The 264,128-nt window shown below is 62.4% G+C and overlaps 73 protein-coding genes and 4 non-coding genes across 77 annotated transcripts; 43 read left to right on the top strand and 34 right to left on the bottom strand.

The window, feature by feature from the left end:
* Nucleotides 1-901: 901 nt before the first annotated feature.
* VTJ83DRAFT_212 (uncharacterized protein) lies at nucleotides 902-2,354 on the top strand (the record flags this gene model as incomplete). Its single annotated transcript, XM_071008355.1, has 2 exons — nucleotides 902-1,049; nucleotides 1,117-2,354. 2 exons carry the CDS (start codon nucleotides 902-904, stop codon nucleotides 2,352-2,354), a joined length of 1,386 nt encoding a protein of 461 aa, XP_070869565.1.
* Nucleotides 2,355-4,514: 2,160 nt separating this feature from the next.
* VTJ83DRAFT_211 (uncharacterized protein) lies at nucleotides 4,515-5,795 on the bottom strand (the record flags this gene model as incomplete). The annotated part of the gene is made up of 3 exons (XM_071008344.1): nucleotides 4,515-5,006; nucleotides 5,078-5,549; nucleotides 5,656-5,795. 3 exons carry the CDS (start codon nucleotides 5,793-5,795, stop codon nucleotides 4,515-4,517), a joined length of 1,104 nt encoding a protein of 367 aa, XP_070869564.1.
* Nucleotides 5,796-8,417: 2,622 nt separating this feature from the next.
* On the top strand, nucleotides 8,418-10,852 carry VTJ83DRAFT_210 (uncharacterized protein; the record flags this gene model as incomplete). Its single annotated transcript, XM_071008333.1, has 3 exons — nucleotides 8,418-8,554; nucleotides 8,629-8,677; nucleotides 8,756-10,852. The coding sequence occupies 3 exons, from the start codon at nucleotides 8,418-8,420 to the stop codon at nucleotides 10,850-10,852; spliced, it is 2,283 nt and encodes a 760-aa protein (XP_070869563.1).
* A 212-nt stretch (nucleotides 10,853-11,064) lies between these two features.
* Nucleotides 11,065-15,000, bottom strand: VTJ83DRAFT_209 (uncharacterized protein; the record flags this gene model as incomplete). Its single annotated transcript, XM_071008321.1, has 1 exon — nucleotides 11,065-15,000. The coding sequence occupies one exon, from the start codon at nucleotides 14,998-15,000 to the stop codon at nucleotides 11,065-11,067; it is 3,936 nt and encodes a 1,311-aa protein (XP_070869562.1).
* Nucleotides 15,001-17,379: 2,379 nt separating this feature from the next.
* On the top strand, nucleotides 17,380-18,977 carry VTJ83DRAFT_208 (uncharacterized protein; the record flags this gene model as incomplete). The annotated part of the gene is made up of 3 exons (XM_071008310.1): nucleotides 17,380-17,460; nucleotides 17,529-18,726; nucleotides 18,817-18,977. The coding sequence occupies 3 exons, from the start codon at nucleotides 17,380-17,382 to the stop codon at nucleotides 18,975-18,977; spliced, it is 1,440 nt and encodes a 479-aa protein (XP_070869561.1).
* A 1,028-nt stretch (nucleotides 18,978-20,005) lies between these two features.
* VTJ83DRAFT_207 (uncharacterized protein) lies at nucleotides 20,006-21,168 on the top strand (the record flags this gene model as incomplete). Its single annotated transcript, XM_071008299.1, has 3 exons — nucleotides 20,006-20,099; nucleotides 20,190-20,381; nucleotides 20,558-21,168. 3 exons carry the CDS (start codon nucleotides 20,006-20,008, stop codon nucleotides 21,166-21,168), a joined length of 897 nt encoding a protein of 298 aa, XP_070869560.1.
* A 905-nt stretch (nucleotides 21,169-22,073) lies between these two features.
* Nucleotides 22,074-23,909, bottom strand: VTJ83DRAFT_206 (uncharacterized protein; the record flags this gene model as incomplete). The annotated part of the gene is made up of 2 exons (XM_071008288.1): nucleotides 22,074-23,743; nucleotides 23,849-23,909. The coding sequence occupies 2 exons, from the start codon at nucleotides 23,907-23,909 to the stop codon at nucleotides 22,074-22,076; spliced, it is 1,731 nt and encodes a 576-aa protein (XP_070869559.1).
* Nucleotides 23,910-26,331: 2,422 nt separating this feature from the next.
* On the top strand, nucleotides 26,332-27,311 carry VTJ83DRAFT_205 (uncharacterized protein; the record flags this gene model as incomplete). Its single annotated transcript, XM_071008277.1, has 2 exons — nucleotides 26,332-26,488; nucleotides 26,602-27,311. 2 exons carry the CDS (start codon nucleotides 26,332-26,334, stop codon nucleotides 27,309-27,311), a joined length of 867 nt encoding a protein of 288 aa, XP_070869558.1.
* A 1,565-nt stretch (nucleotides 27,312-28,876) lies between these two features.
* Nucleotides 28,877-30,943, top strand: VTJ83DRAFT_204 (uncharacterized protein; the record flags this gene model as incomplete). The annotated part of the gene is made up of 1 exon (XM_071008266.1): nucleotides 28,877-30,943. One exon carries the CDS (start codon nucleotides 28,877-28,879, stop codon nucleotides 30,941-30,943), a length of 2,067 nt encoding a protein of 688 aa, XP_070869557.1.
* A 1,606-nt stretch (nucleotides 30,944-32,549) lies between these two features.
* Nucleotides 32,550-35,967, bottom strand: VTJ83DRAFT_203 (uncharacterized protein; the record flags this gene model as incomplete). The annotated part of the gene is made up of 3 exons (XM_071008255.1): nucleotides 32,550-34,541; nucleotides 34,649-35,242; nucleotides 35,356-35,967. 3 exons carry the CDS (start codon nucleotides 35,965-35,967, stop codon nucleotides 32,550-32,552), a joined length of 3,198 nt encoding a protein of 1,065 aa, XP_070869556.1.
* A 4,606-nt stretch (nucleotides 35,968-40,573) lies between these two features.
* Nucleotides 40,574-42,086, bottom strand: VTJ83DRAFT_202 (uncharacterized protein; the record flags this gene model as incomplete). The annotated part of the gene is made up of 2 exons (XM_071008244.1): nucleotides 40,574-41,845; nucleotides 41,961-42,086. 2 exons carry the CDS (start codon nucleotides 42,084-42,086, stop codon nucleotides 40,574-40,576), a joined length of 1,398 nt encoding a protein of 465 aa, XP_070869555.1.
* Nucleotides 42,087-43,197: 1,111 nt separating this feature from the next.
* Nucleotides 43,198-44,385, top strand: VTJ83DRAFT_201 (uncharacterized protein; the record flags this gene model as incomplete). Its single annotated transcript, XM_071008233.1, has 2 exons — nucleotides 43,198-44,119; nucleotides 44,186-44,385. 2 exons carry the CDS (start codon nucleotides 43,198-43,200, stop codon nucleotides 44,383-44,385), a joined length of 1,122 nt encoding a protein of 373 aa, XP_070869554.1.
* A 666-nt stretch (nucleotides 44,386-45,051) lies between these two features.
* VTJ83DRAFT_200 (uncharacterized protein) lies at nucleotides 45,052-46,875 on the top strand (the record flags this gene model as incomplete). Its single annotated transcript, XM_071008222.1, has 1 exon — nucleotides 45,052-46,875. The coding sequence occupies one exon, from the start codon at nucleotides 45,052-45,054 to the stop codon at nucleotides 46,873-46,875; it is 1,824 nt and encodes a 607-aa protein (XP_070869553.1).
* Nucleotides 46,876-57,216: 10,341 nt separating this feature from the next.
* Nucleotides 57,217-58,960, bottom strand: VTJ83DRAFT_199 (uncharacterized protein; the record flags this gene model as incomplete). The annotated part of the gene is made up of 4 exons (XM_071008209.1): nucleotides 57,217-57,450; nucleotides 57,521-57,815; nucleotides 57,911-58,792; nucleotides 58,875-58,960. 4 exons carry the CDS (start codon nucleotides 58,958-58,960, stop codon nucleotides 57,217-57,219), a joined length of 1,497 nt encoding a protein of 498 aa, XP_070869552.1.
* Nucleotides 58,961-72,175: 13,215 nt separating this feature from the next.
* On the top strand, nucleotides 72,176-73,690 carry VTJ83DRAFT_198 (uncharacterized protein; the record flags this gene model as incomplete). The annotated part of the gene is made up of 1 exon (XM_071008198.1): nucleotides 72,176-73,690. The coding sequence occupies one exon, from the start codon at nucleotides 72,176-72,178 to the stop codon at nucleotides 73,688-73,690; it is 1,515 nt and encodes a 504-aa protein (XP_070869551.1).
* A 2,026-nt stretch (nucleotides 73,691-75,716) lies between these two features.
* Nucleotides 75,717-78,117, top strand: VTJ83DRAFT_197 (uncharacterized protein; the record flags this gene model as incomplete). The annotated part of the gene is made up of 6 exons (XM_071008187.1): nucleotides 75,717-75,850; nucleotides 75,944-76,046; nucleotides 76,162-76,669; nucleotides 76,818-76,834; nucleotides 76,901-77,021; nucleotides 77,099-78,117. The coding sequence occupies 6 exons, from the start codon at nucleotides 75,717-75,719 to the stop codon at nucleotides 78,115-78,117; spliced, it is 1,902 nt and encodes a 633-aa protein (XP_070869550.1).
* A 1,519-nt stretch (nucleotides 78,118-79,636) lies between these two features.
* Nucleotides 79,637-81,830, top strand: VTJ83DRAFT_196 (uncharacterized protein; the record flags this gene model as incomplete). Its single annotated transcript, XM_071008176.1, has 4 exons — nucleotides 79,637-79,946; nucleotides 80,069-81,343; nucleotides 81,470-81,564; nucleotides 81,657-81,830. The coding sequence occupies 4 exons, from the start codon at nucleotides 79,637-79,639 to the stop codon at nucleotides 81,828-81,830; spliced, it is 1,854 nt and encodes a 617-aa protein (XP_070869549.1).
* A 921-nt stretch (nucleotides 81,831-82,751) lies between these two features.
* On the bottom strand, nucleotides 82,752-83,636 carry VTJ83DRAFT_195 (uncharacterized protein; the record flags this gene model as incomplete). Its single annotated transcript, XM_071008165.1, has 2 exons — nucleotides 82,752-83,228; nucleotides 83,361-83,636. The coding sequence occupies 2 exons, from the start codon at nucleotides 83,634-83,636 to the stop codon at nucleotides 82,752-82,754; spliced, it is 753 nt and encodes a 250-aa protein (XP_070869548.1).
* A 747-nt stretch (nucleotides 83,637-84,383) lies between these two features.
* Nucleotides 84,384-85,968, top strand: VTJ83DRAFT_194 (uncharacterized protein; the record flags this gene model as incomplete). The annotated part of the gene is made up of 2 exons (XM_071008154.1): nucleotides 84,384-84,644; nucleotides 84,721-85,968. The coding sequence occupies 2 exons, from the start codon at nucleotides 84,384-84,386 to the stop codon at nucleotides 85,966-85,968; spliced, it is 1,509 nt and encodes a 502-aa protein (XP_070869547.1).
* Nucleotides 85,969-86,913: 945 nt separating this feature from the next.
* VTJ83DRAFT_193 (uncharacterized protein) lies at nucleotides 86,914-89,689 on the bottom strand (the record flags this gene model as incomplete). The annotated part of the gene is made up of 2 exons (XM_071008143.1): nucleotides 86,914-87,859; nucleotides 87,960-89,689. The coding sequence occupies 2 exons, from the start codon at nucleotides 89,687-89,689 to the stop codon at nucleotides 86,914-86,916; spliced, it is 2,676 nt and encodes an 891-aa protein (XP_070869546.1).
* A 2,588-nt stretch (nucleotides 89,690-92,277) lies between these two features.
* VTJ83DRAFT_192 (uncharacterized protein) lies at nucleotides 92,278-97,369 on the top strand (the record flags this gene model as incomplete). Its single annotated transcript, XM_071008132.1, has 3 exons — nucleotides 92,278-94,186; nucleotides 94,257-95,682; nucleotides 95,770-97,369. 3 exons carry the CDS (start codon nucleotides 92,278-92,280, stop codon nucleotides 97,367-97,369), a joined length of 4,935 nt encoding a protein of 1,644 aa, XP_070869545.1.
* Nucleotides 97,370-98,814: 1,445 nt separating this feature from the next.
* VTJ83DRAFT_191 (uncharacterized protein) lies at nucleotides 98,815-101,326 on the top strand (the record flags this gene model as incomplete). The annotated part of the gene is made up of 4 exons (XM_071008121.1): nucleotides 98,815-99,251; nucleotides 99,439-99,634; nucleotides 99,704-99,781; nucleotides 99,845-101,326. 4 exons carry the CDS (start codon nucleotides 98,815-98,817, stop codon nucleotides 101,324-101,326), a joined length of 2,193 nt encoding a protein of 730 aa, XP_070869544.1.
* Nucleotides 101,327-102,311: 985 nt separating this feature from the next.
* VTJ83DRAFT_190 (uncharacterized protein) lies at nucleotides 102,312-103,782 on the top strand (the record flags this gene model as incomplete). Its single annotated transcript, XM_071008110.1, has 3 exons — nucleotides 102,312-102,634; nucleotides 102,729-103,019; nucleotides 103,191-103,782. The coding sequence occupies 3 exons, from the start codon at nucleotides 102,312-102,314 to the stop codon at nucleotides 103,780-103,782; spliced, it is 1,206 nt and encodes a 401-aa protein (XP_070869543.1).
* A 343-nt stretch (nucleotides 103,783-104,125) lies between these two features.
* Nucleotides 104,126-106,456, bottom strand: VTJ83DRAFT_189 (uncharacterized protein; the record flags this gene model as incomplete). Its single annotated transcript, XM_071008098.1, has 1 exon — nucleotides 104,126-106,456. The coding sequence occupies one exon, from the start codon at nucleotides 106,454-106,456 to the stop codon at nucleotides 104,126-104,128; it is 2,331 nt and encodes a 776-aa protein (XP_070869542.1).
* Nucleotides 106,457-106,979: 523 nt separating this feature from the next.
* On the bottom strand, nucleotides 106,980-110,053 carry VTJ83DRAFT_188 (uncharacterized protein; the record flags this gene model as incomplete). The annotated part of the gene is made up of 3 exons (XM_071008087.1): nucleotides 106,980-107,900; nucleotides 107,981-109,907; nucleotides 109,998-110,053. 3 exons carry the CDS (start codon nucleotides 110,051-110,053, stop codon nucleotides 106,980-106,982), a joined length of 2,904 nt encoding a protein of 967 aa, XP_070869541.1.
* A 511-nt stretch (nucleotides 110,054-110,564) lies between these two features.
* On the bottom strand, nucleotides 110,565-112,049 carry VTJ83DRAFT_187 (uncharacterized protein; the record flags this gene model as incomplete). The annotated part of the gene is made up of 2 exons (XM_071008076.1): nucleotides 110,565-111,727; nucleotides 111,902-112,049. The coding sequence occupies 2 exons, from the start codon at nucleotides 112,047-112,049 to the stop codon at nucleotides 110,565-110,567; spliced, it is 1,311 nt and encodes a 436-aa protein (XP_070869540.1).
* A 2,565-nt stretch (nucleotides 112,050-114,614) lies between these two features.
* Nucleotides 114,615-115,133, bottom strand: VTJ83DRAFT_186 (uncharacterized protein; the record flags this gene model as incomplete). Its single annotated transcript, XM_071008065.1, has 1 exon — nucleotides 114,615-115,133. One exon carries the CDS (start codon nucleotides 115,131-115,133, stop codon nucleotides 114,615-114,617), a length of 519 nt encoding a protein of 172 aa, XP_070869539.1.
* A 9,184-nt stretch (nucleotides 115,134-124,317) lies between these two features.
* On the bottom strand, nucleotides 124,318-125,539 carry VTJ83DRAFT_185 (uncharacterized protein; the record flags this gene model as incomplete). Its single annotated transcript, XM_071008054.1, has 2 exons — nucleotides 124,318-125,147; nucleotides 125,302-125,539. The coding sequence occupies 2 exons, from the start codon at nucleotides 125,537-125,539 to the stop codon at nucleotides 124,318-124,320; spliced, it is 1,068 nt and encodes a 355-aa protein (XP_070869538.1).
* A 1,217-nt stretch (nucleotides 125,540-126,756) lies between these two features.
* On the bottom strand, nucleotides 126,757-128,154 carry VTJ83DRAFT_184 (uncharacterized protein; the record flags this gene model as incomplete). The annotated part of the gene is made up of 3 exons (XM_071008043.1): nucleotides 126,757-127,615; nucleotides 127,669-127,936; nucleotides 127,998-128,154. 3 exons carry the CDS (start codon nucleotides 128,152-128,154, stop codon nucleotides 126,757-126,759), a joined length of 1,284 nt encoding a protein of 427 aa, XP_070869537.1.
* A 435-nt stretch (nucleotides 128,155-128,589) lies between these two features.
* Nucleotides 128,590-130,620, top strand: VTJ83DRAFT_183 (uncharacterized protein; the record flags this gene model as incomplete). The annotated part of the gene is made up of 1 exon (XM_071008032.1): nucleotides 128,590-130,620. One exon carries the CDS (start codon nucleotides 128,590-128,592, stop codon nucleotides 130,618-130,620), a length of 2,031 nt encoding a protein of 676 aa, XP_070869536.1.
* Nucleotides 130,621-130,971: 351 nt separating this feature from the next.
* On the top strand, nucleotides 130,972-133,287 carry VTJ83DRAFT_182 (uncharacterized protein; the record flags this gene model as incomplete). Its single annotated transcript, XM_071008021.1, has 1 exon — nucleotides 130,972-133,287. One exon carries the CDS (start codon nucleotides 130,972-130,974, stop codon nucleotides 133,285-133,287), a length of 2,316 nt encoding a protein of 771 aa, XP_070869535.1.
* A 361-nt stretch (nucleotides 133,288-133,648) lies between these two features.
* On the bottom strand, nucleotides 133,649-133,761 carry VTJ83DRAFT_t4. Its single transcript has one exon. It is a non-coding gene; the product is annotated as a tRNA-Leu (tRNA).
* A 730-nt stretch (nucleotides 133,762-134,491) lies between these two features.
* VTJ83DRAFT_181 (uncharacterized protein) lies at nucleotides 134,492-135,376 on the top strand (the record flags this gene model as incomplete). Its single annotated transcript, XM_071008010.1, has 1 exon — nucleotides 134,492-135,376. One exon carries the CDS (start codon nucleotides 134,492-134,494, stop codon nucleotides 135,374-135,376), a length of 885 nt encoding a protein of 294 aa, XP_070869534.1.
* Nucleotides 135,377-136,159: 783 nt separating this feature from the next.
* Nucleotides 136,160-139,969, bottom strand: VTJ83DRAFT_180 (uncharacterized protein; the record flags this gene model as incomplete). Its single annotated transcript, XM_071007999.1, has 2 exons — nucleotides 136,160-139,408; nucleotides 139,508-139,969. The coding sequence occupies 2 exons, from the start codon at nucleotides 139,967-139,969 to the stop codon at nucleotides 136,160-136,162; spliced, it is 3,711 nt and encodes a 1,236-aa protein (XP_070869533.1).
* A 1,154-nt stretch (nucleotides 139,970-141,123) lies between these two features.
* On the top strand, nucleotides 141,124-142,700 carry VTJ83DRAFT_179 (uncharacterized protein; the record flags this gene model as incomplete). Its single annotated transcript, XM_071007987.1, has 2 exons — nucleotides 141,124-142,175; nucleotides 142,220-142,700. 2 exons carry the CDS (start codon nucleotides 141,124-141,126, stop codon nucleotides 142,698-142,700), a joined length of 1,533 nt encoding a protein of 510 aa, XP_070869532.1.
* A 1,578-nt stretch (nucleotides 142,701-144,278) lies between these two features.
* Nucleotides 144,279-147,913, top strand: VTJ83DRAFT_178 (uncharacterized protein; the record flags this gene model as incomplete). The annotated part of the gene is made up of 2 exons (XM_071007976.1): nucleotides 144,279-145,364; nucleotides 145,439-147,913. 2 exons carry the CDS (start codon nucleotides 144,279-144,281, stop codon nucleotides 147,911-147,913), a joined length of 3,561 nt encoding a protein of 1,186 aa, XP_070869531.1.
* A 614-nt stretch (nucleotides 147,914-148,527) lies between these two features.
* Nucleotides 148,528-150,924, bottom strand: VTJ83DRAFT_177 (uncharacterized protein; the record flags this gene model as incomplete). Its single annotated transcript, XM_071007965.1, has 3 exons — nucleotides 148,528-148,698; nucleotides 148,879-150,626; nucleotides 150,717-150,924. The coding sequence occupies 3 exons, from the start codon at nucleotides 150,922-150,924 to the stop codon at nucleotides 148,528-148,530; spliced, it is 2,127 nt and encodes a 708-aa protein (XP_070869530.1).
* Nucleotides 150,925-152,628: 1,704 nt separating this feature from the next.
* On the top strand, nucleotides 152,629-153,578 carry VTJ83DRAFT_176 (uncharacterized protein; the record flags this gene model as incomplete). Its single annotated transcript, XM_071007954.1, has 4 exons — nucleotides 152,629-152,701; nucleotides 152,796-152,842; nucleotides 152,939-153,130; nucleotides 153,231-153,578. 4 exons carry the CDS (start codon nucleotides 152,629-152,631, stop codon nucleotides 153,576-153,578), a joined length of 660 nt encoding a protein of 219 aa, XP_070869529.1.
* Nucleotides 153,579-154,774: 1,196 nt separating this feature from the next.
* On the top strand, nucleotides 154,775-157,027 carry VTJ83DRAFT_175 (uncharacterized protein; the record flags this gene model as incomplete). The annotated part of the gene is made up of 3 exons (XM_071007943.1): nucleotides 154,775-154,861; nucleotides 155,012-156,907; nucleotides 156,980-157,027. 3 exons carry the CDS (start codon nucleotides 154,775-154,777, stop codon nucleotides 157,025-157,027), a joined length of 2,031 nt encoding a protein of 676 aa, XP_070869528.1.
* Nucleotides 157,028-157,408: 381 nt separating this feature from the next.
* On the top strand, nucleotides 157,409-159,117 carry VTJ83DRAFT_174 (uncharacterized protein; the record flags this gene model as incomplete). Its single annotated transcript, XM_071007932.1, has 2 exons — nucleotides 157,409-157,959; nucleotides 158,052-159,117. 2 exons carry the CDS (start codon nucleotides 157,409-157,411, stop codon nucleotides 159,115-159,117), a joined length of 1,617 nt encoding a protein of 538 aa, XP_070869527.1.
* A 293-nt stretch (nucleotides 159,118-159,410) lies between these two features.
* Nucleotides 159,411-161,097, bottom strand: VTJ83DRAFT_173 (uncharacterized protein; the record flags this gene model as incomplete). The annotated part of the gene is made up of 3 exons (XM_071007921.1): nucleotides 159,411-159,655; nucleotides 159,745-160,975; nucleotides 161,071-161,097. The coding sequence occupies 3 exons, from the start codon at nucleotides 161,095-161,097 to the stop codon at nucleotides 159,411-159,413; spliced, it is 1,503 nt and encodes a 500-aa protein (XP_070869526.1).
* A 779-nt stretch (nucleotides 161,098-161,876) lies between these two features.
* On the top strand, nucleotides 161,877-161,987 carry VTJ83DRAFT_t24. The gene has a single exon. It is a non-coding gene; the product is annotated as a tRNA-Leu (tRNA).
* A 1,925-nt stretch (nucleotides 161,988-163,912) lies between these two features.
* On the top strand, nucleotides 163,913-165,241 carry VTJ83DRAFT_172 (uncharacterized protein; the record flags this gene model as incomplete). The annotated part of the gene is made up of 2 exons (XM_071007910.1): nucleotides 163,913-163,921; nucleotides 164,111-165,241. 2 exons carry the CDS (start codon nucleotides 163,913-163,915, stop codon nucleotides 165,239-165,241), a joined length of 1,140 nt encoding a protein of 379 aa, XP_070869525.1.
* A 235-nt stretch (nucleotides 165,242-165,476) lies between these two features.
* On the bottom strand, nucleotides 165,477-168,114 carry VTJ83DRAFT_171 (uncharacterized protein; the record flags this gene model as incomplete). The annotated part of the gene is made up of 2 exons (XM_071007899.1): nucleotides 165,477-167,543; nucleotides 167,605-168,114. The coding sequence occupies 2 exons, from the start codon at nucleotides 168,112-168,114 to the stop codon at nucleotides 165,477-165,479; spliced, it is 2,577 nt and encodes an 858-aa protein (XP_070869524.1).
* Nucleotides 168,115-169,289: 1,175 nt separating this feature from the next.
* VTJ83DRAFT_170 (uncharacterized protein) lies at nucleotides 169,290-170,433 on the bottom strand (the record flags this gene model as incomplete). The annotated part of the gene is made up of 3 exons (XM_071007888.1): nucleotides 169,290-170,006; nucleotides 170,087-170,216; nucleotides 170,285-170,433. 3 exons carry the CDS (start codon nucleotides 170,431-170,433, stop codon nucleotides 169,290-169,292), a joined length of 996 nt encoding a protein of 331 aa, XP_070869523.1.
* A 550-nt stretch (nucleotides 170,434-170,983) lies between these two features.
* VTJ83DRAFT_169 (uncharacterized protein) lies at nucleotides 170,984-171,839 on the top strand (the record flags this gene model as incomplete). The annotated part of the gene is made up of 2 exons (XM_071007876.1): nucleotides 170,984-171,021; nucleotides 171,089-171,839. The coding sequence occupies 2 exons, from the start codon at nucleotides 170,984-170,986 to the stop codon at nucleotides 171,837-171,839; spliced, it is 789 nt and encodes a 262-aa protein (XP_070869522.1).
* Nucleotides 171,840-174,815: 2,976 nt separating this feature from the next.
* VTJ83DRAFT_168 (uncharacterized protein) lies at nucleotides 174,816-175,962 on the bottom strand (the record flags this gene model as incomplete). Its single annotated transcript, XM_071007865.1, has 2 exons — nucleotides 174,816-175,699; nucleotides 175,773-175,962. The coding sequence occupies 2 exons, from the start codon at nucleotides 175,960-175,962 to the stop codon at nucleotides 174,816-174,818; spliced, it is 1,074 nt and encodes a 357-aa protein (XP_070869521.1).
* A 2,219-nt stretch (nucleotides 175,963-178,181) lies between these two features.
* On the bottom strand, nucleotides 178,182-180,012 carry VTJ83DRAFT_167 (uncharacterized protein; the record flags this gene model as incomplete). Its single annotated transcript, XM_071007854.1, has 3 exons — nucleotides 178,182-178,345; nucleotides 178,409-179,627; nucleotides 179,686-180,012. The coding sequence occupies 3 exons, from the start codon at nucleotides 180,010-180,012 to the stop codon at nucleotides 178,182-178,184; spliced, it is 1,710 nt and encodes a 569-aa protein (XP_070869520.1).
* Nucleotides 180,013-180,807: 795 nt separating this feature from the next.
* VTJ83DRAFT_166 (uncharacterized protein) lies at nucleotides 180,808-182,914 on the bottom strand (the record flags this gene model as incomplete). Its single annotated transcript, XM_071007843.1, has 6 exons — nucleotides 180,808-180,846; nucleotides 180,916-182,069; nucleotides 182,120-182,252; nucleotides 182,336-182,571; nucleotides 182,649-182,681; nucleotides 182,737-182,914. The coding sequence occupies 6 exons, from the start codon at nucleotides 182,912-182,914 to the stop codon at nucleotides 180,808-180,810; spliced, it is 1,773 nt and encodes a 590-aa protein (XP_070869519.1).
* A 2,273-nt stretch (nucleotides 182,915-185,187) lies between these two features.
* Nucleotides 185,188-185,269, bottom strand: VTJ83DRAFT_t3. The gene has a single exon. It is a non-coding gene; the product is annotated as a tRNA-Ser (tRNA).
* A 1,271-nt stretch (nucleotides 185,270-186,540) lies between these two features.
* On the top strand, nucleotides 186,541-187,795 carry VTJ83DRAFT_165 (uncharacterized protein; the record flags this gene model as incomplete). The annotated part of the gene is made up of 3 exons (XM_071007832.1): nucleotides 186,541-186,582; nucleotides 186,651-186,676; nucleotides 186,736-187,795. The coding sequence occupies 3 exons, from the start codon at nucleotides 186,541-186,543 to the stop codon at nucleotides 187,793-187,795; spliced, it is 1,128 nt and encodes a 375-aa protein (XP_070869518.1).
* Nucleotides 187,796-188,417: 622 nt separating this feature from the next.
* On the bottom strand, nucleotides 188,418-189,577 carry VTJ83DRAFT_164 (uncharacterized protein; the record flags this gene model as incomplete). The annotated part of the gene is made up of 3 exons (XM_071007821.1): nucleotides 188,418-188,455; nucleotides 188,513-189,149; nucleotides 189,236-189,577. The coding sequence occupies 3 exons, from the start codon at nucleotides 189,575-189,577 to the stop codon at nucleotides 188,418-188,420; spliced, it is 1,017 nt and encodes a 338-aa protein (XP_070869517.1).
* Nucleotides 189,578-190,288: 711 nt separating this feature from the next.
* Nucleotides 190,289-190,648, top strand: VTJ83DRAFT_163 (uncharacterized protein; the record flags this gene model as incomplete). Its single annotated transcript, XM_071007810.1, has 2 exons — nucleotides 190,289-190,522; nucleotides 190,580-190,648. 2 exons carry the CDS (start codon nucleotides 190,289-190,291, stop codon nucleotides 190,646-190,648), a joined length of 303 nt encoding a protein of 100 aa, XP_070869516.1.
* A 414-nt stretch (nucleotides 190,649-191,062) lies between these two features.
* On the bottom strand, nucleotides 191,063-192,469 carry VTJ83DRAFT_162 (uncharacterized protein; the record flags this gene model as incomplete). Its single annotated transcript, XM_071007799.1, has 1 exon — nucleotides 191,063-192,469. The coding sequence occupies one exon, from the start codon at nucleotides 192,467-192,469 to the stop codon at nucleotides 191,063-191,065; it is 1,407 nt and encodes a 468-aa protein (XP_070869515.1).
* Nucleotides 192,470-194,960: 2,491 nt separating this feature from the next.
* VTJ83DRAFT_161 (uncharacterized protein) lies at nucleotides 194,961-196,507 on the top strand (the record flags this gene model as incomplete). Its single annotated transcript, XM_071007788.1, has 5 exons — nucleotides 194,961-195,285; nucleotides 195,361-195,593; nucleotides 195,659-195,767; nucleotides 195,849-196,130; nucleotides 196,197-196,507. The coding sequence occupies 5 exons, from the start codon at nucleotides 194,961-194,963 to the stop codon at nucleotides 196,505-196,507; spliced, it is 1,260 nt and encodes a 419-aa protein (XP_070869514.1).
* A 491-nt stretch (nucleotides 196,508-196,998) lies between these two features.
* On the bottom strand, nucleotides 196,999-198,450 carry VTJ83DRAFT_160 (uncharacterized protein; the record flags this gene model as incomplete). Its single annotated transcript, XM_071007777.1, has 1 exon — nucleotides 196,999-198,450. The coding sequence occupies one exon, from the start codon at nucleotides 198,448-198,450 to the stop codon at nucleotides 196,999-197,001; it is 1,452 nt and encodes a 483-aa protein (XP_070869513.1).
* A 2,635-nt stretch (nucleotides 198,451-201,085) lies between these two features.
* VTJ83DRAFT_159 (uncharacterized protein) lies at nucleotides 201,086-202,567 on the top strand (the record flags this gene model as incomplete). The annotated part of the gene is made up of 1 exon (XM_071007765.1): nucleotides 201,086-202,567. The coding sequence occupies one exon, from the start codon at nucleotides 201,086-201,088 to the stop codon at nucleotides 202,565-202,567; it is 1,482 nt and encodes a 493-aa protein (XP_070869512.1).
* A 382-nt stretch (nucleotides 202,568-202,949) lies between these two features.
* Nucleotides 202,950-203,956, bottom strand: VTJ83DRAFT_158 (uncharacterized protein; the record flags this gene model as incomplete). The annotated part of the gene is made up of 2 exons (XM_071007754.1): nucleotides 202,950-203,635; nucleotides 203,710-203,956. The coding sequence occupies 2 exons, from the start codon at nucleotides 203,954-203,956 to the stop codon at nucleotides 202,950-202,952; spliced, it is 933 nt and encodes a 310-aa protein (XP_070869511.1).
* Nucleotides 203,957-206,471: 2,515 nt separating this feature from the next.
* On the top strand, nucleotides 206,472-207,787 carry VTJ83DRAFT_157 (uncharacterized protein; the record flags this gene model as incomplete). The annotated part of the gene is made up of 5 exons (XM_071007743.1): nucleotides 206,472-206,660; nucleotides 206,729-206,765; nucleotides 206,827-206,897; nucleotides 206,967-207,343; nucleotides 207,421-207,787. The coding sequence occupies 5 exons, from the start codon at nucleotides 206,472-206,474 to the stop codon at nucleotides 207,785-207,787; spliced, it is 1,041 nt and encodes a 346-aa protein (XP_070869510.1).
* Nucleotides 207,788-208,384: 597 nt separating this feature from the next.
* VTJ83DRAFT_t2 lies at nucleotides 208,385-208,476 on the bottom strand. Its single transcript has one exon. It is a non-coding gene; the product is annotated as a tRNA-Glu (tRNA).
* Nucleotides 208,477-210,344: 1,868 nt separating this feature from the next.
* On the top strand, nucleotides 210,345-211,298 carry VTJ83DRAFT_156 (uncharacterized protein; the record flags this gene model as incomplete). Its single annotated transcript, XM_071007732.1, has 1 exon — nucleotides 210,345-211,298. The coding sequence occupies one exon, from the start codon at nucleotides 210,345-210,347 to the stop codon at nucleotides 211,296-211,298; it is 954 nt and encodes a 317-aa protein (XP_070869509.1).
* A 999-nt stretch (nucleotides 211,299-212,297) lies between these two features.
* On the top strand, nucleotides 212,298-213,044 carry VTJ83DRAFT_155 (uncharacterized protein; the record flags this gene model as incomplete). The annotated part of the gene is made up of 1 exon (XM_071007721.1): nucleotides 212,298-213,044. The coding sequence occupies one exon, from the start codon at nucleotides 212,298-212,300 to the stop codon at nucleotides 213,042-213,044; it is 747 nt and encodes a 248-aa protein (XP_070869508.1).
* A 1,783-nt stretch (nucleotides 213,045-214,827) lies between these two features.
* On the bottom strand, nucleotides 214,828-215,587 carry VTJ83DRAFT_154 (uncharacterized protein; the record flags this gene model as incomplete). The annotated part of the gene is made up of 2 exons (XM_071007710.1): nucleotides 214,828-215,231; nucleotides 215,293-215,587. 2 exons carry the CDS (start codon nucleotides 215,585-215,587, stop codon nucleotides 214,828-214,830), a joined length of 699 nt encoding a protein of 232 aa, XP_070869507.1.
* A 4,067-nt stretch (nucleotides 215,588-219,654) lies between these two features.
* On the top strand, nucleotides 219,655-220,861 carry VTJ83DRAFT_153 (uncharacterized protein; the record flags this gene model as incomplete). The annotated part of the gene is made up of 3 exons (XM_071007699.1): nucleotides 219,655-219,734; nucleotides 219,802-220,160; nucleotides 220,227-220,861. 3 exons carry the CDS (start codon nucleotides 219,655-219,657, stop codon nucleotides 220,859-220,861), a joined length of 1,074 nt encoding a protein of 357 aa, XP_070869506.1.
* Nucleotides 220,862-222,010: 1,149 nt separating this feature from the next.
* On the top strand, nucleotides 222,011-224,285 carry VTJ83DRAFT_152 (uncharacterized protein; the record flags this gene model as incomplete). Its single annotated transcript, XM_071007688.1, has 2 exons — nucleotides 222,011-223,616; nucleotides 223,708-224,285. The coding sequence occupies 2 exons, from the start codon at nucleotides 222,011-222,013 to the stop codon at nucleotides 224,283-224,285; spliced, it is 2,184 nt and encodes a 727-aa protein (XP_070869505.1).
* A 901-nt stretch (nucleotides 224,286-225,186) lies between these two features.
* Nucleotides 225,187-225,881, top strand: VTJ83DRAFT_151 (uncharacterized protein; the record flags this gene model as incomplete). The annotated part of the gene is made up of 2 exons (XM_071007677.1): nucleotides 225,187-225,388; nucleotides 225,532-225,881. 2 exons carry the CDS (start codon nucleotides 225,187-225,189, stop codon nucleotides 225,879-225,881), a joined length of 552 nt encoding a protein of 183 aa, XP_070869504.1.
* A 374-nt stretch (nucleotides 225,882-226,255) lies between these two features.
* On the bottom strand, nucleotides 226,256-227,363 carry VTJ83DRAFT_150 (uncharacterized protein; the record flags this gene model as incomplete). Its single annotated transcript, XM_071007666.1, has 2 exons — nucleotides 226,256-226,742; nucleotides 226,828-227,363. The coding sequence occupies 2 exons, from the start codon at nucleotides 227,361-227,363 to the stop codon at nucleotides 226,256-226,258; spliced, it is 1,023 nt and encodes a 340-aa protein (XP_070869503.1).
* Nucleotides 227,364-230,681: 3,318 nt separating this feature from the next.
* On the top strand, nucleotides 230,682-233,897 carry VTJ83DRAFT_149 (uncharacterized protein; the record flags this gene model as incomplete). Its single annotated transcript, XM_071007654.1, has 1 exon — nucleotides 230,682-233,897. The coding sequence occupies one exon, from the start codon at nucleotides 230,682-230,684 to the stop codon at nucleotides 233,895-233,897; it is 3,216 nt and encodes a 1,071-aa protein (XP_070869502.1).
* A 983-nt stretch (nucleotides 233,898-234,880) lies between these two features.
* VTJ83DRAFT_148 (uncharacterized protein) lies at nucleotides 234,881-235,914 on the top strand (the record flags this gene model as incomplete). The annotated part of the gene is made up of 3 exons (XM_071007643.1): nucleotides 234,881-234,989; nucleotides 235,233-235,435; nucleotides 235,768-235,914. The coding sequence occupies 3 exons, from the start codon at nucleotides 234,881-234,883 to the stop codon at nucleotides 235,912-235,914; spliced, it is 459 nt and encodes a 152-aa protein (XP_070869501.1).
* A 1,510-nt stretch (nucleotides 235,915-237,424) lies between these two features.
* VTJ83DRAFT_147 (uncharacterized protein) lies at nucleotides 237,425-240,610 on the top strand (the record flags this gene model as incomplete). The annotated part of the gene is made up of 3 exons (XM_071007632.1): nucleotides 237,425-237,646; nucleotides 237,765-238,280; nucleotides 238,346-240,610. 3 exons carry the CDS (start codon nucleotides 237,425-237,427, stop codon nucleotides 240,608-240,610), a joined length of 3,003 nt encoding a protein of 1,000 aa, XP_070869500.1.
* Nucleotides 240,611-243,325: 2,715 nt separating this feature from the next.
* Nucleotides 243,326-244,101, bottom strand: VTJ83DRAFT_146 (uncharacterized protein; the record flags this gene model as incomplete). Its single annotated transcript, XM_071007621.1, has 3 exons — nucleotides 243,326-243,596; nucleotides 243,696-243,842; nucleotides 243,956-244,101. The coding sequence occupies 3 exons, from the start codon at nucleotides 244,099-244,101 to the stop codon at nucleotides 243,326-243,328; spliced, it is 564 nt and encodes a 187-aa protein (XP_070869499.1).
* A 1,997-nt stretch (nucleotides 244,102-246,098) lies between these two features.
* Nucleotides 246,099-248,254, top strand: VTJ83DRAFT_145 (uncharacterized protein; the record flags this gene model as incomplete). The annotated part of the gene is made up of 6 exons (XM_071007610.1): nucleotides 246,099-246,376; nucleotides 246,457-246,609; nucleotides 246,675-246,779; nucleotides 246,838-247,210; nucleotides 247,265-247,523; nucleotides 247,599-248,254. 6 exons carry the CDS (start codon nucleotides 246,099-246,101, stop codon nucleotides 248,252-248,254), a joined length of 1,824 nt encoding a protein of 607 aa, XP_070869498.1.
* A 1,822-nt stretch (nucleotides 248,255-250,076) lies between these two features.
* VTJ83DRAFT_144 (uncharacterized protein) lies at nucleotides 250,077-251,275 on the top strand (the record flags this gene model as incomplete). The annotated part of the gene is made up of 3 exons (XM_071007599.1): nucleotides 250,077-250,564; nucleotides 250,644-250,929; nucleotides 250,985-251,275. 3 exons carry the CDS (start codon nucleotides 250,077-250,079, stop codon nucleotides 251,273-251,275), a joined length of 1,065 nt encoding a protein of 354 aa, XP_070869497.1.
* A 1,568-nt stretch (nucleotides 251,276-252,843) lies between these two features.
* VTJ83DRAFT_143 (uncharacterized protein) lies at nucleotides 252,844-253,752 on the top strand (the record flags this gene model as incomplete). The annotated part of the gene is made up of 1 exon (XM_071007588.1): nucleotides 252,844-253,752. The coding sequence occupies one exon, from the start codon at nucleotides 252,844-252,846 to the stop codon at nucleotides 253,750-253,752; it is 909 nt and encodes a 302-aa protein (XP_070869496.1).
* A 740-nt stretch (nucleotides 253,753-254,492) lies between these two features.
* On the top strand, nucleotides 254,493-255,437 carry VTJ83DRAFT_142 (uncharacterized protein; the record flags this gene model as incomplete). Its single annotated transcript, XM_071007577.1, has 4 exons — nucleotides 254,493-254,568; nucleotides 254,633-254,679; nucleotides 254,735-254,772; nucleotides 254,867-255,437. 4 exons carry the CDS (start codon nucleotides 254,493-254,495, stop codon nucleotides 255,435-255,437), a joined length of 732 nt encoding a protein of 243 aa, XP_070869495.1.
* A 3,226-nt stretch (nucleotides 255,438-258,663) lies between these two features.
* VTJ83DRAFT_141 (uncharacterized protein) lies at nucleotides 258,664-259,790 on the bottom strand (the record flags this gene model as incomplete). The annotated part of the gene is made up of 2 exons (XM_071007566.1): nucleotides 258,664-259,472; nucleotides 259,535-259,790. The coding sequence occupies 2 exons, from the start codon at nucleotides 259,788-259,790 to the stop codon at nucleotides 258,664-258,666; spliced, it is 1,065 nt and encodes a 354-aa protein (XP_070869494.1).
* A 2,665-nt stretch (nucleotides 259,791-262,455) lies between these two features.
* On the bottom strand, nucleotides 262,456-263,664 carry VTJ83DRAFT_140 (uncharacterized protein; the record flags this gene model as incomplete). The annotated part of the gene is made up of 1 exon (XM_071007555.1): nucleotides 262,456-263,664. One exon carries the CDS (start codon nucleotides 263,662-263,664, stop codon nucleotides 262,456-262,458), a length of 1,209 nt encoding a protein of 402 aa, XP_070869493.1.
* Nucleotides 263,665-264,128: the final 464 nt, after the last annotated feature.

Here is a 264,128-nt window from a genome sequence, read left to right as displayed (position 1 = left end):
GGCCGCTGGGGCCGGCGGTGAGGATTCAAGGGGGCCCAGCGAGAGGGGGCTCTATGTACGGACCGGATTCTCGATGCGGAATTCGAATTGCGGTGGGGATTCTTGGTGAAGCGGCGGGATATGGAAGAGGAGGAGGAAGAGGAGGAGGAGGAGGCTCAAGAGGCTGTAGCGATACAAATGCCATGTGACAGAAACGGGCAGCGACCTAGTACGAAAAGATGAAGGATCACAAAAACGTAAATGCGACGTAACGAGTTAGTTACCCAAGTTACCCAACTACTGTGTAACTACCTAACGTTACCCCGGGACGGAAGCAGCATGGAAACGGGCTCAGCCGTTTCTGGGCAGGAACCTGAAGCCCCACTGTGTCAGCGGACGGACAGCCTTCCCAGCGGGGAAACCCAGAGCATTTGGAGGGCGATACGTCACCTGAACTCCACTGCAGGTGGCCCGGCAGCGTGTACTAGACGCAGTACACAGTACTGCGTGCCGTTACCCACCCAATCGATGGTTGAAGGGGCGGGGCCCGGAACCCGCAAGCAGACGGCATCCCGTCATCACGCAGCCGTCAGGTCGGGGAGGTGGTTTCGTTTTTCTTTCTCACTTTCATCTCTCCCGTCTTCTCCCAAGGCATGCAGCAAGCAAGCAGCCCACAACAACCTTCTCCGTGATACCCTGGGCCAGCACCTCCGCCTCCCTTGCAACCTACCTACCTTGGCCAACCCGACCGACTCGTCCATCCCCCGAGAACCACGCTCTCCGCATCGCCATTTCGCGCTCCGGATCGCACCGACGCAGGATGCTCTAGCCGCCCAGCAGAGAATGCTCAACGCCCCTGGATGCTCCCACCGCCGCCTCGAACTCCATCTAGATTACCAGGTCCCATCCCCCCGTTGACGCCATGGCCAGCGCAGAAGCGAAGCAAAAGCTCGACGCTCTGCTGGACGAGCTGGCCAAGGCGCACAAGCTGCCTCGGCTCTCCAAGGCGGCCCAAGATGTCGACCGCATCATTGAGCTGCTGACCGAGGCCCGCGAGAACATCGCCGGCGGTGAGTTGCCCGCCCACGCATCCGACGGGACCTTGCGGCTGACCGACTGACGACGACGCCGCGCCAGCCATGGACCCGCACACCACGAGCCTCACCATGACCAAGCTCCAAAACCCCGTCAAGACGGCCTTTGACAAGGCCATGGACGGCCTCAAGGCTGCCTCGTCGTCCCACAAGAAAATCGGAAGGGCCCTTGATAAGAACTTCCCCGTCAAGGAGCTGCCCCCCGACGACGACGAGGTCGCAAAGAGGGTGCCGCTCATCAACCGCGCCATCGCCATGCACCTTCTGCGCGAGGGCCAGTTCTCGGTCGCGTCCACCTTCATCGACGAGGTCCAGACAAAGCATCCGCGCCGCGCCTCGTCGCGGTCCGTCGACCGGATGGACGAAGACGACGACGACGACAACGACGCCCACCGCTCGCCGCTCGCCAACGGCGCCCACGACGGCGAGAATGGCGACTACGGCTACGAGGATGATTACGACGACTACGACCAAGACATGGACCAAGACGAAGACGAGTACGATCTCTCGTCGCTCCACTCGCAAGAGCTGCAGGACAGGTTCGCCGAGATGTACCGCATCCTCCAGCAGCTCAAGGCGCACAACCTCCTCCCCGCCATCGACTGGGCTCGCGCCAACTCGGCCGAGCTTGAAGCCCGCGGCAGCAACCTCGAGTTTGAGCTCTCCAAGCTCCAGTACGTGTGGCTCTTCCTGGGCCCGGCCGTCAACGGCCTCCCGGACGACGAGCACAACGGCCTTTCCGGCGCCCTGGCCTACGCCCGCCGCCACTTCGACCGCTTCCAGGACCGCCACCTGCGCGAGATCCAGCAGCTCGCCAGCGCCATGCTCTTCGCCCCGAACCTGGCCGGCTCGCCGTACCACGCCACCTTCACCCTCACCAACGCCTTCACCGACGTCGCCGCCTCGTTCACCCGCGAGTTCTGCTCGCTGCTGGGCCTGTCGGCCGAGTCGCCGCTGTACCTGGCCGTCACGGCCGGCGCCCTGGCCCTTCCGCGCCAGATCAAGTACATGCAGGCGACCCGCGCCAAGGGCACCGAGTGGACCACGAAACAAGAGCTGCCGTTCGAGACCCCGCTCCCCGAGAGCATGCTCTTCCACAGCATCTTTGTGTGCCCCGTGTCCAAGGAGCAAACCACCGAGGACAACCCGCCCATGGTCATCCCCTGCGGCCACATGCTCGCTCGCGAGACCCTGCAGAAGCTGTGCAAGGGCAATCGGTTCAAGTGCCCTTACTGTCCTAGCGAAGGGCAGATGAAGGATGCTCGCCGGGTGATTTTGTAGGGCTCTAGCTTTGCGGGCAACAAAGCCAGCAGCAGCAGCAGCAGCAGCAGCAGCAAAACCAGCAGCAGTGCCGCTAGCCCGGGCACCGGCAAGGGCTGGATCAAATCGGGGTGGAGCCGTTCTGCGGGACTCCGACGCGGGGAGCTGCATCTTCGCGGTGGCGCGGGCGCTACCTGGGGGAGGGGAGGGGGAGGGGGCGGGGGAGGGGCTCTGCCATGGTTTTGCGCCTCCGGGGCGGCTGGCGAGACAGCCCTGTCGATGTCGAGCATGACGATGGCCGCGGCCGGGACGACGAGGTCCCTGACGACCAGGCGACGCTGACGTCGACGCCCGAGGAGCCTGCCCTGACCAGCCCGGCGGCGGACGGGATATCACCGGGCTTCGCGCCACCCTCTGCTCGGCCCACGGATAGCATCTTTGAGCCCGACGGGGCAGGCGGCACCACGTTGCCTGCCGCAGCCGACGGAGCGACCCGTGCCCCGCCAGCGACCGTGTCCGCGGACGCCGCCCAGAACGCCGCCTCCTCCTCGCGCCTCCCCGACCCGGCGCTCATCACGGCCGCGCTACGCGAGTCGTACGACGAGCTGGGCTCGTGGGGTGCTTTCTTCGCCTACCAGGAGACAGCAGCAGCCCGGGCGGGCGGCGGCGGCAGAGGGTCCGGCGGAGGAGGGGGGCCAGCGGGGAGAGAACATTTATGTGATGGAGAATGAGGGCGACGGAGAGGGAGAGGCGGTAACGCGACGCTGCGGCAAGAGGTGGATTTCGTCAACGGTTTCCTCGCCTTGTCTTGGTCTTCCAAGAGAAGAGCATTTCGGAACCGTCGGCGGGGTGAAAGCAGCCATTCGTTCAGCGACCTGCCTACCTAGGTAGTCGACCCCGCAGTCTTTGTGCCTTTTTTTGTTTTTGTTTTGGAGGATTCCATTGGAGTTGGACGCGTGCAATTGGGACGTTGGATTCTTCCATGGTCAGGACATCACCGAGCATGGTACAGGCGGAATGGGGGGAGACAGCACGGTCAGCAGAAATTCGAAATGGCAGGTTTCATTCCGTTCCGTTCTATGCATCATGACTGAACCAGAGATGTCTTGTAGGAAGCCTCAACTCAGACCACGAGGACGCGAGGCCTTTTCTGTAGGGGCGGGTGCCCTGCGAGAGGCGAAGCGCCATCGTCGACGACCTCGTTCTGGCAACTAGTGAACCGTCTCCCCGTGTGCTCTGATACCATTTATTCATTGGCTTCCTGATGGCGCCCTCTCCCCCGCAACCTCCTCCTGCTTTTCCCACATACGACTTTCATAATCATGCCAGGGGAAAGAAGCTGGGCTCTGGAAGCTGCTAGGTCATATGAGCAAGGTTAGAAATCATCAAGGACCAACAAGAAGCCCCCGGCGGCTGCTGTGTCCTGTTCCCAAGAGAGAGGAAAAAAAAAAAAAAAAAACAATAATGACCATCGTCAACCCCCATATCTTCCTCCGCAACCAATGACCCGTCCATACCAACCACGAACCCAGGAGGGAAATAGCAAATAGCAAGGAAATAACAAGACAACCCATATGACTGAAAAAAAAAAAAAAAAAAATTTGGCGTGGAAGTTCCAATGTAGGACCGCCGTATGCAAATTGACTTTGAACGCATCCAAAGAGGTTGGCTGCTCCCTCCTGCGCAATAAGTTAAGGTAGGTAGATAGGTAGGTAGACAATATAAACCACACGGAGAATTAAAAAAAAAAAAAAAAAAAAGAAAAGAGCAGGTTCAAACAAGACCAACAAAAAAGGGGGATATCACAAAAGCAACACACACATACACACATACACACACTCTCTCTCACTCCCTGACCCTTCCACCGCCCATCGCCAACAACCCCCCCCCCATCCATCATTCCCGAAACCCACCCTCTTTCCTTCCCTCCCTCCATCCCTCTCCTTCTCACCTCCATCGCCAGGGTACCCGCATGCTTGTTATTCGCCGCTACGCCGCCGCCACGCCGCCGCCGCCAATCGTGTCGTAAAGTATCGTTATCGAAATCCTTTGGTATATGGTGTCCAATCCCTCCCATGCCGCCCAAGCAATCCTCCCGCAAAACCAAAACAAAACAAAAACGCAAACTCAACAGCCCACCCACCAGACCTGTTTTTTTTTCCCCTCCCTCCCCTTTCCTTTTTAGTCGATGGTCATACGGCTTGGCAACGGCGGCTTGTGCTCGTTCAGCTGGTACGAGTTGGCGTCCTCCTTTTCGGGATCCGGGCCGGCGGGCTTGACCAGGTGCGCCTTGAGGCCCTTGTCGAAGTTGCTCATGCAGATGAAGGCGTTGATGATGGTCAGGATGATGAGGATGATGGTGAGCACGGCGAAGGCCGTCAGCGACCGGCGCACGGCCAGGTAGTCCTGGCTGTGGCCGGGCTGGTAGATGCGGACGAGCTTGAAGAAGAAGTAGGCCAGGCCGCCAAAGTACAAGAGGATGACGACGATGACGCCGATGCGGTTCTCGCGCTGGGTGAAGAAGGCGGCGCACAGGAGGATGCCGATGGTGATGGGGATGGCGGCGACGTGGAGGCCGAGCTCAAAGTCCTTGAGGCCGTTGACGATGACGAGGAACTGGACGGTGAAGCCGAGGAAGAAGAAGAAGTCGAACTTGAGGAGGGCGATGTAGATCTGGGAAGGGAGGAAGGGGGGGGTTAGCCGATACGTTGGAACAGGGTAGCAAGCCGGGAGAACAAGCCCACCTGGTAATGCAGGAAGCGCTTCTTCATGCGAAGGTCGGCGCCGATCTGCTTCAGGATGTCCCATGCGAACTCGCGGTAGAGCTGCCAGGCGAGGGCGGTCATGGCCACCGTGGTGGCGCCGACGACGGCGGGGACGGCGATGAGGAAGGGACGGATGAGGGCCCAGACGTCGCGGTCGACCCGGTTCGGCTTGAGGGCGCCGGCGGCCACCAGGGTGTCGATGGACTCGTCGATCTGGTCGATCTGGAGGATGGTGTAGACAAAGAGGGCCAGGTTGGCGAGGCAGAGGCCGATGATCTGAATGGTGTTTTTGAGGCGCAGGGCGTCCCAGGCCAGGACCAGGATGTAGAGGAATCCAAAGATGAAGAGCGTCAGGAAGGTCGGGATGGTGCGGTATTGCGAGCGGAGGTGGTCCGTGAGCGACTCGTCGTCTTGGTACTCGAGGCTGAACTGGAACCTCCCGAACACGTATCTGCCACACCGGGTTGCGCCGAGGTCAGCACACACAACACATACGCAGGCAACCCCCGACGAGGCGAGCGCGAGGGAGGCGACGAGGCGGCCGGTGGATGACGTACGATTCCATGGCGACGCAGACCAAGGCCTGCAGGCCGACGACGCCAAAGAAGAGCTTCGCCCACTTGTTGGCGAGGAAGTCGGACGAGAAGAGCTTCGGCTTGGGGCTCCTGGCGGAGCCGATGGGCGCGCCTGGACCCATCATGATGGCGGTGGTGTCCCGGTAATGCGGGCTCGTGTAGGTCCCGTCGAAACTCGAGATGGGTTGGGAGCCGGCCAGATAGGACCGGCGAAGTTCGCGTTGCGAAGCCACGGCGAACGGTGGGTGATGGGAAAGCGTCGTCGCTGGTGTCAACAGATGGGGGGCCGAGGCCCTAGGAGTGGTGGTGGTGGTGGTGGTGGTGGTTGGTCGTCGGTGGAAAAGGCGCGTCCAGCCGCCTAGCCGTGGTCGAATGTGGAGAGAGAGGGGTGGGAAATGGCGCCGGGCAGCGAAATTACACTATCGGTTCGGAAAGTCGAGCGGCGGCCGAGCGCCTTTCTCGAGAGAAACGGTCGATGTCGACAGGGGAGGAAAAAAAAAAAAGTGAAGGTTGGATGATGCAGGAAGGCGATTCAACGATTGTCAAATTGAGAGACGAGCGAATGTTGGAATCTCAAGGGGGTAGGTAGGTGAGGTGAGAAAGAGGGTTTGCACAATGATTTGGATTTCTCTCGGCGGGAGCAGGCTGAAACACGTCGAGGAGCTGGGGGGGGGGGGGGGGGGGGTTGGGTTGTTGAGAGAGCCTCGCACTGCCCTGTCGGAGAGTTGCCCACGGGTCAGCCCGTTTGCTGCGAGCCCCGGGCGCTGTGGTCGACTGCGACTGGGCCGACGACGGGACGACGGGGGTTGGCTGAATCACCGTGGTCGCCTTGGTCCGTTGGTTGGTCCGTCCCCAGAAAGAGAGGCTCGGCTCGGTAGGACTAGCACCGGAAAGGGAAATGGATCTTGGAGCCTACCGTAGCACCAGGGGACCTCGGGAAGAAATGAAGACACTTTGGGTAGTGAGGTTCAGAAATCAACCGCTTTGCCAAATACCTGAGGTGTACCTTGGTACCTAGGGAGGAAGGAGAAAGAGGGAGCCCGAAATGCTGAGGTGCCGGTGATAAGCATCTCACGGAATCGATCAAGGACCGAACCCTATGTAGGTCTTAGGTCAGAGTCCAAGGTTGATTACCTGATTCCTGTTTGTTAGACCCGGCATGCAGAACCTCGTGCGGCGGTGGTTGGGCTGCCAAGCCAGTACTTCCAGGTTTGACGGAGGCAGCTAAGACAAAAAGACATGGAGCGGCTTGCGGCAGAGTGGACATGACCTATGTACCTAGCCCGTGCAAGAAATGTCGAAGCCAAGACGGCCAACTCCAGACAAGGGGGGGGGGGGGGTGGGGGGGTGGGCTCCGCAGAAACCACAGCCTCCTGCCGAGAACAGCCGCGTCTCTTGCGTCCGAGGCTATGCCGAAGGCGTTGAGACCCTGGGGAAGCCCTGGGGGGGACTTTGTGGGCACCAGTTCTTCATGGACCTATACTATCAGTATTTCAACCACCCGACTCTCATTGCCTAGGTACTGCGTAGAGCCAAGTACGTGGTATCGAGGGTAGCCCGAATCTGGGAACCTGCAAAGAGCAGCACAAGCATGCACCTCAGGCCTGCCTCTCTGCCGCCGCCCTTCCAGCTGCCACCGGAGCTGAGGCGTCACGCCGTGACTCTGCAGGAAACAACCCTGTGTCTTCCTCTTCCGACGCGCTCCACTCGCCCCAAAAGGGTCCATCTCACGCAACCTTGACCCTTGTGGCCTTTTCGTCCCGGAAAAACAGCGGCAGACTTGAATCATGCCGTCTCTTGGCCCTGCTGTGTATTACTATACACAGTACACAGCAACGTTGGTTCCGTGGTAAGGGGCTGCAGCAGCAGCAACAACGCGAGGCCACCCGGCCCCACAAACCGTTTCGAAGAACAGCCAGGGGTGGTCGTATCGTCGACTGTCGGCTGGCTTCTGGACCCTCTGAGGAATCCTTGTTGTTGGGGATCGGCTTCGCAGGGGGATCGATTTCTGCTCCCCCTCAATCATTGATCGGTTTACGGTGCGGTCACCAAGGAATAACTATACTAAAGTAACTACCGTGTTGACCAACCGAGGCGCCATTTGGAGAGGTCCATCATCACTGAGGCCGACGGGACTAAACTAGAGTCGGCACTGCTGGGTACGGTAGGTACCTAGTAGTACTGGTACACGAAGGAGCCAGCCTGGGCTGGCAGCATCACGTAAAGCTGTAGGCCCGTAGGCCCATTGCGGGAATGGACAGAGAATGTCTTTGCAGCTCGGTAGTTGCTGCGTAGTAGCTCGATGCATCCAAACAAACGGAACCACCCATGCCTGAGATGGGCTTCTTCTTCTTCTTCTTCTTCCATCACTAAATTTCTGGAGACATGGCTGGTGTATAACTATCAGTTACAAACTTGCAACGAGGGCAGCTCGGCTGCAATACGTCCAAGCAGTTGCCCGTGAACAGCTTCTTTCAGCGGGGCGGTGCGGCGGCTTGCGACAAATCATGCAATGCCAGGCCATGGAAAGGTTGCCCGGTGGCTGAGGCCGTGCGGTACGATAGTTACCGCCCCCCTTACCGTCAGAACAGGCCGTACCATTGGTGAATGAACGTACCCCGTACCGTTCGGTATCCAGCAATGACATCAACCGAACAACGCGCCGTGTGTGGGGTCTCCGGGCGTCTCGACTTTCGACGAGCGCTGGTCCTCGACGCGATCCAGCAACCCTTTGGCGACAAGTGATGGCGCCCACCCGCTCCATCCCCGACCGCTCCATCCCCGACCGCTCCGCCCCCCTCCCCGCCGCCATCGCCGAGATGGACACGGATACCGCCGACAAGATCCTGAGCCAGGCCGCTCGGGACGGCTCCATGGACTGGTGAGCGCCTGGCGACCCGAGCTTCCATGGCGGCCCGCCCTCGAGCAACGCTTTGCTGACTTGACCCGCCACAGCGCCGTCTGGCCGGAGCTGCTGCCGGTAGTCCTGGCGCGGATCGAAAAGGTGAGCGCCTGCCCCGACATTTCCAGGGCGGCGATCCGAGCGGCCGCTGACGCAACGGGGCTTGTTGTTTCGCCGTAGATCGCGCACACCGAGTTCAGGATTCCTAACCTCTCGACGCCGCCCCCGGCACCACCCCCGCGACCCTCCTCGCCGCGCCTGATGGCGCCGCTGCCGTCGTCCGACCCCGCCGACGCTCCTGATGGGACGGCGACACCCTCGTCGCAGGGCACCGACAAGGAGAATGCCGACCCAACGGCGCAGCCCCCTCGGCGTCCCAGCGCCGCCGCCCCGGCCGCCGCCCCGGCCGCCGAGCCCCCCAGCCAGCAACCCTCGGAATCCGCATCCGCCCTCCCCAAGCCCATCGCCGACATGCTCGATGAGGTTCTGTCCGTCTTGCGCACCAACTTCCCCCGCTACCCGCCGCACACCATCCAGCGCCTCTCCGAGCTGGTCCTCCAACCCAGCCAGCACTACCGCAACCTGGTCCCCTGGCTGCATGCCCTCGACCGCGTCGTCCACGTCACCAGCGGCGCAAACACCTACCCGTTGCCGCCCGCCCTGCCCGACATCGCCGCCATGTCGCTCCTCGTCAACGGCGCCGGCGGTGCCGGCCCCGCGGGAAGCATGACCATCGACACCGCCGCCGCCAACGCCTGCGGCAACAACAGCAGCGACCCCGGCTCGGACGAGGCCTTGGGCGGCGCGCTCCTGACGCCGATCCCCTGGCTCTCGCGGGCCGTCAACGGGGACGGCAGCGACGGCGAGGACGGCGAGGGGAGCGACGCGGGCGGCGGTAGCGGTAGCGGTAGCGGCAGCAGCAGCAGCTCCTCCCCTGCGCTCCCCACCTCGCAGCAGCAGCAGCAGCAGCAGCATCAGCAGCTCCAGCTCCAGCTCCAGCAGCGCCACCTCGAGGCCCGCGTGCAGACCGAAAGCACCGAAACCATCGAGGGCCCCAACGGCATGGGCAGCATCGAGACCGTCTCCATCTCGGTCAACGGCATCCCCTCCACCGGCGCCAGCGTCACCTCCTTCCTGGTCCAGCGCAGCAACCTGGTCCAGCCCCCGCCGGTGCGGCAACAGCAACAACAACCACTCCAACAACGACAACGACGACGACGACGACAACAAAAACAACGACAGCAGCAACAGCAGGTGGACGGAGAAGGCGACGCGTCCATGAAGGACGGACCAGGCTCGGGCTCCGACTCGGACGCCCACGACGACGACGAGGACAAGGACAAGGACAAGGGCAAGGACAAGGATGACGAAGACGAAGACGAAGAGATCCCCCACGCCCGCGGCCCCGCCGAGATCGGCCCCGCAGACACGGGCCCCCTGGCGCCCGCCGTGGCCGAGCTCATCCGCTCCTCGACCAACAACAACAACAACAACAACCGGAAAAGGAGCGCCAGCCCCGACGACGCCGCCGCCGCCGCCGCCGACCGCGTCCCGCCGAGCCCGAAGCGGGACGCCGAGGACCGCCTCGCGTCCGAAACGCCCGCGAAGCGGAGGAGGGATGGCGACGGCAACAGCAACGACAACGACGAGGACGGCGACGACGCGGCAGCGGCAGCGGCAGCGGCAGCGGCGGCGACGGAAGGGGGGAGAAGGACAAGGGCGGCCGGGAGGCGGGGAAGCAGGGCGCCGGCGCCGAGGCCGCGCCCCGCAAGGATGCCGAGGGGGACGTCGTCCTGTCGGACGCCGACGAGGCGGCGGCTTCGGCTGGGAAGAGCCGGGGCGGTTAGGTTAGGGTTGCGTCCCCGAGGTCGCCGCCCTCTCGCGAGGCTGGCGGTGGGGAGGGAAGGGGAGGGAGGAGGGGGGTGCTGGGTGCTGGGTGCTGGGATGCGATGGACGGGGCTGGGTTGGACGGCAAGAGATTCGAACGAGCCATCGGTCGGGTTTCGGTCATGTTGTGCCCGGCTTCTTTCCTTGTACGTAGGGCCTTTCCTGCTGCTTCCTAGCATCATCCAGCACGCAGCACGCCGGGAACGGGGACATGTATGCATGCATCAATCGCGTCGGGCGGGCGGGCGGGCGAGAGCGCAGATGGGAGCTGTGAGCCGTGATGATCGATGCGATCGATTCCCAGATGATTCCATTCCGATTTCAGTCCTTATGATGATGATGATGATGATGATAACGATGGTGATAACGATGGTGATACACGCAACATGATGTGTGGTTGGAACCGCCTCGAGACCGCCTCCAGAGACCAACAACTCCCAACAAACGCCAATCCCAGCGTGCCCTTCTCCCAAAACCGAGATATTCCATGTGTACACGCGGCATACCATGCCAGCAAGCAGCAAGCAGCAACCAGCAACGCCCCTCCTCCTCCTCCTCCTCCTTCTCCTCCTCCTCCAACGCGCCACCGCCATCCTTCTCCGCTACTCCATGATCCTCGTGATGCTCTCGCGCACAATGACGCTGTTTTGCTTCTCGTCCCGCTTGACGCGGTAAAAGTCGTCGCAAAAGTCGCTGCACTGCATGTGCTTCAAAAACTCCTCGTCGTGCGTGATGACAATGAGCTGCAGGTTGCCCTGGCCCCGGCGGGCCTTGATGATGCCGTGCAGGCTCTCGGCCAGGCTCCGGATGTTGTCGCTGTCGAGGTTCGTGGTGGGCTCGTCGAGCGCGATCAGGCCGCAGTTGACGCCAAACGACTCGGCCAGCGCGAGCCGGATGATGATGCTCGCCAGCACCTTCTGGCCGGCGCTGCACCGGCCGCGCATGTCCATCTCGGTGTCGCCCTTGACCATGGTGACGCGGTAGTTGTAGCTGCGGCGGCTGCCGCTGGAGGCGGCGCTGCCCGGCTCGACGTCGGACCGGATCTGGATCGTGTCGATGTCGGTGCCCTGGTACGTGCTCTGCCACAGCTCGCCGATGGTGCGGTTGATCTCCTCCATCTTGAGCGAGTGGTACTGCATGATGGCGTGGTCGAGGGCGGCGGCGCCGCGGGCCAGGTCGTCGATGGCCGCCTTCATGGTCTCGACCTTGATGTGCGACTCCTTGTAGCGGGCCTTGGCGTTCTTGAGGTCGAGCTCGTACTCCTGGTTGAGCCGGTCGAACTCGTCGCGCAGCGTGCCCAGCGACCCGGCGAGGCGGTCGCGGTCCGTCGTGACCTTGGCCCGCCGCGACTCGAGGTAGCGCGCCTCCGCCTCGAGGCGGTCGTAGTCGGCCTGGGCGTCGCGGGCCTCGAGCTCCCGTATCTCGCGCTCCAGGGCCTCGCTCTCGCGCAGGTTCTTGCGGTATGTGAGGTTGTCGGCGATGTTGCGCTTCTTGGCGTCGCTGTTGTCGATGTCCTTGCCCAGCTTGTTGATCTGGACCGTCAGGTCCTTCATCTCGGCCTCGAGCTTGGCCATGGTGGCCTCGAGGGCGGCGATGGCCCGCTGGTTCGCCGCGAGGCTCGCCGGGCCGCCCCGGTCCAGGTAGTCCTGGATCTCGCCGTTGGTCCGCTTGAGCTCGCTCGCCGTCGTCGCGATGGCGTCGCGCTCTTCGGCCGCCCGCTGCTCCTTGGCGCGGCCCTGCTGGCGCGCCTCCTCGAGGGCCGCGCGCGCGCTCTGGATCTCGGGCTCGAGGCGCTCCACCTCGTCGTCCGCCTCCTGGATGCTCCGGCGCAGCCGCGCCTGCTCCTCCTTGAGCCGCTTGATGGACTCTTGGAGGCTCCTCTTGCGCTCCAGCTTCTGGGCCGCGGTGCTGATCTTGTGCCGCAGCTCGAGCTTCTGCATCTCGAGCTCCTTGATGGCGTCCTTCTGCCGCTGCCGCTCGGCCGCGAGCTTGCCGAGCCTGGCCTGGGCGGCCCGGGTCTGCTCGGCGCACGCCGTCTGCTCCTCGTTGATCTCGTCGGGGCTGCGCGTCGCGGCGCTCGACGACTGCTGCGACCGCTCCACCTGCCGCTCGGCCTCCTGGATGTCCTTGTGCATCTGGGCGATCTTGAGCACGTTTTTGCTCAGCGCCTCGATCTCCTGGCGCCGGTCGTCGGCCTCCTTGAAGGCGAGGTCCTGGTCCTCGAGGCGCCGGACCAGCTCCTCGCGCTGGGCCGAGACGGCCGCCATGTCCTTGGCCAGCGAGGGCAGCTCGGCGTCGAGGCGCACGTACGTGTCGTACCTTGCGCGGACCGCCTTGAGGGTCTTGATCTGCTCCTCCAGGTGGACCTGATCCTGCAGCAGCTCCTGCTTCTCTTCGTCGCCGAGCTTCTTGGCGATCTTGGCCAGGAGCTTCGACTTGACGGGCTCCTGGTCCTTGAAGTCGCGCTCGCAATAGTAGCACTTGTTGGCGCGCTCGGCGCGGTCCTGGACCCTGGCGTAGTGGCTCTTCATGGCGTCGTAGAGCCGCAGGTCCGTCTCGGTCTGGCTCAGCTCCTTCTCGAGGCTCTCCAGCTCCGCCGCGTAGTCCTCGACCGGCGGCGCCTCGGGGTTGACGTCCTTCAGGGCCTTGGCGACGGCCCTCTTGCACTCGTCCCTCTCCGACGACATGTTGCCGTGCCGGTCGCGCGCGCTCGACAGCCTGTACTCGGCCTGCTTGAGCTCCTGCTGGGTCGCCTCCTTGCGCCGCCTCCGCTCGGCCACCGCGTCGTTCTGGCGCCGGAGGGCCGTTTGGAACTCGGACTCGATGGTCTCGGGCTGCCAGCCGCTGCCGAGAAGGGCCGACAGCTGCTCGCTCCACGTGCCCTGGAGGATGCCGAGCTCCGCGCGGCGCTCGGCCAGCTGCTTCTTGCGCAGGTCGAGCTGGGCCCGCTCCGACGCCAGGCGGGTGCACTCGACGAGCTCGCGGGCGAGCTTGGCGGCCTGCGCCTCGAGGCGCCAGATGTCGTCGTTGGCCTTGCTGATCTGGCCGTCGAGGTCGGAGCGCAGCTCGTCGGCCTTGGCCGACTCGATCCTGCCCTCGAGCTCCGTCATCTCGGCGCGCAGGACCGCCTCGGCGCCCTCGTCGATGTCGAGGCCGGCCAGCTCGGCCTGGAGCGCGGCCGTCTCCTGGCCCACGGCCGCGATGCGCTGCTTGGCCGCCGAGCGGTCGCGCTGGAGCGAGGCCTTGCGGCTCTCGCGGTCCGTGATGGCGGCCGTCTTCTTGTCGAGCTCGTCGGCGTGGTCGCGCTGGAGCCGCTCGAGCTCGCGCTTCTTGTCGTGGAGCATCTTTTGGATGCGCTCGAAAAAGGCCGCCACCTTGTCGTCGTCCAGGTCGCCGTCGTAGCCGCGGATCTCGTGGCGCGTCGCCGCCTCGTGGACCATGGCGCGGCGCGCCACGAGCTGGCGCTCGTACTTTTCCTTGTCCGACTGGTGCTTGCCCTGCTCGGCGGCCTTGGCGGTGTGCTGGGCGCGGCACGCCTTGAGCTCGGCCTGGAGGTCGTGGAACCGGGCGGCCTTGCCGTCCCGCTCGGCGACGATCCTCTCAATGGTGGTTTCGTACTCGTCGAGGGTGCCGCGGAGCTCCCGGTCGGAGTCCGGCAGCTCGTCGATGCGGCGGCGCAGCTCCTCGATGGCCTCCTTCTTGTACTCGAGCCGCTCCATCTTGGTCTTGAGGTCGTTGACGATGCTCTGGTAGCGGGCGGCCTCGGCTCGTTTCTCCTTGATCTTGGCGCTCTCGCGGTCCATCTGCTCGGTGAGCTCGTCGTAGCGGGCGCGGCCCTCCTGGATCTCGGTGTCGAGCTTGGTCATGAGCCGGAAGACCTTGTCGGCCCTTTCCTTGTTGATCTTGTCCTGGGCCTCGCGCTCCTTGAGCACCTGGAGCTCGGCGCCCTTTTTGTTGCGGAGCGTCTTGATGTTGTCGATGGCCTTGCTGTACTTCATGGCCTCGAAGATCTCGTCGAAGCGCTTCTTGAGGGCGGCCGGCTCGCTCATGGGCCACAGGGACTCGTCCTGGTGGCAGAAGATGACGGTGTCGAGGACGGCGCGGGACACGCCCAGCTTCTCGGGGACGAGCTTGTCGAGCTCGCCGACGCGCGACGAGATGTCGTGGCGCTCGCCGTTGTGGCGCAGCAGCAGGTGGCCCTCGAGGGTCTTGAGGCTTCGGGTGGTTTTTTTGACCAGGAGCTGCACGTTGCGGGTCACGACGTACGACTCGCCGACGGTCGAGCGGAACGAGACCTTGACCTGGGCGCGCACGTCCGTCTCGCCGACGATGCTGGGGTCGTGGATGAAGGCGCCGCCCTTGCTGTTGGGCGGCATCTCGCCGGTGGTGGCGTACTTGAGGCATTCGATGATGGTGGTCTTTCCGGAGCCGTTGTAGCCGACGATCAGGGTGAGCGGGGTGTTGAAGGCGATGGTCTCGGGGTGCTGCGTCCCGAAGGAGCGCACGCCGAGGATGGAGAGCTTTTCTATCCTCGACATGGCTGGCAACCGAGGGGCAGCGATGACGCCGGTGGAAATGGTGCTTGGACTTGCTCGGCGGGGGCGGCTCGATGGCTTGGGCTTGGCCGTGTCATATCAGGCCTCGACGGACAGAAAGGCCGGCGGTTTCAACCATCAATGGTTGGGGGATTCCGATTCGGCAGCGGGTCCCTCACGGGTGCCTGTAGCTGACGAGGCGACGGGCGTTGCATGCAACGGTCAGGTACCTTTCCAGGGAAGCATGGGGGAGACGCGAGATTTGCGGCCGGGGCGAAGGAGCCCCGAGAAACGCGGCGCGTCCTCACGTGATCAGAATCCCCAGGCAGCAAGGTGGGGCTTGGGAGGTGACCCGCCAAGGATGCGGCAGGCGTAACTACTGTGTACGCAGTACTATAACTAGTTGTAGCAGGCGTGGGCGTGTGCGCCCTTCCAGCCACACAGCAGAAGCCACACAGCAGAAGCCACACAGCAGCAGCCATGCATCTGCAACAAGAGAAATCATCCCCCCCATCTTTTTTTCCTTTGTGTCTTGTGTCTTGATAGTTACATCACTTCTACAGTTAGGTATGTCTCTTGTCTGCCAGTCGGTTCATTCGTCTCATTTGTTCCAAGTAAAGTGCCAGGTTCCGCGAGATCCGATCAAGACAGTGGACAGTGGAGCCCGGGTCGACGTCATGTGGATGGATGTTCGGTTCCTCTTCATCTTCTTTGCAACGGGGAAGCCACCGAAACTGTGAACACCGCTGTTCTCTTTTTCTTTCTTTTTTTTTTTCTTTTTCTTTTTCTTGTTTTTTTTTTCTTTCCTGTTGGTTTTCTCTTTCTCAAATCTCCTCCCTCCCCTTCCCCCCCTCTCCTCCTCTGCTATGTACATCCACGAACTACTGCGTAGTATAGTTAGCGTGCACAGGATCTACTGTGTATGTCACAGTACATGCGCTACGTGGGAGGCATCTGCCGCAAGTGCCAGACATGGAAAAGTGGCCAAGCCGGGCTCGATCCGGTATGTACATACGTACTGCGTTATGTATTTTGCTGCAGGAGCGCCAACGCCAACGCGCTAGGGGGCCGATGCGCCATCCGTTGGCTGAGGTAGGTAGGGTAGCACAGCCGTTCGCCATCCATTGCTTCATCCCGAACCGTGCTCCCAACCCCAACGCAGCCAGAGCCAGACCTATGAACAGAGCACGATAAGGAGTTGTCTTTTTTTTTTTTTTTTTTTTTTTTTTTTGTTTTTGTTTTTGAGCGTCATGGTTCGGGGGAGGGGTGGCTCCTTGAGCCGGATACCACCGGCAGCGGGATAAAGGGGCGTCCCTGGTAACGTCCACCGGACGAGGTTGCTCAGCTCCGCGGGTGAGGTGGCCAAATCTCTGGCTGTGGTTACCGCGGTTTTCTGCGGCTGCCGGGTTCTGTACCTCTGGTGTACGCAGCAAGTGTGTACTCCGTGCCAAGTACCTTTTTGCCGGCCGCCCGACGGCGCTGTACGTATGGACGTAGGCGGTATGTACGGGGTGTGTGGACACATGCGTATACATGCAGCGACGTGCAGGTACCCAAGAAGGCGACTTTCGGCGAAAGCTACTCGGTTGGAACTGCGCCTCCTTGTTTTTGACGCACGAATTCCGTTAACCCAAAATGCCCATGACGAAAATCCCCAACACAATCCCATCCTATCCCTACCCTGCCTTTTTTTTTTCCCCATTCCCATCCCTATCCCCCATTCCCATCCCATCTCTGCCACCTCGGCCACCCACGCGCCTCCACTCGGTAACGCAGCCTCCCCCCCCCCCCTCCCCCCCCTCCGCTCGTACAGCAGCAGCAGCAGCAGCAGCAGCAGCAGTAGCCTTGGACTGGCCTATGAAGCCATCTCATTCTCCTATCGCCCGGCTGGCCTAGACCAGGCGATCCCGTCCCGTTCTAGGCTGTCGGCGTCTACCTGGATCATCAGCTCACCCCAGGTGTAGCAAAGAGGTGCGACGATGCTGCCGTAGTACTACTGTTTGAATTGACCTAGCTCGTCTGGGGCCCGGGGGAGAGAGAGAGGAGGGGGGGGGGGCCAACGCCTCTTCTACGTTGCCTAGGGCATCCCCCCCTCTTCGTTCTCCTCCGTTCTCCAACCATCTCAACAACATCACCTCCCCCCCCCCCCCCCCCCCAAAAAAAAAAAAAAAGACGAGCTGGGATCGTGTTTTTGTTTGAGTTGTCTTGCCATCGACAGCTCGCTGCATGGTGCATCTAGATCTCGCCCGCCGCCCGATCCCACCCTCCGTGCCTCCAACATTCTAGGCCGGTCTTGGCTCCCGAATCGCGGCAGCCCACCATCTTGTTCCACGCTTCCTCTTCCTCTTCCTCTTCCTTTTCTTCCCGCGCTTTTTCGTCATCATGTCCTACGGCGACCCTCCTCCGGCGGGCTTCATGAACTTCATGATGCCGTCGAACGTGGGTTCCGAGACCTTCGACCAGGTCCGCCCTGTCGCTTCTCTGTAGAGCATACCGTCGTCGCTGACCCTCAGGACCGCCTGGCCGTGCAGATGAACACCAACCCGGGTGATGATTCGTCGTCGTATCCCATGGATAACACGCCCTATTTCTTCACCCTGAACGGCCCCCTGGGCATGGCCTTGAACTCGGAGTTTCCAATGACGCCGCCCTTTTCGGGCCAGCAGCTGCTTCCGGCGACGGTCCCGGGCGCCATCGAGGGGCCGCTGTCCTCGGCCTTCACCCCGGAGGATGACGTCGCCGCCGCCGCCGCTCCCGCTCCCGCTCCCGCTCCCGCTCCCGCCATCTCGGGCCCTCCCTCGAGGGATCCGGGCGCCGGGCTGACAGGGCCTGTCGGTGGCACCTTTTCGAGCGCCTCCGCCCTGCCCGACTTCACCAAGCGGCGCAACTGGACGGGCAGGATCGTCGAGGAGCTGCGGGATCTGGTGCTCGTGCTCGACACCAACGGGCGCATCCGCTACGCATCGCCGAGCGCCGAGGCGCTCACGGGCAACGCGCCCACCGAGCTCCTCGGCCTGCTCATGAGGGACCTGCTGCACCCGGACGACGTGGGCGTCTTCATGGCCGAGATGAGCGAGTCCATAGCGTCGGGCGCGCCGCTGCGCATTTTTTATCGGATGTGCAAGCGCGACGGCAGCTACGCCGTCTTCGAAGCCATCGGCCACGCGCACATCGCCGACGCCGGCTTCGCTCCCAACCCGGTCAACCAGACGCCCTTCTGCCAAGCCGTCCTCCTCAACGCCCGCCCCTACCCGACCAAGAACGCCGCCCTGCTGGACTCGTTCCTCGAGCACAAGATGGAGAACGAGCGCCTCCGCAGGCGCATCGCCGAGCTTCGTCGCGACGAGCAAGACGAGTTTGACGAGTCGGAGCGGGCATGGCAGCTGCAGCTGCAGCAGCAACAACAACAACAACAGCAGCAGCAGCAGCAGCAGCAAAGCCACACGTCGGCGTCGTCCAACAGCAGCCGGGCAGGAATCGACGGCGCAGCAGGCGCGCGGCCGCTGATGATGGCATCCCTCGGGGCGACGTATGCCGACAGGATCGAGCTGCTCACGGGATTGCGGTACCAAGAAGGCGAGCGCAGCCGGGGGATCACGACGGGCAACCCCGGCGCCGCGCTGATCGCCGGCGACGCCGGCATCACCATCGTGCCGGACCAGGATGCGCGCGCAGGCGAGAAGAAGAAAAAGCAGAAGGTGGCCGAGGAGCACGTGTGCACGGATTGTGGTGAGTTGTCCTCTTTTTTTTACGCGCTTCCCTTCATCTACGTATCGAATCCCATCGCTAACGAAAAGCCTTTTTTTTTTTTTCATCCAGGCACGCTGGAATCCCCCGAATGGCGTAAAGGACCGAACGGGCCCAAGACGCTTTGCAACGCCTGCGGGCTTCGGTGGGCCAAGCGGGAGAAGAAGAAGAGCATCAGCCAAGGTCCCGCCATGGACTTGGATCTTGCCATGTTCGCGACAGATACGGGATAAGTTGGTTGGGCCTCCCCTCCCCTCCATAGGTATGCAACAATGCAAAGCTGCGGGGTTTGGATGGCGAGGCCTCCGGCTCGCTCCGGGGAGGGAAGAGAGGGGGCGGCGTTCGAGGCTGGCACTCGAGCGACCGCTGGCCATGATGGACACACCCCCTCCCAAAAAGCTAGGTACCTACGGTTGAACGTACACGGCCGCGCGGGACAATGTCAGTTATTTTCTAGTAGTAATGGCGGGCAACGTGGGGCGTAGGAGACTTGCAGGGAAGGGGGCCACGCAAGCCGCAAGCGTTGCTCTCTTCTCCGCGGCCGTCAACACCCCCAGCTTCGGCATCCCGAATGGAGACGATTGACGGTTGACGAACCGTGCATCCCCTCCCCGTTGGACCCCTTGAGATCCATCGGTCTAGATCCCTAAAGACCCTCCTCGCTCTCCTCCTCCTCCCCCACCGAGCGGCGTTGGTTCCGTGCCGTAGCAGCACAACGTTCCTCTCCCTCCTCTCTCCAACCCGGGGTTCTGTCACGATAACGCTCCATCATCTGTGACCCTCCGCGGACCATTCCCCCCCTCTTCTCTCCACCACATTTGCATGCAATCCAGCCCACCCTTGTGCAGCTGAGCCCTCCCCTGTCCACCTTTTACCCCGCTGAGGGGCCTACAATGAACGCAGTACATGTTGCTCTAGCTTAGCGGGCGGGCGGGCAAGGCCGACAGCGTTGCCACCTATCTGAGCTCCCCCCCTCCCCCTTTTTTGTGCTCAGCTCCTCCACCAGACAAGAGTCAGGTTGGGCGGCCGCATTGGTCCATCGGCACGGTTCGCGGCTCGCGGTTCGTACGACGCGAAGTATATGAGCAGCGGCGCGCGGCTCCTCTTGGATTTGACCGGCTTCCGTTTTCAAACCCTCTCGCGTGTCCCCCTAATTACCGACCCCACCACCGCTACCGCTACCACCGCTACCGCTGCCGTGTTCATCGTCGTCGTCGTTGTTGCTGTTGTTGACAGCTCATCATTCCCATCACCAGTCGCCATGGACAAGCTTCTCGGCAAGGCCGTCGAGTCGGCCCTGAGCTACGGCAACGACAACGCCAACAAGCCGCCGCAGGCCCCCAGCGGCGGAAATGGTACCCCTACCTCCATGCTCCCAGCCCCGGGGCGATGCTAGTTCCCCCCGTCCAAGCTTCAGAGCTCCTGACGCCGTGCCGCCACCACAGTGACCTCGGGCGGCGCCTACCCCGCGGGCGGCAACTATCTCGAGGCCATCACCAGCAACCTGCAAGGGTCGGCCTCGGCGGCGGCGGCCAAGCACGCGCCCGAGGACAGCAGCCTCTTTTCCGACGTGCTGGGCAAGCTTTTGCAGAACAAGGCGCCCGAGCAGATTGCCGCGGAGGACATTGATGAGGAGGGTGAGTCGTTCTTTTCTTTTTCTTTCCTCTTTCTTTTTGGGTCTACGCTTGTTCCCGATTTCGCCCCTCTCTCTCTCTCTCTCTCTCTCTCACCTATCCCGCCTACCTACACCGACCTACCTTGCATCACAGCATACCCACCAAATCGCGACAGCACCTGTGCTAACCACCCTCAGACGCCGTCCAATCCCACCAACGCTTCTTCGGCAGCGGCAGCGGCAGCGGCAGCGGCAGCGGCAGCTCCCCTGCTCCGCAGCAGTCTCAGCCTCAACCACAGGAGGCCACCTCCTCCAGCCTCGGCTCCGCCGCCGCCCTCGAGGCTCTCAAGCTCTTCACCTCCTCGTCCTCCTCCTCCTCCTCGACCCAGCAGCAAAGCAGCAGCAGCCAATCCGCCTTTGTCGGCCTCGCCATGGCCCAGGCGGCCAAGCTCTTTGACCGGCAGGCGTCGCAGGGCAACGTGGCGACCGGCACCGACAAGCAGAGCGTCGTCCTCAAGGCCGGCGAGATGGCGCTCAAGATGTTCCTCAAGAGCCAAGGCGGCGGGGCCGGCGGGAGCGCCGGCGGCAGCGCCGGCGGGCTGGCGCAGGGGCTGTCGGCCTTGGCGGCGCTTGCCGGGGGGGCCGCCGGCGCGGGCGCCGTCGCTGGCGGGAACGGTCAGCAGCAGCCGGTGCAGCAGCAGCAGCAGCAGCAGCAGCAACAACAACAGCCGCAACAGCCGCAACAGCAGCAGCAGCAGCAGCAGAGTGCTGCGGCGGGATTGTTGGGGCTGGCGGGCAAGTTCATGTGATAAACAGGTGTGCCCAAGAGCCGGAAGGGGGGCGAGGAGGGGGGATGGATGGGGTAGAGAGATATGATGACGATGACAATGACGATGATGAAGATGAAGATGATGATGACGATGAGACACCATCACACCTTATCGTCATGCCCAAACGGGATCCAATACAACGAGAATGAACACACATGAGAGGGAAGCCCTCTAGCTTCATCTCGTACGTGCCGGCCTGTTCCGCAAAAACGGCCCCGTCATGAAACTATTCTGCTGGCGGTGCTGCGCAACCCTACGTCACCAGACGGCACTCACTCGCTCGGCATTCCATTCCAGGGACGTGTGCGTGCTCAGATCTTCTCAGCATCCATGTTTGTTACCATTCGACTCTGGCTCGTCGTAGGCCCAAAACAGAATTATTGTGGCATTCTCAAGAAGTAACCCGCCGAGAGCGAGAGAAAAAAAAATGCTACCTCGTCGAAAACAGGTTACACCTCGATAGATCTATGAGATGAGGTCTATATCCGCCCATGATGACAAAGGAAACGCCTCCCCCCCCAAGACACCGCAGAACGGTCCCGACCCAACAAAAAAAAAAAAAAAAAAAAAAAAAAAAAAAAAAAAAAAAAAAAAAAACTCCAACCCATCGCCGGCTCTCTGTAGCTGCGGAGCTCGGCGCGTCGCGGCGCTGTCCAACCTTATTCATCGAACGTCTGCCGGACTCGAAGAGTGTGCGTGTGCGTGTGCGTGTGCATGTGCATGTGCGTGTCTCGCAGCAGTCTCATCGCTGCTCTTGAACACTCGAGAAAAAATACAAACAATGGGTAAAAAAAAAAAAAAAAAGAGTGAGAGCGAATGGTTGGTACAAACGACGGAGCCATCGGATGGTTCGGTCCAAGGCTTCTTGGCTTGGCTTGGCTTGCTCACTTCTCGCTCGCCTTGGCTTGGACCGTCTCGCTTGCCCGCAGTTGCTGCTGCTGCTGCTGCTCTAACCTCGCCCGGTCCAGCTCGGCATCCATCGCCTCGGTGACCTGGCTCTTCTCCAACGTCGGATCGGCGGCGGCGTGGGCGTGGCGCTCGTGCTGCTCGTGCTCGTCAATGTTGGCGGTGTCGCGCGGGGTGGCGAAGCCGGTGGCCTGGTTCTCCTGGTCCTGCTCGAGCTCTTCGTTGATGAGCTCCTGCTGCTCCTTGAGGACCTCGAGGCGCTGGCGGTTGGTGGCGGCGCCCTCGGCGTCGTGGACCTCGAGCTCGATCTCGTGGAAGAGCTCCTCGGGGATGGACGAGAGGACGCCCGTCAGGGCCTGGATCTGGCTCGAGACGCCCTCGGCGCCGCTGCCGTCGGCCTGGCCGTACATGTAGGCGTTGCTCAGGACGAGCAGGGTGGAGGGGACGCCCTGGACGAGGCGCAGGTCGAGCCAGGTCTGCAGGTCCTCGCGCAGGCGGGCGGGGGAAACGCCGTAGCTCTTGATGCCGCGGGCGGCGCAGGCCACCTGCAGCTCCGAGACGGACAGGCTGTCGATGCCCTCGTAGCTGATGGCGCGGTCGTCGAGCTTGATCTGGCGCATGCGGTGGCGGATCTGGTAGCGCAGCATCATGTCGGTGCCAAAGGTGTTGAGGTTGAGGTAGCGGCACATGGAGACGAGCTGGGGGCGGGACAGGTTGTCGAGGGTCAGGTCGTCGCGGAAGATCTTGCACACCTTGATGACGTCGTCGGCGGTGGGGGTCTCGCCGGTGGCGCGGACCTTGCGGAAGAACTCGGCAAACTCCTCGCGCTGCGTGGTGGCGGGCGTGACGGGCAGGCCCGTCTCCCTGAGGGTCTGGCGCAGGAAATCGCTCACCTCGCGGCGGGTGGCGCGCAGCGTCGACGCCTTTTGGTCGCGCGACTTTTGGCCCTCGTAGGTGCTGGGCAGCATGTTGGGGAACAGCTTGAGGGCGACGGGCAGCAGCAGCTCGGCGAAGGGGACGATGACGAAGACGGAGAAGGGCACGAGGCGGGCCAGGTCCTGGACGGTGCGGCGCAGCTGGCGGTGCTCGCGGCGGGTCAGCTCGTAGCCGGCCGCCATCTTGAGCGCCAGGCGCGAGCTGATGCGCACCTCGGCCGCCAGCAGCTTGGTGCCATCCCAGTAGTGCTGCGCCTCCTTCTTGATCTTTTGGGCCAGCGTCAGCTTCTTTTCGTCCTTTTTGGCCTCGGCCTTGTCCGGGACGGACGCGGCGGCGCCCTTGGCGGCCACGAGCCGGGCCGGGGCGGCGGCGGCGGAAGCGGCGACGCCCAAGGTTGGTTTCGGCTCGGCAGCGGCGGCAGTGGCGGCGGCGGCTGCGGCGTTCTTAACCGCGGACGCGTCGGCCGGCTTGAGCTTCGCGGCGTCCTTGGCGGGCTTGGTCGCGGCGCTCACGGGCTCCCGGGGGAGGGGCTTCTTAGCTTCCTCGGGATTGAAGCCCGGAGGCGGCCCGCCGGGCAGGCCGGGGGTGGTAGCTCCTTGTGTGGTGAGGGTGCGGATGGGGATCAGGAGGGCCGAGGCCGGACCGAGGGTCTGGGCGCGACGGGCGAGATGGAACGAGGTGGCATGGAGGGCCGATCGGGGCAGGACGCGGCCTGTACGAACAGAAAAGAAAAAAAAAAAAAACGTTAGCAAGGAGAGCGAGGGAGCGATGCGTTTGGAGATGGCATCAAAAACGCAGAGGGAACGGGGGGACCCACCGGTGCCGAGGAAGGGATTGACGACCAGCGCCCTCCGAGCGACCTGCGTTGAGGGCCTCATGGCGGAAGTCTGAAAATAGGGTCGGGCGTGTGTCGGATAGGAGGAGATGGATCCGCGGCAGGACACGGAAGTGGGTGAATTGAAACTTGTTGAGAGAATCCCGATCGAATGCGTGTCTTGTTGTGTCTTTGTTTTTGCGATGGAGGTTCGGATGGAGAGTGGCGGAGAGAAACGTCGAGAAAACGCAGGTCCCGGTGCAGATGCAAGATGCAAGACGAGAAAACGCAGGGGGGGGGGGGGTCCAAGGTTCTGGAGCTTGACACGGCACACACTCCAACACACAAAGCCGCCGTCGCCGTCGGTCCGTCTGCAGACCCAAACACAAGCCACGAGAGAGCGTTTCCCGAGCGATGCAACGTGTAGCCAGGGACCGTGTATGTTGAAGGAGAGGAAGTGAAAAAAAAAAAAAAGTCGGGAACAAGCAATGTCAGGCTTTAAAAGAAGATGCAGCACAGAGGACACGAGGGCGAAGTTTTGGTTCCAGCAACGCCGCAGCAGCGAACGGGGTCCGGTTGCATGCAAACTGTCTGGGAGAAGGGGGGGGGCGCTTTTGTTGGAGGCGGAACGGGGGGGGAGACGTTTCGCTGTTTTGCGTTTCGCTGCATGAATGGAGATCGTCGCCCCGCGGCCAACGGGCGAGTCAGGGGAAGCCGGGCTAGTCACGTGACCACCACGGGGCCCCCGGGCGGGCCTGTGGTTGGCTGGCATGGGGCTTTGGGTTGGGCATCCGGGCACTTGGCTGCCAGGTGTGTCGGGCTGCAACACAGACGTGACAGCTGATACAGCTGCCAGCGAAGCCAACCTTACCTGACGCGGTAACTCTAGTATGTACTACTACACCAGTAACTAGCGTACAAGTACACAGTACCTGATGTACGTACACCCGTGGAGATCGTGGAGACGCGGGCCCTCGACCAATGTCCAACCAGCTGGTTTTGCCACATCTCTTCAAGATCCCCCAAGAGAGGGGGGGGGGGGAAAGAACGAGGGGTTTTTTGTGTGCGTGCGTGCGTGCGTGCGTGTGTGTATGTGTTTGTGTGTGTATGTGTGTATGTGTGTGTGTGTGTGTGTGTGTGTGTGTGTGTGTGTGTGTGTGTGTGTGTGTGTGTGTGTGTGTGTGTATGTGTGGTGTCGGCCACCCAGGCACGGGCGGTGGGTGGTTTCTCATGTTTGTTTGCCTCAGCGCCCCTTGACGCAGCAGCAACAGCAGCAGCAGCAGCAGCAGCGATGTCGGGCCTGGCATCTCCCCTGCTCCCAGCGTTGGCAGGGTGGCCCGAGGTTTCTCGCTAAGGCTGGAGATGCCCGGGTGGTTTCAGCGCCCAGAGACATTTCTCCATGCTTTCTCCCGGGGTTCCGGGTTTCCCCAGGCCATCCTTTTCGAGTCAGGCTCCCGGTTCCCACCTCCTGGGCTCCTGGGCTCCTGGGCTCCTGGGCAGGGAGCGTGAGTGGATGAGATGGGTGGATGCAAAGCAAGTCGGGCCCGGAGGGAACCTGAGGCGACATCCGGGTTCGCCTCAACAAAAACCACAACCACCCCCAGACAACAAGCGGGCTCGCTCCCTTGGGAGCCCTGGTGGGAGAGAGGGTCTGGGTGAGCGGAGCGCCAAGGTGCCGAATCCGGCCGCATGTTTGGGTTGAAGATGGCCCGTCCGCCCCGCCAAGGCATCTTGGAGGGAGTTTATTTATTTACCTTTTTCGTTCCTGGAGGGGAGGGGGGGGGATAAAGTTAGTTCCAGAACCGGGGGGCGGGGGGTGAATGAAGGAAGCGAATGACGGTCCCGAAGGATTCCAGGCTTTTCATAGTTGCAAAGAAAAGGAACAACACACGCCACCACAGCGCCTGGCCATTGACTCCGAACCGTCCCCATCCGGATGCCCAAGGAGAACCCAAGAGCAATGCCCCTTGCCCCCCTCCCACGCCGGACAACCTTTTGACGTGGACGTGCCCATCGCGCCGATTCCTTGCCTTCCGTTGCCCCGCACTCTGTAAACCGTTTCCTCCCGTAACCACCCGCCGGCCGACCGACCGACCGACCGACGCCCGTCGCTGCGCTGCGCTGCGTTGCGTTGCGTGACATTGCGCTGCGTGACATTGCAGACCCGCGATCGCCCTTGGATCGTTCCACGTCGACGAATTGCTGGCGCTTTCTCGTCCCGTACATCGTCTCCTGCCCTCCTGCACAGAGGCCCAACAAACACCAGCCGCACCGTCCTGTCTGCTCTGTCCGCTCTGTCCGCTCTGTCCGCTCTGTCCGCTCTGTCCGCTCTGTTCGCCCCGACCGTCCCGTCTGGTGCCGGCCGGTTGCTTGTCCGCACGCTTCCCACCCCCTCCCCTTCCCCTCCGCCTCTCGTCCCCGTCCCGTCCCGTCCCGTCCTCTCTTCGCCGCTCCGCTCTGCTCCAGCCCCGGGCCCCTCCAGGACGATGCGCTTCCGGAGAGCAGCCCGCGTGATCCTCATCGGCGCGCCGGGGGTGGGCAAGGGCACGCAATCGGAGCGCCTGCTGCGCCGGTTCCCGCAGCTCTCGTCCATCAGCTCCGGCGACCTCCTCCGGCACAACGTCAAGCACCGGACGCCCCTCGGTACGTTGGCTTGGGCCGCTTGGCTCCGTCTCTCCCCTCGCCTCGCGTCGCCATGCCGAATGCGGCTTCTCTCCCCCTCCGTGGTGCTAACCCGCTCCCGCTTGGTTCTGCAGGCATCAAGGTCGAAAACACCATCAAGTCGGGCGGGCTGGTCTCGGACGACCTGATGCTCCGGCTCATCAGCAACGAGCTTCACCAGCGTGGGTGGATCTTCCCGGCGCATCCCGAGGGCCACGTCATGACCCTCGCAGCAGCAGGCCTCGGCGCGGCGACCGAGCCGGGAAGCAGCAGCAGCAGCAGCAGCAGCAACGGTAGCTCGGCCGCCCTGGACGCCGAAACCGCCGCCTTCCTCTCCTCCCCCGCCCACGCGCGCGGCTTCCACGCCTACGGCCCGCCGCGCGTCAACGAGGACCCGTCGGCGTCCTTCCTGCTCGACGGCTTCCCGCGCACCGCGGCGCAGGCCGACCGGCTCGACGACATTGTGCCCATCAACCTGGCCGTGTCGATCCGCACGCCCCTCGAGGTCATCATGGAGCGCATCGGCGGCCGCTGGGTCCACGAGCCGTCCGGCCGCGTCTACAACACGAGCTACAACCCGCCGCGCGTCCCCGGCCGCGACGACGTCACGGGCGAGCCCCTCGTGCGCCGCGCCGACGACAGCGAGGAGGTCTACCGCGCCCGGTGGGAGCGGTTCCGCGAGACGAGCGAGCCCCTGCTCGAGCACTACGCCAAGAAGGGCGTGCTGTGGGAGGTGGAGGGCCTGAGCAGCGACGAGATCACGCCCAAGCTGGTCAGGGAGTTTGAGAGGAGGTTCATCGACTAGAGGGAAAAGGGACCCGAGACCTAAAGGCGGAGGGACCAACGTCCGACAGCCTGAAGCTAGGGAAACGAAAGAAAAACCTGTTGGTAAAACGGAGGACGCGAGGGCGCCAGGCGTTTTTGGTTGGATAGAGGCTACGGGAGTCAACTGTCGTGTCTCTTGGGTGGTGCTTTTTTTTACACTTTGTTGGGGGGGGGGGGGGGGAAGGGGGGGGGGAAGGGGGGGGGCTCATTCGATTATTATTACCCTTTCCTGTATACCTAAAAGTACACTATAGGGAGGCTTTTTTGTTGTTGTTATTGTTGATATTATTTCTGTTTCTTCCGTTCGATAGTAACGGATTCCCAGCATTCCTCTGCATGGCGTTGCTAAGCTGAGCTGAGCTGAGCTGAGCCGTGAGCCTCCGTCCCGGCGGGAGGTCGTCAACGCATGGAGCATGTAATTACATCTTCGGTTCACCCAGACGAGAGTCTGAATGTTGTCACCAAAGATCAACCTCCTGTCTTGGCTTGGCTCCCGGGCCCGGTATCACCTCATTACGGATGAAAGGTGTGCCTCATGGGTACATGCTTCGTATTGGCGTCCACCTCTCTCTCTTTGTAGGTGAATGGCTTCGGAGCCTCAACAAACAGTTCAGCCGGCGCGTTGGTGGGATCTCTCCGTCCCAACCTGGACCCAACGCACAAGATTCGAACGAGACTCGACCCATCCTTCGGAGCTTCCCCTCCTGTGCATGTCCTCATTGGCTCTTATTCGGAGTGTGTTTGCCCTTTTTTTTCTCTCCCCCATTGTCTCCGGGCTGGGTCTCGTGGACCCCCTTTTCCATCAACCGCTCTCCTGTTGAAAGACTGCTTTGCTGGCTCCTTTGTCACTTTTTCTTTCTATCCCGTCCTCTGGCCGGCTTCACAAGTTCCTCGGCGGTCCGTAGGCCAAGTCAACGTCAGGGCAACCTGGAAAACGCCAACGCCCACATGCACCGGTTTGGGTGACGATGGTATCATTCCACCGCGGCCCCCTGGAGGTTTCGACGCTCTTGTCGTGTTATTGGCGGGCGCTGTCCGTTGCGTCGTTGAGCGGCAGTCATTCAGCGCAACCTTGTCTCAAGTTGCCTTGTATTACAGTGCAGCACCGGCGGGTCTCCCCCCTCCGACATTTGCCAAGTTTCTTCTCTCTCTCCCCCCAGTTCATACTATACACACACACACACACGCACGCACAAACACACATACACACACATACCCTCTCTCTCTTGCTCTCTTGCTCTTCTTTTCCTCGCCGAGTGCTTGAGGGCTTGGCTTGAGAGATATTGGCATTGAAATCCACCCCGCTCAGCCGCATTCTTACCAGGGCGGGGGAGGGGGGGTTCCCTACATGCTGTGTACACGGCAGGCCGTGGCATCAGGTTGTCAGTCAGTCTGTCTGTCAGTAAGTCAGTCAGAGAGACCCGCCCTCAGTTCTCGACTCGTAACATGCGAGCTAACAAATGAGTCAGATCATCATCCTCCCAGACAAGGTAGCGCGCGTATATACGTTACCCTCGCCCGCTCGCCCGAGTTTCCCGTCGAACCATGAGGGTTCCTCGGGCTGCGGGCGTCGCTGCGGCAGCGGCAGCGGCCGTGACCGCAACCGCAGGCCCCGCCTCGCCATGGACGAGCCGGCAGCCAACCTCTCCGGGGCCTCTAGGGCTTCCGGAAGCGCACAACAAGGTCGGCAGGTCGACGGGTCGGGACATGGATGTCCTCAACCTCATGTTCGATGCGTTGAGCACCATGCAGGACACGTACTTTGAGCGCTGGGTCGGGACCTGGCCTTCGGGGAACGACTGGACCCGCGCCGTCATCAACACCCACGTGGTGGCCACCCTCCGCACCATCACCGACGAGCTCGGTCGGAAGCGGCTCGGCGACGGCGATGGCGACGGCGACGGCGGCTGCAGCATCGGCGACAGGCAGCATCTCATCGCCGGCTACTTTGCCGACGTCATCGCCTACTACTTTGGCGAAAACGCCCTCGACATCCGCCGCCAGGCCTACGACGACATGCTCTGGGTCGTGCTCGGCTGGCTCGAGTCGATCCAGTTCATCCAGGAGCACGGCAGCTTCCTGTCCCCCTCGGCCCCGGGAACCGCCTCTGGCATCGCCACGTGGTACGGAGATCGCTGGACTCCGGCCTTCGCCCACCGCTCGCGCATCTTCTGGGAGCTCGCGGCCCAGGGCTGGGACACGAAGCTCTGCGACGGCGGGATGCTCTGGAGCCCCCGCGGCCTGCCGTACAAGAACGCCGTCACCAACGAGCTCTTCATCTCCGCCTCCATGGCCATGTACCTCCGCTTCCCCGGCGACCCCAACAAATCCCCCTTCGGCGGGGACGGCGGCGGCGGCGGCGAGCCCGCCAGCAACGCCAAGCTCGACTGGCAGCCTCGCGACCCCGTCTTCGGCAGGGCCGCCCAGAACGCCCACGCCTGGCTCGCCGCGTCCAACATGACCAACGACCAAGGGCTCTACGCCGACGGCTTCCACATCTCGGGCCTCGGCTCGGGCGGCACGCGCTGCGACCAGCGCAACGAGATGGTCTACACGTACAACCAAGGCATCCTCCTGTCGGGCCTGCTCGGGCTCTACGAGGCCACGGGCCGCGAGCGTTACCTGGACGAGGGCCACGCCCTCGTCGAGAACGTCATCCGCGCCACGGGCTTCGACCTGGCGCGGGGCAGACCTTTCGACGCGACGGACGGCGACGACGACGGCACAGCGACCTCAACAGAACCCCAGCACCGGCCCTACCACCGCCGTAGCAGCAGCAACACCCGCAGCAGCAGCAGCAGCAGCAGCAGCAAAAGCAAAAACAAAAGCACCCACAAGCTCCCCCCCTGGCGCGGCCTAGGCCGCCTCGGCATCCTCGAAGACGCCTGCGACGCGGCCGGCACGTGCTCCCAGGACGGCCAGACCTTCAAGAGCATCTGGATGCACCACTTTGCCCAGTTTTGCTCCCCGACCGCCCTTCGCCCGCCGCCCAACGGCACATCCGCATCCGCATCCACCACCACATCTAGTACCACCACCACCACCGCTGCCGCCGCCGCCACGGCGAAGCGGGCGCAGGCCCGGCACAAGGCGCGCTGCCGACGCTACGTCCCCTGGCTGCGACGCAACGCGCTCGCCGCCCTGGGGACGCGGGACGACCGGGGCCGGTTCGGGATGTGGTGGACCGCGGGGCTGTTCGCGGACGACAGCGGCAGCGGCGGCGGCGGCGGCGGCGGCGGCGGAGGGGGGGTGACGGCCGAGGAGGTGGACGAGGCGGAGCGCCGCGACCGGCGCGCCGGGCGGTGGCCCGCGGGGGCCGTCGATTATCGGAACCACGGGGCTCCCTGGGGGGAGGAGAAGAAGGAGAAGAAGGAGGGAACGGGGACGGAGACGGAAACGAAAACAGATCCGGGACGGGAGCCTCCCGAGGCCGACGAGCCCGGCGGCCGAAACAAGGCCGGCCAAAAGCCCCTCGCCAGCCGGGGGTTGGACGAGAAAGGCGGGACGGGGCCGTGGGACCCGAACCTCCGCGGGCGCGGGAGGACGCTGGAGACGCAGGCCGGCGGGCTGGCGGTTCTGCGGGCGCTGTGGGTGGTTTCGGGAAACGAATGACGATGGCCAACGGCGAGGACGGCGGCCTGGATGCTACCCGCCCAACGGCATAGAGAGGAGCGCAGCTTGTGGCAAGGAGGCGGCGTACCAGAAGGGTGGGATGGAGGGGGGGGAAGGAGGATATGTTTCCAAGGAGCTTGCGGGGGGGAGGGGGAGTTGGTGGTTTGGTTCTCTTCGTCTGTCCAGATTCCTTGTTCTTTCACGTTTTGAGGCTGGCGGAGTCTGGCGTTTGGATCCATCCTCTTGAGCACCCTTCGTAGAATATATTGATTGATTATGCTCTTCTTCCACGCTCTGGCCCTTGGGAGGAACTCAAAAGCTTGACCTCGACCCAAGTCCAACGCAACCCGAGGCAGCCCCAGCCCCAACCTTCCACATGATCGACCAACACGACATTTACAATAGATATGGCAAAATAGGAACCCCGAGCAGGCTCATGCAAAAAAAGAGAAACATAAGGTAGAAAAAAAAAAAAAAAAAAAAACAAAGCATGTACACCTCCCATTCCCTATCCACCAAGCGCCCCAGGTCCGTACCAAAAAAGGAACGTAGGTAATCAAGGCAAATAGCAGTAAGCACAGAGGGCGAGTGGGTAGATGTGTAACTAGAAAATCAAACACTAAACAAAGCAACCAACCAGCGAAACCATCCATCCGAAAGCCATCCCCTGAGAAACCCGGACCTCCCCAACAGAGAGAAAAAAAAAAAAAAAAAAGAAAATCAGAAAAGCCGCATCCAGATCCTTCTCCCTCTCCCTCTCTCTCCTTTCCTCAATGATCAAACATCCATCAACACACCCGGCTCCCTCCCACAAATACACATACACACCCGCAACATACACACCAACCGCGCAACGCATCATCTCGCCGACCGACCAGAGCAGATCGTCTCCGGCTGCCCTGTCCGTCCGTCCGTCCGTCTCCTTCCCATCCACACCAGCTAGCCGCTCGAACCATGCCAAACAACAGCGAACAAGCAACCAGCCCCCTCCCCCCCCCTTGCCTACGAACCTGATCGACTTTGCCCTCGACCGACTATGCCCTCGACCGCACCACCCGCCCGCCCGCCCATCCACAGCGTATTACAAGACCAAGTAAATTGCATACAAAGAAAGAAGGGGTATGAGGTATCTGAGATTGCGGGATGAGCGGGAAATCGAGGGGAGAGAGCCGAGCCATGGCGTGTGCCAAGGAGACAGTGTGCGGACATGATAAACGCGAGAAAGGTATCGTTTGCGTTGTTTGAGGGGGTATAAGAACGAGAAGGGGGAATGGGAGACAGAAGAAGAAAAAAAAGGATATATAGGGAGAGCTGAGGAACGAGTTGGGAGTTGGGTCGCGTCCTTTGGGGGAGTTGGTCAAGTCCGTCCTCCACCAGGTCCCGTCGTCCCGGTCCCATTTTTCTGTGCTCTTCTCCCCTCGCTTCCGTGCAAAGCAGCGCAGAGGAGTCAACGGCCGTGGCATGCCACGAAGCTTCCTCCCTCTCCGAAGCTTGTCAACCACCCCGCCTTTTCTCCTGTCCGGTTGGATCCATGCCGACGGCTCCCAGCCTGGCTGGTTTGGCAGAACACGATCAGCAGGCGACGATGGTTGTAGGGGCACGGACCTCACCCGAGCTCGCCGGCCCTCGCCTTGGATCTCCGACGGAAAAAGTCCATAACCTTTCTCGCCGGCCCGCTGCTTCCCGAGTGATCGTGGCCGGTGCTGCCGCTGTTCCGCGGGTACGTCTCGCCCTCGTAGGCGTCCACGAAGCGCTTGTTCTTTTGAAGAACGCCGCGCCCGTTCTTTCCGCCGGACCGACGAGACGAATCGAAGCTCCCGTCTTGCGGGGACAGCGGGGAGAGAGGAGATAACGGCTGCTGGTGCTGCTGGCCTGGCAAGCTCGACACGGATTCGCCTTGGCGGCGCGCTCGGTCGACCGACGCCTCCGAGCCGCTCCCGGCCAGCAGAGGCTGCGGGATGTACCCTTGGCTGGGGGACAGCTGGCCGTAGCCGTTGGAGCCGTATCGGCCGTAGGGGTCGTTGGACGGCGGGTGGGAGGGGGAGTGCAGCTGCTCGTACATGCCGTCGAGGATGGCGGCATCGACGGGCTGCTCGCGGCCGACGTCCTGGTCGACAAAGTGCGAGTTCTGCGGCGGGGCCGAGGCCGGGGGGTCTTGGATGGGGAGGTGATGCTGCGAGTCGAGCTGGCCGGCGTAGTCGTCCTTGCCGATGCCGATGGCCTTGAGCGAGAAGGAGCCCGGGATGAAGGAAAAGCGCTTGGCGGAGCGTTCGCCGGACTGCTGCGAGCCCGCGATGCTGCCCGACGCCTTCTTGCCGAGGCCGATGGAGAAGGACCGGCGCGACCGCTTCGACTCCATGGACGGGCGGCCCTCCTCGTTGGCCAGCGCGTTGTTCATGCTGACGGGCGGATACTTTTTGGACTTGTCGGCGGCGGGCGCCTGCTGGTCGCCACGCTTGCGGTTGCGGCCGCCAAACAGCGAGCCGCTCCGGCCGAACAGCTTGGTGCTGATCTCGCCCATGGTGCTGGACCGCTTGTGGCCCTTGACCTCGCCGCTGGCGCCCGAGCCGGTGGCCGGCTCCTCGTTCGCAAAGCCCGAGACCCGAGCAAACTTGGGCGGGACGCTGATGCTGGGCCGGCCAAACTCCTGGGAGGCCGGGGCTTGCGACGCCGACGAGGGGATGCCGTAGGCGCTGTCGCGGCGAGGCGGCTGCTGGATCTTGCCGTGCGCGTTGGTGTCGGCGACCTCGGGCGGCGCCGGCTGGGCGTAGGGCTGGGTGGCGCCGCCGGGGCCCTTGGAGCCCGTCGACTGGGAGGAGCCGCCGGTCGCGGGCCTCCCGGACGTGCCGGCGGCCGTGAGGTACGCCGCCTCGCGCCCTCCGCGGACGGGCACCGCGGCCGACGGGGCCGGGGCTTGCTGCGCGTTGCCGCTCCCGCCGCCGGGCGGTATCCTCGACGAGGCGGGCGCCTTGCCGTACGGGTCCGCCGCCGCGTCTCTGGAGGACCTGTCGTCGTGCGGAGGGAGCGACGACTGGACGGAGCCCGAAAAGTCGTGACGCGCGCGGCTGCTCGAGGCCTGGGCGGCCGACGACGATTCGCCGCGCTGGGTGGTGGTGTTGGGGGCGACGTACTCGACCTGGACGGTGCGGCGCTTGTTGTCGCGCTGCTGCTTGGCGTACTCGGCGTCGGCGTCGAGGGTGCCCGGCTTGCTGGCGAGCCCGCCGATGGCGGCGGGGACGGCCGACTTGCGGGTCGTCTCGCGGACCGAGGCGCTGCGGGCGATGCTCGGGGCGTCGTCGTCCTCGGCGGGCACGGTCGTGTTCTGGATGTCCTTGGGGGTGGTGGTGCTCGACGTGATGAACTCGACGACGTGGGCGTACTCGCTGAGCCAGCTGTGGCGGGCGACCTCGAACAAGTCGGCGCGCTTGCGAGGGTTCGGGACGAGGATCCGGCGCAGCAGGTCGCGCGCGTGGGGGGTAACGTACTCGGGGAAGGTGAGGGGGGTGTTGACGATGTACTTGTAGAGGAGGTTGATGTTGTCGCCTTCGGGGTTGGCGGGGTCGTCGTCGAAAGGCAGATAGCCGGCGAGCATGGCGTACTGCGCGACGGGGGAAGCGAGGGAGAGGCGGGTTAGAAACATCGGATCGAGAGAGAGAGAGGGGAGGGGGGGGGCACAGAGTTGGGGGAAAAGCGGCGTGAGCTTACCAAAATGACGCCGCAGCTCCAGACGTCGACCTTGCGGCCCGTGTAAAGCGAGTCGCTGACGACAAGCTCGGGCGCCGCGTAGCACGGGCTGCCGCAGCTCGTCTGCATCAGGTCGCCCTTGCGGGTGCCGTTGGGCTTGACCCTGTCGAGGCCCATGCGCTTGACGAACTCGCGGTCGGTCAGGTTCAGCTCCTCCTCCTCGGTGAGCTCCTCGTTAGGATCGAACGTGTTGGCGAAGCCAAAGTCGGTAATGATGATGTTGCGGTTGCGGTCGAGGAGCAGGTTCTCGAGCTTGAGATCGCGGTGCACGATGCCCTTCTTGTGGAGGTAGCCGACGCCCGAGACGAGCTGGGCAAACAGGCGGCGGGCGGCGTTGTCCTTGAGGTAACGATGGTTGAGAATGTAGTCGAACAGCTCGCCGCCCGAGGCGTACTCGAGAACGATGCCGTAGTGACGCTCCGACTCCTCCATCTTGTGCAGGCGGACGATGTTGGGGTGGGTGAGCTGCTTGAGGATGGCCACCTCGCGCATGATCTTGGCCATCCTCGACGGGTTCCCGCCCAGCTGATCCTTTTTGATGAGCTTGATGGCGACCTGGAGGAGGATCTTGGCGTCAGCGGCTTTCCCTTTCCGTTTCCGCGCTTGGGGAGAGGGAGAGGGAGAGAGAGAGAGAGAGAGAGAAGAGAGAGCTGCCAGCCCCGGCTTACCTGCGCGCCTCCATCGATTTTCCAGCCCAGCTTCACCTTGCCGAACTCGCCCTCGCCGATGGTATTGCCCAGGATGTACTCGCCGAACCGGGTCTGCTTCTCTCGCCTGGAGTAATCATGGCGGCTCTTGCCGCCGCGGCGGCCGTCATCGGCGTCGGCACCGCCGACGACCGGCGGCGGCGCGGCATCGTCTTCATCGTTCCGCTGATGATGAGACTGCGGGGCCAGCGCCAGCTGGTCCTTGCTCCGGTCGGCGTGGGCCTGCGAGGCCAGGATGTTGTTGAGGGTTTCGCTCGCCTCGATGGTGGGCCCGCTGTAGGCGGACGGGCTGTGCGGCGGCGAGCGGCTGCCGTTGGCGGAGTAGTAGTGATGATCGTGGCCGGGGGCAGGGTTCGCCCGGCGGGCTTGGGGATCGCGGCTCGAATCGGGCTGGGACCGGCGGCTCGAGCTGTTGGGCTGCTGGGCGTGCCGGGAGCTGGACGTCCGCGGCGGGACGGGGCCGGCGGGCATGTTCCGCCGGCGGTCGGGGCTGGAGCTGTAGAGATCGGGGGAGTCGACGGGGGAGCCCAGGGGCATCGGCACGGGCGAGGCGACCGCGGCGTGGGAGCTCATCGCAGCGCTCGCGTCGGCGGAAGCGTCGGCGGAAGCGTCGGGGGGGGGAGGGTCGTTGGTCGTCGTTACTCGGCGCGACGAGATTGGGCCGAGGCGGTCGTGGGGATCTCGTAGGTATCGGTGGTGTTCCCAGGATGGCCGCTTTGCATGATATCTCGGGGCTGTCTCTCTTGGAGTCGCGACGAGGGGTAAGCTGCCAACGGCAATTCAGGTCGCTAGGGAAACCGCCGAGCAGGGCCGCGATGCACTTTGAGAGAGCCCGCTTGCATACGGTGCAGAAAGGGGGGGGGGAGGGGAGGGGAGACGTGTCGGAGCAGGCAAAGTCGCGCGGCGCGGGTCGTGGCTGGTGACGGCGGAGACTGGGGGGGTGAGGAGGGTGGAAAAACGCAGCGGGTCGAGTCTGGCGGATCCAGGCCGGTGGCTGCAGGGAGAGATCCTGGTAGGGCTGCCGGGCGAGAGAGAATTCGCGGTGTCGCGGTTGGTTCGGGAGAGCAAGGGTTGGTTCGGGAGAGAGAGAGAGAGAGAGAGAGAGAGAGAGGCAGGGAGGCAGAAAGGGAGAAGCCGGCTCTGATTGACAGACGTAAACGATGCGGAGGAAAGAAACAAAGGGAAGACAGACAAGACGCGAAAAGGGCCTGTCAATGGCCAATTCGATGGCAGCGGGCAGAGAGCGCCTGTGTCGTCTCGTGTCGTGTCGTGTCGAGTCGTGTCGTGTTGTGAGCGCTGTAGTTAAATGGTGTGTTTACCACCACATCAATTCCCGGCGTGCACCGCAGCCGCAGCACAATGCAGCCTTTTGGGGAATGAATGGTATGGAGGGACACGGCAGCACAGCACAAGAGATGGGGGATCGAGGACGGGGAGCTGCCCTGAACGGTTTCTTGGGTTTCCCCCCTCAGGCGACGGTGGGGAGAGGGGGTGTGATCGGGGGGAAGAGGGCGGTGAGGGCGGCTCTCGAGGCCGAGCGAGAGCCAATGGGCCAATGGGTCGCCGATGGGTCGCCAATGGGGTTATTCCCAGGATGGCTGGCGGGTCTGATGTTGATGCTGTCAGGTCCCGGACGGGGGACACGGCGGAGACGGACCGGGGGGGGGGGGGCGTTCCAGGTGGGAAAGGGACGGGAAGTTCAAAAAGTCAGATCAGGTACAGAGGAACGGGTTCGTTACAAGACAAAAAGCGAATGGATGGAAACCGGCTGAGCTCGGAGCTGAGCTGGGTTTGGACGGAACGGAACATTGTAATGCTTGTGTTGCGTTATGTACGGAGAGCAGGTACAGGACGTAACCTGGAACGTACTGAAGGAAAATTACCTGGCCTGCCTGGCCAAAGGCACCGGACCTGCCCTGCGGGCTGCCTTCCAGGTTGCTTTCCCTTGTAACTACTGCGTAACGTTAACCACCTGACCTGAACCTTTCGGTACATAATTAGTCACTGTGTACAGACAATAGTTAGCTGGGCTGACCTTGGACAGGCACATGGACGAGCATGCTGGTTCAGGAAATGAATTGCAAAAGATGTTGCTGCGATTGCTGCTGCTGCTGCTGCTGATGCTGATGCACTCTTCCGTTTTCCAGGTTGTTTGTTTTTTCTGTCTCTCAGGTACGCAGTAGGTCTCTCCCTACGGTACCTAGTACTTATTCGGCACATACTTGGATCAGGTATTAGTGCATGCATCTCCCCTCTCGGTCTCACTCCCGTCTTGCGCGCACGTTCTCTTCACAAGGAAGAAAAAAAATAAAAATCCCCCCCCAGCTGGCTAGCATGGAAAGGTCTTGACACCGTCTCCCTCAGGTCTCCAATGCTGGGGGGCTCGGCGCGGGATTTGCGGCGGCATGTGCTTCGCTGCGGGCGGTCACGGTGGAGTCTCGGCTCCAGCTGTGCAGGTGTGCAGGGCCGCGTCAGGTCAGCAGCTCGCAAGGCCAACCCTTCGTTCGCTGCAATGCGCTCCAGTCGCTCGACTCAATCCGAGACCCGAGGTGTGCTGAGCTGAGGTGCTTTCTCTTCTCCTTTTCAGGGACAACCTGACCATGGATTGGATGATGTCTTTTTTTTTTCCACACACAGACGAAGAAGAAGAAAAAAACGCTGATGGAGCAGCCGGGGTTCTCTTTTTCGGTAATACTGTGTACTTTGTACATGGGGATTCAGCGCGCCCATGCTTCGTATGTACATACCGTGGGATTCCAACTCTGTCACCAAGCGACGCAGTAAGGTAACTATCCAAGACACATAGGACAACCGGTGATGCTGTGCCGCAGACAAGGTCGGGTGTCGCCCCCATCGCCCACGCCTTGTCTCATCTCGTTGCCGCCTCGTCTATGCCATGATCCATCCCGCCCAGCCGCCGTCTTCCACGTCCAAAGTCAGCTCAACAATGCTTCCCCCATCCTTCGCGGCTCCTCTGCCTCTTCTCCCCTCAGCGCCCTGACAGCCGCGCGTGTCGCATCTTATCGTTCCGGGGAAGCACAAAAACCCCCTTCCCTCTGGATGCCAGGGCCGCTGGTGCAGATCGGGCCTGCAGCGCCAAGCCGCCCTCTTGTCTTGACTCCCAACCAACCTCGGGTCCGTACCTGAAGCAGGGTTCAGGGGTGGTGGATGCGCCATGGCAGCCGACCGAACAAGCGTCCGCCAGCCACCGTTGCTCAAGGCCCATCCCATGCCTTGAAGCACGCGGCCCGAGCTGATCCCAAGAGGCAAAAGAGGAGAGATCGCCCAGGTGTCAAAAACAAACGAAATGTCTGCATGTCGGTCTCTTCCCAATCTCTTCTCTCGTCAGCGAGCGAGATGAACAGGATGTACATACGATAACCCCATGCGAAGCCACGGCGAATCAACATGCACAAGCTCCCACTCCGGGTCCCTGGCATGAACCACGCCCCCCTTCCCAGATCCATCCAATCCGTCCGGGCCCTTTACCGCCGGCCCGTATGAAACACAGTCTAACGGCCAAGTGGCACAAAGGAAACCCCGCGCCTTTAGTGTATGTATGTACATGCGCCAGAGCCAGCGCTGACCCTTCTCACGAAGCTTCCAGCAACAAAACCCCACGGCGTCACCGACCCCTCGTCGGCCCTTGCATTCGACCTTGCATTGGCGCCGGAGATTTAGGAGGGAGGGGGGAGGGGGGGGATCGCGCCGAACGCAGGGATCCGCAAGCCTGCCTCGCAGGACGAGGGGAATGACAGGAGAGAGAAAGAAAAAAAAAAAAAAAAACCCAGCAGCAGCCCCGGCTCAAAACAGAACAGAACACAACAGAACAGACAGGCAAGAGAGCCGCCACGGGCAGTCAAGAACAGACAAGACAGCAACGCCAGCAACCCTACAGGCCCTATTACCGTAAAAGAGACCATGGTGACGACGATCCCCACGGATCCAACGACACCTCAACGACACACAGGACGACGTCTCCATCCGGCGCATTGAGATTGCAACGCAAGACCGTCCCTCCCTCCCCGATGCCACACAATCTCACGCCTCTCTCTCTCTTTTTTTTTTCGGAACTGCGGCTGATGGCCACCCAAAGAGAGAGAGAGAAGAGGATGCCCGCCCGTCCCATATGGCCCGAACGAGCGATAAAACCCAACCCACCCGGAACCCCCCATGCTCATTTCGTCCGCCCGTCGTCCAATCTTGTCCAGGCGATGCGCCAGGGAAGGTCCCAAAACGGAACAGTGCCGGTGGCAGTCGACCCAACGCGCAAACGCGGCGCGTTCAGGATCGGCCACCCAGAAGCCGGGCTGACTGGCTGGCACGACCTGGCTTGCCGTCGCATCATCATCTTAGCAATGTCTGTTTTGAACCTCTTCCCTGGCAGTAGCGTACATACTTAGGTCAGCCGGGGTGTTTTTTTCTTCTTCTTTTGGCTCCTTCGTGGCCGTGGCGCACACAACTGCCGGCCGTGCAGGCCTACTGCGTAAGAGGGGGGGAAGAAGGGGGGGCCAAGGTAGGAGCCGAAGATTGGAACTCTGGAAGATGGGGTCCCGGTGAACGCCCATCCATACTACTGTGTACACAGTACTACGCAGTATAGTTATCTCCCACACATTCCGCTCCCCTTACCGTTACATACGGGAAGACTTCCGATGGGCCTAGCAGAAACACCCGCCTCTCCGCCATTCCCGGGACGGTATGACGTCGCACTTGTCGATCGCGAAGGCATGCCCAGGCCCCGGCCTGGTCAACGAGAGACCACGAAAGGAAAAAAAAAAAAAAAAAAATACCAAAGAAAAAAATGGAAAAGCGAGAGCCGATAGGCTCATCCGACGAGCGCATCGACATCCCAAACCCGCTACTCGGTACGCCACCCTCGGGAACCGGCATGGCCTATCGACGTGGGGTGTGACATATAGTAAAACCCATTTCCGGGAAATGACCAACCAAGCCTCCCTCTGGCAGGCATGCATTGCATTCTCATTCTAGAACGTATGTGCTGCGCTGCGGTATACCGTACAGGACACAAACCCACGCATCTACAGCCGGATGGTGATATCAAACTCATCCAAGGCAACCGCCACGACGGTCAGCACGGCCATGTAGGATCCCAAGATGCCCATCGTGGCGATCTGGCCCACGTCCAGCGTGGGCACCGTGAGGTTGACCAGGCCCGTCAGGAGGTTGGCGAGCAGGAAGACGGGCAGGCCGTTGCGGTTGTAGGCGCGCAGCACGCGGCTCGTGGCGCCGTCGTGCGCCTCCTTCTCGGCGCGCGCGTCCTGCGCCCGGTAGAAGCCCGGGAACAGCCACGCGTCGACCGCGGCAAAGGCCAGCAGCAGCGCGCTGTTGAAGGCCGCCACCCACAGGACGTAGGGCAGGTTGGCCAGGCGCCGCGACACGGTGAGGCCGAAGCCGTAGGGGTAGTGGGTAACGACGAGGTAGAGCGCCGCCCAGCCGGCCGACCACGCCGCCAGGCGGAGCAGGAGCCCCGCGCGCTTCGAGCCGCGGCCGAGCCGGGCGACGAGGCCCCCGGAGCCGCCGCCTCGGGGTTCCGCGGCAGGACCAGCATGCCGACGTCCTGGCCGGCCAGGAAGATGGCCAGGTACCCCCAGAAGCTAAACACGCCCTCGCGGTTCATGGAGAGCAGGTTCGTGCGGGGGCCGGCCAGGATGTAGGCCTTGAGGCCGGCGAGCTCGAGGGCCAGCTGGTACAGCCCGGCCAGCAGCAGGGCCAGCCCCGCGTACGACGGCACGAGGCGCAGGCCCGACTGGCAGAGGGCGACCAGCGGCGGCAGGAAGCCCAGCGTGAAGAAGAAGTTCCAGTGCACGCCGTACTCGGTGACGTGCTCGGCGTAGTCCACGGCCTTGACGCTCAACAGGCGCACCAGGCCGAGGGCGAGCAGGGGCAGCGAGTGGCGGACGGACCGGGCCAGGCGCGTCCCCAGCGGCGTGACGCGGCCCTCGGCCCGCTCCCGGAGGACGGCGCGCGAGGCCACGATGCCGGCCGAGAAGACGAACGAGCCGACGCCCATGTCCATCAGCGACGTGCCCCACGTCTCCACCTTGGCGAAGCGCCGCGGGAAGAGGCGGAAGTCGACGGCCAGGATGCAGATGCACGTCACCACCATCATGTTGCCGCGGTACGTCGTCAGGAACGGCTTGGTGGAGAGCATGCCCAGCGGGGCGGGCTTCGCCTGCGACGGCGCATTGGGCGGTCGCTGAGGCTTCTTCTTGCGCGTCGGGGCCGAAGCGTCGGGGGGCGCCGCGTAGACGGCAACGGCGGCTCCCAGGAGCAGGACGTCGAGGAGGAGCGGGTAGCGCGAGTAGAGCGTGACGGAGAGCAGGAGAGCGCCAACGTTGAGGAGGAAGTCGACGATAAAGGCTATGGGCGTGTAGGGTTTGAAAAGCGACTGGCGAGTCTGGAGAGCCGACCAGAGGAAGGTGGCGATCTGGAGGAAGGGAGCGGGGGGGGGGGGGAGGAAGGGTCAGCGAGGTCGTCGTCGTGGGGCTCGTCAGGTGGGGAGGGAGGAATTGGCGAGACGGGAGACAGCTGAGAGCTCATACCGGCGCAACGGCGCAGACCTGGGCGACCTCAATGACGGAACCGCCCGAGAGGTTGGACACAAAGTCTTCCTTGAGCTGCTTGTAAGTGGCCGCCGCGCGGGCGGTGGCGGCAGCGGCGTCGGCCATGGGGGGGTTTGCAAAGAGAGCTGCAATAGACAGATGGGGGGGGGGGAAAGGCAGAGAAAAATGCTAGTAGCCGAAGTCAACCAGACATGACCGGCGATCAGGCGTGGGTGGTCCGAGTGCAAAATGAGGGCTGAGAAGAGACAAAAAGAAGCATGGAAGGACGAGATGGAAATTGAAGCCAAAAGGTTGGATGGGTTGTGCTGTCGTCAATGACAGCTTGCGGCTTCCCGAGACGGGCAGCCGTTAAGGTCCACGAGGTTCTGATCTGACGAATCAGAGGGCGAGAACCCCCAGAGCTCCAGGCTTTCAGACCCACAGTGGATCCCCTGCTTGTCACTCTTCACAAGCGAAACGGGCTTCTGAAATCCTCCATCGTTTCCTCAACACCAGAAAAGAAAAAAAGAAGAAGAAGCCTACCAAGTGTCCCGGATAGAGCGGTAGCACTCAAAGACAACTTCGGCTTCCCACCATTTTTCTTTCTGCAAGGAACCGCGTCTCATATGATCTATCATGGACTGTTGCGCCCCCCTTGAACCACCCCCCTTTTTTCTCGGCCGCAGCCCAACCCTATGGGTGATAATGGCGACATGTGCTGTCAGTCGCGGGGGGTGCTTCGTCTCTTTGTTCTTGGCCCGTTGACCTCCAGCTCAGAACCAGAACCCCTGGAGGCGGACGTTGAATGCTAGAACATGTGTAGTGACGCTGCTTTGCGGACACACCACCCCGCAGCATGGCTCTCTCTCTTCTCTCTCTCTCTGTCTCTGTCTGTCTGTCCGTCGGTCGGTCTCCTACGCACGCCCGTCCGTCTTTGTCCTGCTGGAGGCTGATGAGTCGTCCCGAGCTTTGTCCCTCAATCAAGACCACACTTCTGCTCCCGACCTGACTCACGAGGGGACGGCTTTGAAGATATTCTTTCATGCTGTCGACGGGAATGGGGGCTCAAGTACAAAAGCACCATAGCCACCGGCACAGCGCCGTCCTCGCCTCGCTTTCGAATCAACACGTTGTCTTACATATCATCAAACACGCAAGACGAGAGACATACGCAAGAGACCAACTCGACAACGCTGCCGCATTCACATAATACACCACACACGCAACAAAAAAAAACATGGAGACGCAGGCTCGATCGCGGCCTGTCCTCGAGCCGGTGAGGACCACCCATGAACAGTATCCAGCATCCTCGAGGCCTTCCATAACCGTAACCGCTCCCACCCCGGCGCCCACTCCCGTGCACCCGGCATCCTCGCAAGCCTACGAGCAGGCCATGCGAGCCCACGAGCGGGCGCTGCTGGACCGTCTCGACCGCCTCGACAGGCTAGAACAACACGAGCGGCGAGATTCTGTTCACACGCCGGCCGCTGCCCGCTCGATGCCACCCACCTCTCCGCAGCAGTCTCTGGACGCCCGGCGTGCATCCACTGCCGCTCTGCCCCCGCCTCGTACGCCTGCTGTCTATGCGCAGCACCCACGGCCGCAGACCCTCGCCGATCGGACAAGACAGCTGCTGCTGGATGGCATGGCCGACGGCCTACCACGGCTTTCGCCGCCCAGGGTCGACGACGGACGAGCGTTTCTGCCGCCTTTGGCTGGCACGTTCAGGAGGAGCAGCGGCCAGCATGTGCGGGACGAGCTTCAGGAATGGGGGCATGTCTGCCTTGGCAACGCGGTCTTCGCCGACTGCTATGTGTCGGCGGTCGCCCTCCGACGGCACAGCGACAGCTCCTCGGCCGACGAGGGCGCCGCCGCCAGGGAGCCGCCATCGGACGGGCGGAACCGCGTCACCATCCGGGCGCGCGTGAGACCCGGTGCCCTCGACCGCAAGCCCTTCCTGCTCCGAAGGACGTTCGACATGGACCAGCTCAGGGCCACCGTCCCGGACCGGACCCCGTCGCCAACGGCGTCCCGGCGTCTCTCCAACCCCCTTGGCCGCCAGAACCCCGGCCGGCGAAGCTCGGCGGCGGCCGCCGGCATCCGGCAAGCGACCGGCGTGGGCCGTTCGCATGTGCAGGCCACCAACACGGTGCCAGTTGGTACGTCATCCCGTCCCTTCCGAATTGCAAGCCAAACAGTGCGCCTAACTTTGCGTGTCTCGACAGATCTCCAGTATGCCAAGGCCTTCTTCCCCGTGCTCGCGGCTCTGCTCTACTCGGGCCACATCCACAGGGGTGACATCGTCGACCTGCCGATGCCGTTCCCCGAGGTCTGGGCTCAGACAGTGGCGCACGTGTACACGGGTCAAGGCGACCTTACCGAGCCCATGAGGCAGAACATTGTGTATTTGGGAGGCAAGGCGTAATCAGACGGCGGGGACCGACCATTTGGCTGAGCTTCTTTTTTTTTTTTTTTTTTTTTTTTTTGGACTGTGTTCTTGTTCTCGCGGCGGGCTTGTCGTGCTGGACCTGTGGTTTTGGGTTGCTTTTTGATGCGATGCTATGAACGCCGGCTTGTGAGAGAACCCCCCTCATCATGTCCTGTTCAGTTGAGCCATGTGCTGACTAGTTAGCTGCTCTTGTATGAGTCGGCATCGAATCCTCCAGATCCGCCCACAAGCTACGGATGGCAAGTTGGCTGCGGAGACGGCTCTCTTACGTTGATCAGCTGCCCCTGTCTATTGTCCATTGTCCAACGAGTCCGGACGACAAAAACCTCGCCTCTTTTGCGTTCTTTCCGCGACCCAAGGCCTTGTCGCTCAGCTGTCCGATCTGTCCGAGTCAAGCCCCCAGAGGTCGAGGGGTCTAGATCTTGGAACCCCGCCAACTCGCAACCTCGGCGGCCGTGGCGATTCAGCGATTCAGCAGTCCGCCGTCTGGCTCGTATATCAGGACAGGCGGGGTTTTTTTTTTCCTACGCTCGCAATGGCATCGTTCGTCAAGTGTTCCCATTTCGCAGCATGCCCACGAGCACGAATCGATCAATCGCAGGGCGTTTGATACCCCGATAGCATTAGGAGAGGCTGCTTCTGATGAGCGCCAATCTGAACCGCCGTCCTCCCCTCGCCACGGCCGTCTCTGCTCCCGCCGTCATCACCGTTCCCACCGCCAGCGTTTTCCGGCGGCCCATGGATCCCGCACCGGCGCCCGTCGTCTTCCTCAACGGCTGGCCAGGCGTCGGAAAGGATACCGTCGCCGAGTGTCTGGCATTGTTGCTGGGCAAGGACAAGGCGATGCTCGTCGATGTGCGCAGCGTCGGCCGCGAGACGACCAACACCACCGTCCGCTGCGCAAAGCAGTACTGCCGCGACCACCATCACCACCACCACCACCACCACCACCGCCCCCCCAAGCACCACTCGCGCCGTTTGGAGCACAGCCTGGCGCTGACCCCCGAACATCCGCGGTACTCGTCATGGGACGACCCAGATCCGGGACCCGTGATGACTTCACCGTTGTCCGCTTTCCCGCTGTCCCCGCCGGCCTCACGCTCCGCATCCTTTTCGTCCTGTTCGACCACCGCCACGACGCCCGCGTCGTTGTCGACCGTGACCGCCACGGACGAGCCGCTGATGACCCAAGCAACTTCGACCGTCCAGCCTCTCACCATACGCACCGAGCGATTCTCCACGACCACCTCCTCGGTTCCCACCAACGCTCCATTTCCCGCGGCGGACCCCGTCCTCCCGTCGCCGTCGACGGCCCGCATCCCCCCCTCCCGCATCCGCGTTCCGCTCATCACCGGCCAAGCCGCACCCGGAACGTTGGCGGAATCTCCTCACAGCACTTCCCTCGCCTCCGCCGCTGCCGCTCCGGGCGTCACCCTCGCGATCCACACGCACAAGCCCTCCTCTCCGACAACCGCAAGGCCTCCAAGCTTGGCCACAGACGCAGGGGCGCCCACAACGACAGCAACGACGACGACGACGACGACGACGACGACCATGGAAACACCCTGCAGCCAGGAAAACCTAGCACGCCTCCTCTCGCACCCACCCGCCAACCGGCAGCGCATCGCGGTGCTGCCAGCCTGCACCCCTGACACGCCGCAGGGACGGGCTGCGTTAAGGACGTTTGAGGCAGCCGCGAGGGAGACGGGACGGCGGATGATCGGGGTGCTGCTAACTCGTGATGGCGGAGGTCGGGAGATTCCCAGGAGGGGAGGAGAAGAAGAAGAAGGGACGGGCGCAGGGGAGCGGTCTGGAGAGGGCGGCTCCGGGTCGTCCCGTGACGTGGGGGCGATGGCGAGCGTGGGAGAGAGCGCGGAGGAAGGGGGGGAAGCTGGAGCGCCGGGGGTCATGGTTGCGGATGTCGGCGGTTGTCATGGCGCGACGGAGAGCGGCGCGCCGGTGACGGCTGCGGTGGCAGCGGCCGCGGAGGCGAGGAACGCTGTTGGCAACAAGGACGGCCTGAGCCCAACGACGGCCGTGTTTCTCGGGAGCTCGGAGGTGGGGACCGAATCCAAACGGAGTTCCTTGAGCGAGGCGGGACCGACGACCTGGGACGAAGAAGGCCTCTCGTGGTCGGGCTTCCGTGGTGGTAGCATCGGCAGCGTTAGCAGTGTCAGCAGCAGCGGCGGCGGCGGCGGCGGCGGTGGTGGTGGTGGTGGTGGCAGCATCCAGCAGTCGGGTGCACCCGGTCAGGGTCCCGGCTCGGAGCTGGGTGGTCTTCATCCCATCGGCGAAATCGAGGACGGCTGGGTTCGGCGGCAGGGCCTGGTGATGCCGGGCGGGCCCGAGCTGACGCTGGACCTGACGCGCATGCCCGCGTTCGAGGCGGTGCTGCGCATCGTGGAGTTCGTGAAGGAGCTCGAGGCAGGGGGCGGGCTTGCGTCGTCGAGCGGACACGACGGATGACGGAAGCGCGGAGGCGTGGAAGACGAGAACGGCGGACGTGCAGGAACGCTGGCCGGTCAGCCAGCCGGCCCATCAGGACCCCAGAACCTCCCTGCCTGGCCTGGCCTGCCAGCGGGAGCGCCGGTCCTGATATGCGTCTATGGCCTGTCCTTCCTCCCGACCCCCCTCCCCTCTTTCTCTCCCTCTCCTGTCCGTGGCCAGGGCTCAAAACCGAGGCCCGATCCTCTCCCCTTCATATGCCCAGCGACGACAAGGCCATCTTACTCGTCCGCCTTGCCCACCGGATAGATTTGACGGGGCAGTCCGATTGGTCTTTTCTCACACCGGCCAAGCAAACATCGTCCAACCTTACAGGGTCCTCCACACCGGTCAAGGGGATCGATCACATAGCCCCGGACCATCACGGGGGGGGACTTTTCCTCCGAATTGGCTGGCCGAGGGTGGAGGGGGTGGGCGGCCGGTTCCTGTGCCGTGCCGGGTATCTCGGAGCAACCATTCGGTCCAGGGAGGAGGAGGTGGGAAGGAGGGGGGGGGGGGGGGGGGGGGGAATACCGGTGTGATGTTTCCCCCTCCCCCCCCCCCCCCCTCCCGGATTCCTTCTCTTTGCCCACCTCCCCTTGTGCCGGGCTCCTTTCCCGGTTTCACGACGTTCTGCAGAAAAGGGATGGTCCGTGTGGCACGGCGCACGACAGCGCACGACGCGACACACCTTCGCTCAGCACAACCCAAGATCCGATCATGGCTTGGTTGTCTGGGCGTGTCGATAACCCGGGAGCAGGCGGAGCGTTTGAAGGGCACATGGCACATGGCCGTCGGATGGTAGCGCAACGGCAAGGGGGGACAAGACAGGTTCGATGGGGCTACCATGCCGGCGGTGGCCCCGTGGGGCGATCTTACGCAGGTTCCCGGAGCCATGCTGTTACTTAGACGCGCAGTTCGCCCTGCTGCTCACCGCGCTTCGGGTTCACGTCCCTGAAACGCCCCCTCCCCCCCCCTCCCCTCCTCCTCCTCGGTGAAGCTCGGTCAAGGAACCACGTGCCTGGAAGTAGGGCGGCCGGTATCCTCTCTCCGTGTTCTTCGAGGTGGGAAAGCCCCCGTCCTTTTTTTCTCTCTCTTTTTTTTGCTTAGACACCTGGCACAAATCAAGAGAGCGTTTTGCCCACCCCCCTTTCTCCCCTGCTTGCTCCGGGTCTCGGGTACAAGTGCAGTCACCTTGTTTCTCCATCCACCCCCCCCCTTCCCCCTTCTCCTTTGTATCGGTCATGAAAATCACCAGATTTCAACATCACAACGCCCAGCATCATCATCATCGTCCTCACCACCATCGCTACGACAAGGCGGGCGGGCGGGCGAAAACCCCCACGAAAGGGTGGCTTGGGTCGGGCTCCGCTGCATCGGGCAGGCATGGAGCATCACGGGGCGGCGGGGTGGGGGAAAGGGACCGACCGGAGCGCGGCAACGCGGGATCGGGGAAGCAGGCGCAGTTCCCCCGGAGAGCTTGGCCAACGGCGATACAGGGGGGGGAAGGGAAGAGAGGGAAGGCTACATAGCGCGGGGACAAGCTTCCTGCATCGCCTATGTATGCTACTGCACGATGGACATGCGGCACGGCCTTTGGGGGGAAGAATGAAGGGCATCGCTCACGTCCGGGCTACTACCGCGTGTCGTGGGCGTGGAGACGGCGGGGATCGGGGAACCGGGGACACAGATTGCAAAAGAACCAACACAGGCTTCGTTTGTGCAGAGGCGAGCTTGGCTTTGGGGGTTCTTGTGAGTGTGATCTGTATGTAGGCTGTTGGTGCTGGGAATGTTGGGGTTGGGCTCCGGTAGCAACGTGGGAGCGTGGGATGATGGGGTCAGTGAGTGACATGGGGAATTAGGGAATAGGCGAATACGCTGGTATCCTGGGCTTCTGGGGGCTGCATCATTGGCTGCCGGCTCATGCTTTTCGTTGTCATGTACGTGCCTAGCTAGGTACATGCGTAGTAGGTCTGTAAGGTAATATGTACAGATATAGTAGATGTGTGCAACGAAAGGGGGGGGGCGCTAATGTGTATAGCGTTGTGCTGTGTTGTAGATTTTCATGACATGGCGATGCGTTGTCACAACTCGAGCACGACACATTACCACCGCACGAGACTCTCTCTGCCTCTTCGTCCCCGTGCTTGTCAGCTCTGTTTGCTGTGCCTTTCGAACCCCCTTTTTCTTTTCTTTTTTTTTTTTTTTTTCCCTCCCCACCCCCCACCTGTTGGCTGATGGAGGCACGACCTTCCGGATAGCCATCCCGTGCTCCGTGCCCCGTCGCCAGCTCCAATGTTACCCTCCGGAAGAGACCGGGCTTAGGAAAATACCCTCAGGCCAACCAAGACGGCAAGAGTGAAAAAACGATGGGATGGGCTGATGTTGACGGCCGAGGGTAGGGTACGGAGTCCCTCGGAGGAGAACGGCAACGCAGGGCTCACTTGCAGCCGCGGCAGCACCTCCTCTTCCCGCATTCGCCATCACGATCGCTCTTTTTTTTTTCTTTTACGTTCACAAGCTTTCTCGAGGAAAGGCGTTAAATTGCTGCTCCATTGGAAGCGCGGGGACCCGGCCGATCACCGCCGCGGGCCGAGAATGGGGGGGAGGGGGGAGGGGGCAAAGGCTTCCCGCCATCACTCCACCACGAAAGCGTTCAGATCGCCGAGCACATTGCCGTCGTTGTCCACAGCATCCATATCCATTCACGTTTAGCGTAGAGGCCGTGGGGAGCGAACTCGAATCACAATTTCGTGTGGTTGGATGTTGTGTTGTGGAGTTGGGAACTGGGGGAAGGGGGGGGGTGTTTACCGTGCATTAGCCCTAGCGATGCAACGCTGCACGGCATGTTCCCACCGCGATGCAACCTCCTGGGGTGGGTGGGCGTTGATAGAAGCACTCCGGGGAGTCCGGCCAAAGATTTGATGCGCGGACCATCGCAGGCTGGTCTGGCTACCTACGGTAGAGTACGTAGTATGTAATTACGCACACCGTGTACTGTAGTTACATACTGCGTAGTAGTTCATTCCTCGGTAGGAGGCGCAGAACTGAGGGTTGGACATGGCGAAGGCGTGTCGTCGGCACTGTGTACGCAGTAGTGTCACCTCTCAACCCTCAACCCTCAACCCTCAACCCTCAACCGTCCCCGTGCAACACCACACACACACACACACATACACACACACTTACACACCCACACACACACATACACATACACATATATATAAATATATATATATATCTATATACAGGAGGAAAGAAAAGTAAAAGAAAACAATACAGCAAAAAGGGTCCTGCATCCAGTGCACATACCCAGCCAACCAGCGTCCTCGAGCGGTGCTTGATCCACAATTCCTCAAGGCGACGATAGCGCGGCGCGCTAAGCACAGCGAGGTTAAAAAAACTAAGGGACTCCCTGGAAGTGAAAGAGGGCAAAAAAAAAAAAAAATCCAAGGACTGGCGAGCGAGCGAGATGGGCCGTCTCCACTGGGCGATGCGGGCTGCTGCGTGGTCGCGGGCGCTTTTTCGGTGGTGATGATGGCGTGCATGATGCAAGCCAGAACAGGGAGGTCACCTATCCTTTTGCTAGCACGATTGCTACCCTTGGGGGGGGAAAAATACCACACACACACACACACACACATACGCACCCTATCAGGCATTCCAGGGTAGGTACCTTGGGTCACCGTAGAGAGGGTGGAGGGGAAAAAAAAAGATGAGGGACTGGACGGCGGCGTTGGTTCACCGTAAGAGGCACCTTGGCTTGTCTGTGTGTTGTGTGCTGTGTGCTGGACTGTGCTGTGCGTGTGGTACGGCTAATTCTTCCACCTGTGTGTCCTGTGTCCTGCGTCCCGGCTGGGTTTCCTTTCGGGCTTTGTTCAACTCCCTTCGGTCCCCCTCGGTACCTTTGACGCTGGCCCGATGGAACCCCGTGTGGCCCCATCCCCCCCGTCCGGCTCCGACCACGGCGGGATCCCCCGGTCGCCGAAACGGGAGCGCGGTTGGGGTGGAGCTTGTGGCCGGAGGATCCCGCTTTGCCGCTGGCCTTCTTGTTCGGTCCGCAAAAGTTCCCTTTTCTCTCCCCTTGCTGTGTACTGCGTATTGCCTTATTTTCCGGACCCGGACCCGGTAGGTCCAGAATTGCCTGATCCCAAGCCACGGCATTTTTTTCCTTGTGCCTCGAGAAAACGGGGACGAGCCAACATCTCTCTGGGCTTGCTCTCAAGCATGTCGATGCTTGCCTGCCCCGTCGTCCATTCCCATTCCCCCCGTTCCCCATTCCCGTTCCCGTCCCCGTCGCCGTCGCCCGGGCCAGTGCCGGGTTTCGTGACACCCCCCCCTCAGATGCAGCTGCATCATCCCACTCTTCTGTCGTACAAGCCACCGATCACGTCTTTTGACCAATCCCTCTCGTCCACCCCGTTTTGCTGACCGCGTTGCCGGCCGCTTGGTTAAGAAAACAAATACAATAAAACGGCCAAGGGCAACTCGGGCGCGCGGGGTGGAAGGACAGGGAGAGAGAAAAAAAAAAAAAAAAGAGCAAATGTAGGAAATATCCATCCCGTCCATGCATTTTCCTCAGTCGCGTACCGCGGCGGCCACGCATTTGCGGGTGGGCAAAAAAAAAAACAAGAAAAAAAAACATGCCTTTGGGAAAGGGTCCTTGCAACATGGCGTTCTGCTGGCGCGACGTGACCATTCGCCTGCGTGCATGTGGAAATGGGGGGGGGGGGGGGGGGCATCCGGGCATTTTCGCATATGCATGATGGGTTGTACCGCGCTGCGGCAAAAAGATGGATGACTGACGAGGAGACTTGACGACGGGTTTCCAATCAAGCCTGCCAACCCACCCCGTTCCAGACCCCGGGCGGGTTGAAGACGCGGCAGCGAATGCACCACCACCACCACCACCACCACTACCAGAATCGGCTATCGTGAGAGGCTTGTTTCATGACTGCCCAAATCGGGGCCAAACGCCCTCCCGCCTTGGACGACAACATGCAAGACATGTCTTCTGCTCCTCTACCTACTAGCCAGCCTCCACCCTTCCCCCCTCCCCTCCCCGCACTTCTCCGAGGTCTAGACCCGCAGCCTTGGCTGGATCCGACCCAACTGGTGCTGCATCACAGGCTCGCAGGCTCTCGAGGTCCCATGGGTATGCCATCATGATCATGATGTATGTCTTTCGTACGTATCACCACCACGACCAGGCTGAGCCCATCTGCCCACAAAACCTGTTTTTCAACGCCACTTAGCAAGGCGCTTTTTCCTCCCCCGCTCTCCTCCCTGCTTGTTCGGTTTGCCACTTGGGGTAGCACACACAGCCCTGTTTCGTCAAGCCTGCCCGTGACATGGCAAAACAGCCGCGCGTCCGATCTGTTGAGATAGTTACCGGAACGAAAAACAAAATAGCTCTCGCAAAACCGCCACAAAACATGTCACTCAAACGCTCCAACAACACCATCTGCCGACCCTGCCCTTGTTTTTTGTTTGGTCGTCGTTGTTTGCTCTTGTGGGCCTTCCCCCCCCCCCCCCCCTCATGCAAAACCCAGATGTAGGCCTACCAAGCGGAAGAGTTGTGAAGGTGAGGCGGGGTTCTCGCCGGGAGGGGTCAACGGGAGGATTACACCTGTTGATCGATACATCGACACCTTGTTGGCTGCTGGTGGAGAGTTGAAGCCATTTTACCCCCGCCTTCAGTGGAGGCGTGTGGGGGAAGGAAGCCCGAAGGGAAATGGAGGAGAGATGCGTTGCACTGAGGAGAAGAACGCGGAGTAGTAGGAAGAGAAGGACAGACAACCCATGGATGGAGGGGCGTGGCGCCCGTTCATCACACCATTTCATCCCTCTGGTCGCTACATGCACTCCTCCTCCCCCTCAGCTCCAGGGCTTGACGAAAACTATCCCACCAACCAGGTGCCATGGTTGAATCAACGTATGGTTGGTGGTCGTCGACGGTGGGGAATTGCACGACGACGACGACGACGAAAACGATGGACTCGCGAAAAGGTTACCCATCCCGTTCGCTCGCCCTTCACCTGTTGTGGCCCATGTGGAGCGCAGCAATGAAATGGATGCGCTGGACGCCCCAGGTTTGTATGCGGAGATCTTTGGGGTTTTTTTTCGTCGTCAGGGATGATCCTCGTTGCCGTCCCTTGAAAGCGTCAGCGTGTTGGTTGGGGATGGTGGGCCTCACTGTCTCACGCGGGAGCTTGTTGGGCTCGTTTGTTTGTTTTTTCGTCTTGTTTTGTACGCAACCGTCTCGTTCTTACGTACCTACCTAGCTCACTACCTAGGTACCTTATGTACATGCTCTCTCGCTCGATTCGACTCGCTCGATTCGACTCGCTCGATTCGACTCGCTCGATTCGACTCGCTCGATTCGACTCGCTCGATTCGACTCGCTCGATTCGACTCGCTCGATTCGACTCGCTCGATTCGACTCGACTCGCTCGCCCGCTGACGCGCGCTCTCGTCCATCCCCACCACCCACCACCCCACCCCATCCCAACTCCAGTCTCTCACATTGACAAACGCCCGGCCGCTCGCCCCGCCCCGCTACGAGCCTCGTTAGCGGCCAGTTAGGCCGATGCAGCTTGACGATCTTGGTCCAGATGGCGGATCGCAGAGTGGGTTCGCGCGGTTGCATCCAATGTGGCCTAGCCTCCTACCGCTCGATGCTGTCGTAGCAGCCATCGTACTGTACTAGTACTTTGTCTTAAGTACAAGGACAGGGGGTGTTAAGAGAGTGAGTGAGGCTTGGGTACCTAGCTAGTATAGTAGTAGATCGGACGTTCCCCGCAAACGGCCGCGCCGTTGCAATCTATGATTCCCCCCCCCTTGACCGACGGGGGGTGGCCCCGTGACACTCCCTCCTCCTCCTCCTCCTCCTCTTCCTCCTCCTCCTTCTTCTGCTTCTCCAACGATGATGATGATGATGATGATGGTAAATGATGATGACGACGACGACGACGACGACGACGACGACGACAACAACAACAACAACAACAACAACGACAACAAACCTCGTGTCATGATGGAACCACAGGCAAAGATATGACAGCGTGCCCGGCGATGCATCAGAGAAAGCGATAGGTCAGCCAGGACGTGGAAATCGGGGATCAAGCTCCGTCATTGGCTGCTCAGCCGGCCAACCCTTACAGCGGCAAGCGAGGCGCATCGGCGAAATTGTACCAGAATCGTCAAGGCTAGCCTCCTTTTGTTCTCCCCCCCCCCCCCCCTGGGAAGCGTTGCACAATGTAATGTGCTTGTAATCGTCTTCGTCGTCTTTGCTATCCCGTGATTTTCCGCCGGGGGTCCGGGGGTCGGGGGGTTCGCGGGGAGAGGGGAGGGGGGGGGGGGTGAAAGGAGATGGTCCGCTTGTCATCCGCCCAGTTTTGGCGACCTGCATCCAAGATCAACGGGAACCGTATCCGGATGGGAGGGGGATCGAGACCATTCTGGAAGTGAAACAGCGAGCTAGCTCCCCTTCCCCCCCCCCCCCCCCCTGCCCGGCCGCCCAGCCCGATCCATTGCAGGATCTGGACCACATCATCGCTGGTCGGCTGTGACCTCGTAATCCCCATGCATGGCTTCTCGACTTGGAAAGCTTCGGTCGGTCGGTTGCACGACGCACCGAGCACGGTACCTGCTGATTATTCCAACGCCTTGAAGGGGGACGTCCAGAAATGCACGGTGGCCGAGGAACCTCGGAACGCTCGGAACACCACATGGCCCGAATATGGTCCACCCGTAGCCGCAGAAGAACAGGAACTTGGGGGAATGGGAGAGCGAGAAGAAAAGAAAGAAGGAGAGAGGGAGGGAGAGAGAGAGAGAGAGAGAGAGAGAGAGAGAGAGAGAGAGAGAGAGACGCGGCGAGGGTCGGCGAGCGAACCACATCATCGCCCATAGCTCACGCGACTATTACTACAATCCTGGGACCTTAAACGACAACATGTCCATGAGCGAGGAGCCAATCGGGGCAACGACCCCCCGGTCGATCATGCTTCATGCGCCCGCTGCTGCTGCTGCTGATGAAGATGATGCTGCTGGCGGTACAGGCACAGAGCGTCCAGGACCAGGTGGGGGGGGGGGGGGGGGGTAAATGGACGTCAAGGGGGGACCGAACATGTGGGGGGACAGAAGGAGTAGCTCCGCGTGGTAGTGAAGCGGACGTGCAGTCAGGGCCCTGGCATGTCATGCATATCTCGACATGGGCCGCAAATACGTATGCTACACATGTACATACGGCATACGGGGCCAGGCAAGGTCCACCAGCAAGCTCCGGGGAGGACCAGCAAAGAAACCTACCTACCTACCTACCTACCTACCTACCTACCTAGGTACCTGAGGCCCCCTACCCAGGGTCCTCGTCAAAGAAGCGCAAACCCCCTCGCTCGCCTCGCCGGCCGAGGAACCCTGGAGGCCGGCCCATCTCGTCGTGGCCAAACGAGAGCCAAGATCGGCGGCTGTGCTGCGCCGCTGCGATGCTCCCCTTCTTCGTCCCTTCCACCATGGCTTCCACGTCTTTCACCCGCACCCTGCCGGCCGTCGTCGCCTCCCACGCACGTATGTAAGGGAACAATAGTCTCATCCTGTTGCTTCATGACGTGCAGCAGCAGCAGCAGGAGCAGCAGCAGGAGCAGCAGGAGCAGGAGGAGCCGTATGTTCCTATTGGGGCCATGGACGTGCATGGCATAGGTACATGGGCATCTAGGCGTGTTGGATCTTCGTGTGACTCCCAATGCTGCCATCCACCCCCCCCCCCCCCCCCTCGGGCCCCCCAAGAGCAAGGTCTCTCTACATCTCTCCTCTCTGCCTGGTCCCCTGCACCTAGGTTGTTGCTATTCCTGCCGCCAGGCAGTCCTTGACATTGCGTAAGATCAGATGGCATACGTAGCACAGATCAAGCCAATGCGAGCAAGGTCATTAGCTAGCTAGCTACGGTACCTAGGTAAGGTGAGAGGGGGGGAGGTAATACCTGCGGTTCTGGGCCCTTCCCGAGTTTCACATGGCATAAAAAGGTGGTGTATCTTTGACCAACCGTGCTACCTGCCTCCCGATCGATAGCATGACGCACAAGTCTCTTTGAGATTCCACTCGCTGACTTTTGATTCCCTGCGTGGCAGGCTCAAGATCAATCGCTAGAAACAACACAAGGACTCCCCTTGACGTTCGGTTCGAAATAGCAGGAAAAAGCAACAAACGAAGCCACCCCCATGCTGCCACGCGTTGTCGGTCCAGGGTTTCTCCATCCGTCTGCATGACTAGAAGGCTGCATCTCGATCTTCTGTTGTGTCACCCCGCCCAGGAGCCGCCCCCCCCCGTTCGTTGCCCCCCAAAACGCCCGAGTAGCCAAATTAGGAAACCAGCCGGCTCCTGATTGGCCAAATTCTCCTCCAAGGGGGACCCGGCCAACGATCCTCAAGACCCCGGACGAACCAGACCAACCAGGCTTTCATCCCCTGCTCCAACGGCAGGAAAAGCAAAAGCACATTCGAGGCTATTCAAACCTCAGTCAACCGTGGCATTTCTCTTCGTCTACTGCTCTAGTAATCTCTAACGGGTGTAGGCCGTCTAGTACAGTTCGTTTCTTTTTTTTTTTTTTTTTCTTTTTTTGGTCTTTTGCGTTGTCATCTCCCCCCAGGGCGGTCTTGTGCTGCCCTCCTACCCCAGGCGTTCAACGGTCTTGACCATTACCAGCCTTGGTTGGTTCCATCGAGGATGCCACCACGCCCATTCTTCCGACCAACCATCCCATTCTCCCGTCGAAACCGTTATTACATCCTCCGCTTCAGGAACCGCACTACCATTACGATTTGGGGCTACCAGGTCTCGTGCACGTGTGAGACACACGACCAAAGCTCCCTGGAACAGCAAAGCCCACGGAAAAAAAAATACATGTCTTTTGTTTGCCCATCCGATCCCTTTTGCCCCAGACAGAATCCCGAATCCCAACCCCCCACCATTTCCCATCATGCGTGTGTTTGTGTGTGTTTTGTGTGTGTGTGTGTGTGTGTGTGTGTGCGCGCGTAAGATGTTACCCATTCCATCATGCAACATGATTGGCGAATCAAGATTCCCCAACATATCTCGTGTTGCTCCCATAAGTCGAGTCCTGTGACATCCTCGACCGATTGGCCGATAAATCTGCGGCGGCGGAACGAAGATGGTGTATTGTTGTTTGTGAGTGCAAATCGTCAAGGTTCACCGTGGGGGCCGTGGGGGGCATAAGGGGGTTGGGGGGTTGGCCCCGCATCGAATGCCTCGAGGAATATCGGCGTGTCAAGGTGGTTGCCGGTGCACGGGCTCGGCGTGGGGCCGTCAACACATCGCAAGCTGCGCTTTCTTTGAAAGCGGCCCATCGGCGGGCATGGCGCACCCCGTGAAATTGAGCTTCTTCTCCATGATGATGCGGCGCTGCGAGTAGCGGTAATTGGTATGCGCGCTTGGAAGATCCGGGCCGGACGGCGTCGCCATGCTCTTGCTAGGAGCTGGCGTGGCCTGCAGGCGGAACGTGTTATGTTCGTCGCCGTCTTCGCGGCCGCCCCAGGATGTCTGGCAAGATTGGGCGTCAGCAAGAGCCGTTGCGGGAATGCGCTTGCGTGGGCGAAAAGGGCAAACGAACCTCCTTGAGCGTAAACAGCGCCCACAGCTTGATCAGGCCGTGGAAGTAGCCAAACACGATGGAAACCGGCAGGAACATGATGTCGCAGGGGTTCTTGCGGAACAAGCCCACCAGCTTCACCACCTTGGTGAAGCCAAACATGAAGGCGATCTCGGCGCCGAGCAGCATGTACCGCTGCCTGGGCTCCCAGTTCTCCGTGCCCCACCAGCACGAAAAGAGCAGGAGAGGGTCGACCACGAAGGCGAGCGAGGTAAAGGTGGCAATGTGGAGGGCGTACGTGCACCACGGCTGCTGGCTGCGGAAGGGGGGTCAGCCAGCGAGTCTCGCGCGGGAGGGGACGGGATGGAGGAGAGGGAGAGGGAGGGAAAGTGGGCCAGCGGGGCGGCTTACGTGATGACATGCCGCTCGACCACCAGGCTGGTCCAGTTGCTCCTCCAATTGCTGCGTGCCCAGCGCGAGCACTGGTAGAGAAACTTGAAGCTGTTTTCGAGCGTGGTCTCAATCTCACACTCGGGCTCGTACTGTATCCACGTCTTCCACCGGTGAGCCACCAACCACCGCGTGACAAAGTTGTCGTCGTCGGCGTTGAGGATGTACCTTCCCCACTTTTCGTTCTTGAAGCTGGCCAGGAAGTCGTAGCTCTTGAGGATCTCGCTGCGGTACGCACCCGTGCGGCCCGACATGCACGACGTGCCGCCGTCGATGTTGTGCGTCGCCGAGATTTCAAAGTTACGCCGCTCAATATAGGCGGCGCCCAGCCAGTTCCAAACGCGCGTCATCATGTCGCCTTCCGTGACGCGCTTGACGCGCTGGCAGGTGCCGACGCCGCCGATGCGGTCGTCCTCGAACGGCGCCAGCAGCCACGGGATCAGGGTGGGAGGCCACTCGACGTCATCGTCCGCCATGACGGTGATGGCCGTCCGAACGTGGTCGCCCTCGAGCGCCTTGCAGACCTGGAGCCGCTTGTTGGCCTTATCAACCTGCAGCACCTCGATCTCGACGGGGGACGCGGCGCTGGGCATGCGCAGCGTCGCCGCCACCCGGCTCAGCGCTTTGTGCTTGTTGTGCGTCGTCACTAGTATCAGCTTGGCCGGCTTGCACGCCAAGATGCTTTCGAGGGAGGGCCGCAGCTCCTCCGGCCGGTTGTGGATCGTCGGAATGATGACCGTGATATCATCCTCCGTGTACCTTGGCTTCTCCCAGTTGGGGAGCTTGGACTTGTACGTCCAGTGGCTGACGCAATGGACGAGCAGCCGCAAGTAACGGTGAATCCTGCGAAAAAAAAAAAAAAAAAAAAAAAGACTTGTTAGCCCGCCGGTGACGACCAAGTCCTGGACAAACAAGGGTACCGTACCATATTATGATGTGAAAGATTCCCCAGAACCTGGCCGACCCGAGAAAGTCTAGTCTCGGAAAGAGTGGATCCATCAATGCGGGCATGCTGCGGAGCGCGAGTGCCGCCGCGGCTTTTGTCGTCGTGCTTGGAGCGTCTCTTGGTCGCGATGCGTCTCGGATGGCCTTGACCACCTAGAGGGGGCGCTTGTCGTCGTGGTCGTCGAAAGGTGGAGCTTGGGCGGAGCGGACGGGATCGCGTGCACGGGGCCGTCGGAGATTCGGGGAGGGGCCGAAGTTGAGAGAACGAGCGTGGGAAGATGATGTGGCAAAGGAAGTCGGCAACGCCGCCGTGTCATGGGAACCTGAGCCGACGTAGGCTGCGGTCGGGACGGACGGGGAAAGACCGGGAAGGGGGCGCCTGCTACGCCTAGGAGTCCCAACAGGCAAGCTCTCTCGCATCGGAGACCTCGCCGGGACAGCAGGAGGCACGGTGGGAAAGCCCTTCAGCCAGGGAAGGGGGTTGCCCGGGAGGAACAGAAACGACCGACACAGGCGACTCCAGCCGACGCAGCGGGCATGTGCTAACCCGTGGGAGAGGCAGGTGCCAAGGGACGACCACAGCCGGAAGGGAAGCACGAACGAGACGGCCAGGAAGTTGGACCCGGGAAAGCTATGCCATTTCAGAGACCCGTGGGGTCTGCTCCCAGTTCTAACAAGGACGAGAGGAAGAAGCAGAAGAAGAAGAAGAAGACAAGAAACAAAAGGAGAAAAGAAACAACCAAATGATCGAAAGGAAGTTAAAAGGCCTAACGGCGGGCACTGGCTCGGGGGAGGGGGGGGTGGAGGGGGATGAGAGGTCTACCTCATAGATTCTGGGCGGGAACGGCCGGGATATATAGCAAAGAAGGTTGGCAGGCGCGCGCGAGGCAGTCGTCGCCGAACCAGGTTGTCACTCGACATCTGGTGGAAACGGAAAGACAGGGGGCAAATGACGATGCGAGACTGCTCGTCAGAAAAAAAACATACTAGGTAGCTGCCACGCTGAGCGAGACGAGAGGCACGGTACCTGGTGAGTATGGAACTGAGCTCGTCGGCCGCGGTCCGGAAGGAGATCCTGTGCATCGTGCTAGGTGCAATCTTAACTGACCTCCGTACCCCTCCACCCCCCTCCCCCCCCGCCCCCCCCCCCTACCTTCCAGTCCCTCCCTCGTAGGTGGGCCCGGGCGGTTTGGGTGCAACGCAGCATGCTTCTGGCCTCTGTGTATTTTTTTCGCTGCGTGGAATCTCGGTACTGCGGGCAGTAACGCGAGAGGTTGACATGCTTGACGCGGGCAGGCGTCGTAAAAAGACTGCGCAGGGGGGACTCTGAACGGCCGATACGTCTCGGGGAGACACGGGGATTGGCCAGTTCGTCGTTACGACCTCGAGGAGCCAAGCGAAAGTCGAAGCTAACCAGGGGGGGAGGCGTGTCTTTACGCTACGGGTGGAAGGGGGTGTGCTGTGGGACGTAAGGTAGTGGTACGCCAAGATCGCTGGAGGTCAGGGTTCCGGGGTATCGCTGCATGCATGCCTTCGAGGGGGGGGGGGGGGTGCAGCCAGTACCTAACCCCACGTCCGCGTCCGTAGCTCCGCAGGTTGCAAAGAGGGCTTGGAAGATTCGCCTGCATGTCGAGAACGGGCAAAGATGCGACTCCTTTGCCTGATGGCCGGTTTTTTTTTTCTTTTGGAGCGTCTCGAGGCCTCCCAAGATTTGGACTCGACGGGCACATCTTGCTTCGAGTACCATTTGTGGCCGGCACGCGCGGGGCGGCAGTCCATCCAAAAGCCGAGGAAGACTGAGGATTCCAATAGATGGCCTTGTGGAGTGTGCTCTGTGCTCCATCCGCAGCCCATGGACGGAGCCCTCCATGGACGGAGCCCTCCACAGCGTGATCCACCACCACCACACAGGAGGTGCCAGGATTAGTCACATATCCCCCGCGCGCTCCATGTGAGAGAGAGCAAGTTTCTGCTGAACCTCTTGGGGGGGAGGCATGGAACTTTCAGGTTTGCGGGCCGCGAGTCCTGTGGCTGTCGAGCCGGGAATGGGAAGCTGGTTGCGTTTGTCACTTCAAAACGAGGCTCTGCCGTCTGCGTGTGATGGGCACGCAGAGCATCTTTGCTGTTTGCGGTCGATATCACAGGGTGGGGCCGGAGCAGGGGGGATCTACATGACTAGTCCGGTCGTCGGCGACTGGAAAGATCCGTTGATGGCCAATTAGTCTAGGTCCCACGGGCTGAACGGCTGGAACGTAACGGGCATCGCGCGGTTGCAAGCTCGTCGATGGCTACCTGGCCGGGGGGAAAAGCTTTAGCATCAGTCCACCACTGGCGTCGTTGTTGAGGCTCCATGACCCCAGCCGCGCGGTTTGCGCAGCGCTGCATCACACACTTGCCGTTGCCCCGATGCTACAAGAACGGGGCAGCAAGTGGAGCTCCCTCAACCTGGGGTCGATGAGCCGAGACACCAAAGCCGTGGCCGTCCGGTGTCTGGTACGCCGGTACGATAGACGCGATGGAGCCTTGGCCACAAGGGAGTCGACTTGTCACGCCGGCTGTCATCGGCGGCAGCCCGGCCTGAGGGAAGGCCGGACCGGGCCGGGATGTTCGTCGGCGGGGGGGGGGGAGGGGGGGGGTCGAGGACTCACGTGAGGAAAACCACGGTTGGCTGCGACAAAACGACTGGCCATGGTTCACCGAGACCATTGCTTGTACAGCCGCCGCCGTGGCCGTCAATGGGCGTGTACATGTGGCTCTGTTGCGGCGCCGGGATTCGGCGGAGGAGGCCGGCCAGGTACATATGACGGGCGGGATGTTGGTTCTGCCTGGCACGACATGATGCTCGGAGATGAGCGTCTTATTGGCCGGCCGGCATGAAGTGCTGGAAAGGCGACCTGATCTCGTCATCATCCACGAAAGCGCTGGCAGGACCGCAACGCCACGTACCACGGCACCGTGGGTGGACAAGCCCGTCGGCAGCGAGTTCGGACACGTTGCGAAGCCGCTCCCTAACGCCCTCATATGCGGAATGTAGATAGCCGGCTGTTTTGCCTGTATGGGAGCTGCCTTGATCCTGCGCGGTCCCGGGGATGCTGCGCGTCGATCTGTACAGCAAGATGGGAGGCAATCTCGTGGAACCCTTGCCTGGGCATGTATGTACTGGTACCCGGGGTCTACATAACGACATGGAATCGAGCCCGTAGGTGTCAAAGATGCGCGGAACCCATGCGGGCATATCGGTTCCGTTCAGAGGGCTCCAAGACACAGATCCGGCGGGGAGGAGCTCTCGATCCCGCAGGACCTGACGCGTCCCGCGAGAGGTGCCGACCGGGTCGGCGGACGCGTCTGGGCCTGGCCGGTCGGTGCTCGCGCGATGGGCCGACATGGCTGGTTCCCGCATTGACCCGGACGGGGAAAGTGGAAGGGCCGGGTGCTGAAACCGAGGTGGCCCTGGTCGGTGCGATTGAGCCGGGGCTCTAGCGGTCAAGTCCGGACCCGCAGCAGGGTGCCGAAACGATGCCGGCGCCACGCTCGCACCAGCCGGCATAGGGAGGCTTTCATGTTTGCGAACGCACCGGACGCCGGGCGGCCCAGGCGACGGCGGCAGCGGCGATCTCCCGACTGCGCTGAAACTGTTGGGTTTCGGCCGGGTTCGCCGTCCTGTGTGGAGGATCAAGGAGAAAATCAGCTAGCCTGCTTCCCGCCGTCGTGCACAACAAACAAGCTTCAAAGTCCCTCGAGGTGACTCGGGTCTCGGGAGCAACCGCTTGCCAAGCAAGTTCCCGCACGGCGCGGGGGACTGTGGACTGTGGGGCGCGTAACATTCCAGCATTCGCCATCCATCCATCCATTCATCCCTCCCAGCAAGTATGGTAGGTCCAGCATGTATTCCAGGGCAGCTTGATCCTTCGGCTTGAGCTCTGGCCGGACGTTCCATGAAACGGCGTCCAGTGCTAATCTCCCGTCCCTCGGCCAGCCAGCTTTCCGCGGCCATGTCTGGGCATCGACAAACCACAGAGGGAGATGGTGAGCCAGAAACGAGCCAGGGCAGCCAACGACGAGCCGGACAACGAGGGAGGCAGGTAGTAGCTTGGCCTGCAGACGAGTCTCGGCAGGAATCTGCCGTGCATGCTAAGACCTTTGTAAGACGCAAATACCTGGAGCAGGGGGCTTGCTTCGATACGGAACTCGTTCTGCTATCTCGCCGGGTCCGAGATCGGGCGCCGGCTTGAAGGATGAGGTGCTCTGTCCCCCCCTTCCAGCTGCATCTCCATCCCTCCACGCATGGATGTCGTTGAGCTTTCGGGGTGCGCGCTCGGAAGCCCTGCCAAAGTGGTGATCCTTTCGGGCTGATGCCCTTCCCCTCCCAGGCGCTGTACCACACAGGAAACGTTGGCCCTGGGCCACGGCCAAGGGGTCCTGGAAAGCTTGACGCGGCGGTGGCCACACCACGGCTCCTGCATCAGGCCCAAGCAACGTCCATAGTTAGTCCATCCACGGCCAAGGGGGTCTGGCCTGAGTGGCCTGAGAGGGTCGCCGGTGCAGCCCGTTGGCTGCTTCCACCTCCGGGTTTGGGTCCGGGCCTCGCCATCGAGCCATCCACCCCCGGCGTCCTTCCACCGGAGGATCAGCTTGAAACCTCAACCTACCCTGCATGCTCGCCCCCATGAACCTCCTTGCCGGGTCTCCAGCCTGAAGAACGTAAACAAGACCGTAATGTAGATGCGCATTCTGGACCGGCAACGCCAACCGGGGGGGGGCGGGAACCTTGTTTCCTTGGATGGTCCGTGGACCAGCCTTGGACCAAGACGCTTTTCGCCCCTATCCAAACAAACGGCTTGCTACGTAGCTCGTTCGTTGTATGTGCGCAGGGAAACAAAACGAGATTGACCACCATGCCCCCGTCACCGTGCTCTTGACCATACGCTGGAGGACATGATGCAGATGATGCGCCCTATCGCGCGCACCACAGCATCCCGCGGCCCGTCCGCACGAGGTCGAAGGTAAGGTAACAAGTATTACATGGGCAATCTGACGCGCTCATGGCGTCGTGTTTCGACGGGGGGGAGCCACGAAGGTCCCACCCGCTCGCACTCGACCCTGGTATGGAACAATCCATGAAGGTTCCCCCCCCTCTCCCCCTGACCTGGCTGGCCGAACCACAGATCGAATGGCTGGAGTACAAGTATGGCTCGGGGAAGCAGAATTCCCTTCCGATTGATGCGGCCCGTATCATACATGGAGGATGATAAGATGATGCGATTGATGATGCACGCCATTCAAAGGCACGGCGGCGCCGTGGACACGATTCCGGCACACAGCACAACATGCATCAACGTGTTTTTTGTTTTCTCTGACTTTTTTTAAGGGGGGGGGAGGGAGGGAGATGGGGTCGGAGGGGCCGTTCACACCAAGCCACATCGTTTTCTGGAACGAACGCACACAACGTCGTCCGGCCAGGGCCCTCGTCTCGTCGCCAGGGGGGGGCCGCACCGGGGGGTTGGTCGGGGGTAACAAGGGGACGAGAATTTTCCTCGAGCAAATTTTTCGCCACGACGCTGGTCTTCTCGTGCGTGTCTCTTCGATGGCATTGCTACCGCATCGTGCCTTGTTCTGCTTGGCCGATGCAGGCGTGCCTCTCGCTCTCGTTTTCTCTGTGTGCGTGTGTATTACAGTATGTGTGTTTAGGTGGGGATGCGTATGTGTGCATGGGGCCCAACCAGGGACAGGACATCCTGACAGCCCGCACGGCAAAACCGCTTTGGGGTCCGGTCCAAAAAAAAGTGTAGAAAAAAAAAAAAGTTGGGAGAAATTTCGGGGAACCTCACATCTCAGGAGACTGAGCCGACCCGGGCTCCTACCGGTCCGGCCCTCGAAATGCGTCCTGCGCAGCCGGCAGACACGGGGGGGATTGGGAGCCATGGAGGGTTGGCACATCCAAGAGTGGCGGTCAAGCGGATCCCAGGCCCTTCTCCCAGAACGACGATGGGAATGTTCCATGGCATATCCAGGGGACGGGGCAAAAGCCAGAGGAGGCCTGTGGCCTCGTGCGAGAGGGACACGGCCTTTCGAAGCCACTGAAGGCCCTCCGAGAGCCCAAGCGGCCGCCCATTGCTCCAACAACGCCCGGCGTAAGCGCGGGGAGACGGGCGAATCCTCCCTCTGCCGTTGGTGGCAAGCTCTCTTCTTGTTTTCATGGGCTGCGTGGGTGAAGCGAGTCGCCACGGGCTTACCGTCCATTCAACTTGCTCAGCCGGCTCTCTACCCTAGGCGCAGCGGTACGAGGCCCAGAAATCCACGCCCGGCAAGAGGGAGACGAGACGACAAGGCGGGACCATGGAAGAGCCATCCATGGGCAGCTGCTGGTCAGGAAGTTTCTTCGTGCTGGACGGGCAAACCATGGCTCTTGGCACGGTTGGCTCCAAGAGGGCCAGGGCGAGGACGGCCGTCGGCAGTGTCACCCACCGATCTCCCACTCTTCTCCCGACGCGTGTACTGCGTACGCAGCAGCACAACGCATCGACGAGGCTCTTGTGAAACAAGATTGGAAACCAGCTGGACGTTGCCGCCACCCTGGATGTTCTGATGCGTCCGGCGAGCCCCGGCGCGATGGAAGGCCGATGCGCCCCGCGTGAGGTTCTCTGCGCGGTTTCCCGTCTGTCCCAGAGGCCTTTTTTTTTTTTTTTTGCCCCCAGAATCGAGCCACCGCTATCGACTCGTATCCGGAGGTTGAATGACGGGACAGGATCGAACAACAGGAATACCCTCGAGACGTGCGCGGACGGGCGGCTCTATCAACCCCAGCGCACGAAGGAACCAACACCATCCACCGGCCGACGCTCGGTTTCGCCTCCAGTTTGAAATTGCGGCCGTCCAGCCCGGAAAAGAGCCGCCCGAGACCAAGGTATAGAAGAGATGTGTATAGATACGTAGGTGTCTACTCTATGTATGTCGTGAACCACAAGGGGCAATCAACACCCAAGCTACCTGGTACCTAGGGGGCAACCTTCACTCTCGGGTCCCGTAAGCGCGAGATCTCAGCAAAGCAGGCCCGGCCGCCTGCCCGTCTTCGTATCCTCCCCAACCATCGCCGGCACACGGCACCGTTCCATTCCATTCTCTACCACGGAAGCCTTGGAACGCCGGTGCCATCCCCGAGCTTCCTCGCCTTTCGCCATGGTTGTCCACCCTCCCCACGGGGGTAACTAGCTGATTCCGACGTTGGCCTACACCCTCTCCTCCCGCCTACCTCATTGGTGATATCATTCCGCCGTCACTTCGCCACCGCGCTGCGAGCACGCGTCGAGGCGGCTGGGGACCTTTGCCACCTGCCATGCAAATGGATGCTGGGCCCTCGGTTGGAGGTCCTCCGCACGCCGCAGGACTCCGGGACGGGGCGGCATCGAGGCTATCGACGCGGGACCGAGCGGAGACGATAGCGGCTTCACCCGCCCCCCCGCGACAGGGAATGTTCTCTACGTAGGGGTAGGCTCCTAGACTCTCGGGCTGGATTGGCCCAAGGCATCTATGCTCCTTGACGAGCACGGCTAAGGGGGCTTGGACGGGGTGGGTTGACGAACGGGGAAGGGACGGGGTGCTGGTCTGAAGTCGAAGGGTCGACGCCAACAGAAGAGGAGGTTTCATCCCGGTGGCGCCAGCTCGGAGATGAACCACCCCCTCTCCTTTGCTTAGCGCGCCGTGAGCTAGCTGGCGTGATATCGCGCGCGCGGGGGGAGGAGGAGGGGGCGTGGTTCAGGCGTTCTGGCCCTTCGGCCGTGGGAATTGTTGGTGTTTTCACCCTGTCCCCTGTCCATGTGAGGTCGAGAGGATGTGACGACGCGGGTGGTGGTGTTGTTGAAGCGGTCGTGTTGACCCGTCCGCTCAGGCATCCGCGCTCCTGTTCAGCTTGAGCCGCTCGATGCCCGAGGGGTGTATGTGACGAGTTTCGACCTATGGACCGGGGAAGTTTGTCGCTTCCTTCCGGCAGACCACGCCGAGACCATGGTCCCCCTAGGGAGCGCCACGGGGCTAGCGATGCGAAGTGAGCCAGGCGAGACTCGAGCGCAGAAGGCATCGGATCTTGGCCAATATGTGATGAGGTTGGGTGATGGACAACAGACGGACCATGCCGCGCTCAAGAAGCGTGCCTGCCGGGGCCGACCCGTCACTAGTCATCACCACGAAGCCTGCCTCGTACCCGCAGCAAACAGGACGGCGCCAACCCGAGACCACGCCCAAGCTTGCATGTGACGAGCGGTCCCCAGTCGTCAACGCCCATGGTACCACGGGACGCTCGTCGACCTGTGCCGGCAGGCATCTTTCGCCCGTGAGTGACCGAGCATGGGTGCGGTGGGGGGCGGACGTTCCAGACGGGCCGCACGGGAGCGGCTCTTCCCTCCTTCTCCCTTTCCTCGCGTAGTTCGTCGAGACAGGCGGTTCGAAAGGTCATTCATCAGGTTGCCAGACACTCCTCCCGCTAATCTACTCTCGGCATGCCACTCCTACCTCTCATGCTTCTCGCATCTTTGTCACGCCGGGCGGCCCGACCTGGGGAGCCTGTCTCGTCCAGCCATCCCCAACCTCGCGGCGTGGGATGCGTCTGCAGGTTCGCAGTCACGCTGAAGAGGGAAGTGGAACGAGGCCAGGCGGCTACCGGCGCACGCCCATGTCCGTTTTTTTTTCTGCCCGTTGTTTGTCCCACGCCGTTGTTGTTCTGTCTACTTGGTGACCATCACCAGCTTGGAAGCGGTCTTGTCAGGATCTCTGAGGCGAGAGCTGTTTCCTCATGAACTCAGGGGGCATATCGTCTACAGCAAAAAGATGCCTGCCAAGAGCACTCCAGCCGAGAAGATGCTATCCGAACTGATCATGTTCAAAACGTCCAGCTCGCTCAAGTCGCGTCATCCAAGAGACGGTTGATCAAGAACCGTGACGAACCGGATGGAGTCTGATGGCTGGTGGGCTGTATGATACGGTGACGCCATACCAGTGTGAGCATCTCTTGAGGAGAGAAGGGGATTTTGAATGTCACCAACGGACGAAAAAGACAAAAGACATGAGAACAAGCCCTCCCCCTTTTCGTCCTTACCGTTCTCACATGCCAGGTTCTCTCTCCTGTTCCAACTTCTCACTATCTTGTGGGCCAGCAGAAAGACAAGATGGATTCCATTTGAATCATTCTACTTCTCACCAAACATGCTGGCTCTTGGGTTTCAAGACATAAAGCTCAGGTGGTCCAACAGAATGCCGGTTGCGGCTTTTATTCATCCGTCGTGCGGAAAGGAAAGAAAAAAGAAAAAGAAAAAGCCAACCACAAGGTCAAGATGGATCAAGCGTCCCGCTGTCGGAAACCGTTGAAACGAGGAGCCCAGCCGCCGGTTTTGAATTCACGCATTTTCCATGCTTTGTTGACACAATCCATGTGCCAGACAGGAGAGTTGCGCGTCTCGTCGGCTCAGCCTCGAGAGGCGGCCGCCGGTCCAGGGCTCGTTGCGGAGGGGCCCGGCGTTGAGAAGACGGGCCGGCACGCTCGATGCCGAGAAGAACCACGGGATTATCGTTGCAGGGAACTAGGGTGCTTCATCGCCCCGAAGCCGAAGCGTGCGTGCGGAGGGGTCTCCGGCCGGCACCCGCACGGGACCAACGGGACCCACGGCCGGCAGAGGGGACGGGACGGCGGCGGAGCCCGTGGGAGGGTCCGGCGCGGGTCCGGCCGAGCCCAATGAAAACCCTCCCTTCCCCTCCCCCCCCCCCCCCCCAAGCGGGCACCGAGATTCCTCCGGGGCCTCTCTCACCGCCACGAGTGTCTTGCATGCTTGGAGGAGCCTTGGATATGTCTTGCCATTTGACACATACACGGCGCAGCAGGAACACAACCGATTGGCATCGTTGTTGGCTGGGTGTCAAGACGGCGCAGGCTCTGCATGACTCGAAGCTGCAATCTTACGAGAACGTCCCATGGCCGTCTCTGACTCGGGGGTCGGCCAATCGGCGCTACCTGGTGCATGGAAATGTCACAGATCGTCTGCTCCAGAGTACGCAGTACACAGTATGAGAGGTGTTGATGGCCGTGAGAAAGGCTCCGTCCGGCGCTGCAGCGGAAGCCAACGTTGCCTCTCTCTCTCTTGAGTCGTTGGCGGCCCGACGCATCACGGTGGACGGGCTTGGTAAGCGGCGAGCGTTCTGGGGCGTATAGCACGCAGCAACCATGGCATGACACGGCGCCGTCGCGGGCTTCTGTGTGCTGTGTGTAACGATAGCGCACGACAGGAAAGACGACACACGCCCGCCCGCCGGCCCCCATCTCTTTGCCTCTCTCTGCCCCCCTTCCCCCTCGGTGTTTCTCATTCCACAAAGTCACGGGGACGCACCGTGGACAAAAAAAAGGGTCCAACCGCACGGCGACACGAGCGGCGTCGTGTCGGCACACCAACGCTCTCGGAGCCTTTTGGCCATGATGGCCCATGACGGCTTCTTCGACCGTCGCCATGCATCCGACCCGAAACGGCAACCAGAGGAAACCCCCTCGCTCGCGTCTTGGGGTGGCTCTCGGCAACGCTTTTGTCGTGTCGACAACCTCCCAAGCCAGCCGAAAGCCGGCAAGCCCAAGGGAACGTCCCCGCCGCCATTTATTTTTTTTTTTTTTTTTTTTTTTTGGACAGCACAAGGCGGCCTTGATTGACACCTACCCGTTTTGAGCGCCGACCCCTGGATCCGGAGCCTCTTCCGCCTGTTGTTTCTGGCGTTCCAGATCGACATGTGGTCGTTGGAAACGCTCACCGCCCAAACGGTTTGCTTCCCACCCAAGGAAAAATCGCGCCTCCGGGGAGCTCGGCAACCCCACATCCAAGGTGCAAGCTCCAGGGCTCCGATCCAAGCAGCCCCGCCAAGATGTCCGTTGGGCCTCGGTCGACGCGACGTTCCTGGCGATCCTGGGTGACATGAGACGACCGGAAAAATAAAAAAAAAAAAAAAAACTTTCCAGCGTCGTACGTCGCCTGTCTGCTGCGCTTTTGCTGGTGTAAGAATGGAGACGTTCTTAGATAGCACGGACATGGTGGAATGAGAGAGCTCCCGGAACTGGAGGGGGTGGGGAGGGGCGGAGTGGCGGGGGCTTGTTGGTTCTTCAGCTAGGACGCGGCCCGTATGCATGCGATTCCCTTGCAGCAAGGTGAACTAGTTATCCAGCACAAGGAGGGGCAATCTGACGCGGGGTTCTACGCAGTATGTACGCTAGTTATTCGGCCGCTGATGTTGTCCCATTCCCCGCCTCCCCTCGCGGCCAGCAAGATGGTGATCGAACTAGCATTCTCGTCTGCCATGAGATGGCCTCGTTAGTGTCGGCGCCTGATGGGCACCCTGAGAGAGAGCCCAAGGCCCCGTCGATCGGCGAGGGCCTGGATCGATGGGGATCGATCTATAGTATGGTCGTCCCTGATGGCGACGTGGTCGGTCGGTCGGTCAGCCGGCCGGCCGGTCGGTCAATGGGTGGTTGTGCATGTGCTTTGCAAGTCCTGTCCTAGCATTACAGAGTGGAGGAGGGAGCGCGCTCGTACATACCTACGCTACGTAGCGTAAGTGTACAAGTAGAGTACGGTGGGTTGTACATACTACTGCGTATGTACATACAGTAGGAGTGGCGGCCAAGATGGCACGCCGTCTAGACCGCTGATGTCTATCCAACCCTGGTGTTTCATCGGAATTGACTGGCTGTGTTTTTTTTTTTTTCTATTCGAACCTCCTGGGGGTAAGGGGGAGGGGGGAGGGGCTTGTGTTGCTCGGGAGCCGACCAGACGGTCCGGAGCGGTACCCGCAGACCAGATCAGGATCGTCTGCGCCCCGGCGGACGCTATCGAACGCTGGTTGCGAGGAAACGGCCGGGGTCTGGGCTTGACCGCCGGAACGTCACGGTTGACATGTCACGTCAGTCGGGGGGGGGGGTTACCATTAGCGCAATCCTCTCTTGCTGTTTTGTTCCTGCTGGCGGACGATGCTGCCGTACCCCGCCGCCGACCGGCCGCATCCGCATCCAGGAGCTGGTGGTGGTGGTGGTGGTGGTGATGGTGATCAAGATTGCATCGGCCTCTGTGCGCATCAGGTCCTTCGCGTCGGGAAACGAGATGGCGCTGCCGCGTTCGTCAACCAAGGGAACGCTCCCCTGAAGGGCATGGCGCGGCCAATCGAGGGGCACGGAGCCATCCGGCGCGGCGGTGGGCTCGCCTCTCGGCCAATCGACGGCGGCAATGCGCTGACGGCTGGGACAGAGCCTGTGGCTGACCAAGAACTGGGGTTGCTGACCGCTCGCTGGACCCGCTGCTTGGGCTTCCGGGTTGTTTGTCGTGGCTCCCGGCCCCGCACCCGCGTTGGTGTTCCGGGGAGCAAGGCCCCCATGCCCCCAAGCCCCTCTCTTCCCCACGGTGGCACATGCTGGCGGCGACCAGACGGGGTTCCGGAAGAGGGAACGAGGCTGAATCTCGGTGTGTGGGTTTTGTACGATTCGGGCGGTGGTGAAAGCGGCCTTCGTCCCGCCGCCATCCTCGTCGCCAGAGGCTTCGGATTTCTTGTTGCTCCTTCGTTTCCGGGGCATCCGCCAACCCTCCCGCAACCCATTCTTGAATCCGCGCGACGCTTCCCGTCGACCCCCCCATCCTCGATGCGCCTTTTGTGCTGACGCGAACACCCGTCGTCGCACCTCGCATCTCCGCGACTGCAGCGCAGCCGACCTTGTCGCAGCCGCCGCCGCCGCTGTCGCCAAACTGCGCTTCCCACACGTGAACCTCCGCTCCCGCTTCTTCCGCGTGTCTGGACGTCGTGCGTGATTTGTCCTTTCTCGGCCACTTACCCGTGGTCGCGGCGACGGGGAGAGATTGTTCGGCCTCTTTTCCTCTTTCCTCTTCGGCTCGACTCTCCTTTCGTTGCGCTGCGCTGCGCTGCGTTGCGTTTCGTTGCCCCTTGCCTTGCCTTACCTTGCCTTGCCTTGCCTTGCCTTGCCTTTGCCGTGTCGTTAGATGCTCATCGGACCGACGCCCGCGGCGGTGTCGCACCTCTCTCGCTCGTCGGGTCGGGCCTGACCAACGGCCAGCAGCGCCGAGCTTCTTTCGCATCGCCGTCGCCAGGGGGGCCTGCCAAAGCAGCTCTCGCCCGGCCGCGACGGCTGGGGTTTGTTTCTGTTTCGTTGCCAGCGGCTGTTTTTGCGTCATCGGTCTCGCTGGTCGGCGATCGGGTGACGCCCGTGAGCGACATCATCATCATCACCGCCCGTCGTTACCCATCATCGACACCATGGGAACTCGCAGCGGCGCGGCGGCCTTGTCCTCCGCCAAAATCACAAAGGCGCGGGGGAAGGTGAAAGCGGTCAAGCCCATGTTAAAAAGGCTGTCGCACTCGGAGAAGACGTCGTTGGACCTGGACCAGGGATGGGACGCCGCGCAAATTGAGCAGCTGGAGGTGGGGTGCGGGAGAGACGATGGAGGCTACGGGGGCGCCGCTTTTTATTATTCGGGGCAGGCGAGGGACGTGACCTTTGCGCCGGTAGGAGAAGCCCGGAGCCCGCGAAGGTTTCCGCAGCACGGCCGTTCGGCGTCGCAGGCCTCCGCTGGCAGCGGTCCCCGCGGGCCCTTTCTTCATCCCTTCGCGCAGACCCCTCGCACGGCAACGCCGCCGCGCTCCTACGCCAACTCGGTGGCCTCGGTCGACCATGCGAGAGAGTATTCTCCCACCATCACCGAGCGCGACGACCGCGACGACTGCGACGACGACAACAACGACAACGGCGGCGGCAGCGGCGGCGGCGGCAACGACGACGGCTTCGACACGAGGCCCTCGGGCTTGCACTCGCACCCTCACTCGCATTCTCATTCTCACTCCCGCGCCAACTCGCACGGGCATGCCTCGGCGACCGCCGCCTCTTCCCAATCCAACCTGCGACGGCCCTCGTTGAACAGCCAGCGCACCGCCTCCTTTCCCGACTACGCGGGGTCCAAGCCGCCGTCCCTCAAAATCAGCATCGGCAACCGTTCCATCTCGGGCACCACGGCCGCGTCTTGTCGCTTCGGCCACGGCGGCAGCCTCCCGACGGCCAGCAGCGCCTCGGACCTGGTCGATTCGCACGCCCTCGGCGTCAGCCTGACGGGCACCCTCGACTCTCCCACCGGCAGCGTCGGCGCGGGGAGCGCGCAGCCGTCGCCGCCGCCGCCGCCGCCGCCGCCGTCGCAGCTCTCGCCGCTGCGCACCTCGCTCGACATGGGCTCGTTCCCGCGCCTGCGGGCCAAGTCCGAGATGGACACGGCCACGCGGGTCGAGACCATCCGCGCCGCCCGCCGCAAGTTTGAGGAGCGCGAGCGCGCCAAGGAGGAAAAGTACGACCGCGAGATGATCAAGAAGCGCGAGCGTCGCGACACCAAGGAGGCGGCCCGCATCGAAAAGGGCGAGGCCCCGAGCCGGCCCAAGCGGACCTCGACCAGCCTGTCGATCGTGTCCGAGCCGCCCTCGTCCGCCACCGCCCGCGGCATCGGCGGCATCGGCGGCATCGGCCGCCGCCGGCACACGGACCTGTCGAGCTCGAGCAACCACAGCACGGCCGCGTCCGAGAAGAACGCCGACTTTGCCGCCCGCCCCTACGAGAGCGCCTCGCTGGCCTTTGCCACGCCGCCCGCGTTCGGCCCGACCGCCGAGGATGCGGACCGAGAGCAGGCGGCCCCTCGGCGGGGCAGCAGCGCCAAGAGGAAAACGCAGAGCTACTGGCAGGGCTTTTTGCTCTGGCTCAGGACGAAGCTGCTGCGCCTGAGCACGCGGTAGATGGCCGCCGGCGGGCTGGCGCTCGAGCCTGGGATGGAAACCAAACAAAAAGAAAAAAACGGCGACCCAGCCTTGGGGTGACAACAGGACCAAGCAGAAGGGGGAGGGGGGAGCCCGTCGTTCCCTACCGTCACTGATTTCGCCACTACAACAACTACTACTACTCCTACTACTACTACTCCCACTACTCCCACCATCACCTCCGACATGAACTTTCCACATGACCCAGCATCCATCCCCTTCACCGTTGGCTGGTTTCTACCGGCGATGGACCTCTAGCCCTACGGTTTACCCTCGAGCCAATCCTCACAACGATTCTGCCACCAACACCACCACCACCACCACCACCACCATCGTCAGCGACAGCACCGGGAAAGCCTGGGTGCAGCGCAGCCGTGGCATCCGCAGCGACGATTACGAGGCGTCCATAGGCTGAGATGTTCCCCCACCCTCTTTCTGAGAATGGAAGAAGGGACGGGAGGGTAGGACTTTATCTCTCTCCCTTGTTCACCTCTTGTGACGAGTAGACAACGGGATTTCTCTTTTTCTTTTCGGGTTTCCTCCTTTTCTTTGTTGCATGATATTTCGTTTCCCTCTTCTTTTTTTTCTCTCTCCTTCCTTCCTTTGGTCTCCATGCTAGAGGCTCGGCCAGGAAAGGCAAAGAACAGAAAGACCTGTTGAGGTTTGGGGATGGGTAACCAGCAGAGATGATGATGGGGGGAGGGCCACCGGATCATGTCGGGCAGGACGGACGGGTCAACGGGAGAGTAAGGTCACCTCACCCCCGTTTTGGCCTGCCTTTTTCATGTTTATCTTGAGTTCTTGCGCATCTTTTTTTGCTTCCTTTTCTTCTTTTCTTCGCACCATCGTTCATGGGTCATGGTTCTCAGGGGGGTTTTCGGCAGGTCTGCATGGCGGATTTCGGGGTTCCGGCGGGGTTTGATTTGGGCTGGGAACACAGGGTCATGGAACTGTAGCGCTCCCTCCCACGCAAGCATTCGTGGGGATGGTTGAGCCTCTTTCTGTTGAGCTTGTTGTTGTTGTTGTCAAGTCGTTTGCGCATAGGCAGCGGCATACACCGAGGTATATTACACACGTACCTACATGGCTTGCGTATGGCTCTGCGACGATGAAATCGATCCGCCATTGCCTCGGGGATACATACTACCTACAGCACACTGTTCGCCAAAAAAAAAGAAAAAAAGTGCTTGATGGAATGCGATGCTGTCCCGGGGGGAAACGTTGTGTGCGTCATGCGGCATGACAGCTGCTGTCGTTATCGACGCCGGCGATGGTGTCTTAAAGAACATATGCACGCTGCTTCCTCTGGGTACGGTAGCCTCTTGGCCGTCCAAGAAGCACAGACAGACAATGCATTCATCCCTTTGAGGAGGGATGGGCCATGCAACCCAATGCCAGCGCCAGTGCCAACGCTCATGCCAACGCCAACGAACACCCCTGCAGCCGAGGTTCGTTGGACTTGCTGGTGGGTCGGCACGGCTGCGTCCCCCCCCCCGCCTTGTGAACCCGCGTCGAGGTTGGGTTCGTTGTGCGCTCCGACAAAGCTACGACAAGCTCACGGGCGCAATCTTCAAGTCACTAGCTCGAGGTCTCCTTGTATGGGACCCTTGGGCCCGGAGTTTGGCTGGGACAGACCAGACGGTGACGGTAAGCGATCCTCCCTGCCTCCCTCTCTCTCTCTCCCCTTTCTCCATGTACGTGTCACATGCGGGACGACGTCGCCGTGAAGGATCATGCCAGAAATTCCGGTGGTGATAATGATGACGATGGTGTTCACGAATACAAGGCGATGCAACCGATGCCAACGATGAAGATGCTGAGGATGATGAAGAGGAGAAGGAGGAGGGTGACGATGATGATGGTGATGATGGATAATAGGGGTTTGTAAATTCAGCGCTGGCTGACCGTTGTCGACTTTCAGAGAGAGAGCTTCGAAGCTTCAAGACCTGCCAGAACCTTCCTCTCATTCTCCCTTTCATCCCCCCCCCCCTTCTCCTCCTCCATCATGGCCTCCAAGAACAAACGATTTGCCAACCACCCCGGCTGCAAGCAAGCGCCGGAAAAGGCCCTCGAGTACCGCCGCGACGAAGACAAGAACCCGCCGCTGAACGGCCTGCCCTTGGCCATCGCATCGGCCATGTAAGCCGACCGGCTCCTTTATCTCTGCGTGCTCCGCCCTTTTCCCATCGCTCACCCTGTCTTTCTCTCTCTTTCTCTCCACTCACCTTCCAGCGTCCCATACATCCCAGGCCTCTTCAAGCTGCTCTGGCACAATGCCAAGTTTGGCCAGGTCCGGCATGCGCCCGGCCTGCAGGGCGTGACGCCCCGGTATGAAGTGCGTATCCTCCCCCCCCCCCCCCTTTTTTTTTTGCGGGATGATCTAGCTCGCCTCGCCGATCCTCTACGCGACGATGCCGTAGGATGGCTGACGCCCACGACCGGGTCCAAAGCCCAACGTCATCCCGCTCGCCGAAGGCCCCGGCCCCGCATCCCCGCCGCCGATCGGCCCGGACCTGTGCGCCCCGCAGCCCGCCGACCTCGCCGGCCGCTTCGCGTCGGCGGCCGACTACCACGCGCTGTACCGCTCCGGCAAGGCCACGCCGGTGCAGGTCGTCGAGGCCGTGTTTCGCACCCTGGACGACGCGTCGTCCGAGCACAGGCAGGGGACGGCGTGGGTCCAGCTGGACGAGCGGCACCGCGAGCGCGTCATGGCGGCGGCGGCGAGGTCGGCGGAGCGATGGGCCCAGGGCAAGCCGCTGGGCATCATGGACGGGGTGCCGTTTGGGGTCAAGGACGACGTGGACGTTCACCTGTACGTGTCGACCATGGGCATGCGCGTCGATCCGACCAACGAGTATTTCAAGAAGCCCGCCCAGGAGACGTGCTGGCCGGTGGTGAAGCTCCTCGAGGCCGGCGGGATCCTGGTCGGCAAGATGAACCAGCACGAGATTGGCATGGGTGAGCGCTTTCTTTTTCTTTTCTTTTTCTTTTTTTCTTTTCTTCTTCTTTTCTTTTTTTTTTTTTCCTTCTCTTTTTCTTTTTTCTTCTCTTTGGCGTCCTTCCTAGAAAGGCTGACGGCGGTGCGTTATTACCAAACTACTACTAGACACGACGGGTTGCAATGTAAGTGGCCCATCCATGGGAGGGAGGTTCGAGCAGGCCAGGCGGGCGCTGACGACGAGAATCCAGCCGTCCACCGGGACTCCGGTCAACTGGTACAACACGTCGTACTATCCCGGAGGGTCGTCGTCCGGCGCGGGGTCCGCCCTCTCGGGCGGCGTCGTGCCCATCGCGGTCGGGACCGACGCGGGTAAGTGAGGTTTCGTTCCGCCCCGCTCCGCCCCGCCCGTCATCTCCCTGGTCCATAGTGTTAACGCCGCCGCGCAGGCGGCAGCTGTCGCATCCCGGCGTCCTTTTGCGGCGTGTACGGGCTCAAGCCCACCCACAACCGGCTCTGCCACAAGGGCTCGACCGTGTGCGTCGTCGGGCTCCTGACGGCCACGGCCGCCGACATGGCCATCGCCTACCGGATCGCGGCGCAGCCCAACCCCGACGACCCGGCGCAGAACGTCCTCGCCGCGTCCGCCCCGCCGGAGCCTCTCCAGGATCCGGCCGGCGGCCCTCGGGAGAAGAAGCTCCTCGGCATCTGCCCCGAGTGGGTCGAGGCCGCCGACCCGGAGGTCCGCGCCGTCTTTGACGCCTCGGTCGACGACCTCGTCGCGCGCTGCGGCTACGCGCGCGTCGACATCCGGCTGCCGTACCTGCGCGAGGCGCAGTGGGCGCACTCGGCCATCTGCCTGGCCGAGTCGGTCGTCGAGGCCGAGGACCGCGACGGCGGCGGCGGCGGCGGCGGCGCGCTGGGCATGCTCAACGCGGCGAACCGGCTGCTGGTGGGCACGGGCGCGCAGACGCCGGCGACCGACTTTTTCCGGTACGCGCAGCTGCGGCAGGTGGTCATGGCGCACCTGGGGTTCCTGTTCCGGGAGCACCCGGGCCTGATCCTCCTCAGCCCGACGACGCCCATGGCCGGGTGGCCCCGCGCGCCGGGCGACCAGCGCTACGGGTCCTTTGACGGCAACCGGTGCCTGCGCAACATGACGTACGCGTGGCTGGCCAACATGAGCGGGTGCCCGGCCCTGTCCATGCCGGCCGGCTACGCCGAGCCGAAGCAGGGCGAGGGGAGGCTGCCGGTGGGGCTGATGGCCATGGGCGAGTGGGGAGAGGAGGAGCAGCTGCTGGCGTTTGCGCGCGAGCGCGAGGCGTACCTGAATCACCGCTACCCGGGAGGGAGGAGGAGGCCCGAGCGGTGGGTGGACGTGATCAGGTTGGCCGAGGAGCGGGGGGAGGAGGAGGAGGAGGAGGAGGAGGAGAAGCAAGGGAGGGAAGAGGCCGAGGGGGCTCGCTAAGGTGTCTGTCTGTCTGTCGGGTCTGTCTGGGAGACGGCGAGTTTCTTTTCGCAAGGTTGATGAAACGATACGATGCAGGTACGGGCCAGCTGGGTGAAGCAACCTCTCTCTCTGCTTTGTATTTTTTTTTTTTTTTTTGGTAAAGGATCTGAACCTGAAAAGAAACATTCCAAAGAGAAAAAAAAAAAAGAAAAAAGAAAAAGAAAAAAGAGTCCAGCTACGTATACGTAATGCAAGGACGCATTTATGGTCTCCAAGCTGGGTTACGGGGCGATCAAAAGATTGCCTTTTCACGGATGCTGTGGTGATGAAATCCAGGGGTGTAAACATGCATGGTCCAGCAGAGCGTGCTGGGCGCATTCGGGATATAACTACACAGTAACTAACCAATGTCAGCGGGCCAAGCACCCTGGGCAGGGTCGGCATCCGGCGCAAGAACGGCAGATGTGCGCGCAGCTCTCTATGTATGTACAACCCCGCTGGCCCTGGGAAAGGCGACCTCCAAGCTCCAGGACGGCCGGCAATGTCTACACCCAGTGCCGCCTAGGCCCGTTCGTTTCCCCGATGGCCGCAAGTATCCCGGGGAAGAGGGCATGGCCGGCGCTGTGCACCACGCCTGCGGCCCCGGAGAGCCGGAGAACGAGCTTTGGCGCAGCCAGCTCCGATGCAACAACACGCTCCCTACTGCGTGCATCACCCTTCCGTGCAGCAGCCTCCCATGCAGCATGCGGGCCTGGCCGCCTTTCTTCGAGCTGAGCTCGGCGCCCAGGGCGTGCTGCGCTGCGCATGTCGTGTCATGAGAGCAGCCGAGCCCGAGAGAGCGACGGCGCGAGAGCCCGAGAGAGCGTGGGAAGATGGTGATGGTGGCCTGACCTCCTGGAGGTCCCAACAGCCGGATATAGCTAGCCCAATCGAGCGAGCGCTCTCTCGGCCGCATCATCAACGTGTTCATAGCGTCCCCCAAAGGTCCCTCAAAGGTCCCCCAAGAGAAACCCCGGAGCTCGCCTCTGCCGTGCGTTGGGGAGAACCGGAAGTCGCCGGCGCCCCATTGAAGGCGTTGTGCGTACATCTGGCGTGATCTTCGGGACCCCTGCGTGCCGGCCTCTTGGGCTCGTCGCTTGGGGGATTGTGGTCCTCTTGTCCCCCCGATGACGGGTTTGATTCGGCCTTTGACCCCTGTCGCCGGCGCCCGATGGACTCCCCTCCCCCCCTGGCAACTTATAGTAGCCCCACCACGAGCTTCTTTTTTCTTGGGTCCATGTCATTGGAAACCGGACTTGTCGTCAACAAACGGCCAGCTTCCCGCTTTGCGACAATCCCCGTCCCCGTCCCCGTCCCCGTCCCCGTCCCCGTCCCAGCCCCGGTCCCAGTCCCAGGACGACAACTACTTATTCAGGACGACAGCCGGGTTTGGCACCTTGACAGCCTCGGCCACCTCGACAGGAACCCAAGCCGCCGACGGCATTCCCCCCCCCCCCCCCCCCGGGACGCGGGATTGACGTCTTATACGCCACCAGCCATGTCGCGGCTCGCGGGCCGGATGCCGCACGGCGCCGGCGTTGGCTTTGGCCTGCGCCGGTCCTCTCCGCTTCTCTCCGCCCCGGCTCTCGCGCCCCGTCCGGCCTGCCTCGTCCGCCGCCCCTCGGCCCCCTCCGTCCTCGCGCGCCACGCCTCGACCGAGCCCGAATCCTCCAAGCCGGGGTCCACGTTCCAGGGCCAGCTCACCTACAGCATCACCCAGCGCCTGCAGCGCGAGCGCGCCGATCTCGAGCGCGTGGCTCGCTCCCGCACCCACGACCCTCGGGGTCGCAACTTTAGCTTCACCTTTGGTAGCTAGCCACCCGGCCCAACCCCTCCTCCTCCTCCCCCCCTCTCCCGCTGGGGAACCACACCACCCGACCTCCTGGCAACGAGAGTCTGGGCACCCAAGGAGCTAACCCTCGCGCCCCAGTCCTCTTCTTCGTCGGCTCCGTGGCGTGGTACCTCGGGTACAAGTACCCTCGCGATGCCGACCCGTCCTCGACCCTCCCGCTCGGCGCGACGCGGGCGCCGACCTACAAGCTCAACCCCGCCCACCTCGAGGCCGCCTGGGCCGACTTTGTCGGCATTGTCGGGCGCGACAACGTGAGCACGCTCGAGGACGACGTGCGCCAGCACGCGACGTCGGAGTGGTCGTCGCACCCGCACGACCCGGCCCACAAGCCGTTTTGCGTCGTCTACCCGAGCACCACGGAGCAGGTCGCCGACATCATGAAGGTGTGCCACCGCCGCCGCATCCCCGTGGTCGGCTACAGCGGCGGCACCAGCCTCGAGGGCCACTACACGCCCACGCGCGGCGGCATCTCGGTCGACTTTAGCCGCATGAACAAGATCGTGGCGCTGCACAAGGAGGACCTCGACGTGGTGGTGCAGCCCGGCGTCGGCTGGGAGGACCTCAACGAGGAGCTCGCGCAGCACGGCCTCTTCTTCCCGCCGGACCCGGGCCCGGGCGCCCAGATCGGCGGCATGATCGGCACCGGCTGCAGCGGCACCAACGCCTACCGCTACGGCACCATGCGCGAGTGGGTGCTCTCGCTCACCGTCGTGCTCGCCGACGGCACCGTCGTCAAGACGCGCCAGCGGCCCCGCAAGAGCAGCGCCGGCTACGACCTGACGCGCCTCTTCATCGGCTCCGAGGGCACCCTGGGCCTCGTGACCGAGGCCACCCTGCGCCTGGCCGTCAAGCCCGCCGCCGAGTCGGTCGCCGTCGCCAGCTTCCCGTCGATCCGCGCCGCCGCCGACTGCGTCGCCGCCGTCGTGGCGCAGGGCGTCCCCGTCGCCGCCGTCGAGATCCTCGACGACGACCAGATGCGCTTCATCAACGCCCTCGGCAACACGTCGCGGCGCTGGCGCGAGGCGCCCACCCTCTTCTTCAAGTTCGCGGGCAACACGGCCGGCGCCGTCGGCGAGCAGGTCGACCTGGTCAAGGGCCTCGCCCGCGCCTCGGGCGGCCGGTCGTTCGACTTTGCCCGCGACGAGACGGAGCGCCTCGAGCTGTGGTCCGCCAGGAAGGACGCCCTCTGGGGCACCATGGCCCAGCGCCGGCCCGGCGACCACGTGTGGACCGGCGACGTGGCGGTGCCCGTGAGCAGGCTGCCCGACATCATCGACGCCACCAAGAAGGATCTCAAGGCCTCCGGCCTGACCAGCTCCATCGTCGGGCACGTGGGGGATGGCAACTTTCATAGTACGTGATTCTTTTTCTTCATCATCATGCCATCATGCCATCATGCCATCATGCCCCGGCATGGTGGTACAGGTGATACGGAGGGCTAACAGGTTCTTTTTTTTTTTTCCTTGTCTTTTCGCACAGTTATCCTCCTCTACAACGATGCCGAGCGCAAGCTGGCCGAGGACTGCGTGCATCGGATGGTGAAGAGGGCTATCGAGATGGAGGGCACCGTCACGGTACGTGTTTTTATTTTCCGATGGTTCCTTTTTCCCTTGGATGGTGAGGAAGGGGAACCACCGTTATGCTAACAAAGACATCCAACAACCAGGGCGAGCACGGCGTCGGCCTCGTCAAGCGCGACTACCTGCCCCACGAGCTGGGCGAGAGCACGGTCGACACGATGCGCAAGATCAAGTCCGCCTTGGACCCGCTATGCCTGCTCAACTGCGACAAGGTGGTGCGCATGGAGAAGCCCAAGCGCGGCGAGGTCGCCGAGTGGTGATGCGGTTGGGGGTGACATGAGAATCTAGCGGGAAAGGCGGGCCAAAAGGGATAAGCCAGGAAAAAAAGAAAAGAAAAAGAAAAAAAACGGGGGGGTGGCAGGTATGTGGTGTGGTGTAGGATACATAGGTAGTCGGCGCTGGTAAGATCACCCGAAATTCTATAGATATATACCCCGTCTTGTCTCGCCTCTGAGGCAGCAACCATAACGCAACGAGAACGTAGTTTTGCGTCCACGTCTCCTCCGTCCCGCTACAGATGGAGAGAAATTCGGAGCTTGGTTCGAAACGACCAGGTAAACGACCGGGCTGCCCATCTCGTCTCGCTGCCTCATCGGCGCGTTCTACGCCGTTGGAGGACGGGCTTGCTACCTCGGGACCTAGGTAGGCACCTTGACTCGACGGACAATGCAGGCGGTGTCTAGGGAAAAAAAAAAAAGATCACGAGAATCCAAGTCAGGGGAGGACACACCGCCACGCGGCCATGTCGACCAGCCAGCCAGCCAGCCAGTCAGTCAGCCAGTCAGTCAGCAGCATGCGGCCATCATCACTGGCACCCTGATGGATGGTTGATGCTGTCGCGTCTTTCGCATACGTCTCGGAATCCTGCCCGTGGGCGCCAGGAGGACGGAATGGGCGGGGTTGCATGCTGGCCCTGGGTTCAATCAATCGCCGAGGTTCCCGGCACGGTTTCACGGTGCATGTCCGAACATGGTCTGAGAGCGTGATGGTTAGCGAGAAGAAGAGAAAAAAAAACAAGCCTGTGACAGGGTGTAGGGAGGACATACCGTCAATCTGGAATGGCAAGATGCCGACGTGTCTTTTTGTCTTTTCAGACACATCGGCTCGATTCCCAATGCCTGCGAAAGCTCAGCCGGCTCTGGCTTGAGGAGGGCCCCCCCTCTTCGTGCTCTTGGATTCCCTTATCCCCTATCCCCTCCATGTCGTCCAAGCCAGCATCGGAGGGTTCGGGCAGGCGGAGAAGCAGAGCGCCACCCGCCCCCCCACAGCCTGTCGCTTTCTCGCTTTTTCCCGAGCTTTCTTTCTTTCTTGTCGACATCGGACCGAATTCTGACCCTCTCACACGGTGCCCCTCTCCGTCCCTCACAGGACCTCGTCCCGATCGCGGTCCCTATCGCGGTCGCGGTCCCTTCCCCCGCTCGCGCCCGGGCTGCGGCTCCTGCTCCGCCCGCTGCGGGCCCCGCGGTTCGAGCCCCGAGCCCGCCGCCGCTGCCGCCGCCGCCGCCACCGCCGGACCGCCCGCCGGATCCCTTGCCCGGAGGCGGCCGCACGAAGGCAAAGTCGACCTGGACCGTCTGGCCGAGCAGGTCGGTGTCGTGGGCGCCGTCGATGGCGGCGCGTGCCTCCTCGAGGGTGGTGTACTCGATCAACGCGTATCCCTGGAAGAGAGACGAAACGGGTCGTGAGGGTTAGCTCGCTGGTTGGCCCGGGAGGGCTCTCCAAGTCGGGGAGAGGGGAGAGCAAGGAAGCAGAGGCAAAGAGAAAAAAAGGGAGGGAGATGGGTGTCGCACCTTGACGTATCCGGTCCGCCGGTCCAGGTTAAGGTGCACGTTGCGGATCTCGCCGAACTCGCCAAACTTGTCGTGCAGGGCCTCCTCATCGGCCTCCTCGTGGACGTTGGTCACGATGATGATCCAGCCCTCGATGGAGCGCACGGCGGTGGCCTTGGTGTGCGTCTGCATGGCGGCGAGCTTGGCCGCGCTGACGTCGCTGGCGTGGAGGTTGCTGCTGGCGTCGCCCGAGCCGGCCCGGAGGGGCTCGTCGACGTCCATGTCGTCGGAACCCATTTGTTTTTTTTCTTTTCTGGATCGTGGGCTAGATTGGCAAGTGTAGGAGTGTGTATGTGGAGATGTGCATGTATGCGTTTCTGGTGGAAAGACGACGTTGGTTTTGGAGTTGCGAGCTCCCTCGATGGTGGTCGGGGTGGTTGTGGTGAAGCCAAGGATGGGGGGACCTTGGGATGGAAATGCGAGCAGCGACAGCGCAACTTCAGGCGAGGTCGTGTGGTAACGTCAGGTAAGGTAACGAAAAGCTGCGCACAGTGCTGAACATACACAGTAAAGCTAGAGGGGACAAAGGGGACCAACGGTGGCTTATCTTATCGCTCGCCTTGGTTACCCACCTATGGTAGTACTGCGTATAGCACGGTGCAGGGTTAAGGTTAGCTAGGCAGTCCATGGGCGGGCAGGTGAGAGCGTGCCACCCCACCTTACGTCAACCTCAACCGCCTCCATCGGCCATCATCATCATCCGCCTCATTCACATTCGTCCACCCTCGTCCACCCTTCCAACCTTTCTCAACACACCACCCTCCCCGCCTTCGTCCGTGCGCAGCAAGGCATTTCTGGCTCTGCCTGTCCCTACACCCTGTCCTCTCATCGATCGAGCTCTGCACAGCTTCCCAGCCCCATCGGCCAATCATCGGGAACTGCCCTTCTTCTCTCCGACGCCTTGACCCCGAAGCCGCCGCCGATCGACACACAACCATCCAGGGTGACGACACCACGGTCGCTGCGACGGCCTCCCCCGACACCATGGCCGTCCTCGATCAGGACAACTTCTCCAACATCTCGTGGCACAGCGAACAGGATGCCGATCCGGCGGGGCCCAGCACATCCCACAACCCCCGGCCCGCTGACCCTGCCGGCAGCCGGCGAGGCTCGGCGAGGGCCAGGGATCGAGGCAGCGAAGGCGTCCACGCGGCCGGCGAGATCCTCGAATGCGTCGTCTCCGACCCGCACAAGGAGAACGACGGGACCAAGGACGCATACGTATCCTACCTGATCACCACCAATGTGCGTCAACGCCCTCCCCCTCCCCTCCCTCGTGTGTCGCATCGCCTCGCCCGCTGACTCTCATTCCTTCTCCAAGACCACCTTCCCGACCTTCCAGCGTCCCACCGTCTCCGTCCGCCGCCGCTTCACCGACTTTCTGTTCCTCTACAAGCTGCTCCTCCGCGACTTCCAGGGATGCGCCGTCCCGCCGCTGCCCGACAAGCAGCGCATGGAGTACGTCCGGGGCGACCGCTTCGGCCCCGACTTCACCTCCCGCCGCGCCTGCTCGCTGCAGCGCTTCCTCTCGCGCCTCGCCCTGCACCCGACCCTCCGCCGGGCCCCCATCCTGCACACCTTCCTCGAGAGCCACGACTGGAACGCCTACGTGCGGAGCCGCGCCGGCAGGCTGGGCGTCGGCGTCGGCGACGGCACCCCCGGGAGCCCCACCGTCAGCAGCGGGCCCAGCAGCATCTTCGACTCGGTCGCCGAGGGCTTTATGAACGCCTTCACCAAGGTCAGCAAGCCCGACCGGCGCTTCGTCGAGGTCAAGGAAAAGGCCGACAAGCTCGACGAGGACCTGGGCCACGTCGAAAAGGTGGTGGCCCGGGTCGCCCGCCGCGAGGCCGACCTCGAGACGGACCTGCGCGACCTGGCCGAGCAGTTCCAGCGCCTCTTGGCCCTCGAGCCCGGCGTCGAGCCCGCCGTCCGCGCCTTTGCCGCGTCCGTCGACGACACGGCCGCCGGCCTCAAGAAGCTCCGCGACCACACGGACCAGGACTACCTCTCGTCCCTGCGCGACATGGTTGCCTACTCGGCCGCCCTCAAGAACCTCCTCCGCGCCCGCGAGCAGAAGCAGCTCGACTACGAGCAGCTCACCGAGTACCTCAACAAGGCCACCGCCGAGCGCGACTCGCTGGCCGGCGCCTCGGGCGGCGGCGGCGGCGGCAGCGGCGGCGCCGGCGCCGGCTCCTCGTCCATGTACTCGTCGGGCCCCTTCGGCACGGGCGCCTCCTTCGTCGGCGGCGCCGGAGGCTTCCTGCGCTCCAAGCTCGAGGACGTGCGCGGCGTCGACCACGAGCAGGCCCGCCGCGACCGCCAGCGCAAGCTCGAGCTGCGCGTCGACGAGCTCACGCGCGAGGTCGAAAACGCCCGCGCCGAGGCCGACCGCTTCGCCGAGCAGGTCGTGCGCGAGGTGCAGAGCTTTGACTGGATCAAAAAGGTCGAGTTCAAGCGCCAGTTCACGGGGCTCGTCGACGCCCACATCGGCTTCTACGACGGCGTCGTCGACGTCTGGGAGAGGTACGTCCGCGAGATGGAGGCCGAGGGCGTCGTCCTGCCGGCGTAGTGGGCCGTTGCCGTCCAAGGCGGCCGTCGAGAGGGCTCCTCGGGCGGTGGTGGCGGTGGAGCCGGAGCGGTGAGGGGGATGGTGGGCGCGCTGGGGACGGGCCTTTGGAGGGTTGGGTCCGGATGGTTCCCGGCCTGAAAAAAAAAAAAAGCTTCCTCCTCCTCCTCCTCCTCCTCCTCCTCCTCCTCCTCCTGCTGCTGCTGCTGCTGCTGCTGCTGCTGCTCTTGTTATCGCTGCTTCTGTTGCTGCTGGCGGCGAGAACGCGGGCGGATGAGACAAACCGAAGCGGCGACAGCGACAGGGAGTTAGCGGTTTGACCCCTCGTTTTTTTTTTTTTTTTTTTTGGTGTATTTCTATGCTGGAGTTTCTTCGGGTCGAGGCGTTTCTTTTCTTGGGACCATGGGCTTTAGAGGGAGGGAGGGAGGGAACACGGCGGGCTGGTTGGCAGAGTACCAGTAGTAGTGGTAGTAGCGGTAGCGGTAGCGGTAGTGGTAGTAGCAGTGGTAGGTGGTAACGGTGGTAACGGTGGTGGTGGTGCTGGCACCCGTTCCAAACGATCAATAAGACCAGGTCACGCACAACGTTGGGAGCCCATGGAACCCCCCCTCCTTGCACCACGTAGTCACCACTACCGCAATCATGACCGCGCGCATGGGCAGCAAGCGATTCCCAACCGTTGATTTCCTGGTGATAAAGATGTATGCAAATTCCACGCTGCCCGCTGCCGTTCCAAATGGTTTGGATCCAAAAGAAAAGAAGAACAAAAAAAAAAGCATCATCACCAAAAAACCAAAGTTCACTTGACGGTTAGCTACAATACCCCCAAAAAATAAAGTAAATAGCCGACCCTTTCAACCCCGGTACACCAAGGCCGCTCTCTCCTCACCCTCCTGTATCATCCCTCCTTCTAGTGTGTGCGTGCGTGTGCGTGTGTACTTCCTACCGCTACCTCCTCAACGGCCGCGCATCCCCCTCGTCCGAATCCTCCTCGTCGCTATCTTCGTCGTCGTCCTCCCCGACCACGTGCCTATCCGACTCGTCCAGGCTCTGCCTCTTGACCCCCGGCAGCTTCTCGCTGACCCCGATGGGCGACCCGCTCCGATCCGACCCGGACCCGGTCCCGGTCCCGGACCCGGAGACGGGCTGGTCCCGGTACGGCGCCAGGCCCGCGTTGCCGTCCCCGTCCTCGTCCTCGCTGTCCCCCGCGAACGCGTCGTACAGCTCCCCGCCGCGGGTCCGCTTGCTGCCCTTTCGGCCCAGCCGCTTCTCCCCCGCCGCGCCCGCCAGCCCGGCCCCGCCGTTGTTGTCGTTGTCGTCGTCGTCGTCGTGGTCGTCGCGATCCTGGTCGTCGAGGAGCTCAAACTCATAGTCGTTGCGCGGGTTGCTGCGCAGCCGGCGGCGGCGGGCCAGCCAAAAGTAGACGCCGAGGCCGGCGCAGAAGAGCACGATGAGCACGAGCGAGCCGTAGATCCACGCCTGGGTGGCGGCGCTGACGCCAAACGTGGGCAGGAACGAGGGGAGCCAGGTCGAGTTGGACGCGGCCGACGTCTCGACGGCCGGGGCCGTGGCGTCGCTGCCCGAGGGCTTGGGCTTCACGGGCCGGTCGGGACCGCCCGTCGCGTCGGCGGGGGCGGAGCCCGCGGCGCCGTTGTCGCCGGTGCCGGTGCCCGTGCTGGTCGGCAAGGCGGTGGTGGCGGCGGGGAGGCTCGTGGTGGCGATGACGGCGTGGTCGTTGTCGTCCTCCTCGGTCGGCATGGGGAGGAGCGTGGCCTTGGAGGCGTCCCGCGCCTCGCCCCAGAGCTTGAGGTGCCAGTCGACGAAGCGACCCGAGTGCTGGTTGACGAGGGTGTCGCGGACGATGATGGTCCATTTGCCAACGCCGGATTCGCCCCTGAGCCAAGGGGGGAAAAAAAAAAGAGGTTACACGTCAGCAGGGGGATAGATAGATACAATGGGTTGGTTGGATGGAGGAGAGCGTGCGGATGGCTTACCAGTGAGCCACGCTCATGAAGGTCCAGTCGTCGTAGCCCTCGGTGGAGTCGTCAAACTTGCGCGTGACCGACAGGTGGCTGATGACGCGGTTGGGAGAGACGAGATCGACGCTCAGGTCGCCGCGGCGGCTGTGCTCGACGTTCATGGTGACGGTGACGTGCTCGACGCGCTCCAGGTTGGCCTCCTTGAGCATGGCGGCCGTGACCTCGAAGGAGACGGCGATGCCCTGGTCGCCCTGGGGGATGGGCCTCTTGACGTGGATCCAGGGGGAGAAGAACCACGACTGGGGCTTGACCTTCTTCCACGTCTTGGCCGCCTCGACGATGGCGTACGAGTCGAGCTTGCCGTAGCCAAAGGTGTGGCTGAACTTCTTGCCGATGGTGGTGTTTTGCCAGTCGTCCGCGTCGAGGTTCACGGGCACGGCCGTGTCCATGGCGAGGTACTGCATGTCGCGCCACGACAGGTCCGGGCGGACCTGCAGGACGAGGGCGAAGATGCCGGCGGCCAGGGGCGCGGCGGCCGAGGTTCCCCCATGGCCGTTGGAGCAGGCGTTCTGGCCGACGTCGGTGGTGTGGATGGCGTCGCCGGAGCCGCTCGAGTAGGTGACGACGAGGCCGGCCGAGCACTTTTCCGAGTAGTACGGGTGCAGGCCCTTGCGGTCGATGGCGCCGACCGTGATGCTGTAGATGCTGTTGGTGTAGCCGTCAAAGTTGCAGTTGTCGTCGTTCTGGGCGCCGTTGCCGCTGGCGAAGACGTAGATGGAGCCGAGGCCGCCGCGGCCGTTCTGGACGCCGTTGAGCATGGCGCGGCGGATCAGGATGCCGGGGGCGTCCATGCTCTTGCCGTCGTCGGGCGGGCCCCAGGAGCACGAGTAGATCTGGTTGTGCTGGAAGTCGTAGTTCATGGCGACGGCCTCGTCGGCGTCCGAGATGAGCTTGGACAGGATGCGCAGGCCGGCGACCTTGGCGTCGTAGGCCACGCCGACGCCGCAGACGTTGTTGCGCACGGCCGCCACCTCGCCGGCGCAGCGGGTGCCGTGGCGGTCGTCCGAGAGGCGGGGCCGCGGCTCGTCCGTCTTGTCGTTGAAGTCGTACGAGCCGGCCGCGTAGTAGTTGTCCTTGAGATCGTCGCTGTACATGTCGAGGCCGTCGTCGACGATGGCCACGGTCGCGTTCTTGCCCGTGACGCCCTGCAGCCAGACGCTCGACACGTTGACGTCGTGGCCGGGCTGCACCGTGTTGAAGAGGTGCCACTGCTCGCGGAAGATGGGGTCCCGGATCTCGAGGCGCTGCGCCAGGTCCGCCTGGGCCTCGACGGCCGACTGGACGGGCTGGCCCTGCGCGAAGGGGGCGGCCGACTCGGGCAGCAGGCCCTGCCGGGGCGGGACGACGCGCTTCTCCCAGGGCTTCCGCAGCTTCTGCTTCTCGGAGAAGAGCACGCCGTCCAGCGGGTGCCTCTCGCCCAGGGACCGCTTGCGGCGGCGGCGGCGCGACAGCTCGCGCTTGACGACATCGTGTTCCGACCTGCCGGCGGCGAAGATGTGGTGGCCGGGAAGCTCGCCGAGGGGGCCCTCGTGGCGGAGCCCCAAGCTTCGGGCGACGTCGCGCGGCGACGTGTCGGCATCGAGATGGAGCACGTAGTAGTCGTTGGCGTGCCAATTGCGAGGCAGGATGCCGGATGCCGAAGCGAGGGCGGCGAGGCCCAGGAGGGCACCGGACCAGACCTTCATGGTTGCTGGTGTGGGAGGGGAGGAGGACGAGGAGGAGGAGGGGGCGAGGCGGGAACACCTCTAGGACTGTGGCGGACGTCTTTCGGGGCGGACCATACGGTGGAGCGTTGGTTGTGTGTGGTGTTGTCGTTGTCGTTACGTGGGAGCACGCGGGATGCGGCCGAGCGAGGTGGTCTGGGAAATCTGTCGGTGATCAAGGGACGATGTCGAAACAGGGTCCGAGACAGATTCGCTGGGCCTGGGCCGGTGGCGATTCGGCTCGAGTCAAGGCCGAAAGCTGAAACTCCTGAAAATGGATGACCAGGTTTCCAGCTTGTCCAGCTTGTCCGGCTTGTCCTTTAAGTTTGGAGGAGGGCCAACCCAGTCCGATCCATTTCCCAAACACGGCTGCTTGGGATGATGCAAGAAGGTCGTCCTGAAGCAACGCAGGGAAAAGGTGGCTCCAAGACGCCGACGGACAAAAGCGCACACCCAAAGGGCCACGCACGCTCGTTTCGCGGTTCAGGGCAGCCAAGCTAAGCCTTGGGCCATGGCATTGTTGGGAAGCCCCACGATCCCTTGTAACACGCCGAAAGGGGGTTTGTATAAGCCACCGGGGCGGCCAATCAGACGGCATGCGCCACAGAGGAGCCGGTCCACTTGCGGCCTTTGGTACGGTACGGTAGGGTATGGTACGGTATGCTGTGCTGCTGCTATTACGAGAGGCTGCGTCAGCTCCGGGCTTTTTCTCCGGCAGCAACCCACCCCCTCTCCCATCTAGGAAACAACAAATACTGCGTAAATGAAAAGAAACGCATGACTCCGTTCCTCGTACCACCCACCAACCTGCAGGTTGTTGTTGTTGTTGTTGTTGTTGTCTCTGCCGAATTGCTCCGGATTGCTGGCCGAGTTGGTTGTTTGCGATGGACGATGGACAAGACGTTTTGCCAGCCGACAGACATGCCGTCACTTTGAGGTATGGAAAGTTATACTATAATAGTTCACTAGATAGGTAGCTAGAGCAAAGACAAGACAAGACGAGACGACCCAAACATGGGAGCCCATTCCATGTCCAAGACGACCCACCAACGCTACCAACGTTATCTCTTATCGGGTGCCATCCATCTGACCGCCCGTCTGCCTGGGTCCCGCCATTGAGCAGCCGTTCCTTCTCCATCGGACATGACGGCACGGAAGATCCATGGAGAGAGACCCACAGGACACAGGCAGCAGCAAAAGCAAAGGAGGCGTCAGAGCGGAAAAGCAGAAGGAGCGCACTGCCATTCTGCGCGGGAAGCGTGCAAGTGCAGGAATCCATGATGAAGAACTCGGCCTTGGCCCTGGGCTAACGAACGGTGAAGCGGACCCTCCTCCACCTCTTGTCTCACATCGCAACAACACCCACACTCGTCACTCACACACGTCACACAACAGCCCACCCAAGGCAACGCCTTGCTCAAAACTCCACGCCGGTTCCTCAAGAAGCCCTACACCGTATGCATTCCGGTCTGGCTCGCATCGTCGACTTCCCCATCCGCTGAACGATTCCAACGCCCAATCATTCACGCCGATCGGGGACGCTCCCCACGCCCACGGTTCGTCCCGTGGTCGTGCCCGGCCATGTGGGTGCCATGCCATGCCGTGCGTGTGCCTTGGAGGTGGAAATGCAACGGCTTCTTCGACATAGGAATGACTTGCCTCGTCGTTGACCCATGAGCCTTCACCACACGACCGGGACACAGCCGTGGTCGGATCCAACAGGCTCTGTAAAATATTCACCCGTCGTCGACCTCCACCGGCCGGAATTGGATCTTTTCCTTGGGCAATGGGTGGCCAGCCACCGGCTTTTTTTTTTTTTTTGTCCCATGCAGTGTGAACGAAAGAGACCCAGCGGTGCGGACTAACTAGCATTACCCGCCTTCTGATTTTCTGCAGCGACGGCCATGGTTGGTGATTTGGCGATGCTAACCCCCCCCCTGCTCGCCTGGGCCCAACCACGCCAAGCATTCGATCTTCCCGCCCAAGCTCCTGACGGCCGGCCCTGTCCCGTCGGCCAGCTCGCTCGCTGCCCAGTCGATGCTCTCAATTCGTTCCCAGCGTGCATTTCGTTCGCCGCCAGCCTGTCCACCCCCCTCCACTTTCTCCCTGCAGCCGGGATCTTGTCATACCTGGCCACCTCCCCCACCGCCCTGTCCGCTTTGCTGCAGGGCCACCGGCTCCTGGCCGCCTCGCTCCGGGTTATAACTAGCTGGCAGGGCCCAACGCGCCATGGTCGTGCCCGGACGAGCCCGCTGCGCATGTGTTTGCAGAGCATTGGTTGCTCCGGCCATGGGAACCTGCAGCTCGCCGACGAGTGGCCCGCGCTTGAACTCCCGGCATTGAGTCCCCCCGACCATCGACCAGCCCGTCGCATCTCCTGCTCCCACCCCCCGCAAAACGTAGTAGTCTACTGCAGTGGTAACTAGCAGGCAAGGCAAAGGACAAAAAAAATCAAGCCGTCCAGTCAGCCTGACCGCAGGCTCGCGCAGCACGTGGGCTGCAGGGACAACAAGGAACGACAGCCCGACGGCCTGATAGCCCCAAGCCCCGTCGCCAACCCAACCGCCAACATGTCGGCTCCCTACTGGGGCCACCTCCCCGGACCTAGCACCGACCAAACCAGAGCTCGCCGCTTGTCCGACGGCATGGACGTCGCCGCGGGCCAGCGTTCCTCATTGGACGCCCCGGCTCCGAGCTCGCTGGCGTCGAATCGCGTGTCAATCCAGACTACAAAGTCGGATGCGCCGACCGAGTCCACCATGAGCCCGTTTGCGTCGCCCACCGCCTCGAGCTTCCAGGGTTACGGATTGACCCCACGGCCGCCCTCTTTACCCTACGGTGCGACCCAGTACCCTCCAGAGCTCATCGAAAACCGCCGCCGCCGCCGAAGCCGCAACCAGGAGCAGGACGACGAGTATGCCGCGCTAGCTGCCGCCCACCCCCCGCCTGCCGCCCCCGACGCTCCTCCCGCACCCTCCACGCCCGCCTCCATCACCGCCAGGTACCCACCTCCCGCCGGCGGACACTCCCGCAGGATGTCCATGGACGACGAAAACGACGATTACCGCAGGGCCGCCGCCGCCGCCGCCGCCGCCGCCCGGAAGGAGGGCCGCGTGGCTCTCGAAGAGTCGGCCTTGCCGCGGACCCGCGTCGTCACCGAGCCCGGCCGCGGCCGGAACTCTCCCCTGGCCAACGGCCGCAAAAGGACCTCGGCGGCCGAGCAGTCGTTGCAGCGGAGCGCGCGTCGCGCAGCGGCCAACACGTCGGCCGGCCGCAGCAAGGGCCTGTCGGACGTCCGCTCCCCGCTGCAGAAGCTGGAGCAGACCCTCGACAACATCTCCAAGGAGGACAAGCGGGCCCGCGTCGAGGCCGCCGAGCGCGCCGTCCGCGAAAGGGCGGCTTCCAGGGACGCCGACAAGGATCCGCGGAGCGGCCCCCGGCATCACGACGGGCCTCTCTCGCAGAACCCGCCGGGGGAGCTTCGAAAGCAGCCGCCAGCCGCCGAGCTCGACCGGATTCCCGCCGCTGCTCCCGCCGCTGCTCCCGCCGAGCCTGGCCTTCAGCGCAACCTCAGCTTCCGCGAGCGTGCCGCGAGGAGCGACATCCGCCCTCCCAACGGCTTCGAGCCTCCGGAGGTGCCGCCGCCGCCGCCGAGCGGTCGCACGCCGCCGAGAAGCGGCAGCAACAAGCTCAAAAAGGCCCCGCCCAGCGACCCGTGGCCGACGCGCGTCTCGGAGGATGACATGTACAGGCCAGGTCCTCCCTCGACCACCAGGACCAGCTCCCAAGTCGACTCGGACGACGATGCGCCCGGGTACCCTGCGAAGCTGAAGAAGTCGCCGGGCCAGAGGAGGGCCGAACAGGTGGTCCTGGGGAGGGATCCCGGCGCGGACGGATCGCCGCGCGACGAGCGCGAGAGCACGAGGCAACGCCTGACGGATCTCGTCAACCGCGTCCGCGACAGACACCAGCCTGCCCAAGACGTCTATCGGCACCCGCCGTACCTGGACGAGTGGAAGAAGGCGACGGTCGGGGCGCTGACCGGCACCATGCTCGACCTGGAAGGCGCTGCGCCGTCTGCCGCCGCTTCGGAAAAGAACCCGACGTGGTGGGAGAGGCCGCACTCGCGGCACCGCAGCAGCAGCCTGTCGAGCCGCCCCGTCAAGGCCGAGGCCTTCGAGGGCGAGTATGCAGAGACCAACGGTATGCGCATCCACGGCCGCGAGGCCATCTTCCCCAGCATCTTCTCGGTGCAGAGCGGTGACGTCGCTCTGTCCGCGACGAGCGAAATCAGCAGCGACCCGCCCTTCGCGCCCCAGCACCTGGCCGCTCCATCCAGACGTGCGAAGGCCCGAGGGCGGCGACGGGACGGGCTGCGCCCCGCCAGCCCGAGCCCCTCGGCAGCCAGCGACTCCCAAGACAGCCTCGGTTGTTTCTCGCTGCGCAGCAATGACGCCGCCTTTGCCCTTTCCTACGCCAGTACAACGAACCCTGCTCCTCCAGGCCTGAGCCCTGTCGTGAAGCCGTCGCCGCTAACCCCTGCGTCCAGGTCCTACCCGCTTCAAGCCGCCCCTGTACCTCAAGTGCGGCCCGCTGCTGCGCTTCTGCGGCATCCGCCGCGAGCGCGTGCCCGGCCGCACGGCCCGCGACGGCGCCCCGCTCGAGCGCGACGTCTGGCGCGGCTCCGTCATGATCGTCACCACCGACACCGACTCGTCCTACGACATCGCGCCCACGCTGCGCCTGTTCGCCCAGCCCATCCAGCTGCTGCCGCCGCCGCCCCGCGAGATCCGCGGCGACGAGCCGCTGGCCCCCGAGTTCGTCGACCCCATCGCCGGCCACCCCAAGCTCGGCCGCAAGGGCGAGACGCTGTACGTGCGGCCCGTCGACCACCTGGAAGAGGCCCGCGACGTGTCGCGCGACGAGACGGACGACGGCCTGTTCGAGAAGACGCGCAGCCCGCCCGACGTGCCGCTGCCCAAGGGCGTTGCGGACCCTCCCGGCTCGTTCGCGGCGCGGCGCAAGCGCGCCGAGGCGGACGGCGAGAAGCTGGGCAAGTACCGCGACGTGCGCGGCTTCCGGCTGCACGCCGAGCGCGGCTACACCTTTTGGCGCTTCAACATCGAGGTGGAGCTGCGCGACCATCAGCAGCGCATCGCCTACCGCATCAACCGCGGCCCGTCGACGGGCTTTTGGGTGCCCGCCCGCGGCCAGAGCATGAACGTCATGTTCTACAGCTGCAACGGCTTCAGCCTCAGCGTCGACACGGACGAGTTCACCGGGCCCGACCCCATGTGGCGCGACGTGCTCAACACGCACCAGAGCCAGCCCTTTCACGTCATGCTCGGCGGCGGCGACCAGATCTACAACGACCTCTGCATGCACGACGTGCCCCTGTTCCGCGACTGGCTGGCCATCAAGAACCCGCTGCACAAGCACGACGCCCCCTTCACCACCGAGATGCGCGAGCAGCTCGAGCACTTTTACCTGGAGCGCTACTGCGCCTGGTTCTCGCAGGGCCTGTTCAGCATGGCCAACGCCCAGATCCCCATGGTCAACATGTGGGACGACCACGACATCATCGACGGGTTCGGCTCGTACCCGCACCACTTCATGAGCTCGCCCGTCTTCGCCGGCCTCGGCAACGTCGCCTTCAAGTACTACCTGCTGTTCCAGCACCAGACGGTCGTCGACGAGACCGACAAGACGGAGCCGAGCTGGATCATGGGCGCCCGCCCGGGCCCCTACATCGCCGAGCTCAGCCGCAGCCTGTTCATGTCGCTGGGCGGCCGCCTCGCCCTGCTGGCCGTGGACGCTCGCACCGAGCGCACCCGCCAGGAGGTCCTCTGCGAGGACACGTGGAAGAGGATCATGGACCGCTGCTACGCCGAGATCGACAAGGGCAAGATTGACCACCTGCTCGTGCTGCTGCCCGTGCCCATCGCCTACCCCCGCCTGGTGTGGCTTGAAAACATGTACGTCTTGCATCCAAAGAGGAGCGCCCAAAGAAAAAAAAAAACCAAACGACCAGTTGCTAACATGTTCTCTTTCTCTCTCGGCAGACTGACCTCGCGGGTCATGGACCCCGTGAAAGCCCTTGCCAAGCTGGGCATGTTTGGCGGGCTGCTCAACCGCTTCGACGGCGGCGTCGAGGTGCTCGACGACCTGGACGACCACTGGACGGCCAAGAGCCACAAGCGCGAGCGTGCCATCGTCGTCGAGGATCTGCAGGACCTGGCCGCCGACAAGTCGGTGCGCGTCACCATCCTGAGCGGCGACGTGCACCTGGCGGCCGTCGGCCAGTTCTACTCGAACCCCAAGTTCGGCCTCGCCAAGCACAAGGACTTCCGCTACATGCCCAACATCATCTCGTCGGCCATCGTCAACGCGCCGCCGCCCGACCTGCTCGCCGACGTGCTCAACAAGCGCAACAAGGTGCACCACTTCGACAAGGAGACGGAGGAGGACATGATCCCGCTCTTCGCCCACGGCGTCGACGGCAAGCCGCGCAACAACAAGCACCTGCTGCCGCACCGCAACTGGTGCGCCATCCGCGAGTACGTCCCGGGCCACACGCCGGCGCCGACGCCGTCGCCCGAGGCCTCGGTCGAGCAGCTCCCGGCGCCGGGCCCGCCGACGCTCGGCGGGCCCACCGGGCTGGGCCGCAAGGGCAGCGTGCTGCGGCGGCTCTCGCGGCCCAAGACGGCCGGGGGCGACGCCGGCGGCAAAGACCGCACGCGGCCGCCCGTCTCGGGCGGGTTGCTGCGGTCGCTGTCGCGCCGGGCGGGCATCAAGAGCGCCGAGGACGTCGGCCGGCCGGCGACGCAAGGCGGGCTCCAGCGCACCATGTCGAGCACGTCCGTGGCGAGCCGTTTCGGCGGGCTCTTCCGCCGGCGCAGCACAACGGCACGGCAGGAAAGCAATCCCCCCGTCAACGGCGACGCGTGGAATCAGCCGCCGGAGACGGACGGCGGCGGCAGCAGCAGCAACAACAACAACAACAACAACAACAGCAACGGGGTTGGAATGCACAGCGGTCTCGGATCGACGTACTCGAACGAGTTCACGCCGGGCGACGACAGCTTCTTCATGGCCAGGCCGCAGCACCCGCATCCCCGCCACCACTCGGAGGCCAACCCGCCGCCCGTGGGCCCCAAGCCTGTCACGGTGCCGGGGACCAGCGCCCCCGGCGCCGGCCACCCCCAGCCGGCCTCCCAGACCAGCATCCACCAGCCGCCGCCGCTGCTGCCGCAGCAGCAGCACACGTCGGCGAGCAGCCGGACCGACGGCGAGGATGACGCCAACTTCAGGCCCAGGCCGTTCCTGCGGACGCCGACGACGCTGTCGACGAAGCAGCGCAAGGCGCTGGCGGGGCGGAACCCGGCCGACCTGGTGGTGGACCTGCGGGGCGCCATCGAGGTGACGCTCAACGTGGAGATCAGCCAGAAGGATCCGGGCGGCAGCACGGTGCCGTACCGGCTGGTGGTGCCGAAGCTGTGGTACGAGTACGAGGGCGAGGAGAAAGAAGGGGTCCATGGGCAGAGCGAAGGAGCGGAGAGCGTTGAGGATGTGGCGGTCGCGGTCGCCGGCGCGGGAGGGAAGAAGGCTGGAGGAGGGGGGGGGATCAAGAGGTTGTTGAGCCTCAGGAGGAAGGAGGGGTAAAATGACAAGGCATGGACATCTAGGGACATGAGGATTGTGGAAGATGCTAACATGAACGATGGATTTTTTTTTTTGGAGGGGGGTGGCCTTTTTTTTTTTTTTTTTTGTTTTGGGTTTGTTTCGGGTCCGTGGTTTTTGCTGTTTGTTGGTTTTTTTTCCTTTCGCGTGTACTTGTAGAAAGGAGTCCAGGGTCCACGGTAGTCGCAGTACAAAACATTGTCGGCCTTGTATGGGAAGCTAACAATGACAACAAAGATTTCTGGTTTTCTTGGGTTCAACTGGATAGCGTACCTGGTCTACTAGTATGAGTGTACACCAATGGGGCGTGCGCATCCTCTCGCTCGCTGTCTTTTCTTTGACTTTCTGTCTCTGCGTTCCCCCCTTCATCCTATCGGAATCCAGGAGGCCCCTCGGCCAAGGTATCTAGATTGTCTGTCTGCCTAGGTAGGTAGGTAGGTAGGTAGGTAGGTAGGTAGGTAGGTTACGAGGGGGAACTTGGCGATTGACCAGAGCGGAATCACGGCGGGGGCCGTTGACCCGCGAGATGCCGAGCTTCCAATGGCTCATGGAGGATGCGTGATGGTGTGTGGCTTGGACCGGAACACATAGCCTCATGACGTCACGTAACTCCTGTTGTGCATGTAGTACTATAGGAGAGGACGATGGCTCTGCTGGCTCGGCCGGCTCGCGTCAACCGGTTGGGCAGAACATGGGAATAGCTGGACGCGAACAGCTCCAGCCTACGCAGTATGTAAGCCCCGGTCGGCATTGGATCGCGTTGCATGAGGAGCGGCGCGCAGCGTTGAAGAAGAGATTCGTCGCCGACTGAATGCGATGCAACAAAGCGAGGTGAGAGAGAGCCAGGGTGCCCTGCCCCTCGGCAGACCCTTCCCCGAACGGCAGCGAGGCTTGGCATTCAACGCTCGCTGAAGAATTGGAGCCGACTTACACGGTAGACGCGGTGGGAGGGGAGGGAAAGAAGACAAACAAGACTTGCCACACCACGCAAAAAAAAAAAAAAAAAGGAAAAAAAAAAGGCCTTTCCAGGTGATGATGGAGCATCAATTCGCCCGTCTTGATCTTTCATCAAGCCATTGGATTTGTTTGTTTCATTGGGAGTGGAATGTGGTGGCTGGCGGTGGATAGCGGTGGATAGCGGAACGCCACATGGCACCCAATGCGGGAAGGTGCGGTCTGCGGCCTTGCCTTCTTTTGACGCGGCCGAACCGTTTCGTTAGCAGGAGGAGCGCAAGAGTCCAAGACCGCAAGAGCGCAAGAGCACCTTGCCTTGAAGATCTGCTGTAGCCCCTGCCTTGGCTTTTCCAATTCCATTTCTCGGGGTTTCTTCTTGCCTTTTGCTTCTTTCTTTCTTTCTTTCTTCCGCCTGTCCATCGCGTCGACATCTAATCAAGCCCCTGGACAACAACAACATCCAGACCCCTTCGATGAAGAAGTCGTTCGCCTCCACGCCGGATTCCCATGGCCCCCCCAACGGCGGAACCGCGTCAACAGAGGCCGCCGTCGCGGCCGACCCCGAGCCCTCCATACCGCCGCCCTCTTCGCAGCAGTCGGGGTCCCTCCTAGACGCCCCCGAAAATGACCCGGCCAAGAAACCCATCACGGAGCGCTTCTGGCTCGCCTTCAAGGCGGTCCTCTTCAGCTCCAAGCTCAACCTCCTGCTCGTCTTCGTGCCCGCCGGCATCGCCGTCGGCCAGTTCCACCACCTATCCCCGGGCCTCATCTTTGGCTTGAACGCCGTCGCCATCGTCCCGCTGGCCGGCCTGCTCAGCTTCGCCACCGAGTCGGTCGCCCACCGCCTGGGCGACTCGCTGGGCGCCCTGCTGAACGTGACGTTTGGCAACGCCGTCGAGCTGATCATCTTGTGAGTTTTTTTTTTCTTGGTTCTTGTTGCCGGATGGACCGGCGATATAAAGAGGACCTTCGCTGACCGTGGCCGATAGCATGTACGTTCTCCAGACAAGCAGACAGACAGGCAGCCAAGCCTGCTCTCTTTTTCTTTTTCTCCGACCCCCTCCGAGCTGAGCTAACGCACATCCTTCCTTCCCCAGCATCTCGCTCATCAAGAATGAGGTCCGCATCGTCCAGGCCGCCCTGCTCGGCTCCATTTTGTCGAACCTGCTCCTGGTCCTCGGCATGTCCTTCTTCGTGGGCGGCCTGCGCTACCGCGAGCAAATCTACAACAGCACCGTCACCCAGATGAGCGCCTGCCTGCTCAGCCTGAGCGTGGTTAGCTTGCTGTTGCCGGTACGTCGACATGCGGAGGGGCGGTCCGCGGAGCCATGCTAATGATGAATCGTTTTGCGTGCGTCATAGACGGCATTCCATGCCTCCTTTAACGACGAAAAGCTCGCCGATGAGCAGTCGCTCAAGATCAGCCGCGGCACGAGCGTGGTAAGCACCCATCGCCGCCTCGATCGTTTGCTTCTTCTTCGGCCAGGCATGCTGACAAACCAGGTCCTCCTGCTCGTCTACATCTTGTACCTGCTCTTCCAGCTCATCTCGCACTCGTACCTCTACGAGTCGACGCCCCAGCATATCATCGACGAGGAGTCGAGGCCCGGGCCCGCCGCCAACTGGCTGGACTCTTCGTCCGACTCGGACGGCTCGGGCTCGAGCTCGTCGAGCTCGTCGAGCTCCGACTCGGACTCGGACCACTCGGACCACTCCGAGACCGTGTCGAGGCGCGTCCGCAAAGCCATCCGCCGCCACCGGAGGTCCAGCGGGTCGTCCTCCTCGTCGAGCAACAGGAGCAAGGAGCCCTCCCAGGGGTCCCCCGACGACGCCAACGCCAACGCCGACGACGTGGAGATGCGGCCGGTGCGCCGCCAGACACGCGTCTCGGAATTGGCCGACGACGAAGCCGACGACGACGACAGGCGCGAACGCGGCCGCGGCCGCAAGTCCAAGAAGCATAGGCATCGCAAGCACAAGGAGCGCAAGAACAAGGAAGACAAGGAGGACGGCGACAGCACCGAGCACCAACATCAGGAGCGGTCTCACGACACGCAGCCCACCATCACGGTCGACGAGGCCCCCTCAGGGCGCAGCGGCCGCCAGCCGCGCAGGGTCGACTTCAACCCCAACGTGACCGAAGTGCCCGCGCCCAGCGAGACCCCGGCCCGCTCCCGAAGCCCCCTCCAGAGGGTGCGCGGACTTTCCCTGCTGCCCGTCGTCAGCAGCCTGACCCCGAGCGTCTTCACGCAGCCGCCCGACGCCGACGTCCCGCCCGCCCCTTCGGGCCCGGTGCCCCGCGTGCGCTACGGCATCCGCCGCACCAACTCGCTTCCCGACCGGCTGAACCAGCCGCAGCATCATCCTCACCATCACCACGGCCACGGCACCGCTCTGTCCCCGTCGCAGATACTGCTGCCAAGACCGCTCAACGCAGCGGCGGCGGCGGCGGCGGCGGCGGCGGCGGGCGAGGACGAGGACGAACCCGCCTACCAGCTCTCGTGCACCGGCGCCGTCATCCTGCTGCTCGTCTCGACGGGCCTGGTGGCCATCTGCGCCGAGCTCATGGTGGAGTCCATCAGCGGGCTGGTCGAGACGAGCAACATCAGCGAGGCCTTCATCGGCCTCGTCATCCTGCCGGTCGTGGGCAACGCGGCCGAGCACGTGACGGCCCTCACGGTTGCGCTCAAGAACAAGATGGACCTGGCCATCGGCGTCGCCGTCGGCAGCTCCATCCAGGTGGCCCTGTTCGTGACGCCGCTCGTGGTGATCATCGGCTGGGCCGCCAACCGAGACATGTCGCTATACTTTACGCTGTTTGAGACGGTGTGCTTGTTCGTGTCGACGTTTATCACAAACTTTTTGGTGCTGGACGGCCGGAGCAACTACCTCGAGGGAGCGCTGCTTATGGCGACCTACGTCATTATCGGCATCATGGCCTTCTTTTATCCGAGCGTCAGGGATGCGAGCATGTTGGGGGGTTAGATGGTTGAGCATGTTGGACGGTCAACGTTAGACGTTAGATGTTGCATAGATGACGGGGGCAAGAGGGGGGGGGGGGGGGCTGAGTGATGATGATGACTTATGAGGGCCGCGCTGCTAATAAGAGAAGGGATGGGGAAGGTGTCGCGCTCTGTTTGTTTGACTCGAGGCCTGGCGCAAGCCTTGATTTTTCTTTGACTTGAATCTTTTGGGCGAGCGATAGATGGATTGCATGTACATGAGATATCTTACCGAAGGTACCTTGCATGGTAGTAGCAGTAGGAGTAGTAGTAGGAGTAGTAGGAGTAGTAGTAATAGTAGTGTAATGAGGTGTCCAAGAACAGTGAGGGAGGAGGGAGTGGTGGTGGTGGTTGTTCATGGCGCCTAATTATAGGGTCTTTTCTCTCTCTGCCTGGTGATGGTCGTGGGACCCCCCCTCGCCTCCCCGCCCCTCTCGGTCTCATCCCCATCCATATCCCTCCTCCCCATGTGTTCAAGCTCCCGTGGGTAGACACCAAGGTGCAGGGCTTAAGGGTACATATCCAACAAGAGGCGAGGCAGATTGATGGGGTCACGCTCCACACATGAGGTGCAGCTAGACTAGGATGCATCGTTGTTGGCCGACTGTGGTATGCTCGGAGGGATGATTTCTCAGTTGTACACGGAAAACCACCCTCCTTGATTCTCCTCCCAAGATACATCACCGAGTAAGCATCTTGGCGGCTGCACAGCCCCCCCTTCCAACCTGCAACCAACGGCCCTCCCAACGTTGGGTGCTTGGCCCAGGACCCCAGCAGCTTCTCGCTCGCTCGAGCCCCTTTAGGATCTCATCTCACCCGGCTCAAAAAGCGCGGTGCGCAATTTCACCTTTGTTCCAACCACCCATTCTTCACATTGAAGAAGAAAAGAAAACAAAACACGACTCCGTCGTCGCCCATTCACATACCTTGTCTACCTGAATCAATACACATACCCGTAGCTCCGAATCATGTGTTTTGGCAGCAATAAAGACGCCGATGGCGACGCGCCGCGCCCGGCACAGGGCTACACCGCTCACCCGCCAGAGAAGCCTCAACGCGCGAGCTTGCCGCCTCAGTATCAACAGCAGCAGCATCAGCAGCATCAGCAGCATCAGCAGCCGCCGCAGCAGCCGCCGAGCTATGCACCTCCTCCCCTAGGCCCTCCTCCGTCCCAGCCATCGCCGGCCGGGCCCGGCTCGGCTCCTCCCGCCTACGCGCCTCCTCCGGGAGCCCCTCCGGCCCCGAGCCACGCGGCTCCGCCCCCGGGGCCGCCTCCGGCGCAGCACAACTGGTGAGCCGTCCCATCCCTCTCCCCCCCCCCCTTTGCAAGAGACGCGCGCGCACGAGAACGAGCCGCCAACGCAAACCACGCGCACACCAACCAGGGAGGCTCTCGTCCCGGACACGTCGCTGTTCCCGCCGCCGCCGAGCTTCTTCTCGGGCTTTGACCGGTCGCCGGGGCACAACGCCACCGAGGCCGAGGCCGAGGCGGGCGAGGCCTGGTGCGCCGCGTACCCGCTGGCGCCGCCCGTCGCGCTGGACGCGGCCGCCGCGGCGACGCTCGCCGCGCACGACCCGCGGCTCATGCGGCCCATGGTCAACTTTGCGGGGTCGCTGGCGTGGACGGCGCCGGGCCTGTGGTCGGTGCGGACCGAACGGATCTCGGCGGATTCGACGTACGTGCTTGTTTTCTTTTTCTTTCCTTCTTTTGTTTCTCTCCCTCCCTCCCTCTCTTTCTTGCCACTCTTCAATCCATGCCTCCTCCTCCCCCCTTATAAGGCCAAGGCCAAAAAACCACCCCGACAACGAACACGACATGACAAACCTAACCCGATCCTCTTCCAAAGAATCATCGCCTACCCCCCGCTCTACAACCCCGCGCTGCACTCGCCGCTCTCCCCCGCCGCCGGCGGGGGTTTCAAAACCATCTACTACGAGGTGCAGCTCGCGCCCCGCGGCAACCCAGACGAAGGCGACCTCTGCCTGGCCCTCGGCTTCACCGCGCTGCCCTACCCCTCCTTCCGCATGCCGGGCTGGCACCGCGGCTCCGTCGCCGTCCACGGCGACGACGGCCACCGCTTCGTCAACGACCGCTGGGGCGGCAAGGCCTTCACCCAGCCCTTCCGCGCCGGCGAGCGGCTGGGCGTCGGCATGACCTTTCGCTCTTCCTCCTCCTCTTCCTCCGCCGCCGCGTTCGGGTCCGGGCCCGGGCCCGGCCCCGCGGGGCCCCGCATCGACGTCGACGTCTTCTTCACGCGCCAGGGCAGGGAGGTCGGGAGGTGGGACCTGCACGAGGAGACGGACGCCGAGGAGGATCTTCCCGTCACGGGCCTCGAGGGGTACCATGACCTGAGCTGCGCCATCGGCACGTGCGGGGAGGCGACGTTTGAGGTGGTGCTGGATCCGGCGAGGTGGATGCATCGGCCGGCGGGGTACTGATGGGCGGGCCGGGGCTTGGCTGTGCTGGTGAGGCGGGTGGTGTGGGTGGTGTTGGTAATGTTGGTGGTGTTTGGGGAGGGGCGCCAAGGGAGAGAGATGTTGGGCCATCTTCATTTCCATATGGGGATGGATCGCCTCGTCACTGTTATCATAAAAGAGAGCACGGATGGATGAACCTTGGGTTTCTCAAGATTTTTTTTTTTTTTTTTCTCTCTCGTGCTTGAACACCTAGGACCATGCATGCTATGTCTCGTATGTCCATGCTAGCTTGCAGCGTGGAATATGACCACAGGGGAAGCGCATCAAACAAAAAGGGGTCCTTTCCAAGCTCTTCGGGTATCAATCAATCCTCCAGGCCGCTCCACTCCTCATCTTCCGCTCCCTTGCCGCCTCGGCCCTGCTCCCCCCCCTCCGACTCGCTCTCCTCGCCCCCTTCGGCCCGCCTCTGCCGCTTCCGCCTCTTGCTCGCCTCGATGGCCAGGGCCCGCCTCTTCTCGCGCTGCCGCTCCCACTTGCTCTGGGTCGAGATGGCGGCCGCGCCGGCCCCGCTGCGCCGCGACTCGACGCCGCGGACCTTGAGCTTGCGGCGATCCTCCTTGGTCACGTCGGGCAGCGCGTCCAGCAGCCACTTTTGCACGGCGGCCGCCTCGCCCGTGCGCCCGGCCTGCCGCTCGCTGGCCGCGATCACGTTGGCGACGCTCTTGACGAAGGGGATGTCGTCCTTGGTGTAAAAGGTGACGGCGACGCCGCCCTCGCGGCCGGCGCGGCCCGTCCTGCCGGCGCGGTGCACGTAGCCGGCCGCCGAGGTCGGCACGTCGTAGTTGACGACGCCGTTGACGCCGGCAAAGTCGACGCCGCGCGCGAGCACGTCGGTCGTGATGAGCACCCACACCTCGCCGGCCCGGAACCGCGCCATGACGCGCGACCGGGCCGACTCGGGCATGGACGAGTGCAGCGCCGCGACGCGGGCCGAGCCGCCCGCCTCGACGGGTATGTCGTAGCGCAGCTCGTCGTGCAGGGCCTGGGCGCGCTCGATGGTCTGCGTGAAGACGAGGAAGGGCGGGCGCAGCGGCGGGCCCGAGTCGGCCGACGAGGCCGGGTGCAGGAGCTGGCGCAGGGCCAGCAGCTTGCCCTGCTCGGTGGCCGTGTAGACGAGCTTGTGCGCGATGTTGGGGACCGCCGTGTCCTTGAGGCCGACGACGAGGCGGATGAGCGGGCGCGGCGAGCTCCCGCGCCCGACGCGCCGCGCGAGCTGCTTGGTGACGAGCGCCTCGATGCTCGACGCCATGGTCGCCGACCAGCACGTCAGCCCGGCGTCCGGGTGGGTGCACGCGCGCCAGATGCCCATGGTCTGGTCGCGGAACACGGGGTCGAGGAGCACGTCGGCCTCGTCGAGCACGAGCGACCGGACGGCCGGCAGCGTCCGCCGCACGCCGCGCTTGGCCGTCAAAAAGTTGAGCAGCGTCCGCGGCGTCGTCACGAGTATGTCGACGCGGGCGGGCGGCTTTTTGGTCCCCTGGGTTGTCGTCTCCTTGCCCGAATCGCTGTCGCCGTCGCTGTCGCCGTCGCTGTCGCCGTCGCTGTCGCCGTCGTTGTCGCCGCCGCTATCGCTCTCGTCGTCGTTGTCGCTGCCGACCTCGCTGCCGGCTTCGCTGCTGCTGCTGCTGCTGCTGCCGTCCTCGTTCTCGCCCTTGGCCTCGACCTCTTCGGCGGGCAGCCGCAGCGTCCGCTTCATGAGCACGACGCGGACGCCCGTGCCGATGGCCAGCTTGCGGCCCTCGTTGACGATCTGGGTGGCCAGCTCCCGCGTCGGCGCCACGATGACCGCCTCGAGCACGTGGTCGTCGGCGGAGCGGCCCAGCTCGGCGCGGCGGCGCAGCACCCCGTCGATGGCGGGGATCAGGAACGTGATGGTCTTGCCGCTGCCGGTCGGGGCGACGGCGAGGAAGTCGGCGCCGCGCTCGATGCCGGGCACCGCCGTGCTCGACCGCCGGAGGGCCGTCTCGGGCCGCAGCAGCAGCGGCAGGCTGCCCAGCTGCACCTCGGTCGGCACGCGGAACCCCTGGGCGTAGATGTTGGACGCCAGCTTGGCGGACACGCCGTAGCTGTGATGCAGCTCGCCAAAGGCGCTGAGCGGCTGCGGGAAGATGGGCTTCTTGTCGTCCTTTTTCGCCTCCTGCTTGCCCGCGGTTTTGTTCTTCTTTTCCTTCTGTTCCTTCTTCTTCTGCTTCTTGCTCTTCGGGGCTTCGTCCTCGTCCTCGTCCTTGTCCTCGTCCTCGTCCTCGTGCGGCTCGTCGGCCGGGCCCGTCTCCGAGAGGACGGTGAACTTGAGCCGGTGCGAGCGCAGTATCTGCCGGCACTCGTCCTCGTCGAGCAGCTTGATCTTGCGCTTCTTGTTGGCCTCTTCGGTGTCGGCGGGGGCGGTCTCGGCGGCGGGCTTCTTGGGGGCAAAGTAGTCGAGGTCGCTGGCGTCGCCGTCGGCATCGCGGTGAGGGTCGTCGGCCCCGTCGTCCTTGGTCTTCCTCCTCTTCCTCTTCTTGCCTCGCGAGGCGACGGCATCGTGGAACAGCTGCGGGTGGGGGGCCGCCCCGGCCGATGGAAGAGCCGCGGCCGGCTGCGGCTTGTTCTTTTGCGTCGGCTTGATGCCGCGCGAGAGAACCTTGAGGATATCCATGGCGGCGGCGCTGGATGCAAGGTTGGGGGGGGGGGGGGGGGAGGGTTGCCTTGTTGTTGTGTCTTTGGCAAAGCGTTCCCAGTGTTTTCAAGGTTTCTGGAAATTTTGGGATCCATCGACCGCTCGGCCCCACTTTTTGGCTCGTTATCGGGTCGTGTCTTATCGGTGGATCCCCTGCGTCACAGCACCGTCGCAAGAGACACATGAACCCACGTATTACCATGTAAGATACCGAAAAGACATCCTCCATCTGCTAACGTTTGATGAATAGTCAATACCTTAGCCATCCAAGGGGCTACAAGACGACGAGAGCAACGCTGCGAATGTACTAGTAAATGTACACAGTATGTATGACAGGGTGTTTTTCTTGGTACACTACTGATACATGGGACCCGGATACCGGATATACCGGTATCCCTGTTTCTTGGTCCCCAGGGCACATGATCCTACGCCCCCTTGGCCCTCATAGTACGCCATCCATCCTCGCATCTCTCTGACCAACCTCTGCCTCCCGCCATGCACGCTACGCGGCAGCAGACCCTTCTCGCGCATCCCTCGTCACCACCTCCTCGCACCGCGAGCACAGCTCCTCCTCCTTGGGCGCCACATACCTCCAGCACCGCGAGCACTTGTCCTGCCTCGGCGGAAGCACCCACGCCCGGCAGCCCTCCTCAAACTCCTCGCGGTACGCCCACCCGTGCTCCTTGCTCTCCTCGGCTTCCTCGCGCTGCCCGCCGCCGCTCCTCGTCGCCAGCTCCACCTCCGACACCACAAACATGGCCGGCAGCTCATCCTTGAGCCACTCGAGGGTGCCGTGCGCGCGGCTCCCCGCCGGCACCTCGAGCCGGACCACGCACTGCAGCGACGAGCCGAGCACCTTGTCGGCCCGCGCCCGCTCGAGCGCCGCCTTGATGGCCGTGTGGGCGCTCTGGATCGCGGGCAGGGCGTCGCGCAGGCGCTCCTCGGGGAGGGTCAGCCGCGCCGGGTCGACGAGCGGGGCCGCGTACAGCTGGCGGAGCGGGTGGTGCCGGTCGGCCGCGGCCGGGTCGGCGTCGTGCTCCCGCCGGAGCCACTCCGGGCGGTGGTCCCAGGCCTCCTCGACGAGCACGGGCGCCAGGGGCGCCAGCATGCGGAGGAACCCGGCAAAGAGCGGCTCGAGCGCGCCGCCGCCGTCGCCGCAGTACAGGCGGTCCTTGAGGGCCTCGAGGTAAAACGCCGACAGGTCGTTGGCGACCCACCGGTTGATCTCGGCAAACGCCTTCTTGAACTCGTACGCGTCAAAGTGGCGGGCCACCTCGGCCATGGCGTCGCGGAGCTGCAGCAGCGCGACCTGGTCGAGGGCCGTCAGCGGGGCGGCCCGCGCCGCCGCGTGCATGGAGCCCGTCAGCATGCGGATCGTCGTGCGGTACTTGACCAGCGCCTCGTGGATCGTCTTGAGCACGGGCTGGCCGAGCACCACGTCGCGCGGGTAGTTGCAGCTCGCCACCCAGAGGCGCAGCGCGTCCGGCCGAGGGCGTCCTTGACCGGGGCCGCGCCGCCGCCGCCGCCGCCGCCGCCGCCGCCGCTCTTCTTGCGCGGCTTGAGCGGAGGGAGCAGCGACCCGTCCATGACCTCGTCCGGCGACACGACGTTGCCCAGCGACTTGGACATCTTCTTGCCGGCCTCGTCGAGCGTGAAGCCGTGCGTGATGAGCGTCTTGAACGGAGCCAGGCCGAGGGTATTGGTGGTGGTGGCGGTGACCCCCGGCGCCCCGCGGTCGGCCGTGGCCGCCACGCGCGTGAGCAGGCTCGACTGGAACCAGCCGCGGTGCTGGTCGGAGCCCTCGAGGTACACGTCGGCCTGGCGGCCGCCCAGCATGGTCCAGCTCGTGCCGCTGTCGAACCACACGTCCATCGTGTCGCGGCCGCGCGCGAGCCGAGGGCCCGAGCGGAGCCGCGGCGGCACCCAGGCCTCGTCGTCGGGGGCGTCGCCCCACCAGGCGTCGATGCCGCGCTGCTCAACCACCGAGATGATGTGGTCGACCACGTCGTCGTCCATGACGGCGTTGCCCTCGGGGTCGTAGAGCGCGGGGATCGGCACGCCCCAGACGCGCTGCCGCGAGATGCACCACTCGCTGCGGGAGCCGACAAACGACTCGAGCCGGTTGCGGCCCGCCTCGGGGATGAACCGGACGGCCTCGAGCGCCGCGATGGCGTCCTCCTTGATGTGGCTCACGTCGGCGAACCACTGGGCCGTCGCCCGGATGATGATGGGCTCCTTGGTGCGCCAGTCGTACGGGTACTTGTGCCGGTGGTCGTGCGCGTGCATCACGTCGCCGCCGAGGAGGTCCAGGACGGCCGCCGCGCCGGCGCCGAGCACGGGCAGGCCGCGCAGCCGGTCCGGGTCGTCGGGGCACGCCTCGGCCGTGAACCGGCCGTCGCCGTCGACGGGCGCCGCGACGGGGAGGCCCAGCTCCAGGCACGCCAGGTAATCCTCGAAGCCGTGGCCCGGCGCGCAGTGCACGAGGCCGCTGCCCGACTCGGCCGACACGAAGCCGGCGTGGATCAAGGGCAGCGGCTCGGCGCTCCGGCCCAGCAGCGGGTTGACGTAGCGCAGCCGCGTCAGCTGGCGGCCGCGCACGGCGCCCAGCGTGCCCTCGGGCGTCGGGTCCAGGCCGGCGACGACGGCGGCGACGCGGTCCAGGCAGCCGGCGGCCACGAGGTAGGCGTCGCGGCCGGCCCGGACGATGCGGTACTCGAGGTCGTCGTGCACGGCGACGGCGCGGTTCGCCGGCAGCGTCCAGGGGGTGGTGGTCCAGACGACGGCGTACAGGTCGCCCTCGAGGCCGGCGAGCCCCGGCAGGTCCTCGCGGCCGGCGACGACGCGGAGGCGGACGTAGGCGGCGCGGGACACGTGGTTCTCGTTGTACTCGAGCTCGGCCTCGGCCAGGGCGGTGCCCGACGAGGGCGACCAGTAGACGGGCTTGTAGCGGCGGTAGATGAGGCCGCGCCGCGCCATGGCCTGAAACAGGCGCAGCTGGCGCAGCTCGTAGGCCTTGTCCATGGTGGTCCAGCGGGCGTCCCAGTCGGCCATGACGGCGTAGGACCGGAACCCCTTCATCTGCCGGTCCACCGTCTTGTAGGCCAGCTTGCGGGCGGCCTTGCGGACCTCGCCCGGCGACATGTGCTTGCCCTGCTCGGCGCCGACGGCCTTCATCTCGATGGGCAGGCCGTGGCAGTCCCAGCCGGGCACGTACGAGACGCGGCGGCCCTGCTGCACCTTGACGCGCAGTATCATGTCCTTGAGGATCTTGTTGAGGGCGTGGCCCGCGTGCAGGTCGCCGTTGGCGTAGGGCGGGCCGTCGTGCAGCACAAACTCGTCATCGGCCGGCCGGTGGACCGACTGCCACCGGTAGAGCTCATCGGCGCATCGCTGGATGTAGCCGTCGCGGGCTTGCGGCAGCGGCCGGGGGCTTCGGGGGGGGAGGGGGAGCTGGGATTAGCAGGTGGACGCTGCCGAGGCGGACGGTGCCGAGGCGGACGAGAGAGGCAATGCAACGTACGGGAAGGTCGACTTGGGCAGCCGAAGCGTCGATGCCCAGCTTTTCGCCTTGGACATGGTGTCGCGGCATAGCGGGGGGGGGAGGGGGAAGGGTTGAGCTTCAGGCCGGGTGGTGGTGGTGGTGGTGGTGGTGGTGGCAGGTTTTGGGATGGGACGTTTCCAAGATTTTGGTGGGGCGGGATCTCACTACAAGAAAGGTACGAGTTATCGTTACAATACGAACGACCACCCCGGACGGGACGGTAACAGTCACCAATTCTTTACCACTCATGGGCCACCTCTCGATCGAGTACTTTACACAGCCAGTCGATGTTGATGGACAATAAACATTACAACACGAAAAGAAAGAAAAGAACAAAATGTAATAAAAAAAAAAAAAAAACGTAAAACGTCTGTCTGGTGGTTGCATGCCGCAAGCATCTATGGCATCCTTCATTCCATCATGAACATTCATGACATTACATTAGCCTGAGCCTACGCCGAGCCCGAGCCTGAGCCAGAGCCTGGCGAGTCACCTCAAGGACAGGCCAGGACAAGGCATCAGATAACCCCGTACGCTACGTACTCTCTAACCCATGCCATGGAGAGCTCCGGATAACAAAAGCCCGACCGCCCCGAAAGCGCTGCCGGTCGCGGGCCTCCGCCAGACCTGCACGGCCGCTCCGAACGGCGACAGCGCGCGGTAATACCAGACGCCCACCCCGGCCGCCGTCAAGCCGAACCCGGCCGCGAGCAGCACCCACCAATTCTCTCCCGCCACCGCCGCCACCGCCGCCGCCGCCGCCGCCGCCGCCGTCGTCGTCGTCATCGTCGTCGTGGTCTCGGCCCCGAGCTCCCTCCTCTTCCTCGCCGTCCACCAGCGGCGCCACAGCGTCCCCAGCCCCGGGACCTGCACGAGCACGCCCCTCGCGAACCTGGCCGCCACGGCGCCGGCGCCTTCCGCCTCCCCGGGGCTCCACGGCAGCCCTTCGACCCCGCGGGGGAACGTCTCTTGCTCAAACTCGCGCACGAACCTGTACAGCGGGCGGTAGCGCGTTTCGAGGATCTCGCGAAGCCACGGCCTCGGCACCACCGGCACGGCCATGAGCGCCAGGTACGCGAACGCGAGGCACCGCGCCTCGGGCGGCTGCCGGCCCTCGAGCCACTCGGCCGACGACAGCACGTTGAACACCTCGGCGGCCAGCGCCTCGAGGCGGATCCGCGACCGCTGCTCGGGCGCCATCGCCCCCGTCACCCCGGCCCCCGCCCCCGGGCTCTTGCGGGTGACGGCCGCCCCGGGGAACACGGGCCCCGCGGCGTCCTTGGCGCCGCCGGCGTCCGCGCCCACGGCCGCCGAGTCCGTGTCCAGGCTCGACAGCCGCAGGTGCGCCGCGCGGCGCGCCATGGCGGCGCGCACCGCCGGCGGCTCGGTCCAGGGCAACGGGAACGGCAGGGCCGAGCTGAAGGCCGGCCGGGTCGCGCCGCCGTAGTTGGCCGACGAGACGTAGAGGTACAGGGCCAGGAGGGGCGCGGCGTGGGCGGTCAGGAAGGCGATGTAGGCCGTGCGGTCCGCCTGGGCGGTGGTGAGCTTCCTCGGGGGCGAGACATGGCGGTTGTGATGAGGGTGGTGGTGGCGGTGGTGGTGGGAGGGCGACGAATCCGGGTAGCGGCGGGCGTGGAGGTAGGCGGTGATGGCGGTGTAATCGGCGATCCAGGTGTCGGTGGAGGGGTCGTGGAGGGTGGGGAGGTGTTCTGGTGATCGGCGTTAGCCCTGGCGGCGGCAGCAGCGGCGGCGGCGGCGGCGGTGGTGGGTGGTTGGGACGAAACGCGGGGACGGGCCGGGCCCCCCCAACCAAGGAGGGGGAGGGGGAGAGGAAGAGGGAGGGGGAGGAGGGGAGGAAAGGGGAAAAGAGGGGGTGACGTTACGTGTTGGAACGGCGGACGGGCTGCTCCGTACCAGCTGGTACTCGGCCGCGCTCAGCGTTTGGGAAAGGTAGGCAATGGCGGCGAGACACTCGGCGTCGAGCGAGGGCAGGCCAAAGGCCGGGCCCCAGACGTAGAGGCGAAGCGCCATGCCGGGAAATTCGGCCCTCCTCCGCCTCTTTTTTTTTTTTTTGGTTTCTCGAAAAGAGTCAGGTGAAGGTGAGGGAGGTACAAAAAAAGAGCAAACAAACCGACCAACCCGCAGAGTTTCAACTGCCGGGATCCGTTCCTCCGTGGGGCATCGCTTTCACGGCTTGATGATGGCAAGTTGGTTTCGTCAGATGCGCCAGACGGCCCTGGGGTTGGTTCGGGACGCATGCATGTCTTCACGTGGCGATAAGAAAGTGGGCCTTGGCATATTTGGCCGGCCCGCATTTTGTTTTTGGGTCCATGTTCCCCAGACCAACACCGCCAAATGCTGCCAAACCAAATGCCAAATCAAAAGTCATTCTTCTCCCATCTCCCCAAACCAAACGTTCCGCCGCAGCCGTTGAAGCCCCGCAGGGAACCTTAACCCCCCCCCCCCCCCCCCCCTTTGCTGTCATTGTTTGTGTCAGGAGAAGCCGAATCCACTGGACCCAGACAACCATGTCTTGTGTGTCATGGCATGATGCAGCCAACCGCCGCAGAGAAGCCCCTAGGACGGAGTACCAGTAACTAGTCGTGTACGGAGTCCTTCTGTGCTACCTTCTGTGCCAACTGCGTAATGAGTTAGTGCGTACACGGAACCACAAGCAACCAATTTCAAATTCGAGTCCGTTTTGCAACCAAGCTAAGAGGTGACGAACTATGCATGCGCCTCTCTTTTTGGTACATACTATAGGTGTCTCGGACATCAATCCATCGCCGCCCCCTCCTCGCCTTGCCAACCAGGGCGGCGCGCCTCCAAAGCCCCCATGCAAGAGACTCACCATCAAACGCTGCTCAGCGTTACACCCTATGCTTCTCGCCCAAAACAGCAAACAATGTCCCCTCTCGTTGAGACAGCCCTCGTCAGGGCATGTCTTGGGTTGCAGCAGATCCCGGTCCTACCAGGTTCGGAATTCGGCCGATCGAGATGGGATGAGCACAACATGAGGCGGGCGGGCGCGCAGAGCGAAGGGGTCCCCTGGTGGCCCTATGCCGTGCCGCATCTGCCCTCCTCCTTGCCTTGATCACCTTCCCCTTGGCCGCTTCTTCCGCGCGTCCATCTTGCCTCAATAGGATGCTCACTACCGAGGGACATGTGTGCATAGTAGTACGGCGTGCTGTGCGCGGTATGCTGCGCACGCGGTGCACGCACTCGCTCACGCGCGCGCGCGCGTGAGCGAGCCTCGGCACACCCATCCGGGCGGCAGCGGACACTCGGCCAGAAGGGGGAGAAGCCCGCAAACAGACCGCACACCGGGCCCGATCCGACCAGGCCCGACCCGACGACATCACCAAATTCCGCGCGCGGGCGGCGTCTTGCCTGATTTCCGCAAAGGCTCTCTGCATTCCAACGCATCTATCGCACACGCCGAGAGGCGACGTGTCTGGTTTCACTCGGCCTCACTTTGCCATGAGCTGCCCGGGGTTGGCGGCCGCGATCGTCGCCGCCCCCCTCCCTTACCCCCCCCCGAGCTAATAGCTCCAAACCCTCTCAACAATGCTCCGATTCGGTCGGATTTCGCGAGACACACAAAAAGTTGCTGATCTCCCGCCCCCAATGTCGCCGACGACCGCTGCTGCTCTGTTACCGCTATTGTTACCGCTGTTGTTCCCGTGTTGGCGCACCCCTCCCCCTTCCCCCCCCCCCCCCCCCCCAATGAGCGGTTCGCTCCTGGGAGGCCTGCCTCGTCTGTGTTTGCAAGGCTTGACGAACTACCTACACAGTACCTTGCCTATCCGCAGCTGCGTTCCCCCCCCTCCCAAGAAAAATGGCTGGTTCGGCTGCCCTTGGCGAGCCTGGCCGGCTCGCATCAGTCATGTCTGCTTCAGACACTCGTGCCCGAACGGGACCATGCATGCTGTGCGGCTTTCTTCTCTCCTCCGCCCCCCCCCCCCTATGATGTAACCGCTGCGGGAGACGGCTCGGCAGCGTCGCAACCAAGGCGGGTTTGGTCGCAATTGCGACGATGCTCCCCACGGCCAAAGGCAGCGTAGCATGACACATCACGCACAGGAGAGCGCGCGTGCAAAAGAACCATTCAGAGAAAGAGGACCGGGGCGGGGACCGGACGGAAGCACACGTGTAGCGGTAGCCCCTTTTGTGGTTTCATCAGCCGAGCCAAGTCGCAGTCGTGGTCACAAGGTCGCATTTCTATTCTCTCTCTCACAGATCATGGAACGCGGAAAACAAGTTTTTTGGAGAGAGTAAAAAAAACAACCCGCTCGAAATGGGGCGTCAAACTTTTGGTATTATCGCCTTTGCGTGTGGAATGCCAGGTATCTTCTCTCTTTGAACCAAAACGAACAAAAGTCTCGCGCGGTTGCCGCCGAGGTCCCCCCCAAATGCGGACGAGGGCCCGACCGGCGGAACCGCTCACATTCCCAAATCCTCCTCCCTCCTCCTCCTCCTTTCATCCAAAGAAATTTCCGCCGCTTTCGTCAGCGACGTGGTATCATGACGCCGGTCGCCCAGATGCTCCAAAAAATAATAATAGTACAGTGTGGTTGGTGATGATTGTTATCCCGTCTAATAGTGTTCCCCAGATGTTTGCCCCAAATAGTCGTAACGCTTGATATCGATGTCGTCGCTCAGACAAGGAGTAAAAAAAAAAAAAAATGTGTGCCGTTGATTAAAAGATCCGTAGTCCCCCCCGGTGGCGGTTACAGGGAGGGTGAGAATGCGCTCGACAGCGGGCGCCAGAAGGTCGAAGGGAAGAGTGAGAGAAAAAAAAGGCCGACTCCCCGAGCCGCGACCCTCGGATGTATCCGCGAATGGGTGGACGTGTGAGATGCAAGAATGAGCAGAGGGTGGCGAGCGCAGCCCGCCCCCCGGAGCAGCCGATCGCAATGAAGGCTTCCGCACAGCATGCCACAGAAGGTTCTGCAGAGCTTCAGGCGGTCCAATCACGGGCAGAGGCGGGGCTTGCCGTGCGTCGGATGAATGGGCTGGATCCGAGGGGGAGGAGGGGGGGGCTGCGCCGGCCGGCTGGTGCTGGATGCGGATACCGCGCTGCTGCATGGCGCGATGCGCGGCGTCGTGGGCCATGCAGGAGGCATGATGGCGTGCAGGGCGCAGAGTTGCTAAGAGGGGGAACCCGATGCAGAAGACAAGGTGCGGTTGCAGCCTTGCGCGGGCGGCGCCCCCCTCTCCGCGTCGAAGAAGTGGCGACCGGATGGAAGAAGCGTAACAGAAGCCGTCAGGCCCCGAAGGAATCGGGGTCGCGCATCGATGCAAGGCCGCGAGAGCGGGAGAACCTCTAACCCCGCTTGGGCAGAGGAGGAAGAGGCCTGCTCGGCGGGGGGCCGGGGCAGGGAGGAAGGTTCGAAGGGCGCTGAGCGGGAATCATGGTGAAGGAGGTCTCAGTGAGGGTCGCCAGCTTGACGGTGTTGTGTGGTGAACTGGAGGGTGGTGTAGTAGCGCAGGTTGTTGTTGAAGGCTGAGGGCCGGTAGTAGTAGTGGTAGCTTTGGCTGAGTGACGTAAGAGCCGGTGGTGAGTGTGCGAGTGTGAAGGTCGATGGAAGACTTGGAAGAGCTTTGAGAGCAGGACCCGAGAGTCTTATAAGATGTGATGGAGCAGGAGATGGATATCCTTGATGGTTGTCGTCTGTAACGATCGGTGAGTTCGGACGACGAGGGGACAGCCCCGTCCTTAAGTATCAAGGCGGCCGGCCATGGTGGGCAAATTGCTCTCTGATGACCAGGACCAGGAGGGGAGGCATCTCACCGAACACAGGGATGAGCGGGTGGGTCGGATCAGGCACGCACGAAAAGCCATCGGTACTCGGCTCGGAACGGAGGGTACTTCGGGCACCAGCCACCCCCCCCCCCTCCCCCCCCACACCCTATTTGCGTTGCGCAGGATTGGAAACGCAGCCCCGGCGGAGTCTCATTTCCAAAACGGAGCCTGTCCCCATGCACCATGACGCCGTCTGTCGCTGTCTCCGTGACGTAACCCTGGAGGACCACCGCAAGAAAATGAAACGCTGCCAACCTGGCCAGGATGACCCTGCCACCACCTCACGCTGCCCCTAAGCGCACACGCTCAGCATGTGAGCTTTGGTTTCCCACGGGCATGCCGTCCTCTTCGATGGGGCCCCCCGCGAACGGCAAGAGAGGGGAAGAAAAAAAAAAAAAAAAAACTCAAACAAAAGAGCGGTCGGCCGGTTGGTCGGGAATGGGATCTATTCGCCGCCGAACAAACGGTCGATCCGCCGAGGAGAGGGCCGCGTCGTCGGCTGGACTCCGGGCGGGCTGCGGGGAAAAACCAGGCATGAAAGACAACAAGAGTTGGGTACCGCTGCTTCGCCCCGGGCCAGGCAAAGGGCCACACACACACACACACACACACATACTATACACACACACACACACACACATGGACAGGCAAACGCAAACAACGAGCGGCCTGAATGGGAAACCCCACACAAAAGAAGCCGCATGCGGCGAGGGTTTGACATGCGCAGCCCGGGGCAGACGTTGCATGGATGAAAGAGCAATGCCCCCCCCAGAACCCGGAACCAATCCGAACAGCCCTAGGCAATCATCAGATCAGAATTGGGAAGTGCATGTATGTATAGTATCTAGTTCGTTGCCGTATAACGTTCACGTTATGCTCCTTGCGCGGCATGCGCCCCGCTGAGACGTTCGATTCTCCCCTCCATCCTCCCCCTATAAATGCATGCTCCATTGCCTGTGTCCAAAATGGGACGCACACAGCCAGCTGAGATGAATGGATGGATTGGGGGGGGAGGCGGGGGAAGGGATCGGAACAATGCAAATTTAGCACGCCGGCGGTGGAGAAACGGACCAGCATGGGCGGTAGGTAGGTCTTGGAAGGCATCGTCATTGTTCCCCACAGCCAATTTCAACAAAAAACCGGGGGGGCGAGATTTCTAAGTACTGTGTAAGAAGAGCGACAAAGAACGCGCGCCCGTCGCCGAGATGTGCGTGCTCCTGGGGGGGGGGGCGGAATTTGGCGTTACGTGCCATTGGAGGGGGGGAACGCGCCAAGCCAAACAGAGAGCCAGAGGGTTGTGTTGTGAGAGGGTCAGGGGAAGCCCAAAAAAAGTGGATCGCCTGGGCGGTGTTCAAGCGTTAGGTTGGTGGTTCATTCAGGGGCGCCCATCAGGGGCTGCCAACAATTTCAAAGTTCCTGTTCCCGCGACCGACTGCGGGCTGGACAGATCTGCTAGCCGGCCCTGTTTTGCGGGTGTTTGCATGCGTGCGTGAGTGCGTGCGTGCGTGCGTGCGTGCGTGCGTGCGCGCGCGTGTTTACGGAGAAGACGGGACCCGGAGAGACGGGGAGGGAGAGAAACGTTTGTTCAACCCTTCTGTTTCAAACGCTCTGCGCCAAGCCCAGAATCGGGAAGCTGCCCAGCCTGGGTCCCGTCCTGAGGGTCAGGCCAGCCTCGGAGGCTGCTTTGCTACGACCTTTGAACAAAGCCCTGCCTGCTGCCGGTCGTCAAACGTGTTGTGTTGTCGATGGCAACACCCCTCCCCCCCCCCCCCCCTGCTGCTGCTGCTGCTGTCCAGGGCTGCAGCGGTGTTCGTATCACCAAATCGTGCGCAGCGCACCGCTGCCACACATCCCGGAAGAGGTGGCTTGGGGGGAAAGGTGGAGGAGAACGAGGTCACCTCGCTGCTACGTCACAAACACATGCGCTCCGAAGGCCTATCGCAGCGTCTGATCACAAACCGGGCGACGGCTCATGGAGGACCGCATGGCATCATCCTTCATGATGATCGTCTTCTCCTGTTGAGGAACGCCCTGCGGGGAGAGCCAATCACCTGCGACCGGCGACCCTCCCTCTGCCGATGGGGCTTGCTTTTTTATCGCGGAGTGAGGGGGGAGGGGGGATCGCGTGGGCTGTTCTGAGGCAGACAGGCCAAGACCGGCGACGACACGATGCGATTCACGGCTGTTCACGCGGTGGCAGCCTCACAAGGCTCTCTCTTCTGAGCGATTTCTGGATTTCCAAATTCCTCTCCGCCCCCCGCTCCCCCAGCCCCAGCCCCAGCCAGCCCCATCCTCTGACTTGGAGAATTGGTACCGACGCTTCCCCCTCCTGCTTTCAGCTCGCATCGCCGCTGCATGTCGCCTATCCGTTGCTGTTTGATGGTCGGTTCCCCTCTCCCAGCAAGCCCGGCGCTGATCGCGTCCCAAGAACGGGAGTCCGGGGGGGGGCAAGCTCGTCGGGTCTTGATTGGCGCCCGGCGCGCGTGCGGTGTAAGTGACCCTACCGGCACCTTGTACGCCGAACGGACCCGAGTCAGGTACCGCAGGATAGGCTCCGTTCTCCCCGCAATGGCAGAGAAGAGGGGGGCGGGCAGGGCTTGGATTTCGTCACAGGTATCGTCTGATGGTCTTGTCGCGAGCAACCCAATGTCGCTCCGTGATCGTGATTGGGGGGTGACAAGCGATGAGGGGCAGGGAAGTGAAGAGAGGGTACCGGTAAGGGCGCCGCTCTCGTGCCGCAAGGTGTGTACACAGTAACTACATACAGCCGTGGAGCGAGCGGACAAGGTCGGACGTAGCGCCTTAGGGTCCGAAAAGGCTGGCATACCGGCACATGGACTGACGGTGCTACAGCCCGCGGTGGCATTTTGTCATGGGGGACGGCAAGGTGGGATGAAGGACGTGGCTCACACCGAAACCAGAGGCTTCCAATTCCCCAAAAGGGAAATCCCGGGGCCCCGTGGTCGCGTTAGCATTGTTCAAACGGCTTTGTAAGACAACGCAACCCCAAAACGAACGAGAAAAAAAATGAGTCAGTCCGGACAAGAATGCCGGCAAGGTGACATTCTCGGGGCGTGTACTATACGAAGCACGCAGTCCGTGTACGCAGCAGGCAAGCTGAATGGTGAACCCCGGAGAATGGACGCCACACATCCATGGCCCGGCCCGAGGAGGAGGCAGAGAGACACGACTCAAGCCTCCGCACATTTTGCGTTTCGTTGCTCCGCCCGCCCGTAACAACCAGCCTGCGAGCGCCCAGGCCAGCATCGCCGGGCCGCCTGCCGATTTTGCCTTGGGTTTCGCAGACCTCCAAGTTCATGCGTGGTTCTGGCGAGCCGCCGTGCCATCAGCGCTTAGCGTGATGCTTTGCCGCGCTTTACGCTCGGCAGAGGGTCAAAGCACAGGGACGAGCGAGCGAGCGACAGGGCACGTTCGCTTCGACGGCGACAGCTCTCTTGCGCGCGGCGTTTCCCACCACGGAGCATGCATGTCCCAAACTCTGGGGTACCGCCTGTATTTTTGGAATCCAAGCCTTGGCTCGCGGCTCTGCTGTGCGAGGCCGCGGCGCAGGCGGGTGGTGAAGGTGGCACAGCCAACCGCGCCCAGTCCCAGCGGGGAGCTGACGATACGCATGCATCCATCTCAGAAGAGAAACATACTATATACTGCGTAGTATTATCGATGGTCAAAAAGAGAGAGAGAGAGAGAGAGGGAGAGGGAGAGCGAGTCGAGAGAATGGCGTGCGCGATCATTGTCTAGCGTCTTCGGAACTCGGAGACCTTGGACATCCGACAAACTTGTTGTCACGTATGTACACCAACAGGGTTCCACGGTCCTGCTGTGCAACCGCGACTGTCGGATATCAGTTTTCCAAGAGACGGCCGTGCTGACGATCAGCAGCATCTCACTCAGCAACGCAACCATTGACAAAACACGCAGGCGCCGGAGAATTTCCCACAGACACGCTGCAACGTTCTTCATGCGACACGACGCTGGCGAGTGAGAATCGGTGGCTTGTGCGTCCTGCCTGCCTGCTGAACCCCCCCCCCTCCCCCCACCCAAGAAAACGGAGCCCAGCGTCGTCCACCGTCCCGCAGAAAACGGTGCTCTGCCCAATGCGACCCGGCAGCTCGGGACCAATGCCAAGGCCCCGCCTAAACCGCAACCGTCCTTCAGCACGCGGTTTTGTGCTTGGACGCATGCCTTGTGTGCAGAGAGCCCTTGCACTGGAGGAGGGGGCGGCTGGGCTGGGGGGGCCAAGCAAACAAGTATACTATAGTACATCCCCCGGCGTGGGTCCAGGGCATTCATTCCCGCGCGGCCCTGACAAGGCTGCCGTCGGTCCCGAAATCGACCGCCCCGTATTTCCCGGAGCGGTGAGTGGCTTGGTTGTTTTTTTTTTTTTTGCTTGTTGCCTATAACTAGTTATCCGTCATGGTGGTGGTGGTGGTGGTGGTGGCCTGCTTTACATACGAGGATGATACGGGTGTGATAATGTTGCGTCGTGTAAGGAAAATCTGGTCATCTGACCCAGACAAACGGAACATGAGAGGACGCGAGCAAGACAAGAAATGTCACCCACCCTACCCACCCTACCCACCTACTGCGTGCCGCTGAGAGTAGGCCGTCTCGAACCTGGCTTGGCGGTACTCCTCACCGAACCCACCGCCCAACACACAGCCGGGAAGCCCAGCGCGGAATGTCCGACGTCATCACCCACGAGACAGGCAGATCCCGGCCTCGAGAGCTTCCAGAAGACCGTCGGAAGCCCGTAAGCGGAGCTTCATTGGCGACACCATCTACACCGCCGGTTTCACGCTCGTCTCGTGAGCTTTTCAAGGAGATGTGACAGGCTCGGATGCGGTGGTGATGTGAAAAGTTTGATCTGGGAGCGTGGGGTTGATTGAGGAGGGGGGAGGCGGGGGGAAAAAAAAAAAACGGGTGAGTCGGCTAGGCGCAACATCATCCTCCGAACAGCCGCCGGAAACATGTCAATGCTGCTATTGCTATTGCTGCTGCTGCTCCTGCTGCCGACCCGGGACACGGTTGGGTGTTCACCATGGTTGGTCAGCACAAATCACGCCCAGCCTGCGGGCGGTATTCACAAGGCTCGGCCTGCTTGGGCAACACGCATCCACGGGTCATCACGAGCTGATCCGTTCCGCCGGGCTGGGGCCTCGGGCTCTCTGCACAGCCACAGCCTTATGAAGATGACACGGGCAGCATGTTGGGCGTCGACGAATTGCATCTCTCCCCTCTGGCTGCGGTCAGCGGGCACAGCACCCAACAAGAAACGGAGCAGGTCTGTCAAGGGCAGGATTCTGGAAGCTCAAAGGGTTTCGCCCCACACGCACGCCTGCTGCGAAAACATGCACGCGGTACTGCGTACACACAGGATGGGCTGCATGTACCACGGCACACCGATGCAAGCATGCCTGATGTCCGACGTCATCTCTTCTCAAGGCAACATTCGGTTGACACGCTGAATTTCGTCATCCGCCGATTCTTTTCCAAGCCTCCCGGGCTGATCGGCCCTGGCGCCCCTGTCGGTGTCGGTGTGCATCGAGCAAACCCTGTTTTTGTTGACCCCCCCCCCCCCCCCCCGCACGCCCGCATGAACATCATGGAGGGAAGAAGGGCGGTAGAATCGCAGAGAGAGGAAAAAAAAAGAAAAACCTTGATTCCCGAAATTGCAGTGGGCCTTTTTGCCCACCACAACTCCCGTTTTCTCAGTGGAGATTGGAACGCGGTGGAAGCAAGAAAAGAACATGACCAGGACCATCCCTGACGGCCCCCCGCCCGCCCGCCAGCCGTCCAATGCCCTCTACATACGAACCAAGAGAAAAACGCCCGTGGCCCGACTGCTTGGACACGTCCTCCGTTTTTGGACGAATGAGAGCCCGAGGAGTCCGCTGCTGCAAAGTGCCTGAAACAAGGGTGGAGGGAGGGGGGGGGCAAAAGCCGAGCCCAGCTTTCAGCTGGTGAGTGGCCCTCATCCCTGCCAACCACGTGGAAAGAAACGTGTGCCTTTCCTGGATTGGGGAGGGGATGGATGACGCATTGCGTCTGCCCCTGCCGATCGCATGCAAGGCTCAATACGAAACGTTGGGAACGCGCGACGCAACAAGGCTCCTCCTTTTTGGCAGGCCAGGAGAGTGAAGGAGTGGAGGAGGATGGTCAATTTCCCGCGTGGTTTGCGTTGGGGGGGAGGGAAGGGTTGCGTTTTCTTTTTCGGACGAACATGATCGTCCGCCGAGGAGCGTTGGGGTTGTGGATGCTGTTGTTTTGGGTCAGAAAGTAATCACACCGACCGAGTGGGCTTCGGAGAAGCCGGGTTGCTCATCCACATTGCGAGTCATGTTTTTCTGCTTTGGCCGAAACAAACGCCCAGCCGTTCAGCCCCAAATAACTACTCCGTAAGGTAGTATGTGTATGTACAGTACATGCCTAGGTACTGTGTACTTGCAGAGGCAACAGGTTTTTTTTTCTTTTTTTTTTTTTGTTTGGTTTTGGTTTGGTTTTGTTTGGGTAAGGCAACTATAGTATAGTACTTAAGGTACGGAAGGCTTTGGCTGCCAAGGACTTTTAAGACAACGAGAGGCTGGCTGGATGCCATGGTATGGTACGGTACGTGCCTATGCATACGCAGCAGGCTCCAGGCCATGCTGCGCGCAGCAACTGAGCTGGGAAACCCCCTTGCCCTATGTATGTACAAAGTACGGTACGCTACTGTGTGCATGGTTGACTGCATGTGCCAACCTTGCCCATGGCAAACGCCAACGTTATTTTGGGACTTTCACGACTGGGGGATTTGGGTATTTTCGTTCCTTTCCCCCTTGAGGCCCACACTCCTTTGCATGCTTGCAACAAACACTAACTAGCTCTTGGGAGCGCACAGATGCCCTCACGATCGCAACCCAAAACGGCCTGCCCCCCCCCCCCCCCCCCTGGGGGATCTCCATTTCCATCCAAGAACGTTGGGAGCTTGCGAGGTCAGGGCGGCCAGAACGAAAGGGGAAATCCGAACCCCGGCTCGGCATTCCCTACTTTGGGGAGGCAGCGGAGTTGAGGCGTCCGGTGGAGCATCTCTCTGTTTTGAAAACGCGTGGGGGGGTTTGTTGGATGGACGAGCCGAGTTGGATGGCTGCATGCCACGGCAGAGTACGCTACACGAGCAACAGAGAGAGGAGCGTGTGTGTTGCTCCGGTGGTGACCTTATCATCAGCAAAATCGTGCGCGGCTGAGGGCTGTGTGGGCTAGTTCTAGGCTGTCAGGCTGGTCAAGCCGTGAGCAGCAAAGAGCTCTTCTTTCTCTCTCTCTCTCTCTGACGTGGCGTCAACGCTTCTGGTCGCCCAGGGACTCTCCCGGCGCCGAATAGATGGGGGTGGCTGATAGCTGCCGTTCAGCCGCCGATCATCTCCGCTCTCCCCGAGCCTCAACGACCTCCTTACTGCGTAGGGCGTAGCCGCTAGTCTGGGGTACTGCGTGTAGCATGCGCGCTCCAACAGCTTTGTTGCGCGGCCGCGCCGCTGCGCCGAGGCGGGCTGGCTCGGCGACGGCGTGGCGTCCGATATAGACGCGTCTATCGAGCCTCTGCCGCGCCGAGACGGGGGGCCCAGCTGAAGCAACGGAGCCGAGCCCGGAGGTGTCGGCGATCGCAGCTCTCTCGATACCCGAGAAGGGTGGGTACAATCAAGCGTACCTGGCAGTAGCGCGCGGCCGTGCGCCCGCCTAGCGCCCCGCGGTTCGCGTGGCTCGGGACGGAACGGGAGGTGGTGGTGGTGCATGTCATTCAGCTCTGGCAGGACGGCCAGAACGAGAATACCCTCGGCTTGTGCGTTTACTATACGGATGGGCCAGCAAGCCGCAGGTCAGCGTTTATGCGGGTGTGCCCATTTTGGTGTCTTTGTCGTCGGAGAGGTGAACACCTTTCAGGTGCATCCATGCCCCAAGTATAGATGCAACCCCTCTCCGCATGACGCCATGCCGGCTTGCTGTGATCTATTTTAGGGTCCCGCAGGCGATCGTCAAGTTTGGTTCCGAGACCCCAGATCAACACAAAAAGCTGCGTACTCTCTGGTACGCTCCATTCTGTGTGCAAAGCGCATCACACGCTGCGTTTGCACGTGGACAGTCCTGGCTGAAACTTGGGTCAATAAATGCATCCGTATGTAACTACATGTAGAGTACGTTATACGTGGTTGACTTGTTGACTTTTGTCGGAGTGCCACCCCCCCCCCCGGGAAAACGGAATGCCACGGATAACTAGCGCACTGTACCATCGATGGGGATCGTGTTCGGGAAAATCCCATGTTCTTCTCCCCCCCCCCCCCCCCCCCCCCCCCGACCATATGACATGACAAATCTGTCATGACATCAGGCGGCCGATCGAACCATGTCAACGCAAGCCAAGCCAAGATCGCGCGCCGCACAGCCGCCGGCGATCCCCCGCTGCCCCCCCGGGCGGCGGGCGACGGGCGGCCGTCGGCGGCTTCAGGGGCCGCTGCCGTCTTCCTCATCGCCCTCGTCGTCATCCTGGCCGGCAGCGTCGGCGGGCATCTGCGTCGATGCGATCCAGTTCTCCATCGTGGCCTGCCCCCCGGGGCGGCTCGCCTGCGCCGCACCCGCCGTCCCGTGCGGCCCGCCAGCCAAGCCGCTGGCCATGCCTGCTGCCCCGCGCCGCTTGACCACCAAGCACAGCACCCGTCCGTAGATGGCAAAGCCCTCGTACGATACGTCAAAGGCCATCTTCTTCTTGTCGTCCCGTTCTCCAGCCGTTCCGCCTGATGTTGTTGTTGCTGCTGCTGCTGCTGCTGCGTCCTGACCCTGGGCCCCGGCAGGCCCATGCTCCCTGCGACGCTTGGGGGGGCGTGAGCCGGCGGGTGAGTCATCGCTGTCCTCGCTGTGCTCGCCGTCGTCGCCTAGGAACTCAACCGAGGAAGAAGGAGAGGAGGCGGAGGAGGAGGAACCTGTCGCCAGCGCCCCCACGTCGCCCCCCTCGTCGTCCCCCTGCTCCCTTTGGCCCCGTAACCGAGGCCGACGCTTGGATCTCCGTCTCGCGGGTTCCTGCTCGCCGGCCAGGGGAATATCGCCGAGGTTCACACCGTCGTCGTCCTCCTCCACGCGGAGCACAGGCACGTCGTCGTCGGCCGCGACCAGGTCCGCGGCGTCGACGTCCACGGGGCTCTCGCGCGACGCCCCAACGAGCCGTGACGAGTTGGACGTGAGGCGCGTCTGCACCTTGTCGCGCAGGATCTTGGTCTTGTGCAGCAGCGAGTGCCGCGTGTCGGTCTCGGTCAGGAAGATGGCCACCTCGAAGTCATCTGCGGGGGGTGACGCCGGCTCAGCAGGCGGGCCTCGTCACGTAGGTCTCTTTCTCATTCTCTCTCTTTCTCTCTCTCTCTTTCTATGTACGGTGTGGTGATGCAAGAGCCAATAAGAAAAGAAAAAAAAAAAAAGAAAAGAAAAAAAACCTACCTTGAACCACAACGTCCTTGATGCTACGCTTCTTGCTCTTCTTCTTGCTCCGCTCGCGCTCCTGCTCCTCGCGCAGCTTGGGCAGGACCAGGGGCCGCACGGCCTCGATGACGCGCGGCAGCACCGGGTCGCGCGGGTTGAGCAGCCAGGAGCTGGCCAGCGCCGGGTTGTCCAGGTAGATGCGGCATTCCAGCACCGAGTATTTTGTGATGCGCAGGTAGCGGCGAATCGGGGCCATGCTGAAAGAGTTGGGGGTGAGATGGGACCTGGGGTGCTTGAAGGTGAGCTGCGAAATGGCGGGGGCGCCGGGGATCCACAAAATTACCGTTCGGTCAAGTTACTGTGTAAGTGACGTCGTCGGCGCCCGGGCGATGCGCCGACGGACCAAGGTCGGAGGCCGGAGAAGACGCCAGAGTTCCATCTTGTGTGGAAAGCAACTCGGAAGAGCTTCATAAAACCAATCGAAGGAAGAGCTCTGCGTACCTTGGCAGCGTCTCGGACGCGTTGCTGCTTCGATGTTGTCTTTGGCTGACTTTGGGGCCGGAGTAAACCATCTCAAAATTGATCAATGCATTGTGCAGACGCACATGAGGTTCCAAACCGAGGATTCAGGTTGCCGTATCGGCTTTTCAAATGGAAGCCTGGTCTCACTATGATGGACGCAAAAAGAATGGTTCATTGGAATCCACGCCTTGTGGTTTGCATCTTCCTGGCTTGAGGTTTGCGAAACAAGCTTGCCAGCCGCAAACCGGGCAGGTTGGTTACTATTCTGAGGATTCGGGCCACTCTGCTCCAGGCTTCTTGTGTGTAGCGACGTTCATAGAGTGGGTGCGCTGCGAGAGAACCATCGAGGTCAATATACAAAACTTGGACATGTTCCCTCGAATTGATGTGTTGGGTTGGACCACTTATGAATATCCTGTCGAACCAACCTCCCTCCGGACTGTATAGGAGGAGCAAGCAGCTCCAGAGCCATTCCCTCCTCGCCACCATGTATCGGCTGTGGGAGAATGCTGAGAGTGCCCAGGAGCCGATGGAATCATCGCAGGGCATGCTGCTTGATTTCAATCATTCGTCATACCTCACCATGCTCCGCCGGGCCTTTTTCTTTTTTTTTTTTTCACGACAGTCCAGATCGAGAGACGCCATCTGGCCGAGCAACCAACACAAGAAGCAGACTCTGGCCATGACGCACTTCAACGACAGGAACTGATCAGAGGCACCCCTGAGATGGGAAGGGATGAACGTGTGACTACGAGGTGGCGCTCAATGGAAGTATCCTGGCGGATATCGACGATGTTACGGGCGGCAGGGCATTTTTACTCATCACACCCAACAGGACCCTCTGCCTCAACCATGGGGCTTTCTTTTCTGCATGTCTAAGGCGACATGCCGTTGTATGCTCATTACGGAGAGAAATACGAACAAGGGATGGCGATCCCCGTCGTCTATGCCCTATATCTGCCGGATCTCCTTGCCCACGATCTCGGGCCTCTCCACCTCTAGCTCGTCCCTCAGCACGGCAAACATCAGGTCGCACACCAGCAGGCTCTGCCCGAGGCCCCAGACGAGCGTGATGGCGTAGAAAAAGTTTGCGTTGCCGCTTCCGGCGTAGATCCACAGGTAGTAAAAGGCCGGGCCGAGAAAGGCCGAGTACAAAATCACCGACGCGCTCAAGAAGGTGTAGCGCATGAGCGGGAACACGTGGCGATAGAGGGGCACGAGGGCCAGGAACAGCGACGTGTCGGCGATGCTGGGGTAGGGCTTGAAGATGCCGTGGATGCCGAGGAGCAGGGTCAGCACGACGAGCGGCTGGCGGCGGATGCGCAGCGTCAGGCCGGCGACGTAGCTCGACAGGTGCAGCCAGAAGACGGCGAGGAAGAAGGAGCGGAACGAGTCGAACATTTCCACAAAAAAGTACCACCACAGCCCGATGTTGGGAGAGAGGTCGGACAGCGTGAGCTGCACGCCGTACGTCGACGGCAGGAACTCCCACGAGCCCGTGACGAGGTACGACAGCAGGAACAGGGCGCCCAGGACGCCGGCCACGGCGGCGGCGCAGACGGCGGCAAAGGCGGGGCCGGACCGCGGCGCGGGGCCTGCGGGGCGTCGCCGGTCGTACGCCAGCAGGACGAGGGGCGGGAGCAGCAGCAGCGGGGACAAGGAGAGGTAGCCGGCGAAGGCCAGGGCGACCATGGCGCCGAGCGGGGCGCCCGACACGGCGTTGGCGATGGCGTGGAGGACGGCATAGGTCGTGAAGGCGCTCGTGGAGCGGCCGAGGCACGTGGCCAGGGTGAAGGGGTTGAAGAGAAAGCTTGGGGCGACGGTCAGCGGGGAAGGGTCGGCAAGCGTGGCGGTTGAACCTACAAGGCGGCCAGCACGAAGCCGCTCCAGCGCTTGGCACGGCGCGGCGACGTGAAGAGGGCCGAGGAGCCGGCCTCGCCCGAGTCGGCGATGCGCCAGATGGCACGGGCGCTCAGCAGGTCCAGGACGACGTAGACGAGGTCGGTCGGGAGCGGCAGGGCGGCGAAGCTCGGGAGCAGGGAGAAGAGCGGGAGCAGGAGGGGGGCCTGGTGGTAGACGCCGCCGTCGTAGGGGGAGACGTTGTGGTTGTAGAGAAAGAGGCCTTCCTGGACTGCGAGGCGGAGAGAAGGAGGTCAGCGGGAGGTGTCAGGGGAAGGCAAGGGAGCACGCACGGCGCTTGAAGCTGGTGACGGGCGTCGAGACCTCGACGCGGGCGGCCAGCAGGTCGGACAGGCCGGGGAGAAAGGCGAAGACGGCGAGGCGCAGGGCGGCAGCGGCGGCGTACAGGCCGGCCGCCTGGCCCGGAGATACCTTGGCGACGGCAGCCATCTCAATGCGCCATGCCGGAGTCGGGTCGAGGGCTTACGGCGGGGGCGGGGTGGTTTCGAGGCTGGGTGTCGGACCGAGAATGGGGAGTCGAGATGCAGCAGCAGCCCAAGGAGCACCGAGCAGCAAGTATGTCAAGTCCTTAAGGTACCTTGGCAGCCGAAGGTGATAGGTGGAATGAATGTGGATTCCACGCGGATTGGATGGGATGTTGCAGACGTGGACCCCCCGGGTGGGTCCCCTCTGGGAGCGCCGGTGGGTCGGGGCTTGGCAGGGACGCTAATCTTATCGCTGCGGGCGGTGAAGGGCGGCACAAAAAGTTGCCCGTCCAAAATTTCCTGGGACCTGGAATTGGAAGAGAAGCAGAGAAAGCGACAAGCGTCCAGACCTGCATCAACCACCACCACCACCACCACCACCAGCACCATCGCCACCACCATGGGCAAGGTCAAGAAAAAGGGCCAGGCCGGCCAGGCCAAGAACTACATGACGCGCACCCAGGCCGTCAAGAAGCTCCAGCTCAGCCTCCCCGACTTCCGCAAGCTTTGCATCTGGAAGGGCATCTACCCGCGCGAGCCCCGGAACCGCAAGAAGGTGTCCAAGTCGGCCACGGCCAGCACCACCTTCTACTACACCAAGGACATCCAGTTCCTGCTCCACGAGCCCCTGCTCCAAAAGTTCCGCGAGCAAAAGGTGCTCGAGAAGAAGATCTCGCGCGCCCTCGGCCGCGGCGACGTCTCGGACGCCGCCCGCCTCGAGCGCAACGCCGCCCGCCCCGACAAGACGGGCAAGCCGCGCTACACGCTCAACCACATCATCCGCGAGCGCTACCCGACCTTTGCCGACGCCCTGCGCGATCTCGACGACTGCCTGTCCATGCTGTTCCTCTTCGCCAACCTCCCCTCCACCACCGCCGTGCCCGCCAAGATGATCGCCCGCTGCGAGCGCCTGTGCCTCGAGTTTGAGCACTACCTCATCGCCTCCCACAGCCTGCGCAAGTCCTTCCTGTCCATCAAGGGCATCTACTACCAGGCCAACATCCAGGGCGAGGACGTCCTGTGGCTCGTCCCCTACAAGTTCAACCAGCGCGTCGTCGGCGACGTCGACTTCCGCATCATGGGCACCTTTGTCGAGTTCTACATGACCCTGCTCGGCTTCGTCAACTACCGCCTGTACACGTCCATCGGCCTCAAGTACCCTCCGCGCTTCGACCAGCTCAAGGACGAGGGAGGCGCCGAGCTGGGCGCCTTCTCCCTCGAGGGCGCCAACCTCGCCACCGCCGAGACCAAGGCCATCGCCAACGGCGAGCAGCAGGGCCCGGACCCCAAGGTTCAGGCCGAGGTGGACAAGCTGGTGCGGCAGCTCCGCGACGAGGAGTCGGCCGCCAGCAAGGCCGACGGCGCGGCCGAGGAGAGCGCCGCCGAGGCCGCCAACGGCGACGCCGACGCCGACGCCGACGAGCCCAACGACGCCATCGACAAGTTCGAGCCGGCAGCGCCCGGCGGCGACGTGCTGCCGCAGCCCGCCTACAGCAGCAGCGACCCGTCCCAGCTCTTCGCCGGCCTGACCGTCTACCTGTCCCGCGAGACGCCGCGGCAGCCGCTCGAGTTCCTCCTCCGCGCCTTCGGCTGCAAGCGCGTCGGCTGGGACGAGGTGCTCGGCGCCGGCGCCTTCACGCACGACGAGTCGGACCCGCGCATCACGCACCAGATCGTCGACCGGCCCGTGATCCGGGCCGCCGTGGCCGACGAGGGCGACGGCGAGGACAACCAGACGGCCCAGAAGCTGGCGGCGAACCGCCGGTACCCGGGCCGCATCTACGTGCAGCCCCAGTGGGTCTGGGACAGCGTCAACGACGAAGAGCTCAAGAGCCCGGAGCAGTACGCGCCGGGCGCCCAGCTGCCGCCCCACCTGAGCCCGTTCGTCAAGCCGACCCAGGGCCAGTACGACCCGACCCTGCCGCTCGAGGAGCAGCAGACCGAGGCCGAGGCCATCGAGGCGGCCTTGGAGGACGAGAAGGAGGGAGAGGCGGGCAGCGACGACGAGGTGGAGAACGACATGGATGTGGCGGAAGATGACGAGGACGATGACGAGTCGGACGGAGGCTCCGAGGAGGAAGAGGAAGAAGAAGAGGACGAGGAGGAGGAGGAGGACGGCGACGAAGAGGAAGACGAAGACGAGGAGGCCACGCTGGAGCGGCAACGGGAGCTCGAAGCGGAGCTGACGGGCAAGGCGGTGAAGCGCGAAAAGGTTGACCCCAAGACCAAGGCCAAGCTGGAGGCCAAGAAGGCTCTGGAGAGGCGCAAGAAGCAGGAGGCGGAGGAGCTGGAGCGGGCCAAGGGCATGCTCAGCAAGAAGAAGCGGAAGCTGTTTGAGCAGATGCAGTACACCAACAGCAAGAAGAGCGCCGAGGATGCCAAGCTGCGGCAGAAGCGGAGGAGGCTGGAAAAGGAGAGGGCGGCGGCTTAGTGTTGTGTTGGGAAGCCGATGTCGTGCAAACATGATACCATAGACCGGTTCGAGGGTTAGGGTTCAATGCGATGAAAGTTTTACGCCTGGGTTGGCTTCTTTGACATCGTTGAACCTGACTTGGATCCTTTCTCACCATCTCCCTTACAAACGGGGCACAACGCCGTTGACCGTGTAGGCGATGAGGATGGATGGCCCTTGGCGAAAATGATTGTCTGTATGTCTTCTTTTTGTGACCTGGGACTTTTCTCCACCTTCCAATCTTACCAAACTCTCGCCGGGTCTTGAACGGCAAAGCCAGAAACCGGATCGGTTTTCTCCTTTTGCATATTTCTTCTCACGAATCCCACCATGTCGGACGGCCCCGACGACGACCCGCCGTACGCACCCGGGCCGGAAGACGACGAAGCCGCCTCGCCCGGCTCCTCTCCGGGCTCGGATGAGCTGCGCGAGTCCCGCCCCAACCGCTTCCGCGGGCCCCCGTCGACCTGGCGGACCTGGACCGAGGCCGACCGCCAAACATGGGTCGCCTTGGAGAACGCCCGCCGCGCGGACCTCGCCGTGCACCTGTACAACGCCTTTGCCCTGCGCCGCGGCCTCCGGAGGGGCCCCGAGGTCGATCCCCCGGGCCCTTTGTCTTTTGACTCACAGCAGCAGCAGCAGCAGCAGCAGCAGCAGCAACAGCAGCAGGGCTGGGACCCGGGGAAGCCCTGGACCGCGTGGCCGATGCGGGCCTCGGAGGTGCCCGACGACGGCCTCTTCCCGCGCAACGGCGACGACGTCAACGAGCCGTTCACGCTGCGGCGCGAGCCCCGGACGCCGCCGTTTGCCGGGTGCCGGCTCGAGGAGGAGATCGCGGCCGTGATGCTGCGGTGCGCGACGGAGCGGCTGAGGAGGAGGAGGGGGTTGGACGGCGGCGGCCGAGGGATGGCGAGCGGCAGCAGCAGCGGCGGCGGCGGCGGCGGAGAGGGCGGAGAGGGCGGCGGGAAGGAGGACGGAGGAGGTGATGAGCCGGTGATGCCGTCGATCGAGAGCGCCGGGGAGCCGACGGGCAGCGAAGAGGACGGCGACGCGGAGACGACGGGGCGGGACGACGAGACGGACTCGCCGGGCCGGGCGGAGCGGCGGCAGCGGCGGCGGAGGAAGGGCGGATCGCCGTCCTTCGCGCCGACCGTGTCGGTGGACGACGAGCGGTCGTACGCGCTGCTCCGGCCCGAGGCGCGGCGGATCATGGCGCGGCTGGACGACGCGCTCGCGATCCTGCACAACCAGCGCGTCGCCGGGCTGGGACGCATGTCGGAATCGTCCTCCTCTGGTAGCGACGAGGAAGGCAATAACGGCGGCGGCGGCGACGATGACGACGATGATGACGACGACGAGGACAAGGTGAAGCGGGAGCCGGGCTCGCGCTCTCCGTCGTTGATGAGCCCTACCCCGCCGCCCAAGGCTCGGCGGGGCAGGCCTAGAAAGGTTCACGTCCCGCGCGAGGGCGAGACGGAGAGGGACATGCTCATCCGGGTTGCACGCGAGGGCAAGAAAAAGATCCCGAGGTTTTCCGACGACGAAGACGCTAGGGATCAGAAGAACCAGAGCCGGAGCCGGAGCCGGAGCCGGAGCGGCGGCCTCGGCCGGGACCGGGGCCAACGGCCCGCGTCGGCCGCCTCCTCCCGAGCGAGCTCCATGTCAAGAGCCAGCTCCGTCTCCCGGGCCAGCTCCCAGTCCCGAGGGCCCGCTTCGACAGAGAGGAACAGGGAGAAGCTGTTCGCCCGATGGGGGCTACGCGACTGGCGGGATGTGCTCGGCGCGGCGGCGCTGGCCGGGTTCCCGCCCAGGGCGATGGCGCGCGCGGCCCAGCGCTGCGCGACGCTGTTCCGCGAGGAGATGACGATGCACACCCTCGGCGGGACGCCGGGCGGCGGCATGGAGACGGCCCGCTACGTTCCCGACGCGCCCCTGCCCGCCTCGTCCGACGAGGACGACGACGACGACGACGTTGCGGACGTTGAGCTCGCCCAGCGCCGCGCCGTCAGCCGCCAGCCGAGCGTCTTCCGCCGAGACTCCCCCTCGCCCGAGCCGGAACCCCGCCAGGGCCGCAGCCGCAGCCGCAGCCGCAGCCGCAGCCGCAGCCGGTCCGTTGCGACCAGGACGCTGCTCTGTCCGCACCCCGGCTGCCCTCGGGCCATCGAGCCGTTCACCAAAAAGTCCAACCTTGATCGTCACCTCCGGGAGGTCCACCACGACACGTCACGGCCACCGCCGGCAGCCGGAGGAGGAGCAGGAGGAGCCATGACCGATGCCGAGCTCACCGAGCCCGAGATGCCTTGGCGGTCCAGGTCCCGAGGCCGGCGCAGCCGGTCGGGCACCCCCGCGCCCGCCTCGCACCTGTGTCCCTACCCGACGTGCCCACGAGCGCTCGAAGGCTTCACGAAACGCACCAACCTGGTACGGCACCTGCGCGATGTGCACGGGCGGAGGGAGCAGGCGGCGAGGGCGGCGGCGGCGGCGGCGGATGCGGAGGACAGCGCGGACGAGATGGAGGCGGGCGCGCACGCGGATCGGTTCCTGCGGCCGATCAAGATCCGAAAGGGGTGGCGGGGGGAAGATACGGCGCGGCGACCGGTCAAGAGGGCGAGGGCGGCCTCGGAGGAGCTGGGCTCGTTCTTCTAGGCAGGACCGTCGCCATGGTGCAGCCGGTCCCAGTCCCGCACAAGATATCCTATTCCAGATTCGATTTGTTCGCATAGCATCGCACGCCAGCCATCATGTACACATAGCAGCATCACAGAGGTTCGCTCGACAAGGGCTTGTCGAGCCGAATGCTCACAGCAGCATCGAGGGTTGACTTGATTCCTCCATACCAACCACAGAACCGAAAAAAAAAAAATAAAACTACTGTCCTGTCTTTCCTCAACCATGAAGACCACCTCTTCTCCCTTTGGCGCCTTGGACGCCCTGAGGTGATGCTAGGCACGCCCGCCCCAGCTCCGGGGGAAAAAGGCTCGAGAGAGAAAAAAAGAAGGCTCATGCATGACAAGGGTGAGATTCGAACTCACGCCCCTTTCGAGACCACGGAACTCTCGGAGGAGTTGAGATTAAGGGTGGACCTTAACGTGGCGCCTTGGACCGCTCGGCCACCTTGCCTGGATGCGATGACACCGGCGTGGTGAGGTTCGCCTTTTGGGTAGGGATTTTTGGATTTTCTGCCCCTCTCGGCGTGTGGGCGGCGTGGGCGTGGGCGTGGGCGGTGGAGGGGTGGAGCGGTCTCCGTTCTCTTCCGCTCCCAAAATTCCATGATGCATGCATGCTTGGTGTTGTGGAGCACCAGGCTCTACCTTTCGGTGTACATAGTACATCCTTGAGCGCTTGCAGATCTCGTGCAGATGCATGCTTGGCCTGACGGGTTTCCCAGCCAACTAGTTTGGTTCCGTTGCGAGGAGCCGGTGTGAGCGCGTTCGCTTTTGCGGGAGGTTCGGGAGGTTGGTTACGGTTGCATCGAGCATCACCGACGCCGGTGACTCGGGCGGCCAGCCTGATCGAGACGCATGCAGCTAGCTCGGAGGCGAACTCTGGCCGCCATGCGATGAACATGACTCTGCAGTTAAGCTTTGGTGTGAATATCTAGCGAGATAGATAGAGAGAGAGAGAGAGAGAGAGAGAGGAGAGAAATAAAAGCCAGACACTCCCTCTTCACCGCTCGGATCGACAACCATCAGCCGCCTCACGCCTCCAGACCACATCCCATCCCATTGAATTCTTCCACCCGTCCCAGCTCCATATAGAGCCTCTTACACCGTTACCGCCCTCTTCCCCTCCTCTCCCCTCTCTTTCTGCCACTTCTTTCTTCCCCAACCACCACCAGCCCGACAGCACCATGGCTTCCCATCCCGACCTCACCGGCTTCCGCGCCCTCTCTTTCGACTGCTACGGCACCCTCATCGACTGGGAGCGGGGGCTCACCGAGGACTTCGCTCCGCTGCTGGCCCGCCTCCCGGACTCGCACCCGTTCCGCAGCCGCCCCCTCCTCGCCCTGCAGCGCTTCGACGAGGTCTCGATGCGGCTCGAGGCCGAGCATCCCCGCATGCCCTACCCCGCCAACCTCTCCCTCAGCTTCCGCGCCGTCGCCGCCGAGCTGGGCGTCGACGACGACGACGACGACGACGACGACGACGACGACGATGACAACGACGCCAAGGCCGTGGTGGCGGCGGCGGCGGCGGCCGTCGCCGAGGGCCCCGGCCGCTGGCCCGCGTTCCCGGACACGGTGGCCGCCCTGGCCCGCCTCGGGCGGCGGTACAAGCTGGCGGTGCTGAGCAACGTCGACGAGGCCAGCATCGCGCGCGCCGCGGCCGGCCCGCTGCGCGCGGGCGGCGGGCCCCAGGGGTTCCGGGGGTTCGACGCCGTCTACACGGCCGAGAGGATCGGGAGCTACAAGCCCGACCGGGCCAACTTTGGGTTCCTCCGCGAGGCGGCGCGGCGGGACCTCGGGGCGGACGCCGGCGCCGGGGAGCTGCTGCACGTGGCGCGGAGCCTGGTCGCGGACCACGTGCCGGCCAAGGAGGCCGGGCTGCCGAGCGTGTGGATCGCGCGGGGCGGCGACAGGCCCGAGGGGTACGGCCTCGGAGGGAACCTCGAGGAGCTCAAGGCGGCGGGGAAGCTGGGGTTTGGGTGGACGTTTCAGACGCTGGGCGAGTTTGCGGAGGAGGTGGAGAGGCAGTTTGCCGAGAAGGAGAGGAGGGAGGCCGAAGGAGGACGATGAAGGCGCCTTGGCGGAGGGAGTCGGTCTTGCGTGTGCGTAGAGGGTTGGGAAGAGGGAGAGAGTGGGAGGGGGAGCGCGTGTGTGTTCTGTCCAGGGAAGATGAAGCCATTCTCGCTGTTCTTATCGTGTCTGTGTCAGCACACACACACATACTGACACAGACCAAGACTCCGTCAGGGAAAACGCCCGCGAGCATCAGAACCAAGAATGAAGTCTTCATTAGAAAGACACTCATGACCTCTCTCATCACCCTCTAGCCGCCTAGAAAAGAAAATGAATCAAAGCCAAATTCCTCCATCGAAACCACCACGCGGGTATCCGTGCTCAGTAACCCTACAAAAAACAAACAGAAAAGAAAAAAGACGACGACGATGACAAACCGCCATGGAACCTCCCCCAAAACCTCCCGTATGGTCTAGGATATATACGAGCCAAGCGAAGGAGAATCGAACTCGAATCCAAGAACGCGCTCCAACCCAGCCTTCAACCACCCGGTCCGGTCCAGCTCCCAGCCCAGCCTAGCCTAGCCCTGCCCTTCCGAGTACCGTACCGCCGAAAAGCCATGAAAGCAAGCGCCCATCCCATCGCCCCAACGCCTTGCCAACCAGCCAGCCAGCCAGCCCACCAGCCAGGAGAGACAAAGGAGAACCTCGTCTGTGTGTGTGAGAGAGAGAAAGAGAGAAACGAACGTTACCAAACACCCCTGCCGTTCTTTTTTTTCCCCATGATGGAAACAAAAAAAAAAAAAAAAAAAGACAAGGTCCGAAAAGAAAAGGCCGAGAATTAGTGCAACCTAGGACTCTTTCTCCTCGAGCCTCCCCTCGTGATGCCCACGGGCGGCAGGTTCTCCGCCCCGTCCGCCACCACGCGCTTGGCGAGGCGGGACGCTCTCGTCCTCCCCGTCCCCGTGGCCGTCGCGGCGGAGGCGGCGGCGGCGGCGGCGACCTTGGGCGGCGGCATGCGGGTGGCCTCGCTCTGGGGCGCCAGGGAGACCGCCGCCGCTGCCGCCGCCGCCGCCCGCCCGCCCTTGACGGCGGGCGACAGGACGTGCTGCGCCGGCGGCTGTCCGTTGGATGCCAGGTTGGGATCCACCTCGCGCAGGCTCTGCGGGGTTTCGGCCGCCGGGCGGACGGGCGAGCGGACCGGGGTGAGGGTGATGTCCGGGAGGACGGTGGGCTTTTTCCCCCGCGGGGTGGGCGAGGCGGCGGACGGCTCTTCCGAGGGCTCATGGTGGTCGTCGTCGTCGTCGTTGTCGTCGTCGTCGTCATCGTGAACGACGACGGCGGCGGCGGCAGCGGCGGCGGCGGCGGGGCACGGGGAGGCCGGGGGGGCGTCGGCGTCGCGCAGGGCGGCGAGCAGGGCGTCGTGGGCGGCGGTGCGAGGGAGGTGGGTCGGGTAGTCGTAGCGGGCGCGGGGGTCCGGGGTGGCGCCGGTGGGCTCGTACTCGCGCGGGGCGGCGGCGAGGACGTGGCGGCGCAGGTCGGCGAGCGGGCCGCAGGCGTCGTGGCGCAGCGGGGAGAGGGAGCCGGCGAGCTGCTCGGCGGCGGCGTCGACGTCGCGGCCGAGGGCGCGGGCGCGGGCGAGGCCGCCGTCGAGGTGCTCGGCGACGTCGGCGAGGCACCGCTCGGCGGCGGCGGCGAGGCCGTCGGCGAGCTGGGCGTTGCGGACGCCGTCGCCGGCGTGGCGGGCCTTGGCGCGGGCGACCAAGGCGTCGAGGTCCTGCATCTGGGCGTCCACGTCGCGCATCTGCTCCTCGACGGCGCGCGTCGCCTCGGCGTGGGCCGAGCGGGCGGCGGCCTGGATCGAGGCGCCGTGCTGGCCGGCGACGGCGCCGTCGTCCTTGAGGCGGGCCTTGAGGGCGTCGCGGGCGCCGGCCGCGTCGTCGATGGCCTTGGCGTCCCGGTCGGCCCACAGCCGCATGCCCGAGGCGTAGTCGGCGACGCCGGCCTCGAGCGCCTCGCTCGAGCCGGCCAGCGCCTCGCGCAGGGCGGCCGCCTTGCCGGCGAGGCGCGACTCGTGCTCCTCGGCCTGGGCCGTGACGAGGCGGGCGAGCTGGGCGAGCATGGCCTGGCGCTCGGCGGCCGCCTGGGCGCGCTCTTCGCGCAGCGCCTCGTCGAGGCGGGCCGCGACCGCCTCGTTGGACTCGACGGCGGCGCGGGCGGCCGCCTCGAGCTCGTGGCGCAGGCGGTCGGCCTCGGCCTTTTGGGCGCGCATGTGGCGCAGCAGCTCGTCGAAGGCGGCCTTGAGGTCCTGGCCGAGGGCGGCGTACGAGGCGTGCAGGTGGCCGTGCAGCGCGGCGAGCTCGCCGAGCACGTCGCCGGCGATGCGCTCGGCGGCGCCGGCGACGGCCTGCAGGCCCTCGCCGACGCGCTGCTTGACGTGGTCGCGCACCGCCTTGATCTCGTCGAGGGCGCCGTCGGCGTCGGCGCGGGAGCGCTCCTGCTGGTCGAGCAGGGCGGCCTTGGACTCGGCGAGGCGGTCGAGGTTGTCGTCGAGGGCGGCGCGGGCGGCCTCGAGGCGGCCGAGCTCGTCGCCGACGAAGCCGCGCACGCGGCGGGCGACGGCGTCGACGTGGTCCTCGTGGGCGCGGCGGAAGGCGTCGAGGCGGCCCTCGACGAGCTCGGTGACGCCGGCGACGCGGGACCGCGACAGGTCCCAGGCGTCGCGGTTGAGGGCGGCGAGCTCGGCGCGGCGGCGGTCGCGGTCGCGCAGGGCGCCGATGTCGCCGACGGCGCGCTCGACGGCGCGCAGCAGGTCGCCGCCGGCGGCGGCGAGGCGCTCCTCGGTGGCCTGGTGGGCGCGGCGCAGGTGCGTCTCCTCGGCGAGGGCCTTGCGGGTGGCGGCCAGGACGAGCTCCGTCTGGCCGAGCAGGCCGGCCGTCTCGCCGAGGCGGGCGAGGGCGCCCTCGTGCTCCCGCTTGAGGCCCATGAAGCTCGACGTCAGGGCGAGCAGCTCCTGCAGCTTGTGCTTGAGGTTGGCCTCGAGCGTCTCGATCTTGGCGGCCTGCTCCTCGGTGAGGATGCGGCGCGACTCGTTCTGGACCGTCAGCTCCTCGTACATGTCGTTGGACAGGTAGACGCCGTTGCGCTGGCGCGTCGCGATGAGCTCGGCCTTGAGGCGCTCAATGTCGGCGGCCAGGTCGCGCAGCAGCGTCTTCTTGGCCGTCAGGGCGTTGAGCTGGGGCCGGTTGCGAATGTTTTTGGCCCGGAAGGCGTAGTCGAGCGTCGAGATGGTCTCGTCGAGGTTGCTGCGGGCGGGCGAGATGGTGGCGATGATGCACGTCTTGGTGCGGCCGCCGAGCGAGTCCTGGAGCAGCCGCGTAAGCTTGGACTCGCGGTAGGGGATGTGGGGGCTCCGGTCGACGAGGGCGTTGATGACGCGGCCGAGCGTCAGCAGGCTCTTGTTGATGAGCCCGGCCTCGGCGGCGCGCTTGTTCTCGGCGCCGGAGCGCTGGATGTTTTCGCTGCCCGCGAGGTCGACGAGGTTGAGCTTGCCGAGCATGAGGTAGTCGTCGGCGCCGGGGTCCGCGGCGGCCGCCTTGCCGGAGGCGGCGGCGGCGCCGCCGCCGTCGGGCTTGTGGCGGGCGTAGACGGTGATGGTGAAGACGGTGTGGCTGCGGCTGCTGAGGTCGTTGCACTTGGTGGCGGCGACCTGGCGCTTGACGCTGCCCTCGCGGAGCCAGCGCAGGCCGTCGCCGGCGTTGAGGATGTGGCGCTCCTCCATGCCCTGCACCATGGTGGTCGAGTGGCCCTTGCGGGACGTGTCGTCGTAGATTTTGAGCTTGGAGCCGTCGTCGCCGGCGAGCAGGTCGCGGAGCTCCTCGTTGTAGAGCTCGATGAAGGAGCAGCGCACCGAGTGCTCGCGCTCGTCGAGCTCGAGCTGCTGGAAGAGGGCCTGGAGGACGCGGGGGATGATGCCGGCGTTATCGGAGAGCATGCCGAGCGTCTCGGTCAGGTCGCCCGACATGGTGTACGTCTTTCCCGTGCCGGTTTGGCCGTAGGCGAAGATGGTGCAGTTGTATCCGGCGAGCATCTGTTTTGTTTATCGCTCGGGGGGTCAGCGGTCGGCGTTGGGGGGAGGGGAGGTTCCAGAGCCGCCTGTCCCAAGGCGAGGCTTGGGGCTTGGGCTTACCTCGTCGAGGACGGGCCTCACGGCCTCGTCAAACACCATCTTTTGGTCGGCGGCCTGCGAGAAGACGCGGTCGAACGTGTACGTCTTGTTGCTGACGGCGTTGGGGCCCATGGAGAGCTCGATGGTGGTGCCCTTGGTGGCCTCGGTGCGCACGACGACGGCGCTGTTCTCCTTGACCTCGCGCTCGTTGCGGCCTCGGCACCGCACGACGACGGTGATGTTGGTACCGCCCTCGCCGTCGTCCGGGTCGAAATCGCGCTCCTTGCGCTTCGTCCCCGCGGCGGCCGTGGCCACCGACGCGAGCGACTCGGCGGGGGAGGCGGCGCGGGCCAGGCGGGACGGCGCGTTGCGGGTCATGGCGAGGCGGGAGGGGGCCGTCGACCTGGTGGCGGTGCCGGGTCGGATGCTGCTGGACCGCCCGGTGCCGGTTCGCGACGCCATGGACGGGTTTCTGCGCTCCATGGGGGAGCGCGTGGATCCCGAAGGAGGGAGGTTTTGTTGTGGTTGATGTTGTGGTTGATGTTGTTGTTGTTGTTCTTGTAGTTCTTGATGTCCTGGCCCTTGTCGTTGGTTGTTGGAAAGCTACCTGATCCTAGGACGCTGCTCGAAGAATGAATGGCCAACAGATGATTTTTTCTTCTTCGGTACTGGTCAAGATCCCCCGCCCCGGACCGAGAGACATGGATGTTGCTGAAAGCGGTGTGTCGTGGTGGAAAATGGTGCGCGACGCGAGGATTCCCAAGCGGGCGCCGATGCTGATTGGCTTGGCTCGCGCGACACAAACACGTGCCCAGGGTCCCCAGGGCTGGCGTTGCCGGGGCAACCCTTTGGACCCACCTGATTCGTCGGAACGTGCGTTACCTCGTAACGTACGCAGTACCACCGTGGTGAACGTGCTCCGTATCGTCGGTACGAGGCGGACAGCCGCCGATAGCCACCAACAGCTCAAGACAGCTCAAGAAGGGGGCCTCAGCCAACCAACAAAGACGTGATCTGCTGATCTGGCCGCATGACGGGACCCCACGCTGCCCCTGGGCTACGTGGTTGTCACTCTACTATGTATACTGTGTACTCGTTCTACTCTAGTACCTCCTGCATAACGAACAAGTACTGTGTACTGTGGACTTGTACAGGTACGCAGCACAGAATGCCCCACCCGCCCCGCCATTCCACGCCCCCCGTTCCCCCGTTCCGGTGGAATCCCCTGACAGCGGGCGCGCGCAACCGCCAGATGACGTTTCCCGCTGACGCCAACGGCGGTTCTGCGTATCTGCGTATCTGCGTATCTGCGTATCTGCGCATGTACCGTATGTAACTGCTGCGTACCGCCTCTCCACCGCATCGTTTCACGTGGAGAGCCTCCGCCCGCTTGGTCGCTCTCTTACACAGGACATCCCATGAACACCCCACTTACATCGTCGGCGTAGCCAGCGTCCAAACAACCTCTCACATCCCGCATCCCCCATCGCCTGCTCCTGCGTCCGTACCCAAGGGACGCACGACCCCTACTATAGTTTCTTAGGAAGACGGACCCGTCCAGGACAGGAGGACCCCAGCGTGCTCCCGGTCCTCGTCTCGTCTCTCCTCCCCCCTTTTTTGCGTTCTTCAGGATCGCCATGTCGCTCTTCAGCGCCCAGCTCCACCCGGGACGGGCGCTGGGGTTTCTGGTGCTCGGGGCGTCGCTCCACGACGTCCTCACCCGCCTCAAGGCCGAGCCCCAGCGGTTCCCCAAGATCCACCTCGCCTACCACCCCCAGGACCCGGTGCGCACGCAGATCCACGTCGGGCTGCCGGCCAACGGGCTCCGGCTGCGCTTTGACGGGCCCGAGCAGCGGCTGCGCCTCATCGAGGTGGTCGACTTTGGCCGCATCCACATCTTCCTCAAGCCCGCCAACGACAAGGAGCGCGACCTGGTCCGCCCGCAGGCGGCGGCGGCGGCGGCGGCGGCGGCCGGCGACGGGGCGGCGGGCCCCACGTTCCGGCACATCTACCAGCGCTTCCTCGGCCCCACCTACGACGGCGAGTACGTGGCCGCCGACCAGACGTACCTGCTGTCGTACCCGGGCGTCGCCTTTTCGTTCCCCCTGCCGCGCGACGCCTACGACGCGGCCAAGGACGTCGTGTCGCTGCTGCCCGCGGCCGCCGTGCCCGGCTCCATGGCCGTCTTCAGCGGCGCCTCGTGGGCCGCCGCCCGCGCCGCCCTGTGGTCCGAGGTCCTGCCCAGCGTGCGCCTGTTCCCGCCCCTGGCCAAGGGCCGCGACGCGAGCCCGGACGAGGTGTCGCTCGTCCGCGTCCACGGCGCCGGCCGCCTCCAGCTGGTCCGCCGCTGGTCCGGCGCCTCCTCGTGGATCGCCCTCGGCGAGACCACCCCGCAGCAGCTCGTCGCCGAGCTGGGGCCCCCCGACGCCATCTACCGCAAGAGCGACCAGCGCATGTACATCCACAAGTCCCGCCGCGACGACCCGACCGACACCGACCAGTCCTCGTCCCACCCGGCCTCGGACGCCGACGACGCCCGCGACGAGGCCGTCGAGGACGGCGGCGGGGACGGGGACGGGGACGCCGACGCCGACGCCGACGGCCCCGGCGCCGGCGGAGCGACCCGCGAGTGCTTCTACAACTACTTTTACCTGGGCTTCGACGTGCTGGTGTCGCCGCCGACGGAGCCGTCGCGGCCCCGCCGGGCGCGCGTCCGGACGGCGGCGGCAGCAGCCACAACCCGCCTGCGCCTTGTCGCCCCGAGGCCGCTCCGCCGGCCTCGCCGGACCGCGACGTGGCCACCAAGCTGATCGTGCACGGCAACGTGCCCGGGTCCTACCCCTTCAACCGGTACCGGCGGTGCCGGTGGGAGATTGCGTACCTGCCCGACGGCGCGGCCACGTCCGAGACGCCGTTCCCCGAGGTGGAGGAGCGGCTGCGGGCGGCGTGGGCCCCCGCGTACGCGTCGGCCGACGAGGCGCGGCAGAGCCAGCGCGGCATGGTGCTCAACCGCGGCTGGGGCGACAGCCCGGGGAGCAGCTGCGAGCTGCTCGGCGGCTGGGAGGGGGACGCCGACGCCGACGCCCGCCCGGCCGACCACGGCAACAACCTCCGCGGCCGCGGCGAGGACACGACCACGACGCTGTACGGGTTCCCGGGCTTGGTGTTTGAGGTGCTCAAGACGGGTTGGGTGTCGGCCGTGACGGTGTTTTGAGCGGGTTTCTAGAGGCTGGGTTCTACGTTACGTTACGGTAGGGTTGTAGGAGCGGGATATGGTTTTTTTTTTTTTTTTTCCTTGTCTCTTGTTTTTGTTGCATGCATGCAATGGGCGGGTTTTAACGGTGGGGACCTATCATGAGGACGGGACGACGGAGACGGAGGCGGAGAGAGACGGAATGGCGTTTGCTGGAGTTTTCTTTTTCTTGTTGCTTGTTTGTTTGCTTGGGTCCTTGGATGGCCTTGCATCCATTTTCTTTCCTCCTCTGTGAGAGGTACTTGGTACGCAGTACGCAGCAGCATCCCCCTTTTTTTTTTTTTTTTTTTTTCCTTTTCTGATAGGCTCGGAACATGATATGAATTCATCAACTGTCTTCTTCTTTTTTTTTTTTTTTCCCAAGTACAGCACCGGAGTTCGGTATGTACTATACATGGACCCGTACCCTGCTTTTAATTCAGCAACATACTACAATACCCTGTGCATATGCATGTGCGCTGCTGGTATGGATAGGAACTGCGTACGTAGTATGTAAGCTGGGGCGTCTACCTACCTACCCACCTACCAACCTACCGAATCCGGAATCATCATCAAGCAATCCTCCCAGGGACCTGAGCTGGTATAATAGCGTAGGTCCTTGGGCGGTCTAGGTACCCGACCTGTACACCCGAGGCAATCATTTCATTCGGCCAGCTGCCTCCCTCCATAGGTGCCACCTTGATGTATGTACTGTGTACTAGTATTCTTGCATAAGCACAAGAGACCGACTTACACATGGCTCGGGTGGACCAGAGTGATGCAATCTCACATGGATGTTGGGTGGAGCCTCGGCCAGCCCGGCCAGGCCCCAAGGGGAGGTTCCTGGTTGGGTACCTCCCTGAGCTAACTAGTACTACCATAGGTACCTACCGTAGCTTCTAACGTTACCTACCTAGCGCTGTGCAACTGTCGATAGAGGTAGAATACCAACGTATGTACAGCAGGTAGGTAGTTATTCGCTGCTGTTGCACAGTCCAGCACTCTATTACAGTGCTGACAGCCGCCTCCCCCGCCCCCGGAACCCGGCTCGGCTGGCGGTTAACAGTGGGTCCCCGCTATTCGGCCGCCCCCAATCGGCAGGGACCTCGCCTGCTTTTCCGCTGCCTTTGCTCCCTTTTTTCCACCTTTTTTCAACCTTTTGGAAACAAAAAAGTCCCAGTCCAGTGCCCTTGTTCGGCGGTCTGCCAGACAATCAACCACCCACGCACGCACATCTCCGAGTCGCCGTCCCATGGAATGACACCGCTTCTTTTCTGTTGTTGATCTTCTTCTTTTGTTGTCTTCTTCTTCTTCTTCTTCTTCTTCTTCGTCTGTCTTTACCTTGTAATCTTTCCAGCCTGGCCCCTCCTCCCCCGACCCCCCCGTTCCATTCACATGGCCCTCTCGGCCACCACCGCCACGCCAGCCATGCAGCGATCGTAAACGCTCTCGTCTCTCAGATTTCCTCCTCCTCCTTCTCCTCCTTCTCCTCCTCTTCCTCCTCCTCCTCCCCTTTTCTACCACGCTCTGTCTAGCGACAACGTCCCGCCCGCCATCGCCATGGCGGACGGGGATCCGGGCCCTTCTTCTCCTCCTCTTCCCGCCCGCATCCGCTCCCGCCATGCCGCTCGACACTCGACACCCTCCCGTCTCGACGTCCCCGACACCAGCGGCCTTGGATCCGACGCTTCCCTGGCCCTCACGGCCCTCACGGCCCCCGACCCCGACCTGCGCAGCCGGCCTCATGCCCTCCTCGACTTCGCCTACGACAGGAAGCATCGCCGCTCCTCGGGCGTCCACCGCCAGCACAAGGCTCGCCCCAGCGGAGGCTTCCTGCTCGCCGATCCCCTGCCGGGCCGTCGCGATCGCGATGCCTATCACGATGCCGATGCCACCGCCGACGTAGCGGTCGTCGCGGACAGGACCCGCGACGGCTCTGCGCCGGGCCACCCGGGCCACCCGGTCGACCCGGCGGCGCAGCTCGGCATGGAGGCGGCCCAGATCGTCAACATGGCCTTGAACCTGAGCGAGTCCCGCCGCCTGGCCGCCCGGAGGCACGTCTCGCAGCCCCGCGCGCCTCCGCGCCTGGCCCCCCTCCCCACGGCGGACGCACCCCCCTCGGCCGGCCTGAGGTATCACCTGCAGCAGCAGCGGAGGTCCTCGCGGACCGCCTCGCCCAAGCCCGACCTCTCGCCGCGCATCGGTGACGGCACCCAGGCCGGCCCCAGTGCTGGCCCCGGAGCTGGTCCCGGTGCTGGCCCCGGCCCCGGCGCCCGCGTCTTCACGCCCCTGCAGCCCGCCTTCGAGCCCGTCTACCGCTACCACTTTTCGGCATCGACGCTCGCCCGAGCCCAAAAGGCCAAGGAATACCTCGAGCTCATGGCGCAGCACCGCCGCCTTCTCGAGCTGCTGCCGCCCCTCGACCCCGATCGCCTGCGGCCCTGGCCCGCCTCGCCGCCCGCCACGCCCGTCTCCCGCGTCGCCACCCGCGACGGCGACGCCCGCCTCGGCCGCCCCTACAACCCCCTCCAGTACATACGCAACCGCAAGGTGCGCGCCCGCGAGCGCCGCGCCATCGACGGCGACGAGCTCGGCTTCGGCGACGTCGTCCGCGTCTCCGAGTGGGTCGACGAGGTGGCCCGCTGGGTCGCCACCGGCCAGGCCCGCGCCCCGGGCCACCGGCGCTGCCTCCCTTCGCCGCCGCCGCCGCCGTCCTCGAGCCGTCCCCGTCGGCCCCGTCCAAACCCCCCCTCCTCGCCAAGCCCCGCCGCCCCCGCGTCGACTGGTCCATCGACCCGGCCGACATGCTGGCCGACGCGTACTGGCTCGAGCTCGACGACAACAAGGCCCTCGTCGAGGATCGCCACGGCCGCCGCGTGTTCCCCCAGGCCGACCGGCCGCGCCTGGCCACCCCGGCCTCGAAGCACGCCGCCGACGCCCGCCCGCCCGGCGACAAGACGCCCGAGAGCCGGCACGAGCACGAGCACGTTCTCAGCACGGCCCGCGACCGCGCCCAGCAGAAGCTCCGCGCCCTCAAGGGGTCGCACCACCGCCACGGCAGCTCCGTCGCCCACCGCGACCGCCGGCGCCTGCACCGCAGCGGCTCCACCTCCGAATCGTCCGACGCCGACAGCGACCGCCGCCGCGTCGTCAAGTCGGTCCTCGAGAAGCAGATGGAGGAGGTCATCGCCCGCGAGCAGAGGGAGGCCGAGTCGCATCCGCTCTTCGACCCTGCCGCCGGCCGCCTCCGAGATCCCGCCGCGTCCGACCTGGCCCTGCCGCCCTCCACGCCATCGCAGCCCCAACCGCAACCGCAACCGCAACCGCCAGCATCCTCGTCCTCCACGAGCCGCTCCCGCCCCCACGCCGATCTCCTCGCCAGCCCCAGCGATGCCGAAGGCGGCGCCCCGAGGCCGCCGCGATCGACGTACGCGGGCCGCGCCAGCCTCGAGGTGCCAGGAAGCCGGCGGCCCTCCATCGTCGGCATCGTCGGCATCGCCGGCGACGCCTCGCGCGCGACGTCTCCGGCGTTGCGGCCCGTTCGCGGCGGCGACGTGCCGGCGGCCATGAGCGCCGAGCTCTCGCCGGCGTCGAGCCGTCCGAGCTCGCCGCATCGCAGCAACAACCCCTTGGACAAGGTCCGGAGCATCTTCCGCGACCGCAGCAAGGAGCGGCCCGAGCCAAAGCCCGAGCCAAAGCCCGAGCCGAGGTCCGAGCCGAGGCCGGACGACAGCCTGACCTTGAGCCCCGGCCCGGCGCCCGAAAGCCTCGTCGCCATCGCGCCCGAAACGACCCACGGAGGCCTGGCGCCGTCGCCGTCGCGCAAGCCCTCGCGGAGCCCGGCGGGCGAGCGCGGCCACCGCCCCTCCAAGAGCCTCGGCGGCCCTCGCCTGCGCGGCGACGACAGCGGCGGCGGCGGCGGCGGCGGCGGCATCAGCTTTCGCTCGCTGCTGCGCGGGCCCCGCATCGAGACGGTCCTGCGCAGCGGCGTCTCCAAGGTCAGCGACATGATCCTCTGGCGCAAGGACGACGACAGCTCCGCCTCGGACTCGGAGCCCGAGGCCCGGGGCCGGCCTCGCGTTCCGCGGCACGGCCGGAGCTTCTCGGCCGTCGACGCCCCTCTCCCGCCGCAAGATCCCACCCCGCCCGACCTGCTTCACCAGCAGCAGCAGCCGCCACAACAAGAGCAGCAGCCACAACAACAGCAGCTTGGCCTGCAGCTCCCGCCGTCGCAGCCGCTGAGCCGACGCTCCTCTCGGTTCGAGCTGCTGAAGCCGCCTCGCATCGACATCCAGAAAGCCTCCCCCAGCGTCTCTCCGCCCCCGGTCCTCGTCCGGCTGCAGCCCCCCGACGCCGAAGCCGACAAGGCTTCGCTCAACCTTTTCCCTTCTGAATCCCGGGCTCCCACTCCTCCCGGCGACGCCGCCGTCGACCGCCCCTGGCCCGTACCTTCAAACAACAAGACTCCACCATCACCAGCACCATCACCAGCACCTCCTCCTCCTCCTCCTCCCGCTTCTGGCGCCGTCGTGCTCTCCCGGCGCGATCTCGCCCGCGTGCAAACCCTGCTCCTCGCCGCGGGCATCCGGGCCGCCGAGCTCGACCGGCGGGCCCGCCAGCGCCGGCCGCCGCCCAAGACGCTGCCGCCGTGCCACCCGCGCCTCGGCCCGAGCCCGGCGTGGCTCGACATCGCCCGCGCCGCCTGCCCCGACGACCGCGCCGCCCAGCAGCGCCTGCTGTCGGCGCCGCTGGCCGCGACCGAGCTGTACCCGCGCGCGGCGCGCGCCCTGGCCCGGGCCGCCGAGGCCCACGCGGCGCGGCTCGACGAGCAGGCGGGCGCGTTCCTGGGCGGGACGGCCCCCGCGCTGCGGCGGCGCGCCGACGCGCTGCGCGAGACGGTGGCCGAGGAGCTGGGCGCGCTGGCGCAGCGCGCCGCCGACGAGGCCGACGAGGCGGGCCAGGACCTGGCCGTCGGCCAGCGCCTCAAGGCCAAGCGCGTCGTCGACGCCATGGACAAGATGCTCCGCCGCCGCCGCCGCAGGTTCCGCTGGGCCCGAAGGGCCGGGTGGCTCGCCGTCGAGTGGCTGCTCGTCGGCTGCATGTGGTACGTCTGGTTCCTCGTCATGATCGCGAGGATGGCGATGGGGGCGGCGAAAGGGGTGGTGGCGGGCGTGCGGTGGTTGTTGTGGTTGTAGGGCTCTTTTTTTTTAGTCCTGTCGAGCTCACATTGAGCCCATCGCCTGTCTCTTTTTTTTTTTCTCCTTTTTTTTTTTTTTTTCCTGTTCTAACCCTTCTGGTTGACGGTTTGTGCTTTGGATGATAACAGTCTTTTTTTTTTTTCTTTTTCTCTCATTGCGTTTCCTTTGTCTTGGATGGGGACTTGGGGAGTAGGTATTCCTGGTAGGGACGGCATAGGACCCGGATGGGGGTGGTGGACATCATGGGGGAAGGGAGTGGGAGCATCCAGAGAGGGGGCGAGGGAAGTTCACGGAGCATACGCTGCTTGCTTACTCTGCTGTTGCTATTCCTACGGCTGCTGCTATTACTATAGTATACCCTGATAGGTACACCTATTCCCTCGGGTGCGCATCTGTCGAGGGGGACTCGTCTCGGCGAATTTCCTTTCCACATCCGCTTCGGTACATAGATGCACAGATAATGATAACTGACAGACCCTTTCGCCACACGACAAACAAAGCCAGCGGCCGACCCGATGGAATCTCTATTAAAACAATTCTACTGAAAAAAAAAAAAAAAAAAGAAACACCTCTGTCTAATCCCACAAGAGAGAGAGAGAAAAAAAAAGAGTCTAATCCATCCTCTTCTTGCCCTCCTCGGCGTTGACGTAACGCGCCGTGCTCAGCCCCCTCTCGTGCCGCACCACCAAGGGCCCTAGGATCTTGTCCTTGCGCACGCGGCTGATGGTCTCGTGGTAGCCCTCGGTGGCCCACGGCCGCGGGTTCAGCACGGGCCAGTTGACCTACAACAAGAGAGGGTTAGGTTAGCCAGCAAGAAAAAAAAGGAAAAAAAAAAAAAAAAGAGAGAGAGAGAGAGAGAGAGAGAAAGAGAGAGAGAAAGACAGAGAGAAAGAGAGAGAGAGAGAAAGAGAGAGAGAGAGAGAGAGAGAGAGAGAGAGAAAGAGAGAAAGGGGGCCACATACGTAGAGCATGCCGTTGGTCAGGATAAAGTAGGCGCACCAGGCCGACACGAGGGCCCAAAACCCGATAAAGACGCGCAGGGGCCAGACGGCCGAGTCGGGCAGCCTCGTCGTGTAGGCGGCCATGAGGATGAAAAAGACGCCAAAGGCCAGGATGTATGGGACGCTCTGGATCCAGACGGGGCGGCGGTCGGCAAACAGGTAGGCGGCGCCGATGCCGCCGGCGGGGGGCTGGTAGGCGCCGAGGAAGAGGTCAAAGGCGTCCTGGCGCGGGCCGTCGAGGAAGTTGTTGCGCCAGTAGCGCGTGACGGCCACCTTGGCGTCCTGCAGGGCGCCGGCCTTTGTGCGCTTGCCGAGGCGGGTCAGGTCCGTCTTCATGGCGCCGGTGCCCGAGTAGCCCTTGGAGACGGCGTCGGCGTTGTCGGCCCAGAGGTTGCGGAAGAGCAGCTCAAAGGCCGGGTCCTCGTCGGCGAAGCGGGCGCCGCGGGCGAGGAGGCCGAGGTCGGCGAGCATGCGGTCGAGGGTCCAGCGGGCCAGCATGCTCTGGACCACGTTGGTGCGGTCGAGGCAGTCCATGCAGTTGGTGCGGACGACGCCCGACTGCAGGCTGCGCACCTCGAGGCGGCCGTCGACGCGGGCGGCGCCGGGCCCGTCGGCGGCGCTGAAGTAGCGCATGGCGAGCAGGGCGTCGCGCAGGCGGTCGACGAGGAGCTGGGCGCGGTGCATCTGGAGGCCGCGCGTCTCGGCGTGGAAGTCAAAGTAGACGTAGTGGAGGCGGTCGAAGAGGACGGGGGGCCTGCCGAGACCGGGAGCCGCCGCCGCCGCCGGCTCGAGGGTGCGGAACTTTTCGTCGGTGCGGTCGTCGCCCTGGACGCGCTCGCGAGGGTTCGAGACGAGGCGGTCGACGACCTGCTCGTAGGCCTGCTTGACGCGGGCCTCGCGGCCCTTTTGGTTGACGAGGTTGACGAGGTAGTTGTCGCCGTAGAGGCGGACCTGCTCGTCAAAGTGGGCGCGGGCGGCGGGCAGGGCGGCCTCGACGGCGCGGATCTGCAGGCGCGGGGTGTACTTGAGGGTGTTGATCTCGGCCCAGTAGGCCGGGACGCTGCCGCGGGTCTGGACGTACGAGAGGATCTGCATGTCGGCGCCGGGGCCGCGCGGGGCGTCGGAGCCGCCGGCGAAGCCGCCGAGGCCCGAGGCGGCGTCGTTGAGGATGACGACCTGCTCCGTCTCGTTGTAGTTGGCGGCGTGGCCCTGGTCGTCGAGGCCGCGGGTGAAGTAGCGGGTGCCGGCGCGGTGGCGGGAGCGGCGGGTGACGATGGCCAGGGTCAGCGGGGTGCCCTTGAAGGCGGTGGGGCGGATCTCGAGGACGCCCGACATGACGGGGAGGATGTACGGGTCGATGCCGGGCTGCGGGGCGGGGTGGCCGCGGGCGCCGCGGGTGCGGAAGTTGACCAGGTCCGACACGGCGAAGCGGTTCCAGAAGAAGCGGTCGTCGGCGCGGAGCCACAGCGGGACCGAGGGGTCGTGCTGGGCCTGGCGCTGGAAGCTGTTGGTCAGGTCGACGGCGTACGAAAAGTACATGGGGGCCGTGGCGAGCACGGAGCGGAGGAGCGAAAGCAGGCGGTCCTCGTCGGGGTCGTGGATGACGCGCTCGCGCAGGGGGAGCAGGTCCGTGGCGGCGACGCGGTAGACCTGGTGGCCTCGGAGGCGGCCGACGGGGCGGGCCTTGGTGATGACGAGGATGTACTTGTCTGGGTGCCCCCGGGGGGGGGGGGGGTCAGGGTCAGCAAAGGTGGTTGCTCCCCCCTAATGGGCCATGGCTACCTAGCCGGGGGACGTACCGAGGCGCAGGCGGAGGATGCCCAGGATGCCGGCGATGCTCGAGACGCGCGAGAAGCGCTTGCCGGCGAGCAGCGAGGCATCGGTCAGGCGGATGTCGCCCGTGGGGCGCTCGACGACGAGGGCGGGGGCATCGGGGGTGGAGGGGGACGAGAAGATGTAGGCGTCCGAGGCCGCCTGGACGTTGATGTCGCGGAAGGGGAGCGCCATGGCGGAGGGCGGAGGGCGGAGGGCGGAGAGGATCCGGCCGATAGAGGGGGGAGGGGGGGGGGGGGGGTGACCGGCCTGACCTGCTGACCGGACGTTGACGGGGAGCCAACGAAGGGAAACGTCTTGGGTTGGATGTGATGTGAGGAGGGTGAGAAGGGGGGGGGGGGGGGGGGTTTGAAGGAGTGGGAAGTTGAAAGTTCACCCGGAGAAGAGAGTTGTGAAAGTGGAATGTGTAATTATGGTACCGTTGTGTATGGATTACGGTAACGTTATGAGGATTCATACACAGTACACGATGATCAGGACAGGAATCCCGTGCTCCGGCCCGTGCCGTACGCCGTCGTGACGGTATTTTGTAACAAGGAGCCAACTTTTGGTTGCCAGCGTCTTTCGGGTCTCACCTGCCAAGGGGAAACATGCCAGCTTAGCCAACATGGCAAACCACATGCTCGGTCAAGCAAGGAGAAGCCCCTGTGGCGTCTTGGCATGTTGGTTCCAGGTTGTTCGACTGTGTACGCCGTAGGGAACGTTACCCCTTTAGGCAATGCTGTGGGTGGGGGGGAGGGAGGGAGAGGGGCCTTTTCCTTGGCACCCCTTTCGGTCCGGGCCGGGCTGTCAGATGAAACTGCCCAGGTGGACTTCCATCCCGGTGGGAGAACCAGCAACAGGGCCAGCCAAACCATGGACCTTTTAGCACCTAAGCCACAAGCCGCCGCGGTGTACTGTGTAATTCGCCAATAGGTAATTACTTGTACAGCACCTGTAGGGAGCGCAATAAGCCACTGACATGTCCGTCTCATCATGGTGCACCAACTACCTACCTAGGTACCTTACCTACCCTGAGGTAGGTCCTTAGGTACCGTAGTGTACCGTACCACCTACGGGTGTACCTGGTACTAGGTAGGTATGGATGTTTGTGTCTACTGTGTCTATGTACCTGCAGGCCACTGGCAGGCAGCTTGTACATACTAGAATGCTACCTACTAATACACAGTACCTACTGTGTACCTAGGTACCGTACCTAGGCATACCATGCACGTCACGTGGACCCCCTCCCGCACGGGCCAACCTGACTTGATTGCGCCCTCGCCGGCTTTGGTTCCCTGCGCCGGCACGAGGGCAAACGTTATCGGCCAGGCCTGACGTGTGCCTTGCGCGGCCCCGCCATGGCCACTGGCCACTGGCCACTGGCCGCTGGAGGCTGGCCACGGGCCACACCTGAACCGACGGGTTTCCCAGCTAAGCCCCAGTCCAACCCCGTCCAGCGCTGCTCGCCCGTCGCCATCCATCCATCCATCCATGCACGGCACATCCATTCCTCCATCCATCCATCAACCGCTTGCTTGCCTTTCTCTTTTTCTCCGCCCTTTGACGACGAATCCCACCGTCCCTCGACCCGTGCTCCGTGCTCCCAACAACCCACCCGCCGCCGCCGATTTTCCTGGCTTTTCCCCCCCCCCCCCCCCCCCCCTTCGATCCCTTGGCGACCCCTGCGACGCACCATAGCGACTCGGTCTCTCCCCCGCCCTCCGTTGGTTCGATTGCCGAGCGACCGAGCGACCAACCTCGAGCCGTCGCATCGCCGCCATCTTGGGGTGTGTCCTTTGCCGACAGCAAAACACACCACCGCGCCACGTTTCCACCACACCGCACCACACCGCACCACACCACACCGCACCACACCACACCCTTTCGCACTTCGCCATGGCGACCCGAGCCCCCCCCGGCGCCCGCGGCATGGGCAACCGCTTTGCGCAGTTCAAGCTGGTGTTGCTGGGTGAGACGATCCCTACCATGCACGATGTTCGGGGTGCCTTCGGCGCAAAGGAGAAGGAGATGAAGGAGGCTGGCTGACACGGAGCGCACAACAGGTGAATCGGCCGTCGGCAAGAGCTCCATCGTGTTGCGCTTCGTCAAGGTAAGGAGGGACGACGACGGCGGCGGCGGCGGCGACGACGACGACGACGACGACCAAAACATCCCGAAACCCGGCTGACAATGCTTCTTCTCCAAGGATCAATTCGACTCGTACCGGGAATCCACCATCGGCGCCGCCTTTCTGACGCAAACCATCTCGCTCGACGAGAACACGACGGTCAAGTTTGAGATTTGGGACACCGCCGGCCAGGAGCGCTACAAGTCGCTCGCCCCCATGTACTACCGCAACGCCAACTGCGCCGTCGTCGTCTACGATATCACCCAGGCTGTATGTTTTCTCTTTTCTTTTTTTCCCGCTCTTGTGGATCCCAGACTCCCTTTCCCTCCCTCCCCTTCCCGATGGACCCCGCTGACGTTTATTCACGCAGGCATCGCTGGACAAGGCCAAGTCGTGGGTCAAGGAGCTGCAACGGCAGGCCAACGAAAACATCATCATCGCGCTCGCCGGCAACAAGCTCGACCTGGTGACGGAGCAGCCCGACAAGCGCGCCGTGCCCACCGCCGACGCCGAGGCCTACGCCCGCGAGGCCGGCCTCCTCTTTTTCGAGACGTCGGCCAAGACGGCCGAGAACGTCCAGGAGCTGTTCACCGCCATCGCCCGCAAGCTGCCTCTCGACCAGGCCGGCCCGCGGCACGCCCGCCCCGGCCAGCGGCCAGGCGTCAGCCTGGCGCCCGAAGGCGCCAACACGCAGGCCGGCGGGCCTTGCGCGTGCTGAGGCGGGGGGAAAGAAAGGCCGGGTAGGACGTGGTGGGAAGTGGTAGGATGTGGTAGGAGAGCGGTGGGAACGGGATGGGATGGCATGGGATGGCATGGGATGGCATGGGCATGGGCATGGGCATTGCGTCCTTTTTTTTTTTTTTTTTTTCTTTTCTTTGAGGCGAGAGGCGGGAAGGGGAAGGAGAGGAGGAGGGGTGGTTTGTCTGCCAGTTGTGATGCTTCTAATACCTCCCTTTTTTTTTTCTTTATTTCGTTACGAGTCATGGTTTGTTTGGGACGACTTGGGCAGCGTCGCCGGGGGAGGAGGGCTGCCTTGGTGTACTAGTAGGTAGGTACTGTAACCTTGAGGCATAGACACAGCTGCAAGCACGGGTAATCTAATGAACGGATTTGCACTGTGTGTTTTTTTCACTTTTCTTTTTTTTTTTTTTCTTTTTGTTTTTGGTTCTTTGGTTCTTTGGTTCTCATGATGCAATGCGAGTCCATGAGAGAGAGAGAGGTGGGAGCTAGGGGAAGAAACGGGACAAGAACGGATAGCAGCCCATCTTCTTTCACTACGTGCTATAACGAGGTCCTGTAGGTTCCCGGCACTGCACAACCCCACCGTTTATCATGCAGATAGTAACTACACAGTAGCTAGGTACGTCACGTACACTCCAAATCCCGTCATCAGGTGTCAGGATATCTCGTGGTAGGTCAGGTATCTTTTTCTATGACGGATGGACTGTATCTATCTTCATAGGTGTGGCTCCATCTATTTCTCACTCTCTTTCTTTCTCTCTCTCTCTCCTTCTCTCTCTCTCTCTCTCTCTCTCTCTCTCTCTCTCTCTCTCTCTCTCTCTCTCTCTCTCTCTCTCTATATATATATATATATATATATATATATATATATATATCTGTGTATATGTGTGTCTGTGTCGGTGTGTGTATGCGTGTGCGTCTGCATGTGTGTGTCGGTCCGTAAATTCCCGTTATGGGCCGTTATGGACCGTTATGAATCGTACTCAGTAGGAACCGTAACCGACCCGTCCCGTCATCCAATCGCCCAAGCCCCACTTTGTTCCGTTTCGAGTCCCTGGTCCCGTCGGGTCCCTCCGCGACTTTGCCGAGCTCTTTTTTGTTGCTTCCCGCATCCTCCAAAGATCAACCTCTCCCCCCAAATCCACCCCATCCGCCGCCGCATCGCACCCCGCCATGCTGCGGACTTCGTTGCGATCCGTGAGGGCGGTGGCCCCCGGCCGCCAATGGCAGGTTTCGAGGCGCGCCGTGCTGTCGGGCCAGGTACGATGCTCCTCCTCGAGTTCCCCTCCTCCTCCGGCCTCCCGGGCCCCAATGTGCCCGACGTCCGTCATGGCCGGAGTTCATGGCCGCCTCATGGATGGGTTCAGCCAACAACCCAGCTAACCTCTTCCTGTACCTATCCCGGGCCAGAGATTCTATGCCGCCAACACCACCCACCCCAACCAACCCGACGAACCCAAGCTTCCCCCGACCACCCCCTCGACCGCTCCCATCCCTCCACCTCCGACCCCCTCGTCGACCGTCGCTACCAAGCCCGTCCCTCCTCCGCCGGCGGCCACCGCCAGAACCACCGCCACCATCACCCCTCCTCCTCCCCGCCGCAAAAAGGGCTTCTTCCGCCGCCTCCGCAACTACCTCTTGACCCTCATCTTCCTGGGCGCCGCGGCGTTTGGCGGCGGCGTCTGGTACTCCCGCATCAATGACAGCTTCCACGACTTCTTCACCGAGTACGTGCCCTACGGCGAGGAGGCCGTGCTCTACCTCGAGGAGCTCGACTTCAAGAAGCGCTTCCCCGACGCCGCCGTCCGCGCCACCGGCCGCCGCCCCGACGCCGAGCAGGTCAAGATCCCCGCCCAGAGCGGCGCCTCGTGGCGCGTCGCCGACGGCAGCGAGGCCTCGGGCCGCCAGCACAGCTCCGTCCAAAAAACGGCCGCCGCCAAGGTCGCCGCCCAGCCCAAGGAGGTCCCCGCCGTCGCCGAGGCCAAGCAGGAGACGGCCAAGCTGCCCGCCGCCGAGTCCAAGCCCAAGCCCGAGGACAAGAAGCCGAGCCGGGCGGCCAAGAAGAAGGCCGAGCCCAAGCCTGCCGCCGAGAACGCCGTCGTTCCCGCTGCCGCCGCCGCCGCTGCTGCTGCTGCTCCTGCTGCTGCTGCTCCTGCCGCCGCCCCGGCTTCCGCCTCGGCCTCTGGCTGGCGGGCCCCCGAGGTCGACGAGCCGTCCCGCTGGCCGCCGGCGTCGCCCATCGACCCGCTCGCCGTCCCGCACGCCGCCGACCCCGTCGTCCAGGACCTCGTGCGCATGCTCAACGACCTGGTGGCCGTCATCAACCACGACGGCGCCGCCGACAAGTACGGCCCGGCCGTCGGCAAGGCCAAGGCCGAGATCGGGCGCGTGGGCGGCAAGATCCGCGAGATCAAGGAGCAGGCCGAGCGCGAGGCGGCGCAGCAGGTCAAGCAGCGCGTCGACGAGTTCGACCGGGCGGCCAACGAGCTCGTGGCGCGCCTCGAGGGCGCCCTCGCGGCCCAGGAGCAGCAGTTCCGCCGCGAGTTTGAGCACGAGATGGAGCGCCTGCGCCAGAGCTACGAGAGCAAGGCCAAGCTGGTCCAGGAGCGCGAGCGCCAGCTGGCCGAGGAGCGCCTCGGCAACCAGCTGCTCGAGCAGGCGGTGCAGCTGCAGCGCCAGTTCGCCAACGACATCCGCAAGCACGTCGAGGAGGAGCGCGGCGCCCGCCTCGGCCGCCTGCGCGAGCTCGCCCGGGCCGTCGAGGACCTCGAGCGCCTGACGGCCGGCTGGGGCGACGTGGTCGACGCCAACCTGCGCGCCCAGCAGCTGCACGTCGCCGTCGAGGCCGTGCGCGCCAGCCTCGACGACGCCCGCCACCCGCGGCCTTTTGTGCGCGAGCTCGTCGCCCTCAAGGAGATCGCGTCCGACGACCCCGTCGTCGGCGCCGCCATCGCCTCCATCCCGCCCGCGGCCTACCAGCGCGGCGTCTCGACCCCGGCCGAGCTCATCGACCGCTTCCGCCGCGTCGCCGCCGAGGTCCGCAAGGCCGCCCTGCTGCCCGACGACGCCGGCGTCGCCAGCCACGCCTCGAGCTACGTCCTCAGCAAGGTGCTGTTCCGCAAGCAGGGGCTCGCCGCCGGCGACGACGTCGAGAGCATCCTGACCCGCACCCAGACCCTGCTCGAGGAAGGCGATCTCGACAACGCCGCCCGCGAGATGAACGGCCTGACGGGCTGGGCCAAGACGCTGAGCCGCGACTGGCTGGCCGAGGTGCGCCGCGTGCTCGAGGTGCGGCAAGCTTTGGAGGTAATTTTTTTTTTCTCTCCCCTTTTTTCTTGTTCTCTTTCATGGGCTAACAAGACGTTTTCCGTTCCGCAGGTCATCCAAGCCGAGGCAAGGCTGCAGAGCCTGAGGTTGGAGCAGTAAGAGGAAGAAGAGAAGCGAGAGGGAGCGTGTATTGCGTGTAGACATGGAAAAATGAATGTATCACCAAGGAAAAAAAAAAAAAAACACACCGTAGTTAGAAAAGGGGGGGAGGGCCTTTTTTTTTTTTTTTTTTTGGTTGCGTGGTTCGCATTTCTCCCTCTTCTCGCCTGTTTGACACAAAGCCAACCAGTCCCACATTTCATTGGTTTGTCTCGTCTTCTCCGATTTCACGTCCGACGTTGGTCTCTTGCGCCATTCCTCTCCATGAGACCACAGCAAACCCACACCCCCAGCGCCGCGGGAATCGATGAGACTTGGGGTTCCTGGTGTGCTGGCCATTGGGATCGTCATTGATTGATTGAACGAGTTTGATCGATTGACATGCCGGTGGGCGCCCGCGTGCTCAACCGCCGTTTCGTCCAACAACAAAAGAAGCTCATCGTTCCCGTTTTCATCGCCCGGCTCGCTCACGCGGTTGTTCGCACCATGGCCACCAGCAACAGCACCGCCACCACCACCACCGACCCAGGCCCTGGTGACGCCTACGCCTTGGCCCTGGAGCGCCTCGCGCAGCTCCAGTCCAACCGCGCCGTCACCTCCCTCTTTGACCGCCCGCCCTCGGATCCCTCGGTCGACCCCAACGCCCTGGCCGTCCCCGAAATGCTCGCGTGGCTCCGCCGCGCGGGGTACACGCCGCAGTCCCTCGCCGCCTCGGGCCTGCGGTGCGTGCACGTGGCCGGGACCAAGGGCAAGGGCAGCGTCAGCGCCTTTGTCGCCTCGATCCTCCAGCAGAGCCTGGCGCAGCCGGGCGGCGGGGACGGGAGGAGGAGGAGGAGGAGGGTGGTGGGGCTGTACACGTCGCCGCACGTCGTGTCGGTGCGGGAGCGCCTCGTCATCGACGGCGCGCCGCTGCCGCCGGCCGTGTTCGCGCGGTACGTGCACGAGGTGTGGGACCGGCTGACCGAGGCGGCGCGGCGCGAGGCGGCGCAGAGCGGCGGCGGGAGGGCGCGCCGCCGCCGGTCAGCGACGCGGAGCTCGCGGGGCCGGCGACCAAGCCGTTTTACTTTCGCTTCCTGACGCTGGTGGCGGCGCACGCCTTCGCCGCCGAGGGCGTGACGGACGCGGTGGTGGAGTGCGGCATCGGCGGCGAGCACGACGCGACGGCGGCGCTGCTGGCGGACCCGGCGCTCGTCACGGCCGCCGTCGTGACGCAGCTCGGCGTCGACCACGTCGCCATGCTCGGCGACGCGGTCGACAAGATCGCCTGGCACAAGGCGGGCGTCTTCAAGCCCGGCCGCAAGGGGTTCACGGTGCGGCCGCCGACCGAGGCGGCGGCCGAGGTGCTGCGGGCGCGGGCCCGCGAGAAGGGGGCCGAGGCGCTCGTGGTGCTGGGCGACGACGAGGTGGAGGCGTGGGAGGGCGTCGACGGCGCGAGGCTGCGCGGCCCGTTCCAAAAGAAGAACATGGCGCTCGCGGCGGCCGCGGCGCGCGAGCACCTGCTGCGGACGGGCGCGGCGCTCGACGGCCGGTTCGGCACCGACGGCTGGGCCCTGGCCGACATGCCCGAGGCCTTTCGCCGCGGGCTCCGGGAGGCCTCCCTGCGCGCCCGCGGCGAGGTCGTGGCCGACGACGACGCCGGCATCGAGTGGCACGTCGACGGCGCGCACACCGACGACAGCCTGGCCGGCGTCGGCCGCTGGTTCCGCGACCGCACCGGCGCCGGCGACGGCGACGGCGCCGTCACGGTGCTGCTGTTCAACCAGCAGGACAGGAACCCGGGCCCGCTGCTGCGCGCCCTGCTGGCGTCCCCGGGCGCCCCGTCGTTCGACCACGCCGTCTTCGCGAGGAACGAAGAGGCGTCGGCCGCCGGCGGCGACCTGTCGGTGCAGCGGGCCTTGGCCGACGCCATGAAAGCCATCCGGCCCGAGGCGCAAACGGCCGTGTACGACGCCGTGAGGCCCGCCGTCGAGCATGTTCGCCGCATCGCCGCGCGGGCCAAGCAGGACCGACGCCCGTGCAAGGTCCTGGTCACGGGGAGCTTCCACCTCGCCGGTCCCGTGCTCAAAGCCATCGGTCAGGAGGAACCTTAACACCTTGGGGTGGTTTGATTTTTGTGTTTCTTTTCCTTCCCGTCCATCCATAGGAACCCATACGTAGTAGGGTATATAGTTTGGAAAGCCGCCGTTGAAGGTCAGCCTTTGCAAGAATGCTTCTTTCTCTGTCCGTGATGAACTCCAGCTCGTTGTATTGTACATGCATGTACACAGCATCGCAGCCATGATTTTTCTATTCTCTTTTTTCCCTTTCCCCCTTTCTACGCATGGAAAGCCCTCCTCCACCCGCTCCTCCTTCTCCCCCGCCCCGGGTTTCCGTCATCGGGCCTTCACAAAGCATCGGCACGCTCCAGGATGCCCAGCGCCCCTCCCACGAGGTGCAGGCTGCCCGTGATGAGAACCTGCGCCTTGTCCTCCTCTCCCGCCAGCTCGCGGGCCGCGTCGATGGCTTCCTCGATGCTCGGGGCCAGCCGCACGTCGGCTCCCGGGTCGAGCTGCCTCCACTTGTCAGCAAAGGCGCGCTGGACCGTCATGGCTTCGATGTCGGCGGGGTTGTATTGGTGGTTGACAAAATCTAAGGGGCCAAGGTCAGCCGAGCCGTGTACGCATCGTGGATGGGGCGCGCCGCGGATCCAAAAAAAAAAAAAAAAAAAAAAGTCTTACCTCGCTTGTACCCCGTCGTCTTGTACGTGACGTTGGTGCAAAAGATGACGTGCCGGAACCCGACGCCGTCGGGATCCGCGGCCTTCACGGCGGCGCACAGGGCGTCGAGGAAGCCGACCGCCTCGGTCCGCCCCTGCTGGTTGAAGACGAGGACGCGGGGGCCCTTGCGCTTGCCGGCCTCGCCGGCGAACCAGCGCGCCGCCATCTTGAGGCTGTCGGCGGTGTGGGCGCCGTCGACGTACCAGACGACGCGGTCCTCCTCCTTGACCTCGCAGCGGCCGCGCCACACGACCTGCTCCAGGCCGTCGACGAACTCGCGGGGCAGGGGCCCGGCCGGGTCGAGGCGGAACGAGGGGTCGAGGGCCGCCAGCGCCTGCTCGGCCAGGGCGACGGCCAGGCTGGCGTTCCTCTTTTGGAACGCGGCGTCCGGGCGCACGGCGACCCCCCGGAGGCGCGGGTCGACGGGCAGGACCCGCAGGTCGACGCCCTTTTCCTCGGCGCGGCGGCGGAGCACCTCGGCCGCCTCGGGCGCCTGCTCGACCGTGAAGGCCGGGCGGCCGGGCTTCATGATGCCGGCCTTGTGCCAGGCGATCTTGCCGACCGTGTCGCCGAGGACGAAGACGTGGTCGATGCCCAGGGTGGAGATGCCCGCGGCGGCGGGCCGCTCGACGACGTTGGTGGCGTCGTACTCGCCGCCGATGCCCGTCTCGTAGACGGCGACGTCGACGCCCTCGGACAGGAAGACGTGGAAGCTCAGGAGGGTCAGGAAGCGGGCGTAGATGGGCTTGGACCCCGCGGGGGCGTCGTCCGCGGCCAGGTCCGGGCGGGCCTCGAGGCGGTCCCAGACGTCGAAAAAGTAGCGCGCAAACGCCTCCTCGGACAGCGGCGCCGAGTCGATGCGGATGCGCTCGCGCACGGCGATCAGGTGCGGGGACGTGAAGAGGCCGACCTTGCGGGGGAGCCCGTTGCCGCCGCCGCCGCCGTCGCCGCCGCCGCCGCGGCGGTAGCGCGCGAGGATGGAGTCGACAAAGGCGCAGGTGCTGCCCTTCCCCTTGGTGCCGGCGACGTGGACGACGTGCAGGCGGTCGAGGTCGCCGGGGGCGTAGCCGATGCGGCGGAGGTAGCCGCGCATCTCGCGCACCGAGGTGGCATCCGGGCGGATGCCGGCCTTGCGGCGGGCCTCGATCACGGCGTAGGGGGTTTGAAGGGAGTTGAGGGCGTCGATGGCGTCCTTGGCGAGGGGAAGCAAAAAAAAAGGGGGGGGGGGGGGGCGTCCGTCAGCGAAAGCAGCAGCAAAAGGCTTGCATGGGGCTCTTCCGGTCTTACATTGTAGGTGCGGGCGGCCGTCGCCATGGTGCGAAGACACAGCCCGAGGGTCGAAACCGCGCGCGTCAGTGGCCGTGGGACGATGGCTGCCCACCGCGCATGATGCATCGGGGGGGGTTGCGGTCCGCGAGGAGGATGGCGAGCTGGCATGGCTTGCTGCGACGCAACAATTCTGCCGGATTTCATCGGGCGAGCCGCCGACGTCACCGACTCGGGCTTGGCATCGGAGGATCCAATTCTCACGGTGAGCCAGGGAATCAGGGCGTCATCATTCAACCGCACCAAGACCGGAGCTTTGTGTGGTATTCTTTGCATCTTGACATCTTCGAGGAGACATGGAGGCAAAAGAAATACCAGGAACAAAAAGTCCATCAAAGAGGAACATCAAGAATTGTAAAAGCTACACATGACAAGATGAGAAAGAATCCAGGACTACTTGAGATGCAACACAGACACACACACACACCCACACACACACACACCCACACACACACACACACAATACACACGCACGCATGCTTTGAGCCTTTCCAACTCCCCCGAGACGCTGTGAGCATATCCCACCGTCAAAGGGAATGAAAGAAAATGAAAGGGAATGAAAGGGAATGAGAATTGTCCGTTGTTATGATTATTTCTTTTTTCAAAAAAAAAAAAAAAGGCATTCTTCTTATTTCACCGTACCTACGTTTCTTCGGGGTAACCAAGGATCCGTCATGATCTCAGCGTCCAAGGCTTTTTGCCCTCGGCACGGCCAGGCCCGTCCGCACACTTAGACCTGGCTTCCCCGGCCAGAAACACCACAACACGGCAAGGTGGCCGAGCGGTCCAAGGCGCCAGGTTCAGGCCCACCTGAATTCGCTCCTGTAGCATTTCCTGGTCTCAGAAATGGGGCGTGAGTTCGAATCTCACCCTTGTCATTTTGCAATTTTTTTTCCCACTTCATTCTTTGTTTTGTTGCCCCCCTCATGCTCAACAAGAACGTTACCGTGGGAAATGCGGGGCACAAGCGGGGTCACCTTGGCTCAGGTCCACGCCGGTCATCAGCGTAGAGGATAACTACCTCGTTACCAAGGGTAGGTCAGGTAGGTCAGGTACTGAATACGTACTATAGTTAGTACTACTTGGGTAGTTAGTTACTGTAAATAGGTAATCATGTACTTGGGTCTTTGTAATTGGGTTGACAGGGTCCGAGGCACCCCCCTCCGCTGGAGACAAGTGGGGGTCCCATGGATCCAACATCCTCTTCATCAACAACAACAAACACTCCTCCCCAGGGGGGTCCACCGGCCGAAACTTTTATCATCCAAAAAGTCTCCCGCGCACAGGACGGACCCTTCCCTCTGACCGGGGCCATCTTGTCTTTGCGAGCTCGGCGACCGTCAACTGCCGCGACCGGCGCCTCGTCACCTGCAATGCAACGTCCCCACGAGCTGCTGCATTCCATCGCATCACGCGCGCCCCTGGACGGGGCACGAGATGGCGAATTGTTGTCCAGGGAAGAAAGACAGGCTGCGCTTCCACTACGACCTCGGGAGCTTCCCTGCGGCTGTTTCGTTGGGTGTTGCTGCTGCTGCTGCCGCCGCTGCCGTTGCACCGTCCAAGTAACGCTACGTACGTGGTACTATGTAGGTACCTGGACCATGGTCAGCAGCCATGCATGCCCGTACCAACCCAAGACAAGCTCTACGTGAGGTACCTATACTACACAGTAGTACTGCGTAGAGAGCTCCCCGAGACGCAAGAGAGAACCAAAAGGAAAAACAAAAAAAAAAACAAAAAAAAAAACCGCCATCGTCAGGCCACAATGTCCTCATCGTGCTTCTCGACCGCCGGCCCATCCGCACGCTCGGCGTCGCGCTTGCGACTCTGCGGCAAAATGCAATCGAGATCTGTGCAGTCTCTGATCCTCAGCTGACACGGGGCCTGTCCCAAGGGGAAGGACGTCGTCGCCCTGCGGATCCCCCGCGGCCACGGCGCTCCGCCCGTGATTGGTGCGGGTAAATGGGCTGGATAAAATCAAAAAGCGAGAAAAAAAAAAAGCCCGCTCGCCCAACCCAACAACGGCTGTACCCCAGCCCGATGGCCGCTGGCTTCGACCAGCTAACTACTGCGTACCTAACCACCCCGTGGGATGTCCGTCAGCAAGGGAACCAGGGGCCCTGTACCTACGTACGTACCCTGGCGCGGGCTGTCCCCCGGTGGGGGGCGGGGCGTAGGCCTTGTGTTCCAGGGCCTGGAACCTGGTGGTGACTTTGACACCTGCACGAGGCCCGTCATTGTAACGCTGGCCCCCCTTGCCCAACGTAGCGCGTGCCAGGTTGCTTGCTGGCCTGCTGGGCTCCTGCCAGGCTCGCGCTGGGCTCTCTCACCACCAAGAAAAACAACCCATGGCGTAATCGACCAGCTCCAGAGCGCGGAGGGCGGTGGGGGGAGGGGAGGGGAAGGGGAGGGGAGGGGGGAATGGGCTCCGGTGAGGAGAAACTCCCCGCACCCGACGCGCACCGGTCCCGGATGCCTCCTCTCTCTGTTGGGTTGGAACAGGGAGGGGCAGTCGAACCTAAGCAAGGGGAAAAAAAAAAAAAAAAAACCAAGGTCTCTCTCATCTGCCAGAAAGCCGACCCGGCGGAGGCTTCGCTCGTGCTTGGGGAATCCAGATATTTAAGCCCGTCTCTCTCGTATTCAAGAGCAAGGCAGCTCTCCAAGGTCTCCCCCCCCTCTCTCTCTCTGTCTCTTCCCTCCTCGTGCCCCTCCTCTATCACCGTCTCTCTCACACTTACTCTCACTCTCTCTCACCCTCTATCACATATTCTTGATCCAGTCGCCACGCCCCTCCCCCGTCACCATGAGCTCTGTAAGTTCACGCCGCCTCCAGCAGATATCCGAGCATATACAACCATCCTCTGTACTGCCTATCCCCCCCCCTTCTTTTTTTTCCCTTTTCCTTCCCCCCCCCCCCCCCTTTCCCTCTCACCTTGTCTACGTTTGCCTGGTAAACGGCTCTTTGCTTGCTTACACCCCACCGCTTTCCCCCTTACGGCAGAACCTCTCCTTCGTCCTCGTCAAACCCAACGAGGTGCGCTTCGAGGAGCGCCCTCGCCCCAAGCTCCAGCACCCCCACGACGTGCTCGTCGCCGTCAACTACACGGGCATCTGCGGCTCCGACGTGCACTACTGGCAGCATGGCGCCATCGGCCACTTCGTCGTCAAGGACCCCATGGTCCTGGGCCACGAGTCGGCCGGCACCGTCGTCGAGGTGGGCAGCCAGGTGACGGCCCTCAAGCCCGGCGACCGCATCGCCCTCGAGCCCGGCTACCCCTGCCGCCGCTGCTCCTCGTGCCTGTCGGGCCGCTACAACCTCTGCCCGGACATGGTCTTCGCCGCCACCCCGCCCTACGACGGCACCCTGACGGGCTACTGGACCGCCCCCTTTGACTTTTGCTACAAGCTCCCGGACAACGTCTCCCTGCAGGAGGGCGCCCTGATCGAGCCCCTCGCCGTGGCCGTGCACATTGTCAAGCAGGCCCGCGTCCAGCCCGGCCAGAGCGTCGTCGTCATGGGCGCCGGCCCCGTCGGCCTGCTCTGCGCCGCCGTCGCCCGCTCCTTTGGCGCCACAAAGGTCGTCTCGGTCGACATCCTCCAGTCCAAGCTCGATTTCGCCCGGGGCTACGCCGCCACCCACACCTACCTCTCGCAGCGCGTCTCCGCCGAGCAAAACGCAAAGAACCTCATCGCCGCCGCCGACCTCGGCGCCGGCGCCGACGTGGTCATTGACGCCTCGGGCGCCGAGCCCTCCATCCAGACGTCGCTCCACGTCGTCAAGATGGGCGGCACCTACGTCCAGGGCGGCATGGGCAAGGCCGACATCAACTTCCCCATCATGGCCCTGTGCCTCAAGGAGGTGACGGCCCGCGGCTCCTTCCGCTACGGCAGCGGCGACTACAAGCTCGCCATCGACCTCGTCGCCGCCGGCAAGGTCGACGTCAAGCCCCTCATCAACGGCGTCGTCCCCTTCACCGAGGCCGAGAGCGCCTTCAAGAAGGTCAAGGAGGGCGAGGTCATCAAGATCCTCATTGCCGGCCCCAACGAAAAGGTCGACAAGACCCTCAACACCGACGTCGATGCCGCCAAGCTCAAGGCCGCCCAGGCCGCCGGCCAGACCGGCTGCTGCTAGGCTTTCTCTCTCTCGTCCTGCATGACCTCCTTTGTTTTCTAATGGATTCCTTTGAACACGGCGTACGGGGGTGCATGGGTTTGGCGTTGGGATTCGTCAGAATAAAAAAACACATCTGTTCCACCTTTTTTTTCTGTTTCCAAAAACAAAGTCTATAATCCTTCTCAAATCTCAGGACCGCACATCGCGCTTCCGTGACCTTGACCTTTTCCCTTCATGTCGTGACCCTCGAAAGCTACTGCATCCCCAGATACCTCGTGTTGATGCTCGTCTTGGCGCTCGCCCCCCGGACCGCCACCGTTACTACCTCGCCCGGTACCACGTCGATCAGGTTGTCGTCGAAGGCCACGCCATCGTCGTCGCACTCAAGCGCCACGCCCTTGACCGGCACCTCGGCACGGATCCGCACCGACGCGAGGTCCTCCGCAAGCCGCGCCTCCAGCGCCTTGGGTTGCTGCAGGTGCACATGCTTGAGCGGCTCGGGCCAGTTGACATAGCGCGCCACCTGCCGGCCATCTTGCACCAGGTACGCCGCCACGACGGTGCGCGCCGCCGCCGCCGCCTGTGGCTCGTGGCTCTGCTTGCCGACGGGAACCTCGAGCTCGACCACCTCGGTCGACCGGTTCGCGCCCAGCACGAGCCCCGCCGCCACCGTCTGCGAAAAGGTCTCCTCTCCCGTCACCACGTCCCACGCGCGCAGCACGCAGTCGACCGTCGCGTCGCTCAGGGTCAGGTTGCTTCCCCAAACCTCGATGCGGGTGCGCTGCTCCGTTCCGATGCGCGAGTGGCGGTGGGCCCCGGGAACCGGGTGCTTGTGCGTGCGCCGCGCGATGCCGACCGTGATGGGCGCCATCTCGCGCTTGACGGTGAAGTAGGCGTGCTTGGGACGCAGGTAGTAGTCGGCGATGCTCCAGCTCGTGACCGGCCAGCAGTCGTTGATCTGCCAGACGAGGGCGCCGGCGCAGTACTCGCGCGACGGCCCGCGCCACTCGCGCCGCCAAAGCCGGTACGCCGACGCCAGGCACTCGGCCTGCATGAGCTGCGTGCTGTAGACGTACTGCTCGAGCGGGTCGGGCGCGTACCGCAGGTTCTCGGCCAGGTACAGGGCGATGCGGCGCTCGTGGCCGTCGGCCTTGTTGTGGAAGTCGACCGTCGAGGACTGCGCGTACCGGTCCGGGTCGTCCCGGCCCTGCGGCAGGTAGGCGTCGATGGTCTTGACGGAGGGGAACGCCTGCATCCCAAACTCGGACACGAACCGGCCGACAAGCTTGTCAAAGTCTTGCCACTTTTCCTGCGTGCCGTGCCACACGTTCCACTGGTGGATGTCCCCCACGGTTCCGTCGTGCGTGTCGCGGCCGGCGCCCCAAGGGGATCCGGGGTGATAGGCGGTGCGCGGCGCCAGGGCGGCGCACGCGTCGGCCAGAATCTTCTCGTAGATGTAGCGGGCGGGAAAGTCGGTCTTGAGCCAGCCCTCGGCGTCCTTGTCGGCGTAGTCGTACGTGAGACCGGCCGACTCCTGGTACTGGTAATCCTCGTTGTTGCCGGCCCAGATGACGATGCTCGGGTGGTGCCGCAGCCGCCTCAGGTTGGCACGCGCTTCCGCGTCGATCGACGCGCGCAGCTCGGGCCACGCCGGGTAGTTGCCGCAGCCGAACATGAAGTCCTGCCAGACCAGGATCCCGATCTCGTCGCACGCGTTGTAAAAGTCTTCCTCCTCGTAGATGCCGCCGCCCCACACTCGCAGCATCCCCTGGTTGCCCTCGGCCACCAGCCGCACCCAGTCGTAGTACCGCTTCGGAGCGATGCGCGGGATGAAGCTGTCGGCGGGGATCCAGTTGCTGCCGCCGCAAAAGACGGGGACGTTGTTGACTTCGAAGAAGAAGCTCGTTCCGGGTTGGCCTTCGAGGGGCCGCTGGACCAGCCGGGCGCGCCGGATGCCGATCCGCCTGGCGGCCGTGTCCAGCTCGGCGCCGCCGCGCAGCAGGGTGGCGCGCACCTCGTAGAGCGGCTGCGCGCCGTAGCTCCGCGGGTACCACAGGGAGGGGTTCTCGAGGGTGAACGACGCGGTTGGCGCATTGGCGTCGGCGGTCCCGACCGCGACCTGCCGCCCGTCCAGCGACAGCTCGAACCGCACCTGGTCGGCGCTCCCCTCCAGCTCGGCCGTCACGGCGACGGCGGCGCGGCTCAGCGATGCGTCCACGTCGACATCGGCGGCGAGGTCCGCCACCCGCGCCTCGTACACCTCGAGGTGGATTGGCCGCCACGGGCCGCACGTCAGGAGCGTCGGGCCCCAGTCCCAGCCCTGGGGGGGGGTGTCAGCGTCAGCGGGGTTCCGGAGGACGAACGGGGAGCAGCCGCCTTACCCAATGATACTGCGCCTTGCGCACGGCCAGGCGCGAGGTATCGCCGTTCCAGCATCCCCACTTGTGCGCCGGGTACTTCTCCACGAGCTCGCAGCCGCGAAGGTAAGCGCTATCAAAGCTGATAGACAGCTCGTTGGAGGAGCCCTCGGGGGCGAGCTGAGCCGAGACGTCGACGCGGTAGGGGAGGAACATGTTGTCCGACTCGAGTATCGTAGCGCCGTTGAGCTTGACGGTGGCAAAGGTGTCGAGACCGTCGAAGGCGAGCACGGCACGGGCTCCGGCGGGCACGGCCGGCGACGCGAAGGTGGTCCGGTACGTCCATGCGGCCTCGCCCACCCACTGCACGTCGAGCTCGTTCTTGGCGACGAAGGGGTCCGGGATCAGGCCGTGGTGCAGCAGGTCGAGGTGTATGTTGGTTGGGAACTGGCTCACGGGCAGAAACGGGGAGTCGTCCTTGTCGGCCTGGCGGAACTCCCAGCCCGCGTCGATGGCGACCACGGAGCGAGCCATGGTTACGGGACGGCCGGAAGGGTCCAGGAAACCGAGAGAGGGATCCGAGGCGAGAGGAGGAGAGGAAGCAGAAGAAGAAGACGATGGACCAGGAGATGGGACAAAATCACAAACAAGGAGGGAGGATCAAGGAGAGAGGATCAGGGAGGGAAGATCAAGGAGGGAGGAACGAATGCTGCTGCCAGATGCAGAGCCATGCGAGGAAGGAGTTGGCAGGCAGCCATGGCTTTTTATTATTTCTTTGTTGATCCTGTTAACGAGGGGATGCACCTGCCGAGCGAGCTGCTGTGGAAAGAAGGCATCTCCAAGGGGGCGGGAGCAACTGCCCCGCGGCGACGAATGAGGGGCTCCGGCCGGGAACCCACCGCCCGTACCTTAACTATCCGTACCCAGTCTGCACGCGATCGGTAAGGCGCCTGGATCCCTTACCTACCGTAGCTAAGGCGCTTTATGTTCCATGGTCCCTTACCGTACTGTACGTCAGCACCGGCCCATGCGTCAGTGGAGGTCAGGGGGAGGGGTTTAGGTTGTTGGTGTTGATTGAATGAAATCTTGAGCTGGGCTGCCAACGAAGCACAGGTCCAGCGGTATTTAGCCGGACAAGTGGAGTTGAGGAGTTGAGGTGGTGAGGATTCTTCAAGGTTGATATCTTATAAAATTTCCCCTGGCTTCGCGTTGTCCAAGAATCCAAGAATCCCATCGCCAGGTTTTTCTTTTTCCTGTTTTTTGGGGGTGGGGGGAGAAGGAGGATGTGTCTTGTCTTTGCAAAGCCGCTGAAGTTACCTCTTACGGACGGTACCGGGGTAACTACCGCTCACTAACACGACATGCGCCGGCCCAACCCCCGGCGCGGTTCGCACGGCTGACCTCGGAGCCGGCCTCTCCGCGTCGCATCGACCGCCCGCCAAGACTTCGGCCGTGGCAGCCCATCACGGCTGTGTCGGCAGCGATGGAGAATGGATTCGGCGGAATCCTCCAAGCGAGATTCTGCATGCTCGAGCCGCGAAAGCCACAGGGGCGACGAGGGCGACGAGGGTTGGGCAGAGCAAGAAAGAAATCGAAATCCTTGCGCATGTGTGGTATTGGAAAACCGAAAAGGACCATAAAAAAAATACCAACGCCAACAAACCCCCCTGAAACGCAACTCATCCATGTCCGGAAAGGGTATCTCCGCCTCAGCAACACCCTGCGCTCCTCCGCCGGCTTGTAAGTGTAAAGACTTCCTCCCACTCCCGCAGCCCCTGCCCCGTCCTCCTGCTTCTCCGCCGGCGCCGCCCGCCGCCGTCGTCGGTCGTCACGCCGCTCTTGATGCTCCCGCCGTCGCTGGCTCCCGCGTTCCACACGCCTCCGCCATCGCCGTACTGGATGCCGCTCATGGGGTCGTCCGGGTCGATCTCGCCGAGCTCGATCTTGGTCAGGATCATGCGCGCGAGCCGCCCAAACACCTCGTCGACGCCCTCGCCGCTGAAGGCGCTGACCTCCATGGCCGCGGGGATCTGCACCGTGCTGGCCCATCGCGCGGCCTCCGACGCGGCCACTTCGCGCCCGTCGGGCGCCACCGTGGCCTTGAGCTGCGCGCCGAGCCCCGGGTGGAGGGTGGATGTCGACGAGTACGAGGACGGCAGCGGGGTCGACGACAGGCTGGCGGTCCCGGGCGTCGGCGGCGGCAGGCCGGTATCGATGAGGGCGTCGTGCGCCAGGTCCAGCTTGTTGCCGACGAGCACGACCGAGAGGTTGGGCGATGCCAGGGCGCGCGCGTCGTTGAGGAAGGGCTGCAGCCCGCGGAACGACGCGTGAGAAGTTACGTCGTAGACGAGAATCGCACCGGCCGCGCCGCGGTAGTACGACCGCGACACGGACCGGAAGCGTTCGGTGCCTGCCGTATCCCAGAGCTGGGGGAGGTCAGCAGGACGGAGCAAGAACCGAGGGTGGGGGTGGGGGGAGGGGGAGGGGGAACCGGTCATCGGCCTACCTGAAGCTTTATCCTTTTCCTCCGCGCGCCCGTGCCGACCTTGATGATCTTGGTGGCGAACTCGACGCCGATGGTTTGCGACGAAAGCACGCGCCACTCGTTTTTGACGAAACGGTGGAGGAGACAGGATCTGGTCCACCTGGGTCAACCGGCGCCCCCCCGCAGCAGCAGCAACCCCGCGCGAACAACGTCACTCACTTGCCTGTCCCGCTGGGCCCCAACAAGATGATCTTGGCCAGGTAGTCGTACATGCTGCCCAGCTCCTGCTCGCGCACCGTGGCGGTGCTGTCGTCGCTCGTGGCAGACGACCGCCGCGGGCGCGTCATGCCGGGCAACTCGTAGCTCATGGCCGGACGACCGTCGCAGAGTCGACGAGGCTGGCGGGTTAGGGGGTGTTACGATCGTATGTCGGGCAGAGCGTCGGCTCAAAGGAGAAAAAAACAACCGGTGTGGCAGGCGTTTCGTCGGGGTCGGGTCTTTGGGCCAGCGCCTTCAACGACGCGTCTCGATATCGCGACGAGTTTGGACGGTGTTGGGTGGTGCATGTGCTGGATGGCTTTCAGGGAACGTCCCTCCTCTTGGAGTGCATGTGGATCCAAAGATAACGACGGGGGGGGGGGGGCGGGTCGCAGCGCCGAGCCAACAGCAGGCGGCGGGATGACGCCATGGCTGTAATTACGCATAACGGAATACCTGAGCGTTACGGTCCGGTACCACCTGATACTAGCGATGCAAGCATCGTCGGCGCTTGTCCTGGAACCGAGGCTCCGACCGCCGTTCATGTGGAGATGCCGGCCCCAGGCCGAGGACTTGATTGACATGCCAATGACACGGCCCTTGTCATAGACTCATTTCTTTCCTTCCTCACATGGAACTCGTTTACCATCCAGATCCAACATGAAGATTTCGGGACGGTCCTTTGTGGTTTCGGGCGGGTAAGTTCCCAATCCCCCCCCCCTTGTCGCTCCTGTAAAGGCCCTCTTTGCTCACGCCTGCACGCAGCGCCTCTGGCCTCGGCCGCGCGTGCGTCCGCGACATTGTCGCCGCCGGCGGCAACGCCGTCATCCTCGACATGAACGAGGAGCTGGGCAAGGCCCTCGTCGAGGAGCTGGGCACCTCGACCACCTTCATCCCCTGCGACGTCTCCGACACGGCCAGCATCAAGTCCGCCGTCGACGCCGCCGTCGCTTGGATCCGCAAGAGCGGCAAGCCTCTCGGCGGCATCATCCCCGGCGCCGGAGTGGGCCACCCCGGCCTCATCCTCGACAAGGAGCTGCGCCCGGTGTCCATGGAGTCGGTCGACTTTGTCCTGTCCATCAACCTTCGCGGCACCATCGACCTCGTCCGCCAGCTGCTCCCGGAGCTGGCCTCGGCCGCGCCCGAGGGTCCCGACGGCGAGCGCGGCGTCGTCGTCATGGTGGCCAGCGCCGCCGCCTTCGAGGGCCAGATGGGCCAGGTCGCCTACGCCGCGAGCAAGGGCGCCGTCGCGAGCATGACGCTGCCCATGGCCCGCGACCTCGCCCGTTTCGGCATCCGCGTCGTCACCGTCGCCCCGAGCATGTTCGACTCCAACATGACGGCGGCGCTGTCCGACAAGGTACGCACCGGCCTGCTCAAGGCCATGGAGTTCCCGAAGCGCCCCGGCCAGCCCGAGGAGTTTTCGGCCCTCGTGCGTCACGCCATCGAGAACGTCATGCTCAACGGCGTTGTGATTCGGCTGGATGGAGCCACTCGGATGCCAAGCAAGCTGTAATTTAGACTTACTACCTAGACATAATTCGAGGCTTCTCTCTTGGTCTTTCTACCATGCTCTCAATGACAGCCTTGCGCTGCTGCTTTTGCTCCAACGCTGCAGCCGGGAAGATGTTGTCCCGGAGGAGCGCTTCTCACCTTGCTCGGGGAAACATGGTGCTGCCTACAATGCGGCCTGGAAGCTCGGCGGTAATTCTTCAAGAAACGGGTCTTTACAAGGACCGGGGAGTAGAGCCTTGCAGAGCTGAATCTTTTACGGGGCAGCCTGGCCGTGCTAGCAGTACTACGATGGCTTCAGCTACGGTGTCGAAGCCTGACCAAGGCTTCTCTTGGGCGTGATCTTGTCAAGTTGCGACTGTAGCCGGGGTCCAGGTTGGATGAGAACGGAGGCCAAGAAGACAATGGAGAATATGATAAGAAAAATGAACCAGGCGGGATGAATGAGGCAAAGAAATACCGAGCAGGTGGTGTTGGCTAAGGATAGGGAGGAGCCAGGTCTGCGACGTCTTTGCGGACTGTTCCCACGAAACTGGTTCCCTTGTTTCCGCAGGTCAACAGCGCTCTGAACAACATCCTGTAAGACAACAGACAACAGCCGCATTGCACCCTCAGAAAGTCATTACGCCTTTCTTGCATGTCATCCCTGAAATGAGAATCAACCAAGAGCTTAGCAAACCATCCTTTGTTACCCCCTCACAAAATCCCTGGGAACTCAGTGAATTAAAGGTTCAGACCTCCCCAAGATGTTGGTATACGGGCTTTTCTCCATCACCTACCTACCCTCCAGCTTCCTGCCATGGGCCCCCCTAACACCAAGTTCGGCTTCTTGAGCAGCCTTCGGGGCCTCGATCGTCTCTGCCGAAACAAGACGATAATGCTGAAATCGAAACTCTCCAGGGCTAGTAAACGGCTGGTCACTCCATTGACGACCCGACAAGCGTCCTCGACACGGCCGCACCGCGCCGAGCAAAAGCTCCTAGACAACCCCAAGCAACCGCCAGACGAGATCACGGCGGCACAGTTCATCCTCTACGAGTCCGCTGCAAGATGGCCTCGTGCAGTTCCATGGATCATGGCATATCACCGTCGTGAGGGCCCCGACGTCCACGACGTTGAGGTGTTAAAGTATGCGCTGGAACAGCTGAGCCGGCCCAGGAGCGAACAACCACCCCGGAAGCAGAGGCTGTGGGACGACATCTGCAGCATGCTGAGAAGAATTTCTCTCTGGAAGTCCAACTACACGACATGGCGGGATGCCATATCCGGGGACGGTGGCGTTCGCAAGATGCCGTACCTTTACAAGCCCGCGATCCTTCGAGCCGCCCGGTACCTCAACGGCGAAACCAGCGGCGTCCCCGGGAAGCTGCAGGACAGCTTTGAGCTTGTGAACCTGAACTTTCTCGTCGACGAGTGCCGCGAGGTTCCGCCGTTCTAGGCAGGGGCCGACTTTACCAGCAACGCGTGGCGCCGAGAATACATGGAGGGCCGGCGAAACCCCTGGGTGCTTACCGCGACGCCAATAGACGCCCATCGTCTGGTGCAGGCAATGAAGGTTATTATTTCGGAAGAACAGAGGCTCGGCCGTACGATCTGGTCGCTGCCGACCTTGACAAGGGGCAGCAGCGTCGACGACGAACACGAATTGTTTCTCACCCCGGCGGCGGTCCACCTTCGCTCCGATGCAAGATGGACAAAAACACGGAGAAGACTCGGTTCTTCGTTTTGTTTGCCTTCGGACACTCCTAGGAGCACAAATCGCAATGACGATGACGATGGAGAAGCTTATGAGATTGTCGTTTACGAAACCAGACGTGACGATAAGAAACCGAAACGAGAGGACGCTTCGGAGGACGGAGAGCGATCCATGGAGCATGGCCGTTACTATGCAGCGTCCCACGCCAACGCGAGCACCGGTTGTGCAAGGAACAAGAAGCATGCCATGCTTCGGGACCAAGCCGAGAAGCAGGATCGGTGGATGGGACAAATCCAAGTCGGCGTGCTCGGCCTGACCAACAAGCATCACCGACGAATGCCAAAACTGAGTTCCGGTCCACGAGACAGGCCCGACAATCTGGAGCTAAACATGTCGGCTCTGGCAAAGATTATCAAGGACCTGGATCTAAAAGTCGTCATGCAGACGAGCGAAGTCGAAAATCTGAAGCTGCTGATGGGTAAGCTTCAGAGGGCGAAGAGAAGGACAGATAGGGTGGATCTGCGTCTGGATATCCGATTGACAACCGCCGAGAATGCATGAGGAGCCTATCGTGGCAGTCAATCTGGACATGTCGCCGCGCGATAGCAGCTTCTTGTAGATGGGACGGGACACACACCCCCCAGGATCGGTCCCGGGCAATGGTGATGGAGATGGTTAGGCAAGGAACCGTGTACCCAAAACGATTATTGCATGGCGATCTAGTTGCTCCTGTGACGTGCCCAAGAGATGAGACGCAAGTTCTTTTGACCCTGGCTTGGAGAGCTTCGCAACCGGAGTGACGGGACCGAATCTGATTTCCTGGGCACGAATTGCATTGCTCACTGAGTGGCACCGACGTTCTGGTATCGCGTTGCCGCAGACTGTGCCTGTGCCATCTGGCATCTGGGTGATGACCGTGGCTTGTATTCTCTTGTCCAACCCAGCATGAGCGTACTATACACTCACCATGCATGAGGACCTTAGTGTCGGCTACCGTCCCTGAGTCCCGGCCGGTGGCCGCCAAGCCCGGTCCCCACACCTCCGAGGTGGGGCCAAACCCCGCAGCCCATCGCCGAGCTCCGGACCGGGAGGAGCGTCAAGACCGACCCCGCCGGGACGACCCCCGTGAGCTTTCCTGAGCACCCAGACAACGCCAGAAAATGCCCCGGGAGTCGCAGGAGGCAATGGCTTGGCCGTTTTATCTTGAGGCTCGGATTTGGCCGAAGGGAGCTAGCATGCGAGGCACGCAGAATGGCGACTGGCTCAGATTCGACACCACTGAGCTTAGCACAGCTTCACGGACAGCTCCTCTCCCTTCTCCCAACGCAACAGATTTTCCACCTGCTGGTCATACCACGCATCCAGCGTTGACTCTTCAACATACCCCATGTGCGGCGTCAACAGCACCCTGCTGCGGCCGCCCTCGCCCCACTTGGTCGTGCGCCACCGGCTGTCCAGCGGCAGCGGCTCGAGGTCAAACACATCCAACGCGGCGGCGCGGATCCGGCCCTGCTCGAGCACGTCGAGCAGATCCTCCTCGACCACCAGCGGCCCGCGGGACGTGTTGACAAAGATGGCCGTCGGCTTCATGAGCTCGAGGTCCCGCCGGGCCACGACCCCGCGCGTGCGGTCCGACAGGACGAGGTGCAGGCTGACCACGTCGGCCGCGCGGAACAGCTCGTCCTTGCCCACCGCGCGGATCCCCGCGCCGCCGCCGTCCGCCGCCAGCAGCCCCGCGTCGCGGGCCGCCTGGTCGGCGCGCTCCTGCGTCAGGTTCTCGCTCCACGCGACCACCCGCATGCCAAAGGCGCCGCCGAGGATGCGGGCCACGGCCGTGCCGAGCCGCCCCAGCCCGACGAGCCCCAGCGTCTTCCCCCGCAGCGACACCGCGGGGGCGGTCTGCCACCCGCCGGACTTGACGGCGAGGTCGTCCTGGGCGACGTTGCGCGCCGCGGCCAGCACCAGGGCGACGCAGTGCTCCGTCGTGCTGACGGAGCCGACCGAGCCGGCGTGGGCGCGGTCCACGGCGCCGGCGACGGGGATGCCGCGGGCGCGCAGGGCGTCGAGGTCCAGGGCGAGGTTGCGATTGCCCGTGGTCAGGAGGAGCCGGAGGTTGGGCAAGCGGGCGATGAGGTCGGCCGGGAAAGGGGTGCGCTCGCGCATGGTACCTGGGGGGGGGGGGGGGGGGGGGACCGGGTCAGCGAGGGTGGTTCTGAGGGAAGCGGTGCGTGGGGACCGTACAGAGGACCTCAAAGGGTTCCAGGCGCGCGACGATCTGGTCCCGAGTCTCGTGCGAGGTGCCCGGGTGGTGGTAGGGCGGCAGGGTGTTGGGGAAGAAGGAGACGTCGAACTTGGCAGGGTCCAGGGCACGGAACTTGGGCTCCGAGATGCCCTGGTAGTCGTCGAGGACAGCCACCTTGATGGGTGCCATGGCTGACAGCGAGGTGCCGCGAGGTTCCGTTGGACAGTGAGCTGTGAACCTGCGGGGTTGGAGCTGAGGTCTGGATGTCCGGTTGTAGTTTGCCGTAGCCGGTTGCCGGCCGCCCCACATGACGTGCGTGCTCAAAGTTACCGTATTCCAGGGATGTGTCATGACGTCGTTCTTACATTCCGCAGAGCCGCATTACTAGTAGGTCTGGAACGGGAAGTGGGTCTTTTGGCTAACGGGAGATCCCGCACCGGGCATCCCCAAATAGGTACCTCTGGCTACCTGCTCCAGCCCCAGGTTCGTGGCCTGAGCAGCAGTGGTGTTCTCCCGGCCCCGGGGACTGCCAGGTATGTGGCTACTGGGAGGTAGTTCTCTAGGTACCTGTACCTTGGATACGATCTGCCGACAGATACAGGACGAGGAGGACACCAATGATGCTTCCGGCTATGACAACGCCGCGCTTGTAGACAACGTGGTGGAAGCTAGCGATAAGAACAGACATGAAGCTATTATCCATAAGTGATAGGAAGGGAGAAACCGTTACCGGCAACCGAAAAGCCATCGGCATCTATTGAGAATCATCAAAGAGGGACAAGCCCCTGCGGACCGGGGAAGGCTGGGGCTATACAGCCAGCAAACTTTCTGGGATTGTAGGCTTCAATAATCTAGTTTTCAGAGGTTCATTTCCACTAGTAGACTGACAAAGTCACACTTCCCCTCGGTTTCTCTGGCTGCATCTTGCATCATGACCTGAGGGTGAAACTCCTCGGCAATGTCCCCCGGCCCGGGTACCTCTATAGGTCCAGTTCCGCCCGTGTGGGTCCGCTGGGCAGGTCTTGGCGAGATCGGATCCGGGGCCCGACTCGGGGAACCTCCGGGAGGATCCACCGGGTCCACTGTCATCGGCACGAGACCCGGCGTGGCATCGGCTCGCGCGCCAAAATCACGGATTGCAGAGCAATGACATCTTCCGAGCTTCGTCATATCGTAACGATATCCGCGCTGAAAACAAGCCGCAATTCAGCCGTCGACGACGTTTCATTTCGGTCCAAGACGTTATCTGGAGGCTCGTCAAAGTTGTCTGACGTTTGTAATGTTCCCCCTCTGAGCCCTATACCAAGTCAACGCCGTTCACACACACACACACACACACACACTCTCTCTCTCTCTCTCTCTCTCTCTCTCTCTGTCCCTCTCCAACCTATTTCAACCTTCTGATTGGCTTCCTGCCCAAACACAAAGTTTCCAGTTCTTCCATGCCTATCTGTCGAGTCTCGGAGCCGGCTTCACCGTCTCGTAGCGTTGCGGCAGCCGCAGTGGGATTCTCGGAAATGGTTCCAGTACATCCATCGTGGACGGCAGTAGGGATGGTGTCCACAATACCCGGCGAATACCACGTGTTGATGGCCGCACTCGTAAATGTGTTTCCACTAGTAGCACATTGCGGGCGGCGTGTCAATCCGCAGAAACTGCTCTGGACAACAAAAGCGAACAGTAAGTAAATCTTAAACGCACTGCGGGGGTGATGCTTGTTTTGCTCTTGCGAAAGCGAATGGTTTTGTGGCGGTCATTCTTGGGTCCAAGAACTGGCGCCTCTTTTTATTCTTGCGTCGAATCTTGCCATGCTTGGCGTACCAGCCGCACCGCTGTGCTGGCATCAGATACAGACGTGGACATCTAGACCCGCAGCGCCGAATGGCGATGGCATATTTGCGTCTGTGGAGTGTCACACCGAGCCCTTGTTGTTGGACTGTTAGAGACAGGCTGATGCCAGCCAACACCTCGGCGGATGTAAGAGAAGACTGGCGGAGAGGTGCAAGACACTACAAGGACGACCGAGCATGTGAGACAGCATGGGGACGGCCAGGAGGTACATCTGGAAGAGCACTATTTGACCTGCGATACGATAAAGTACCTTCTTGCAAATGTGGACGGCCGGCTGGTCGGCCTGTGCCCTTTAAGAAAGGATCATGGAACCATGACTGTCCAACGTATTCACCTTACACAAACATTACAATCCTACGTGAAAAGCCCTTGGATGAAGTCCGGTCCCACCGAACCATTGAGAAGTTTGCATATCCATCGGCTGTTATCACTGCTGCTGCCGATGGCTTTTCACTCCAAAGATTCTCGGATAGGCGAAGCAATGCAGCAATCCGGAGACGGTCTCCTTGCCAGTTTCATAGAAATGACACTCCAGGGTTTTTGAAGGTCTCCGGGGCCTACTCTCGGAGAATCCTCAGGCGAGCGTACGGATGCTTCGGCTCTCTAAAGACTCCCTCGATGGCTGCCATAGACTGGTGCTCCTCAGGCAGCTCAAGAAACTCAAAGGTCAGAATAAGGAGAACCACCATGATCCGCAGCTCCATCTGGGCCATTCGGCGCCCTGTTTACCGAATGATAGTCAGCATGAATCCACGTCGCGTACACCAAGGCCTCAAGGACGTACCAAAGCAACCCCTAAACCCACCCCCCATGGCCAAGCTGGGCAGGGCATACGCATCAAATTTCTCCTTTCCGGTCTTGTCCAGGACGATCCACCTCCGCGGGTTAAAGCTCGCCAGGTCCCTCCCCGCGATTCCGCTCAGCCCATCCCCGTGCCTTTCCGCCGCTGCCCTCGACGTTTCACTTCGCTTCTCTTCCTCCAACGGCGTCGGCGTCCGATCGATGTGGTAGTTCAAAAAGATCTCCGCCCCCTTCGGAACCGGGTACCCCAAGATTGTGGTATCAACCAGGGTCTGCCGAATATTGGCCTTGGCGGTGCCAGCCAGACGGAACGCCTCCTCGCAAGCGCCGTCGAGGTAAGGGACATCCGCCGCGTTCAGAATCTCGTCAACGCTAGGCAGGCCCGGGCCGGGAAACGCCTTGCGAAGCTCGGCCCGAAGGGTGGACTGCACCGCTGGGAACCGCTCCATGAACCGCGCAAACCAGGCGAGCGTGTTCGCCGTGCTGTCATGCCCTGCCACCAACAACACGAACATCTCGTCGAGCATGTTGGAATCCTGGGTGGGATCGGATGGTTCCACGCCGGCCTTCTTGGCCTGCAGGATCTGCCTTCGCAACACCAGATCCATCGCGCAGGTGTCCAACGCATCGGATTCCAACGCGCCTTCGGTGAGATGCTGGTAGCGCTCGACGGCCTTCTTCATGCATCGCGTCATCTCCCGGGTAACAGAGCTCCGGAAGCGGCGATACCGTGGCAGATAGGTTTCAATCTTTTGGGCAAGATTCGGGTGGAGCGTGCTGAAGTTGCGCACAATCGTTTCGCAGATATAGGCTACCTGCTCCTTGAGGAATGCGCCGCTGGGAGGCTGTAAAGCGGTGCCATCGCCCTCAAGTTGGCGCTTGAGCCTTTCAATGTCGAAGCGTATGGTGCCGGCTTCTTCGCCAAGCATGGCGATCCAGATGACGTCGAGAGTGGCGTTTTTGAAGTCATCCAGGACGTTGATGGGCCGGTCGGCCTGCGCAGCGCGGAGGCCCCAGAGCTCGAGCAGCTCCAGGGTGCACTTGTAGATGTTGGGCGCTGCGACGCGGCGGAGGAAGTCAACGCTCATGGCGTCGGCCCACAAGCGCTTCTGGGCCCTGAGCTCCGGGGTGGTGTACTGCGCCAGCGTGGCGCGCGGGAACATGGCGCCGAAGACCTCGACGTCGATAGCTGCCTTGTCGAACTACAATACCCACGTTAGATGTCGATCCCTTGATGCGTCTTGTGTGAAGAGACCCTACCTCTTTGTGGCGACGCACGAGGATGTCCTCGATCTCGCGCGGATCCTCGAGAACGATTAGCGGCTTGCGGACGCCCGGAAACAGGAACTGGGCGATAGGCACGCCCAGCTTTCGCGTCGTCACGGCAAAGATAGCGGCGGAGAGCTCGTTGGTCTCCTTCATGATCGGGACGATTTCCATCACATCGCCGGTCAGGCGTTTGGCCGAGGCCTCATTGTAAGGAATGCCAGGATACGGCTTGGGATACAGCTTGCGGAGGAGGAGAGCAAGCCCAAGGACGACAAGGCCGGCAAGGCCGAGACGCCAGGACAAGGGCTCGAACACCATAGCTCGCTGGGATAGCGCCGCACAGCTGTGCGTCTCTGTAGATCTGGGGAGGCGATGGCGGAGACAATAACACAGGTAACGAGAGCCGGTGTTTGGCCCTTTGCATCTTTTGGCAACTTAACATTTTCAACAACAATGTATATAAATACTACCTAGGCGGCTTGGCGGATCTAGTTCAGTTAGGAGAGGTGGATCTGGAGTTAGCTCCCGGTTGTGTCAGGGATCTCGTTGGCGTTGTCCTCCTGAGACGATCGGAACGCGCGGGCCCGGCAGAACAGCCACCAACGCTAAGACTGGTCGGACGGCGCGCGTTCCGTCGGGCGTGATCCGCGCGTTCCGAATGCGAAGAGCCCGGGTCAGTTCCGTCATCTCTCCCTAGACATCGTCAGACATGCCGGGAGCAAAGCGGTCTCGATCGGATCTGATCCGGTTTGATTTTGAACTGCCTGGTGCCGGCCGCCGCAGCCTCAGCCACGTCACATCATTGTATGTACACAACCATGCGCTGCACATGGTGAGACTACAGCGCCCCCCCCCCCCCCCCCCCGGGCCCGATTCTTGGCAAACCAGTTCTTGAATCCAGACGCCAAATGAAATGCTGCAATGAAGAAGAGGTTGAAGCGGTGCATCGGGCGCAGCATCATGGTTGTCGGCAGGAGGGAACAGGATGGACGGCAAGCCTCGTTTGCGCCAACAATGACCGCCTAACCATCCCCAACATGCGGCCGTTCATCGACCTACAAGCAACGCCGCGGAAGCACGATGGATCAAGAACTTGTGCCTTGGTTGTTCAACTTAACCATGCCGCCTCGCGCTCTTGATGATATCAGCAGCCTGTGCGCCAGCGTGTCAACGCTCTCGTCAAAGCCCCAATCCCAAAGACCGGCAACAAGACGGACTCACCTTCTCGGCAATCGCATACACGGTCTGCTGCGTCGCCGCGGCCACCAGCGCCGGCATGATGCTGGCGTCCACCACCCGGAGGTTGTCCGTGCCATGCACCACGAGCTCCTCATCCACCACCCCGCCGTCCTCCTTGGGCATCTTGGCCGCCGTGCCCACCGGGTGCCATCCCTGCGGGCTGTACCCCTGGACGACGTGCCGTGCCAGCGCCTCGTCGCTCTGCACGTGCTCCCCCGGCACCACCTCCACGGGGCTGTACTCGGCATAGTTGGTGCGGAAGTGCCATCGCAGGAACCGAAGGTACGCAACCATCAGGTCGATGTCGAGCGGGTTGGAAAGCGCGCGGTAGTCGACCACGGGGTGCGACTCCGGGTCCGTCGCATTGATGGACACGGTGCCGCGCGAGGCGATGTGGAAGCCGATCGGCTGGGCGGAGGGCACGCCGCTGACGATGTAGTTGAGGAAGGACACGTCGGGCTTGCGCATCTCGCGCGCAAAGACGGACTGGATTTTGCGCTGGCCGCGGATGACGGTAGGGTGGGTGTCCGGCGGAAGGTAGGAGGCGATGTCCTGCGCGGCGTACTTGGCAGCGAGGGATCGGTAGTTGGCGGGGGCGATGAGCGGGAGCGAGAGGACCGCGGCCAGGCCTTGGGAGAGCTGGATGTTTGGCGGGGGTAACGGGGGGAGATCGGGAGGCGTCCAGTTGAAGGTGATGGACGGGCCGATGGGATGGTCTTGGAAGTTGGCCCCCACGCCGGGGAGGTCCACTACAACATCAATCCCCGCCGACTGGAGGAGCCTCTTGGGGCCGATGCCGCTGAGCTGGAGGATTTGAGGTGTCCGGAGGGCACCTGCGGAGAGAATGACTTCCTGCTTGGCCTTGACCGTGCAGGCCGGGCCTGGACCGTCGGCGGGGACGAACTGCACGGAAACGGCGCGCTTCTTCTGCAGGTTGATCTTGTTCACGCGAGCCTCGGTGACAAGATGGTAATTCGGCCGGTTGAGGCCGTCCCAATGGCCGGTCCGAGCGTATGAGCGCGATTCGGTTGCGGGATCCTTGGACAAAGGGTAGTAAAAGACGCCATGCGTGCCCTTGGAGCCGTCTTGAGGGAATGCGAGGCCAGCGATCTTCCGTAAGGCCTGATATCCAACCCCTAGCACCTTTGGTCAGTCCTGCCATGTGCAACCACGAACGTCAACATACGGTGCAAGGGCCGGAGGCTGCTGGAAAACGAGGCGTAGACTCGCGTGTTTGGCAGTGTACCCCAGGCTTTGCGATCGTACGTCAGATTGAAGCTTGCCGCGTACGTGGCGTTGGGTTCCTTGAAATGAATGGCCTGCAGACGAGTTAGCCTCTCATGATGCCCTGCTCCGTGAACTACCGATCATGGCAGGCTTTGGGACCAATTATTCGACGTGCTTTCTTGAAGTAGGGGAAAATGCCCTTCCAGTTCCAGGTCGACCGTTTGCCCCCAAGCTCAGCCCAGAGGTCATAGTCTCTTGCCGACGCCCGCATCAGGGCCATGCCATTGATGGCAGAACTCCCGCCAACGCAGTTCCCCACGAGAGCGGGGACGACGCGATTGTTCAGGTCTTGCTGAGGAACCGACGGAAAGCTGTAACCACATCCCTCAGGACTCGGGGACGATGGATCATCTTTGCAGGAGGAGCCGTCAGCATGGCTCCATCGAGCGCAGAGAGACCTGGACTGTGGACCGTTATGAACGACATACAGAAGCCGCCTGTTTCGATCACGAGAACCGTGTCTTCACCATCAGTTAGCAACCGGTCCTTGGCCGGGCGATTCTCCGTCACACTTGCATTTCCCATCCTCGGAGAGGCGATCCGCCACCGTAAGGCCCGCTGTGCCTGCACCGACGATCACGTAGTCGTACTCTCGGCCAGCGACCTCTGTGCTGCTGACATGCTGTGCGCGAGGAGCAAAGGGGTGCCCTAGGACCGCTTTGAAGCTTGCAAGAAGCAAGATAGGATACAGCATGGTGTATCGTAGGCACGGTCGGCCTCTGCTCATCGCGTGAGTAGATGCAACGGTTGGAGAACGTTGGAAGCCGTGGAGCATAAATGGTGAAATGGAAAAGAGAAGCATCTTACGGAGCTAGTTATACCCTCCGAGGATTCGACTCTTCCATCCCCGCATCCTCGTACCTCCTCATGGCGTGCCGGCGGAGAGGAGCATTCGATGCGTTCCGGGTTGCATCCAACCAGTTGCATCGACTCGCATGTCAACATGGTGCCTGGGAAGGATGCTTACACTGCATGCATCGTTTATTGATGCGCCCAAACTCGGTGCCCAAGGGCTTGCTTACAATATCTTGGCTCCTGGTACAGGGGATGACATGATCACGCCACAACCGGCCGTCCAATATCGCCGGAAGTGTTGAATTCATCCCCTTGTTGAGGAACCTGGCAGCCTCTCTCACAACCTAACCCCTGTGCATTTTCAGCGTATGAGGTTGCCTTGGGACACAAACCTTTCGTCTCACACATTATGCTGGCAGCTGTGACAGGATCTCGGGCTTGACCCTGGCCCTGCGAATGCTAATGAGGTTTCCTGGATTACCTTGGGTAGGTAGGTAGGTAGGTAGGTAGGTAGGTAAAACTACATCGGTGGATGTCTCAGGTGGGCATTCTGCCCTCCCAGATGTGACGGCCCTGTTCCTACCAGGAACCGCTCCTGAGCGTGGCGCAGAAAGGGTGGCTTGGCTCTGGAAAGTTAGCTAGGCCGTCATCCAAACCATCTTGGCGCCGATGAGCTGCGGGCCCAGAGTTCATCACAAGGCCCCGGACACGCATGGCCCTCTCGATGCGGGCCTTCCAATGCATGGAGCTGACAACAAGTAACGTAGCCTTACTTTACGAGTTCGTTACTGTGACAGCAAAAACGGATCCGCTGATGCTGCCATCAGCTAGTGCACCATATATACCTGCTACTGCAACAGTTACCTTTTAGGGCAGATCTGCCTGTTGCCCGCGTGGGAAGGGTGGGTTGTGTCTCTCCATCATCACCTGAGGACAGGCATTTACAATACCTTTTTTGGCCTTGCCTTGAATTTCTTGATCTTCCCAACTCATGACACTTTTCAATACGGAACGTCAAGCTTCTGTTTTAGGCTGCTCGTCATAGGGGTGTGGCTCGCCGGGCGTGTCTACACAGGGGATGCCGGCGACGAGCTTTCCAGTAATCTGTTCTCCGACCTGGCCCCGTAAGCTATCCGGTTCATTGACCGAATTGCCATCGGCGGTGGTGTGCTGACACCCCGTTGTATTTCAGAATCCTAACATTCTTTGGGGAGAGGGTTACTGCGCAGTTTATGAGTCGGTCCATGGGATGTCCTCCGGCTTGGTCTTCTCGTCTACGCAGGGGTGCCCGCATACTGCTTTCATCACACCCTTCTTAAGGAAGGAATCCTCGTTGAGCGTTGCGCCTTTTCATGAACAGCGGGTGGTGCACTCATACTCTTGGGAGCGGATGTTGTGGCGCTCGTCTGAAGTGTCACAGACAAACCCCTGGCGTCCATGCCTCCAGCCCTCGTCGCCGCGTTTCGCCGAACGGCGTGCCATCTTTGTGTTTTTTTCTTTGTTCGTGTCGTTTAGATAGATCGGTTTTAATGCCGTCTGGCAAAAATGAGGACTAAGGATAACTAATTACTCGGTGCTATTGTGCGTTGAAGTTGCAGATCGGAGCAAAAGAAGGGCTGGAGTTGAGTAGAATGGGTGTATCAGTGACCCGAAAGAAGCAAGATGACAATCGACCTGTCGATAACACACCCCAAACCAGGCTTACGTTCTTTTTTCCCCTTGTTCTCTCTCGGATCTCAAACCTAAGGTCCCGTCTGATCACCGCCAAAGACTGGGACTTGATCTTGCAGACGAACGATGGGACAACCGAGGGAGTTCTGCTTATGCCCTAAACCAGATGCTTCTTGTCTATGTTGTCTTCCTATGAGTTATCATCTCTGGACGAAATGCGCATCATGTTAGCTGTACGAACCAGAACCAGCAGAACCGTCGATGCTGTTTCCAGAAACCGCGTGGATGTTGACCACTCTCATGCGGATTGCAGCCCTGTCTTTTCGATTTCTGTTCTCTCAACTCTTCCACCTTGTTCCCGAGCTCATCATCCCCCATGAAACTTCAATCGGCTACGCACTTCTCACTCGTCTCGTAAAACCATTCTCCGTCTCGACATCATTCATAGTGGAGCACAGATGTTCTACCGGAACACCAAGAACAAAAAAAGTCAAAAGGAATCGACGTGGGCCCGATTCGAACGGGCGCTCCCGAAGGAACAAGATTTCTAGTCTTGCGCGTTAGACCACTCCGCCACCACGCCTTTATGACACGGGTCAGCTGTGGCGGGGCGACCAACAGTCGTCCTCCTGAATCTCGAGCTCGATGTCGTGAAGCGGGCTGGCAATTACCATGCTTGAGTTTTGTCTACGCGGCGATCCGTAGGGGGCGATCTGCAGCCGGGACGGCCCCCTCGGGACGGAATCTGGGTATCCAAAGCTGGAGGCGCATGAGATAAACGCTCGGCCTGCGGCGACTCCATCGAAAGAAAAGCACAGCGTCCCGGCGCTTTTGAAATTGTAGAAACGTCCTTGGACGACGGTGCCCCGGGTGAACTCGTGGGATGCTCTGTATTCTTGGTGCTCTTGGTGCTGGCCATGACAGCGGCATGGACTGCGGTAATTACCAGAACTTCCCCCTGCCAAGCTTGTTCGATGATATTTCCCGGTTTTCAAACTTCACATCGTCAATATCGTCCTTGGCGTTGGCCGAGTTGTTCCCGTCATGATCGCTGTCACTGTGCGCATAATGCTCGGTGTCGGCAGAGCTATTCTCTCGGTATCGTCGGGGCCCATCATGGTGACCTTCCCGCTTCCTCATGAGTCAAGTGTGGGATTTTAATGAACCAAAGTTTGAGCAAATAGCTTCTTGGTCCAACTCAAGAAAACCCACGGCTCCGGATGATATACGTGTGGTAGGATGGGAGAGAAGGAAAGGTATTTAGATACCATTGGTAAGAATCGTAAAGCCTCAGAGAGAACAAGTATCAATAACGTTTATTTTGTCCTAGTAAGCTTGTGTGTTACATACAATGACTTGTGGTGACGATGATTTGCTTCTTTGTTTATTTGTATTGTTGCCCCTGATTTCCCCCACGCGAAAAAAAAAAAAAAGAAGAAAAAGAAAAGACACGCTGCGTAAAGACAACAGCCCAGCGGACCGACCTGTCGCAGGGACAGACGCCCCGCTGCTGCTGTTAGTTCTCTTCAACAAAGTAGAAATACTTTAGCCTCGCAAGAATTCGTGGAGGAACTTAGCACAGTCGACGTCGGCCAGCTGGGACGGGTCGCTTCCAAACTCCAGGCAATCCATTCGCAACTCTTGCAACGTTGGGTCCCAGGACGGAATCATGACCTTGGGGGACGAAAACAAGCAGGTCACTCCAGGCGCCGGGGGCGCGCCAGCGACGCCATCGTCGACCTCGGCCCCGACGCGTGGGGGAGCCTCTGCAGCTTTGTCTGAGGCGAAGCAGCACCCATCAGGCACGTACTGAATCCGCCTTGACTTTGATTATTTCAACTGACGAAAGGACAGATGGGCCGAACAGTTCTGCCCTGCCGCCTGGCCCGCCCCCTGGTACGTCTTCTGCACCGCAGCGGCTCGAAACGTTGTTTGCAACCCGCTGACCGATGGCCTCGACGTAGCAACGCCACATCACCAACAGGCACCTGTTGGTAGGCGCCAAGTCAACACACATCTCACGACGATCGGCCGATTTCCGAACCCCAGCCGGAGCCTCCAGCACCTCTTGCAACCGGGACCTCAACCCGAGGCCCACACGCCGCAGTACAGATTCCTGCGTGCCATGATGGCCGCCTCGTCTCCTCGTTCCCAGGTCAAGCGGGAGACGACCGGATCACCTGCGGCACCTCCCGCCCCGGTACCCGCGGCCCCGGTACTCGCGGCCCCGCTCACGCACGTCCAGCTGCAACAACGCGATCAGGACCGGGCCAGCCGGCTTGACCAGACCCGGTACATCCTCCGGAACCGGCCGGCTGGGGTTATCCAGCGCCTGAGCGATGCTTGCCAGACGCGTGGATTCAACCTGCGTTGGCTGGCCCGCCATCCCCGCGGTGGTCGAGACGGCTTGTACCGATTCCACGTTGACCTGCAAGGATTCATCGTGCACGGCGACAGGCGAGGGTACGACAGCGTGGAGGGCGCCAAGGAAGCCGTCGCGCAGAAGGCTCTTCGGTATCTTGAGGGCAGCGCCAGGGATCGGCAGCAGGCGCTCAACAATGCCCGTCCCGGCCACGTCGGCCGCAGCGCCGGCCCAAGCAGCAGCCTCACCCACCCGCCGCCTAGCCGGGCCTCCACCATCCCGCCTCGGAGCCCCACGCTGGACCGGGACCGGGACCATCGCCGAACCGGCCCCGCACCGAGCGCGCGCGCCGCGCCAGCCCAGTCCGAGGCTCCCAACGGCGAAGCCGCCGCCCTTCTGGACCATGTCTGGCGCGTTCTTGACGTCTCGCCTCCGCGTGAGGCACGCCAAAGCGTTGAGGCCGCGCGGGTCTTCCTCCAGGGCCTGGCGCTGGGCGCGGGGATCGCGAGCTCCGCCACGTCTTCTTCCGCCTCCCGCCGGCGGTCGCGTTCCCCTTTGCTTCGTCGCTCGCGCTCTCGTGACTGCCTTGCCGAGAGAGGCGGCGTGTACCCAGAGCGGGCCGAGCAGCGGGAGTACCGCGAGCGGACGCCGCCAAGCGCGCTGCGTCTGCTGGGGGACAGGTGCTGGCCCGCCTCCCCGCCACTGGGGATAGGTATCGTCCCGCGGCGCGGAAAGAGTGAGAGATAACCGGGCTAGGGGCATGGCGGACATGAAAGGGTGCTTGCATTGAATTGTTGGGTTGAGAGGTTGCGTGGGGCATTATTTGACGTTTGAGTATCTTGGGCGAAGGACGTTCAACCGCCCTGAAGAGCAGCCATCCTATGGTTCTTTGATAGTGGTGGACGTGGGCAGGTTTGCTTCGAGGTCAAGGATATGAGCATGCGCCCCATCGTTGAGCACGCCGGCTGGTTGATGTGTCCTTTTGTTAGGACCCGTCATGCCCATGAGAGGAATCGTTGGTCAACAACCGTCGTGGCAGCACGGCCGTCGATTGTCTTTATCTCCGCCATCCCGTTCCCTCCCTTCTTTCCAGCCTCGGTTGCGAGCCAAAAGACATTTCACTGCAAATGGTTTCGTCATGAGTTACGTTCTGGGACGGCAAAGATGTGGCTACCAGGTCTCCTGAGACTAAAGAAAACCGGCGTATCAATATCTCTTCCTTCCGCACCGTGACCACGCTGCGGGCAGCACGCATGCAACCTAAGGTGCGAGTGAGCCAGCTCGCAAGACGCGATCGAAGCCAGAATCCCCGCCACACCTGAACACCAACTACCAATCTTGTTTCGCGCCAGGTCTCGCATCAGCAGACTTAGAAAATGGCGTTGCCGCCTGGGAGTTCCGGGAGCCCTGGATGGAGTGAGTTTTGCATCAGAACAAGACGGGAAGGGAGGGAAAAACACTCACAGCCGTCCACATCCTCAAACACCATCTCCGGCATGTTGTTTCCGCACCGGTTCTGCTCGGCGATGCTCTGGGTCTTGAGCATGGGCGCCGCGACGTACGTGTGCGCGTCCATGGCGCGCTGGAGCGAGTCGTCCTCCCAGCCAAAGACGTAGTCGGCGTGGTTGGAGAAGCCCGTCGAGTCGCCGTTGGACCACACGAAGGGCTGGCTGCCGTCCTCGGGCCAGTCGTCCTTGTTGTTGAACCGCGACGTGTCCCAGACGGTCTCGAGCAGGATCTGCGGCAGCCGCACGGGGTGCGTGGGCGGGCACTTGCCGCCCGACTCGAACGTGCCCGACTCCGGGTAGGCGACGTGGTCCTGGTGGTTGGGCGAGTCGAGGTTCACGCCGTCCCAGCAGGTCGGGAAGCGGTGGTTGGCCATGATGCCGAGCTTGCAGGGCCCCTTGGGGAAGCCGACGCTCTCGGGGGCCCGCGACCCCCAGTTCTCCATGCACGTGTACGTCAGCTGGCGGTACCTGCGGACCTGCTCGCGGTTCGAGGCGGTGGCGTCGCCGATGAACATGCGGAAGCCCGGCTTGAAGGCCGTGACGGACGAGCGCTGGGCCGTGTCGAAGAGGGCGTCGGACATGTAGTAGACCACCTGGACGGGGCGGTGAGCTCTTTGACACCTCCCTCACGCAAAAGATGGGGCGGGAAGAGGGTGGGAGGGAGGGGAGGGTTCCGTACCATGCCGCCGTTGGTGCCCTCCATGCCCGGCTGAGCGAGCTGCGGCACGCGTTTGAAGGTGCCATTCCGGGCGCGGAAGAAGAGCACGGCGGTCCAATAGTTAGACAGGTCCTCGGTGAACTGGCAGGTGGTGCACGTGGACCGCTCGACCAGGTCGTGCTCGGGGAAGGGCATGGACACGTTGAACGAGTTGCCGCCGATGATCTGGTGCAGGTGCGGCGACGGGTTCTGGCCGGGCGTCACGAGGGGGTCGAGGCGCTGGATGGTGAGCTTGGAGCAGCCGAAACGTAGCAGGGCGTGGGCCGGGGCGACCAGCCCAAGGGCGACGGCGTTCCACTTCATGGCTGGCGATCGGTCCAAGGTCAACCAGGACTTGGGGAGGGGCGTAATGCGTTGTAGGGACAGGGAAACGAGGTCAAACCCCTCCGAGAAGCCTCTCGAGGCTCGAACCGGGTCGACTTAAGGCAAACCGTACCAGGGGGGGAGGGCTGCCGGGTCTCCGCACGCAAATGCCGTCCCGTGAATCTCGCGGCGTGCAGAAGCGCCAACGACAGGTCGTTGCCGTTGCCGGGATCCGGACGGGTTCCTCATGGCAATATCCCTTGACTTCAGGCTTTACGAGTCCGCCAATGACGGCGATCGTCCTTGGGTTGGCCTATCTCCAGGATGGCTGCAGGTTAACGTTTTTATATAGAGATGAAGTCTTCTCATCTGCGTTTGTGACTGGCTGTCTGGCGCGAAACCGCTTGGCCCATATGCTCCGCCCGGCTCTTGGGGCTCTGTTTGACTTCTGCCGGCAGAGTGGACTGGAGTGTATTTGGATGTCGTTAATCTATGGTAAACAGCCGATTGACCCGGCAGCCGCCGCACATGCGCATGGGAGCCGGGCCGTGTGGCACACCTTTTTTGTTTTTGAACCGCGTCTGCCGGTATATGTGGGGAGGCCCTCATCGCCGATCGACTATCAACGGTATTATTGCTCGTGCTTTCTGGCCACGGTCAGGGAACCCATCTTCACCAGTGATCGACGCTCGTCCCCAGCCCGCCGCCGACATGAGGCTCCCAGCGTCCTTCGGGCTCCTCACGCTCCTGCTCGCCCTCGTGGCGGCGCAGTCCGAGTCCCCCGACTTCCCGGCATGCACCAAGGAGCTGCTCGAGACGGACGAGTGCCTCGCCGTCATCAACCCCAACGCCTGCTACAACCAGTTCCGCTGGACCGCTCGTACCCTGACCTGCATTGACGCCATCGACGGGACCAAAGTGAGCGACGACGTCAAGAAGCAATGGGTAGGTCTCGTCGCATCCACCATGATGTGACATGGCAAAACGATTAACGCGAGGCAGATCTGCAAGTGTTGCAACTGCGTGGGGGCTGTCATGTGCAACTGGGCAGCGAGGAGTCGGTTCTGTTAAGGCAGCGTGGCCTCTGATCACCTGGCTCTTATGAGGAGAGCGGACGGAGATGGCAGAAACACGAGGACTAGCAAAGCACATGGTTGGAAAAGCGTCATGTTGACGGCGTCTGAAGACAGAGCATCTTGTTGAGTCACAACCCGCTCAAGCGCTCAAGAGCATACGGGCTTTTTTTTTTTTTTTTTTCTCCAAGTCTGATGAGAAAGCATAATGCAGCTAGCGAAACCCCTTTGATGTCCAAATTGAAGTCGTCTCCTTGTGCCATGATAAGTAGCGAGCTCCTTTTTATGACCCAACAGAAGCATAGGCATCTCTTTCGTATCTTTTTCGTTTTTTCGCCCGTCTCACCTTCATGCTTCGACCGGTTCTCTCAACGTTCCTTTGACCACCTGCGATTCCGCCCCCCACGCGGAACTAGCCCGCCTGGTACACGGCCAGGGCGGCAACATGCGGGTTGACCATGGTGACGTTGTACGGCGTGACGAACAGGTCCTCGTCGGTGATGGCCAGGAACATGGTGCCGTTGACCGCCGGGTCGTTCAGCCACGTCGACACGTTGGGCTGGACCGTGTAGGCCGTCCGGGCGTCGAGGCTGACGTTGAGCAGCGGCGTGTACGTGACGTTGAGCTGCGACAGCCACAGCGCGAACCGCGGCTCCCGCGCGTCCGTCGTCGTCACGTAGCTGCTGTTGGGGCCGACGAGGTGGCCCGGGGGGTCCCACCGCAGAAACACCTCGCGGCCCGGGTACGACAGCGGGAGGCTGCGGTTCCGCGCGATGGCCGCCTGGCAGGCGATCCCCGTCTCGTTGGAGTGGATGCACAGCTCGTCGTCGGGGATGCCCTGGGTCGAGAGGGTGTTGGACCAGCCGGTCGTGATCTCGCCCCAGACGTCGGAGCCGTTGATGCGCGCCGGGTTGGGCTGGTTGAGGATGTAGAGGGCCGGGAAGTTCTGCCAGATCAGGCGGGTCTGGTTCTCGGGGCACGAGGCGACGTAGGGGGCGAGGAGCGTCCAGGCCCAGCTCTGCGGGATGCCCGGCGTGTGCCACTCGGGCATGGGGAACATGCCGCCGAACTGGCGAAAGACCATCTGCTGCCGCGCCTCGACCGTGATGCTCTGCAGAAGCATCTGGGCGGCGGGGCCCGAGTTGAGGTGGGGCAGGAAGCCGTACACGCCGGCCTCGGCCCAGCGGGTGAGCTTCTGGTTGAAGTCGATGTACTCGCGCACGTTGGACACGGGGTAGTTGTAGGTGCACTGCTTCGGGGCGCTGGGGCCGAGCATGTTGGCGAGGACGCTGGCGTGCCCAATCTCCTGATCGGCCATGTGCTGCAGAAGGAACCGGTCTTCGGCCCCGATGCCGTACGCCTGAAAGTCGTCCTCCGAGAAGGTCGCCAGCCCCCAATGGAACAGATCCAGCTCGATCCACTCGTGGTAGAGCGCCAAGGCGATGGACTGGTAGTCAAAGTCCGAGGCCACCTTGTACAGGGGCAGCGAGCCGTTGGTCCCAATGCCGCCGCTCGGCGTGTAGGGCATGGGCTGCGCGCCGTGCAGCTGGCCGTCCGCAGGGTAGTCGACGATCTGCGGCGGCGGCGGCGCGGGCGCGATGGTGGATGCCAAGATGTCCGTAGAGATGGCCCCCGTCGTCGTCGCCGGCACCCTGTAAGGGCCATGGGTCGTCACGTTGTGGTGGGAGATGGCGTAGGGCGACGGGAGGCCGGTCGGCTCCGAGACGACAGTGGTTGTCGGCGTGGAGACGAAGGGAGCGGCGGCGACGCCGGTGAGGGCGGCCACAATCGCCAGCCCAGGGGCGAGGAAGCATTTCATTTTGCGAGGCAGGGTCTTGTACGTGGTGGATCTGCTCTGTCTATGCGAGCCCGCTTTGCCTGTGGCTTCGTTCTGGATCCTCCAGGTTTCCCTCGGGAGTTCCCCCCGGCGCTCCTCTTCTTATCCCCATCGGCCGATCGTGCTTGTCTCGGAGCGGCATGATGTCACTGTGTGCGATGACGCTACGATCAGCTTGCTCTGGGTATGAGATAGCTCGGGGCTGTTCGGTTATTGTGGGGGCTGTCGTGATCATGATCTAGTAGGACAAAGAGCGCGAGAAATCGCGGACGATCCGGAACCCGCTGAACGGTTCGTGCAGGCTTTGGGAGAGATTCCCAGGATCGGCGCTTTCCAGCCCGAGGCATCTGACAGAGATCGATGACCTCATCATCGATCCGGTCGCTGGATCCTACCGTGTAATATGGCGCTGTCTCGCATCCCTTCTGTTCCCGCGGACACCACGACCATCGTTGAAACCGTGGTCTGACCTAGTCACGGTTGAAGAAGAGGGTCCAGAACAAGGCCTGGACTAATTCATTATCAACCAGACGGAGCGAGATGGCAATGTTGATTCCAAGAAGATCCTGTGTTCAGCGTCCCCGGCTATTCACAGAATGACCGTTGACATCTTGGAATGCATTCACGATCGCCCTTGGTCTCCCAGATTCTTGGCAGGTCTCGGATATTTGCTAAGAATGAGTTTTGTGGGTTGGACCAGCTCCTGGTTACCCTGTCTGAGCTCTGAGCATGGAACGTTGGGACTGGGACCTAGAAACGTACAAGCCAACAGTAATGATTATTGCCTCAGACGGGTCCTTCATCACCATGCACGAAGTATAGCACCAAGGTACAAGGTCAAATAAGAATTGAATTGTGACACCGACATGTTCCAGCTTTTTTCCCTTTTCCTTTCTTTTTCGCTCCGGAACTTCGTAGCTAGTTGATCCATGCGATGTTGTCGTGTCCTCAGGGATGAAGAGGCCGCCTACCGGTTAATGATAGTGATTAGTTATTCGCTAGGAAGGATGATTCTTGGTATGCGGCTTCGCTTGACCTTGACTTGGTTTGACACACTTGACAAGCACGTGCCAGTGAGCTAAATATATCCATGTCATGGCACATGTTTGGTCCAAGATCGGCTACGCAAGTTCACTGCTCGCGTGTCGGTTCAACGGTCGGTCGCATGCGAATTCGATATCGGCCATGTCGCGTCCCGCAACTCCGATATACACAGTACTATAGAGCCCCGGTGTCATTCTTTCTCCTTCCGTTTCCAGCCATCGCTTCGTCAGAGGGACTAGCGCACCGATGCGGCGTGCCATTGGGGTTGTCGCTGGGATGAGGGGTTGCGGGGCCTGGGAACGACAAGATGGCGGTCATGGAAACTCGACGCGACTCTTGCGGGCTTGCGACAGATAGTTATTTGGCGCCTGGGGATGGGCAGAGGCGCCATCGAGCCTCCGCCTTCACTCTATTCATACACAAGACCAAGGCGTTTCTACCGGGTGCTCGTCTGCCCTTGTCACGGCGCTTTGTGGAGGATTCGTCGATCCCGCCCGGTATGAAGCCATCCCTAGAGATGATAGTTAGAGGCTGGGGGTGGCGCAGGCTGACGGTGACATGGAGTACATCCGTACATCCATGGAGATAGGTCGTTCGTGGTCTATAGTTAGTAGGGTTGGTTCAGTTCCGGGCTCCGTATACTTCCTCGGTAGACGACACGTAGGATGGCGCCCCAAGCACGGGCTGTCACATCCGACGCCCAAGCTTCACGGCGCAAAACACCGCGCAAGGCATGTGATGATCGAAGGACCTCGCCGCCCCTCGCATTGCATCGCATCTTATCACGAATCCCCCTCGCAGCACACGCGCCGGTTACTGGTTTTCACCATGGCGCGAATGCTCGAATATCATGGCGACATGGCATCATCGCCCCGACTTTCGGCGGTGTTGCGATGCGCATCCCTGTATGCGGAAGGTTACCTTGGTCGGCAGCGTTACCGACCCCGGATCCAAGCACAACTGCCGCGATCTAACCCAAGGCAACGACCGACCCGAGACGCCTAGCCAGACCTTATCGACAAGACGTCGATGGCCCCGCGCCCAGCATGGCCGGTTCCTGGCCTTGTCCGCGGGGTGGATGGTACCGGCACGCGGGATGTGGCTCGCCCTCCCGTGGTCGTCTTGGGAAGGTTGCAGTGCCTGGTCCCGGCGCAGGGCGGCTTACTATCCCGAAACGGCAGCTAAATTGCTTGTGCCGGATCGTCTCCAGCGCTCCATGCAACCTCCCAGCCATGTGTTTCACAACACCACGTCGAGCCAGAGGGAGCGCTCGAGGACGCCGATGTGCGCGCCGATGGACCGCCGGAATATAAGACGCCCGGCTTCGTAGCCACCATGGACGCTCAAAAGAGGTCACCAGCGCCGTCCTCACCGCCGCCGCTGCCACCAACACCGCCACCACCACCACATCTTGGGCCCTATCGACACCATGAAGTTCCAGCTGCTCGTCTCGTCCGGCCTTCTGGCCCTCGCCTCCGCGGCCGCCGTCCAGGCCCCGCGCAAGTCGTACAGCGGCTACAAGGTCTTCCGCGTCGATGTCGGCAGCGATGCCACCCGGCTCAACGATGTGGTCGACAAGCTCGGCCTCTCGACCTGGAAGGGCCGCCCCCGCCCCAACTCCCAGGCCGACATCGTCGTCCCTCCCAGCCAGCTCGCCGCTTTCGAGGCTGAGGTCGCCGGCCTCAAGAAGATCACCATGCACGAGGACCTGGGCCTGTCCATCGAGGACGAGACCACCTTTGGCGTCTATGCCGGTACGTGCCATCTTCCGCCCCCCCATCCTTAGCCGTCTGCTGGGTGAGCGGTCTTGCTCACGCCTGTTGTTTTAGCCGGGTCCGCCAACGCGACGTGGTTCAACGCGTACCATCCCTACAAGGACCACATCCAGTTCCTGAAGGACCTGCAGGCCTCTTACCCGACGCGCTCCCAGATCATCACGTCGGGCAGCTCCAACAACGGCAACCCCATCACCGGCATTCACTTCTGGGGTGACTCGGGCAAGGGCAAGCCCGCCGTCGTCTTCCACGGCACCGTCCACGCCCGCGAGTGGATCACCGGCAAGGTGGGTGGGCAGAGCAGACCCGTTTTCCTTTCAAGGGGGGACGCATGGAACTAACACGGAGACAGGTCGTTGAATACCTCGCCTACCACTTGCTCACCAACTCGAACGACGCCGAGATCAAGGGCTTCCTGAACAAGTACGACTTCTACTTCTTCCCGGTTGTGAACCCTGATGGTACGTATCCCTCGACCGGCGTGCGATGTGGCCTTGGCAGGGCAGGGAAGAACAGGCGTGTTGACCATGGTCGTCCTTTAGGCTTCATCTACACCCAGACCAACGACCGCCTGTGGCGCAAGAACCGCCAGAGCAACTCCGGCAGCAGCTGCGTCGGCCGCGATATCAACCGCAACTGGCCGTATCAGTGGTCTCTCTCGGGCGGCGCCTCGACCAACGCTTGCGCCGATGACTACAAGGGCAGGGCTCAGAGCGATGCTCCCGAGACCACGGCCCTCGCCAGCTTCCTGCGCACCACCAAGGCGAACCAGGGCCTCAAGCTCTTCATCGACTGGCACGCGTACTCTCAGCTCTTTATGACTCGTATGCTGCCCCCCCCCCACACACACCCTGTTCGTTCAAAGAAAGCTCACACCTATTGCTCCCCAGCCTACGGTTACTCGTGCACGGCGGTCGCCCCCAAGAACGCCGAGCTGCAGTCTCTGGCCCAGGGCGCCGCCAGGGCCATCCGGGCCGTCCACGGCACCAGCTTCAAGACGGGCCCCATCTGCTCCACCATCTACAAGGCGACCGGCAACAGCGTCGACTACGCCAACGACGTCGCCGGCGCCGAGTACACCTTCACCACCGAGTTGCGCGACACCGGCCGCTACGGCTTCGTCCTGCCCGCCAACCAGATCAAGCCCAGCGGCGAGGAGGCCTGGGCTGGCGTGCGCTACCTGCTGCAGAACATGAAGTAAACGCCGGGTAGAGCAGCGGCGCAGGCGGGGGAGGGAGCGGGGGCTACAAACGGCGCTGTAAAAAACCGTATTGTAGGGTCCAAATACAAAGTGTATGATGCTTCGATGTCCATGGCGACGTTCAGGATGCTGCATGTGCTGGTGCTGGGCGATTGGACTGTGCTGTTATTGTTATTAATATGCCCGTGGTTCTCATCCCATTGGTCTCGTTGATATGAATTCATGAACACAGTTCCAACCACCCATCATCCGTATGAGACATCGATGAGACATTGCTTCCAGTCGTTCCAATCTGGTCGTCGCATTCATTCGTGTACAAATAGCATGAATAATATGGTGTCAAGATAGCAAACAGGATCGACGGGAAAACTTCTGGCCATAGTACGACCTGCTGGTAGCTCATCAAAGGCGTCATCGGTGCTTCCAACCGCAGTCTGAACAAACGAATATTCCTCCACACGTATTATTATGATGCGAACAATCCTCCTCTGTCACTTCGAACTCTCCAACGCTTCGTCTCGCACCTCCATGGGGCCCCTGCTCAGTGCCGCCTGCCAAAGCTTCCTGTGTGGTGGTCTGTCGTTTTGTATAGCCATCTTCGCCGTAGCTCCACTGCGGGAGTAGGCTTTAACGCCCTGCGGGCAATACCGGGCCGTCCACCGCTTCGTCAGCCAGACGACCTTCCGAACTTGGTCAACAACAAGTAGGGAACCATCGTCGCGCATCAGCATGCCGATTCCGAAAGATGAAATCCCACCTCTGATCTCGATAATAGTGGTGGCCGTGTTCGAGGCCATCGCTAGTGTCAGAGCGCAGCCAAAGTCGCTTGCTTTCACAAGCGCAGGCTTGATGCCACTTGCCTTCAGCATAGGCCATCGTAGGCAGACAATGTTGGAAATCTCATAGAACAGCAGCATGGCGGTCTCTGCACATGCTCCAGTCTGGGCCTTGGCGTCGTCGAGCCCATCGACGATTGACCTGAGCACGAGGTTGAGCATGTCGAGATGGACCTCGGGAGTCGTCTTGAGGTGTGAAGCCAAGGTTTTGAGCGAGCGAACGCCGTTGATGGTGTTGAATCGGCGAGCCTTGGCCGCGGAAAACACGCAGACAAACAAGCCCCATATCTCGAACCTGGACGTGAGAGGCCCATCGTCCTCGGGCTCGTCGTCGCTCTTGAGACATGGAAGCTCAATCGTCCAGGCGTTGGCAGATCCGGGCCACTCTGACACGGCAGCCGTTTGATCAGATTCGAACAGAGGCTTGAACATTGTTGGATATTCCTCTGGCGAGAACTTCTCGCTGATAAAGACCTTGGCAAGTTCCAATACCAACTGGGTGCTTGTCTGTTGGGATTCGTAGCTCAAGCGATACCGCATGCTCTCGGCGCGCGCTTCCGCGAGCTCTTCTCTCATGCCAACCTCGGCGGCCACCACAGCGGCGGAGCTCTCCTCAGTTGCTTTCTCGAGGCGCGTGTTCACGTCGGCCAGTTCCTCCTTGAGCGCCTGGATCTCGGCGTCGCGCTCCTCGAGCTTCGCCCGCAGCCCGTCCTTCTCCTTCTCGAGCTTGTCGAGAGCATCCGGGTCGGCCCTAGCCGCATTCCTCGACGCCTGGCTGCCTTCCCAGCCGGCATGGAGGGTCGAATCCGGCTCGTTCAGCCGCGCCAGGACCATTTCCAGGCCGCAGCGGGCCGCGACGAGGCTCGACCCGGCGCGGGACAGATTGCATTCCGCTCTCCATCGGGCGTCGCGCTCGTTGTCGAGCTCGAGCTGGAGCCGCGCGAGCTCCGTCTTGGCGAAGAGCAATTCCGACCGGTCCATCTCGTTTCGCACGCTCTCTCTGTCGAACGCAAACCCGACCGATGGGTTCGGCGAAAACGCATCGCTAACCACCGACGGGGGGGTCTTGACAATGTCGGACTCGGATTCGTCCATCTTGGGGTCCATTGTACCTGTCGTAGAGGTGCTGTCTTTAGCCGCCTGAGTTCTACGGATCATCTTTTGTCTGGTGCCCCGAGCATGGGAAACGAACCTGGCTCGATCGCCCAACCTTGTGTGCTTAGTCGATGGTGGATCGTTGTGTTGTCGGCGTCTTCTCGATTCCCATGGATTTCCGTCCGTTTCCTTGTCGACGCGAACTTACTTCGAGGGATAAGGTTCGTTAGAAACCGGATTGTTCAGCCTCCTACCGACGAAAACGCACGGGGCGGGGATGAACTGTCCTCGAGGCGGTCTTTGGCAAAGCTGGGCAAACAAGGTGGTGGGAAAGCGGGGTGGCACGCGTCTGTTTGTGCGGTTGTGCCTCAACTAGTCGTCTGATCATATCGGACGCATGCAGGACACGGGCGTCCAATGACGTTGAACACATCATGCATACACGGCGTTGCCTCTGTGTTGCCAACGGACAGGGTAAAAACACGGACCTCTCCATCGTTTCTTGCACTTCTGAACCACCGCTGGTGAGCCGTTCCTATTTGCCCACCATGGCCCTGCATATCTTCCAAGGCATCTCCTTCGTTCAGTCCAAGTCACTGGAAGACCAACAACCAAACGTTGAGCCAATCGTGGACTGCTGACAACAGCAACGCGATGTATATTATCAGTATGTAGTACACCGTCAAGTGGCGCTCCGAGCAGGCAACGTTCCACCCCTGGTCTTGCATGCAGAACGGCCACCTGGTTGACCAGCTTTGTGATCCTGGTTGGGAGATGATGGGAATCATGGCCAGAAATTACCGCCCAGTGTCGATATTTGCATCCGAGCCAAACAGAACGGAGCCCTTGGGGCATACGCTGCCTGACTTATAATATTCGACCGAACGTGAAAGGGCCCGGCGTACACCCTAACCCTTGTACTCCCAGGGTAGCGCCCGCAGCCTTGTTCCTGCACCACTTCCAGCCACCCGGTCTCGGTCTCGACGATCCGTATCAGCGAACTGCGGCTATGAGCAGCAAGAATAACGTCGGTTGCAGGTCCTTTATCCCTTGTGATTCGGAACGCATCTGGTGACTGTCGGGCTCAGACCGGCACCATACACACCCGCGTCCCGATTTCCCTTTTAGGCAACCGTTCCGTGCAAGTGACGGGAGCATGGCTCCACTGTTCGTTACCATCACCACCGCGGGCTTCGAGAGTTTTGGATCTGCATACACATCCCCTGTCAAGCCCTACAAGAGCATTAGGCCCGCCGAGATGACTCCTCGCCGGCGTCCACATTGTGGTGGGCTCGTCACGCCCGGCGAGCCCTCCAACAAACAGTGGCAACCGCGACGGAGGCCGGGGTACCGACGAGGGTGTAAGGCGGGAATGCCCTCCGTCATGACGCTGCCGAGGACAGCTTGTAGCATATATGGCATAGAATTGCCGCGTCGGAGCAGAGGGCAGCCGCCCAGCATGCCCGTCGACGCTGCAACGCGCACATCGCGACCAACATGCCGACGATGCACCAAGCCAGACAGCTGAGGGCGGCGGGGAGCCGCGTCGTCGTCGTCGTGGTGATCGACCCGGGCCACGTCAAGACGGATATGGGCGGGGCTGAAGGGGGACGACGGCGGCAGGCTTCTGCCGTGCGCAGTACACCGGGAGCGTAGGTGCAGTGGTAAGCGCCGCGCAGGCTCGGGGGTCGGGATGGGGCCAGGGCATGATGCAGCCAAGGAGAGCCCCCGCCTGTGTATAGCCGAGCGACCGATGCTCGAACCTACAAGGACGCGAAACGGTTTCGATACCCAGGGGGATTGCAATGCAAGGCGTTACTCAGCGTCAAACCAAAACGGACCAAGGAGTGGGAATGTTTGGAAATCTCCTGGCTCGAGGAGGGTTGTTCGGTGGCTAGAAAAAGGATATTTGGTATGGAAGACGGTTTCTTTGCGTTGGGTTCTGCTGTTATGAGGCATGTCAAATGATTTCAACGTTGGAGTATCAATACGTCGTCACCTGACGATGGAGGTATGCAGGTAGACATAGAAGTGGGCCGTCGTCTTGTGTATGTACATCGGTCGTCATGCAGCCATGTTGTAGATGTGGTGCACAACCCGATCACCGTATAGACGACCGTCTTTTTCAATGCGTAAAGGAGTCTACCGTGACAACGGAAAGATGACGTCTTGCTTTGATGACTGATCCCGATTCTGCTCCTGTTGTTTTGGGTCCTTGCTGCGTGCCGTGAGAGCCCCTGATTTCTCTTGGCTGGTCGGCCTTTTCATACGCCTGCCCCTATTGTTGATCATTTGCTAGAGGAATCCGTCGTCGTCGTTTGGCATCACCGGACGGCCTTTCGGTGACACTTTGGGTCGCCGTCAGAGACCAAGACCAAAAATACGAAGCGCACTCTACTATAAGTCGACGTGAAGGTACGTACCTAGGTATCCTCAGCCCCACCGGAGGCTCCCTGCCAGCCTTGCGGCAGAAAATACCCGTTAACGTTACCCTACCTATCCATAGTTGGTTCGGCTTGGCTTAGCTTTGTTGGGGCCCCTTACTACATTTGGACCAGTCCAAGCTCGCTTTGTTGGGTCACGCAAATGCCGTGAGTTCCTTTTTTTTTCTTTTTTTGTTTCCTGGGTACCCCCCTCCGCAGCCATCATGGACGTCGAAACCCTCGACATTGTCATTGTCGGCGCCGGGATAAGCGGCATCAATGCCGCCTACCGCGTCAAGACGGAGCTGCCGCAGCACTCCTTTGCGGTCCTGGAGCGGCGTGCCGAGGTCGGCGGCACCTGGTCCTTCTGGAAGTACCCGGGCTTCCGCACCGACAGCGCCATGTCCCTCTTTGGCTTCGCCTGGAACCCGTGGGCCAGCGATCTAAACATGGCCCCCGGACCGCTCATCAACAAGTACATCGAGGACTCGGTCGACGCGGCTGGCCTGAGCAAAGCGATCCGCCTGGGCCACCGGCTCGTCTCGGCCGACTGGAGCAACGAGGAGCAGCGGTGGACCCTGCGCGTCGACGTCACCGGCGCCGACGGGACCGTCGACACCCGCCTCATCAAGGCCTGGTGGGTCATCTTCACCACCGGCTACTACAGCTACGAGAAGCCGCTGCCCGCCGTGATCCCCGGCATCGACCGCTTCCAAGGCCGGGTCGTGCACCCGCAGTTCTGGGACCAGTCGCTCGACTACGCCGGCAAGCGCGTCGTCATCATCGGCTCCGGGGCCACCGCCATCACCCTGGTGCCCGCCATGGCCGAGACGGCCGGGAGCGTCACGATGCTGCAGCGCACGCCGTCCTTCGTCATGACCCTGCCCGCGCACGACGCCCTCTACGGCTCGCTCTCACGCCTCCTGCCCTCGTCGTGGGCGCGCCAGCTTCACTGGTGGATCCGGATGATCCTCGAGACCTTGTTCGTGCTCTACCTGCGCGCGTTCCCGGCGTCCGGCCGCGCGTACCTCCTGTCCGAGATGCGCCGGCAGCTCCCCAAGGGCTTCGAGGTCGAGCGCCACTTCAACCCCTGGTACAACCCCTTCGAGCAGCGGCTGTGCTTCTGCCCGGCCGGCGACTTCTTCCAGGCCCTGCACCGCCCCGGCGTGCGCGTCGTCACCGACGTGATCGACACCGTGACCGAGGCGGGGATCCGGCTCAAGTCGGGCGCCGTGCTCGACGCCGACGTCATCGTGACCGCCACGGGGCTGTACTTCTCCCTGCTCTCCACCGCGGCGATCCGCGTCGACGGCGAGGCCATCAACGACACCCTCGGCAACCGCTACATCTGGAACGGCTCCATGCTCGAGGGCATGCCCAACGCGGGCCTGCTCACCGGGTACACGACGGCGACGTGGACGCCCGGCGCCGACGTCCGGACCAAGCAGCTGCTGAAGGTGATCCGGCACATGGATCGGACGGGCGCCGCGGCCGCCGCGCCGTGCCTCGACCCGGCCGAGCGCGCTCGCCTGGGCGACAACCCCGCCATCACGCTCAGCTCGACGTACATCCGTTCCGCCATCGGCCGCATCCCCAAGGTCGGCGACCGGAGGCCGTGGGTGTTTGGATCGTGCTGGGCCGTTGATATGTGGCGATACCTGACGAGCGACGTGAGGCAGGGGATGAAGTTCTGGGGATCGCGGTAGCATGGCGCTTGCTTAATTATTAGAGCATAGAGTTTAGCATCAAGGCCGATAGAATTCTCTTCAATCTAAGCTTTCACCCCATCGGACTCTCTGATTACCGTACGATCCTAGGTACGCTTGGCTACGCATACCTCCTCGCACCCGAGGGGCCATCGGCTCGGCATCTTGGCTGAAGGCTCTCTCTGCTCGAAACCTACGGTTTCGTCGTTTTCTTTCTTTTTTTCTTTCTTTCCTTTTTTTTTTGTCCACGCTCTCCCGCCTCCCCCCCCCCTATTTCGTGCTCCGAAAGCACAGACAAGGGTCGCCACGCCGAGCCAGCCCTGGTTTCACCGTTCGACCAAGCAAATGAAACCCATGGCCATGTTGAAGCCGCATTCCTCTCTCAGGCCCTCATCCACCGCTGGAACCACCTCACCGCCTGGTCCTCGCTCTGCTCGCCCCTCTCCCGCTGCCTCGGATCGTCCCTGTCCCCGCGCACCGCAAACCCGTGCGCGGCGCCCGGGTACACGACCGCCTCGAAGCGTTCCTCACCCGCCGCCGCCGCCGTCGCCGCGGCGTTCTTGCGCCCGACCGTCGCGACCAGCGTCTGCATGGCGTTCTTGCCCATCCACTCGTCGTCGTCCCCGTTGGCAACGCTCAGCGGCCGCGCCGCCTTCGCGATGTGCTCCGGCACCTTGACCAGCGAAGGGTGCGCCGCGAAGGCGCAGTCGACGACGGGCACGAACCGCGACGGGGTCTGCAGCTCCGGGCGCGCCGCCCCGCCCGGGGCCGACACGGCGGCGAGGTTCTCGGCGTCGTCGTGCGCGAGCAGGACGGCGAAGAGGCCGCCCCAGCAGAAGCCCGCGGCGCCGATCCGGGCGTCGGCGCCCTGCTCGGTGCGCAGGGCGCGGAGCCACCGGCGGATGCGCGGCAGGGCGGCGGCGGGTCGGTTGCGGAGGAAAAAGGGGACCACGATGCGCGCGTAGAGCAGCGCGGTGGAGACGGCGTGCCAGGCGCGGGCCGGGATGGAGGCGTCGGCCGCGGGCTTGGCCTCGAGGCTGTCGAGGGCCCAGGCAGGGAGGGGGTGGCCTGGCCAAGAAGGGACGGGGCGGGGGGGTCAGCCGTCGGCCGTGGAGAGGGGAAGAAGGCAAAGAAATGAATACCATCCATGAAATCCGGGAGGTAGACGACGCATGGCACGCGGCGGGCGTAGGCGTCGGCGAGGGCGCGGGTGTTGCGCAGGGTCCAGCCGAAGGCATCGGGGATGATGACGACGGTTCCGATCGGGTTCACCCCGGGCTCCGGGCGCGCCACGTACGTCGGCCGCCCGTAAATCGTCTCCTCCGCGCCCGTCGGGACCACGTCGCCGCGGAGGGTGCCGCGGAAACAATCGCTGCACAGCATCGCCATGTTGGATGCTTGGGGGAGGAGGAAGAGCGTGCGTTGCGAGGAGGAGGGCCGACGCTTGGCGCGGGGGCTGAGAGATCTCCGGAGCCCCTGATGGGATGATTCTCCCCCTTTCCCTCCCCCCCGCCCACGGCCTGGATGTGTTCAGCTGGAAGAGCCAAACCCGACGCTGCTTCGGTCTCTCTGAATTCCATTCATTGGTAACCGCCGGAACAAGACTTCCATGGACAGGAGGTGTGCGGAATGGTGACAAGGCACACTTTGGTACACACTCCGGTGCTATCGTCAAGCCGACGCCGCTCATTTTGGCTCGCTCCCAAACGACATGTAAACAAGCTCCGCATGAACATTAATTAGCCTGACGAGTCAGATCAGCTTCTTCAGCTTTGGTTTCGCTCATCCATCATTCGATGGATAGCGGATGCTTTCATGCACCCAAACCCGCCTCATCGCTGCCCAGAGAGATCTTAGTCGTTCCGCCTCAGCAAAGCGCTCGGCATCTTGGCGGCCTTTGTTCAGGGGCAACGCCGCCTGGTTCGCCATCTGGAACCACGACCCCTCGGTAGTATTATCCCTTTCCCGCAGTCTATCGCCTGATGTTACGTTTTAGCGCCCATGCGGATCGCCGGCTGGAACGTGGCGGCACAAAAACTGTACTGTCCAGTATGTAGCTACGTGCCTCAGCGCCGGGCAACGCGGCGTTTCCCACGGTGCCTCCTCTTCCTCCTGATTGCCTGTGCGCCGTCCTGGCTCTCCATGCGGCCTTGCAGGTGGCGAGCGTGTTGCGTCGCGTGGGGCCAGCTGAACGCGCTGACTCGGATCTCAGAGAATCCGTAGCATCCCCTGAACGGGCAAGTCCCTCTGGGTCAGGTGCCCTCAGGGTGCTGCTGTCCGTGATGAGGTCCTCGACGCCCCATGTGGCCTTTTTTCCTCCAGGGGCGGCCTCGGGATGCCACCGGGTCCAGCCGGTCTGAACGGGACCGCACGACAGGTTGCTGGATCCCGACCTCTGTACCGTGGTGTACTATAGTAGGTATTGGTGCAGCAGCAGAAGTCCTGTGGATGCATCAACATTCAGAAACCCCCTTCGGGGATGACGGTTTCCTGTTATCATGCCTCACCCGCCACGTCCGGGGGGACGGATAAGCTTCTCTCGTATAACGCTCGACATGTACTAGAGCGTGGCTAGGTTGGGACCTGGTGTGGGTGGAGGTTCTGCGTCCATCGTCCGTGTGTTCAGCCACGCGTCTGTTATAGAACGATCTGGCTCTGCTCTGTTAGGGATTCCGACGGGCGGTGAGCCTCGGCATAAACCAGCCAGGGTCTGGAATCCCCGTGTGTGACGCGGCGGGACTCGCCCTTCTGGCTACCCTTCTCCTGGTGTCGTATCTTTTTTATTCCCGGCCCCCAAGCGTCGCATAGAATCGCAGGACAACATCGAAGGCCCTGGAGTCTTTGAAAGTGGCGAGGGTTTCGCTAATTAGTGTACAAGACGCCACCAACAGTCCCGAGAATTCGCTCTGACGGCCAGCCTCAGATGAACATGCCGCCGGGGTTTTCTCATCTCCGGGTGCCGTTCGTCGACTTCGTATTCTCTTATCGGCGAAAATACGCAATTCTTCCGGTTGACAAGGAAGGGAATTTCGCCATCGACTTGCCATTCGCATACATACATACTTGCATAGGTAGAGCAGTCTTGAAGACCTACACAGTAACAAGGTCCAGATCTGTTGCACACTAATTATAGGGGGTGTGTGTGTGTGTCGGTGTGGGTGTTGACATGCAAGTCAACTCGGCCGGGGCCCATGCCGCCATTGGCTCCATAGGAACTTTGCAACCAACCAACTTTCAGCTGATCAATGCATCTCTTCCATCACCCAGCCAGAGCCGCTCCCGTCCCAGAGAGGTGGTGCGGAAAACATCCCGGGGGGAGGCCAACCTGGCGATGTCTTGCTTCCCTTGAGCCAGGGGGGAGAGAGAGAGACGCAAAACATAAGCTTTGGCTAGTCTTCCTCAGGCTGGCCATGCGCCACATCGGTGAGCCTACGTCGTCAAAAGGCTTGGATCCCCCCCGGGAGGATCGCGAGATGCCACTCGCTTCCAGGATCCGGGAGACCCGGCTGTCAGCCTAACCCACAAGGGCATGGCGCCGTCGCATCCCAGCCAAACAAGCCGAGCTGCCGGGCCGCGTGGGCGCCAACCGCAGCGCGGGGAAGTTGTTGCGCAGCCAGGGCCGGCTCGATTTTCTGCGCGGCCGCAATTCATCAAAAGATGCCCATCAATAAACGGCAGATTGCACCCATCGCTATGGACTTATCATGCATACGCAAATGCCTCGCACGCCCCTCGCACCGCACGTCTCTCTGCTCGTCCGTGCTTGTGCCGTCTCCGGGTCGACACAAGGTTCCGGAGCACAGCTTGACGACGACGCCGACGACGCCGACGACGCCGACGACGTGTATGTACCTAGCGCACCGCAGGAGCCTTCTCGAGCCATGATCCCCTGCACGCACAAGCCATGAGCGGCAACTCTTCCCCGCCTCCGCTTCCGCCTGCGGACCCCAACGCTTACTACGGCGACCCCGTCATCCCCCTCGCCGTCGTATGCGTCGCCCTGACGACGCTCTTCGTCGGCCTGCGCCTTTGGTCTCGCGGCGTCATTCTCCGCGCCCTCGGTCTCGAGGACCTCTTTTTGGTGCTTTCCTGGGTACGGGGGTCCCGGTTGCGTCGCTTCCGCGCCAAGGGGCGAGCTATCGCAGGCTAACCGCCTCTTAGCTCTTCGGCATCGGCCTCCTCGCCGCCCAGATCACCAGTAGGCCCCACCATCTCCTTCCGGCCCGTGCCGCCGCGCCGCCGCGCTAACCTTGGCGCAGATATCCAGCACGGCGGGCTCGGCCGGCAGTATGCCGTGCTCGACCACGAAACGCTCGTCAGGAACCTCAAGGTGCGCCCGACCCGCAGAGCCCCGTCGGAAACGGCGCGGGGCTTGGCCCGCCGCTAACCACGCCAGCAGATCTCCTTCGGCATCACGATATGCTACTTCTTCGCCCTGGTGCTCGTCAAGATCTCGGTGCTGTGCCTGTACGTCCGCGTCCTGACGTACCACTACGTCCGGCTCGCGGCCAAAATCATGCTGGGCGTCGTGGGCATCTCGCACGCCTGGATCATCGCCACCATGCTGACCACCTGCGTCCCGATCGAGGCCGTCTGGGACGTCGGAAAGAAGGAGACGGCCTATTGCCACCCCGGCAACGTTTGGTGGAGCCACGCCGGGATCAACATCGCGACCGACTTCCTCATCTCCATCCTGCCCCTGACCGTGCTGCACAAGCTGCACATCCCGCCGAGGCAAAAGGTCGCTCTCTACCTCGTGTTCCTCCTCGGCTTCAGGTACCATGCCGCCGTCTCCTCCACCTTGCCGCGCGGAGAACCCCCGCTGACGTTTCTACCCTCCCCCCCCCCCCCAGCGTGTGCATCATCTCGCTGCTGCGCTGCCTGCAGTTCCTGCGCCTGGGCTTCATCGACGTGGAGCACGACACGACCCCGGACCTCGTCATCATCAGCATCTGGACCATGCTCGAGGTCAGCATCGCCATCATCGTCGCCTGCATCCCCACCCTCAAGCCCGTCGTCTCGCGCTTCTTCCCGCGGTTCCTCGCAGGCTACCCCAGCCGCTCCGACGACTCGGAACCGTGGTCCGGCTCGCTCGACCCAGCGCGTCGTCGCCGGTACCAGCCGTGCGACCACGACACCATCGACATACACCTCAAAACAATCAACGTCTCGGACCTCGACAGCCGAGAGCAAGGAAGCCGCGCCGGCGAGCGGGTATGATGTGCTATTATCATGTTGGATATGTTGGGAGAATCATCTTGGGTCAGGAAAACTTGGGTTGGGAATCAATCTCGGGTTGGGAAACTTGGGTTGGGAAACTTGGGTTGGGAAACTTGGGTTGGGAAACTTGGGTTGGGAATCTTGGGTTGGGAATCTTGGGTTGGGAATCTTGGATTCAAGAAATTGGATTACGAAACTTGGATTACGAAACGTTCGGTCAGGAGGGCGCTTTGGTTAGGCACTGGTACTAGGTTCTTCATGATGGATTGGGTTTTTGGGGCTTGGATAATATCTGAACTGAAGCGGATCATAATCAGGAGGAATGTTGTTCATGTGAGCATGAGGTTGGCGCGATAATACCTACGGTACCACACCACCACGGTGCACTCTCATTTCCACAGGTATGTAGTGTAGATACAATATATACTGTCTGTGCGGGTAAGGTAGTAACTCCACATAGTCAGGTCACATACCGTAGTGGGTGATGGTGCAGTGCAAAAACAAGCCCATGGCCTACACCAAGATGCGATGAACCATTTCTTCCGTTGGTGCAGAAACGAACTTGAAAAAAACAAAGCCAAAAAAAAGAACAGGAGACTCGGATACCGGGAGTCGAACCCGGGGCTGTTGAGAGAGCAGTCACTGCTAAGCAGTGAGAGTCAACGATGTTACCGCTACACCATACCCGATTGTCGAGCGTGGCTTCCGACTGGTTGTGCTCTGGGTGGGCCGGAGCAGCGTTCATGAGTGGCGGAGGTTGCGCAGGAGGTGGATCAGTGAGGCGGGTGGCATTAGTGTAAAGTGGACCTAGCCGAGATCTCGACGTATACTTCTTGCCGGGCTGGGTTCCATACCGCCCGGCCGGGGGGGGGGGGGGGCCCAACGCAAAGTTGTTACCGGACGTGACCAACAGACGGGATGCAGCTAAACGTTGCTTCGTTCGGGTGTTGTCAAGGCGCTGGTTCAGAAAAGAAGAACGTCCAATCCTAGGTGTACGGATAATATCAGCGGGTGGCCCAAGGCGCAACGCCATCTAATACCTGCCCCGCCATCTCGGTCACTCTTTGGGTCAATGAGGAGGAGCCGTAGGGTCTCATCGAATATTATCGAGTGACGTACCACGATGATTCATTTATGAATATAGTACCATGGTTTTCCGGAGGCGATAGTGTCTCGTCCCACGTTCTGTGCAATCCAGTTCCCCAGGCGCGGATCACGGCGCGATGCGTTGACACCCTCCGTCCTGCGCTTCGCCGACGCGCTGATTGTCGGTATTACCCGGGTGGGTAGGTGCTGAAAAGGAATGTCAATGCATCGGTCCGGGTATCACATCCGCCAGGATTTCGGCATATCGCGCACAGCATGGTCTAGGACCGAGCTGTGGGATGCATCGCCATGTCAATCCATTCATAGCCTGGACTTCAGGCTGGGATATGGATATCTCTGGTCCGTTGCATCTGTTGTTCCCCTATCAGGTGCCATCAACGTCTGAGCTTTCAAGGCTCGGCCTGATGGCGGGTGAGGCGAGTCTCGTTGCGCCGTGCGCATGACATCCCTCCGAGAGAAGCTCGCGGGATGGCTTGCAATTACCAATCGGTACCAATCGGTCGGGTTCGGTGATGTAGGGGGCGCCTACGGATTCCGCCAATTCCGATTGGCATCTCTGAAAGTCCGGTTCCATCTTGTGTTTGATACTGCTACCCATACCTCCGAACGCAACCAGATGCCTCGTGAGAGCGTTGCTCAGCAGGGTACCTAGGTATGCCTTGTTCCTGTTGCGGAGAGCGCCACTAGGGCAACTGTGAAGAGAGACATCTCCCAACGAAACTCAGAATGCGGCCTTGGCATCCGGCTCCGACACACAGGCCGAGATGCTCCATAGAGCACCATGCTATCAAGCAATATTGTTGTTCTTAGAAACTACAACGGTTTACCAGATGCTCTTGACACCTAAGATGTTGAGGACAAGATCTCAAGAGGCTTAGGTTTCCGAGCTCCTCCAAACCTCCAAACGAGTCTCTAAAGCATCATTTAGGAAGCTTTCGGTCCTCGGATCGCAAGCCGACGACTCAACTGGTGATGTCCATCTCTGCACCAACAACAAAACTGCGAACAACAGGTTTGAACTGGGGCGTGCAGGAGCGCCGTAATTAATTCCAGCATGATGTTTGAGCCCCGGATAACAGTTGGCTATGAAATTAGGCGGATTCTAGCTCACCTGTTTCACTAGTCATGCTCGATTCGCCTTCCTAAACAAGGGACTCGTGTCGTTGAAGGCGGACGTCAACAGGATTGTCATGGCCGAGCGGAGAGGACGATGTTGAGCGATGTCGTGATCGCCATATCTCCAACGATGGTCTTGGCTGCGCCTTAGTAGTGTTTGAACCCCACCGTCTATTATTAATAATCCTGATCAATGAACACGTCCACCGGCGGGTCACAACCTCCAGTTTTCGGATCTATAAAGGTCCACATCCGCTCTCCTCTCTGTCTTTGGGGTTTCAACACGCCTGGGCGGGAATCGTCACGTCGCACGCCGCAATAGCTCCTTCACGTCATGGCCACCACGGGGAACTTCCGCTACCTCGACCCCGCGTCCATCGCGCCGGGCACGAAGCCCTTCTCCAAGGTCGACGGCGGGCCGCCCTCTTTCAAATTCACCAGCCGCCAGCGTAGCGTCGCCAATCTGAGGGACGCCCTCGCCGAGTCGGCCTCCGCGGAATCCGGCACCAGCAAGTTCGGCACCGACATCGACGTCTCGGGGTTCGCATTCTACACTTCCCCGGCCGCCGAAAAGGATTTTACCGACGACGCGGCCGTGCGCTCGGGCTACTACGCCGAGGTCGAGGCGTTGCTCCGCTCCAAGCTCCCGGGCATCGCGCACGTTGAGATCTTCGACCACACCATCCGGCGGCGCGACCCCTCGGCCCCGCGCCAGCCCGTCCAGCAGGTCCACGTCGACCAGACCCCCGCCGCCGCCGAGGCCCGCGTGCGCAGGCACGTCAAGCGGCCGCGCGACGAGGTCGACGCGCTCCTGCAGCGCAGGTACCAGATCATCAACGTCTGGCGGCCCATCGGGCACCCGGCCACGGACTTCCCCCTCGCGCTCATCGACTGGCGGACGACCCGGCCCGAGGACCTCGTGCCGGTGGACCTGCTGTACCCGCTGCACCATCGCACGGGAGGGGAGAAGGACGATGACGATCGGGGAAAGGAGCGGCCGCCCGAGCCGACGCAGGACGTGAACAGCACGGAGGGATACGAGGTGCGCGGTGAGACCTACGGCGTGGTGCCGAGCGATAGGCACAAGTTTTACTACGTGAAGGACATGACGCCGGACGAGGCGCTGTTTATCAAGTGCTTTGATAGTCGGGCGCAGGGCCAGCCGAAGGGGAGGGAGGGGGTGGCGGCGTTGACGCCGCATACCGCGTTTGAAGACCCAGCGACGCCGGAGGGGACAAAGGGGCGGCAGAGCATCGAGGTGCGGTGTCTGGTGTTTTACGATGACTAGGTAATCAAACTAGGTAACTATACAAGAATTCCGATTCTTTGGACCACCGTTGCATGAGACCTAGTCGTGATGCATGAACCTGTCGTCGTAACCTCTGGCTCCGAGCTGTTCATGACACAATCAACCCCCTTGATGCAATCTAGGTTTGTCTGAGGCAGTAGTAGCAAAGTATCCTGCGACACCCAAAGCAATCGAATGGCTAGTCCAAGTCGGCCATGCTCAACCCTTCGCAAGCTGCCCTGAGTGAGCCATCCCACATAGGAATCATGATGCTGATGCTTTTCCGTGACCCAGACTAAGGCGCTTTTGAACCGCCTATCCGCATTCGTCTCATCAGCCCCAAACTTGTTCACTTGGTTTTCAACTTCATTCGCCCCCATTCCCGTCCTCAAGCCCGTCCTCAAGCCCGTCCTCAAACACGTCGGACCCTCACAGCCAACGCCAAGTCTTGCCTCTGGCATGCCCCTTTTTGACTCCTCAAAGGAGGCCTCTGGATATCTCTGTCTATTAACCCAGGTGACTGCGTAGTGGATTCCCTTCTAATGCTAGTTTTGAGGCAGCCGGGGCTTGGACACGCCGCTATCTACTTGCGACTGTGACGTTGGGGCTAGAACGGGTGCTAGCTCGGGGCGTTTGTCAGGGGTCACGCTGCGAAACATCCCGCTTTCGCTCCCCCTGTCGCCTTGGCGGAGACCCAACCACACTGTTCGTAAAACATAAATTGGGCTGTGTTGGGCTCACGAGGGGACAAACGATGCGAAATCGAGGTTGAAATCAAAAGCCAACCCAGCCAGCAGCTTCAGTCGACGTCGCTGTGCTAAAAAGCCTTGAGCGCCGCGTACAGTGCTGCCAGAAACACTTGGTGGGTTAAACGAATCAGAACATCAAGGCGTGTTCAGGGGGAACTCACCGTCGTCGCCACAGGAACCCGCCCGCCGTCTTCTTGAACAAGCCATCATGTGAGAGGACGACTTTTGGATCGGGGTGAAGGGGGCCGCCATGGCGAACGTCGAGTCCCTCGTCGTGCAAGTAGGCCGCCTCACGGTCCTGCAACACGAGTACGAAGACGCCGAGATTCAGACGTCGCTGCCCCTAGAGGGCCTCATCGGCTTCCTGAACTCCATCATCAAGACGAAGCCCGGATTGGCAGCGTCTCTGGCTGTTCTCGAAAGGGACATGGAGGTGCTTGAGTTGACGTTCCGACCCCCGGAAGATGCCCAAGAACACATCGCAAAGCACGAGCGCGACGAACAAGACTTTGAGAAGATGAGGTCTAACTTCCGCGACACGCACGATGAACTCGACGCCCGGTTGGTCGAGATAGAGAAGTCGATGCCCGAGAATGAACGGTCCGCGTTCCCCTACTCCGCCACCAAGATGCGGGAGGCCAACGACGCCGCGGCCGCCGAGATTGACGCCCTGTTGGTTGCCCTCGTGGAGAAGAATTCGAAGCTGCGCAAAGGGTACGAGGAGCTGGTGTGTATGTGGTCCAAGGACGATGACGAGGATGAGTATAATTTCTCTGAGCTGGAATCCAACGGATCAGTAAGCGGCGATGTCACAAAGGAAGCACGGGACGAAGGATCGAAAGATTCAACCGGTGACGAGGTCGCAAAGGAGGACCTGGATGAGGGAGGGCAAGATTCAACAAGCAGCGAGGTTGAGAAGGAGGCACAGGACGAAGGACGGAAAGATTCAACAAGTGGGGAGATCCAGAAGGTGGACCAGTCGCCCCGGGATAGATGAAGATATGATGGAGGGCATCCTCAAGGCGGCTGAGACTTTGAACGAATAATTATTTCTAGAGCCAGACGTCTTGATGATAGCATCACCATGGCGTCGACCTCCGGGGCCCTCATCGTGGTTTATTTCCGCGAAGCCAACGAGTCAATACTTTCAACCATTCGGGCCCGCCATGTGCGCTCTCATCCTCGGCTCATCACGGCTCTTGAATCAGGTGCAAGTTCTCTCGTCGACCGCTGGTGGATTCGGGTCAGCTGGTGGATGCTCACCATGTACACCGTATGATGCCGACCTTCCTTCTCACAGCCTGAGAACCCTTGACTCGGCATCGGCTTTTGGATAGAAGGCACTGGGCTGCGACCTCTTCCTCGTTTCAAGGTTGTCATGAACTCAGATACCAACACCATCCGCACCTCAGGCGACGACACGGTCCTGCCTTTGCAGCTTGCTCCGAAGCCTAGCGGCGTTATCCTGCGCATGGCCTCCGGGACACGCCTGGCAGTGGCGACATCATGGCGGTGGCGAGCGGTGTGTATTCAGGGGGGGCGACGCGCTCTCCCCTACCGTGCGATCCTTCTAAAGACGGTGGAGCCATCAGGTGCGTTCAGACTAACTACCTTATGGTACGCTGGAGACACGACCCGCATGTTCGCAAGGGCCCGGGCTTGCCCGTCAACACCAATGGCGTCGATGGCGGTGGGCCACCGAAGGGACTACGACGGGGCGTGCCGGCTTGAGGTGCCGTTTGCCAACATCGATGCGCAACGTCCGGCTCAGGACCAACGGCGTGAAGTTTCAGATGAAATTCGTCAACACCGTCTGGGGATGATCTCCAGGCGAGGTGCAAACACAGGGCGGCCGGTAGACCATCTGCTGCTGTTTGACCAGGTCGATGTGTCAAATGTAAGGTTCCTTTGGCTCGCAACCATCCGGGCGCAGCTGATAACGACGATTCAACAACAACTAGTGCGGCAGAAGTGCAGCCGCTCCGTTCTGTGCTTCATACAGGCTCAAGAAGCCCACGGGAATTACCGGTGCTGTGAACCAATCACACTGGCAGGCGGTACAGCACAGCACATTGCCCGATCAGGCCAGAAACAAGGTTGCCGATTGGGAGAAAGAAAAGGAGTAGGGATTATTATTTACTGTGTATGCGCGGAATCGGAGGTCGTGAAGAAGATCGGCCCAGGGGTCGGGTGGATGTGCGTGCACAGCACATACGAAGTACTGCGAAGTTACTGCGTACGTCGGTGGGACGGCAACCCTGGCGAATGCGACGACTTGGTTGGGCATAATTTATTCGTTAGGTGAACACGACATGAAACATCTATATTTTTGGAAGACCACAAAACGTTTGCTGAAGATAATAACATAGTAGTACAAGAGACGTTTCCCCTGAGCTGGCCCCCTGTACGGCACAGGCGGTCTGACGCTGAGTCGCCCGAATGGCCTGAAGCGCTCGACGCGCCCAAATTCCGAACTCGCAGACAGAGCCAACCGGGCCCGACGCAGCCAAGACGGCCTTGCTCCAATACCAAGAAAAGCCAAGTCCGGCCGGTCCAGGGCATCGGCCATGTCCCGATCCCTTCCCGCATCGCCAAGGATCCAACCCCTCCAACAATCCCGCTGCCGACGGCTGACAGGGCCTGGCGGCGCCGTGCCGCACAAACGGATCAGGTGGTGACACGGCGGTCCTACCCAGCCCGTTTCCTAGGACCCCTCTCCTGATCCGCAAACCACAGTCAGGCCAGGCCCCTCCCGCAAGGGACCGGTATGGGTCGATTCGTCAAAAGGCGGAGGAGAAGCGCCTCGACCACGAGCGGCCCAGCCGCACCAAGAAGGGGGACTTCTCCGGGCCCAGCTTGCGCCGCGCCTTGATCTCGTCGACGCTGCTCAGCGACATGCTGCGCTTGAAGTCTGGGCTGGGCGAAGAAGATTCCGGCTGTGGCGGCGGCTGCTGCTGCTGCTGATTTGCCGACGCTTCCTGGCGGGGCTGCGTCGGCGGCGGCACAGACGGCGGTGCCGCGGCCAGCAGCGGCGCGCTCGTGGACGCGGGGAGGACCGCCGCTTTGGCGTCCTTGCTGTCAAAGATCCTCTCGTGGAACTCGACGCGGGGGCTCAGGGCGGCCTCCTCGTAGGATGCCGGCCGGGGATGCATGAAGGCGAACGGAAAAGGAATGTCATCGCCGACTGCGGTCTGTTAGATGCGGAGGCGCTTCCCGGGAGGGGAGGGGCGCGGAGAGCAGCGTACCGTGCGTCGCCCATAGGTACTCGTCCACCAGGTACTTGAAGAAGTCATTGTTCAGCGCACGGTGGCCGTTCAGGTGGAGATGTCTCGCGGCCCATTGCTCGGCGGCCTTGACGGCCTCCGACTTGCGGCCCGGGATGAGCAGCTGCGTGTTGCGGCTGGCGGCGAAGTTGAGGATGAACTGGCGCCGCGAGTACTCGGCGGTCGTCAGCGCCTTGATCACGTTCACGCTCTCCACGTCCAACGGGGTCGATCTCCGTCGCGTCTCCCTCACGGCCGCGTTCGCCGGAATAGCCATACTACTGCGGTAGTCACGGACGCGTGCGATGGTCGAAGGGTCGCAGTGAAACTTGTGGCATGGATACCGGGGAGCTGGAGGGAGCGTCAAGCCAAGAGCCGGGCGGCCCGCGGTGATGAGACAAGAAGCTTCGGGCGAAACGGCGGAAGAGGTGTGTGCTATCTGAGTCGCGAAAAATCCGGGGAAGCCGGGGGGTGTTACTGATATCACCCGCAAGCACGGAGGCCTTCCGCCTGTGCCGATCAAGCTGGAGGTACGAAGGACACCCGAATCACGGGCAGGGCGGCGGCTGGTATGTCAAGCTGCACCGAGCCGCCGAGAGGCCAATCGAGACGTTCCGATTCCCGTGCCGGCGGCGATGCGTCATCGCCCAGGGTGGGTGTGAGACTTGGCGACGGCGGTCAACGCAAGCGAGCCGGCGGTCCGTTGCGTCGGAGTCGAAACAATGGAGCGAGCTTGGCGATGCGTGCGGCTCGAGCGTGCCGGCTCCTTGCCGTATCTGTGCCCGGCACTGATGAATCCAGAAGGAGGCAGCACTTTTTAAGTTCCACGTCTTGAAACATGCATCAAGTTCGTATGCTCCCTTGCTTCCCGGACCCTAGACAGGCCAAGGACCCGGCCTGGACTCAGGAAAACGGCCTGGGGATGCCGATCCTTGCCCCTTTGGCGTGCCCATGTGCCCCCCTCCCTGGCTTGTTGGCAAGTTTTGTGAATCAAGAACACCTACCAAGCAGATCTCACCGACATTGCATGATCTCGCAGGCTTGTTTGCACTCTGGTTGCTCCGCTCGCTGACTCGCTGCAGCAGCAACGTTGCCCCCCCACCTCTGCGCAGAGCTCAGATGGGTTGATCAATTGTTGGGCCGGAAACCTCCAACATACGGTGTACGCAGTATAACGCCAGTCCTGAAGCGCTTTGCCCTATTACCTTTCCAGCAGATTCCCCCCAACGAAAGAACCCGGGCCCATGCACACGGAAACGATGCAGGACTCCATTATCGTCGGCGAGTAAGCTCTGCAGAAGCACCTTGGACATCACGGATGTTTCAGTTAACGTTACTTGCTCGTGAACGAACCCCCCCCCCCCCCCGTTACGGACCGCGTAGGCGTGGATGGCGATCGCCCATACGAACTTCGGGGTACGCAGTACAACAAGACACGTGTCTCGCTGACCACGATAACTGGTCATCGCGAAGAATTTTTACCGGAAGCATCCTCCCTCGCTTGATCTCGCTGTCTACCGTGGTCGGGATCCAAGTCGGTGACGGGCGAGTTACACACGACCAAGTGGTAGCTGCCGATCCGCCTCACTCTCTCTCTCTCTCTCTCGCTTCAATGCTTCGTTCCACGGGAACGCTTCCGGGTTATCGTAGTCGGGATCTGTAAAGACCTATGGCCGAGGCTCTATTCGGTATCCCGAAGGCCGAGGAGACAGACTCGGGTCGTTCGTGCCCGCCTACAACGAGCTTGGACGGTCTGATCTACCAGCGGTTACAATTCCGCTCTCAGTTGCATCTCATCCGCCGCCGCTGCCGCCTCCTGCGCGTCTTGGTCGGAGATGGTTCTTTTGCTATCCAGACCCCCTTTTGCGCAACATCCGTGCTCAGAACCGGCGCTGCAAGGATGCCGGCTGCGACGTGACGGACGGGCCTCACATCCCTTTTCCGTTGGGTGAATAAAAGCAACGATCTCTGCTCGTCGGCCGGCGTCCAACGCGGAATCTGGTGATAATCGAGCCGTACACAGTGCATAACTTGGCAGGTAGCGTGTTCTCCAAGCCCTGCTTGATACCTAGGTATTCACAAAGGACTACTACTACCCGATGTTCCCTCTCCCCGGCGCCCATTCCCATCAACCACTCCCCCACCTCCGCATGCCCGCACGACTTTGCCATGTCGAGCGCCGTTTTCCCTTCCCTATTTCTCTCATTCCGGTCCCGCGTTGGATACATTCCTAGCCCAGAAGACAGCACCGGCCGGCTGCCAAACCAGCACGCCTGCCAAAGGGCTTCCGTCGCCATCATGCTCCTGCACCCGAGGGTCCGCACCCGAGGGTCTGCCCCGCGCTGCGTTACCAGCATCCGCGTCACACGTAATTCCATGACCCCTTGCGGAGTTGCGTACATGGTCGGGGTTGTTCCATGTTCATCGCCCACGTTGGCGGACACCGCCTCGCTTCCGGCGATAGAGCGATGGTCTAAGAGCGTTGCGCACATGTCCATTGTCGCAGCAACGGGACTTGATGGCCTCCTGTCCTGGGGAAACCAGAAGGTTGACCACAACGGGGCCGAAGCCCAGGCCGCTGGCGATCCATACATAGCGCAGCGTGGCCATGATATTCATCAAGAGCGTGAGCGCGTTTTGTTGGGGGGTTCCCGATGCATGGAGAATCGCTCGTGAGGAGTGCCTTGGCCACAGCCACGTTGTTGTCACAGGTTGCGAGGTGGAGAGGAGTGTAGCTGTGGTTGTCACGGACCACGACCCTCGTACCGCAACGCAGCAGGAACTTTACGAGCCGAATGGCACAGTACTTGTGGCGATAGCAATCAGGTCCATCTCTCTGCTGACAATACGGCCTTCAGTGACTGTTGTTGACGAGGGATGGTAAAAGCCGCTCTCGTTGGTGGTGGGCAAAGACGCTGTTACAAATGCAGAGATGAAAGACGGCCGGTAAAACAAGCCTCTTGGAAAGCGTAGCAGTTCTGGTAGACGGTACCTTGGGTACCTACCTAGGTGTAGACAAGGTTGATTCCTCCTGTCCCTTCTGTGACGCAGATGCTGTCGTTCCCTAGCAAGAACACGGCAGAGGCATGGTAGTCAAGAGGAACACAGAGATCTTGTAGATTAATTACAGGCACAAGGTATCGCGATACGTTGAGAGGTTGGTAGCTTTTCGTCCCAGGTTCACTCGAAAGCGCGTGCACCACCCCGATGTTGTTGCCGTTAGCCCCGCCTGCTTATCCCACCCCCCCTTGAAGCCCCAGTATGGAAAGGAATGGGGTGCTTCGGCGGATCGGCCACTTACATAATGTCCAGCAGAAAGCGTTGAACCGGGAGACGAGGCAAACAGGAGAGTTTGTCAAGAAGCACAGTGACAGCAAATTCGGTGTGTGATGGTACGAAGTGGAGAGACATGACCGGGTTTGACGCCATCTTGTTCATCCTCGTCTTGGTAGAAGTAGTTAATTAACGCTCATGCTGGCTGCAACGGCAGCTAACCTACTATCAGCTGTCGGATTGGATAGGTACAGTACGGACACGATGGTAAGACGTTAACGGGCATCTTCGTTGCAAACTGAGATGATCCGTAAAGACTTCCCTTTCTAAATATGCTCACAAATGGCCCTCCTCATTTTCACTTCCACTCCGATTCCTCTACTCTTCCTCCAGTCTGTATTCTGCCGGAGTGCCAAGTCAGACTCCACGCAAGCAACCAAGTCATAGGTCAAGAACAAAACCCAAGCAGCGCCAACTCTAGTGCAGGACCTTCTCGTCTCCTGTTGATCCAACTACTATGACACCAGACCCGGTTGGGACTGACGGGTGTTGCAAAACCGCGGCAAGCAGCGCGTGCGGGGGCTCCCCAATCCTTTCACTATTATACTAATATAGTAGAACCGTAATTCGCTCCCCCGTTCCCCAGTTTCCCCAGTTCCCCAGTTTCCCGATTTGGCACAAGACCAAACCCGGATCGGCGCCGAGTGGGGGCAGGCGGGGCCGTGCCGGGGCAAAGCCGCAACCTCGGCAGAACGCCTGGTAGCGCAGAGAGGTCTTCCATAACCTCAAAGTCAAAACCCATCCCACCCCCCCCCCCTTCGGACCTTCTGCGAAATGGCAGGAGGTCTGGCTCCGTGTAGATGCACACTTCTCTTGGTGACACGCGCATCATTGCTGCGAACGCCGAGGCACAGGGTTCACCTCAACGCAGCTATCCAAGATCGGGCGTTCCGCGTGTCTGAGACGCCGACAGACATCTTGTGCCGCGCAGGTTCACCTTGGCCCGGACCCCAACTTGCAAGCCAAGCCCATCCTCCAAGATTTGCTTGTTTTGTGCGACACTCCTCCACCATGTCGCCCCAACCGAAGGCTGGCGCTGTCTCAGAAACCAAGGCCAAAAAGCCCCCGCCGCCGGTCAGGCCCAGCGCAAGGTGAGCGGACATGCACGGCTCCCCCCCTTACCGGAGACGGATGCGGCAGCTGATCGGCCCTTCGCAGCGTGTTGCTTTTGTCGCCTACCAACCAGGTGCTTCTGCTCGCGCGGGTGAAGACATCCACCTCGTTCGCATCAGCCCACGTGTTTCCTGGTGGAAACCTGTCGTCCTTCCATGACGGGACGCTGCCCAGCCCGGGCGACCCGGCGTATCACCGAGACGGCCCGGCCTACCGTCTTGCCGCCATCCGCGAGACGTTTGAGGAGAGCGGCATCCTGCTCGCCAAGAAGCTGGGTCAGAGCCGCGAGGCCGGGCTGCTTCAGCTCGCGGACGACGTGCGCGAGGCAGGCCGCAAGCTGGTCCACGCCAACAAGGTGAAATTCGCCGACTGGCTGAGGGAGCACGGCGGCGAGCCCGACATTGGTATGCTTGGCCTCGCTGCAGCATCCTTCGCCACGCATGGACCGACGCGGTGACTAACCTGCCCAGACAACCTCATCCCTTTCACACGCTGGATCACGCCTCACGGCCCGCCCCGGCGCTTCACGACGCAAATGTACCTCTACTTCCTGCCCACGTCGGCCGCGGACGCGCCCGTGGGCCCGGGCGGGCTCCTGCGCTCGAGCCAGACGCTGATCCCGACCCCGACGCACGACGGCGGCATCGAGCACACGGCGGCCGCGTTCGACGACGCGACGCGCTGGCTCGCGCGCGCGCGGTCGGGCGAGATCGTCATGTTCCCGCCGCAGTTCTACCTGCTCACCTTGGTGGCGGAGCAGCTCGCCAAGGCCGGCGGGGCGGAGCAGCAACGCGCCGCGCTGCTCGACTTTCTCGGGCGCACGCCCACGTCGACGCGGCACCCGCAGCGGCCGACCAGCGCGATCCCGTGGGCGGATAAGGTCATGAGCCCGTCGGTCGTGCTGGCGAGGCGCAGCGACGGGCGCACCGTCCTCGGGCTTGACAACCCCGGCAGCGAGCTGGCCGGGTCGGGACGGGGTGGCGATTGGGAGCGGGTGGTGGTGGTAAAGTTTGGCAAGAATGGGCCCACACGGCTGGAGGTGCGGCCGCGCGAAGAGGTGTTGGTGGAAGAGAGGGTCGATGGTAAGGAGGGGTCGAGGCTGTGAGGCGAGGCGGACGTAGGCCTAGGTCTAGGCACGTGAAGGATTCGGGGGAGCTCGCTTGGTTGGCCGGGGCTCGATCGGACACATGGATCCGGGCGCAGGGAAAGATAGGAGCCGGCAACGTTGTGTTATCGGATTATTGGATGCGTGAGATGTTTGTTTTCTTTTGTCAGGCCAATATGAGAATGCCACCCGGCAGGGTGCATCTTGTCGCCTTGTCACTGCGCTGCAGCAAAGACCCCAAAGTGCCAGAGGTTGCCTGGGTCGCCGTCTGACGTTTCGATCCAACGCTGCTGGGACGTCGAAGACCTGACCCGACAGCCACGAAACCCCACATCGGCCCCATACGCAGTGGATCCATCCGCGCCGGAGCCTCCAACCTGGAAGGTGCCGGGGCTTGGCGCCCAGCAAGACCCCACTCTTCTGCCTGGCCGGGACGTGCCTGGCCCTGGTGGGAAGGAAGTACCTAGTTACAACTGTGTACTGTATGTACATACTATGATTACGGCATACCACACAGTATCAAGTACGCAGTACGTGCCCTACCTACCTACCTGGTAGCTAGTATGCAGGCACTTGAGGTTATCGCCAGAAGAGTCACACTTGATCGCTCGCAGGCTCCCGTCTCTGCGCAGTTTGCGGTGGATCCAAGAAAAGAGGCCATTTGGGAACCTTGCCCACTGCTGCCTGGTGCGCCCGCGCGAAGCAGCCCTGTTCTGCCCGAGGTGGCGCGGGGCTCGCATTGCATCCTCGCTGGAGCCTGCGCAAGCCCTGCGCATGCATGGGGATGAACATGATGGTTTGCCGCCGTCAGGCTGCCTTCCAGGTTGTAGAGCATCTACTGCGCAGCTAGTCGGCCGCATGCGAGCGCTCCTAGAGACAGAAGACAGAAGGGGGCAGAGAAGCCGGAGGTTTGCATAAGAAATCCCCTTCCCATGCTTTGCCATGGTTGACAAGGCATACTAGCATCGCGGAACCATCTCGGCTTTCTTTCTTCGTTGCTTGCTAGGTTCCTGCTCTCCCGGCTTGGTGCTCTCTTGGCTGCGGCGCTGTCATTCCATCCTTGAACCGTTCGTCTGGCTCCCAAACCACCCAAGCCAAGTGACTGAACGCCGCAACGCTCGGTCAGTGCCTCGACCCCCACACGTCATCATGGCTCCCGGACTCCTCGCCGAGCCTCCCGTCGAGGGGACCGAGAAGAGAATCGAAGTCATCTCTGTCAACGGGCACAAGGTCGACCCCGCCATGCCGAACGGCAACGCGGCCGCCATCGACAAGGCCTCGCAAGACCAACCGCAGGTCGCCGCGGTGCTGGAGGGTTCGTCCTCCTCCGAGGCGCCGGGTACCCCCAAGGAGACGCCGGCGGAACAGCCCGCGGACAAGAGCGCCGGCGAGACACCCGACGGCGAGGCCCAAGATCAGACCATGAAGTGCGAGATCAAGCTGCTCGACCGGCGCGTCGGCGACGATGACGAGTATTACTTTTGCGAGCGCAAAATGGAGGTGGAGAAGCCCAAGCAGGTCGACTGGTGGAAGCTGTACGCATTCTGCGTGGTGCGCAACTACGTCAACCAGGAAACGTACGACAGCACCGGACTCTACGTCAACCCCCAGCCGCTACGCCAGCTCTTGTACGACTTCCTGGGGGACTTCCCCCAGGACCCCGTCGACCTCGAGGACCAGTATATCGAGTCTCCGTACCGTCCTTTGTTCCACTGCTTCAAGGAGATCGAGGAGGAGGGCACCAAGCGGTTCGCCGAGGACCCCGAGTCCCTGTCCCAGCTGCGTCTGCTGCTCAGCTGGATTTCAACGCATTTTGCCAGCGACCTTGCGGCCTACGACCGATGCTGGTCACAAAAGGTCATCGCGTTCGACCAGGCGTGGACCATCTTCAAGCCGGGCACCATCGTCTACTGCAAGCTGCTCGGGCAAAACCGCGCGTTTCGCGTCGAAAAGTACTACTACAACACGTGCAGCAACGGTTCGTCGCTGATCCTATCCTCGGAATACGTCGACTTTGACGGCGAGCGCCTCGGCCTTCGCTGCATCGATCTGAGCATCCCCGGGTACAAGGGCCTGGCGCAGATCAACGAGCTGCCCTGCGTGCCCCTTGCGATGCTCGACGATGCCGACGACGTGCGCGAGGAGCTGCTGGCCCGCGGCCGCAAGTTCGAGGGCCTTGTGGACCAGCACTTTATGCGCTACGAGGGAATCGCCGTCAAGAAGACGACCCAAGGCTACGTTCGCTTCACCGTCAACGGCCGCGTCATGATTGACTGCAAGACGTACTTTCGGCTCGAGCCCAACGAGGCGTTCACGTGCCATGACCTCGATACCGAGAAGGACAAGATGGAGCGCAGCCTCAAGCGCGGCCACGGCGGCTTCGCCTTCGCGGGCACCAAGCGCGTCCAGCCCAAGCTCACCGACGAGCAGGCCATGCTGGCCAACGCCGCCGTGCGCGGCTATTCCTTCACCGTCAAGAAGTTCCTCGAGTTCTTCGTCGACGACCTCGAGGAGATCGAGTGGAACACGAATTGCTTCGACGGCCTCGTCCTCGACGCAGGCGTCAAGAGGACGGTCCAGGCCCTCGTCTCCACCCACTCCCAGGCCCGCGAGGCCATGGACGACATCGTCAAGGGCAAGGGCATGGGTCTCGTGTGCGTCCTGCACGGCCCGCCGGGCGTCGGCAAGACGCTGACGGCCGAGTGCGTTGCCGAGTACGTCAAGCGGCCTTTGTACATGGTGTCGTCTGGCGACCGTAAGTTCAAGGCCCTTGCCCCCTCCCCTTCCCAAAAGACCGAATGGAAAATCCCCCCTGGCTAACGCGCGCGACTATTTTCCTTGCCCAGTGGGCACCTGCAGCGCCGAGCTGGACCGCAACCTGACCCGCATCATGGACATGACGTCGACGTGGCGGGCGGTGCTGCTCATCGACGAGGCCGACGTGTTCCTGGAGCGGCGGTCCCTGCACGACCTGCACCGCAACGCCATGGTCAGCGTGTTCCTGCGGGTCCTCGAGTACTACTCGGGCATCTTGTTCCTGACGACCAACCGCGTCACGGCGTTTGACGACGCCTTCAAGTCGCGCATCCACATCCCCATCCGCTACACGGACCTGACGACCGAGTCGCGCCGCGCCATCTGGCGCAACTTTTGCAACCTGGTCCCCGGCGGCGTCGACATTGACGACAAGGGGCTCGACAAGCTGGCCGAGTCCGACCTCAACGGCCGCCAGATCAAGAACGCCGTCAAGGCCGCCGAGAGCCTGGCCGCCTTTGAGGGCCGCAAGGTTGACCTGGAGCAGCTGCTGCAGGTCACAAAGATCCAGGCCCTCTTCGAGAGCGACTTGAGCAGCCTGTCGGGCGTGGACTATACGGCGCCGGGCTCGAGCAAACGGGACGCCGACAGCAGGAACATGTTTTTGTGATTTTTTTTTTCCTGTTCTGATGCGCACGCTTTTGTTTCTTTCTCATTTCCCTCTTCAAATTCTTTTGATGGTTTTTTTTTCTTTTCATTCTTTACTTTTTTTATTTTTGCCTTTTTTTTTTTTTTTTAGCTGTACCACCGAGCACCGAGAAGGCATTTGGGTTGGATGAGGTCACGATGGGATGCGGCGTTTGGCGTTCCAAGGTAGCGATCATGATCTAGCGGACGGACTTTCCAATATAGGGGGGGGGGGCCCGTTTCATAACGCTCACATCTTTGTTGCTTATGGTCTCTGGTGCTTTTTCTTGTGCGTGCCATGGATGTTGTCGTCCTCCTGTGCAAGGCGCTGCGGTTGTACATCTTTAGCGCAACAGATCGAACCAGCTGCCCAATTCACCGGCACCTGGTGAGATTTGTCATGGCATACCCCGCGCTAGTTCGTTCGTTAGCGGCGTTCACGGTCGGTCGACGTCACAGCGCCGCCGGCTCGCGACCGCCAAGGCGGGGCTTTGGAATCACGAGTTCCTCACGGGAAGCCGGAGCCTCGATCAACGGAGCATAAAGATGTCGCTGAGGTTTCGGCATTTTGACCCAGCCTTCTCCATCGGCAACGACGCCGACTACCTAGCCAACACCGCTTTGGAAAGTGGTGAATTGCGCCATCGTTTGAAACTTGTCACCATCCCCTCGCTTCATAGACACAGCGTTCCATCCCGCCGACCCCACCACCCACAGGCCGCAGCTATCCGGTCGTTGCCCGTTCGAAGAAGTCATAAACCCCGACGAGGGGAACTGCAGATCACACACACGCACGCACGCACGCACACACACACATACCCATCCTCGGTCTCATGACGTCCGTCCTGGCCCGGCTCCTTCGGCCCTTCACGAGCTCTGCCGTCATGACGTCGCCGACGACCCCCGCCCTCGTCGTCCCCGAGGGCGCCGAGCGCGCCACCTTCGCCGCGGGATGCTTCTGGGGCGTCGAGCACGCCTTTCGCAAGCACTTTTCGGGCAAGGGCCTGCACGACGCGCGCGTCGGCTACATTGGCGGCGACGCCGAGAACCCGAGCTACCGGCAGGTGTGCACGGGAACGACGGGGCGTACGTTCACATCTCCTTGTCCTATTTTTCTTTTTTCCTCTCCTTTCCATCCCTTCCTCCCTTCCTCCCTCCCTTCCTCCCTCCCCGCAGAACCGATCGGTGAGCTAACGCATGGCCTGCGACGAACCCCTTCCCCTCTTCAGATGCCGAGGCCACCCTCCTCATCTTCGATCCCAAGCAGCTCCCCTACGCCAAGCTCGTCGAGTTCTTTTACCGCATGCACGACCCGACGACGCGCGACCGGCAGGGGCCCGACAGCGGGCCGCAGTACCGCAGCGCCATCTTCTTCCACACGCCCGAGCAGGAGGCCGCGGCGCGCGACGTGACGGCGCGGGCGAGCGCGCAGTGGTGGGACAACGGCGTCGTGACCGAGATCCTGCCGGCCGGCCGGTGGTGGGACGCCGAGGAGTACCACCAGCTGTACCTGCACAAGAACCCAGACGGGTACGAGTGCCCGAGCCACTTTGTGAGAAACTTTCCCGAGCTCAAGTGACGTGGGGCGGCCTGGTTGTTGCTTGGCTTGGGGAAGTATCGTTTTTGGAGTCTTCTTTTCTTTCTGCATGATCATCGGGTGATGGAGAACAAGGGTGGGTGCTACGTGCCCATGTATGGTTTGTTGGAATTGTACAATGTTTTTTTGTGTTTGTGTTGGGCTTGGTATACCTCAGGAGAGAAAAACCACTAGAATACATCAAAAGTCGGCGTACCGACGAACCACCCCCCAGCGCCCGTATCCAGCGAAACAACAAAGGAAAAAGTGGAGAGAAAAACAACAGTCCAACCACCATCGCCTAGGAAAAATGCCCACAAGATCGCCCACTCCCTGCCCCCCCTCCCCCCTCCCAAAAAAGGGGGGGGTTCATGCGTTTACTTCCTCCGGTTGTTCTGCATCATCAGGATCTGCACCATGCGGATAAAGATGTTGAGGAAGTCAAGCTCAAGAGAGATGCTCTCGTTGACGGGATCCTGCTTGATGAGGCCCCGCTGCGCCAGGCGGGCGTGGTGCAGCACCTTCTGGACGTCGTAGAGGGTGAAGCCGCCAAAGACGGCCAGGCCGCCGTACAGCCAGAGGTTCTCGGTGAAGGCGAGGGTGCGCACGGCGGTGGCGGGCAGGATGAGAGGGGCGAAGCCGCTGACGGCCACGATGGCGGCGCCGGCGAGCAGCGGGCCGCCCAGGTACATGTACTTGTCCTGCTTGGCGGTGGCGCCGACGATCGAGATGCTACCCATCATGGCGACGGTGTACAGGCCGGCGCGGGCGAGCAGGGCCGGGGGAGCGATGGTGAGGAGCGGGGCGACGAGAGCGGCCTGGGTCGCGTTGAAGGCCGTCCAGCAGAGGTACTTGGGGATGTAGCTGTGGAGAGGGAGAGGGGTTAGCCGCGGGGTCCGAATCGCACCCCCCCCACGAGAGAGAGCGGGGAGGAGACGCCATGACTCACTTGTCGGGATCAATGGAGCGCGTGGCAATCATGCTGCCGACGCTGAGGGCCAGGCCGCCCAGGCCGACGGCCCAGGGATTCGCCGTCATGATGCGCCAGACGAAGCCCGTCTGGACCATCTGGTAGGCCGAGAGGGCGATGATGCCGACGCCGAGGCCGGTGTGGAGGAAGGTGCGGTTGAGATAGGAGCGCTCAAAGGGCGGCATGCCGCCGTCCTCGCGGGTCTCGCGGTTGAAGACGGCGTTGACCGCGACGAGGGTGCCGCCGAAAATGGCGCCGCCGATCATGAGCTTGCGGTACAGCTCCTTGCGGCGGGCGGCGGGGTCGAGGTAGGTCGTCTCGTACTGGTGGTAGCCGCGGGAGGCGCCCTGCAGGCGCGAGACGAGGGAGGAGGACGGCTTGGCGTTGGCGCGGAGGACGGTCCTCGCCGTGAAGAAGGCCTTGTTGGTCTTGGGGGTCGAGTGGAAGGCCCGGGCGAGCTGGGGCGCGTGGGCGGCGAGGCGCCCGGGGCCGGCGCGCATCGTAATGGTGAACATGGCGATTCGGTGCCCTGTCGGTGTCGATGTCGATGTTGGAAGCGAGGAAACGAGTCGACACGAGAGGAAGAAGGTGGCTGGTGGCTGTTGTGGTTGTTTGTTTTTTTTATGTATAGATGATGTCGAGGCGAAGCCGGGGTTGGTTGGCGGGGAACAAAGCTTTGTCAGTGACGTTTGCAATGGGTGGCGGCCTTGTTGGTGGAAGTGGTGGAAGTGGCCCGAGCTTTTCCGAAGCTTCCAGCATCGGCAATTGGTTGGACCGAGCGGAGTCGAGCCAAGCGAGGGTTGGGGTTAGGTACTCGTTATACCTACACAGTACATACACAGTACAGGCCGGTCACGGGAAGGGCAACACTTTTTTTTTCTTTGTCGGTCGGATATCGGTGCAAATGCTCTGTAAACTCCGAACGAAACGAAAAAGAAACCCTCTTTTCATCCGTGGACCCCATGATTTCTTTCCATCTTTCATCTTTGTCAGCAATGATTCCCGTCCGTTGAAACCAGCATTGGACCAGCATTGGATACGTACAACCCAGGCTGCTTTTTCCATGGGGGCGTCCCGACAAGCTGACCTCGGGCCTTGGCGATCCATGTCCAGCACTGCCCGTCTCGACTGGCCTCTTGGTGGAAAACGGAGCCAGCCCTGAGGCCTGACGTCAGTGCCCACCGGCCATTGGCATTGCCACTCCTCCTCTGCATCTCTGCATCCATGGACGTCGGGTTCCGAGTGAGACAGCAGCATGCTCTGGGGAAACCAAGAGAAGCGCCAAGTGATGCGGTCGCCAAAAAAGAAAAAAAAAATGGAGCGAGAGCTGATCGACGCCACGGCAGGCAGCTGGCTCCCGTCTTCTTCCGGGGTTCCGTTGCAGCAAAGAGAAACAAGCTCTCTCCCCCACGCTCCGCTACTGGTGCGGGAGTCACTGTACCTGAGGGGACCAAAACCCTCCGGACAGCAGCCCAAGGCGGCACGGCACGCACGGACCGCCTGCAAGCGTGGAATGCTTCTGGAAGCCATCTGAGGTCTGGGGAAAGCTGCCGTTTCATCGGCGGCCGGCCGGGCGCAACCAGTAACAACAAGGCATTGGAGCGAGCGATGTTGGTTGTTTGGTTGGTGCGTGTTGTGCGTATCGGTACTTACAATGCTTAGGTACGACATGGACCTCGCCGAGGGGCATGCAAATCATGGGCCATGGCTGCGATCATTTGGCATCTCTTGCCATCCCCGTCCAACTCAGCTCGGAGCGGGATTTGCGGGCCAGACCGGACCACGCCAGCCACCCCGCCCGGGATCCCGGAGCATTGCGTCGAGGCGACAAGATCTGCGATGACCCAACGCCGGCGACGGACGGTGTTGGTGCACGTGTGTGTGTGCGTGTGTGTGTGTGTGTGTGTGTGTGTGTGTGTGTGTGTGTGTGTGTGTGTGTGTGTGTGTGTGTGTGTGTATGTGCCCCGTCCCACCACCTCGGCTACGCTGACACCTAAAAATCCCGTGGGGAACCATGGGAAGTGGAGGAGGGTGGAGGACCCAGGCCCAGGAGGGAAGAGGGAGACCAGCAGAGCAGAGAGAGGGAGTGGTGGCTGTGACATCGGTGTTGTGCCTTTACATGCATCCTCTCTCTCTCTGTCTCTCTCTGTGACCGTGGGAGATAACGTTAATACTGGGTAGGTACTCAAGGTCCTTTCACATGTCTGTCTCCCCTCCCAGCCCTACCCGTCACGTCACGGCCCGGCGCTCAACCCTTTTCTTTCAGGAGCTCCATGCTGGATCCAAGCCGTCCTGCAACGCGATACCCTGGCGCCCGGGGGTCATGGCATGGCCCCTCTGCCCCGCATCGGCGCATGGTCAGTGTGGCGGCCGTGTGGTTTCGAGCTTCCTTTTAGCGTCACCCCTCCTCAATGCCGAGCTTGGTCGATCGCGGACGACCGGCCCTCCCCTTAGCGAACCATCGTCGTCGTCGCGCGTCCTTGTCGCGATTGGCACCATGAGCATCCCGAGTTAGCTGAGCTCCCCCATCCCGACGCCCCGCGATACCGTTTGTCGTCGTCGTCGTCGTCGTCGTCGTCTACCAAGCTTGTCCTTGGGGCTTCTCATCCATTACGATACCTACGTACAATCAATCCCAAGACCGCCCGCCTGGTGGCGATTTTCCCTCCCACAGCGACCGTCAGCGCCCTCAAGCCGGGCGTCGGCGACACGCAGAAGCAACACCCACAGCTTGCCTCTGGAAAATCGCAAACAACGACGGCCTCGTGCGTCACAATCCCGCTTTCTTCTTCTTCTTCTTCTTCTTCTTCTTCTTCTTCTTTTTCTTCTTTTTCTTCTTCTTCGTCCTCTTTCTTCTTCTTCTTCGTCCTCCCGGTTCCCGCTCCCTGCCTCGCCGTCCTCCATCGGCCCTCTCTCTGCGTCTTGCGTCTTGCGTCCTTCTATTTTCTGCAACGTCCCGCTGGGTGAGACCCGCCACGTATCGTCACCTCGGCCCCCCCAGCGCGGTCTAGAGCGACGCACCTCCAGCGCTTGGCTGCAAAGTCGGCCTTGCGCTTCGCATCTCGACAGCCGTACGGTCCTACGCTCCCCACGCCCACGTCCCGACTGGCCAGGGTCGCCTGCAACCGGTTTTCTTTTCGGGAGCTCCGCTGCTGCCACCACCACTACCACCACCACCAAGCTCCAGCTTGCTACCCCACACTGACGTTCCCCAATCCGTCCCCGTCGCACGCGCACGCGCATCTTTGTGTCTCAACACCCCGCGCCCTGGTGTAAGCGGCCGCCCTGATGCTTGGACATAAAGACACATCATGAGAATAGGAGGCTGACCACACCCCCCGTCCGTCGGACCTACAATTCCAGTTCCGGGCCGATCCATCGAGTTGACTTTGCGCTGGCAAAGGGCGCCCACATTTTTCGCCACCGCATTAGACCCCAGGACGCCGGAGCAGCGTCATTGTGCCACGCACCACAGCTCCGCGCTGACCTCCTCCCGTTTTCTGCATCTTCGTCCCGGCCTTCGCCCTCCCTCACGCCACACGCGCTCATCACGGCGGCCTGCGGCACACAGCGCCTTGCGTTGGCCGCCGACTCCCGCGCGAGAAACCCTGTGGCGCAACGGGAGCATGAGCCCTCCTGCCTGATCCCATCGCAATCAGCCTCCTTCGCAGTATTGAAGCCGAAACACCCCACCCCCACGGAGAGAGAGCCATCGTCTGTTGGCCCGGATTCGGCTGCGAGCTCGCACCCCGCTTGAACCCTCTCCTAGCCGACCAGGGCACCGCTTGTTTTCGGCGTCGGGGAGGCGATCCTCCCGGCCGGCTCAAGACGCCATGCAACGCAGCCGAACCTCGTCGCCCTACCGGGCGCTGGCCCATCACCATGGCCAAGCCGGCGGCTCCCAGGCGGGCGTGCAGTCCGCCTCGTCGGTTCTCCGGTCCTTCGACGTCGACCAGAACCCGGCTCGGCCCATCCGTCCCTCCCCCCTGACCGCCTCGACCATCTCGGGCATGCCCCTAGACCTCGTCGACCGCATCCGGTCCTTCCCGCTCTTCATGTCGGCCCCGGACGAGTTCCTCGCCGCCATCGGCGCCCACCTGCGGCCCCAGATCGCCGCTCCCCACGACCACATCATCAAGGAGGGCGACGATGCCCGCGCCATGTACTGGCTGGTCCGCGGCATCGTCGCCGTGACCTCACGCGACGAGGAGGCCGTGTATGCCGAGCTGAAGCCGGGGGCCTTCTTCGGCGAGATCGGCGTCCTCATGAACGTTCCGCGCACCGCCACCATCGTGGCCCGCACCAAGTGCCTGCTCGTCGTCCTCAAGAAGGAGGATCTGCAGGCCGAGCTGCCCAGGTTCCCGGACATGGAGAAGGCGATCCGCCAGGAGGCGCTCGAGCGCCTGGCCATCCTCAAAAAGAAGCGCCAGGAGGGGGGAGGAGGAGGAGGAGCGCAGGCCGGCGCCGCCGCCGCCGCTGCCGCCGCCGCCCCGGCCGTCCGCGAGACGGTCCCTGGCGCCGTGGCGACGGGCGAGACGGGCACCTTGGCAGAAGGCGGCGTCACGCCCGCCGCCAACAAGAAGAAGCGCAAGTCCCCCAGCCCCGGCGTCGTCGAGGACCCGGCCATCAGCGGCAGCGCCCTGGGCAGCGCCTACGTCAACGTGCGCAAGACGCTGCGCGAGCTGCCCCTGTTTGCGACGCTGCCGCCCGACATCTTGCACTTTCTCGGCTTGAACGTCCAGCCCATGTCGTACCCGCCCTTCACCGACATCGTGCGCCAGGGCGCTCCGGGCAACGAGATCTACTTCATGGTGCACGGCGAGGCCGAGGTTCTCCAGGACCCGCTCAGCCCCGGAAGCCGCCGCGAGACGCCGTACGCCCGGCCCAGGCTGCGCGCGGGCCAGTACTTTGGCGAGGTGACCAGCCTCGGCCTGTCGCAGGTGCGAACGGCCACGGTGCGGTCCGTGACGGACGTCGAGTGCCTCGTGGTCCCGGGCGACGTGCAGGAGGAGCTGTGGCGCCGCTGCCCGCCCGAGGTGCGCTCGCAGGTCGAGGAGACGGCGCGCGAGCGCTTCCACCCGGACGTCGAGATGCGGGACGTCTCCGACGAGCCTGCCGAGGGCGAGGCGCCCGGGCTCGCGCCTATGCCCGGGCCCGGGCCCGGGCTCGTGCCTCCCCCGACCCCCGTCGAGGACGAGGCGAGCACGCGCCGCCCCTCCGACCCGGACCCGTTCCTCAGCGTCGACATGGAGAACCTCCGCAACCGCCGGCGCAGCTCGCTCGCCCCGCCGGCCCCGCAGACCGACTGCAGCGTCATCGTCGCCGGCATCAAGGTCCCGCCCGTGACGCCGGCCCCGCCTCTGCTGTCGCCCGTCTCCCTCGACGACTCGCCGCTGCCCAAGCGGCCCCGCATCTTCGTCCACCCGTTCGGCCGCGAGCGGCCCGGTCCCGAGCCCGGGCTCGAGCTGCCGGACCGCGTGCTCGTGGGCATCTTCCGCCACCTCGACCTCGCCGACCTGCTCCGGCTGCGCGCCGTGTGCCGCCGCTGGCGCCGCCTGCTCACCACGAGCCCGGACCTGTGCACGCACGTCAACCTCGGCCGCTACAACCGCCGCGTCGACGACGGCGCCGTCATCAACGTCCTGGCGCCCTTCATCGGCCCCCGGCCCGTCGAGATGGACATCAGCGACTGCTTCCACCTGACGGACGAGGGGTTCCGTGCGCTGTGGCGGAGCTGCGGCAAGAACGTCAAGGTCTGGCGCATGCGCAGCGTCTGGGACGTGTCGGCGTCGCAGATCCTCGAGATGAGCGACTGCGCCAAGGGCCTCGAGGAGGTGGACTGGAGCAACTGCCGCAAGGTCGGCGACAACCTCCTGGCGCGCGTCGTCGGGTGGGTCGTGCCGCACCCGGCTCCGGCTTCATCAGGCTCGGCCCCTCGGGACGGCTCCAGCAAAACCGTCATCGCCCCCTCTTCCTCGTTGTCGGCGTCGTCGTCGTCGTCCCAATCCAACTCCAACGGCCGACCCCCCACCCGCCACGGGCACAGCCCCACTTTATCATCTTCGGATTCCCAACCCCCTTCCTCGTCCTCGCCCTCGTCCTCGTCCTCGTCCTCGTCGTCCTCCTCCTCCTCGGGCCCGCAATCCGGCACCGTCATCGGCTGCCCCAACCTCCGCCGCCTCAACCTGTCGTACTGCAAGCACATCACGGACCGGTCCATGGCGCACCTGGCGGCGCACGCGTCGCACCGGCTGCAGTCGCTGACGCTGACGCGGTGCACGTCGGTGACGGACGCCGGGTTTCAGGCGTGGGCGCCGCACCGCTTCGCCGAGCTGACGCGCCTGTGCCTGGCCGACTGCACGTACCTGACGGACCACGCCGTCGTGGCGCTCGCGAGCGCCGCCAAGCGGCTGACCCACCTGGACCTGAGCTTCTGCTGCGCGCTGTCGGACACGGCGACCGAGGTGGTGGCGCTCGGCCTGCCGCGGCTCCGGGAGCTGCGCATGGCCTTTTGCGGCAGCGCCGTCAGCGACGCGAGCCTCGGCTGCGTCGCGCTCCACCTCAACGACCTCCGCGGGCTCAGCGTGCGCGGGTGCGTGCGCGTGACGGGCCACGGCGTCGAGAACGTGCTCGAGGGGTGCGGCCGGCTCGAGTGGCTGGACGTGAGCCAGTGCAAGAACCTCGGCGGGTGGCTCGTCGGGGGCGGCGTCGAGCGGTGGGGGTTTGACGAGCGCGACGAGACGATGCAGAAGCAGCAGCAGAAGCAGCAGGACCCAACGCAAAACGGGCGGGATGCCACGGCGACGGGGTTACTTTCGATGCCGGCGGGACAGAAGGTCCTCGGAGCGAGGAACGCCTTGGTGGAGGTGCAGGCGCACGCCAAGGCGGCGGGAGGGTCGACGAGGCGGGGAGGAGGACGGAACGCGCCGAAGCCGCTAGGACCGGGTCCCGTGTTGAAGCCGGTCGTGCCGCCCAAGGGAGCTCCACCGCTGCCGAAGAGGAAGCCCGTGCGGTTTGTGGTGGAGAAGGGACCCGGTGGGTTGCGCTAAGGAGGAGGAGGAGGAGAAGAGAAAGAATGTTCCATCGGGGGAGTTTTGGGGGGGAGGGGAGAGCATCGGATGTGTACACTACAACAACGACACCAACAAGTACGGCTTGGAATGACGGGAAGGGCAGGACGGATGGGGGGGGGGCGGAGATTGGAGCTTCTGCTTCCTACGCTAAGGGATCATCATGGCTTGGGTTTTGCATGAGGGGAGGGGGAGGGAGGGAGGGTTCTACGGATCTCAGGCGGACGGAAATGCATACCTCTGGTAGGCTGGCTGGGTGGTGCATAGAACATTGACGGCCGACGGTTAGAAGACAGGGTTTGCATCTTGGATCCATGACAAAGGTTAACGGTACTTTTACGTATTGTATTGTATTGTCCATGGCCTGCGGAAAGCGTGGAAGAGGGGATTCCAGGTTGGGCACTCGGGATCGTGCATGTACTTCAAAAGTGGAGGGTACAAAAGAGGATGTACCGAATAGCTAGGTACCTAGCTATCTACCGATGTACTATGTACGGTACCAGACGGCAACGGACATGCCATTGCAGCGCAGCGCAGTGGAGGCTCTTGTACCGGCCAAGAAGCCGCGTTTCCCACACCACCACGACGAAACCAACCTCGGATGGAACATGGCGTGTCCCTCTTGGTGGGGGCTTGACGGGAGCGAGGCGAGGCGAGCCCTTCTCCAGCTAGCTGAACCAGTTAATTACTGTGTACTATGTAGTGACCGACCTGGGGCCCGCTGACCCTTGACCTCTAGCGTCGGCGGCGCTGCTTGGCCTTCCGATGCTCCGATGCTCCGATGCATTCGTTGTTGAGCGGAGCAAAATCGCGAGCCAGCCAACATCACAGGCACGCTAATTACCATACCCCGACGCCCCGTGGCCAGCCAGCACGCTTGCACACACACACACACACACACACCCTTCATAGAGCACCCGACGGTCGGAGCCGTCGACCAACAGCAGACCCGACGCAGAAACATGGCCAGCGCCCCGCCGCCTCCCGTCGTCCGGGTGGGCGTGGCCGCGCTCGTGCGGGACGCCGAGGGCCGCCTGCTCATGGGCGTCCGCAAGGGCCAGCACGGAGGTGGTGAGTGTTTTTGTTTTTGTTCTTTTCTTGTGCTTTCTTACCTGCTATACGCTATGCGCTACGCTACCCTACCCTTCACAACACTAGTGTAGGGGCCATGGGCTCAGCAGGTCCATGGGTTCCACGGTTACACCCGCGGCCGCCCTCCCCCCCTTTTTTTTCTTTCTCCTTGTGCAATACTACGAAACCAGACTCGGCCAGGTGGCTTACCTGTCTTTGGGTTGGGGCTCCTCCTCCCTCCAGGCACGTGGCAGTTCCCCGGCGGGCATCTCGAGGTGGGCGAGGCGGGTTTCGGGGCCTGCGCCGAGCGGGAAGCCCTCGAGGAGACGGGCCTCGCGGTGCGGGCCGACCGGGTCGTGGCCGTCACCAACGACGTCTTTGGGCCCGAGAAGCACTATGTCACCATTTTTGTGCTTTGCTGGACGGTTGGGGAGGGCGAGCCTCGGGTGAGTGTTTTTTTTTTTTTCTTTTTCTTTTCTTTTTTCTTCTCTTTGTTTCTCCTCTCCTTTTTTCTCTTTGATTACTCTCTCTTTTTTATTCACCTATTGAGCCTGTTGAATCTCGTTTTCGCTCGTCTTTTTCTCTCCGTCTCCCTCTCATCTCTCCTATCCTCTCTCTTCCTCCCTATTCCCAGCTTTTTTTTTCTCAGCCCCCTTTTTACATCCCTTCTGTGCAGTCAGTGGGTTGTGTTTTTTTTTTTCCTTTGTTTCTCAACACAATCCCCATGCTGTTCCGGCTAGGTGGCCCTGGCTAACGAACCCATTCCCTCCCATATCAGGTGATGGAGCCTGAAAAGTGCGCTTGTTGGGAGTGGAAAACGTGGAGGGATGTAAGGAACATGGCTGCTGCTGGACAGGTTTTTCTGCCCATTGCCAACCTCGTCCGGGATCATCCTGACCTCGAGGCATTGACAAAGGCGATTTGATGGGCGGTTGGCAGCCGTCTCGCCAACCCATCCCTCTTCTGCCAGCCTCTGTCGGCGGGTTCGGGACGCCGAGCCTTGGTCCCGTGGCAGATGTGGCGCTGGGGCTAGGTGGGACCGGTAGGGAGGCCGGGGAAACCCTCGGTAGGTAACTGTATGGTTTTGTGTCCATGCCTCATGCGAAATTCGGTGCTGTTCCTGTTTCCTGGCGGTGATGGCTTCAGAGTAAACAATGAATCATGGGTGGGATGTACTGCATTGAGGAGAGAAAGAAAGAAAAAGAAATAAAGCATGTGGTGTCAAAAAGTCAAAAATGCGTCATGCTCCCTTGAGCAAGAGTACCTATATAGCAGGTGCTCTCTACCTACCTGGGTAGGTTTCTCCCAAGTATGATTCGACCGCCATGCAGATGGATGCGTGATGGGTGCGGTGAAGGATAGGGCGCGGGTGACGACGACAAGCTGAGTGCGAGGATGAGGGGAGGGAGGAAGGGAGTGAGCAGCTTAGAAATCCGGTGGACTATCAACCATCTCTCAAGGAAGCCATGTGCCATCTGCCATGCCATGCAGGCCGTCCATCATCAAAAGGGGGGGGGGGGGGGGGGGGGTGGAAGAGGTGGAAGAGTGCCTTTTTCCATGTCCTAAAGGTCCCGACAAAGCGTTTTAGCGTCATCGGATGCGACCCTGGCCGTGGATCGTCCCGTCGCACAGTTTCATCCGTCGGGTCTTGCCATGTCTTGTATGTGACTGTACAAGTACATAAGGTACTATACGCTAGTTACTACGTACATGCCTTACGCTAGTTAGGTGACATGGCTGACTCGACTCATCGGCAATGCGTCATTCCCTGGCGTACCATGACTTTTCCTCGGGACGAGAACGTGACAATACGTACCGAGCAGTGAGTTAGTGTGACAGCAAAAACGGATCCGCTGATGCTGCCATCAGCTAGTGCACCATATATACCTGCTACTGCAACAGTTAGGGTATACGAACTTGTGGTATACGTACTTGTACACGTACGGCATGACAAGAACCAAAAACGGGGCCCGGTGGGGCGCTCTTCCAAGGTGTGGCTCCGGCCTGTCTCCACCTGAGACTTTTGCCCCACCCAAGTCCCTTTCCCGCGGGTCGGGCTCTACGACTTTGTTCCAATTCTATTTCTCAAATCCCCGAAACATCGGACTCGTCGACGAACCTCGCCGCCATCGCCAAATCCTATCTCTCGAGGGCCCCTCTCCCATCCCATGTAGGCTTCAAGGCACGCTCTCGCCGTGCCATCCGCCTCGATTGTCCGGCACCCTCGCATGCCTCCCCGCGCTTATCAAGCCGCCGCTCTCCTCCCCCGTCGACCCCGCCGTCGCTCTTGAACCGACCTCGAGCCATATCTTGTCGTGGTCTTCGTCTTCCTCGTCTTGCCGCCCGACTCTGACTCACCCACGCATACATTCTCCTTCTGCTTCTCCTCCTGGGCCCTTGTGATTTCTTTTCTTTCTCTATCCCTCCTGGCAGCCATGAACGGACCCGCCAGCGCCGTCCCGCCCATGGTTTCGCGGCTCGACATGAGCCCGCAGTCGACCGACCCCTCGCCCGCCACTCCCAACGACGGCTACGACCCAATGCAGATCATCGCCATGGCCCAGAACCCGCCTCCCGGCGCCTCCGTCTACTCGCCCACCATGCCTCCGTCCGCCGCCGTGAACCCCCGCAGCTGCGTGACTTGCCGCCGGCGAAAGGTAAGCTCCAACAACCACCGCCATAAGGCAGCCGCTCGTCCGGGCGCCACCCGCCTCCTCCGAGCCTCGTCGCCTCGTAGCCCCCTTTCCTCGCCCGCTGACCGTCCCGTCCGCACAGGTGCGCTGCGACAAGCACATGCCGTGCTCCAATTGCCGTCGCGCTATGATGCCCTGCATCTTCCCGCCCCCAGGCCGAGCCCCGCGCCGCTCCCGACCCAAGGACCCCAACGCCCCGCACAAGCAGCCCTCCAGCGAGCGCGAGATGGAGCTGGTCCAACGCCTCCGAAAACTGGAAGGCATCGTCAGGGAACTCAGCGGCCAGATCGAGGTCGAGTCCTCCCACCGGCCCTCGACCTCGGGCAACTCGCCCAACTCGCCCGAGGCGCTCGGTTTCAAGGATCGCAGCGCCCTCGGCGGCCCCAACCAGGGCGGCGCCTCCGGCAGCCGAGGTGGCAGCGTCGGCATCCACTCGCCGGCCGTCTCAGGGTCGCGACCCCCCCGCGCCGAGTCCGAGCCGGGCTCCCACGGCCCCGGTTCCCCCGAGGTCCACAAGCAGTTCGGCCGCCTGGTGCTCACCGACCACGGCACCGCACGCTACGTCAGCAGCTCCCTGTGGTCGTCCATCAATGATGAGGTAGGTGTCGTGTCGTGTCCTGTCTTGTCCTGCCTCCCCCGCTGACGACGACGACCCCTTCTCAGCTCGACGAACTGCGCAAGGCCTCGCAGAACCTGACCTCGGAGGAGTCGGAAGAGTCGGACGTCGAAGGCAGCCCCCAGTCTCCCGACACCGCCCGCGGCACCGATTATCCCGCCTTCATCTTCGGCTACCGCTCGGCCAGCGTCGACCTTCGACCCCTGCATCCCCTGCCGTCCCAGATCCCCTTCATTTGGCAGGTCTACCAGGAAAACGTCGACCCCGTGCTCAAGGTGGTCCACGTGCCCTCCATGACCCACAACATCAAGCGCCTCATCCACAACCTGGACGACCTCACCCCCTCCATGGAGGCTCTCATGTTTGCCATCTACTACGCGGCCATCACCTCGCTGGACGAGGAAGAGGTGAAGCTCAACTTCAACGCCGAAAAGGCCGACCTTGTGCAAAAGTACCGCTTCGCCATCGAGCAGGCTCTGGCCAAGGCCGAGATCCTGACCAACCCCAACTTCACCGTGGCCCAGGCCTTCCTCCTCTTCCTCGTCCTCGTCCGCCGCCACGACGACACGCGGTTCGCCTGGACCCTCACAGGCTTGCTGATACGCATCAGCCAGTCGCTAGGCCTGCACCGCGACGGCACCAACTTCCCCAACCTCTCCCCGTTCCAGGTCGAGATGCGCCGCCGCCTGTTCTGGGCGCTTTGCGTCCTCGACCTCCGGTCCGCCGAGGACCAGGGCACCGACCTCACCATCGCCCCGGGCACCTTTGACACGCGCATCCCGCTCAACATCAACGACACGGACATCGCCCCCGAAAGCACCGCGCTGCCCGAGCCCCGCGAGGGCACCACCGACATGGCCTTCTCCCTGGTGCGCTACGAGATCTGCGCCCTCTCGCGCCGCCTCTACACGCTGTCGTCCGCCACCACCCCGCACCTCCCCTGCGACGCCGACAAGTCGCTCGAGGAGCGCGAAGAAATGCTGCTCGAGGTGTCGCAGCGCGTCCAGGAGCGCCTGCTCAAAGACAACAACAACTCGATGTTCTGGGTCGCCTCCAACGTGGCCCGCGTCGTCGCCGCCAAGATGACCCTCGTCATCTACCAGTCGGTCCTGTTCCCGGGCCCGGGCAACGATCAGCTGTCGGAAGACGTGCGCGCCCGCCTGCTCAACGCGGCCCTCGACGTGTTCGAGTACAGCCACCAGCTCAACACGGACCCGCGGTTCAAGCAGTGGCGCTGGCTCTTCCAGACGTGGAGCCACTGGAACGCCCTGGGCTACGCCTTGGTCGAGGTGTCGCAGCGCCCCTGGGGCCCCAAGGCCGAGCGCATCTGGGCCGCCCTGAACCTCACCTTCCAGTCTCCCAACTCCGCCGAGCTCGAGAAGCTCGCCAGCCACCACGCCGTGTGGATGCCCCTGCGGAAGCTGTACCTCAAGGTGAAGAAGCATCGCGAGGCCGAGATCGCGCGCCTCAAGGCGGATCCCGATGCCGCGAGGGCCCTCGACGAGCTCGACCAGTACGGCACCCCGCCCTCGGCGTTTGGCAGCCTCGACGGGGCCAGGAAGGCCGCCCACGCCGCCGAGCGCTGGCGCAACCTGGTGGGCTTGCCGCCTCGCCCGTCCCCGCCGCCCCCGCCGCCCCCGCCAGCGGCGGCGCAGCAACCGCCCCAGCAGCCGCCCTCATCCCAAGTCGCCCGGCCCCAGGCCATGGTCCCGGGGATGCCACCCTTGGCCCCGTCGCTGGGCTCGGGTCCGCAAGCCCTTGCCTTTGCCAGCCCGGCCGTCCTGCAGCAGCTCGACGAGGCCATGTCGCAGCCGTCGTTCGTGCCGACCGACTTCATGCCCGTCTGGAACGCCGCCAACCCGGACGCCTCGGGCGTCTTTGACCTGGCCGCCCTCGACGGCCGCCCGGGGCTCGCGTTCGGCCCGGGCACCCCAGGCCTGTCGGACCTGCAGGTCGTTGGCGGCGACGGCTTGCCGGCCTCGATGGGCCCGGCGACGAGCCTGACAAGCACGCCCGTCTCCGTGGCAGGCAGCGGTCCAAGGTCCGCCCCCGCGCAAGGAGCGTTCGCCGCCGGGCAGCCGGTGGATATGCAGCAGACGCCAGCGCCGGGAGCCACCGCCGGCGTCGAAGAGGCCTTGCCGCCCTGGCTGTGGACGCCCAACGGCGGGTCCCCCGACATTCTCAACCTGCCCAGCCAATTTGGCCTCGACGAGATGGATGTGAATATGGACGAGGGTTTCGACTGGCAGTCGTGGCAGGAGAGGCTGGGGCGGTACGAAGTGTCGGGGGGCGGCTGGGGGCCTGGGTTGTGAGATTGTAGCAGGTAGGTCTGCGGTCTGGGGAGGTTCATGACGCTCTAATGGTCGGGATACTGTACGTCAGGTTACGTGGACTCTGCGGCACGCATCAGGGCAGCACATGGTGTTTGTGGGTTACGGAGCTTGCTTCTTGCTTGGGAAGCCGGGATGGGTTTGGGGGGTATATACGTCGGCTTGGGTTATTGGAAAGACAAAAGCTCGATACGGAACTTGGTCGAGATACCCTACCTGAGAGTTTGGATTTTGTTCTTTTTTTTGTGTTTTGGGTGTTTTGTAACAGAAACAGGGTAATGCTAAGAGAGGCTATCTCTTTTGTGTGGTGGTACATCATTATATCCTTCCGGATAGAACAAGAAAGGCGGACTTGCTGTGTTTGTATGTTTTGTATGTTTCTTCTTTTTTTTCTTTCTTTTTTTTTTTTTTTTAGTCTACGTAGACGAAAGGGGTCGACCATCTGTCGGGAGATGGCCACGGAAAGGGTTCATGACACTTCCCTGAGGATCTCCCTCCTTAGCTTTCTATACTGCGTACTGCGTATACTGCGTATGCTCTGTACCTGTAGGTGCACATGGCGTCCACCCCGTAGCCCGCACTCTGCGCATTGCCGACCCCGGATGCATCGGGTTTGGTGTAACCTACATCGTACCAATCAAGGTAGCTACTGTGGACTGTGTATAGTACTGTAGTACACGGTAGACGACAAGATACAGCCCTGTGACAAGCCACATGGATGTTGGGGGTTACGAAACGGGAATTGACTCGGGTCATCACCAACCAACCCCCTCTCCCTCTCCCGTCTTCCGTCTTTCCTCTTCTGTCCCTTCCGCGTTTTGTTGTGTCTTGTGGATTATTTTGCTTTTCTTTTTTTATTCAGGTGCACAACGACCTACTACTCAGTAGTACACCGCAAACCCAACTCCCCGCCCCCTACCCCCTGTTCAGGTACCCGTCCTGAGTCGAGCTGGGCGGTGCGCTCCATGGACGTGGACTCTACTGTATACGCAGTACGCAGTACACGGTATACTTTCTGATCATGTCTGATCATGATGATTCTTGCTAGAGGTTCTTTTTTTTTTTTTTTTTTTTTTTTTTTCCACCGGGGGATAAGAACCTTGACCTGCTATAGGTACAGCACAGCACAGCACAGCACAGCACAGCACAGCACAGCGCCTACCGTGAATTCCCTCGGCTGTTTTGTCGTGACGTGACCAAGGCATGCACAATAGCGAGGTGGGTAAGCACAACGCCTCCCGCAAGGGCTTCGCTCACGAGCTCCTGCGGATGCCGCCGCATCTCCCGTCGACGCCGCTTCCCATCACGCGGCCTCAAGAGGTTCGAGGTCGGGAGGGTTTCCGAATCGGAGGGGACATCCCTTGCGGTTGCTCCGCGGGGGGGCCTCGCGAGGTCGAGCTGACGCGGCGCACCTACGGCTGGAATGGCTATTCGGACCGGCGTTTGGCCTTGTGGTTTGGGATCCCGGGCGGGCTGGCTTCCCATTTGCTGGACGGAATGTCTTGGGCTCTCTTTGTATTCTTTTTTTTTCTTGGGAAAGCGGCGGTGTGTGTGTATAGTATACGCAGTATGCGCATGTGCGTGGGAGAGAGAGAGAGAGAGAGAGTGTGTGTGTGTGTGTGTGTGTGTGTGGGTGGGTGGGTGACTGAGTGAGAAAAAGAGAGAGTGTGTGTGAGGTACGGGACAGGACGGATGCTTCTGGGATGAAGCCGAGAAGAAGAAACCTTGCGCAGCTGGCTTTGCATCTCCACGGACTCTGGTCTTCTAGACCGTGGAACTGTTTCAACGAGTTGATTGGGGTTGTGTCGGGTTGCGGTGGTGTGTGTTTGCGCAGAGAGTTGTTTCGGAGCTCGACTCGGTTGATTGGCAGGCTTCTCGTGACAAGCAGGCTCCGTTTGCAGGTGGTTTTTCTGAACCAACGCCTCGTACGGGCTGCATGCATGCAGCCAGTGTTTGTCGGCTGTTTTGAAACTGCAATGATTGGATCCCTGCAAGCACGGGCAGGCTGAAAAAGCCCTGGGATCCCAGTGATTAAGGTAGTTTTTACCTTGAGCCAAGCAACGCATGGAACCCTACCTTATCTACCAGGTGTAGCACCCCCGGCCCGGGCCCCGGCCACCACGCAACTTGGAAACGGCCGAGAGGGCTTGGCATATGGCGTGCCCATCGCGTAGTTGTTGTAGTAGTTGTATGTAGTAGTTACTTTGTACCGTAGTATGTACGGGCTCTTCTTGGCTTCCGGCAGACCTATAGGCCGCTCCAGGCCTTGAGAACGGAGAGCCCAAGCGCCTCCCCCGACGAATCTGCCTCTCCATGGTTTTCGGGATTCGGGACAGATCCCTCACCTCCATCTCGTGAGCTCGAACGCGTGTCTTGTTGCACGAACCAATCAAAATCGACTCCAACTTCGGGATCGGCCAAACAGAGAAACATCCCCCCCTTAAAAAAAGAAGGCGAAGGCAAATTACTATGTACTACACTGGACTAAGTGTGGGGTATTATGAATTACAAGCACGTTCCCTGAGCCAAGGCACCTTGTATCCATCCTCTCCCCCTTCCCCCCCCCCCCCCTCTCTCTCCCTCCTGCAAGGCGTCATAACATCATCGAGACGTAAGCATAGGCATGCTGCATTCGGCGGCCAGACACGCCTTGCTTACTACCCCCCGCTCGCTCGAGGTCCAAGGACCCGCGTCCCGTTAGTTGGCCAGGACCACGGCGAGGCCGAGGAGAACGGCGCCCAGGTTGGCGGCGAGGGTCCCGGCGCCGGCCTCGCTCGCGGGCGCCTGGGTCGGCGAAGGCGAGGCGGACTCGCTGGCCGGCGCCGTGGTGACGGTGGAGAGGGTGGCGGAGCTGTGGTGGTGGTCGTCGTCGTCATCGGTGTCGTGGTCGTGGTCGTGCTCGTCGTCGGTGTGGTGTCCCGAGGCGGCCGTGGTGGAGGCGCCCGTTTGCCTTGGGCCCTCGCAGTGCCTATGCGACAATTCACGGTGAGAATCCTTTGGGAGACAAGGGAAGAAGGGAGGGAGGGAGGGAGGGCAGTCAAGAGGGTTAGGGTTCAGCTGCACGTACCAGTGGTCGCCGTGAGGCTCGCAGCCGTAGCTCTCGGTGGGCGAGGGGCCGGGGGTCACCGAGTCATGATCGTGGTCGTGATCGTCATCGTCATGGTGGGCCGGGGCGGTGGTAGCGGCGCCCGTCTCGCGGGGTCCCTCGCAGTGCCTGCGGCGAACGGTTAGCATTGTGGTGGCCGGCACAGGACAAGGGAGGGATGGAGGATGGGGGAGGGAGAGGGTTAGGGATGAGCCATTCGGCAGGGCGGGGCCGGGACGCACCAGTGGTCGCCGTGAGGCTCGCAGCCGTAGCTCTCGGTGGGCGACGGGCTCAGGGTCTTGGTCGTCGGGGCCGGGGTGGTGGTCGCCTGGCCCGCGGCCACGGAGACGAGGCCCATCAGGGCGGCGAGGAAGGTAGCACTCTTCATGGTAAGCGAAGGACGAACGACCTGGGCGGTTCCCGAGATTTGGGACGAAGAGTCGGGAAGAAAGGACTGCGTCTTGCTGCCACGAGGTCGTGTTTCTTGTGGATGCCGGCTTGGTTGCTGCAGCTACTTATAAGAATGTCGACAGGCACATCCGCGAGTCCCATGATCCACCCCGGCACGAACCCGGACGGCTGGGCGGCGGATCGACATGACGCAGATTGTGGCACAACCTGCCCGCTTCCAGCGGCCGTTCGGAACCCATGACCAACAAGAAACTCTTGTTTCTTGTCTTTAGCGCGGCGCATCCCGCGCAGGTTTGCCGTCAAGGTTCTTACCTTTCCACCTAATTTCCTCTCCCGCCCCCCTTGTCTGCCAAGCCGTAGCATCGCAGGGCGAGCAGAATAGCTCACTATCCTGTTCAAACTCTGCAGATCGAGCATGGCAGTGCCTCTCGGTTGGGCGGGAGGTGGTGGTCCCTACGGACCTGGCCCGACACTGGGCTCCGCTCCAACCCACCTGGAAGCATTACGACCGCGGCGTGTATAGTGTACGCAGTACACAGTAACTAAGGTACAACTACCTATAGTACACCCTACGAGAGATTCGGTGCCTCATGCCCTCGTGCTGGGCCGCCCTGCGCTAGTGCGTAGTGCGGTGCTGACGACGGCCGGAGCCGGAAGCGGACCTAGCGAGGCGGTGGGTGGGGGGCGTGTGTGTGTATTATGTATTAGGTAGGTCGGTATTCTGTACATAGGGCATGGAGTTGTGTTGTGCGTTTGTTGGTCATGGAGTTGCAGAGGGCACGGGGGGGTCTTGGCGGGGCTGCGCCGTGAGGTCCGCGGGTCTTGTGTGCTGCGTACTAACGTGAGCTATTCCCGGCTGCCCTATTGGACGCCCGGTCTGGTCGCCGGCCGTCAAGGTTCTCACCCGTGTCCCACTTTTTCCCTGGCCATCAAGGTTCTCACGATGCGAGACGGGATTCAAGCGGCAGCCGCGATTAGAAGGTGCCAATCAGGAAGGCGGGCCAATCTCTCCCATCCACCATCCTCCACCTCCCTCCACCTCCCTCCACCACAGCACGGCAGCCCGGGACCAACCTTCAAGGTTCATTTTCCCGCGCCGGTGGGCCGCCCCGTGGACCTCGACGGGCTTGGAAGCCATGGAACCCACCTCGCTCCGGTCGTTGGTCGCTGCGACAATCCTGCTCCCCGTCGATCCGTCCTACCTACCACCTATCCATTCCCCCCCCCCCGGCATCCATCCCACGGGGTCCATCCATCCCACGGCGCTGCTGAGCTTGCTAGTTACTTTTTCCATGCTGTCAGCTTCTCCTCTCCCTCCTCCTCCTCCTCCTCCTCCACCACCACCTCCCTCGTCCCACCCATCCTGCAATCCTGCACTGCCAATCTCCAGTCTCCCTTGTCTCTCTCTCTCTCCCTCTCTCCCTCGGCAGCCCGCATCCTCTTCCCCATCTCTCCTCCCGTGTGGCCAACCACGCTCGCCTCGCCTCCCCTCGCCTCGTCTCGTCCGCTGTGTAACCCCCGCGTCTGTTTCTTCTTTCGACCTTGTCTTATGTGAGCGAGTTCAGCTGGCACGAGACATCGGACCTGGGACTCACAGCTCGGCGACCGCGGGCCTGCTGTGCGTGTGAACCCTTCTGGCTCGGGACCCTCACCCCCCCTCGCTCCCTTCTCCTTTCTCGCTCTTCATTGGGGCTTGGTCGCTTGATTCCCACGATCCAAACCACCGGCGAACCTTTTTACGTTTCCTAAAATCGAACCACGCATCTGCACACCCTCCCACGCTCGCGCCGCGCGCCTTGGGGTCATATCCCGCACGGGTTTTGTCCCCACCGAGCTTCCGTTTCCGGCCTCTCGGGATTCGCTTCGTGGGTTGTTAAAAACCAACGACACCGCCCATCCCTTCCGGAAGCTCAGTCTTGTTCATCAACAAGCGCGCGACCCACCCTGTTTAGCTAGCCACCTTTCCGTCTCGCCATGGTTCGCCTGCTCTTTGCTCGCGCGCCCGCCCTCTGCGGCTTGCTGGCCGTTGCTGGCGCTGGCGCCGTTGCCCCGACCGCCCGGCCCTTGGCACCGCGCGAGCCCGACATCAACCCGACCGTCGCGGAGCCCAATCCCGCCACCATCACGGCCGTCTCGGAATGCCACCTCCACGGCACCGTTCAGTACTGCCAGGCTGGCACCACCGAGTTCCGAATCTCGGGCACCGTGACGGCCTCGTCGTACACGGGATGCCATAACCACGGTTCCGAAATGTAAGCTCGGCCCCTCGCTCCCTCTCTCATGCATCTTGGTTTCGCGTCTTTGACTTGTCGCTCACACATGCTCACCGTAGATTCTGCCGGGCGCCCACGGGAGAGGTCCAAATCATCGCCGCCCAGGCCGAGGCCACTCCCACTCCCACTCCCACTCCTGCTCCCACCAGGGCCCCGGCTACCTCATCTAGCATCACGGCCGTTACGGACTGCCATCTTCACGGCTCGGAGCTGTACGTTGTGTTTTTTTTTTCTCTGGCACCCTTTGCACCATGTCCAACTAACAACCTCTCCCAAGGTTTTGCATGGCCGGTACGACCGAGTACGAGGTTCACTATTCGGTGACGGCGACCCAAGACGTGCCGCCCGCTTTCACGGGATGTCACAGCCATGGTGCCGAGATGTAAGCCGCAAAGGTTCTTGTCTTGGGGAAGCGTGAAAAAGGTTGCTGACGATCCTAGGTTCTGCACCGATCCTGATGGCGAGGACGTTGCCGTCCACGTTGTTGGTGCCGAAGAGGATGGGGACGACCACGGCGGCGACGGCGACCACGACGACCACGGCTCATCGTCGGGGCTGAGGTGTCACTTCCACGCCGGCGTCGAGCACTGCGTCGACGAGAACGGCCGGACGGTCGAGAGAACGTGCCAGCGTATCGACCGCGACTACAACATCCGGCTGCGCGTCGGCCTGCTTTTCGTCATGTTGGCCACGAGCTCCATCGGCGTCTTCGCCCCCATCCTGCTGTCATCCTTCGTCTCGCCCAAGCATGTCTCGTTCACCATCCTGCGCCAGTTCGGCACGGGCGTCGTCATCTCGACGGCCTTTGTCCATGTAAGAGCGACCCGAGCCGGGCGTGTGAGGGATTCGGGCGCTGACCGCGCATAGCTTTTCACCCACGCGAACCTCATGTTCCAGAACGACTGCCTCGGAGAGCTGGCGTACGAGGCCACGGCCGCGGCCATCCTCATGGCCGGCCTGTTTCTGTCGTTTTTCGTCGAGTACCTCGGGAGCCGGCTCATTCAGTGGCACGAGTCCAAGGCGCGCGATGGCAGCGTCGAGACCCCGGGCCACGCGCATGCCCCGGTCCGCACCGACATGGTCAACATTGCCGTCCTCGAAGCCGGTGTCATCTTCCACTCGCTGCGTACGTGCACCCCGCCCCCCCCGACAGCGAGACCTCGATCATCTCCCCTCCTCGCCATCCGCTAACCCTTGGCAGTCATCGGCCTGACCCTTGTCGTCGCCGGCGACACCTTCTTCCTCACCCTGTTCGCCGTCATCGTCTTCCATCAAATTTTTGAGGGCTTGGCGCTCGGCACTCGCATCGCCGCGCTCGGCCGGCCCTGCCCCACGTCTGCCGTGCCTGCCGGCCACGGCCACGGCCACGGCCCCGCCGCCCCGACCGACGGCCACAACCACCCCCACGGACACGAGCATTACCACCAGCACGACGAGCAGGCGGCCCCGGCCGCCGCCGCCACGACGGAGCCCAAGCGCACCATTTCGGATAACGAGGCGACGAGCACGCACAGCTCCTCGACGACCGAGGGCAGCGTTTGGGCCGACGGAGCGTTGATGCGCAAGAAGCTGCTCCTGGCGACGGCCTTTGCGCTCGTGACGCCGTTGGGCATGGCGATCGGCATCGGCGTGCTCAAGCAGTTCAACGGCAACGACCCGTCCACCATCATCGCCATCGGCACCCTCGACGCCCTCTCGGCGGGCATCCTCGTGTGGGTGGGCGTCGTCGAGATGTGGGCTCACGATTGGATGCTCGGCGGCGAGATGACGCGCGCCAGCCCGCTGCGCACGTTCCTGGGGTTGACGGCGCTGGTGGTTGGCATGGCGCTCATGAGCTTGCTGGGCAAGTGGGCTTGAGGCCTTGCGGCCTGCAAAAGACGGGGCGGAGGGTGTTTTCGTCCACGCCTTTGGCGTGCATGCTCCAAGGGCATCTTGGTTTCCTGCTGCTACACATAGACGGGTTGGGAAGGGAAGAGGGAAAATAGGGCGTGGAAAAAGCAATCCTGGTTTTCTTTTGGGAGACCTTTTGGGAGTTGGTGGGAGTTGGCGGTGCTTTGTTTTTCGTTCTGGCGAGCGTTCCATGGGCGGCGTTGGTCGGGTGGGCATCGTTTGTTTGTCGCGGTCTCTTTGGTTTCTGTGTTTCAGGCCATGTACGTACACCACGGTAATACGGTCCAGCTGAAGATACCAATGGGAGAGAGAGAGAGAGAGACGTTATTAGCGAGTCACAATTGTCTGCATGCATCACTCTACTAGTCGTCTTGAGCTTTTTTTTTTTTTTTTTTTTTGTTTTTTTCTTCGTTTTCTGTGTTGACCTTGTTATTTTTCTTCCTTTTTTTTGGCAGGTTGGTTGGTTGGACGTTTCTTTGCAATCTTTTTGGCAACATGGCGATGGCGTTTTCAGCACACAAAGTCCACCCACCCTAGGGCTTTCTGCTGGTTTCACCACGTACTACTAGTTATTACCAGTTGACTAGTTATTCCAAGGCGACTAACGAGTGTGTCCCTCCATGCGCCCCCATCATGATCGACGCAGCCAAGCCGTCTCGGCTTTCCTCCTTGGGAACAGCGTCCCAAGAGAGCTGGGAGCCGGGTTGTGCTGCCATCGGGCGGTGCCCTCTTGCAGCTCGGCGACGGTCATGAGCGGGAGCCGGTCACTTGTCATGAATGATAAAGACTCTGAAGGCCTTTCGACCGGGCACTCTCCGCCCAAGGCCCGGCCGTCTCCAAACCCGGGCGGACCGGAGAGCTGCATGCGGAGGCCGGAAATCGGGAAACGCGGGGCTCAGCGGGGGAGTGACGTAGCGTTCGGCCTATGGCCTACGGCCTACCGTCCGTCCAACCTTTGCTGCTGGGAATTCGCCGTGATAGGAACGCCGAGCCCGGCGTTGGCTGCGGAATTTACGTCAAGGGCACCACACACGACAAGGAGACGAAGCAGAGACACACCAGACATGCATCGCGACGCATCCTGGTTGCATTCAACCCATGCCGTCGTCGGGCAGCATTCTTGGCAAATCCTCCCCGCTCCCCTCGGCCCCCCCCCCCGCGGGAACCACGGATGAATAGGTCCAACGAGGGGTCGCGGGGGAAGGGCAGCGCGTCATCCTATGCCCTTTTATCCCTCGACTCGCCATTTGTCCATGGACGTTATGAATAGGGAAAAACGGACTCGGCATGCCCGGCGATTGGGTGACCGGAGCAAAAAAAAATCTCGAGCATGCGGAGGAGCCCGACTCTCTGTATACCCGACCCGACCCGACACACCTACACACGCTCACGCACACAGACGCACCCGCACACACATGCACATCCACCCCGGAGCCTGCCGAGGAAACTTGCTCGTCTGTTGAAAGGGAGACGGGGAGAGGGGGCGGCCAGGGAAGAGGGGAGAGGGGAGGAGGGGGATCTTGGGCATCTCCTTTCATGGTCAGCGACAAGCAGCCAGGCACCAGACGAGGGGGGGCCGGCAGAGACGGAGCCTCGAGCTTTTGGTGGCTCTCTCGGCTCGCTCGACTGGCCGACGTCGAGGCCACGGTAGTCCGCGTCATGCAAGGTGTAGCGAACGGGAGCCAAGCGAACGATGGGGCTGAACAGCTGGTGAGGCGCCATTGGCTCGTTGGAAGCCCAGCGAATGGCCTGAACTGCTGGCAGCGGAGGCGCAAACGTTAACGGCGCCATGGGGCTCTTTGAGGGGGGTTGCATGGGATATACTTATTGGAATCACCAGCATGAGAGGGAGAGAAAAGAGAGAGAGAGAGAGAGAGAGGGGAATGATCGTGATCAACGCTGCCCTGTCGTCGCGCAACGCCAGACACGTTTCGTTCAAAGCCTTCAGGGGCTGATCATCGCACGCACGCACGGCTTGCTCATAACGAACAACCCGCCGTATTCCCTCGTACCTGCAACCGTCCGGCGTCCGTCCCCAAGAGCAACCCAAATCGTCCCCGCCATGCCCAACCTCGTCGCCGTCGACGTCTCGGTCACCGACCGTCGGCTCCGGCTGGTCTTCTCGGACCGCGCCGTGGCCTCGGCCTACGATGCCTACCTCCGCGCCCAAGACTTGCGCCCGCATCAGCTCCAAACCATCCCGGGATACCGCGCCTTGCCCCAGTACAACCCGGCCGCCCGGGCGGTGACGCTGTCGCTGCCCGATTTCATCACATGGTGAGCACCACCGCCGGATGGGATCGTCGACGGGTCGATCCGACAAAAAAGGGAGGCTCGCGCTGACACGCCAAAACAGGTTCATCACGTGCCGCCTCCCCGACGACGAAGACGCCGTGACCTTTACCTTCTCGGACGAGCACGCCGTGCGCGCCACCCGCTGGGTCGACTCGCTGCTCCTGCTCGAGCCCGTCCCCGGCTCCGCCCCGGAGGAGTGCACCATCCCGTCGCGGCCGTCGTCCGCCTCGCCCGGGTCCCCGCCGCCGCCGCTGCCGACCGCCACCGCCGCCGCCGCTTCTTACTCGCGCCGCCGCAGCAGCCCGCCCAGCAGCCCGCGCGCCCGCCGCGACACCCGACCCGTCCTCGTCGGCCACCACCGCCGTCGCCGCCCCGCCGACGCCCACCCTCCGCATCGCCAAGCAGCTGCACGTCCGCCGCCTGTGGAACCGCGCGTACCTGCTGCGCCGGCTCGAGGACCTGCGGCGCCAGGCCGTGCACGCCACCACGCTGGCCGTGGCCAACGCCGCCATGGCCGGCACGGGGTTCGTCGCGCCCCCCGCGCCCGCGCCGCCGCCGGCCGCCGCCGCGTCCGTCACGCCGACCAAGAACCGCAGCCGCGTCGGAAGCCCCGTGTGGAGCCCCGGCGGCAGGATGCCCGTCGGCCTGGCCGTGTCTGGAGGCATGATGCAGAGGGGGGATATCTGGTGGTGATTGGCGCGCCGGTGACGGCTCTTTGTTTTTTTCTTCTTCTTCTTTTTCTCCTCCTCCTCCTCCTTCTTCTTCTTCTTCCCGTGCCTGAACTCTCTTTGTTGTATTTATCCTTGTATATATATATGCCTGGGCGGGCGGCAGAGAAAGGAGGGGTTGGGGGGTTTGCTACCTTTGCTTGGCTTCTTGTTGGTATGGGGGTTGGGCTTGCTTTTGCGTTTTGGTTGGGCTTGTTTGGATACCTCAGGTAGGCGAGATACCAGGGAGTCATCATCGGGAGGGTGTCTGGTGCGGTCCTGCTTGGGTTTTATTTTTTTTTTCTCCTTGTTTTACTACTACCATGGCTCATGGCGTTGGAGGAGAGCTTCTCTTGAAATGAAAAGGTGAAGAAAACGCCGGCGTTGGTGCTGGTTCCATGGATGTTGGATCTGGGTTCCATGTTGCGCGTTCTGGCGTTGTCCTTGAACGGTGTCCGCGCCCCAACGACTCTTACTCACTTGGAGGACGGCGGCTTGTCATCAAGCCACATCCGCGGGTCATCATCACGCTCCGGAGAGCAACGTCGGGTGATGTGTTGTTGACATGTTGCTCTCCAGAAGGCCCATATCGTCTCTCGGCGCCGAGGGCGTGGCCAAGAGAAAGCCGCAGCAAATATAGCAACAGCTGAAGCGCCAGCATCCAAGCCACCAGCGTCAGGATCCCTGCTCGCCTTATGCGGCGGTGACGTGGGCCCCGTCGATCATGTTGATGGACATGCCAACACCACCACCAACTCGGCGGTGGGTGGTCTCACGCAGCGGGATGGGCCTCGGCTTTTGAACGACAAGCCACATTGTAAACCATGTTGTCTCAGCCACGGCGCTCTCTCCTCCGTCGCGAGCATCGCGCCCATATCATCATCATCATCATCATCATCATTGCGTGCCTCTTCCGTTAGGGTTAGGGTTGGGATGGCGAACACCCACGCCATGACGCTATAAGCTCGGGCTGTCTCTCCGCCGAGTCTATTCTTGTCTTTGGAAACAAAAAAAAAAAAACAAGGCCTGAGCCTGACCGACATTCTGTCTGGTCCACATCCGCTATGCCGAGTTCCACCCTTGGCCGCGGAGTGGACAAAGACTGACTGACTGACTACCGATGCTTGACTGCCCCAGGGCCAACCCGGGGCACGCCGGCCAGGTCCAGAGCCCCAGGCCCGTTGTCCCTATGCTCGGTTGATCCTCCCTGCCTGTGTGGCAGTCGGCACATGTCAGGTGGCCTTGTATCCCGCAAGGTGCTCGCAGCTTGCGTGAAAGCCGATATAAGAAGCCCCTGACCCTCGCCCACAAAGTCGGCCCGTGAAGCCCCCCCCCCCCCCATCGACCTGGAACATCTTGAACAAGCCTCACGCCCGCCGTGGAAACCATGGAGATATTCCCATGGGCAGGATGGCGACTTCAGAAAGCGGCCCCCCAAGCGTAGACGGGGGGGCCTCTCCATCATTTCCCTGCCCTGCACCATCGCCATCGAACCACCTCCCCCGCGGCGCGGCCCAGCACGGCTGCGGTAGCTCCGGCCACCAGCAGTGCAGAATGCGCCCCGATCGGCTCCCCCCGCTCCAGATACCGCATGCCTATGCCACAAGACCGGTTTTGCTGGGGAACCGCCGAGGCACGGCGCGCCGAGACCAACCCATCTTCTTCTGCCCGTCGTCGTGCTCCTACCTCACCTACAGCCCTCTGCCGCGGCTGCCGCCCCGCCAGCAGCTCGTCGACTTTGACGATATCGACGTCTTCAAGTTCTATCACCCCTGCGTGCTGCCTCCCTCGCCCTTTCGCATTCCCTGCCGGCAAAACATCGAGCCTGCTGCGCTAGGCGACGGCGCTCCCAACCCGCCGCCGCCCTCCCGGCGGGACGAGAGAAGCGCAGAGCAAGAGCCGGGAGGGTCCGGCGGCGAACAGGGAGACGGCTCCGTTGGCGGCCCTTGCTCCATCGCCGATGCGGACCCAGATGCCGTCGCGTCGCCGTCCTCCGCCCCTCCGCCGCCGCCCCCCGAGCGACGACGGCCGCCGCTGTTTGACTGGGACGCCAGCAGCAGCGTCTACCCCAACCCCACCGACGCCGAATACCGGCTGCATTCGGGACATTCGGAGCGCGAGGGGCCCGGAGGGTGGGGCTCGATGAGAAGCCCCCCCGGCTGCAGCCCGAGAACCTGCGGCGAACCCCCGTTGACGCATGCCGAGCCGGGCCACGCGGCGCTGGCCGAGCTCTGGGGCGTCATCGACGAGCTGCTGGCCGAGCGGACGCACCCGCCGGGAGACTGCGACGGCACGCTCTGCTTGGCCGCGGGGCCTTGGGAGAGCGCGTACTTGGCGGAGGGGCCGAACGGGGACGAGGCGCACGACCGCCAAAGCCCGGGACAGGCCACGGCCCCGGAGCCGCAGCAAATCCCCTGGTGGAAGCTGATTCGAGAGGGGCTATCGCCGTACGAGTCGCCTTGACGTAAGAACCGAATCAAAGGGCAGATGGCTTGGTAACTAGTATCACCTAGGCACCGGAAGTTGGCTTCCCTGGACCCTCAAACCCTGGAAATGGCTTGGGTTTCTCTTTTTGTCTTCTCCCACGCCCTGTCTTTTTTTTTTTTTCTTTTTTTTTCATTCCCCGTGTTTTTGTCTTTTTTTTTTTTTGGTCCGTTCTCTTGGAGTTTCTTCTTGTTTTTGTTTTCTGCGGCCTACCTCGGTTGTGCATCCTTGTTCATAAAGCTGCCTTTGCCCTCCCTGTAGCTCCAACGAGGTCGACTTTACGGCTGTTGGTCAAGTAGGCAGGTAGGTAGAATAATCATAGGTCTCAGAGCGTAACAGAAACAACCCAGCACGCCCCCGGTACCGCCAGGCTCATGATTTCACATGCCCCTAGCCCGATCTACCTACACAGTAGTAACCCTTTTCTCTTTGGGGGTCTTGTACATCGCGCCCATCGGGTTACAGATTGGTAAACGATTGGCTGGTGAGGCCCGATGGAGCCGTGTTCCACCGCGGTCCCGCTGCGACGTCAACGCAAGGGCGGAGCAGGGATCACGGTTACAGCGTACGCCGAGCTACGTACTACTTACTACACTACTATCCAAGCAAGTACTATATATTTCATAGCCTCTTTCGCTTGGAATCGCGCAGTCTCGTCTTTGACCTTGTACCCCTTGTACCATCCCGTTGTGCCATCGTCCTGAACAAGGCGACGTAACATGTCGGAACCCATCATCTTGTTCGACATTCCCAGCCGGGAGCCGCGTCGCTGCTGGACGCCCAACCCCTGGAAGAGTAAGCAAAAGCCCCGGCTCGGGTCTTACGGACCTTATCTACGCTAGGTATCTAACTCTTGCAGCCCGCATGCTGCTCAATTTCAAAGGGCTTGAATACCGCACGGAATGGGTAGCTGAATGCCGCTTCTGTTCGCCAACCACGTCCACCCGCTGACTCTTTGCAGCTGGAATACCCTGAAATCCGGCCTCGCCTGGAGCCTCAGTACGTTTCCCTGGGATTCCTGATTCATCCACATCTCTCCTCTCCAAACTCGCCAAGCATTCATACGGGTGACCTCAACCCCTCCCCACCCCAGCCTCCCCCCGAACCCCGGCCCCAACGTCATGCCCTACACGATCCCCGCCGTCCGCCTCCCCGGCGGCGAGTACGTCATGGACTCGCAGGCCATCGCCGAGCGCATCGAGGCCCTCCACCCCGCCCCGTCGGCGCGGCTCGACTCGGCGCCCCTGGCCCGCCTCTGCGACATCATGCCGCGCCTGATGCCCGCCATCCGGCCCATCTTTTACGTGCGCGTGCCCGGGCGCATCCTCGGCGAGGCGAGCCAGGGGTACTGGAACCGCACGCGCGGCGAGCTGGCGGGCATGCCCGTGGAGGAGCTTGCGGCGCGGAACCCGGAGGCGGAGTGCTGGGACCGCGCCGAGGAGGGGGTCAAGGAGGTGACGGCGCTGCTGAAGGAGGCCGGGGGGCCCTTCTTCCTGGGCGGGGAGGCGAGCTACGCGGATTTTGTGTGGGGAGGGTTTCTGATCTTTTTGAAGAGGCAGGGGCAGGAGGTGTACGAGGAGCTGCTGCGGAGGAGCGGGGACGGGGAGGTGCACCAGAGGTTCCTCGAGGCGCTGGAGCCGTGGACCAAGAGGGACGCGGAGTGAGAGGGTTGGACGGAGGGCCGCTGCGAGTTTTGCCTTTCTTTTCTTTTTTATTTTTTTTTTTTTTTATTTTTTGTCGTCGCGAGATAGTTATCCTCGGGGTGAAACGAACGGGTACCCTCTCTTTGCTATAATAATGATCAAGTATATCTCTAGAAAAGCACTCAGGTGATAGGCCCTGGGTCACGGGTTCGACGCCTGCGGCCTCGATCTCCTCACGAGACGAGGAAGCATCTTCTTGGAGCTGTGATTACCTGCGTACCCGGCTCGCCGGGCTTCGATACAATGGAGAGGCGAGGGAAGGATGGTCTACGGGAAGCACGCGGACAAGACGAGTGCTGAATCCTCTGCCTCGATTTGTGCTCTCGTCCTTTCTCTCACGATCCCGTTCCTAGCGGTGGTGACGACGGACCGCGGCGGGATGGTTACACCGCAGGCATTACGACAAGCGTTTTCGGGTGTGAGGCTCTAAGAACTGCCGTGCTCAGCCTCACTTCTCACCCTTGCGTGTTCAGCCGCACGGGAGCACCGCCGAACCATAAGAAGTCCCCCCCCCCCTTTTTTTGGGCCGCCATGATGACCCTTGCCAACCCCCCCTGACGACAAGCCATGGCGACGCTACCATCCAACAACGATGCTGCCGTCCGGTACGCCTACCGGCGTCTCCCGCCTGGCGTCTTTCGGCTGTTCCGGTTCGCCCAGGCCGCCGACGACGGCCCTCTCTTGGCCGCCTGCCTCGAGACGCCCTTGGACGACCCCGTGCCCTACGAGGCCCTCTCGTACTGCTGGGCAGGCCACGAACGCTCGCTGACGCCCGAGGAGCGCGAGCGGCGCTCCAAGCCCGACCGGCACGTCGTGGTCGTTGCCGACCTGGCCGGCGCCGCGGACGCCGGCGGCCCCAACGTCCTGGGCGTCCTCCCCATCACGGCGTCGCTGGAGGAGGCGCTGCGAGCCCTCGGCCTGCACACGGCCGCGCCGCTCTTCGTCGACCAGGTGTGCATCAACCAGGAGGACATGGCCGAGAAGGCGCGCCTCGTGCGGCGCATGGGCGACATCTACGCCTCGGCGGGGCGCGTCCTGGCCTGGCTCGGCCCGACGAGCCCGGACGCGGAGGCCTTCTCGGCGCTCGTGAGCCGCCAGGAAGCGCTGGGGCTCGCGGCGTACCGCCGCCTCGACGGCCACGACGACGCCGCGTTCGGCCTCCTCCGCGAGGCGGTGGTGAATCCATCGCGGCCTGTCGAGGCGGAAGAGGCGAAAGAGGAGGAGGAGGTGCTCCGCGAGGACGCCGCCGCCCTCCGGGAGTCGGTGGCAGGGCTGCGGCAGGCGGCCGACTACGCGCCCCTGCGCGGCTTCGTCGACGTCTTTTCGCGCGCCTTCTTCGGCCGCATGTGGATCGTGCAGGAGGCCTGCCTTCCGGCCAACGTGCGCTTCGTGTGCGGCCGCGCGTCGTGGGACATGGCCGCCGGCGAGCGCGCCCTTCGGTACCTGATGCTGTTCCTGTCGTACAGCACGGCGAACCTGACGGCCGCGGACCTGGAGAGGCCGTACCCCGCGGTGGACGACTACGTGTTCGCCATCGCGCTGTGCCGGTTCGCGAACCGGCTGTTCTCGACGCGGCGGTCGCTCCGCCGGGCCGGCGCGGCGCGGAAGCCCCTGTTCGACCTGCTGGTCGCCTTCAACGTCGTCGACGCGGCGAGCAAGCCGTTTGAGAGATTCGACGCGAGCAAGTTCCGCGCCGGAGACCCGCGGGATTGCTGCTACGCCCTTCTCGCGCTGCTGTCGCCCGACGACGACGCCGTTGGCCGCGTCGTCGTCGACTATGACCGCTCCCCGCAGGACGTGTTTGCCGACCTTGCCGGGGCTCTCGTCGCGGGCCGCCCCGACCTTGTCCTGTTCGCGCAGGACGACGGCGCTTCGGCCGACCGGCTGCCCGGTCTCCCCTCGTGGGTTCCCGACTGGACCTCGCAGCTCCGGCTTCCGCGCGGATACGTCTCGTCGAGCCAGCCCGCCTTCGCCGCGGGGGGCGGCCCTGCGAGCCAAGGCGAGGGCGGGGATCCCTGGGCAGGGACCGCCGCGCCGCACGCCGAGGAGCGGACGCTGGTCATCCCCGGGCGGCGGCTCGGCACGGCGATCCAGCGCGTGGGCGAGCACGTCGCACGCGAGGCGGCGTCGGCGTCGGACGTCGAGGCCATGGCTTCCCAGGCCCCTTTTCTCTGCGAGATAGAGTTCTTTTGCAAGCTCGCGCTCGCCCGACAGGCGCAACCGCCGCCGCCGCCGCCGCTCTCCTCGCCGCTCTCCTCGCCGCCCGTCCTCCCTTCCACCCCTTGGCTCCTCGCCACCGGCGGCCGGGGCCTCGCTCTCGTGACCGCGTCCAAACCAGCGCCAGCACCAACGCCCTCCTCCGCATCCGCATCCGCATCCGCGTCCGCGTCCGCAACAACCGAAGCCTTGCTCGGCCCGATCCTCCCCAACGGCACCCCGCTCCTCGGCGCCGCCTACGCCCTCTGCCGCGCCGAGCTCATCTCGAAGCGCCGCGCCCTCGAGCGCCTGCGCTGGCGCGAGCGCCAAGCGGCCGTCCTGGCGCCGCTCGAGGCCCGGCGGCGCGCGTATCGGGCGCGCGGGCGGGCCTGCCGCGCCGTTGGCGCCGCGCTGGCCGCGCTCGGGGTGGCGGCGGACGAGGAGCGCGAGGCGTCCGAGTTTGTGGGCAAGTTCCGTCGGCGCCACGACGAAGCCCCGGGGCAAGGCGAGGAGGGCGCTGGTGCCGCCGGTGACGGGGAGGGCGATGGTCGTGAGGGCCGGGAAGGGAGGGAACTCGGCGGCGGCAGGGGCGGCGGGGGCGAGGACCCGGGGCTGCTGTCCGACCTGGACGACGACGCGTCGAGGGAGCAAGCCGAGGCGGAAAGGGGCCGGCTCGGCAGGGCCATCGACCTGCAGGTGGGCCGGCGGTGTTTTGTCACGCCCGAGGGGTTCGTCGGGCTGGGGCCTCGAGGGATGCGAGCCGGGGATGTCGTCGCCATCCTGAAAGGCGTGTCGACGCCCGTCGTTCTGAGGCCCGCGGACGGGTCGGGCGAGGAGGGAGCGTTTCGCTGCGTGGGCGAGGCGTACTGCTACGGGGTGATGGATGGGTCATGGACGGCCGGTTCGCCGAGGGAATTTCGCATCGTTTGAATCATCAACCCGGGTAGAATCACTACTGCGTAGCTTCTTGATCTATGTGCGTACGTGCTATCTACCAGCGCTCCCTGTCCCGCCCAAACGTGTTGGGACCCTGCGGCTTGTTCGCCAGCACCTCCTCGATCTCGGCCAGCACGTCCGGGGTCAGCTTGTCCACCAGCTCGAGGGCCTTGATGTTGTCCACGAGCTGCTCGACCTTGGTGGCGCCGAGGATGACGGTGCTCACGTTGGGGTTCTTGGCGGCCCAGGCCAGGGCCAGATGGTGCACCTTGTATCCCAGGCGCTCGGCGATGGCGGTCAGCTTGCGCACCTTTTCGATCTTTGCGCGGCCCTGCTCCGTCTGCAGCTCCTTGACCGTGTTCTCGAAGAAGGCCTTGTTGGTGGCGAAGCGCGAGTCCTCGGGGATGCCCTCGTTGTACTTGCCCGTGAGCAGGCCGCTGGCCAGGGGCGACCAGATGGTGGTGCCGTAGCCGTGCTGCTGGAACAGCGGGGCGTACTCGACCTCGAAGCGCTCGCGGTGGAAGGCGTTGTACTGGGGCTGCTCGACGACGGGGGCGATGAGGTTGTGCTTGTCGGCGAGCTGGATGGCCTCGGCGATCTGGGCGGCGCTCCACTCCGAGGTGCCCCAGTAGTAGGCCAGGTTGAGGTTGATGGCCAGGGTGAAGGCCTGGACGATCTCGAGGAGGGGGGTGGCGGGGTCGGGGCGGTGGGCGAAGACGACGTCGACGTAGGGGGTCTGCAGGCGGGCGAGGGACGCCTTGAGGCCCTCGATGATGTGCTTGCGGCTGAGGCCGCGCGTGTTGGGCTCCTTGCGGCCGGTGCCGAAGAAGACCTTGGTGGTCAGGACGTACTCGTCGCGCGGCCCTGGCGCCTCGGGTCAGCTCGGGTCCGGTGCACAACAGGACGGAAGGAGGAGGGAGGCTCACAGCCCAGCTCCTTGAGGGCGCGGCCCATCTCGACCTCGGACGCGCCGTTGGCGTAGATCTCGGCCGTGTCAAAGGTTTGAATGCCATGGTCCCAGGCGGCCTGCAGGATCTGCTTGACGATGTCGCCCTTCTGGGTGCCGCCGTAGGTGAGCCAGCCGCCGAGCGAGAAGAGCGACACCTGGAGGCCGGTCCGCCCCAGGTAGCGGAACTTCATGCCCTTGGGGTCATAGGCGGTGGGCACGATGGGGTTGGCCATGGCGGAGAGGAGCTGACGAGGCGGGAGGGTGGAAGAGGGTTGGCGGACGCTGGTCACGAGGCTGGATGTCTCGAGATCCGGGAGTTCAACGCTTTAACTCTTTTGCTCTGGGCGAGGGCCAGTAGATGTGAGGTCGCGGATGACGAATGCGCAATGCGTCTCGGCCGTGACGACATGGAGGCCATGGAACCTCTTTTCCGCGCATCTCGGACTTTAAAGCGGGGCCCCGAAGCCAGGAGGGGCCCAGGAGGGGTCCCAGACAAGGGGAGGGGGAGGGGGAGGGGGAGGGGAGAGGGAGAGGGGGACGAGAGGGAGGCTTTGATGAATCCACCGCGCCGTCCGGTGGGTGGATTTGTCATCGTAGCTCTCTCGGCCGCCGCAACCCCAAGGCTCAACCTCAACCATCCAATGGTTTTGTTGCTGTTGGTTCCCCCATGCCTAAAACACGATGGGTGGCTGCATGGAGATTTCATGGGCTGTGACGCCGGTGCCGTGCGAAGAAGATGGCAGTTGCTGCGGCATGACGTTGGGGTGCTTTTCTTTTGGTTGTGTGTTGTGTGATTTGGAGAGGTCCAGGTCGTTGGGAACGTTGAGAGGTGGGTTGCATGGCGCGGGCCGACGAATCCCAGTCCGGTCCATTCCGTTTCAGGCCCGTCGGGATCCACCCAATCATGGGCCCCCGCCAAGCCCGATCGAGGGGCATCCATGGATTGGATAACGTGATCATCTCGAGTACTTGCATAATAATTCCATGGCACGGCTGCGGGATGACACCATCCACAGAGAAGCTGACAACAAATGCCAAAGGCAGCAAGGGAGGCTGTCATCACGTTGACCATGAATCAATGAGAGCACAAGCCACCAACATCTATAGTAGAATGCCCTCTTGGTCAGCTAACTAGCGATTTCGTCAGTACCCCGTCTAGAGGGATTCCCCGGTAATTCCATACCTAGGGAGGATCCCATCACAAGCCGGTTGGCCCGCTGGAGAGGTCAACAAATCGCAGGGCAGAACAACAGACCGTTTCCTCCTCAACTACAACGGGCAGGCCGTACATAGGATCCTAATCCCGAAAAAAAAAAAAAAAAATAGGGGAACTAGGAATAAAGATTGAATCTCCAGAAGCGCTCATGGCAACCTCGGCCAGCCACTTTGTTCACCGAGTCCCTGACCACCTAACTACCCAAAAGATGTATTTGCCAGACTTGCGGATGGCCGCCGTCGTACCGACCTCAGCGTGCAAGCCCGTGCCCAGGGGGCCGCGAAACGGCCAGCTCGCGTCGCCGCAAGACCTGCACATCAAGCACGATCCAGGACGTTGTCGAAAACGGCCAGGCTTGAGATTGCTAGCAAACATCACAAAGCTTGCCTGATCACGCATGGCTTGTACCGTCAAGACAAACTGTGCCCGGCAGGGTGGCGCAACAACCGCCCTCATCAGGCGAATCTCAGGCTTGGCGGGAATGGACAGCGCAGCGGTCTGGAAATGCTGTTACGTAGGGTACCTATGCGAATAAGCTCAAACGTGTCGGCGAGGCTGCCCATCGTTCCTCTCCTACCCCCCCGAGCCTCCCGCAGCCCTGAATGAATTACCGTACGATAGAACCTGCGTTGAAGCCCTCTCACGCGACAGTTTCGATTCCGTCAGCGCTTTCCAAGCTCTTTGCGGAGGATTGGACGAGTGATGGGCATAGTTGATTACCCCATGCCTGGACGCTGGAACCGTAGCAGCATGAGTGTATCGTGGGCGGGCCGAGGCGATAATACCTACGCTGCCGGGAATGAATAGGCCGACGGATACAAAGCAAAGGTGGGCGCCCGCCCGTGCCAGGATGATACAGAGGCTGCCGCAGCTTTCACCCCTTTGAGCCTCCTCCGCTTCTACGAATACTATCAAGGTATAGTAGTACAAATTAGGCAGACTGTGTTGGAAGCGCCCCGCTCGGCGCAGCGAACCGGCCGGCCAGTATTTGCACCTGGTGTCACCCGCCACCCCTGTGATTCTTCCACCACTCGATAATCAAGGCTCGGTGCGGAGAGGCAAAAAGTCCTCAAGGCGCTCTCGCAGCCAAGGCTCTCCGTTGGTCCCCCCCTCGTCATGCGATGCATCAGCGGCGCGTGTCTGTAGGCACATTGTATGGAGATCGTTAGGTATCGAGCGACTTCCCGTCCACAGCCGGTCATGTTCGATTCTATAGGTACCCTCCTGTACCGTAAATACCGCAAAGGCGTGATACCACCGGTGTTGCTCGGTGGATGTGGGCCAAGCCGTGACCAGCTCTGTCAAGCCACAGACAGGGATGGCATCCGATATCACGCTGGCGCTCACTCAGGCATCGTAGCGTCAACGTTCATTACCACAATACGGCAACAGTATGTACAGCAAAAGGGTATACATATGTACAAGCTGGGCATCCGCCGGCCCCTCCACCACGCAGAATACACACAAGGCCGCGGCCGAGGCCGGCACTGTCATGAACCAGGCGTCGAAGGCTCGTCGACGGCGAGCACGACTACAAGACACAGAGAGATGCACAGAGGGGTATCAGCCAGCCCAACCAACCGCCCAAGGCTCCTGAACGCCCGTTTCTACCCAAACCCTCCGAAAAAAATCAAACAAGAGACCAAAAAAAAAAAAAAAAATCAAACAACACCCCTTTCGCGCTAGCTGTCGACGAGATTCCGACGCCAAAGTCTGGACCGAGCCGGCTCTGGCTGCGGCTTTCGTATCCTCGCCGACGCGATGCTCCTTGACCGCCGCCCATCCGCTGGGCTGCGTGCCCGGCCCCGCCGCCCCAGCTGGACCCGGTGCTTCCGGGACTCGCGGTGGGCGACGATGGCCTGATCGATGTCGCAGTTGACAAGAGGGTGGCGCCGTTCGGGCGAGGCGCTACGGTGGCGCCGGTGATGCTCGAGTGATGACTTTGCGTCGGCGAAAAAAGACGCCACGCGGCTGTCGGGTTGGGAAGTAGGGATGCTAGAGTCAGAGGTATCGGTGGGAGGTGACGAAAGGGTCGTGGCAGTGGAGTCTTTGCAAGCCTCGGCTTGACCATCTTCGGAATCGGCATCCTGCTGGGCGTCATCATCGTCGTCGTCCGCATCGCACTGAACGCCCTTGTCGGCCGTCGCGTGAGACGTCGCGTCGGCAGAGCGACAGCAACAAGGATGCGAGTCGGGCATCGCGCAGCAGTCGGGCTCCGACTCGGAGAAGGACATGGAGCGCGCCGGCGGCGACGCGTAGTCAAAGTCGTGGGGCGCATCGCCGGCCGGCGACGCGGCGGACGAGTCGGAGCACATCGTCATGGACCGCGGAGACGCAATGAGAGCCTCCTCCTGCTGCTCGGGGTAGGACGGGTTCTCATCATCGAAGGGCTCCTCGAGCGGCTCGTCGACGAGAGGGCCTTCGTCAAAGAGAGTGGTGCCGCGCGAGTCGGTCACGGACGCGACGCTGCTGCCGGCGTCGGAGCGCGAAGCGGAATCCGACTTGTACCAGGGATGATCGGGAGGCAAGTAGGAGGCATAGTAGCGGACGAGGGAGTCGAGCGACTTGGTGCGGAAGAGCTGGACGGCGTGGACCCACTGATCGGTTCCGATAAGAGACGGGTTGCCGATGATCTCCAAGGCTGCCGACTCGAGCGTCTCGTTGAGCTCGTGCAGGCGCTGCTGCTTGCGGGCCTGGAGGAGCCGGTGGAACTCGTCGGCGTTGCGGGCCTGGTGAGAGATCTCATAGACGTCGTGGTGAAAGGCCTGAGGGTCGAGAATGGGGGACGGAACGGTGTTATAGCGTTCGTGAAGGGACCCGAAGAGGTCGTCCTTCTTGAGGCCGAACTTCCAAAAGGGCCATGTCCACGAGGTATCGCTACAGTCTTCCATCCTATGCTGTCCGGGGGGTGGCGTAAGGTGTGGTTGCGGGAGAGGGCGGTTTGCTGAGAGAGAGGGAGAGAGGTGGAGAACGGGAGAGCGCTGCTTTCAGAAATTGGTAGTTTTCGGATCGTTGGTATGCGGCTCGAGCCATCTAAGCAATGATGGAAACGGTAGCCATGGCGACGTGGAGATGGGGGATCGTTTCTTCTGGATGGTTGTGGGTGCGTTGATGGCAGATGGTGAGCGAGAAGGTGGAGCAGAGAGTCGGTGGCTGATCCCGTCTGGAGGCGGACGAGGCTCCCAAGGACAGATAACCGGGGGGGGTGGCGAGGTGTTTGGAAAGAATCAGGGCTGAGAGCCGGGTAGGGATGAGTGGGGCCTCAATGTTGGCTACCCGATGCGGCCAGGCCAGACTCCGCGGAACGCTAACGCCCAGGGCTTTCGGCCGTTTGGGCCAATCGCGCTCCCATCCT

The sequence above is a fragment of the Remersonia thermophila genome, chromosome 1, assembly GCF_042764415.1.
Source record: "Remersonia thermophila strain ATCC 22073 chromosome 1, whole genome shotgun sequence".
In the NCBI taxonomy this organism is placed as follows: Eukaryota; Fungi; Ascomycota; class Sordariomycetes; order Sordariales; family Chaetomiaceae; genus Remersonia; species Remersonia thermophila.
This window is presented reverse-complemented; position numbering and strand designations above follow the sequence as displayed.